Source organism: Falco cherrug, chromosome 2, assembly GCF_023634085.1.
Source record: "Falco cherrug isolate bFalChe1 chromosome 2, bFalChe1.pri, whole genome shotgun sequence".
Lineage (NCBI taxonomy): Eukaryota > Metazoa > Chordata > Aves > Falconiformes > Falconidae > Falco > Falco cherrug.
Window position 1 is genome coordinate 44,166,831 of NC_073698.1, and position 288,358 is coordinate 44,455,188.

Below are 288,358 nucleotides of genomic sequence, written 5' to 3' on the forward strand. Positions count from 1 at the left end.
GTCCCACAAAAGGGTAAAAACCCTGCTAAACCATTTCTTTTTATTGTCATATTAAATAAATGAATGATAATTGTGTCATTTAGAGGACCTAAGAGTGGATAATTGATATTTAGATCTCTCCATTTGTATCTCAGACTGAACACATAAATGTGTGCACATGTGTGCACATGTACACATGTTTATTCACTTTGTGAATAAACATGTATAAAGTTGAATCTATATTTATTATTTCAATGAGAATAACCCCCATGGTGCACAATTGCTATTCTACTGAAATGCAACTGTTCTGTACTAGTTTATCTGAGACATTTCAGTGGCCATATTTATGAAGGCAGTGCAGAAAAAAATAAACATTTCAAGGGAAAAGTTGAAAAAAGATTGGATAATGGTGCATCAGATTTAACAGGGTTTGTACCAGTGTGCTTCCACTGGCTTTTCAGGCCAGTCCCAGGTTGCCAGAAGATGCCACATTCTCGTCCATGTCAGAGTTTCGAGCTAGTTAACCTTTAGATGTTACCTGGCATATACACATACACATTTTTGCACCAATGTCATTCCTGTGTTTCACTTTGCCAAAATATTCTACGGCTATTGGAATAATGTCCACCACACAAGCAAAATTTCCCCCAGATCCCACCTCCCCAAAGAAAAAAATCATTAGTCATCATTTTAGTAAATGGATAGAAAAAGAAGAGACATATTTGATAGTGGGCTTCAGATGCTTTGGATGGCTGGTATTTTAAGCCAGTCATAAACTCAGCCTCACTGGCCTGTTAAAGAGGGATATGGCTGCTTTGCAACACCAAAGCAGTGCAAAATGGATAGAGCACATCAGTGAAAATGGTCCCAGATGTCTTAAATAATAAAATAATATACTAAATGCTTTGCAGTGCTAATGTGCCTTGTGCACACAGTTCTCAAGGCACCTTACAGACATTAATGAATTAAGCCCTGTAAAGTGGGTAAGTATTATCCATATTATGCCCAAGGGGAAACTGAGAAACAAAGATGTAAGATGATGGTCCAGGAAGTCTGTGACAGACGTGGGAATAGAACCCAGGTCTCTTGGTCCCCACTCCAGGGCTGGAGCAACAAACCACTCTCTAAATTCATCTGTCAGATATTTTTTAAAGTAAATTTAGTCCTTATGAAATTGACAGCCCCAAAGGCTGAAGTGCTCTATTAAACCACAGTACAGGTACATGACCAGCACTGGTTAAGCACGTTTTTCCCACTTTGTCTCAGTAATAATAATCAACTGCACTTGTTTGGAAACTGTGGGCTGCTCTTTTTGCATCCCACCCACACAGCTTTCAAATTTCTCAGTAGGATAATTGAGCTACATGCCACGTGGAGTTTAAGTGTGAGCAGGAAATACTAACTGGTGACAAAAAATATTTGTTATTTAAGGACCGAGAGTGATCCGTTGCCACATTTACCATGCCCATCCCACATTTACCAGGGTAGACTGTTGTTCAGAACTACAAAAATCATGTCAAATGCCTCAAAACTCACTAATACTCTTAAGAAACTGGACTGGGATTTACTTCTACCTTCAAAGCTTTGAACTCTATCACAACTGAACACCTAAATTAATGCCAGCTTTGCTGGCACTATCACAGAATCATTCAGGCATGAAGGGACCTCAGGATGTCTCTGGTCCAAGCTCCTGCTGAGAGCAGAGCCAGTTCTGAGGTCAGACTAGGTTTCTCAGGGTTTTACCCAGTCAAGTCTCAAAAAGCTCCAAGGGAGGAGACCACTCGGTGCTTCTCAGGACAGCGTGCTCAAATGCTTGGCTCTCCTCAGACTGTAATTTCTTTCCTCACACCTAGTTGGAACTTCCTCTGGCTTCAGTTTATGACCTTTTCCCACCATACCCCTCTGTGAAGGGACTGACTCCATCCCCTCCAAAACCACTCTATAGGCACTGGTGTGCTGTTAGGAGCCCCTGCATCTGCCTCCTACCCAGGCTGAACAAGCCCTGGTCCATCAGGTTCTCCTTCACAAGGCCAAACAATCTTGGTGGCCCCCACTGAACTCGCTTCAGCTTATCATTCTCTTTCCTGTACGGGGCGGGGGTGTGTGTGGGGGGGGTGGGGGGGTGGGGGGGTGGGGGTGCGCGTGTGTGTGTGTGTGTGTGTGTGTGTGTGTGTGCACGAGCAAACCTGGCTGGAGCATTCCAGATGCAGGTTAATGATTGCTGAAAAATCAGAGAATAATCATTTCCCTTGATCAGCTGTCTACACTCCTGCTGCTACAGCCCAGGATGCTGTTAGCTTCTATCACTGCCAGGGCACAACCTTGACTCAAGTCTAGCCTCCTTGCTTAGCAGGAACCCCAGCAGTGGGGTAGGTGATGGTAGAAGCTCTGCTTGTTGCTGTTGATGCCCTTTGCCAGTTTCAAATCCATAATGTTTCTGAGCAATCTTTCTATGTTCTTATTTGCACCTTGTCCTCACTAACACATTGCCTGTTAAACGGCCCTTTGCACTGGAATTCAGTCATGAGTTCCAAGTTCAGCCAAGCCAGTCTCCTGATACATCCACCATCTTATCTGAGCACCAGAGTGGACCATTCTTGAGCTTGAAGGTGGTTGCCCTTAAAGACCTGCCAGCTTTCCTCAGCTCCTTTTTCCTTTATACTGCTTTCTGCAAGATCTCACCTATCACTTCCTTGAGTAAGCTGAAGTCTGGTCACCTTAAGCCCATGGTCTGTATTCTGCTACTTGTCTTACTCCCTTTAGGATGCTGAGATGCACTGCTTAATGGTAGCTACACCCAAGACTACCACTGATTGTCACATCCCCAACCACTTCTTCCAGCAGGGCATCACCTTACCCAGCACCTGTGTTGTCTCCCACACTCTCCAGAAACGTCCTCGTTTGCTTCTTTCCTACTTGAAAGTTTCTACAGGTTAGAGTGATTAGAATTCCTGACAGAGTTTTCCACTAGGCATTTTATAGACACATTGGAGATGAGGCAGCTAGTGTCCCAACCCAACAGCGTAGAACAAGGACAGGAATTGAGTTTGTGGTCTGGGACTTGAACTTCTAAACCTCCTTCTCACAACCAATTCTAATTAGAAATACAGTATTTTTAAAAATGAGATTAATTAACTAATGGCACCGTTTCTTCAGAGATGTTGCTGACACACTGCCACTTGAAAGCTTTACATTTAAATTAGATACTTTCTGAAAAAATCATTAGCTATCCAAAAGTTACCAGTTTGACATAGAAGCCACTTGGAAAAATTTTAAAGCATCTATTATGCAAGACAAGCATGCTTCAGATTAGAAATTTGTATTTATCAGTATGTCTCGCTATCTGGAAAACCCACTCAACTTACACAAGGCATTTGTAAGAAAAATTAGTCTTTGCTGAGCTGGGTTGGATTAAAATCAGTGACCTATAGGTAGAAAGCTTTGTACATCATTAGTGATTCCCTAGGGCAGCCCGGTAAGCACTAATGTTATGCCTTCTAGAATGAAGCTTGTTTTCTGGAAAGATAAGCTTATTAATTCAATTTTTGACCTTTATTGAGCACTCAGGCAAGGTTGTCCACCCCCTGGACACAAAGGTATATCTCCTGCATACATTGCTATCAATCCCAGGCACGTTCTACAATTAAGTATTTCAACCTCTTCCTAAAGGATCTGCTCCCATTAAGTGGTAAACAAATGTTGCAAAAAATATTAGCCGAGATTGCTTGCTAAGTGTATCACAAAACTTCAGCCAATTTTGCAAGGACTTTGTATTAATTTCTGTAATTTTTTTGTACACAGGCACACCAACATCTTTTTGCAGTCGTAGAAGATCTAATGTTTTCAGCTTTGAGAGGCACTTTAACTGCATGGATAACTAGGAAGGAGAGCAACAGTCTTCTCTGCTTTCTCAGGAACCATTGCTGCCTAGAAATAATCCCAGGCTCTGGATCTTGGTTCTTCACATTGCTGAACCATCAGAACTGATTTTGCTGTGGTTTTGGCCCAGGTCAAACAACTTTCTCCTATGTTATAGGAGAATAAATTATTCCCAGGCATAATTTAGGAGCTAGCAAGTGCCAAGGACCATGATTAAGTGATAGCAATTTACCTGTGGCTACCCTGTTTTGAAAGGTAAGGATTTTAATAGCATAGATGCCAGCTGTTCTATGTCAATTAGCATTGGTGTCAGAGCACAGTCCTAAAAACATTTAAAATATACCATTTTAGATCTGGCCTTGCAAAGACACAACACAGATTCCTCTTTTAAGGTTGTAAGAGTATTTAAAAAGCAGCAGACAGGATAAGTGGTATTTTTGTTTTCTTCTGGAAGCAAATTGAGGACGAAGGATTGCAGACATCATGGGCAAGCTTGACCTTCTGTAAGGACAAAACCTGTACTTTTGGATTTAAAAACGTAAGTGCTCATGGTGCTTTTTTCCTAGGCACCATGATCCACTCTTAATAGAAAATTACGTAAACAGTGTTTGCTACATAAGCACATGATTTGGTTTCTTCCTTTCAATATTAATTGCAGTACAGTAAATGGTGTTTGGATCTGCTACACTACAGGACAAATTCTGTTTATAGATTTAATTCAGTGACATTGTCAAGCTCTTGTTTTTCTTATTTGGCAAATGGATGAGCAATAGTTACCTAGAGAGATATTTAATAATAAGGATTATGGAGGACATAGAATTTAGTAAAAAAATCTCTTGGCTTGGAGCTCAGTGCAAGTCTTAACCTTGGGTGCAAGTTAAGGGATGAGAAAGAGGCATTTTCATCCAGAATCAATTATCACAAATGATCTCACAGTCATGGCCAAAATCACATTACTCGCAATAAATTAACAATACCTGGCAATACTTTTTAAGTGCCTATAGTTTTAGATTTAGAAAAAAAAAGGAAGAGTTCAAGTTCGATACAAGGAAGGAAGAGCCCATCTTAGTACATCCTCTGCCATACCCTACTCTCCTTTGGTCACAGCCTCAGTCTCCTGTGTCTATGCTCCATGTCCCATAGCACCTTTCGTGCCCTTTCTGGTGCTTCTGCTGCTTCCACATTTCTTGCCTTCACTCCAGAACTCTTGTGTTCCCTTGCCATTTCTCTACATGTTATGTTTTCCATTATCCCTCCTTATACATAAGTGCAAGATTCAATAACAGATCTTCATCCTCTTCCTTCTTTTACCTTGAAACAACATATGTTGATTTATACAAGAAACTAGCCTCAGAACTTTAAAATTGTTCCTGTAAGTTTTTTTCTCTGAAATTATGTATTACACACTGCATGTGAAATTCCAGGGAGACTGGTCAAGATGAGGTGTAAGCTGTGAAACTGGTCTTGGACAGGAGGATAATTTCTGATGCATACTGAGTGCAGTTTCATAATACATACCTGCCTCTAGAAGCAAATGTCAGAAAAATAATTCTGTGACTATTTGCAAAATTATATATAGCATGAATTTACTTTATATAGACACATACTTCTTATATGTTCATGGAAAGTAAACACGAGTTAACAAGACTAATGCAGGTTTGCCTGTGTTAATGCTTGAGGAAGAAGAGGTCTAAGCTAATATTAAGGATGCAAACATCTAAAGCACACAGATTATTCTCTAAAGTTATTATGTGTCAGGAACCATAGACTAGTAAATGCAGAATTAGCAAACTGGTGCATGGAATACATTGACTGCTTTTACATAACATAATACAACTTAAAGCAAATGATCAGTGTCCACATAAATCTTTACTAGTGCTTTTCCACAGTGACAATTAAATAATACAACAGCACCCTTCACTGCTACGAGCATGCATTCACGAGCAACGGCTTTGTGATGAAAGAACATCACATTTTAATTCTTCAGACAGACACTAATTTTTAGTGGTCTACTTTCTTGTAAGAATGACACTTTGAGCAAGATAGTAGCAAGACCAAAAATGGAAAGTTTTCTGAAGTTTTTAATCTTGCATACTTGATGACAGATTCAAAATACTAGCATTTTTTTCAAGCCATCCTTTTGTTTCTAGGACACAGCAGCCAACAGAGAGAAAGAATGCCATATGAACTACTTGGCCAGTTTGTGCCATAAAACATAATCTGTTTTTTAGGTATAAACTCACCAAAAACCCCTCCTAACTGATTCACTAAGACCTTTCAAATCACCAAGAATATTAAGCAGGTTGAAAAAAGCATCTTTGAAGAAACTGTAATGTAAATATTCCACAAGAAGAAAATGAGACAATGTCCACAAACAAAATGAGTTACTGAAAATAATTTGCTTAATTCTAATTAAGACTATTTCTGTTAGTTCATGTACAGCTGGGTAGATAAAGAATAATATTGATTCAGACAGGATTCTTGCTTTCAGCAAGAAAGTATTCCTGTACTATCTTGCTTAGCTAAAAATAAAAAAGACCTTTTTTTATACAGATCTTGTTATTTCTCTATCACAAGTACACTGGAACAAGGAAAGTTGCTTTTACCATAGCACTGAGGCAGAAAGAATGGGAAAATGTAAGGCAACTGTTCTCCGATCTTCATGTACATCAATTACATGCAATAAATTCCCTGCTGTTTGAGCACAGACAGAATCTCAAATGCACATATACTTTAGCTATTAGAAAGTATAAACCAAATAGTGATAAACAGTGACTATTTGTTGTTTAGATTTATTTTCTGAGTAATATAACTGTGTAAAAAAACCACCAACCTAGTACTGAAGGATGTATCATTTTTAATCTCAGTGCTTTGGCTACTGCCAACATCAGATAGAGTGTCATATTGCAATAATTCAAAGATCTCTCTATTAGTTTCTCTAAGCCTTTAAAGTAAATGAAGCTGTTACAACAGGAAATGTTAGGCACATTCTCTAATTCTCCTCAGGTCTGGGACCTACATTTATTTTAAGGAGAAATTCAAGGTAAACTGTATTTTACTCAAATGCATTAAACTTTTAAACCATTATTTTTTGATACACTATCCAGTTGTGTATTTTTTTTCTTTTCAATGCCTGCAATAAAAATTGCTGTTGCTCCCTTTGGCAGTTTAGATGTATTAGCAGCAGCATATTAAGGCTGCGACCTACTGCCTACCATTAGCAACTTTGGGAAGTGATATCGTCTAATAGCTCACATCCAGCACTTAAATATACACTGTAGTCAGAAAGGGTTAACCTTCTGAATCTGCTGGAACAGTGTTTCCTAAAGAACAATAGAAAAATCATTAGTGTGTTAACTGAAACAATACCATACTTTTCTCTCTATTGTTTAACCTTTTATCCACATTACAAATATCTCAGTGTAGTTCTTATCTTTGACCTTGAGGGACTGTAGCTTTATCAGTGCTTCCGTTTAGATCACAGATGACCTTCAGCTGATATCATTGAGCCCTGACCTGCCTCAGTGATCTGCTCGCACAGAATACATACGCTGAACAGTGCTGGTGTATGCAGTAGGGGTAAGTGAATTATTTACAAAAATTTGAGTTGACACCTTTTATCAAATGTGGAAAGATGAAGACAAAACAGCTGCTATTGCTGTCGTAAGCAATCTGCTGGTGATTGAGTAAAAGTGTCAAGAAAATGGCTGCTTGATGGCCTTTTGTTCTCTCTCATCCAGCTTGATGTTAGTTTGAGCTGTCAGTTAGGAATCACGGCACAGTGATTTATCAATAGGCTGAGTGACCTTCCCGTTCAGCCGGCGCTAGCATGAGAAGACAGCACCCTCTGCTGAGGGCGGCCGGCCCGCTGCACTTTCCCGCAGGAGCAGCAACCTAAAATAATACTTGCCTTTTTTTTTTTCTTCCCTTTTTTTTTTTTCCCCCAGTCTTTTTTTATTTTTATCAAATCTCGAACACTTAGCTGGGAAAGCTCAAGTTAAAAAAAAAAAACAAACAAACTACAAAGTGCAATACAGATTCACAGGCTTTCTAACAAAAGGGAGAGTAATAAGTGAATCCATCACTGGTACTCAGTCAAAACAAACTTTATGTAATTAGACAATGGGACACGGAAACACAGCGGCTGTGAGACAAGGCCAGTTTGTGACGCAGGTTTGAGACGCAGTGGTTATCTCACACCAGATAACTCCTGCATTATTCACATTTATTCTATAGCTCCCAGTCCTACAGCTGTATTTTCTCTCAGATATTCTCACGCAACAAAGTACTGACTCCCACGAAGTCATACTGCATCATTGAACTTCTGAGACTCAGCAAGCTCTCTGAGAATTTCACACGATGCACTCATCCTGTGCAAGAACCTGGTCCTCTTTCTACCCAGTGCACCAGCTAGGAACATCACTCTCCACGCTCACCCACTTCCCAGTGGCATCTGAGCCCAGCAGAGGTTTTGAACTTTCAGCACATCAGCCTGTGCCGAGTCTTCCCCCGCATGTGATCTTTCCGTCCCACCCTCCACACAGCCGTCCCGCACCCAGCAAAGCAGAGGGCAGCCCTGTCGGTGGTGCAGATCCAGGTAAGGGCAGCCTGCGAGCAGCCAGACCCAATTCCGTCTTCCCTGTCGCTTCTACAGTGTGCTCTGCTTCTGCTAACAGATCCCAAGACACCTACAGCCTGAGTATGCTTTACACCTCATTATTAGCAGCTTTCAAAGACATTCTCATAAAAATATTGCTTTCTGGACCAATTCTCTCTCCTCCAGCTTCTGTTCACAGCTTTCTGTTAAATTGAAATTTTACTGTTTTCTTTTCTTCTCTAATAGTCTTATTTTCTCACAGTTTGTGGGACCAATATTTCTGTACTGTGTAGGGCAGTGCAAGACCCTTCTTTCATTTCCAGAGATCTTTACTGCCTTTATCAGCAATTAGGAACAGTGATTGTTGCTACTTTTAAACCTTTGGATTTTTACTAAGGCTAAAGTAATGAGTGATTTTTCTTTTCTTGAGGACTCCAGTTTTCACATGTGCATGCACATACACACAACACAGAAATTGCCTTTGCTTTTTTCTTATTAGTGGAGAAAAAAAAAAGAACCAGTGACTCAGACGGACTAGTATTATTTTGTCTGTACGGAATTTAAAGGTAATTCTGTGAAAGAAGTTTTCCTTAATAACTGCTATGATAGAAACAATGATTAAAAATCCCAGCAGCTGCCACTGTTAAGAAATAACTTTTTAATTTTTCTCTTTTTTGCTAATTTTGCACAGCAGGGCCTTTTTTGTGTATTTATTAACCATTTCCATTTAGGACCCACAAGTTAAACCTGCTCATAGCCAAGGAGTCTGGTTCAGCACTAAGCTGAAGTTTAGTGAAGTTTTGTGCGTTTTGTGCATATTCATCCAGGCCACATCCTGTGATTAGATCATGCAACAAGAGGCCTTCACTGACACAAAGACCCAGATTCCAGGGCCAACATCAAAAAAATGTCATTTGGTCAAGGAGACGGATCCTCTTGGTGTCATGCAGGTGAGCAGCTGGTTGATGAGGAGAATCCAGATCAAAGGATATCCTTGGAAATCCATGTAGTAGCCCAGGCTGATGGGGTACTAGAATGACAAGAAATATTTTACTTACAAAAGGACAGGAATTTCTAGGTCTCTGTCCTAGGCAAGTGTAGTCAGCAGCTGAATAAGGGGTTCACATTCATGTCATTTCATCCGTCCTTTTCTCAAAAAATAAATTTTTTTTCATTTATTTTTCATAGCGGTTTCCTTCATTTTCCCTGCCTTGGTTTCACAAGCATGGTTCTCCTTTACGTTTCTATCCAGTCAGAGCCAATGCTCTGAAATAGTATAGTTATGCTGTTGCTAATCTGACAGAAGTGAAATCAGAATAATGGCCAACAGTTTCTAGGAACACAACACATCTTGGCTGAAGCAATATTTGTGCTCACAACATGGCTACCAGCTCCATGCTGAGAAACACCTTCCTGGCTCAGATGAAGGTTACAGAATTGCAAGCTGTGCATAGGTCTTAAAAGCAAAGTTCTTTAGATCATGAGAGTCTGTAATAGGACATAAATGGACATTTCATCTATAAAATGCCGGCTCATACAGTGTCCTTACACCACAGCTAATGCATCAAACCCTGAAATGGGTTCTGTGTGACAATTTATTCCCTTGGTTACAGAAAATAATCTCTTGTATTATCAGTAGATTTTCTATAATACTTACATGTTCTACTAAGATGTCTTGCCAACTTGTACTGTGAGCTTTATTATCAGTTTACATTATTTCAATAAGACCTGTTATATTTTGTATTTTCTTGTGTTCAAATGGTCATTAATTTAATTTCCTTGTTGTTTCGGTGTTCACTTTATTTCTACCAAACTTTAAAAAAACCCTATAATAGCTGGGGAAAAAAGGTGTGTTGAATGTTCTGGTTGCAAAGATCAGCAAAACCATAGAGGCCACATGTCTTTGTTGTTTGGGATCATTTTCATAGTGTTAGTGTTCTTATTTTTAAACAAAGATATTATTTGCACAAAACGTACTTAGCATCTTTCATTGAAGGATCTGGAATAATTTTAGAAGTACTGAAAGAGCACAACTCCCTGAGAAGATGAGGACTTTTTAGGTGGCATGGTGGTACACTATCTCTTAAGAAGGCTACCCAGAACTTCTCCATTCAAGACACTGTTTTGCTTGTAAGAACAAAATTACTTTTCTTAGGGTGAAAATTTTGGTGCCAAGCATCTTCTTGCCCTTGCTACACTTTATCCCTCTCCTTTCAGCTCACATCCTCCACATGCAGAAGCACAACTCTGGGGGGCTGTGAGGAAACTCTCCCATTGTCTTTGGCATATGATAAAGATGTTCTTAAAGAGCATCAGAAACTGATTTTTGCACTGGACAGTGCAAAATCGTTCTTAATTTTGGAATTGTCTATTGCAGACTGAGGCTGTTGGCTGGGACTGTAAGGCACAGACTGCAGAGATGTGGTACAGCAGTTTTGTGGCAGGGTGGAAACAGGACTGTTTCAAGCACAATCCCAAGCAGACATTTCGAGGGGCATTTACAGGGCAATTAAAATCTAACTTACCATTGGAGCAGGGACTTTCACCCCCACTAAGCCTGCCTCAAATTTGAGCGGATGGCAACTCTCTGAAACTGCCAAAAATACTTGTAAGAGACTAAGATTTGACAGATAAATTCCTGAGAGAGTCTATCCACGCTAGACATGCTCCATCACAACTGAAAAAGGCTTTCCTTCCTTTCAACCTCGAATTGGAATTCAGGTTATCTAAACATAGGTGTCTACACTGCAGCTGTACCTGTGTAAGTAAGTCTGTTGGAAGGAACAAGGAGACAAAAGGGATAAAGACTATGTGAAAAGATATTGCGAGGGGACTGAGTGGAGCTGGACATAGAGATGCTGAGCAGGCAGTTTGGGAGAAGAGTTTGGACAAGAAGCTGGACGGTGGCAAAATGGGATTCATTCAATTTGTTGTTGAAATGCCTGAGGCAAAAAGACTGAGCAAGATTTGTTGAGAAAATGGGGAGCTGAATGAGGAGTAGGTGTTAAAATTATGTAGAAAAGTGAAGCTTGGAGGAAGAGGGTAATGTAAGTCCAGACTAAGAGTGAAGACATGCACAGTTTGTGCCCAGAAGTACACTTCTCCTAGAGAGTGGAAGGACACCCAGCACTCCTAGGTCAGCTGAGAGTCAATATCTATGAAATCCACCACACTGGACATTGCCCCCACAAGACATTTGCATAGTGAAACTCTCTTTATTTGTATACCCCACATAACTCTTGATGTATTCAGTGAAGAGGATGAACCTGCTGAGCTAACAGGTCAAACACACAATCAGGTATTCCTGTCCATTAACTCAAGTGGCTAATGTTTTTGTGATTGATGTCCACCATCCAGAAAGCACTACCAATGGCTGTTCATATGACATAAAACAGAATTTCTGGCTGGGTTTTTTTTTTCCTCAGTTTATTGTCTTAGAAATAAATCACAATGCGGTAAAAGAACTACAAAATTCTGCCACTCAAAGACTGTGAAACATTAAAATTAAGATTACCTTCAAGAACTCTAATTTGCCCCTGTGCCAGTATTTCAAGAAGTCTTTAAATTGGCATCATCACGTTCTATTTTTTCCCTTGCTTCATTCAATTCCTATTAACACTAATGCTCAGTTAACAAACAGGTATTCAATATTGTTGCCTCCTCACTGTTCAGTGTATGGCCCAAGGTCTTGCTGCATGCCATTCAAATCCTGCTCTGAATAAAGAATTATTAATTTCCCAAGGGTCTTCTTTGTGAAACTTTCCTAAATATTTTCTACACAGTAGTGAGTTCACTTTCCTAACACCTCTGGGAGATGAGTGTCGTTTTATTGCCATTTTAAAGTTGGGAATAGTGGCACAAAGAATGCTGGGCCCAACCAGTATTCACTAGTTTGAGATGTTCAGTTTAAGAACAATGGGACCAAGTATTTATGAGCATGTAGCATTCTACAATAAAATTACAATTTACTTCAATTTCAGTTGTGAGTGCTTATTGCTTCTGTAAATCAGACTCCAGACACCCATAACACAAGAAACACACAATTATTGACCACCTGTTCACTGACTTGCCAAGCATCCCACAGGAATTCTCTGACAGATGCACAGATAGAGTAAAATTCCCTATGGTTGCATTCAGCTCCCTTAACCATGACACCTTCTTTTCTTTTTTTGCAGTCTCTTATCCTGGCCACTATGCATGGGATTATTTCATCAAACTTGAACCACCTACAAGTTAGCCCTGAGGTGCTCATCATGCCTCTCCGTTGACAACAGGGAGACTGGCTGAATCACTTAGACTCTGTAAGCATAAATGGGATGGGAGAGTAGGTGTCTGTCTTTTCCCACTGACTACAGAGGGATCCCAGACCAGCTTAGAGCAAACACCCAGCATTTAGAAGGCTAATTTACAGCAAAATAAAACTTTCCCAGTATAACTTTCTTTTCTGTAAGAACATAAATAGATAGCAACATCCTTCACAAAAATCTGATAAGCACACAGCGCCCAGGTTCACTTTCTTAACTAAATACAGTAAAAGTTACATATGTGGAGCATACAAATAAAAAATAGTCTTATAATGCATATGTCCAGCAGGCGTAAATTAAGCCATAACACCCGCTTTATATCAGTCTGTATCGCTTCTGAAAGTAGTTTAGTCACATTCTTTTAACATTGGTTTTGCAAGTGAAACTCGCAAACCTGCTTAACTCACTCAGGGCATGTCCTTGTCTCAGTCCTCCTTGTCATCTCTTATGCACATTACTGCCTGTATTGTCACATTTTGTGATAACAATAAAGGAACCCATGTTCCGTGTCATAACAGAAGGTGGAATTTTCAATCCACAGAGAATCAGTTCAGATTCAAAGACCACATTCAAAGCCCAGGTCCAGCTCTTTGCTAAAGGCTGTATGATCAGTAACTCTTAGATAAGGTAGTCCACATGGCCGGATCACCATGCTTAAATCCAAATTTTGGGGGATCTGGTAAATCAGTTCTATCATAAGTGCCTATGTTCTCTGTCTAACTGAGAAAAATAGATGATTTTAAAGAGCTCCAGAAGGCAAGTCTGCCTACATAAATCTAGGCATCTGGATCTTACTTCACACCTGAAGTCTGACCCTTAGAATAACAGAAAGCAAAGTGCAGTGCTTGACCCAGACTTCTGCAAGTGAAAATCATGTTGAGCGCATGATCTTGACACAACACTGAAATCTGTCAATGAATTCTGGTGCTTTGGAAAAGGCTGTCTGAAGATGCCATAAATGCCAACAAAGTCCCAAAAATCAGTAGAGAAGCCAGCACAGCCTTCAGAAGAGATTACACCTGAATGTTTGGAATGAAAGAGCTATCCAACTTCAAACAAAAGTAAACATGTACTGCTTATTTGTCATGACCACTCCTCTACATGGATTTTGCAGCTTGGACGATTATAGTTGCTGTATCAAGTGTCTTAGCCAAGTACATACGTTGCTTTTGTACTTTTACTGGTAGAAAATGATAGGATGCTCCCCAACACCAGTATCTTAGAGCACTGGCACAGATGTAGCATAAAAGTAAGCTCAGTTACGCTGGTCTGAACACCTGGTGCATCTCCAGATATTCACAACGGATGGCACAACAACCAGGTGTACAATATCAGCTGCACCCCTGAGGTGTATCAGCTATAGAAATGGTGGACTGCAGCTGCTGCTATCTCCTGTGGCAAAGAATGCATGCTCATATCACTGAAATAAGAATAATAGAGCAGAGTACAAAAGGTAGGAATGCTGGTATAGTGTTCAGAGTGGGTTCCAGCTGAGTATGTGCAAACACAATGCACAGAAAGAGTCAGCAATTTCTCACTGATGAAATCCCCCAAGCTGACTCTCCATATATCAGATCAGTGGAAAAGTTCATCGAACGCAGGAACAGAGACAGGTAGGTCTTGTCAGGATTTACAAAAGACACAGGAATACAGCTCATATCCAATACAACATTGCCTCTGTGTGCCCCATTTACTTTTCCTAAGACTTTGTACAAAAAGGTGTAGCCAGAGTCATCCATTTCATGGGTTAAAAAAGTGAATCTTTTGCACCCTACAATAATTTTTATTTCACATTGTCTTCAATCTCTATGTCTTCAGTGTGCAGGGATGGTTGTCTGCTTTAAATCTCATGTACGTATGCATCATGACTTCTTCATAAAAGGACTGTAGAATGTTGAATAATATGTAAATTTTATGTTGTAATGAATTGGGTCCTAAGATCTTTAAAGGTCAGCCACCTCATGTAATACATCATGTTCTTTAATATCAACTACAAAATAACCATAATAAATTTTGCCACTACCATATCCTCACACACTGTTACCCACAAAGAAGCACCAAAGAAAATCTGTCATTTGTCAAAACATGTAGGGAAGCTGACGTGTGTACAAGTAATTTGGAAAGTACTGCTGAGGTTAGGTGTAGTTAAACAAGTTACAAGGTTGACTTTTGAGGGAAGTAACACATTGCCAATGAGTCTGTTGCTTAAATTCCCTAGAAGATTCATAAAGCCACAAGGCTATAACTTTTAAAGCCAACTCACATCTAATGAAATTCCTGTGAGTTAAAACTAGCTAGCAGAAGCTAGACACATGGCAAATTGAAATTATTGCTATTCATGTGGAGTAAACAAAACAAAACAAGAAGCTGTAACTAGCAAAACAGTTCATTTATGCACAAATTTGGTAAAGTCTTTAGACCCAAAAGTTAAACACGTTTAAATACCTCGCTGAACAGGGAAGTCATAGACATATGTTTCAATTTAAGCACAAGCTTAAATGTTCAATAGGTATTTCTTTAGCAGAAATAACTTTGCAATATTAATGCAAATGGGGGGAGAGGTGGACAAAAATGTGAAATATACACCAGAATTCTCATGCTGTGATGATGGGACCCGAGACACCCTGGGCACACTGCAGCATCAAAAAGGATAGGACAAGCACAAAAAAGTATGTGGCTCCCTAGCAAAGTCTGACAAATACATGAGCTAATTTACTGCTTCTTCACAGTCTGCACAGGTAGACAGCAAAGCCAAGGACAAGCAGTACATATACTCACTGCTTTCTTCTTTCGACCAATTTGTGCCTACCATTCCTGTCTTTGAAATGTGAAGGCAGTGAACCAGTTACAAGCTATGTGAGTGGCAAAATCACCAAACTGTACTTTATAGAAATAATAAAAAATACAAAGTGTCCCTGACCTTCTCAAAGGTAGCAAAAGGAAACTCAGGAATGGGGCAGATCTTTTCAGCACAAGAAAAGATGTGTCCAGCCATAGGTGACACAACTGATAAGGTTGTGACACTTAACTAAAGGGAACTTATTAACTTAGCAAATGGTTTGTTGTACTATGATCCCCATCATGCAATGCTAACATGGCACATATTCCTGGTCTTCTGGTATGCTCTTCCTTGTATAGCCGATCTTCCACTGACACAGGGTAGGATTGAGTAGCATTTTGTTTCAGATTCATTCATTTAAATTTAGCCACATCTAATGTAGGTACCTACTTGAGAGCTAGGTGTTCAAGTTCCAGTTACAGCCAACAGAAAGATCTGGGGCTCAATTCAATTGCATATGTGGCAGCTTCTAGTGCCACCTGAGTCACTCTGGAGCATCCCAGTGAACCTCACACGCAATGCTTCAGAAGGTCGCACCTGAAACAGAACTTGGCATGTACGCATGGGGCATGAATGGGGCAACTGACTATACTGTGAGCTTAAACACGTAGCTCATGTATAGATATCTGCAATGTAGGAGCATACATATAGATAACAGTCTCATGGTGTCCCCCACCCTTCCTATTTATTTGGTAAAACGTAGTTAGCCAAGACCAAACTGTTCATCACTTATAAATAATGGCTTCCAAATACTGTCTGCTGCTGGGAACGTCCAGGACTCCATGCCCCAGGAAGGGATGGTGAATGAACAGGCTCAATTTCAGCCCTAATGAACAACTGCTTCCTCATTAAGCACAAACAAAGCCCCAATGACTCTTGAACAGCTAAAGCTAGAAGGAATGAATGTGATACTTAATTTTATGCACTTCTTTGTTGTCACTAAGAAAAACAATCCTAGAAAAGAAAACCCCTCTGAACAGAAAGCATAGAAGAGAGGTCCTCTTTGGCCCTCTTGCAGTAGGAACAGATAGGCCTGAACAGAAACAGTATGAGAAACAGGAAAATCAATGAGATTTCACAGTCTGTGTATGGGGCAGATTATACTTACTTACCTTGTCTGTGCAGTACTTTACAGTGGATTAAATGTGCAAATTGTTACTTTTATGTATATTCCCTATGATACTTTCTTCCTTTGATACCAGCATATAACAATCACGTATTGAAGAAAGAAGAGATTCCCCATTAGTGTAAAACAGATGTATAATATAGGGTTAGCACCTGAAGAATATAATTTTAATTTTGCCATTTCATAAAGAAGCCTTAATTCATAAATGTTAATGACAAGGTGGAGTAACAGTCTTTTCCCTGGAGAAAGATTAGATCTTATATCATACTGTATATTCTTGGACACAATTTCAAGCTGGTTTTTATTGTCATGTACATTTGATGATTTTTTTAGAGTTGGTTCCATTCCACTTGTGGAAAACATTTTCATTTACTTGAAAATCTGTTATTTTAATATACATGACATAAACATAATTTTTAACCACTAACATATCTGTTATTTGAAGTTATTGCAATTCACTGTCAAAGAGTGTGTTTAACCAACAATTTTTTTTTAACTCGCTAGTGTTGTTTACAACAATGCATGATGCACAATCTTCTAAAACAATTTCCAACATTTTAAATTAATTCTAATATAGGTTTATCAGTTCCTTGTTATGGTGCAGAACTTATATTAAATTCTGTGATCCATAAAACCTTTTTTTGAATGACACATAGTTTAGTTTTTCATTTAGAGGCTATAAAAGTGTTCACAAAAGTTATGTTGGAAAAAAAATGATTGAAAGTGCTAAAACACTGTACAGAATATAAAATCCTTTCATAGACTTTTTATGACACATGAAACATGAGTCTTAAAGGTTTAATGTTACTGACTTTTATACAAGGCTTTTTAATTCTTGATTCCAGTTATGGTTCTGCAAATGAACTGTGACATTAAAAAGAATCAGGCTGGAACTGCCTTAGCTCTCTCTCTAGATGAGTTTCTCCTGGCCATGAAGGGTTCACATAATCTGCCCCACCCTGCCCACGTCTGGTTAGCACTAACTTGCTTTAGCAGCAGCCAAGTGTAAATCTTGCACTGCATTAAATCTGCCTAACACATCGCATCCTACTCAAATTCGTCATTAAGGTTAGGTGGGCTTATAAATTATTAAGAAGGGTGAAGTGTTACTTAATTTCCCTTTCTCTTAATATTTAATAGTGTGCTACAACAATTGGGCATGTGATTTAATTGACTGAATACAGAACCAGCACTGATACATACTCCAAATAAAGAGAGACAAAACCAGTTATTCCATTATTTACATAAGGGCCAAGAAGCTCGTGCTGTTGGGACCAGTGGAGGAACAGCTTATAACAGTTAAAGGAAGCCAAGTGTTCACACATGGACCGTTCTCCCAGCTCAGCAGATTTATCAGACCCTCCAAAGGAGTAATGTCACACATTTTCTGGGCCCTTCTGCGGGTGGATCTGTGACAATTGTATGTGATATGCTCCCAGCCAAATGCAGACATGACCAGGTTGGAGGGGGTTCCCCAGCACACCAAGTGACCTACAGGACATACACCATATTAGGGACTGCTAACCAGGGAAGGAACCACAGTCTTAACCTCCTTGAATCTATCTCTTTGGGTGTGGATAACCACACTTTGTCTGAATTCAGATCCATTGGCCCACAAATGTAGGAAGTCATGAGAGTGACGGAACCTAGATTCCATTTGACCTGAACATTTGCAGCTGCCTGTTTCAACAGCTGTATCTGAGCAATCTGTCTATGGAATCAACAGAAAGAAAAAGGGTGTGACTACTCCCATCCTGAAATTAGTATCTTATACCATTAGAAACACCTATTTCTCTCCACTGAGTACAGAAGCAGCTAGGATGACTACATCAGATGTAGATGTATATATCAGTACACAAGAGGGAACTTGGCCTTTGAGTCCCTTCAGCCTGACAGTTGCCAGTTGAGACATCAGTGCAACAGCAGGCTGTGCCCATGCAAGAGCTATCTGTATTTTGCCAATTAGTCCCCTTCTGCTATCAATAATCAAGAAAAACACCTGTGACCGCATCCATAAAAGTAAACAACATAGGACAGGACCAATGATTTGGCCCCGTAGGCAAGAGGCATGCTGCTGTTTGCATCTATAGAGCTAAAATCCCTTTGCCTCCAAACAAATTAGCCTTTTCTCTACTTCTTACTGAGAAGAGCCCTTGGCTCACACAGAACTCTGCCCAGCTATCATTAGAGATAGAGAGCTAGTTGGTATGGTTCCCTGTTTGCACAAGTGGACAAGATGGGTGATTCTGAACTATGCTTAAACTCAGGCCCCAAACCTGTTTAGGTTACTTGTGCAGATACAGTCAAATGTTGCAGATGAAGAGAGGTAAGAATATTCTAGGTTGTACTTTCATTAATGTATATTTAATTCTCAATACAACTCCACACAACACAGAAGACTAATTAAGCTTAACTTTTTAAGGGCAGAGACACCTTTTCTTTGGTCTGCTTTATTAAGTAATGCTGCATACCTGAAAAACAGGCCATCACTAAATTGTTATGGTTTCTGTTACTACACCGAAATTCTGTTCATAGCCCAGGTTCATATAGGCTATGTACTAGGCTATTTACAAAAAAGAATAAAAAAGAGAGACACTGATTCAGAAAAAGCACTGTTACACAGTACCTTTTACAAGATTACATTCAAAATCCTGTTGTTTGTTTGCTAAGACTTAGAAAACACAAAAATAATACCAAAGTTTTTGTCTTTTTCATCTATTTGTCAGAGAAGTAAGCCTTGACTGCTGTTACTCAGTAGGCAATCTGGATTAAAATTCAGGTATTTCTGGCATTTTAGCATAATACTGCAGCCATTACTCTGTGTTGCCTTTCCCAAATTTTACAAACCTAGTCAAAAAGCAAGAGTTGGAAAATGTCACCAAAATTGTACTGAAATGTGGGGTTTTTTTAATCTAAGATGGCTTTTTGTGTGCATGTCTATTTCTGCTATCCATGATTCAGTAAAATTCTCTTTCAATGTCTTCTGGAAAAATCAATTGGCAAACAGATTTTTGCAATAGCATTATTGGTTTCTATTAAAAATATATATGTATGATGCTAACTTTCTCACAATAAAACAAAATGTATACACATCCAAGTGCAGAAATTACCAACAAGTTGCTGGTCCTTTGCCATGTAGTGTGCTTTTAGCCTACTAGTCAGTACAATTGTAATATTATCAGTAGATGGCATGATTGGCTGGGACTCAGCACTTACTTACTTTGGGGTGTGATGGAATCAAAATATCTGTTGCAGATTTCCATGCTTGCTTTATACCTCATTACAAAATTATTACAGCTATAGCTATGCACACTTAACCAATTTCAGTTTATACAATACTATAACTTAGTGGAAGCAAATCTCACTATTCTGTACAGGGTTCAAAAACCTCAGTAAAGGTTTGCTGGCTTCTTTTTTTAATCCAATTACCAAGTGGCAAAAACACATTTACAGCAAAAGTTAATAGTGCATGATTGTGAAGCAGCAATCTAGTTCATAAGCACTGTGTCCAGTAAATGCTATGGGCAATGTGATTCAACTGCTGATGAAGAAAAATCCACTGCTGTTACCACAGTACATTGATCTATTCTGAACTAATTTCATAATTCCAAGGTTTGTATTGGTTGGTTTTGAAGATTTGGCAAGCCCGTGAAGGGCAGATAGAAACAATTTGTACATTGTATATCAACATTAGCAATGAAAATTTATTTTCATTTTGCTTTTTAAGGTTTTTAATTTAGCTTTTGTCTAGAGAATGTGCTTCAGTTGTGTTTGTAGGAAGAAATATTATTTTTACAGGGTGAAGGAGAAGAAAAGAAAAATAAAGCTGTAAAGTGCCATGAAAAGCTGTCTGCTACAAGGGCAATATTTCTCTCCTGACAGAAAAGCTCCATGTTCCTTTTCCAAAACCCCTCACTAAACTCAGAAACATTGATCCAGACATTTCTATTGCTTCCTTGCTCCACAGGTTGATTACATACTTCATGAAAACTCGGAGCTGTTGTAAATTTTCAAACAAGAGAAAGCACACTGCTTATCCACACTGCATCAGAATGGTATCTGAACTTGCCTTATAGCTTTCCCACCCACCATTTCCACTCACAATATCATGACAGATTAAAATATTAAGTAATGTCAAGCTGTAATGTAATGTAAACACAAATTAAAAGTAATGCCTTGCTCTCAAATGTCTGTAAAAATAACTTACTATTTTAGTAATTAGAAGAGTCCTCTTTTACTTTGTGAAAAAAGTGCCACAAAAAGTGACAAAAATGTGCTGAAAGAACCAATGTCAAAATCTGGATTTTTTGTTGTCATTGCCTGAATATCAGTTTCCTTTAAAAAGCAATAGACTAGGTATAGTCGTGTTGTAACTCTTGCACCTCATCACTTTCAGCTACTCAGCCTGTGCCCAGTTTCAAGTGACGTATACTAGGAAGGGAGCAGGTCATCTCACTGTCTCAGGCCTCCCCTTTCTCCTTGCTTTTTCGCTAGGACTTCCCCATTTCGACACAGCCTTTTGCAGCTTCTTTCTATAAACTGTTCAATTAGCCAGAATGAACCCCAACGGAAAGTTGCCTTTTTCTTTTTTTTTTTTTTTTTTTAATGCGGTTTTAAGGGATGACTGCTCAGGTGAGAAAATTGTGTTTTCTCAAGTATTTTGAGGAAGGGAAGGTTAGAAATGAAAGTAGCATTTAGAGAGCATAATCTTCTGGGCAAATGTGTTTTACAAAAGAGGCAAGGGATTTTTGATCCAAAATTCCAAAGTGCCAGAACCAAAAATATTTGTTAACTACAGTAATGATGTAGAAAGCAAATGTAATCAACGGCACTACAAGAGAGAGACTGAAGTGGGACAAAAGAGAACATTTTCTTAAGCTATTGAATTAAGGTAGTGACAAAGGATAGAAGGAAGAATGAAAAGAGGTAAAACTACAAGACAGCAAGGAAATTATATTGGATTGAAAGAAGAAAGGTAACCCCTTGCCAAAATTCGGTAGAGGTGCCTAACCTTGATGAGTAGTGACAATAAACAACACAGAAAGAGCGCCACAGAAATGTAAAGCAGTACAGGAGAGAAGCAGCATTAGAAAGAAGTAAGAATAACAGCGCTAGTGAGGAAAACAGAACTAGAAGAAACAACATGAGTTGTCAAGTCCAGCTTCCTGCTATACCAGGTGTAGGTACTTGCTACCAGGAATATGGCTCCTATGCTTTCAGAATTCACTTCATTCTGTGCTTCTTTCTTTGATTTATTTTTTTTTTTTTACCTCTCACTTATATTTTCTGCTTGTCCTTAAAATTCTTTTCAAGATATCTCATCTTTTGTGTCAGATTGAGATACTACGTGTATCCCCATGTTCTTTCTGTACAAACTCCAGTTTCTGTATTTTTAACTAAAGGAAATTATAAATCTCCTGTAGATTTGACTGCCTGAACCCACATGTAGCTGACTTAATTATCTTAACTGAAATTATGCAACACCATCTTTGTTTTTAAATTAAGATACCCAGCTATGGATATACTTCAGTTTGAACCAAATTGTGTTTGCTTGATCTTGTGATTGCTTGACCAACTCTTCTATGACGTTTTCATTTTTCACTGATAGAAAGTCTAAACTAGCACTATCTCTTATTTCAGAAACAGTTGGTGAAAAAGATCTATTAGTACAGCAGTAAGTATCTAAATCCAACATCACAGACATGAAAACATCATCCAATGCTCAGATACATATATATTAGATGTTACTAATATCACTGCTGTGGTCATGATCTGGTTCTGTACACAGAGGTAATAAAATGATTAGTCTAACTAGTAGAGCTGGAAAAAATGGGTGTTTGGACTCATGACTTGTAGAATGGAAAGAACAAAACGGAAACATTGCTAAGACACTGATGGATACATATCCCGAATGGTGCATGTAGTTCTAGAACCCAATGTCAAAAAAGATACAATAGCACTAAAAAACAGAGAAGAATGACAAAGAGAAGGAGGTACAGAATGGTTCCTACGCGAAGAACAGCTATATAAACCAGGATACTTCAGCACTGAAAAGACAGGTGACAGGGTCTATAAATCCTGAGCGGCATGGAGAAATAAAGCAGTCCCACATTGTTCTTCTTAATAAAAGACAGAAAGAGCCTTACATGAAATTAGCATATCACACTGTCAAACAAAGGACATTTTTTTTTTCTTATAACTCATAGTTAAACTTCAGAATACTTAGCTACAAGAATTTTGCAGATGCTTAATAGTTACACAGGTTCGAAAAGCAAACTAATGGACAAACTAATGAAGAAAAAAATCAAATTCTAGCAAGTACAAAATTATGAACATTACGTCCAAAAGTCCCTCAGCTGCACATCACTGAAAGATGTGCTGAGCATGTATCACTGCATGTACTTCTCTAGGCTCTTGCTGTTGTCTGTGTTGGAACTGGGCTAATGGGATTTCTGCTTCAGCGCGATACAACCATTCTTATATTGCTATTAGCACCACTCAGTTTTAGTACAACTTGGCTTTGGTGTATATCGGGAAACAAAAGTAACTCATAATGACTGAGTTCCCTTCTCTTTTACTGCAATAGAGGGTTGTACACAACTCAGAATGGAAAAAACGTGTTTGTAGCCAACTCCTAGCCCTATACCAGAACCTCACGTATTTTTTTTATGATTCTGGATCAGATTCTCTCTTTTCCCTGGAAGCCCTCTCTCCAGGGATCTGTGAAGACACAAGCTTCATGTGGGAGGCTGAACCAGAAGGGTCACAGCTGTAGAAGCCAGCTAACAGAGGCAAAGAATTTCCTTCCCTTGACTCTGCACTGATTACTATGCCTCCTCAATAGTAATCTTTTTATAGATGGCATTTTAACCCACATGTATCATTTTAAATGCTGAACATCCCCCCCCTCCCAAAGTATTATTAAATACAGGGCCTGTGAAAAGCTGCTATTGACTAGTAGGATTTGAACCTTGTCCATGGTGTTGATCTATTCTGCCTGCAAAGGGAATTAAAATGTTGAAGTCTCCTGGCCAATATATATCTACATCCACAAAATGGAAAGCATCTTGATTCTTGCAATAGTGGCACTGAGCTGACTAAAATAATATCCTTTTCACTGCCATTATACTAACACAATATAATTGGGGAATTGCTAGAGTCCCTATATTTAATTTTAGTGCCTCGGCAAATGATCCTAATAGCCTAATGGCTAGATGCTGCTGTTGCTAATGCTGTTCAATTGACTAGGTTTCAAAGTGTATCAATGAGTCTTTTAAGTATCCACTAGAGCTGTAAGGTTTCAGATTACAGCTCTTAAACTATATGTGATCTCTAATGAAAAAAGGGGAAAAAAAGGAATTGACAAAGCAAGCTAAGGCAGCCAAGTCAGCAAAAATTGTGCAGCCGATCTAACTTCACTCTATAACCATGTGAGCACATAAATTACATTTGGTCAGTAAATAATACACCTGGGATAGTAAGCAGCAATGCAAATAATAATCCATTTTTTAATAATTAAATCTTAGCTAGGTCACCATTTGGTCACAATGATAATTTTTTTATAGAACTATAAGTATAATCATGGGATTTGTAAAAAAAAAATTGCCTTGTAGCTTTTTCTAAAAATTAACGCATATCCAGTATTGATCCTGATTTGTGCATGTTAAAACAAGTCTCCTTGGGTAAAATATTCTTAAAGTCAATAATATGCTATAATCCCGTGTGACACTAATAAAATAACACAAATGACAATTCATTTTTGTTTACTTGTCTCCTCTTTAATGGATTGATAAATTTTGTTAAAAAAAAATAAAACTAGATCTTGGTGCATAGTAGGCATATTTTTAAAACAGTTCTGATTGATTTTTGGAGTAATTTTTGAAGAAACAATCAATCTCTGGAATTCTTTCCTGAAACATATTTTAATGGCTGTTGAGGTATGTTGTGCATATCACGAACACTCAAAACACAGTGCTGAAGGTCTTAATCTTTGCACTTCCTTCCCCCAAGCAGTTAATTCCTCCAAACATATAAGTAGCTGCCATGAGGCACAGCTGATTTCACAGATTTTAAGTTAAGCATATGTGTTTGCAGATTCTAGCCTAAAAGAAGCTGAGATATTACAGAAAACAATTCTGTCATAAGCAGAGTTTATCTGTGTGCAATGCCAGCTGTATTTATTTCAAATTGCTCTAAATTAAGATAGCAGCTATTACCCTTCCTCATGTAGCTGTATTTTGCAACCTCTTGCGAACAGAATAGGAAATGCTAAAAGTGCTGTCACGATAGTGCTAAGAACTACATGTATTTACTGAGACAAACAGAACAACCTTGAAACTATTCTTCTGCCAAAGACAATATTGCATGTCCTCAGTTATGGGAGAGGGAGAGAGAAAAACAAATTAATTTACTCCACCTGTACAAACCGCTAAGAGGAAGTAGGGTTTCAAGGTGCTGAGATGCTTTTGAATTTTGTTGCTTAGGTCAAGTATTTTCACAAAAGCAGTCTCAGCAGTTTCAGCTGATGTTTTGGTGTTCATGTAACAGAGCTAAGAGCTCAGTAAATGGCAGAAAAAATAAAGTCTGGATGGGGAAATCATACCAACCTATCTTGTCAGAGTGGAGGTGGATTTGGAACAGCATTCATGAGCTGTGAGAGAGTTCTGCTTGCAACAGAACCAAAATTCTGTATTTGGGCTAAAAGGTAAAGCTCCTGTGGCAGCAGTCTGGTTTCTAATTGGGAAAAGTCCACACTGAAACTGGAAAGTTCAGCTTCCTGCAGTGGGAGCACACACTTCCTCATCTGGATTTAAATGTTTCTTGAACAGGGGACAGTGTCCATACATAAGCATGATTCATAGTTCCAACTTTTTTAGAGAAAAAGGACTAAAAAAGCATTTACTGGACCAGACTATAAAGTGGCATCGAGTTCAACAGAAATTTTCACAGATCCATGTTATGGACAAACATGCTACCCTTTTGCACTGACTTCTGTCCATACACTGGATTTCCTAGGGCCTTGTATTTGGGCTGTCCTTATCCACAATTCCTGAGATTTAGACGTGACCAAGCAGTACTAAACAGAAAACAAGCAAAACGAAGCAAATCTATTTCCTCTTCTAAATGGAGTGTCTTTTCTTTTTTTTTTTTTTTTCTTTATTTAATTACTAAGAAAAATTCCTTCCTTCATAGGTATTCTGCAGCAGGAAGAATATTGCCAATGCCTGGCAAAAAGTACTAATTGCTGCAAATAAACAAATTCATAACAAATTCATAGCGCTGCCATTTTTTTTTGTTTGCTGCTTCTGAAATAATCTATGAAATTCTTTTCAGTTAACAAAATCAGAGAAAAATGTTTTATATTTAAACCATATCAATTTAATAAACTACACACCCTCAAAATTCCAGTTTAAACCAGTTAAATTCTCTGGCTAAAAAAGTTTTCAGTGTTACTGTTCCAGTTTTCAGTGCTACTCTTCCATTGTGAAAAGATCTATTCCAGAGACCAATTAACCTATATGCTTTCTGTTATCTGCAAGTATGCATTGGCTGAAATGCCTTCCTATCTCTTCCTGATTCAATTTAAGGAAACAGATTACTTGAATTAACATTACATATTAAGTCCTTCACTTTGTTTTTTCCTTAAACAGCCCCACGTCTATTCTTAAGCTCCTAGAAATTCCATCCGGCCCCCCATCGTTCATTAAAGCAAACACTGCCTATTTTATTACTTGCAGTCCTGCCATCTCTTCACTGAAACAAAAGGGTAGATTGTCTGCTGCAGGAGACACCTGGAAGGTGCACGAAGTACAAAGGACAGAATTCAAAGGAGTTCCCAGTGTATTCAACAAGCAATTACTTCTGCTTGTGATGGGAGACTGTCAGCTTCAAACACGAGGCATTATTTGGAAAGATTAGTCCAAATTACATTTTATTACATTGGCCTGTTTGGACGGCCTAAACTTCATCTCGTTCTTATTCTAATGGAATTCAATCAAGGGTATTAATATATTGTTTATGACATGTTTGGAGTTCTTGTGTTATCAGCATACATTCATGAGAGGAGCTTCAAACAGTATCAGATAACAGTGAGCTGGATGTTGGATGTTGTACAGCACAGGGGATTTTATCATCTTGTTGAACCAGTGGCAGTGATTAAATTAAACTGTCTGAACAAAGCTTTTGCATGTCAGGCTGTTGAATGGCAAAATGAAAGAGTGACACACTTCAAAGATCAAGGGGAGAGAGAGAGCTGGAAAACCATACTTACGTAACTTATTTAATATATTGAATAACTGAACCATTGGCTGCCTGGGCTTCTACTAGCAAATAAACAGAACAAAACATTTTATGCATTCTAGCAGTAATTCACTAAACATGAATGCCAAGGTGCATACGAAATTCTCATATCATTGTTACTACCCTCATCTCAGCGAGCACCACACTGAATCTTACTAGTTTTCCCTGCCATACTTTTGAAAAACTTCCATAAAAACTGATTTATACCAACCTCCCTTACAGTTTAGTCTTCGTATTTGCAAGGTCCAAAGGCACAATTCTTACATCTTTTCTAAAATGAGCAATACCAACATGCATAATTTCATAGACACCAGTAGACCTGATTGTGGGAATAGAAAGTGTTCATAAAAGTATGGGCTAAAATATCCAGCCCCCAAGCTCTTGAAATGCAAGGTGGTTAATAACTTAGAAAATTTTAAAAAAGGAAAAAGTGCTAATATGGAAAGACTGGTGAAAGAAAAGTAAAAAACAAATTAATGACCTACATGCTGTCCTCCCAGAGTGTCTGGTTTCTGAAAATAACTACTTTAGGGAAATTTTATTTGTATACATGAGAGTTTTTAATGTGTACAGCATGATTTACAGTATAGCATCCAACTTGCAGATACTTTTGGTATGAACTCAGATAACTTCCTTCTACCAAATCTTATGTAAACAAATACTGTTACCATTTCATCTGTTACACTGCAATATCCATAAAAAATGTGTCTTCTAAAATCCCAAATTAGACAGTCTTCGATTTAAAATAAATGAGCTAAACCAAAAAGCAATTTCTTTTACAAGGTTTAGCTGAATCTTCACTGAGGATGGTTATTGGGTAGGTATTCATTTTTTAATATACATTACTAGCATTAGTCAAATTTTAAGAAACACCAGAATGATTTTCTTTCTTTCTATGCGCAACCCAGAATAGGGCTTGACCTTGTTCAGGGTGTTAGCATAATATGAATTATCATTTCTTATCAATAATAATTTCATCCGATTGCTTTACTTCTCACAAGCTTTAGTATGTCTTTAGACAAGCTTTAGTATGTTTACTGCATAAATAAATACCCCTTAATTACACAGCAAGATTAATTTGTTTTCATGTGCAAAAATAAAAGCATCCTTATTTTTATCAGACCCACAACTTAAAAATCATCTTCTTCAAAACTTTTAGTGTTTTTATTATTCTTCCTTCTTGTAGAGTCATAGTGCAATGACATCCATTAACATTCAAAACTAGAGAATGCTTTCAAATTCAAATCCACTTGAAATAGTACAGTAGCAGAAATGGAGCCTGAGGGAAAGAATTTTGAGAATAAACAGAGGACCATCCCATTAGAATGTTTCACTGTGTATATCGGTTTTTATAATTGGTGGTATATGTGTGTACATACATGTTTGTATTTCATTGCAGTTCTATAAATAAATCAAGATTTAATATTTATGGCAAACAAGTTAAATATTAGATGTTTCAGTGCACTACAATCTTTATGCAAAAGTAAGAAGACATCCAATTATCTGGAGTATATTTAAGCATACATATGTGTGTGTGCTTATTTAAGAAAAAAAATACACAGTAACTTTCCAGAGATACTTATGTTAGACATTTCAAGAATTTCAGTCTATGATTTGCTATATGTGTAATTCTTACTTTTTTGATTGTCTGCTGTTTTCATCACTAAATAGCACTGTACATGAGAAAACTTAACATGAAATGTATTTGCTTAGAAAATGTGATTGCTGTTTTCTTTGCAAAAAGTAAATATTACATATTCATTACTTATGAGGCATGGGAAATCTAACTAAAATAATGTAACCATTTTACTAAGTAACAAGTCTACTTAACTGTTTTTCCAAGCTGTATTTCAATTTAATTTTTCAAATAATTTTACCTAAAATAAGTACAAAAATGCTGGCTTTAGTATCATGCAAGTTTCTAAAGTTTGCTGAGATGAACAGCATTATAGTGGAAGGAATTCAAGAAGCTCTTCTCTAATTTTAGTTCTGCTACTAGAGAACACCAAAAAGTGGATCTCATTATTCATGCGCATATTCATGTAAGACAAGAAGAATGTGACCCAGGTTGTATACCAAGTTACTACACCCCTCTGTGTTGTGTTTTTTTTTCAATCTATAGACTAGAATGAAAAATGCAGAGTACTATGTATACAGGTAACATGTATTTTTTATTGTGCATGAGCATATGTATATATGCACTGTGCTTTCAGGCTTTGCTCTTTTGCTTGCCTAATATAGGTGTAATTCACTAGTATGTAGGGTGAAAACATTGAATAGCCATCATATTATAGTAATAGTTGAGAACTTCCTCTGGTGTCTTTTAGTTACTATGTGATTTACTGACAGTTTCCAAATCAAATAACTTTCAGATATTTGTAGTAAGGTCCTAAGCCTGTGAACATTTATACATATGACCAGTTTCCATTGCACTCAGCAGAAATGCTACATGAATAATGGTAGTTGTATCTCTGAAAATGGAATTCATCTGATCAATAATAAAAGGCTGTGTCTAATTTAATCTAGATAATTAGCAGATGAATAAAATTTGATTTATCCACACCAGTAGTCTAAAACAAGTCAGACTGCGCCCCAAAATTGCATCTCTCCACCAACAAACAAACATGCCTAAGGCACCTAGCTCAGTAGTAGACCTTATTATGGCAAAAGTGAAGTTAGACAAGATTAATCTCCAAGCGAAGTATCTGCAAAGTCAGGTCCTGCTATGAGGGAGACAGGTCTCTGTTCTGAACTATTCAAGTGCATGGGAATTCTTCTGCAACTCACAAGGGAAAAATAACTATATTCAAGGCAGTATTGTAATCTAAACCAGGAAGAAGATGAAAGTTTTCATGGCCCATGTAGATATGAAAGAATCCACTAACACTCTTGGAGCCATCCATTCCTTATCATCAACCTTTCTTAAATTGTTTCACTTCAAATAATAGTAGGTTATTAATTAAATTCTCTTCAGAAAAATAATATTGTTTTAAAATATAAAGTTTTAAAAAAAAAAGAAAGTGTTGTGCTTCGGTGGTATTATTCACTGTGGAAATGTTTCGATTTCAGGGAAAATGACATTTAGACTTCATTCCCTATATTGCTAAGGACTTCCAGACCCTGGATAGTCTGGGGAAAGCTGCTTGTGAATTCCTTTCCCAACCATGCTATTCCATACAAAGTCATGCAGACACAGGCTTAAAAGTTCCATATTCCATAGAAAGTGTTAACCACAAACAGCAGGGTCCTGTTCATCTCGTCACAGACTCATTTATAAGAGCACTTTACAACATGGCTGTCTGCATCTAGAGGACACATTACTTCAGCTAGAATGCCTGAGGAGTCTGTTCCCATTCCTAATATTCCTAGTATTAATTATTCTTAAACATGGCTATTAGAAGTTTTAGCACATCAATATAAAGCAAAGAAAAGTCAATTTAAAGTGTGCAAAAGGAGCAAGGCAATATTTTACCGTCTAAACTATATGCTTGTGTTAATACTTGTGGTCGGAATCCATCATCATGCATCAATGCATGCCAGGTCGTATAGGAAGGAAGCACTACTCTCACTGGCAGCCACAGCATGGATCAAAAGACCAGAGTGATATGCTAATTTGGTTTAAGATTAATAAGCATGTCAGCTGCAGCATTTTATGTAAAACAGAACTTGTGAAGTTTTACAATCAGGTAGACACCAGAAAGGAATTACAATAATCCACCTTGGAGGTGACAGAAGTACTATATGGATTAGCATTTCAGCTGTGGCCTGAGAAAATATTATCCTCAACCCAGCAACAGCAAGCACATAAATGAGTAAAAAGCGTAGTGAGGATGGCATGTAAACGACCACTAAGGAACACAAAGAGTAAGATGACTGTGATTATCTCTGGCAAGGGATACAGGGAAAAATGCAACTACAGACAACACAAGGAATCCATTGAAGTACTTCTATGTGGCTTTTATCTCCATAGTATCTGAAACACCTTTGTACCTTTATCTGAAGGCCCTTATTCATTAATGCATTTAAACTGGCAATTTGAAATACATCCAGGAGAGCTAGAAAACTCTAGCCAGTGCCCAGTAAGAGAGAAAGTGACTCCTACTACACACAGCACAGGGCTGCAAGAGATGTTAGCTCCTGAAATGCTCCTGAATGCCTAGGTTAGTTGCTGTGGCCCCAGAAGGAGTTATTCTCCCCTACCTTTGCTCCTGACATGGATAATGAGGGATTTTTCTTTTTCATGTATAGCTTGACACCATGTTCTAGTAACAGTTCTTCTTTGTATAAAGATTACCACCTACAACAGGAGATGTAGCAAAATCACTGGTGTATAACATGGCCACCTACTTAGAAATGGAAAGTCACACTGACAGCATAGTAAGCCAGTGAACCTGGATTTGAAGTGGCTATGAATAAGCTTACAGAAGCAATTAAAATATTTGTTTGACATTCCATCTTAAACATTTGCACTCTAGAAAACACTTGTACAAGACTGGCAGCATTGCTTAGGCCTCCACCTTCTAGTAAGAGAAATAGTGTCCTGTGCTGCTTACAGAGCAATTATTCTGGATGTGAATTTAAAAGCTTATATTAAATGTATATACTATGTTCCTGTATTTTTTTTTTTGTATGGAAAAGGTTTTGTTGAGTGCCTATATACCAAATAATATTTCCTCATGGAATTATCCTGGACATGGTATGAGCCCAAGTTAAGCCATTACAGGAATGTAATATTTAAAATACAAACATTATGCATTTTGATAAATATGGATATAACGTCTTTTTGCTTCAATGGGATAGGTTACACCTGGACGGGTGTTTTATGGTGACATTCCCCCTGAAACTGATTATTCTTATTCTATTGAATGCCAACAGGCATTCTAATTGAGAAAATATTATCACACATTCAGTGTCAAGTAGTTTAATGGTGTTTAACCAGGTGCTAAAGAAGTGTCAAATACTAGGCTCCACAGTTCTAATATGTATGTTGCAAAAAAAAGATTAAGCAGGCATATTTCCCATGTACATAAGCAGGCATCATTCTAGTACCGAGTAGCAAACAGATAAATAAATAAGGCCTAAGTGTAGAGGATCTAAAGAAGTGGAGCTAGATTCACAGCTTTACTAACACATGAAAATAATTTTATAGGAAATATGCAATACAGACCCCACTAAAGTAGCATGTATAGTTGCAATGGTATTCCATATATTCTTGCAAATTTTATGCTTTTCATTAATTTACAAGAATGAGCAGTTTGATAAGTAAATAGTGTAAGAGCTGTACAAGCTTCATTACACAGCTATGCTTTTACTGTCGCTGTCTTTGTCAGTCCTCTATCTTGCCATTTTCATCTGTGTCAGATTTGAAATTGGCTTTTCAACTTTCTCAGAACTTCATCAGAAGGTGCATTACATTAAAATAACTTCATCACTCCCACTTTTTTTTCTCAATTAAGATAACAAAACATTCTAAATGTCCCTACCTTTCTGCCTGACTCAGAGCAACAAATAACAGAATGTTTTCCCTCATATTTTTACAGTTCAGGATGCTTTACATGTTGCTAGGCTGTGTAGGAGCTGCTTTAACTTCTCATCCTCTGAAGAATGACCCTTATTTTCCAAAAACATTTTTGACAATTGAAGAATGTCATAGTCTTGGCCATCACTTAGGCTGCCTGGTTCTTGTGAGGTTTGTATTCTAAACATATGCTTAACTTGTTCATAAGCAAAACCTTTGGACTTCTACAATGCCTTTGAGAAAATATTTAGCTTGCGATAGATTTGGGCCATACTACCATAAGGGAAAAATAAACAAATAACAACTAACTATATCATTCAAGGCTTATTTTTATATAGTGTCCTCTAGACAAAAGGATCGATAAGACGCTTGCAATAGCGCCATCTGGCGACTCCCATACAGTCAGCCCTAATCACAGGATTCGTTTTCGACTGTTACAAGTTTGTAGCACAAAAGTTACCCACAATAATCAGGAATGTCTCAATTCTCATTTTAGCAGGTAAAAAACAAATGAATTTCCATACTTGAATACTGTCCGGTGTCAGGGAAGTGCTCTGATTACTTTCTATATTTATAAACAGTAATCAAAAGAGTAAGACATACAAAATTGTAGAAAATAAAAACATTTAAATATTACTTCATATGTTAACATTCTTGCATAACTACAAAGGAGTTAGTTATATACAGTTAAGGAAAATAGTGGGATGAAGGAAAACTTAAACAAAAGATCTTTAGTGCTATATATTTAAAAATCTGGAGAATTAAGGTAAATCTTGAATTAGCACTAATATTGTACTATTCTTTTGAAAGGGCAACTGTGATGACCCAGGTAACTTAAGTAAGCTTCACAAAAACCGCAGGGAAAATCAATGGAAAAGCTAATAAGCTGATGTGGAATTCAATACAAAATTAAAGGAATGAATGTAATTAAAAATGGTCAACATGGTTTTGTAGAAAATATGTCTTCTTAAATGGAGTTTACATCAATCTTTGATGGGATTATTAATTCAGTTTATAGAAAAGCCACGACTCTATCTGTAACAGCATACTTTTGGACCTTTGTGGGGTGTTCTGACTTTGGAAAGCCTAGCAGCCTTTTGGTTTTGGGGTTTTGGGGGTATTTTTTTTTGGTTTTGTGGTGGGGTTTTTTGTTGGGTTTTTTTTTGTGTGTGGCCTAAACAACCTCAGTAGAAACTCCTGTCACAGGATTCAGAAAAGGCTAAATCTTCCAAACTTTAGTTTCCAAAAGCACAGACATCGTTGAGACTTAATTTAAATAAGGACAGGACATATACATAAGCACATGCTATGGCCATATTATATAACGCAAAAGCACACATAAGCAGGAGCACACAACCTGCTTTTAGCAGGGTGCTGCAAGGTTCAGCGCTTGAACTCTTTGTCATTGATAACCTGCAACTAAATGAAAATCTTGCTGTTGATAGGGTTTGTAGATTATACAAAAGCTGGCAGAGTTGTAAATGTAAAGACAAGACAGAGAGAAAAGAGGGATTTTGAGCTGTTCAGTAAGGCGCACAAATTCAAATGAAATCCATTTTAATACAGGCACGTGAAATGCTAAACAATTGGGAAGAAGGTGGGCCATACTGGAAAAGCGGAGGACCATGTTCTGCCAAACAGTAACTCCAGAAAGGACTTAAGGGATTGCTGAGAAAGCATAATTCAAAGGGAACCATGACTGTGATACTGGAGCAAAACAGTTAGTAGGGTAGACAGATCTTATCTCCACACATGGAGAGAGCACAGGTGAGATTGCTATCAGACAGAAGGGAAGGCAAAAACCCCACAGGCTGCAGAGAAGACCAGAAAGAGGACTGGAAAGAAGAAAAATACTTTACATAAAGGAAAATCCTTTCAGCTTATCAAAAAGAAGATAGAGTGGTGACTTGCTTATAATAGCTCCCTCAGGAGAAAATCCTACAGACTAAAGGGTTCTTAAGTTAAGAAGGAAAAAGCATAACAAGCAGCTGTGTACTGAGCTCAAGCCAGATAAATTAAAACAAGTAATAAGGCAGACAAAGTTTAATAGTGGAGATGATTAACTATGGAACAAACCAACAAAGGAAACAGTGGATACACTATCTCTATTAATGTCTTCAACTCAAGAATAAATGTCTTTTTGGATATGCTTTATCTAAACACAAGTTATTGAATTCAATAGAGAGGCTGTTGGGTGAAATTCAAAGGCTTGTGAAATACAGGAAGTCAGAGTAGATGATCTAATGGGAATATTTGCAAAGACTAATCTTAGCCTCAGGATACTAGTCTCCTTGGGTTACCTCTTCAGTCAATAGAGAGTTTCCTTTACAGAGCAATTCAGAGATGAAGAACAAGTTTAGTGCTCCAATTTGTCCCTCTCCACTGAGAGCTTGCCTCTCCTGACTGATTGCAGAGAAAAAAGAGGTTTAAGAATAGTTGAAATACTCTAGTTTTTTTCAATAAGAAACACCACCCTAAAGTATAAAATTACAATTTTATTAAATATTTGGGGAATGGCTTAGTGGGTGAACTGAGGGGATGATGGAGACAGGGATAGGGACAACTTTCTTTTCACTGATTAACCCTTGATAACCTAATCTGATTATGCTGGGAGATATCACTTGTCCCTGAGAGATCATTATCTATAGCAAAGAGGCTGAAGATTCATCACAATTCCTTCCCGCTCCCTTAAATGCTCGACCGTAGGAAATTTCCATCCTTCTTCCAATCCCCTCTAATTTTGGAGACCACAGACAAGAACCATATTTGGTGGGCAGAAATGGGCTCCTGGACAGAGGGCAGGGGGCAGAATTCATCCTGCCTCTACTTTCTCTTTTCACTACTGGAAATGGTAGGAGTTGTCTTAATTCCTACCTAAGCTACCATATCTAATAAATGTGTCTATTTATTTGGAATTTATTGTAAACTGCAATGCTACTATGGTATTGGTACATTCATAGGTATATCCTCACCAGGGAGGCCTATCTTCCTCCATTACAGTAAGTCTATGTGACACCCAGATCTCAACTGTGCCTGATTGTCTTAAACACTGTATATTGCTGACTAACTGCCAGAAAGTACATAAACACCAAACGGGAAAAGCTAAAGTGTCTATGAAGTATAGAGGGTTGTAGGATGTCCTTCAGTGCAGTTTCTAAGACAGTTTTTGTCCATTTTATTACTCTGAATGCAAGGAAAAATTTGCCACTGCAGATGGGCTACGCTGAAAACTCTGTTGTGGCTGTTTTACTACTGGTATATCCCACTTGAGTAAAAAATGCATAAAATACAAAATGTTTAGTGCTTAAATCTCAGTTCTCTCTTTTGTGAGCCAAAGTCATGCCATCAATAGCACACTTTTTTATTCTTCCTTGTAGTTTCAAATTGTTTTTAAAAAATTGTTAGTTTCCATGCAAAACAAAGGGGTATTTTACAAAGCTGCAGCAGTGGTTGCAAATGTTTGTCTGCCACCTAGTGGAATATGCAATAGTTTTCAGTAATCTTTATCCTCCCGCTTTGTTTTAACAAGCATTGGAAGTTCTTAAAAAAAAAAATAATTACAGAAGCAAACATGAAAAGCATGAAGGATAAAACTACCCTTCTCATAAAATTCTTAAACAACAAACTTTAATTGCCTTACAGACAAAACCGTTGCCATTGTGGATACAAAGGTCTGTAATACAAATCGGCTTGGGTCAGCTGATTATCACAGAAGCTAGGGTAGAAAAAGACAAATATGTTGAAAACGGGCTAAAGCTCTGGGTTTAATTCTGTCTGAGATTTTTTCCTAGAAATTCTTTTGGCAAACCTAAACCTGTAAACAGATGCCAAATGGGACTTGGATACCTATTATTTGACACAGCACAGGACAGCATTAATAAAAAGGAAATAGAAATTGTATTTTAGAAGAATGAAGGATATCCCTGATATTGATGTAATATCTCTACACACAATACTGGCATACATAAGCTAATGCACTGGATACCTCCACTGCATATTATAACATTCTAAATGTATTTTAGGGATACATAAATATACAAGTTGTGCACCAGGACTTGGAGCCAATTTGGGTATGCAGAATATCGCGTGATTCCAGTCTCTCTGATAGTTGTGCACACATTAGGACCAATCAAAGTATTTCCATCAAAACTGTTTCCAGGAGAAAAACAAGTTGCCAAGAAAATTCTTTATTGAATAGTGCCTTATTATCTTGGGGAAATATTGTAGAAATGAGTGCTGAAAAATTAGAAAACATCGAAGCCTGACCCCCCCTAATGACAGAATTAAAATTGAGGGGAGTGGAGAGAGGAAAACAGTGAATTGTGGCATAAAACCCAGCTCACAGAAGAGAAATGGGAGCACAAGATGCAGAATGGCAAATTATGATAACACTATACTGAATAAAAATATTTGGAGCTTTAGTAAAGTTATTTTCATTTTTTTAATTATTGTTATTTTTTAATATTTTGATGAAGAAAAATAACCTGTTTTAACTAGAGTGCCCTCCCATGGGAAAGTGAAAGGATCTGCCCAGCCAAAATCATGTCTTTATATCCTCCGTTTGGTCACAGTTAAGACAAACAATGCCCATATCCACTGTTGGTTCATGTCCTGTATTGCTATTTCACTAACTTCAATAAAACTTCACAGTGTGCAAGTCAATGCTGAATTTGACCCAACATGTCTAAAAATGGAACAGTTACTGCAAAGTCATCTCACCAGAGCAGACAGACAGCCATTGATTGACAAAGACTGGCAGATTTATTACTGAAGCCGTTCTTAACAGTGAAATGCATAGTCTGAGATACCATGCTAAAAATACAAGCCAGATTATCAGCTAGATATTTTTCTGCCTTCAGTGTGAGTGCAATTTTCACAGCACATAGGAATACATAGCTGTGCATGTACCTTACCTTGCTGAGTTGTTCCTATACCTGCAATTGGTTTCACCAGAACAGTCAAGCTAAACAAAACATTCAGTTTTGAATTAGAGAAGTGCTTGATCTGAAGAGTCTGAATTTTACTTCAGCCTGCATCCCTGTATACACAATAACCTACCGAATTCAAGCTGTATCTTGAATTCTCCCTAAGAGAATAGCAAGGTTTCTTTTTATATGTCCTAGGCAATGTTTGTCCAGGTATTTTTGTATCTTCAAAGTGTGTAAGACCAGTGTATGATTCTCCTTTAAATCCCTCATTAAATATATGGATTCCAGAGTGCTATATTTGCAAGTGATTAATATTCTTCCTTAACATTGTTCTCGCAGCGTTTGTATCACATAAGGTCTTGACCTTTATGTGAAAGGTGCGTATTATTGCAACAACCTGGGTTTTCCACAGCTGTAAATCACAGATAGTAAATAACCACCTGCTGCTCACCTTACACTTTGAGTTCAACACAAGTTTGCTGGTCACAGGAATGGAACTATTTGTCTGTCCCTGGTTAGCTGTCCCCTCCTAAAGTTATAATTCATCTTGCTCACAACCATCTGCCCTTATAAACTGGCTTGAGAACAAAACCAGAGGGTGTACCAAGCAGCTTTGCAAGAAGGCAAGAAGAAATGTCACAAGGAGCGTTCCTGTGGGCCCAGGGAAGTGGGATGGAGAGGTAGCTGATGGGATGGAGCAACAGTGACAACTTAACTCCTTTGAGCAGCATCTTCACAAGCTGCACCAATGAGCAGTGATGGCAGGGGGGGTCAGAGGCTTCGTTGCCTTACCGCTACCAGCTTCAAGGCCAAAAAAAACAACAGTCCGAAATGTTTTAACATTGCCACCTCAGGCTTACATCTGACCCCAGTTCCCCTTACTGGGCCTGGCTGGGGCAGTGGCACAGGCCCGGGCTGCCAGGCCTTGCCCTGATGGACCTCGGGGGGCCCCCCACATACCCTGGCCTGTGCAGTACCCTGGCACAGCTGCAGCGCTGTTCAGGGTGTTTAATAAACGATCCCACCTAACTGAAAAAGTCTGTTGTTAAGGGACTGAACCTGTGGGTGGGGAGTAGGGCAATATGGCCACCTGTTAGCCCTAGTCTCTCTTTTTCCTGTATCTCTTGTCCATTAAATAGGAAGATGATCTTACCTGTTGGTATATTCAAGCATCAATTTTGGATCTGGCATGCAAACAAAATGATTTCATAAAATCAAGCTGGCTGTCCCTCAGCCTCTTCACAACCCTGTGTCCCCCCTCCCTGCCTGGGAGTCCTGCCAGCGGCTCCCTGGGGAAGCCATGAGCCACCCCCCACTCCTGCATCTCCCGTCTCCTTCACTGAAAGTTAAATTCCAGGCGCTCCGCTCCCACCTGCCCGTGTAATGACACCGCTGAGCTCCTTCAGAGATCTGTTTTCATGAGGTGGTCTCTGCTTACATGTAAGAATCAGAGGTCAGAAAATAGGAATATTTGTAAAGTAATAATAAAAAGTGCATACACCGAATATATTCCAGATTGCCAGCTCAGATAATCAGTAATTGTGGTGTTTGGGATTTTTTTATCAGGTAACGTTTAAATGTCTTGGAAACCAGGCTTCCGTTTGTCTTGCTGACAGAAACCTCACTGATATCCATCCTAAATATCGCTAATTTTCTTCACGCTACTTTTACTTAGAGCAGTTTTACACTGCCCTTCAGGGACTCTGCAGTCAGAAGGAACTGCTACAGCCAGTGTGCCCAATGCCCCGCAGAGAGACACTGTCGGCTCTTCCCCAGGCACTGAATTAAACAATGTCTTTTAGAAGTATTCTTAATTTAATTTTAACAACATTAATCAGTAGCTAGTTTGCCATTTCCCTAGTATGCCACGTCAAAGTTTACTTACCTTCATTCCTGGGAAGTTGCACCTTATTTTTAAGGTATGATTTGTCTAATATCAGGTACTGGATCTGGTATGTTTTCTCTGTCAAGTTAAAAAGATGTAGCCACAAGACCTCCTTCCATGTTCAAGGGCATGCCCACAGTCATTGTCTCTTCTTAACTTCTCTCTGAGAACCTTCACATTCCTGACATCTTTCAGATCTCATCAGGCTTGTTCTCTGGACCCAAAACAGTTTCATGGTTTTCATTTAAATTATCCTTGTGTCTCTACAGCTTTCTCAAAGTATAAACACTGGGACTGGAAGCAGTAATCAGACAGCACTGTGGTTTTACTTCACTATTTCTACTTGATAAACCTATTTTCTGTATCTAACAGGGACTTCCTACAGCTTCATGAAATCCTCACAGTAAAGTAGATGCTTATGATGCTTCAAAAATCCTCAATTTACCATTTTTCAAGAACTGAGACTTTGGTTTTTACATTTTTAAAGGTTGAATTTTTATTTTTTTTCAGATCTCACTCCCAATATAACAAGACAGAAAAACAGGTAAAGCCAGTAAAAAACATTTGTGTTTTTACTGAATGATGCCAATGATGTGTTTTAAAAGAAAATTGTCCTGCATAAATAGGATACTACATCAACATCTTATTTGTAAACCCATAAATAATAAAAAAAAATAGCCCAGTGACATTTCCACCAAACAATGTTCAAATGGAACTCAGTTTCGGTTTTTTGTTTTGTTTTGTTTTTCATTCTTTGCTGATAAAACCCCAAGTTCACCGGTTCACTGTTTGCTAGTGCTGATGCTAGGTGATCGGTCTTCAATTCTGTTATCCACTTGCTCCTTTAAAGGTTGAAATTACTCTGGCATACCTTTCATTCTTTGGAATTCTGTCTTCAAAACTAATTAAAAGTAATACTTGTGGTTCAAAGAGCAAATCTCCACTACTAAAGGCATGCCTAAGTTCCTAGCTCAGATCATGCATAGTTAATGTAAAGCCCCACTGTTCAGTTAGCTCTCTAAAGCAGGTCATCTACAGCCATGCTACATAGTGGTTTGTCATAGGTCACTGCTGATTCTTAGGCTATAGTCTTTTTTTTTGGGTGTGTGTGTGTGCTTTATCTTTTAATTTAAAGTATATTCAAATAATGAGGGCTACAGGGTTTCTATAGCATGAAATGATAAACATGCACAAGTAGATGGGAGTGTCTGAAGGTGAAACAGTGTTGGGGAAGAATGGAAGGACCCAGCTTGCTGCAGCCTGCTGGGAGCAGTCCCTGGAGTAAAGTGTGCCCGCAACAGCTTTCAAGTTCATCTCAGATGGAACTAGTTGATTGAATCAAAAAGTGAGTCTAGTACTGAACCAGTATTTGCTCAGCTGGTGACCCCCAAGTGGGAAAGAACATTAGCTGGCAAATATACATGCACTTTTCATGGATACAGATCTATTAGGTCAAGTGTCTTGGCCTGATCATTATCCAGCTTTCTTTTGTTGCTGTTAACAGATTTTTTGGTTAACATAATTGCCTAAGAAACAAAACCTGCTTAATGTTAAGATGGAGTCTTCAGGACATGTGTTTGTCTTCTTTGCTAATACTCTACAATCTCCTGTAAAGTTATTTTCTTGATTCGGTTTATACTTCTAAAATGTAATTACACAATTACAAATGTCAGGGATCCTGAGAGTTACCTAGAATGCCATGCTCTCTGCAGGACTGGATTTACAGCCCTCACAGCTGTGCTACATGTGCCACTAAAGATACTTAGTCTAAGAATGAGAAACTGTAATGGTAGGCAGGACTGCATTTTGTTCCCAATCACTGAAAAGAAATGGAAATAAACAGTCAGTTCCTGCCATAGGTCACCAGTGGCACTCTGCAGAGCCTTTGCTAGGTCACGTGCTGCTTGACCTATTCATAATTAACCTCAAAAAAGGGACAAAGTGACAAAATTTGCCAATTATAAAGTTAGTGAGGGTAGTAAGACTACGGGCAAACTGTGGAAAACTGCAGAATGACATGTAAGACTGATTAGGATGGCAATTCAGCGCAGATAAATAAAAAGATTATACATATGGAGATAAACAGACGTAGTTTCACATATGAAACAATAGCCTCTGAGTTTGCATTACCACTCAAGAGTGAGATCCTGCAGTTACAATAAATAATGCCATGAAAACAGCTCAGTGCTGAGTTCAAATTAAAAAAGCAAGTCAACTATTAGGAATTACTAGGACATGGATAAAGAACAATAAACAAACAGGACAGTACTTAACTACATGGCTAATGTTGCATGCAGTTTTGGTTCCCTTCTCAGAAAATAACGATACCCAGAAAAGTTTCAAAGGACCATAAATACAGAAGCTATTCCATGCCTTTGATCAGTCAAGAAATATTTTAACTAATGCATTTCAGTACCGAGGAAGAAATTTAAAAGGTGAATGCTATGTATCTTCAGAACCATGACCGGCACAAGCATGGTAGGTAAAAGTTTACTATGCAGAGAATATTAAATTAAGCTAGTAAAAATCAGGTTCAAAATGAACAAACAAGTGGCAATTCAGGAAGCGCATATAGTCCAAGGGAAACTGGACAAGGACTGTAAAAAGAAACATTAGGGATTACTAAATAGACAAACCATATGATGTTCAGGAAAGCCTGGAATAGAAGACACTGGGAAGCTCGGAGAAAACAGAAGGAAAAGAACCAAATGTGCTTGCATTGTTCTTATCCTTCCTCAGACAGCTGCTTTTGACTACAAGAGTCTATTGTGTTAGAAAAAACTTTAGTCAGGACCTGTACAGCTATTCCTGTGTTTACCTTTTCAAGAGTTCCAAGAGGTGTAAGTAAGGAGCCCAGAGGTAAAGCACGTGCTGTTTGCTTGGCTTCCTTGTTAAATGCGTAACAAATGCAGCCAAGGCTTCTCAGCCATCAGTGCCAAGTCTGAGCACTCATGTTCACATAGCGGGGGTGCTAATAAAGTGATATACTTATTTCTCAACACAGAAACTTTTCCAGTGTGAAATTTCCTACTAACAGGATTTTCTTCTTTTTTTTCTAACCAGGAGGAAGAAAAAAATATTTCTTGTATTTGTTCTGGATAGTACCCCAAATAAAAAGTGATCAGGAGTTTGCTACATCAATTCCTGAGCAAATTTGTTCCACGTGGTATTTGAAAGAAACTTTGCAAAGTACACTGAGGAAAAGTATATAGAGTTTCTAGGTAATCACAGATATGCCCATTTAAAGAAAAATGTCTTCCCTGTTTTCAGCCCAAATATGTTAAATATTCAACCTTAGGGTTTGCATTTCATTTTGTAAATATGAACTATCAAGTATAACCAATGCTATCATTTAGTAACATATAGTAATGAAAATGATGCATTTTTCTATATCTTAAATGGGGGTTTTGAAGGTCAAAAACATGCCCTGCTTCTGTAATTCTACACAATAAATGGCCTAACAGCAAGTGTCTAGATGCATAAAACCAGCAAGCTTATTGATAAACGTAGGTAAAATGGTAGGTGCAACTTACTGGAGGAAGAATTTATGCATAAATTGTTCTCATATTGCATTTCCAAACCAGTTTTAAGCATTTCAGGGACATAGAACCAAAACTGAAATCAAGCTAAGCCAGAAGAGACCCTGGAAGTACATAAATGAAAATTAATCAATAGAGTAACATTCAAGGAAAGTTATCAGAATTCCTGTATTGCCCAAAGACCTGGCAATAGAGAAAAAGGAAAAGCGTGAGCAGAAACATGTACTGTAATGATTTCATAATTATTCTGGGCACATTTGCTATAGTTTAAAGAAATGCTTGAGTTTCAAGTTTCACAAGTGAGAGTGCTGAAAACAGGAAGAATGCTCTCCAGTCTTCTCATTTTTGACAGTTAGCACTGAGCCTAGTAGAATTAAATAAAAGAGCTAATAGCTAATTTGTCTTGATGTGACTTAGTGTTTCCATGTTTTACTGACTGTTCAGATTTCCTAGGATAATTTTAATTATTGGTATCTTCATGCTAAGGATACCTTAATGTTTTTAAAACATTACAGCCAGTATTCAGAAGTGATATCTGAAATTACAATACTAGTTTACAAAGCATTTAAGCATTAATGAGTGAGCAAAATAATACCAATTAACAATCCCCCAGCTTGGTTATCTAGAAGTTTTCACTGCATCCTTCTGGAATAATTTTTTGGCCGGGCTAACTGGAAATAATGGCAAGTAGTTTAGCATAGTATTTATATTTTTCTGTTTTCTTTGCCAGCAGTATGAAGTATTCAGCTTCCTTGACTGCTTTTTGTAGAGCTACGACCTAGAGCACACACAACGCAAATTCTTAAAGTAGAACTTTTTTCCTCTGAACGAAGTTAAGTTTGGCTTAACTAAGATCTGAAGTTCATTTGCAAATGTGCTCTACCCTGTTAACCTTGGAGGTTTCTTTAGGTCCCATTAACACCACACTTTGAAACCATGGGTCCTGACTTCAGTTGGGATAGAGTTAATTTTCTTAGCTGGTACAGTGCTGTGTTTTGACAACACACTGATGTTTTTTAGTTGTAGCTAGCTAATGTTTATACCAAATCAAGGACTTTTTAGTTTCTTAGGCTTTGCCAGCAAGAAGGCTAGAGGGGCACAAGAAATTGGTAAGGGACACAACCAGGACAGCTGACCTGAACTAGCCAAAGAGGTATGCCATACCATGGCACATAACGCTCAGTATATAAACTGGGGGGGTTGGCCAGGGCCTGCCAATAGCTGCTCAGGGGCTGGCTGGGTATTGGTCAGCAGATGGTGAGCAATGGTATTGTGCATCATTTGTTTTCTTTTCTCCCTTACCTTTGGATTTCATTCCTCTCCTCCTGTCCCCCCTTTTCATTATATCTTATTGTTCTTGCATTTTTATTTCAATTACGAAATTGTTCTAATCTCAACCCTTGAGTTTTACATTCCTTTCTGATTCTCCTCCCCATCCCTCTGGGGGAGGGGGGAGTGAGCCAGTAGCTGTATGGTACTTAACTACTGGCTGGGGTTAAACCACACCACCATGCTAACAAAAAAAAAAAACCACCCAAAAAAGCTTAAAGAGCAGACAAAGAATACAAAAGAAACCATTTTCAAATGAAGTAGAATTCCTGGATGCAAGGACATTTACTGGAAAGTAACATGATAAACAGTTTACTGTATATACTATAAATACTTGTTTTGGCATCAGTGAAGATTCCTAGTGCTGAACAAGAAGGCATTCCTATACCAAATCACTGTTTAAGACTCATTGATTCCTATAAACCAAAACTGATGCTTCTCATATATGCTTTGACTAGGTAGTAACAATATAGCCTTAGTATTTTTAGGTCTAGTAGTCAGAACAAATGTAGCATCTGAACTCCACAAAATATTCCATATAATCCATAATTTAAATTCACATACATTTCTGCATGGATAAGTGAGATTCCTTTGTTATCCAAGTTAAAGAAACACTTTTTTCCAGCAATTGCAATCAAAAGGGCAATTCACTACCCACATTATCAAAAGTGCTTTATTTCTTACTTTTAGAGTGAGACTTAAGTCAGTACCCTTACTCTAAAAGAAAGTTCAAATAGCCTTCATTCCTATCTGGTCCATAAAGCAAAACTAAAATTGTACATTTAGTTTTCGAAGAGATAAAAACAAGGATATATTAACACTTCTAAAGGATGCAATAACAAGCTATACTATTATAACAATATTAATTGCTGCAAACTAGTAAGTTCAGCAAGTGTACAGTAGCTGACAGTTTAAAAAATACTGGATACCAAAGATGAGCAATTGCACTATATTCACAAATAGTTCACAAAAATACCATGTAATGAAGTTCACCAATAATTTTATAGAAACTAGTCTATACATCCTTTCCAAGAAGATTACATAGATATTCTTACATCGTTGCACGCACACTTATTTAACTTTTTTCTGAGTAGTAGCAATCTTCAAGGCTTGTTAAAATTAACTTGGCATTTTCTCACACAGAAATCTTCTCCCATGTCAGCCTGTCATATTTTCAGCAGCCTTGAAACAGAAAAAAACATTTACTGCAAGTCACCAAAAGTAGACACCATGTAGATTAAATTTAATCTTTTCTTGCAACTATTTTAATTTACCTGAAGTCTAAATAAACTACTTCAATAAAAACAATACAAAAAATGTGTAAGATGTGCAGCATTGTTTTTTAATGAATACTTCTGGGTTGTGGTTTTTTTAAAAAATAATACTGTCAACTGCCATTAGCCTTTATTAACACAGCCATTACTGTTTGCTTGTGTTAAATTGTGTATCCTGCGTCTAAGCAGCTTGTAACCTGTACATTTTACCCTAATGCTTTCAAGAAGTGCTCAAGTGAGTATATTTTTTTTCCTTTGGAGTTTACTTTATACCATTTATAGTAATTATTACTCCCACTGATACAGATAAATTAGACATAAAACTTAGAATGACACTGATCATAACTGTATAACTCACTGCCAATTATTTGGCTAAGGTCATGAGTAAGTATTTTATTATTGAGTAACTCAACCCAGCAAACAAGGTATAGTTGTTAGACTGACATTGGTAGATTGGCTTAAAAGGCAGTTATGGGACAAACGGGCACAAAGGATAGCAACAGGAATGATAAACCAGTAAAAGCAAAAGTAGTAGTAAAACAGCCCTCAATTACTTATCTACACAGTTAAACATGTATGTATGCATACATTTAAGCATGTACACAAATACAAAATATGCATGAGTATAGAAAAATGTTAAAAATGAAGTAAAAAATTTGAAGACTGGTGAAAAATAGCTCTGGCTAGCATCCATTTAGTCAAAAATCTGTAAACTGAATTTTCTAAGAATCAGAACGCAGTCTTCCAGACCAGAGATAGGCAGGCTAGATATGGGTTCCCCCCCCACCTCGCCTCCCAAGAAAGAAATGTAAGAAACAGGGGGAAAAAAGTCATGATGTTTAGATAGACAGTAAAGAACTAAAATCCTTTACGAGCCAAGTGAGGATGTATTTTTTTTAAAGCAGTTACCCTCTCTACTAGCCAAAAAGGTAAATGTTAAATTATGAAAAGCTCTATATGTATACATAACATGAAATCTGCTCTTGTTTGTCTTTCAAGAGATTCAAAGCACAGGTTAATGTGGTAAAAGCAATATGCGAAGACCACATCAGCAAGCCGCATGCACTTTTTTACAAGTGCTGCTGCATACTATTAGGCGTGAGGTTGTGGAAATGAGGCGATACAGATTAAAGGAGAAAGTAGCAGCCTATTTGTGATATGATGTGGATAAGGGGGCAAATGGTGGCTATAAACATCCAGAATAAAAATCTGGGGGGGTTTGTTGGGTTGTTTTGGTTTTTTTTTTCCTTCAAAAGAGTTAATCTAATTATTTCTTAAAAGATTTTCTTCATACGATTTCTTGCTTCATGCTCCATTCATAGAATCATTTACGTTGGAAAAGACCTTTGAGATCATCAAGTCCAATTGTTAGCTGAGGACTACAAAGTCCACCACTAAACTATGCCATTAAACACTACATCTATGCATTTTAAAAATAGCTCCAGGAATGGATGAATCTCACGCAACAGTTGATCTCCTTGATTTAATAGTAAGTCGTATCTTAAAATACAGTTTACAAACTGAAGTATAGCAAGTTGAACACACATCTCAAACTTACACGCTTTTTAAGCAAAAGCATTACCTTCAAAGCTTCTGTAGCCTTACGCAGTTCTTTAATAACAGATGATAATGCTTCTGGATTTATTCCCTGCTCACAAAGCCGCACACAAATAGACAAGGTCTCCATATCCAAGCCAGTGTTTAATATTCTTGAAATCTCAAACAGAACTGCAACAGAAAAAAATAAGCACTTTAGTCCCTATGGACTATGGAATTTCAATGATTGAAAATATTATTCATCAACATTTAATTTGTACTGTAGAGTCTGTGAACATGACAGTTATCAAAAGCTCTTGCAGTTTGAACCTCAACAACAGCATTCATATTCAGCCTTCCAGCTAAGCTAGAAGCCACAGCTTCTAATACTATGCTTTTCTGGTTCAGAAAACTTAGTACTGGATAATGGGTCTTGAAAATTAGTAAGTGAAGAATTCAATAATTCACATGCTTGCCAATTATGTGAAATATACACTATAAGAATAATCCAAGCTTTTGAATTCCAGATACTGATGAAGTCCTAATAAAATGGACCGAGAGCACATTCTTTAAAGGTTTTACAGAGAATGTCAGGAGTTTTCTAGCCACTTCCTTCCATAACTAAACCTGGGTTTAGGTCTAACATTAAAGTGGTTTAAGGATAAGCAATACTTTCAATTTTTCTGTAACCTGAATCAAGAGCAACACTGCTTTTCAGTGTGAGATGAGGAGAGTACAGTCAGTTTTGTGTGGGAACAAAGACAGCTTGTTCTCCCCTTCCAAACTTTCCCTGGAAGGCCCCTTTTCTTCCATTCTCATAAGCAGTTTGTTATATATGTAACAGAACAACTCAACTCATTGAGGTTTTATTCTGGTTGCTACAGTAACCTCTATCCTCAGCCCAAGTCACTAGCAATACAGGTTGATTTTGTACAGATGCTATTCACACAGTTTCTGTAATCAAACCTTCCCCAAATCTTTCTCACCAGGTTAAAGCAGCCTGGCAAGTGATTACTGTCCAATTGACAGCTATGAAAATATTCTGCTTTGGTATACCAGAGACATACTGCAGCACACCTTCAGAGTCACATTTACCCAAACCAAGACATTAAAGGCCTAATATATCCAGTCAATTCCACTGAAGCCACAGGGAAATGTCAGATGCTATGAAAAAACCTCTAGGTGCAATAATACTCTTGAAGCCCACACAAGTAGACTGGATTAAAGACACACACAAGTTTAAGACACGAAACTTTTTTTGTCAGACCCAAGCCCTAACTACAAGCCACAAGGAGAGCTTTCTTCTCCACAATGAGGCTTTCTGTCCTCACTGGTCTGAAAGCAAACCATTCCAAACATATCACACATGCAGCCCCTGTCTCCACAAAATCTTCTTCAGTGGCCAGATAAAACAGTAAGAAACAGACGTGTTTGCAATAAAATGCCATTGAACATTAAGAGCTACTGAACTACAAATGACTGACAGCTTCCCAGAAATAAACAATTCTTACTTTCTCCAACCATTTAAAGTTCATCATAAAATTTACTAAGCATGTGACATATTTAGAGGCAGAGCAGTAAATCTAACTAAAGATAAGTTTCAAATTTCTATGTCGGTATGAGTTGTGGTCATTAGTTTCTAATAGAAAATAACTTTAGGTACATCTTTGGCAGAGATGTAGCAGTTTCTCCACAAAAAAAACAACTGAGCTCTTAACAATCCTGCAGAGAACTGCTGTTAAATATTTATATCTGACATTCTAGATTAAGCATTTTACTTTTCTAAACTGCTAATGACATAAATGAATACTTTTTTTTCAATAGCAACCCATTTACTTCCATTAGGTGCCTATTATTTAGGCAGTAAGTTAAGATGCAACACAATTTTCATGTTCTATTTAAAAAAGTCTAAAAACCTTATCCTACAAATATTTTTTCTACTCATGACGGGCCCTCATCAAGAAAAATCTAATACATGGACACAGTTACCAGTGCTTCACATTTTCAGTTACTTCAAAGCACTTTATATAAATAATCTTATAATGGAAATGTAAAGAGATTAATGTTATTTTGAGCAGTAAAAACACCAAAACAATTTACTGAGTGCAGTAAAAGTTCAAACATGGGGGTATTTTGAAGAGTGTTTAAGTAAATCTTTAACAATCAAGTGCATGTTTAAGTTATTGGAAATTTGTTTTCTTCTAAAAATGTCTGACTGCAGGAAGAGATTAAATTGTTAATGTCTACCCTAAATAAAATACACATATTGTTACACAGGGAGCCTGGGCTCCTCAATTTGAAGGCTAGTACACTTTCCATCGCTGTTTTCAAGCCTTACTTTGTCTTTAAATCTGCATTATTATGCATTCCATCTAAAACATTCCTTCAGAAGTGGAGAGAGGGTAGGTGTCAACTACAGTCAGGATAACTTAGAATCACTGTCCTTCCCAAACAAGTCTCTCCCCACCTGCACAGAATGGTCTTACCGTCTTCAAGCATCAGAGCAACCACAATACCCCACGTCGTCCTGCCTTGCTTGCCTCCAGCAGCAGGTCAGAGTGAGTAGATCAGTGGCTGAAACACTAATCTTTACATCAGTTCAACTCATGAAGTCTTTGCTAAGGAACCCTTATGTAACAGTAGCCATAACTATAATACAAAGGAAGATCATGCAAAAATAACAAACACAGAGCAATACCCTCCCAAATACTCTCACTGGGCTATAGTCCCTCATTAGGGCATTTCCAGAGAAAATCTTCATAGTTAACAACCTCAAGGGACTTCCTGGCAGCTTTCCACTCTGCCTGAAATCCATATAAGCTTTTGGCATAGCCATTCAATGGAATACTGGAGTTCCACACCACATATTGCTAAGAAACACCTCCTGAACCTGCCAGCTTTGATTCCTCATAGACTGGAAGAGGAAGTGAATACTTGATCTCTGCTCATACTGCTCACGTTTCTCACGGCTTATAAATCTGAAATGTTTCCTACTACTGACAGTACTGCTTCTCTCACATCCACATCCCACAACAGCACCAGGAGCCCGGCTGCTGCCCTCGGCCACCTACCGTCCATCGTTTCCCGCACAGCGTTGAGGCTAGCGGCATTACTCGCCATGGTGACCCTGCACCCCTCACCTCCCACCCGGAAGCGGAAGCCCCCCGCTCCCGTCCATCACCACCGTTCAAACGCTCCCGCTCCGCTGCCCCCAAATGACGCCCAAAACGGAACGCCCCCACCTAACAGCAGGAAAACAAAGGGCGGGTTTTCTTTCGAATTCGTGTAGCGACTCGCCTGGCGATTGGTCCGTTCGAGCGAGAGTGGAGCCCTGCCATTGGCTTGGCAGCGAAGACTGCCTGTTGTGATTGGTCAGAGCTCGGGAGGGGGCGGGGCTAGTTAAAGATCCGCGGCGGAGGCGGGAGTTGTGATTTGAGGCGAGCATGAGCAGGCCTGGTAACGGTGGCAGGTAGCGCCTGCGCGGGCCTGGGCCAGCCGCGTGGGGGCTCCTGAGGGTGGCTCGGGGCGCCGTGGTATTGTCTGGGGTGCAGGGGGAGAAGGGGCAGCTCTGCGGGGCTCTTGTCCCCTTTGCTGCCTCCGGTAAGGGCGCCGCCGGGGCGCGGTCTGACGCGGGGGTTGCAGACCCGCTGCTCCGTTCTCGCTCCCGTTGCGGGAGGAGGCGTTGGTGCTTTGTGCAGCCTCTCGGGGGCTGGCGCCGGCCTCGGTCCGTTCGCGGGCTGGGACCGCTCTGCGGACGTAACTGCCTCCGTGGGGCTCCCGGCCGTACGGGCGGCGCCGCGCGTCTCTTCAGGTTCCGGCGCCAACACTTCCCGCCGCCCGGCGTTAGCTGCCCGCAGCCAGAGGCTTGTGGGGCCCGCCGGTGTGGGCCACGGCAGCCCCGCCGCCAGCCCCCGCTCGCCCTGGTGGCTCTGCGTGCCCTTCTGTGCCCGCCTCAGCCCGCGCTGGCACGGGGGCCCGGTGGGGACCGTCCTTGTGCTACCCGCGTCCCGGTGGTGCCTCGTTATTTCTGAAGCCCTCTTGAGTGCCGGAGGCTGGTATGTGAGCTGTCCTTCAGGAATACGTGTGGCTTCCTCGCTGTTTTGTTTATTTTGATGGGTTTTTTGTTATTGCTGGCTTGCTTTTCTTGAATCGCCATTTCAGGGATGTTTCTTGTTTCGTTGTAACAAGTTCTGTTTATTTTCAGTTGTTCTTTCTGTCTGTCTTATCAGCTTCACGTGTCGGTAGGTCCAAGCCAGAGCTAACTTCGTTTTTTGTCAGTCTTTTAAACGTTTCTGGCTCCTTAAAAATAATTGATCCTCTCTTCCTGAAACTTTCAGGGTAACCCTGTAAAGTCAAAATCGTAATTTCCTTCCCCCCCACCCCCTCCATTTTTCCTTTCCCTCTCTCTTTTCCAGGTATACCTTAGCGTTATGTGTGATACAAAAGAAGCTAAAATGCAGATAACACCAGAAACTCCAGCACGATTCACAGTCCTGAATCCTTTTGAAAGTCCCAGTGATTATTATACTCTTCAAGAGCAGATTGTCTCCAGTCCTTCAGTCTTTAAATCCACAAAATCCTCATCTGTAAGATCTATTCTTTAGTTGTGTAACTATACAGATGTAGTGCTAATATTTTGAAATGCAGTAAAAAGTGTATTTAATTTAGCACATTTTAATGTATATACAAAACCAAAGAATTTTAGTGGTGTTTGGAGTCTCTTGTGATTATAGGAGTACGCTGCTTTCAATACTAACATTGCCACTTACTCTTCCAACTTTCCTGATTTTTTTTTTTCTTTAGGTAATAGGTGTGTAGATCAGCATATACTCCCGTACACAGTTGAAAGTAGATAAAGGGCAGTTGGATGTGGTGCTCTTGTCCCACTTAAAGTGGAAAAAACCCAGTTCCTACTTAGATGCAAAGCAGACTGGATGCAAGTAAAAGAATTGCATTTCTGTTAATGACCTGTTTACATATTCACAGAATCAAGTTAATTTTTTAGTTGTAAATTATATTTTGGTTTGCAGTGGGAATTATTTTCTGATAAGCATTAGAGATTATACTGTGCTAATGAAGCTAAAAAGACTCGCTTAGTAGATCATTTTTAAGTATTAAATAAGTAGAAGCAGCTTTATTTCTGAATTGGGTTTTGTTGCACGCTGTGTGGCTTTATGAGGGAGACTTTACAGAATGCATAAGGGGTTACAACTTCTAAGTCTTGGAAATACTCGGTGAAAGGAAGGCTGCTTTGTTATTTGCATAACTTGGGTTGGGTATGGACACTGGGTTTTTATGGAACCACAATTTCGATTGTGGCAATCTAGAAGCAACTAAATTTTATGCTAAATTCTGTGTCTTTAGTGGATCTATCCTCAGGAATCAAGAAGAAATTGACACCTCAGTTTGTAAATATTAGCTATGACCTTCCACTTTATATTATTTTGTAAATCATTGTAATACCACTACCAGGATAAAGAAGCCTGATTGACTTACTATTTTTTTTAAAGGTAGATAATTTAAATAGAAACTCTTTTGGTTGTCTTTGACAGAGGCACTATATGGAAGCTATGATTGTGTTGTTCCATTGAGATTTGTCCTGCGATTTTATTTTTATCTTTTTAGACTAGCAAGCTTTAAGATGTCCGTTTCTTTTTTTAGTCACCAGGAAAATTTAGATGGTCTATTGATCAGCTTGCTCTCATAGATCCTGTGGAAATTGACTCGGAAGATGTTCGGCGTCAAGCAATGTATTTGAGTCATGCTAGGTAACTTACAATCTGTTTTTCTGCAGTGAACTTAGCTTGAATACTAGAACATTGTTCTTTTGCTTTATTGACATTTCAACACAGCACTAAAGACTTTTTTAAATCTTTTAATAGAGCTTTTTTGTGTCCCTGATGTGGATATCACTTAAATGAGGCTGCCTGCATGTCACTTTTTTTTTTAAATGTTAAGAACCACTGATCCACTCTGATTGCAGTTTGGAAGACAGCCAGATGAAAGCAGTCAATGGAAGCAAGAAAGTGTCTTGCCATTGATTGTTTCCAAGCTACCTCTTCTGCTCCTTGTCACAACGCAATTTATCTTCTCAGAGTGTTCCATACTAAGACCTATGAAGTGTAGGCTTCTTTGGTCTTTGGGAGTCCTGCAGAAGTATAGAGCTGGGAAAGCTAGCTTGGTACGGCTTTTCAAAAGGTATAGATTGGACTTAATGTGAAGGAGGGAAGGCCAGTAAGTTTGCCATCTTTGAGAATGATTGCTAGTTACTTGAAATAATTTGGGGATCTTGATCTCAACTTTTTCTTTCTCTGAAAATAACTTCCATGGGGAAAACAAGTAAGTAAAACAGGCTTGGTATTCACAGCTAATTTTGAAGGATAGTCGTACATGCTAATAGGGAAGAACAACATGCCAAGTGAAGGTGGTCAAGGGAAGGCCACAATGGTGAGTTCTGTAGAGGCTCCCATGCATTCCTTGGATACAAACTTGCACAAAGAATGCACCTCGCAGCATGAAGCAGCACAGTAATAGAATAATAAAACAGTTTTCCATCCTTTTTTTGCCTATATGACTTCCAAGTCCTGTTAGTGAAACGAAACACAGATAGAGGGCTTCTAGGGCAAGAGTCCTCTCAGTATTCATAGCATGGTTTGGGTTGGAAGAAACCTTTAAAGGTCATCCAGTCCACCCCCCTACAATGAGCAGGGACATCACCAACTAGATCAAAGTGCTCAGAGCCCCGTCCAACCTAACCTTGAATGTTTCCAGGGGTGGGGCATCTACCACCTCTGGGCAACCTGTTCCAGTTTTTCACAGCTGTCATTGTAAAAATATATTGTGAATCAGACATACTGTTCTTAGTGTCTGACTGAACCTACATCTCTCTTTGTGAACAGGAAGAGGTATAAGAAGGAATATGAATTTCTTGCTACAGTAGAGATGTAGAAAGAAGATAAGTGTCCTCAGCTGTATCTGTGAATCACCATGTCTCAATGTCAGTATTTTTCTTAACATTGTTTGTTTCCTGGCCTTTCTCTCGCAGCCAGGAGGTTTCAGAATCTAATGCTTCTTGTATATTATAAAGCCTTAAGTTTTTAGGGAATTTATTATATTGTTTCTGGAAGCCTATTAGAATGCATAAACTAGCTTTAATTTAGACAGCTTGGGTGACAATTCCAATTATGATTAGTGGCATGGCCTGTAGGTATAAGCAAGTTGTCTTAGTGTGTCCTTTCAGTCTGTCCCACTGTTTCATCCCACTGTGACTTTTTTTTTTTTTTTTAAATCATCTTGTATAACTAGAAAGGGGCTGTGTCCATGCTTTCATGTTTCAGTGTAGTACAGACTGAGATGGCTATTTCTGGTGGCTGCAAACTGTACATGGTTAAATGCATATATATATATGTGTGTGTGTGTGTAAGTTCTTGTACGGCAGCTGATTTTAACTTGCATCTTATAAATACTGATTTATGGAAACTAAAGTGTTGTAAATGCAGCTCTTGTCATTAAAAATGCCTGATAAAAAATTGAGGTTTTGAAGCCCATGTATAATGTTACGCAGACTATATAATCGAGCTTGTGAACAGGTCATTTTCTTGATTAGTTGCAAAGAACCACAAGCATAAGAAATTACGTGTGTAAGTATTTCCAACTGTTATTTGTCTGTTTTGTAGTGAAAATAGTTTAGGTAGCAGCATGGGGTAAAAGCTCATGAGCACTTTGCAAAGTCTGTGTGTGTATCACATGTAGACTTGGTTTTGTGCAATATTATTGTTTCCATAAAATGGGCATCATGTATGTGCTGTGTGTTTATTGCAGTGTTTATAAATGGCTAGGAGAATTTTCTCCTGGCAGACTGTTAGATACAGTGACACAGACTTGTCCACAAACTTTCCTGTTCCTTTTTATTTCTACTGGTAGAAATTGAATGTTTCTAAATTAGATGCTATGCTATTATATGTTAAGTATTAAAAAAATCTGTACTGCATCTTGCATACTGTGTGTCGCAGTTGCAACTGTTACGTTGCTTGAAATTGCACACAAGACTGGCTTGTTTTTATTCTTGTTAATACGATGTTTTCACTTTGCCATTTTCCTGGAATTAACGCACTAAAAAAACCCCATCCTCTCCTGCACTAACCAGCACTTTTAGTGGGAGCTGTTTTTCCCAGTTCCTCTGATTCTCCTTTGGAATCTGGCATGTAAAGATGCTTATTACTTATAATCCACCATGTATAAGTATCAATGATGGTATGCTTATTTTTTTGGTACAATAAGAGAATTTTGTGCAGGTGTCTTCACAGAACTGTCACTTTAGCATCATCTAGGCAGACATAGTTGAAGATGGTATGTCCAAGTATTGCAGATCTATTCAGTCTGATTAGCATCAAAAAGAGGGCTGTGAGGGAAGGTTTATGCATGTATTAGGTAAGTTTACGTGTGTTTGTATACTAATAAAGTCTGTTGTTGGACTGATACCTAAAATTATTCAAGGGTAATTCAGGTATTCTGACTGTGTAACAAAGTTACGTAATTTAGCTATGATGAATACTTGTAAAATTTTTTGAAGGTTATAAATTACATAGTAGTAACTGAAAGTGAGACTTGAAGGTGACAGTTAAATTAAGTATAAATGTAGAATCTCACATACCATTTAAAGATGCCTGAAGTAACTACAATATTTTTTTAAAAAAAATAGCTAAAAAGCTGCATAAAGGAATATGTTAATTGGTCCAAAGTGAAATACAGTATTGTGTCCTGAACTGTAAAAAATATGGCGGACTAGCTATTTGAAAGGGAGAGCTCTGTGCTGGGAAAGTGGGCTGTGTCAGGAATTTGAGTATAAAAACATTCCACAATTATCTTCTGTTGCCCTTTTGTTTCTTACAGCTCAGTTATCTATGATGCATGATTTTGTAGTGAGATTCTTTATAAGATTAATCTCATGGCAACTTTACCAGTAAAATCTATTCATATGACAAGTTCAAGATAACTAAATTACTTATTTTTGAAGATCAGTTGTAATTGAGTTTTTGTCCAGCTAAAAATACTTGCTGATAGGAGTAAATGGAAGATATGCAAATATGTACCTATAAATGGTACATCTCTTCAAATGAACTGAGGTAACTGAGAAGTGTGTTTATATTTCTAAATTTATACTATAAGATTATTGCACATTACAGTGAAAACATCATAAGATTTAAAGTTTAGTGCAATTTCATTCATAATGTTTCTCTTAAGCATCTGTAAAAGATTACATGGTTGGACTTTACTTTTTTTCCCAAATATGTGATGGTTTTGATAATTGAGGGTTTTTTTTTTTTCACTTATTAGAATTGATAAGGAGACAGAAGACAGAAGACAAAAAGCCATTGAGGAGGTAATAAAACTTTCTGTGTTATCAAGTATTGATTTTTTTCTTTGTAGCTACATACCTGCAAATGAAACCTGCATCTATTTAGGATTTCAAAACCTTAGGATTAATTTCCGGCCTCCTTTCCGGCCTCCTGTTATGGTTTAAAAATATTGTTTTTGGTTGTACAGTAACTTTCAGGTAACTTTAGTTTCTTTTATTGCATTTTTAAAAATGTAGCAGAACCTTGCTGATATTTTGTTTCTTCCAAAGTCTGCTTAGTTGGAGGCAAGACTCTCCTGGTAGGTTGTCATTCTTTTCCATTTTGAATTTTAATTTTTTACTATCCATTTGTGTGTTGGAGAAGGAAAAGTAAAGAGTTTCAAATCTTTGCTATAGCAAACTTTGGTTGTTGTTTCAATTTCAATTTAAAAGTAAAAAAAATAAGGCTGTGATAGGTAAGACTTTCTTACTGTTGTTGACCTTTTTATATTGTATTGGTTTCTGTCTCTAAAAACAGAAATGTTTCATGATTCCTTAAAGGTGTTACGTAGTTGACCTGCAGCTAAGATGCCGTGTTGTTATAACTGCATTAAGAAAAGATATTTCTTTGCGAGGTATGAGCTAGTGGATTATGCAGCTGAACAGCTTGAAACCATGTCTCTGATAAAAATTGCACCTTTAATAGTTTGGTGTTTCAAGCTGAGGTTTTTTTCATTTTATTGGGAGTAAAGGATTTGCCATGTATTTCTTGGAAGCTATGTTGTAGTGTTCATCTGTTCAGCATCAAGGTGTTCCTGAGTGCAGCTGTGACAGTAGATACAGTTTCTGGTTCAAAGAAAAATCCTGAAGTGCCAGTACTCATAAATGTTTCATTGCTAACCAGTTTTGCCAAATACACCGATACTATTGCCGAAAAGCCTTGGGTGTCCACTTCTTTTGACTGTTACTGCAGTGTCTCTTCAGCACTTCTCTGAAATAACTCTTGTCAAAATACAACAATTTACCAAACTGAAAATTTTAAAAGGATTACATTAAACTGCTGTGCAATAAGTATGGTAGAGACAGTTCACATTTTTAAATAAGCAGTTAGTCTTAAATGAAACTTTTGTACCGTTTTCATTCTGGAGACTTTGAAAGATCTTCTGAGTCAGTCTGTGTCATAAAGAACATGGGGGTCATCTTCAAATCAAGTTGCATTTTCTTTAACCACTCTAGGCCTGAAATAATGAAATATATTTTGGGTGTAAGGGATAACTTTTTATAGGTTTTGGGGAAGGAAGAGTTAGAGTTAAAATTCTTAAAACATAGATCTGTGAGTAGCAAAAGGTATGACAATTTTTTCTTGTTCAGGATGCTGATCTAAATCTAAGTTGAGAGTCTCCAAATTTTAAAAGCATTAAGATAGTTTGTTTCTGTTCTACTCTAGTTTTTCACAAAAAGACTCATAGTTCCTTCTCCTTGGACTGAACATGAAGGCAAGCAAGTTTCTCAGTTTAATTCTACTAAATGTAAGTTGCTTTAGTGTGTCCATGGAAAATTACCTAGCTTTTGGAGAAATTGTCAAGCACAATTTTTTGAAGCCTCAACTTAAATTTTAAGAAAGACTGCTAAAAGATGGCACAACTGATTTTTAGCTGTTCTCTCCTAAGTGCTTTCTTCTTAAACAAATAGTTTATTAATCCAGAATCGTAGATAATTTTTCCTTTTTGTTATTTTTGGCTCCTATTCTTAATTAAATCTTTTTTCCTTTTGTAAGCTGTGTTCAATCAACTTAATTTACACATACAGCTTTGCTGTGTTAATACTGGTAATAGCAAAGTCTTCTACTTCGCTCCTTTATCCTGGTATCTGTGCATCTGACTGACTTTGACTGTCATTCCTGCCAATATGGGAAATTGAGTTCCGTAGTTTTCCTCTCTTAACTTCTATGTAAATTCCTGTTGGCCTGTTAGTGTCCTGCTAGCTCAGTGTCAATGTGCATGGAGTTGTGGGTTTTCTAAGTTTATTTACACCATTATTAGATTTCATTAATGCTGCTGTTATTAAAGTTTATATATAACCAACAGAATACATAGTAAATGGATTACAAGCTGGACAGAAGTCAGCTAGAGTATTGTTTGGTAGGAAATTCTTAAATAAGTGTGTGAGGATTTTTGTAAGATTTGGAAGAGGCTAAACTATTAAAATTTTTTTGTTGAGAAGATGCACCTTGTGAATACTGTATTTTTTAATTGTCAATTGCAAGATCTCCACTGCTTGCAGATAACATAAGCCACAATCTTAGACCTGGGAAAAGGGAGTGTTGAAAGCAAAGGGTCTAATGTGTTCCTTAGTTGCATAAAAAAGGCAGCATGGTAGATCTTTGTCTTCAAGTTCAGACTACATGATTTCCTGGAAATGTGTTTTACTTGAACACAGCCTGTTTGGCTAAGCATAAACTGAGTTTGGTTTAAATCTTTTTCGTGTAGAGGAGGCTGCAGGAAACAAAGATTTGGGCTAAGCATTTTTTTAATAGACAGGTGCTAAAATTCTCTTAATCAGCTACAATGGTAACTTTTTTCAGTACTCCTTTTTAATCTCTTCCAAACTTCAATGCAAAAATTCTTAGTTGTATTAAATATTCTAACTTACTGCTATCAGTTCTCAAAACTATATGGAATGCATGCTTATATTTACATTCTGATCTGTTTTACAGCCATAGGTCTAAATAACATTTCTCCAATTGGAAGACAGCTAATGTTGCAGCCTGGGAAAAGCAATGGTGGGTAAAAGGCAATGTCTGAAATCACAGGCTTTTTCTGAAGCAAAATAACCCATTTTCAATGGCTATTCAATTTAAAAAGAGAATGTTTTTTGTTAATGTTCCTGTAGCAATGATTTTTGTTTTACTGTATGGTACTATTAATTTTAATGTCCATTTCTCATAGTAATTTAATTCTATTGTGATAGAATTCTATTTCATATTTTTTTCTGAAGTAAAAACTGAAGTCTTCTGTACCTGTAGAGTGCATTTTTTCCAACTCAATGAGTGCACCTTTTCTGAATTAAAAAGTGAATATAAGTCTCAAGTTTATGGGTAAATTACAGTTTCAAGAAACCTTTAGTGTGTTGGATCGGTTTGGGTTAGAGAATCTTGGCTGTTTTCTCTTCCAAAGAAATAGCAGGAATCTTAAGACCTCTTTTAAACTATTTCATTTTAGTTAAATAGGTAGTGTTCTTCCCAGGGTATTTTGGTGATCTTTCTCCCATTTTCTTCTGAATCCAGAGACCTCTCTCCTCTGTTAAGAATGCCTCTTTAGAGGCTTTAATGTTACAATCATTGTTTTGGTTTTTTAAAATCCAGGCCTGAGTGTGCTGCATATGGTGTTGACAAATCAGAATCCTAGCTTTAATTAACAGTTTTCCTTATTAAAACTCTAACTTAAATAGCTCAATTGCAATGTAATTTGAAATTGAGTTTTTGTTTTTACAGTCTTACTAAAAGGTCACTGGAAGCTAATTTTGTTGGTTTTATTCATTGCAGCTTCTTGTCAGACAGTACTGTCTTTGCCAGTGGACTTTAATTTAGAGAAAATACTAGGTATGTTGTGTAATATCTAAATTTAATTATGAATGTCTGAATAGAAAACTAGTTTTTTTATTGTTTGCTGGGGTTTTGTCATGAAATATTGAAAAGCAAATGTATGCATGGAAATGTTTTCCAAATAGTTACTGCATGTAGCATGGGACATCAGACTTAAATGATTATTATTTGAGCGAAGACATGGAGAACAATTGGAAATAGGTTAGCAATTCTGAATCCATAAAAGATAGTAAGCAGAAGTCACACCCTAGATCCCCCAAATAGAGCAAGCAGTTGCTTCGCAGACCTGTTTGACTTAGATTGCTGGCCATGAAGCTCATAGCCCAACCTTGCCTTGAGCAAAGCTATGCTGTAATTCTGTGCCTTTAATTTAACTGAACCCATGGTGGTGACTAGGTGTTGTGTGGTGGCAAAAAAGCCGTGCCCGTGGAGTGGGGATACAAGTTCAAATTAACTGTCTGATTATAACTGCTATATCAAGCAATTGCTGCCAGCTTCTCAGGCAAGGGGGCTGGAAAGGCCTGTTCTTAGAGGTCCAGTGTGGTAATAGTGCGTATAGCCAGCTCGGGTGTTTTGCTGCATGCTTCTATCCCAGTATTGAAGTTCACAACCCTGACTGTGGACCATCAAAATTAAAACAGAAAAAAAAGCAGAACCATATCTATTGCCTTGGTGTTTTGCCTTCACAAATGCTTCCTTCAATGCATAGCATGTGAATTCATGAAAAATTTCTTCTATAAGGAGTATCCAATTAGAATAGACCAAAAGCAAAAATAAAATGATCTGCTAAGTCTCAGGATATTTTAAGGGGTCGTTGTTAACATCTGTATGCTTTTCTACTGTAAATTGCTAACTGCTTTAACTTTCTTCAAGTTGAATGTGATTTGCCTTTGGAATGTATCACAATGACCTTCAGAGCATATGGGAGGCCTGAAAAAGGGTCTAGTTTTGTTTGGTTAGTATAGTAACCCCTTTGTCACAACTCAGATGGTATAATAACCCATTTGTCACAATTCAGATGTGAAGAATAATGATATGATTTTGGTTGAAGGCCACTACGCAGACACTAGCCAATATTTATATTTTTTTAAATGCATATTTTAGTTCTGAGAGATGATAAAGTGGAACCTTAGTAGACAGGATGGACATTTTGTAATGATAACAAGTGATCCTTTGGGATAGGTGCCTAAATTAGATTAATTACGTGCTGTATTGGTAAATCAGATTAAATGGTTTAAGCTATATATGTCTCTAGTGGAAGATTATTTTTTTTCTTGCATTCTTATTGAAAATTACTTCACATTTCTAGGTGAATATTTTAGGACGGATGAATTTGCAGATCAGTCTCAGGAAAATCTGAGTTCTTCATCACTTAGAAGAAAGCTGTTTTTAGAGGGAAACGGAAATGTATCTGAGTGTTTGTCCCCTTCTCTGCATAGTTCATGTAGTAGTCAGCCACTTGGAGTGCTTTGTTCAATAGACATATCTCCAGTCCGGTGCAGAAGCCCTCTGGAAACATCTAGTTCAGTAAGTAGCCTGTTTTGGGGGCTGGATGGGATGTGTCTTACCTGGCACAGGAGTAGTTCTTAGAGCAGGCTGTATGGATTCTGTGTTCTAACAGACTTCACAAGATGGACAGCCATGTTTTTAATAAGCTGCAACTGCTTTATGAGAGAGTAGGTGTTAGACCAAAAGGTGATATATTCTTGAAAGAATATATTACTGAGTTTTTATTACATCAGTTATTATGTTGTGCTGCTGCTATTTTGTATAGAAGGAGTTATGCTTTAATTTTACATTGTGGAAAGGAAGTAGGAATTGATACATATTCAAGACTTGCTGGAAGCATGTGAAAATTTTTTTTTCATAAAATGTGTATACAAAAAAGGCCTGTTTTAAATCCATGGGCTGCTGTGTAAAATACTTGTTGATATGAACAGGTGATATAATTATTTCCCTTATAGCTCATAAACTCATTTGTGGTGGAAGAAATGACTTGTGGATCTTTGAATGCAGTGCTAAATATGCTTTTTTCCTTTCCGTTGACCAGAGATTTCAGATGAATGGATGTTTATTAGAACACAGAACATAATGTCTGTGTTTTGAATTAAGCGAGATGCACCTTATTCCCAGATGGACATAGCACAGTTAAACTGGTTAGGTGGTATGCTTCCCTCCGGCAGCTGAAATGCATGGAAAAAACCTACCCTGGCAATAGATTACTATGGTAAACTAGTAAAGAATTTCTACAATGTAGTTGTACTGCTGGAAGTGACTTTTCTTTTTGCACCATACTCTTAAGCAAGATCACAACCACTGTTCTGTTTTCGTAAGGAAAAGTATTTTGTCTGCTGCTGCGTTAAGTAATTCAGATAATATGGATTTTATTAAAATACAAATAGTGGCAGGCTTTCATCTGCATTGGTATAAGAAACTGAGATTAAATGCTTGACTATATAGATAGCATTAATTCTCTGTCTAGGCTTCTCATAGTTCTTAAATATAATGAATAATACAGTCTTACTTGATATTATGTGAAATTTGAGTCCATTGCTCTTTTCCGATGTGGAGGGATAAAGTCCAAGTAAAGAGCTGCAACTGGAATATTTAAGCTAAGCTAATGATAGACATTGTCATTATACAGGATTAGTTTTCCTCATGCTGCCATATTAGGCTTTCCAGTTAGAATACTTTCTATGTACATATTAGTCAAAGTTAACATTATGAAAATATACTTCTTTTTGTTTGTTTGTTTGGTTTTTTGTTTGTTTGTTTGTCTTTTAACTGAAGGGTCAATTTTCATCAAGTCCTATTCAGGGAGGAACAAGGGCTTATAGTCTGGGAAGTATAACCAGTCCCACATTTCCAGAGGGGTCTCCTGCACATAATGGTTCTCCTACTTTTTCACCAATTGCTTTTCACATAAGAAAGACACCGCTGTCAGGTATGGTTTAATTGTACATGTGTTATTCTCTCTTGATTCATATATTTTTATTATAATAATGGCTGCATTCTTCCTGGAACTTTTTTCTGTTTGGAGACAAGTTACTGTGCTTGGCAGACCAGCAGTCTCCTATAGGACACATTTACTGTTCAGCAGTGCAATATCTTAATGATGTGAAACAGTGAAATGCATCTGCTTGCAAAAAATGAACTAAGAAAAATATTTTTGAAAAAGGAACTGAGACTTAATGGGGATGAAAAAAAAAATTAAAGGATTAATCTAGTGTGAGGAGGGGGTTTAAAGCTATATGCCTGAACTAAGTCAGGTCACAATTCTGGTTTGGCCCAGCCTGAAGCATTTTAATTGGACAATGTTTTGTTTGAGTGGTGAAGATTATTTGAAATGAAACTGACTAGTAAATAAATCGTGAACACTTTGTGTCCTCATTGCTCTAGCAAATACCAATATTTCATGTTCTATCTATTACACTGCGAGACTTTATGTTTATACATGATTTTGCTCTGATGAGCCTGGTGGTATTTCAATACCGTCAAATGTGGAGATTGCATAAATGTTTTCTCACTTGTCTGATTTTCTTGAAAACTTTATTGCTGCCCCGAATTTTCTAAGTGCCTGTAGAATGTGTATTGATACCTGTCCAGAAAAAAGCAACAGAACCAGCCTTCACACGTTTTTCTTTGAACACTGTGTAGTATTGACATTTGAAAATGGAAAGGCTCCAATACAGCAAACAACATCATAGGAAGCAAAGTTAGTCATAAAAATGGGACAAAAACTTGCCTTTACAATGGTAGTTTAAATGTGCTGTGGTTTGTCTTTTTGTTTTTGTGGTAGGGTTTTTTTTTTTTTGATTGGCTGGGATTTTGTTTTGTTAAGGCCTTGGAGCCAGGAGACAGTGGTCAGTGAAATATTATGTAATTGGCTGTAATTATTCAAAGGACTGTAGGGCTTTGAGGATGAGGACTTTAATTCCACCTGATATCTGATGGAATACCTTTGTTGTTTTTTAGACCAAAGAAAATTTACATTTTGTTCTCCAGATATTCCTTCTTCCTCAAATAGAATGACACCCCCAAGCACAAGAAGTCCTTATATAGATGGTTGTTCTCCAATTAAAAATTGTTCTCCTATGAGGCTTGGAGCATGTAGAGGAACTGCCCAGTATCAGACTTCTGTCATTAGAATACCGATTGCAGTTGAGAGTCACGGTGAGGATGAGGAAGACAAGGAGAATGCTTCTGCAGCAGAAGCTCGTTTCCCAGAAATGGATAATGAAATAAACTTAAGTCAGCAGGACGGCGATACTTTTGCACGTGGTACACGTCTTGTGGTAGCAACTGTGTCTATTGCACCAGATCACTCAGAAGCTTGTCATCAAAGGTTGTCATCACTTCAGGATATAGAAGGCTCAAAGGAAAATAATACCGTAGATATGGCTGATGCAGCTGAAGTGTTAGGAGAAAACACTTGGATAAAAGAAACAATTGGTAATAGCAATGCACCAATGGCCAGCTTTATGACCGGGATTACTTTCAGTATTGAAAACTCTCGCATGTGTGTGTCACCTCTTGCAGAAAGCAGTGCAATTCCTTGTGACAACAGTAGTATTCAGGTAAAAATAAAAATTACTTCTTTTTTGCTTTTCTATAAAACTAAGCTTGATGTAAAAACTTTTAATATGTATACCATTCTGGAAGTCATTGTCTATTTTCTCTTACTGGATGTGTCATGTGGGTGGTATTGTGACTTTTATTCCTTCTTCCTCATGCCCTTTTTCCTCTCTCAGTGGAGTTAGCATAACAACTGTAAGTTATCTTTACATTAGTATGTACAGCAATACCTTTAACTTAATCCAAACTAATTTTGACAGACCTTTTTACAATTTGTTTTTGTTATTAACTGATGGTGGTTGTTTTGTTGCATTGGTTAATCAAATGCAAGTCATATCAGGTATGACAATCTGAGGGGTTTATTGGTGTTAAATTGTGGTACATTCCTAAAGCCCTGCTTCTTGATTTCAGGTTGACAGTGGTTATAATACACAGACTTGTGGAAGCTCCATTATGGATACTGCAGGGGCTGAAAACAGTTGCAGAGAAAATGATGTGAATACTAATGTGTTCCAGAATAAATCTCAGCTGCTTAGAACAAAGGTAGGAGTTAAATTGTGGTACAAAAGCAAAAGGCTTCCCATCTAAAGCAGCTGTTCTTTTATTTCACTCAGTTTCAGGGAGCCTGAAGGGAGAGACTTTCAGGTGATAATAAAGAGCATGTTAATGTAGCATCATTTTAAGTAGTATGTTGAAAACAAGGAAGAAATAGAGGACAAATATTATAAGCTGGCAATAAAGTTAATGTGTTCTGTGACAAAGGCACAGGTAGTTTTGGAGGAAACAGGTATATGCATGAAGGGTAGTTGTGAGGCTCCTCATGACTTCTGGTGTATTGTAGCCTGTCTTTTGTTTTTGTTTCTGCCGTTGCTGCTCTTTTTGTTGCGAAGTGTTTAAATGTGAGACTGTGGAGAAGCACATTTTTGGGGAAATATAGTCTCCTACTTCTATTCATAAACTACCCGCAAGTTTTCTAGACCATATGTCGCACGCTGACTTGGTGGGGAACTTTCTGCTTTGCGTACAGTGTTTTGATTACAAGCCCTCCAATGACCCATCTTAAAAACAATACATAGCTAGCAAGACTCCCAAGCTCTTAAGCTTGTGACTGATTGGAAGGAGTTCTGCTTCTTCCAGAGAATGGGATGTAAGCCAAGTTTCTTTGGAGGAGAGAGCAAAGGTCACTCCCTCTCACTTAGTAATTATGCTCTTACAAACTTAGTAGCTGATGATCTACTAGTTAGCATCATTTCCAGTCCTTGAAAGGGAGACATTACTGGCTAGTAGTGCAAAATTACATTAAAAAACCTTCAAGTAAGCCCATTCAGCCCTGACTTTCCTGTGTCTGACATGCCAATAGCCACTTCTCTGACAAGGTAAAGAGCAGATTGATGGTGTCATATAGACCACTGACATCAAAATTAGAACTATCTTCTCCCAGTGCTAGTCTTTCAGTTGCTAGATCCTGACTAAGCCCAACTTGCATTTGGGATTAGGATTTAGGTTGGAGGTATATTAAGTACTTCATTCAACTCTCAGAACAGAGGGCCCAGGCAGAACGAAATAAAAAGCATGGATGTTGCTGGCTGAAAGAATCCAGTCTGGTTCAGAGCATGTGTGCTCTGAAAGGAGGTGTTTTTTGCTGACAGCATGTTCCAATGATTTGTGCAGAGAGAACACTTTCTATTCACTTCTTTCTGATTTCAGAAGGGGACAGATGGGAGGCTAATGTACTAATTGTAACTTGAAATTTTCAGATAGTAAGTTTGAATCTTGTTTCTTCTGGGGAATTTTTATGAAAATGGTTTTACAATTAACTTTTCCTTATTAACCTAGGAGTGTTCCATTTTAAACCAGAAGGACAATCAGTTGCCGAGAGCAACGTCTCCAGAGAAGCAATCCTGTTTCCAGAAAGCAAAACCACATAGTACAGTACTTGGTCAAAATGCAACTTGTAACATTTCTGTCTGGAAACATAAAAATGAAAATCAAGTTCAGGGATTTCACAAAAATGGTATGTAGTTTTCTGATGGAGAATATAAATTGTATTATCCAATAAATGCTCCTGTACATGTGACCTCAGTTACCTGGATTATATGTACTTTTTTGCTTTATTAATGCCAATGTAATAAATTGTCAGGTATATATTAAGGGTTTTTTTTTTAAATAATACGGGTTTTTTTCAGGTCTTATTAACAAACGTATTGGTGTCATTAAGCAATCCTTTTGAAAACTATGGTGGCTACGCTTGGTTCAAAGAAACCATAGTGTTTTTTCAGAATTGTGTTTCTTCTGTGATTACGGTCGATTCCATGAAGAGCCTTGTTTTTAGAGTTTGGAAATAACCTCAGCTTCAAGAGGAATATTTAAGATAGACTGAGCAAAAGACTAGGGCAACTTGCGTAGGAGCCAATGTAACTGCAAAATCACCTACATTTTAAGATGCAACTCCTAAAGAAAAATTTCCCACGTGACTTTGGGGGAGAGAATAAGGAAAGGAGTATTAGTTTTGATTCTGATTGCATTTCCCATAATCAGATTTATTGTGTGGCAGTACAAGCACTGGTACTAAGAAAGAGCCACTGGATAGAAATTAACTGCCTGGGGGGATTAAGGAGAGCAGGGCCCTGGTAAAGGGAGAGGGTTGAGTGTCTGCTGGTATCAGTCTAAATAGTGATGAAACTCAGCTGTGATTTTCATGATCAACAAATAAAACTAGTGTTCCAGAACATGTGTGTGTTTCATAGTAGACTTCAGACTGTTGAGAATGGGTGCTTTGATTTTAATACCAGGCTAGTCCTTTTAATTAAGGTTTCCTTGTGAACAGTGGCATAAAAACTCCAGTCTAGTTACAGAAGTTATGTACCTTTCCACAATTAAAAAAAAAAGTTTCATTCTCTTAGTAATAAAATAAGCTTTATGTTGAAAGAAACCTTTTAGCAATTCTTTTTACAGTTTTTTTTCCTTGGTTTGACAGAAAACTGCATATGTCAGCTTTACCATGTACTTAAGTAAAATGTACTATTGGTTACTTTTAAATGATAGTATTGTTAGTTTAGTCACTGTATTAGTACTAATCTTGATCACCTGACTGCAGCAGTGTCTCCTAAGAACACTTGTGTCCAAATTGATGCTCTGGTACCCTTTTGAAGGAACATAAGAGGTGCAATAAGGTTACTTGGTCTCAGAACATAATTAAGAAAACGAGGCAGTTTTCCTTCTATTACAGTAAACCATTACATTTTTACTTCCCTTTTATGCTTAATTCCTAATAGTGTTACGTTGCTTACAGAAATTACCAAAATATTTAGATAAACATTAAGAAATATAATTACCTTTTGCATGCCACTTACTGCAAAAGTATTAGTATCAACAAACTCTTGATACGTTCAAGAAAACCATCGATGAACTGGAGTAATGGAATGAGGAGGGTGTGGAAGCCCAGAACGCCCTTTGCTTAATCAAACCAGATTTGGTTAAATTTTATATGATCTGTTTATAAGAACCTTCTGGGAAAAAAAATCCATATGGTAATCTTCTGCCCTGAGTGACTAAGAGGGGAAGAAGAGGTAAGGGAAATACTGAGATTCAGGCTCTGTTTGTGGAGCTCTGAAGTAAATTTTGTTAAGATTAATCAAAAAAAGTCCATTCCAGTATGTGCTCCAGGTGAATTATCTTTCTGTCTTTTCACAGTAAGGATGGCCAGTCCCAGGATACTGGATGGAAGTTCTGCTTCCTGTTCTATTCCACAACCCACTGAAAAGCTTGTACCAAAGTGATAGACTGTGGCTGATGAGTAGCTGTTGGCAGACTAAGCCTGAAACATGAAACAATTGGTCAGACCTAAATTTGAAGGCAACTGACATTTTTTAGGAATCTCAAAAGAGGGGAGTTATGAACAGAATTGCATAGCCTTAAAAAGAACCTGAAACTTCTAAGCAAGCGCTCTTATGAATAGAACAGTTCTTGGAAGTTTTTCATTAATAATTCACCAGTGAAAGCTTTCTGAAAAAATATACTTAAAAAATACCATCAATAAAGCATCATTTGGTTTTAGTTGTCACTTTGCAAAAATAGTAATAATAAAGAAAACTACTTTAGATTTCTAACCAGCAAACATGGCATGCATTATTTTTACTTCCATAGCAATTAAATATTTTTGTAACACATATCAGATTGACAGTAACTGAACCAAACATCCAGAATTATTTATTTCACAGTCTTGAAACAGTGCCCTACTAAAAGCTGGAAATATACTGAATTGGTAACTTTTAAGGAATGAATTTTTTTACAGTAGAGAATGAACTCGGTCTTCTGGAAAATGGATTTATTTAATAGGTCCTTCAAAATATTTTTAGCTTTAGGTTGTAAGGTTTGTAGCTCAAAAGCAAGACAAAACTTGTCTTATATTTAAAAGTTATTTATGACTGCATCTCTTCTGTTTCTCGTGATAAATCTAACAGTAATCAAACTGAAAGGGTAAGTTTCAGATTTCTGGACTGTACAAAGGATTTATTTTTGCAAGTGTGATTATTAAGCGAAGCAGGGTTGTCCAAATTATGATGTGTTTCTGAACTGTTTGGCATGTATAATTAAGATTTAATTTTTTTAATTTTTCATTCTTTTTAATGATCAATGATCAGAAAAGCAATGGCTTAAATATTTGTGCCTTTTTAAAGTATTTTCTTAAAGGCAAGGGAAAAGTAACAGCAGAAATGGGTGAATGTGAGAATTAAGGATCCTCCCAAATTGCCTGTATTTTCTGTCCTGTTTTAGTCTTCAGTTAGATGGGAACTATTTCTTTTATGGAAGGATGCATATTTTTTTATTATGTTTGTGTAATTGTATTGAAGAAACCTACTGTGCAAATTATTACTGTGCAAAATCATTTGACTGTTGTTTCTCCAGTTGTACTTAATGCATTGGTTGGAACACATTGCACAAAATGGTCAATGTTTACATTAAATTAATTACAGTAGTTTTAATGAGAGTCCCTTTTAACATGTAGAGGTGTAAACTGAGTAGTGAAACAGAATAAAGGAGTTTCTTTCGTACCTAGATTGTTGGGGTTTTTGCTACAATTTGCAGCATGTTTCACTGGGGTGCTGCCTGTAACACAGGTGGATGTATGGTTTGGGTGTCGGAACAGGGGACAGAGATGACACAAGGAGCCCGGCAAGCTTTTGCTCTCATACTTAATTAAAAAATGCTCTCGGTTACCACAATATATAGTGCTGAATTAAAAGTGCAGTACCAGTTAAGAGATCCAGTGCCTCGCACATCTTTCTTGAAACTAAATTTTAAAGTTTCCAAAGCCTTTTAGACCAGTGCGACAGGATTCAAACATCTCATTTGGGGTGTGTGGGTTCAGTCTACTGCAATCAGTTAAACATGTTAATTGTCTCCTTTTGATGCCTTTTATAAACAATGCACTATCTAAATCTGCTCCAATCCTTTACAATGACAGCATACAGGCAGCTGAGTAAACATGGCCAAGTGACACCCATATACTGATCAACTGTAACCCACTGATTACCCAAGGAAACCACTGAGGAGTAAGTGACGAGGTTTGTGAGCTGTAGCTCTAAAGATCTCTAAGGAACATCTACAGTGTGTGGAATTGCAGTTTCTTGGCTTTGAGAACTAGGAATTGGCATCAGCAGAACTCATCTACAGAAACTACTATAATCCCAGGCACTCTGTGTAATAGTTTACTGAAATGAACCAGCAGACCTTGATAGCCACCACCCTGATGAAGTCCCTGGGGTGGGAGTTCAGCAGCGCATCTAGAAGCATACTTAACACTGCTTCAGTCCTCACAGTACATAAATGATGTTTTATGACTACATAGGTGATGTAGCTTGACCATAGGAATGCAGTTCAAGCATAAAATATTGGGGATTTTTTTGAGAATTTAACTCGCCAGCATCTTGGCAATACAACCCAGAGCGATCACTGTAAAACTCATTGTTACTTGTGGATTTTTATGAAACAAATCTAAATGATGATTTCCATCTTTAAGGCGCTTCATCAGATGCTAAGCAACAATGTTAAATTGCTTAAAGGTCTAGAACAAAGACTCATGCACTTCATGGTATGTTTTTTCTCTTCATCTGCATATTGTGTGCATATATACACACAGCTAATCCAGCATGAGAGAGAACTTTTCCAGAAGGAAGTGCGAGTCTGCAATTTAGCTTTCAACAGTAAATTCTGTTAGCGCTTAAGGCCATTAACTAGCACAACTGCTGCCTTCAGCACTGAGGTGCTAAAGAGAATGCACTGGAGACTGGAGAGAGAGTCTTTGTCGAGTTCCTGAATGGGCTTAAGGCTGTTTTTTGTTTTTGTGTTGTTTTTTTTTTTAAGAGAAAAAATAAAGCACAACTATTCCTTCATTTTGCAGAAGTATTTATTTTAACCTACAAGACAAAACTGTAGACAGATGTGGTTTTAAAAGTCTTGTTCTTCTGCATACATAGTCATACAAAGTTTTTTTAAAAATGCCAGTTTTACAAATTATTAAAATTGTGTATTTAAAAAAACCAAAATCCAGTTCTAACATTTTGCCCATAGGGAAAAAATATTAACTTTTATATCCAGCTATTTTTGTAGCTTCTTTTTCTTTTTTTCTGGTTCACTCTTGCTGCTTATCTCTGTAGATAGATCTGCGGGCACATCGTTTCCTAGTATCTATAGTAAAAGAATTAGAAGTCAGAACATTTTAAACTCAGTTTTAGCTTATACTGTCCTGATAAAACTTGAGTTTACTTGTACAGACCTTTTACAAACACTGGATCAACATCAGCAAATTGTTACCATCTAAAAGATAACTCTCTACCACCCTGTAACAGCTGCAACTGAAACACTCAACTGACATAAAAGCTGGAAATTTCTTGGGGAGGTACCAGCAGCAGCACCCTGCTGCTGACTAAGTTGCCAGTAGTTTTCTTGCACCAGATTATACGTGCTGCCTTCTCAGCTGTTTGCCATCCCTCAGCAAATGCTTGTAAGGCAAGGGGTGTGAACAAGAGAGGTGAAAAAACTTCATTTTGCTTTTAAAGCAATCACCCTGCAGTGTTTTTTGCAGTGCTGTTCCCATCAAGCAGAGGCCCTGTCAGGCTCAGGACATAGCAAAAAGGCATTAGCTTTGGTAGAAACTGGGAAAGCTTTTGAGATAAGTTGAAAATAAAGCAGCCTGTATGCTTACAGAGTATGACCTGTCCTCAAGGAGAGAGGTTGTCGAAAAGCATGCTGTGGTGTCTTTCAGACTATGAAAATAAGTGACATGCAAGCAGAGAGGAGTGAAGCCAGCTATGATGAAATACAGTTCATTTAAGCAGGGTTCACAGAACAATTAGACCAAGACCAGACACGTATACTCCTCTACACTTGAGTCTATGGGCAAACTGTAATCTCTGATTAGAGAGGGTAACAGGCATGTCAGAAGCTCAATGCAAGGAAGCTGATCACTAAAACGTTAATCTGAGGTTATAAATTATGTGAAAGAGACAACAGCACATACCAGTAGAAGAGCAATTTAATCGTAACACAGGCACTGACGCTGGAATTAAACCCACTGCTATAAGCCAGAGGCTGTGTTTTTGCTCAGCTAGTTAGGATGGCAATGATTATGAAATGCGAAGGATTATCAGAGAGGCTGGGAGAACAGATAGATGTTGCATCTATAAATTACGTTCAATGAGTAAAGGCACAAGAAGGCTCCAGACAAAGAGTCTAGGTTTCTAGGTGCCCTGAAAGCCTGTTTCTTGGAGCAACTAGGCAGAGAACCCATAAAACGGGAGAAACAATTCTTGTCTCAGGACATGGTGAAGAGGTTACCCATAGAGCTACCCCTGTAATACTAATGTAAGTGCTAATGTTAAGATGTAATGCATCACCATGGTAGAAGGAAAAAAATTCTACACCTTAAAATGCATTATAAAAGCAACAATAAAAAAATGTAATGAAAATTGTACTAAACGGGGTTGCAAAAAAGTAAAATGCTTTCAGGGGCGAGATGGAATTTAAGAAGGAACCTGGAGTAAGAATATGCCATTTATCAACAAAATTTCAACAGTTGTAATACTGATCACTACTGATCATGGGGTTTTCTAAGTCAACAGACATCCTTTACGAAGTGAAAATCTTGTCCAAAACAAAGAAGTAAGTACAAAATTAAGTTAAAATAAACAGGCAAGCCCAAAAGACTGAGAAACAGTCATAAAAATTCTCTAAGTTAAGGAATTGAGAGGCAGAAAATTCTTCCTCGCTCCTCCATCAATGGATAGATTGATAATAGCCTAAAAGTAGGCATGAACAACATGTAATCAAAGTGTATTTAAAGCACTCAAGAAAATTAAGACCAACATCAAGAAAACTGTTACAACCAACCATCATTAAAAAAAAAGGAAAAAAAGGTTTAGAACCAACTGAGTAAGAGGAATACTAACAGTGCCAGGACTAGACACTGTCCATCGAAGAGTTCTAAAAGAAGTGTAAGACTTGTCAGCTAGCAACTGTTGGTGCGTATAAGCTCATTGTTTAAAACTGGTCTTGGTACTAGAAGGAATGTAAGATGACGTAAAGTGTTCCCACATAACACCATACAACACAGAAAATCCTGTAAGTATCCTTGTATGGATCTATCGTGTGCTCACATTCAGACTCATGTATGTGCTTCTGCTCCTCCCAGCTCAAAAAAATCATAACACGAACTACAAAAACATAAAGGTGATGAGGAAGATCAAAGATACAAATTAGTTTCCAGAAAAGGAGGAGCTAACATAGTTGGTAACAGAAGTATACAGAATTAAGTGGCACGGGAATGGTAAATAAGAAGACTTTCATAGCGTAGAAAATACAGCGTGTCATCAAGTACCAGTATTAGGCATCCTGCTTGAAACAAATGGCGGTTAAGTGCTTTTTCACAATGGTGAGCTGTGGAACTCACTGCTATGAGATACTGTGCAAGTCCAAAGTGTAAGCTGGGAAAAGAAGCGATTAACCATTCACAGAACGAGGCTCTTACCCAGTGAACACCAAGATGTGCATCTATGGCTGAGACAGTATTTAAAGTCGTGAATAGCTGGAAGCTTTCGATGGAAACAAAGGGAACGATCACTGCATGTGCATCTCATTCCTGTACTCCCTCCTGACCGGGAACAGCACAAGTAACTGATGTTTAAGGTCACACAGTATTTTGTACTAACCAGTACAGCTACTCCTGTACCAAGGGTATTGGCTTCACTGTAGAACAAGAACCTTCACAGAAATTAGCACAAGAAGTAGGAGGTGGGGGGCAGAAATCAGCTTGCATTAGCCTTACTTTGTGTCTGTTTTCAAGGAACAGAGTGTCCCTTGGGGACCGGAGTCATTGCAACAGGAATGTTCCTGAGTTAGGCGCACAACAGCAGCTCTGACAAACACTTTGGTGAGCATCAGAAGTGGGCCGCTCATCATGGGAAGGCGCAGCAGGATGCAAAGTTTCTTTCTACTACAAACTGAATTATCTACTCACAGTTTTTGCAATCATGAGGATTGCCTTCAACTCAAGCTAATACAACAGCTCAAAGATCAGAATATTTACGTGTGTTTGAAAACACATGATTTCTCAGAAAAAAAGAATGTTTGATTGTATAAACAACAACGACCTCAGGCTTATTTTAGGTTTTAATTTTTCCTCCACGATTACAGATACTCAAGTTACTGCAACCATCTGTTTACCAAAAAAAGTCCCATGTAAGTTAATGAAAGTACACAATCTCGTAATGGCACACAAAATACTCAGCAGGCCCGAGGTGTGAGACCAGGTGAAAATCCCAGTGTCCCAGATGCACTAAGAAGCTAGAACTGAGAAGTCTTAAGGCCACAGCACGGTTATAAGACATTACGGTTATTACTACATTATCAAGAGAGAATTTTTATATTGTGGAAGTTGTAAGAAAAGACTGCCACTTACAGCCAGCAATTACACAGTTTTCCTCTGAGCCACCCATCATAGTTACGCCATAATTTACTGGAGCAAAAAGAAGATCCTACTGAGTTCTGGCAGACTTTCAAGAGGAAGATTTGATTACAGAACCATGAAATTCAAGAGATACTACTTGAGCAAATCATCATCTTTCCCATCAGTGGAAATATCCCTGATGGGCCCAGAAGGGAAATTTAATTTAGAACCCTTTACTCTTTTCAACAGCTAGTGAAAGCAGACTTAAATGTTTTATTGAGAGGAGATATGAAGCAATTGCTACAATCTGCTGCTAAATGATTTTTTTCTCTCCTAGGCTAAATTTCAATTTTCCAGTATGCTGATTTTTTAGGATTATTAAAGGGTAATATGATTCTATGAATCACAAATCTTGTGCCTTACCTTTGGTTCTACCAACACCATCCGAATTTTCTGATGCTGGATGTTGGAAGCATCTAAAATTATGTTCACCTTAACTTTATCAAATACACATAATGTTGTGTCTTCCACAGTAATTGACGGCACCTGAAAGTTCAATTTTTTAATAAATACTCATTGCTTACAATCTCTTTATGTTTTTATACAAATAAGTATTTTTGTAGGAAATCTTTAGTGTTAAGTGCCAATAAAAATGAACACAAATTACTGTCCTGAATGTTCAGAGTGTCATAATATGTGGTATATACATTTCTGCAATATTTACTCAGGTAATTAAGTATTAGTAGCATCTATTACAGAAACCGATTCCTGTCAGAGCCTGTTTATTTAGACTTATAAAGACCATACTGGCACTACTACTACTACAGATTAATGAACTTGCATTTAGAAAAGCCTCTTACCTTCCTAAATCCAACTAGAACAGATTTTAGTCATTCTGCTCACTTACTTAGTAAGTATTTAAGAACAAACCTTATAAAGCATACCTCACTGTTGTAATTCAGTCTTGGTGTTGGTTTATCTTTTTCTTCAAAGAAGACTGTTCCTTCTAACCCATACCTGGGAATCAGAACAACAACTGCATTTTTTCTTACAAATAATATATATGCATCTTCATTCACTACTCCTTTGTTTTTGAAGAACAGCTGTAACAGAAGTAAAATACATGAATAAGAAAAAAAAAGCACTAGAACATTCTCTTTCAAATTACAAATATACTGGCTTAAAAAAATAAAAGCATTCAAATACAAATCTATACTTCGTGATAATTACACACGATATATTGAAAGCAGATTAAACAAAAAAACCCACAGTAACTGTTTACAACATTACTGTACTATTAAAGTGTTCATCATGTTGAAAAGAACAGAAAGTAAAAACAATCCTCAAGATGCTATTATTTTAAATTTTTCAGAAACAGCAATGCAATCCTGAAGATTTTGCTCAAAGAAGCAGCCCTCATTCTTCATCACCCCTGCAGACTTGCTCGGTTTTGCTCTACAAAGCACAATTCAATGTTCCCTCCCTTCTTCAAAGTCAACATGAATTGTCCCTAGTTAATGCTCCTGTTTAAGAACTACCTACCTGTGTGTGGAATGCAACAGACGCTCTTTGTGCATATTGAGCCATTTTGTGTCGGTAATTAAGATTTTTACACATATCTGCTAGTTTATGTTTATCTGTAAGTTCTGGGTAAGTACTGTCTGCTCCTATGGCCACCGCCAAAAGTCGATGTACTATGATGTCAGCGTATCTGCAGATGAGATTAAATGATCAATGACATATCCAAACATAGTTTAAAAAAAAAACAAAACCAAAACCCAAACACTTAAGTTTCTGAATATAGTTTTGTTTCTGTGAATCCTGCAGCTGATAACTCCCTGTATTAATTCAAGATCACTCCCTTTGCTGACCAGTGATACACTGCAGAGCCAGAATGAACTATACCGTTTTTCCAAGATAAATTCTTTACTCTATTCTACCAATAGAGCCTGGATTGTATGTATGTTTACAAAAGAGAAAAAAAGTTTTACTTTTGAAGAGTGATGTTTCACCATGACAATTTAAGCCAACCCCTCTTCCCTTTCCCATGTACTAGGCAAATTTAGTGTAGAATGGCATTTCAATGCCACTAATCTGCAAAGCATAATCATACTTGAACATAGTAGTCACAATTCTTGGTATACAACTATTAAAACTTCAGCTGGGAACTTTCAAACACATCTGTCAGCAACTAAAATGTACTATTAGGCCTCCTAAAGTTCCACAAATTATCCATCTGTAAGAAATTTTACTTGAAATGTTTCTAAGGAGCAAAATATGGCAATAACTATTTTCCTCAAAACTTAAGATACTTCTTGGTTAAACTAAGAAAACCCAAACCCTCATTTTCCAAGATGTACGATTTCATTACTGTGCAACAGTTACAGTAGCAAGTTTCAAATTAGCAATGTTTTTATATGTACATTATAGTCTCCTCAGAATTTAAACAGAGCTTCTACCTGAAAAATGACTGGACGAACTCTGCCTCAGTCTCTGGTTGACTTACACAACGCTAACTGATCCCGAAGCACATTTCTATGTGAGAGATAAACATTAAGGATGTATTTCTCTTATTTTTATGAGTTTAAAAGATTTTATTAAACCTTAGGATCCTGTCACAGACAGCGAACCTAGGAGCTTACGTGAAGACAGATCACCATGTAAAACTACTGCTGTTTCAATTGAAATCTAAAGCTGAACAGAAACTGTTTTAAATGGACAACACAATTTAAAATACAATTTCTTCACTAATATATCACTTTTGTTTTCTGAAACTTTTTTAGAATAAAAGTACCTTCTAATAGGTGAAGTAAAGTGGGTATAAATAGGTGAGGCTAAACCGTAGTGATGAAAATCATTATCCATTCCAGAGCAGAAATAAACTGCTTGCATCATGCAGCGAGTGGTCAAAATTCGCAACAGTGTATTTAGATATGGGAATGTAGGAGATTCAGCCTTGTCTAATGATTCAGCTAAAGCCTTTGCTGAATCAGTCTTAATTTCCAAATTCTGGAAGGAGAGAAGAAAAAAATAAAAGCGCTCAGGTATTACTAGCAAATATTAACAGATTATATAAGTAGAAAATAACAGCTACATCCATGCCGATCTTAGCAACTGGCACAGTATCACATCTAATAACCTAGTGGAATGCCACTACTAAAAAAAAATAAATCTTGAAGGGAAAAGAATTATGAATACACATCACAATGTCTAGAAAGTTAAAAGTTTAGTTCAAATTAAAGATGCTGAAACTGGAAAAGTCATTTTTCAGTTCACACTTGTTAAGTAAGACTTGTTTCGGGCTAAATTAACCTCTATCTGACCTAAGGATAACAAGGAAACTTTGAACACATATGCACATTTTCTTACTTCTTGACTTTAAGAGAGACATGTTATTTGATGTGATTGACCAATTTTTAAGCCTATCAGTGATGTATGTGATCCAAAGCCAAAAACTGGCTCAAAAATCACATGTGGCTTGAAGGGGAAGAACATTCACAGCAAACAAGAGTTAAAATACAAAAGACTTAAAGAGTGATTTGCTTTCTTTACCTAAGGAATGGTTAGAAGAAAGGAAGAATCTTGTACTTTTTAAGAGGTACAGTTACCTTGCTACAAGTACCAGCAATTTCAAAGTGCAGCTATACACTTTCAAAATACTGCTTTCCAACCGTTATTTTGGGTAAGTGTCCAACCAGAGAGAAAAGACAGTTTTTAATAATGAGTTCACTTAATTAGCATGGTAAAAACTTGCCTTGGACTTTGCAGCTTTCACAAGGATATCATAATTGGATGGGGGAGGAGCAGGATGTTTGCGGAGCAAAGCAAACTCTGGGAACTCATCATAAATTTTTTGTGCTACAGAGATATTGGCAAGCAACATGAACTCTTCAACCATGGAATTTGTTTCTCTGTCAACATAAAACATTTTATACTGTTAGAAAAGCATTAAATTACACATTTACTTTGAGTGCCTAATGAAGAAACATTCCACCATCCTAACAAAGATATATTAACTAGTGGTTTTGAACATTTATACAATTAGGCAAACATTTTTGAGACTAAAACCACAGCATTAATTTTCAAATACTGACTCAGAAGAAAAACCTCTAAAATATTCTAAAAAAACAAATTAAAGAAAAGCACTCTTTAAAATGCCCAAACCACCCAGGTAAGCCTCTTGATTTCTTCCGAAGAGTACTGTTCAAATATAGTGCATATGAAGTTTGAAAGCACCATGTTGCACACCATAAAGCTGCGACAGCACACATAACTAAATGTAGATTTTAGCACAAGAAACTTAGTAGTATGAAAGAAGGTATCTTTAGAAACTGAATCAGTAGTTCCATTTCTAGAACTCCTCAGTAAGATTGTCTGCATGACTCTGCACATGTGCAATAACTGTTCTGTTTTTCTTAAGGTTTCAGTAATCCGTAACTCCCAAGTTCTACTTTCTCCCCTATGTTAACAGCAGTAGAAAAGCATCACAGAAAAGCCCGGGTGACGTGGAGAGTTTGAACTTTAGTGCTCTGTTAAATCAGTAGAAAAGAGTTAAGTCCATGTAGAAAGCACTAATTCAAAACTTGCTTCATAAATAGTGCAGTAAAACACAGAGGAATTCTCTTTTTGAGGATCAGCTTGCCCAGAGAAGCTCTGGGTGCCCCCCGTCATTGAAGTGTTCGAGGTCAGGCTGGACAGGGCTTTGAACAATTGGATCTAGTGGAAAATGTTCCTGCCCATGGCAGGAGGCTTTGGACTAGCACATCTTCAAACATCCCTTCCAACTGAAATAATATTGTAATTCTATGATTGTCCTATGCCATTATAGGAGCTTTGTACACAATGATAATACTACCTAAATGCTGCTACTTAAACATGGCCTTAATTCCATCCCTGCCCCAAATTAACTGAGGAAAATAAACCACATACTTGAGCTCCTTAGTCTGCAGATCAATAGGATCATGAGTTTCACTGTCTATATGGAAACGAACTTCTGGTGAGGAAAGTGTCAAGGCTCTGGAAGACAGTAAGTGGTATTAATGAATTACAGTAAAGCAGACACAGCAGCTGAGTTGCAAACCTGTACACAACATCTACGTTTATCATGAAATTTTCATTTATAATTAGCAGAAACTGAAAATAAAATTGTGACAATGTTTAAATTATGATGCTGACACACACCAATAGTAGCTTCTAAAATTTCAAATGCTACTCCTCCGGCTGTGTTTTTATAATGACTAAGAGATCTATATTGACTGATCTTGTGAAGGAAAAAGTAACATACCAAGTTTGTATTTTTGGGGAAATGAAGACAGGGATTTTTATGCAAAATAGAAAGGCAAAATTCTTCTCTATCAGAAGATTTTCACTGGAACAATGGACAGAGAGGACCATTAAACAGCTTGAGAGCAAAAAATAGCCAGAAAAAAACTGGGAGGGGGGGAGAGTTAACAGGGACACAGCATGGTTTACCCTTTATCAGTTCTTTTCTTCTTCAGAATTTTTGCTAATTTGTTTAGTCCGCGTAGGCTGGTAGTAATGTGATCATTCATAGTAGCTGAATCAATTCTCATCTGTGCTTCAGCGTATGTAAGAGAAGCCTTGAAGAGGTTGGGGGGGGGGGGGGGGAGCGGAATAAAAAGACATCATGATACATAATTAAGTACTGGAACGAAAAAAAGTTCTGTCTTTCAAAACTAGTTTGCTGTCAAAGTTGGTTCACAATAATACAAAGCTTTACCTTCAACACCTAAACGCACGTCATTCTCAGAGAATAATGGACAAAACAGGACAGATCCATGCAAGATATTAGAAAACACCAGGCATTTACAGTGGGGTTTTTTTATGCTCATCACAGATGTATTTTATACATTAGAGGTCTAATCTTCAAAAATATATTAAACACCTACGGAGTCCACTGAATTTAACTGACAATTACGACTAGCTAGTATACACCAACCATGTCCAATATATGTATCCCAACACATTTATACTTTTTAATTGAAATATCATACAAAGTAACTGCAAAAAAATACTACAGCCTTACAGGTTTAAAAGAACAGGGCAGAATCAAACTTTTATTTTTAGGATTTAAGCATGATTTTCTAATTCTAAGAAAATTAAATCAATAAACAGGAAGAAAAAATTTATAATCAAGTCTGTTGATCATTGTGTTTATAAAAAAAGTCTCCAGCTTTTCTTTTTATAAGTATAATATATATGTGACTAACCTTGGAATTAATAATACTCTTTGTAAATCTTGTTTTTAGAATTTCAGCCTTAGGGTTCATCTCCCATATACATGAAAATGCAAGTCTATGAGAGGGAAAAGAAGGGAAAATCTGTTAAATTCCACATATAAAGATCCAGACTTTCTAGTCAGGATCAAAGTATGGATCACACACACACCCACCTGTCTACATTAGATCTCAGGGAGCATAAATTGGAACTGAGTAGCTCTGGAACCATATCAATTCTCTGCAAAGAATAAAAATAATGACAAGTTATAAGTATGTATTTCAATTTCCTGATTTTTAATATAGTAAAAACTTGGAAATAGTAACTATATTTTTGCGATGAAAGCTCAGATTTCTGAAAGAAAAGCAAGCTACTACCAAAAAAAAATTACCTTTTTTTAGTAACATTTTTAAAAATTGTGGTCTATAAGAAATAAGTTAAAATACACAGGACTAAGAGTACAGTCTAATGAATACAAATCATAGGAAACAATAGATATTTACCTACCATAGGACAAAAACAATGGAAAAGGCAAAACCAGGCCACTTCTGCAATTTCAGATCAATATTAAAATAGTACTCCAGTTTCAGAACTGCATGTTATTAATGCTTCAAACAGGAGTTGAAAGGTATATCGTCCAGATAATGGATTTTAAAAGAAGAAAAAAAAAATTCTCCCTCTTTCCATAAAGGCCGAATGACAGAAAACACCTTCAATTTGACAGTCTTGAGTAAATTAAGTGCAGCCCAAAGAGTCTACTTTTTTTTATTTTTCCCTGTTTAGAGATAACATCTCTACTCCCTAGAATTAAGAGAGGAAAGCTATGAAAATCCAGCTGCTTATTTGTACAGAAAGCCATAGAAAATAATTACTTTTTCACAAAGATATACTGTTGTTCCTCTTTTTACTGATTCCTCATCCAAAGCATTTCCTGGGCGAATAAAATGACTGACGTCTGCAATATGTACACCAACCTAAAAAAAACAAGCATTACGTTATACGTTTTACAAACACAAATAATTCTCAACATGAAAGAAACTTTCTCAAGTTTTTATTTACAACCCAACTTACCCATTCCCAGTTCCCTTTAGCAGCTCCTAAATGTAGTACTAAGAATAGCTGAAACCTATCATGCTGCTACTAAAAAACTGAATAGTTGCAGCAATTATGCAAAATAAGGGCATGCATACATTTAGTGGAAAGTTATATTCATTACCAATGCAACTCTTCTTGCCTGCGGGTTCAAATAACCTTCATTTTCTTCAAGATGTGCTGCAAATTTGGTTTTACTTTTCTGTTTGCTAGACTTTCCAATCTGGCACATCCTGCTATTACAATTACAAATTAATTTATAAAGAAGAAAACCTGACTAAATCAGATATAAGTAGGTAGAGAGCTGGTGTTAAGCCTGTAGCTTTTTAGGGGTTTGGTTTTGTTGTTGAGGTGTTTTTTTAAATAAAATGATCATTCCTTAGGCATTACAGCAGTAGCTTCACTTTTTTTACTTATAGCTCCTTATCATAGCTGTAGATGCCCATGTTTATACTTAGCTAATGCAGTAAATAAATTCCATGTTAATTTCCTACACCAAATGAGCATAAAGCAGCATGAATTTAGAAGATATTAAATTCCCACTTCTGACACCGATGTAATGCAAATCAACTCCCTTTCTTCATTACCGTATCGCAGTTGTGAGAACATCATTAACTTCTTTTACAACAGACCTGGAGCTCTGTTTGTGTAACTTACTATTACCACTACTGCACTATTTACAAAATAAAGGAAGAAGTAAATAAATAAATGACTGTCTTGATTAAAATCAAACAAACAATACCTCTATATTTCCGTTTTCTAGTTCTCTACAATGTAATGCATCATCAATATCCGTACAGCCTGGAGGATCAACACTACAAACATACAGATGCCTCAAGTCCTCCCTGTATTTCATATCCTGAAATTTAAAAAGTAAAAAAAAATTAAAAAAAGAAATTTCCAAGAACACCTTCCATATCAACATAAAAATGACCATTTGAGAAAGACATTTTGCATAAGATTTTCCAAAACTAAGTATTTTCAGAGTGCTTTTAGGAAAAGATCTGCAGTAATACCTCTAAGATCAAAACAGATATGCAGGAACTACAGTGCTAGAAAAAAAAATAATACTATCAAGTACTAATAATTTTTTTTCTTTTACAGGAAACAGGAAGAGAAACAGAAAACAACCACAATATTTTCATGATCTTAGAATTAGCAGGACCAGGAATCAAGATGTAAGTGAAATTCTGACTGATGTCCAGCTGGACAATTTGATTGGGATGCAACTGCTCTCAACTCTTAGCTTTCTAAAGCTTAGATACCTAAATAGTCGAAAGGAATTGCCATTTTAGAAATATCGACTTCTGTATGATGGCTACAAAAAGATCCGATAGGTACCTTAGAGTAGACAACTGACTTTTAGAGACCTAATTTACACAAAGATCCCTCCTGCAGTTTACACACTCAAAAGAAACTGGAGTAGATAATAAATTATAACAGAAGTAGCCCACCCCAAAGAAATTAAATTACAAAAACCCACACAAAACCACTCAGCCTAGTCCAAAACCATCATGCTAAAATTGTTCCATGATGACATCTTTTCCATACATACTAAAGCAACTATTTCCCATATTTAAGGTAATGGGGAGAACCTGAAATTTACTAACAGCATTTAAAACAAGCAATTCGGCAAACACCAATTTCTCTTTCTCCAATTACTGTACTGGATTATAGCAGGAATATATTAAAATCTCCACTCTTCAGATTATTTTATCTATGACACAGGCTGCCACAGTTGGTTACAAAAATATTTAGCCAGATGAAAAACTCTTAGCAATGATCTTACAATTATCTGAATTACAGTCTCTCTCCTTTGCAAAAAAACTTCTTTTATATTTTCATTTTTTAATGAAACCTATGGTTTTTTAATCTTAAAAGGTCTGTCTGTAACAAACACTGTTTTAGCCAAAAACCTGCAGAGGTGTATTTCTAGAGGAAATCCAATTGAAAGTTCACCCTAAGACAAAATAGTTCTGAACAACATTTCTCCTCTTTTTGGTACACTGGGATATCCAAGAACCTCACAATTTGATTTGAGGGAGAAGGCACAATAACTATTACAGTAATTTAAAAATTATTACCTGTTCTGTAATGCTCCACGGCATTTTTGGTAGGAAACTAAGGACAGCCTGGGAAAAAGGCTGATGAGGGACATCATGTTCAAGCAGAAGAACTTCTGTCTCAGTCTCTTTGTCTCCAGCACTTCCCAAGTTCTTCACAAAATGGCCCTAAGAAACAACAGACATACATATATATACATACCCGCACATCAAGCAATATTGTTTGCTCAAAAGTAAGTATTTGAGACCATTATCCCATAGATTATTAGTGTACTAAACTACACAGTATGAGTAATCTTTCTTCAGTTAACTTCCCCATCTTTAAGAAATTTAATTTCAAACATTTAATTGACTCAGGAAATCTGAATTGCATACATCCCCCTCTTGTCCTACGCACTAAATTCTCCACATTTAAGACTGCAAAAATTGTAAACATGTCAATTCAGTTTTTCAGGAAAGAAAAAACATTGCTGCACAAGCAGCAAAACTAGTAAGGTCTAATTTCTCTACAGGCTCGTGTTGTGCCACACATCCCATTCCCTAACACCACATCAACTTCCTTCCTTCCTAACATCTCTCATCCTCTGCAGTAATGCTGTCTTTGCCTTAACGCTCCTTCCATATATTCAAATTTTCCCCCATTTTTCTAAACTTGCAGGAGACACATGTGCTCTCGTTCATTAAAACCTATGCATTCCTTCACAAGCCAATGGAAGCCTCTTCAAAACCTAGTTACTGTTCAACACAAACTGAAGTTGTGTCCTCAATTTCTCTTATGTATATTTACAAAGAACTTTTCAGAACTTAATTACCTGTAACTCAGCCCCATCACAAATTTGACTGAATTGGGCTAATGTGTTTTAAAACTACTTGCCAGGACAGAGATCAGTGTGTGGATAAGCAAAGTAACAGCAAAAGGTACACATTCGTAGGAACACAGACTAAAATATGGTGGTCCTTTGTTAATCTAAATAAAGCACCTGAGTTTGCATATATATATTCACTGTAGAAACTGAAAAGCTTTTTAAGCATGATAACCCATACCTGGTTTTGGGGGTGTAAGAGTAAACTACATCATCTAGGGACTTCCTTAATTTGCACCATCGAACGGCACTCTAAAGAACTTAAAATTCACATCAGCACTTCCTGAAGTTACTCATAACTTACCTAATAAACACCAAAAAAATGGATAGGTAAAAGTTCAGAAGAAAACACTTGAACTTACATTAGGGTACCTGGAATTCCTCGGCCACCCGTCAATAGCAACAATTATTCTTTGTCCTTCCAATGTATCTGCTTGTCTTGTTTCTATTCGAATGCGAGGAATTCTGCGATCAGCTGGTGTAAACAAATGGCGCCTTGCCTATTAACAGCCAGAAAAAGGAACAAATAATTTCTGAATAAAGAAAAAAAAACCCTGCACTTACAATAACTGGACTAATAAATATCCTTACCTCTTTGATCTGTGATTTGGAAAGCATGCCACAAAACGGTCGCCAGTTTCGTTTTATAATGCCCACTACTTTTCCTGTAGGTCTCAGCATGTCCTTGTTAACAGAAGTCTTCAGCTGGTAGAACACACAGGGGTTAAAAATAAAAAGCTGTTTTAACTCATGTTAACATCTTTGACTACAGCATGTATCTCAAACCTTGATGGTAACATCTTATGTGTTGCTATAATGCTGTAATTTCTGTTATGACTTCATAAATAGAACTATGCCTCCCTCTGCTTTGCATTACTCAGTATTTTCAATATGTGAAATAATTACTTTATTGTGATGTCTCTTTTTTTTTTTTAATGGGAACAACAAAGAACAGTAGAAAAAGATAGAAGAAATGCTGTCTTGTTCCACTATCTCTGCTTACTCCACAACGATCTCCATTTTCTCTTGCAACCTATTATTTTAATTTTTAGGACCCCTTTTACATTGCTTGAGAATGCTCCAGTAATTCCAAGCACAGTAATTAAAAACCACCCCCACAGAATTCAGTGGGAATTTCACTTTTTTAAAGAAATGCAAGTATTTGTTAGGGTATACATGTGTGTGCACTGCATGCACATTAAGCTGAATTACTGCAAGAAGCTAAAGAATATTTTACGATTGGTTCCAAACATATGCAGCACCTATAAAAGCTGACTGTCATTGTCATACAACACCTGCTGCTATTCTAGCAAATCCTAATCCGCAGATCAGTACATAGCTTTATTACCCGACTGCCACTCAAGTTACTTTCGGATTTCTTAAGTTTAACAAAGTAACGTGGGAATTTCTGAGTGCGATTAATTAAGAAGTACCCATTTTATACATAGTCATGTAATTAAAGCGACTGTATGACTACAATTAGGTTTTATAATTTCCGTATTCACAGTAGTACAAAAAGGATATACAAGTCTAAAGCCTAACACTGTCAGGGTACTGCAGATTTCATCTCTCTGTCAATGTAAAAGTTAAGTAAAAAAAAACATTTATTTCATACAATGTTCTCTTTCTCCTCTTCATTTTCAATGTCATCTTCATTCTGGCCTTCATCTTGCAAGACTATTGAGGATGGTGCCACCCATTCATCTTTTGCTAACAGCTCCACAGCTACAATATCTTCATGAACCGCTCGGTTTAAGTGTTTCAGTCCCTGTATAATTATCTGGATTTTTAAGAAAACAAAACGAAAATGCTAGTATTTATGATGATAGCAACCGAAGACGCAAGTCAAAGCAGTACAACAGAAGAGTATACATGTGTAACAGGCTCTGCACTCTTAAATAACATTTTAAAGCATGTTTGTGATGCATTTTTTTTCCTCTACTGAAGTTACTTTCAGTACTGATTATATAATTTCAGGATTCCAACTGCCTCTATAAAAATAATTTGGTTTCCCTACACTTTTTTTTTTTTTTAAATCAGACAATCCTTTTATTTTTGCAGGCTAGGAGACTCCACATACTACTAAGAAATAGGAATAACAGGAATGGAGAGCCACAGAAGTACCTCCGGCTGTCATCACAAATAAGGAGGGAGGAGGCAACTGCTGCTGCTTAGAAATAGTGTCTGTACAACTGTACCAACAGAGAATCCAGTAGGCAGATGGATGGGTTAGCTGCCTGGAGGGAAATAGTCCATCTACTTGTCACCAGGCATGAAAATAGGAGAGGAAATAAAGCAAAAGAGCCCCACAAGGACTGACCACAGTTTTTCTGAAAAAATCATCCTACAAACTTGTTTCTCCATCTTTCACCATGTATTTCACCACACAGTGTCCAGCTCTGAAGCCCATAATATAAAAAGGACACGGACCTGTTGGAACAAGTCCAGAGCAGGGCCACAAAGATGATCAGAGGGCTGGAGCACCTCTCCTATGAAGACAGTCTGGGAGAGTTAGGATTGTTCAGTCTGGAGAAGAGAAGGCTCCAGGGATACCTTATTGTGGCCTTCCAGTACCTAAAAGGGGGCCTACAAGAAAGCTGGAGAGGGACTTTTTACAAGGGCATGTAGTCACAGGACAAGGGGAAATGGTTTTAAAATAAAAGAGGGTAGACTTAGATTAGATATTAGGAAGAAATTATTTATTGTATAGGTAGTGTGGCACTGGAACAGGTAGCCCAGAGAATGTGTGGATGCCCCATCCCTGGAATTGTTCAAGGCCAGGTTGGATGAGGCTTTGAGCAACCTGGTCTAGTGGAAGGTGTACCTGCCCAAGGGAGGGGGGCTGAAACTAGGTGATCTTTAAGGTCCCTTCCAACCCCAGCCATTCTATGATGATTTCAAACTAATAAAAAAAAAAAGGTGTTATATTAGTGTCAGTTAAAAAACTATCAACAACTAAGGTTTGACTTTATTTTACCAAATACTTTATCAAAGCACAAAGTATAATATTAAACACATTACTCTCTTTTCAAGAAGAGCACAGTCAGCATTTCAGTAGTCTATATCCATTGAAATAAACAAACAAAAAAGAACACAGAACAGGAAAAATTACTATAATGCTCCATTTTAGCATACATCACCATGAAATAATTACTTTTAAAGTGATTACTGAGGCTAGTTAAAAGTTTACAGCATGAAGGCAAAATGAAAAATCTCACCTCTTTGTTTTCTTCAGCATCTCCATGAACCCAAACAGTAGCTTCAAGATAATTATCTCTGCTTGCCCTGTAAGTTCCTTGGAGGTAAATGCCAGATTTTATTCCTTGCTGCAATTTGCTAAGAGGAATATGTTCTGGGAAAATTATTTTTCCACTTTCTATTTCTTTCTTAAAATAAAAAAAAAAAAAGGACATTTTCAGTCTTTTGTATTCATGATTATTCCGAAACCGATCTCAGGAACATGAACACTCAAAATACTCCAAAATTGTAACTATGTATAGGCATGAATATGCACAGTAATGAAAAACTACTAATATGTAGCAGTTTTTCTAATGAAGCATAAAACCCACAAAGAATATAGAAACACAGCAATTCTAGGAATGCCTGCCTTTCTTTTCCAGCTTGCCTACAGTTACTTAAAAAGATACTGCACAAGTGACATACACTTTTCTCTTAATTTGGATATACTGACTAAACATATTCTTCACAAAGAAAATATTAGCATAGTACTACATAGTAAAGAGAATGGCATGCAGTGTTAAGCATATACTGTAAGCGATATAAAACATTATGAAAATACGTTACTGTGACTAAAGTTTGGACCAGTCAATTACTTAAAGTTGAATGAACTATAGCTAACCACTAAGAAGATGAGCCGAGCCCTCCACTTTCTTCCCACTCTGGCATGTCCCACTCCATTCTGTTCGAACTAACTCTGATGAAATCAACCTTTCCATTTTTTGGTGGTATTAGTTTTCACCTGTATCAGTCATATATAGGTCTTGATTCTGATAAACACAAAGCATGATGAAATAGAAGAAGATGTAGCTCATTTAGCTGCAGCCTGCACTTATGTCAACTTAACTGACCACAAAAATCAGAGCTTCTGATGGAAAATGCTTTTGATCAGTAAGGAAACATAAGCTTTCAAATAAGACACAAACCAAAGATCTAAATGGTTTGCAATACACACTTTTGCAGTCTTAATTGTTTCCATTATTTCTAATACTTACACACTTTCTTTAACTAACTGTTACTATTCTCATCTTCATTTATCTAAAGCAAGTGGCTTTTTACAAATGACTGGACACCTACTAATAGGCATATAAGCAGGACTGAAAACAGCTGCAATATTTCCTTTTTTCTTTCCAGCTGCCAAAATAGTAATAAAGTCCAGTCCTCGTATTCCAAACTGATGCTAGTAGCTAGTGTCCAATAATATACTTCAAACCATTTGTGACTAATTTATTTTATAAAAAGAAAATAAAAACATACCCCTTCATCAGATACACAAGCAAGACGATCTACAAGTTCAGGGTTAGCTATCAAGCTTTTTATATACTCCTCACCTACAAAAGCACAAACAAATATTTATGCAAGAGATGCACAGGATCAGGTACAAAGAGACTGCTGAGATTCTTTACCTGAGCAATAAATTAAACATACTTGTCTTTTTACTTACATGTATAAGCAGTTATCCCTTCCTCTAGAGCTTTCTCTTTATTTGTTCTGTCATTTGTTAAAAAGATAACTTGAATCTTCTCCTCATCCTCTATTTTCTTCAAGTGTTCATTGTACCATTTCACTGCTACCCGAATGGCTCTATCATTGCGGTCATTAGAAGTTTCTCCTTGTGCTTGCTCTATGTATGTTTCTCTAAAAAAAATAAATAAATAAAAAGGGAGGTGGGGAAACAAAACAGAACAAACCCCATCCATACACACTACCAAAACTTTTCAGACAAACAAGATCAAGATTGTGAGGCCAAAAGAATCACTGCTGTACCAATTTCTGTGATATGTGTAACACTCTACAGGCCACAGAGAGAAGGAAGGAATGAGGAGAAGAGTAAAGGAGTAAAGAGAAGGAGACAGAAGGGTAAAGAAAAATAGGAAGCAAATGTTAATTTCTAATACAACCTTCTCAGTGACAGCTGAAGAGGACCACATTCAGGATGCTAGAAATATGGATTCAAGATTCCTAGAACTATGATACTGCAGTATTGGAAATTACTTATGAGCACAACTAAAGGCACATTAATTGTATCCTCTTTTCTTAGAGCTTTCTATCACTCACTGACAGATTTTTGAATTCTGCTACAGATTGAGCTGGCAATGTTAATAAAGTATTGGAGTATGTTTAAAAGGGACATTAAAATGGAAAATCAGTATTCCATTGCTCAAGTTAACAGTCTTGTCTGCAAACCTTACTCAATATTCAAATCAACTTCTCATAATATACATATGCTTATATTAATCATAAACCAGAAAAGCTTCTGGAACATGGAACTGTTTCCCAACAGGATTCCTTAGAAGTATACAGTTCTATGTACCCCAGCCTAATTTTTTTACCTAGTTCACATGTTCCAGTTCTGTTTCCCAGATGCTTTTACTGGACATCAGTACAACTGTGTTATACTCTTTTCCACACCTTACCTATGATGTTCATTGGTGAAAGAATAGAAATGTTTTTCAGGGTTTTGAATCACATCCCTAATTCGCTTGTATACTGGTGCACTCCGATTCCTGACTTCTTGTAAGACTGTCTGTAGCACAATGACATTCTTAATAACAGGATCTTCAAGTATATCAATCTGAGGAACAAAATGGAAATGAATCATTGTTGTTTAATTAAATTAAATAATTGTTGTTTAATTCTATCCAATAACAGGACTTTAAAAATTTGTTTGGCAACATGTAAAAAGCTAACTTGAGTAATGAGTTACACTACTACTGCGTTTTTCTCTCACCAATGTGAAACTGAGCTCTATATTAAGGTGCTTCCTCCTGCTTGTGGGCAAAAAGTTCAAATAGGATTTTCCAGCCTCTTTGTGACCTGAATTTTGCTGGAGTGAAGATAAGGACTTATTCTGACTTCCACTAAATTCAGCTGCAATGTATGCAGGACTCAAAATTTAAGGCCAAGTGCATACTAGAAAGTTTGCTTACATCAAATGGGTTCTTGTAAATTATAATCTGTGTAAACAAAATACCTCTATGCGTAATCTGACAGTAATCCAACATAATTTAAAGGCTGTCTGGCATATGTCTTTGTGCGCAATGCAAACCATAAAATAGCACCTGACCACAGTTACACAGCCAACATGGACATGCCTGTACACATGTAGGTTTAAGTTCTCCAAAACTAAACTCACTGTTGTACTGCAACTTTAATTTCTGCAGATTCAAATCAACTGGAATTGTTAGCTGCTTTTCACCTTTTCAAAGACTGAATCTTTTGAGCAAATGTGTTAAAAAGTTTGCTGCACACTTCTTTGCCAACTCCTGACAGCCCTGGTGTGCAAGAGCAAGAAACGTACAGCAAAAATCCACACACCCTGTCAAGAGAAAAAGATGTGAGCCTCATTTCCTAGGCTTGTGGCAAGGAACTGTGCAAATGCATCTCCAAAATGAGACAGCAATAAGGCTCTAGAGGGCATGGCTAAAGGAACTAAAAGCAACAACAGGCCAAGCTTCTCTGCATCTGATGTTCAGATGACCTAAAAGATTTACCACCATGCTCACAGGGCAAGAAATACAGTATTATTCTATGTATAAGCTAAATTATCAGGCCAAGTCTTACTGTTGCAATTGTGTTCCTGTTGCTAGTAAAACCTTTTCCTACTGTTACCAAGACTCCCTAATCCCTGCTGCTCCAGTTCACAGCAGCACATCCTGGCACATTCTCAGAGTGCTCTACAGTATACATATACAAACCTTGCCAACACACGCCAAGTCCAGGGGTAACAGGCTGAAGACATCCCCTGACTTGCTGTTTTGAGAAGAAAATCCTTACAACTTTTGGGGTGGGTAAGTGCCAAAACACGTCAGTGTTGTGCCCCTCTCCAGAGTAATCCCTGTTAGGATCTTCATTAATTACTTCCACTCTCCAATGTCTGCGTGGGGCTATTCTACTTTCTAGAGAGGTATTCAAAAGCAATCAAAAAATCCCCTCACACATCGAGCTTGGGAATTCACTGCCTCCCAGCCCGGAATTCTACTGTCTGCACTGCCAGACTCAAGCCTTTGCACAATTAGCAATGAGCTGTAGAGTATAGCTCATGTTTCCAGAGCTGCACATGGGATGATTCTGCAGCCTCTATTCATTCCCCGAAATCAAAATCACAGAATAAAGAACCTAAGCCTACAAAGTCTCTGAAAAACAGAACAGGGGTTTAGGAAAATTCAGGCCGACCGGAAAATTCAGTGACCACCTGAAAATCCCGATCGCTGCTTCAGTCTATTCGCTCTCCTCGCCTGCCTTTCCATACCCCTAAGAGACCGCAACAAACGCCACGATAATGCTGTTCTTTACTCCTACCGTACAGGCAGCAAAACATAAACCCGAAATACAGTCTAAACCCAGACTACGCTCGGCGGCGCTGAAGGCCTCCTCTGCAGCCGGCAGGGAACGAAAATACCCACTCAGGGGCCAAGCGGATCCCAGTAACGGGAAGACCCAACCGCGAAACGCGCCCCTCTAGGCACGGCGCCCGGACCCCACTCCGAAGGGTGGCGGGGAACTCCCACCCACGCCGGCTGCCACCGGGGCCGGAGCGGAGCGTAAGGGCCCCACAGGGCGGGCGGCGGGGGCCCAGCCCGCGGCTCCACTGAGATGGCAGCGGCCGCCGCCCGCCCGCCCCGAGGCGCTCACCTGGTGCAGGAGGAGGTTGGTGTCGGGCAGGAGGTAGTGCGGCCCAGGGCAGAGGCTGCTGGCGGCGCCGCGGGGCTGCGCCTCGAGGCCGAGGCCGCGGCCGGGCCCGGCGGGACAGGGGGTGCAGCGGCGGCAGGCGGCGGCGCCGCAGGAGATGTCCTCGCGCAGGTAGTGTTCGCGCACCACCTTCACCACCGCGCCCGCCCGCGTGCGCTTCAGGAAGGTCCGGGAGGTCTGCATGGCGCACCTCCCGGCACGCACCGCGCGGGGCCGAGGCTCCGTCTCCCGTCGTGCCGTGCGGCAGAGGGCGGGAAGCGGCGCGCGGCGGCGCTCCGGTCGCCGTGGTGATGGCGCCGCGCGGCCCCGCCCTGAGGGAAGGCGGAAGGGTGCGCGTGCAGCCGGGCCCGCGGCTGCCGGCTGAGGTAAGCGCTTGGCGGGGCGCGGGGGCCGCGGTCGCGCTGCTGGGCGCTCCGATTGCGGCGTGCGCGGGGATCGGTGGGCTAGGGCCGGCTCCCCCTCGCTGCCCCGCACCCCGCCGCTGGCCGTGGCTGCTGCCGGTGTGGCGGTTGCCTGCTGCCTTCCGCAGAACTGGGCGTCCGGCGGGCAGCACTCCTCCTCCAAGGGCCCTCTGTCCTGGGAAGCGGGTGGTGGCGCTGCCCTGTGGAGGTGACAGCGGCCCGGGAGAGCTAGACCTCGGCAGGCTCCGCGCCTTTTGTGGCCGGGCAGCCCGGCTGATGCTGGCCTGGACTCCTAGCGCGGCTTCTCCTTTCCCTGTACGGCTTGGAGCAGCGTGCGTTAGTCCGTGTATTTCTTGAGTAAAAGTTGTATCTATACCTAAGCGGTTGTAAAAGTATGTGTGACTGTCAAGTAAGTTAGCATTTTAAGAACAATGGAGCTACTTCAGAGATGGTGAAGGCGGCCATTGAAGTATTCCTTTACCGTTTTCTCCAGCCTGTCTTACTATGTCCTTTATTGGATGTTCTGTGACACTGTGTACCTCATGAGTCTGGGAAGTCTTCTCTGTGTGTTCTTCTGACAGTGTGAATGGCAGGTGTATGTCTTGATTTAGCTATGACATCTTACTAGTAAGCTTGATTCACACCGGTATTTAGCTTATTGCAGTCAAAAACCTTGTTAATAATTATTTAGGAAGAGAGTCTTCAGGCAGCTCTCTTCTTTGGTGCTTCTCAAAATGTTTTTCTCAGGTGAACAAAAAATGTTCATGTGATGCTGAGAAGTGTTGCTCAGTGGTCTTGTTTAACTGATCAATTTTTCATAATGGCATAATGCCTTTCACTTAGTTGTTTTGATTCTTGCAGCTGATACTTCAGGAGACTCATCTCAAAGTATAACTTTAAGAAGTTTTTCAAATGATAGAAGAAAATGTCACGTAAAAGCTCTAAGGAAATCAGGAAAGTAAACATTTCTAGCTCTTTGGAGTCTGAAGATATTAGCTTAGAAACCACAATACCAACCGATGATGTTTCTTCCTCTGAGGAGAGAGAAGGTACTGTTAAAATCACTAAGCAGCTGATTGAACGGAAAGAGTTGCTCCATAATCTTCAGCTGCTTAAAATAGAATTATCTCAAAAAAACTTGATGATTGACAACTTGAAAGTAGAATATTTGACCAAGGTAAGAAGTGTTGTTCCTTTTGTTGTATGATCTTTTCTTGTTTCTGATGGTTTTGGTTTATGGCAAAAAGATCTGTGAAAAGAATTTCTGTGAATTACATGCTGGACGCCTACTTAATTTCGGGATTGTTTTGAGGAGGCTTTGTTTTGTTGGGTTTTGTTTGGGTGGTTATCTTTAATGAGAAGAGGAAGTAACAAAGAAATGGAAAACTTGGCTGACTTGTCCAATTCATTATACTTAGAAATGAATGAGGTGGGATTGAATTAGTTTTTCTGTTTCTTAAAAAAAAAAAAGGAAAAAGACCTGGTTTCTTACAGAAATGAAGAATAATTGTGTCACTGATGTAAGCAGCCTAGCAGGGCTTCTAACCTTTAACTTGCGCAACACTAGGAAAAGTAATCTGAATACTATTCAATGCTCTGTTAATGAAGATGTGGCTAGAATATACCAACATGCTAATAGAGGATTTTGTTGTGTACTGTTTCCACTAAGATGCATGAAGCTAAGAAAGGTTTAAAAACTTTGCCGTGTGTGTGCAGCCCACTTTTACAGCTTACAGTATGCTAACTGTGACTTTCACTGGCTTGCTGCTCTGAGTTAAGCCTAGTTTGAAATTAACTGAACAAGTAGCTATTTGGCTGAGAAAGAAAGATCGGTTTTAGAATAAGTGGGTTTTGGTTTTAGTTCATTAGGCCAAAATCAGTATCATATTTTTACAAAGCCTTAGTGTGTTTAGGTCTTGTTAGGCAATCATTGCACTTCCCAGGGCATTGGGTTCTCTACTTTTTTCTTTTAAGTTGCTCTTTTTGTAAAATATCTTTTTAAAATTACCAGGATGACTTCGTTTCCTAATTTTATACTTAAACTTTTTATATTTAGATTGAAGAGCTAGAAGAGAAGCTTAATGATGCAATCCATCAAAAGCAGCTGTTGTCTTTACGACTGGATAGTCAGCTGGCATTACAGCAAGAAGATGCTAGGTATGATGGAAGTAAAACTAAGAACTTCGTCTTTAATAACTTAGTTAATATGAGTTCAAATTAATTTATGGACAATTAATGGGAACTGATCATTATGAATTGCAAGAATAGGATTTCTTTTGCAGATTATATTAGTATTTCCATTCTGAAAATTGGATTTACGTATTTGATTTATAGATAAGTAAATCTCACTGGCTGATATTTGTGGTTTTGGTTTCATTGTTACCTTTATTCAGAATTTAATAGGAACTGGGAGGAAGAATGTACTTAAAACCATAAACAGCAAAAGGCAGAGAGGGCAAACTTTCCTTCAATTTAAATTGAATTTTTGATAAGTCTGCAGCCTGGATGACAGGGGAAGGGTAAAGGGATAATGTTTAGCACTTCCATTTAGAATTGCTGATTGGTCAGAAATGCTTTCAGTTGATGATGTAGAAACTTACTTTTCATCTTGCTTTTCTGAAGTGTTTTGAGTTAACCTACAGCTGAAAATAGACTTGCTAGCAGGTTTCTCAGAATTACTTTGTCAATTAAATGTTTTAACACCTGTGAAGGAAGAGCATTACTAAATAGTCTCATGTTACAATAGAGGATGCACCAGCTTTCAGGATGTGACTAATTCGAAGTCAAATTCTGTAGTAAGCCTAGAACAGATTCAGGGATGTGAAGCCACACCTGAGATTAGTTGCAGAAAATCTTTCAACTAAGAGCAGTTGACTGATAGAAAAATGTCTGTCATTCTGTATGATTATTTGCACCAGACCAGAATATTTTTAAGTTGGCCGTACTTGAGTTATCTGAGAAGTGCTCACTAAAAAAGTAGCGATGTGCAAATGTTATTAATAGGCATTAAAAAGTTGAACTACTTTTCTTTCCCCAGTCTTTTCTTTAGTTTTCTTGTCTGTCTTTTACCTCACTTTTCGTCCCAGTTTAACAGAATCTTACACTGTGTGCAGAGTATGTCCTTGCACGACTGCTTTGCTGACCTGGGACTTTCTTTTGTCTTTTTTAACAGTGAGGCAGACATCACCTTGTAGTACTAGCTGGTATTTTAATATTACTTTTTAAATAGTGTAGGGATTAACATGTTTTGAAGAATCATTTAATTTGAATATGTTTTCAAGAGTTACAGCTAAAACCTCCAAAAAAGTAGGTCAGTCACCTTTGATTTAAATAAAGAAAACACTTTGCACATCACTTAAAGATGTTTCAGTTTCTCTTGGTGTATAAATACTTTATCACTCATGATAATAGTAATGATAGTGTTTTAAGGTTGCTTGTTTAAGTCTAGTGGTGTTTGTGGGCCCAAACTTTGTATGTTGCTCTGGGTAGAAAATGAAGAGTTGTGTGTGGAATAAGCTGTAAGCGTGTGCTGAAACTTGGTAGTACACAAATTATGAAGATACTATTCCTTTATTTGGTGATTTACTAGTTCGTTGGGTTTTGTGTGGAAATATATGCTGTTTTTTCATGTTTTTAACCTTTTAGTTGGTAAATTAAGACTAATTTATAAATTCAAGTCAGCATATGTGGAGACTAATTGTCACTTCTTAGATTCAATTCTGTATTGTTGATGACTGAAGTTTCAGGCTTTTTATATATACTGTGTCTGATACAATTGTGTAACCATGGTGGTATACGCTTCTGTGTTAAATACCTAATCTCTGTAAATTTTCTTTACAAAATGAGCTTAACTCACTCCCTTGCCAGGGTATTGTGAAGGTTTGTGACTTGCGTTACCTGCTACTTAATGTCTTCTGTTTTCAAATTTTTCTTGAAGAAAACATCAGGCTCTAATGAAACAAGAAATGGAAACTATTTTATTGAGACAGAAGCAACTGGAGGAAACAAATCATCAGTTACGGGAGAGAGCTGGAGATATCCGTCGTAGTTTGAGAGACTTGGAATTAACAGATGATTGCTATGAGAAGCTGAAGTCTCTTCCTGAAGATCAGCTCTCTATCCCTGAATATGTTTCTGTGAGTATTGTGGGTTTTGTTGGCTTAAAATACAGCTGTATCCTGGGTCTGGCTGGGATGAGTTATCTTTCTTCATAGCAGCCTGAATCTTGCTGTGCTTTGGATTTGTGTCTAAAACAGTGTTGGTAACACACCAGTGTTTTGGATATTGCTGGACAGTGCTTGCACAGCATCAGGGCTTACTCTTTCCCCCATTCTGCCTCTGCTGTCCTCCAGCGAGCTAGAGGTGGTGAAGAGACTGAGAGGGGACAGAGCTGGACAGCTGACCTGAGTTGGCGCAAGGAATATGCTGTACCATTGAGTATCATGCTCAGCAACATAAACTGGAGGTACAGTGAAAATGAAGAGGTATTACGGTGGCTTCCAAGGTGGTTATTGCTCAGAGGCTGGCTGTGGCTGGGCATCAGTCAGCTTCTGAGGGGTGGTGAGAGATTGTCTTTGTGTGGCTTGCTTTTTTATTTTTTTTTTTAAAGTTCAACTCTCACTTTCCTTCACTAGTTAAACTGTTGAGAAAACTTGACATCTGAATTTTCTTGCTTTGATTCTTCCTACTGTCCTCTGTCCTGCTCCCACTGGAGGCAGGAGTGAGTCAGCAGCCATATGAGTGCTTGGCTGCTGGCCAGGTTCAACCCACCACAAGCTGTAAATGGCTTTTGTTTAGAATTAAAGGGATATGCATATAGTAAAGCCAGTCAATACTCCTAGAATTCTTATTCTTCCCCAACTAGAAACAAAGGACCTTCAGAGGCAGATATGCTTCTGGATCAGTCTGTTGTGACTGGATCCCAGTAAAGACGGGAACATTTTGATCCCAGGCTCTGATGTCTTAAGGAGAGTAGAACTGATGATGTATTTTCAGAAGGTTAGACAGATAAAGTGTTACAATTAAATGGTGGGCACATGTTGATGATATGAAATACAGCAGGCTGAAAACAGGAATTTGAAAATCTGCTTGCCAGAACTAGAAGTTGAGATGGCTCTAGCAAACATCTCTTACCTTTCCCTCATGCTTTCCATTTGGCCCTTTCCTATCTGACTGAATGCAGGGGATACACTGCATCTTATAACTTAAGACTAATTTTCTTGATTTCAGAGCTTTGTTATTTATGGCTTATGGGTGGATGGAGGGGCAGGGGTGTACTCTGTTTGCAATAAAGACAGTGCCTTCACAGGCTGTGGGACATGGCCAGAGCATTCTGGCTCACTTCTGAGAATGAAGAGGATTTAGACATGTAAAGCTTAATTCACTAAAGTAGTAGTATTGTACTTATCTATAGAGGTAGTTTGTGAATAATGTAATGTTAAAAAGCCTAGTGCATTTGTTGAGGTATAAATGCTGCATGAGTGAGTTCTCTTGCTGGATGAAAGTCATGGTATGCTGTGCTCTAGATATGTACAGAGAAGTAAAACTTGTCATTCTTATCTAAAGGATGTTCTTGGGGAACATATTTTTAAAAGTTCCAAAACCTGGACATTTGAAAGTACTAGGAAGATCTTAAGGCTGTGAGTGATAAACAAGAACACCTAGCTTGGGGCCTATTAGGTTATTACCCCCTAGCTGTCTACTGTACCCACTGCCCTCTGCAGAAGTATTTGAGAGGGATTTGTTGATTCTTTCACCACCGTGGTCCAAAAATCAGATTTTTAACACAATCTGCAATCCACATCGGCTTGCTTGAAATTGTTTTGAAAGAAGCTCCAGAACTTCAGGAGCTGATTGACAGTCAGTACAAAGAAGACTCTGTAGCTGGGCAGGACAGATACCTGGGGTTAGTAACCTTGCCAGCTGCTTTAAGTGAAGCTGTCACAGCACAATTAGAGTGTATAGATTGTATCTGTGGGTAGAGAGAGGGGCTCTAAAAAAAGTTGTGAAGTGGGAGATATGAGTAACAAACACCTTCTACCCCTAATCTTCCTTTCTTTCCCTCTTGAGTTTAACCAGTAAATGCTGCTTTTGTCTATTAACTCTTAACTCTACTACTTGTGTGGTTAATGATGCCCCTTTGCTCTTTACACGTCACTTTTTTCTTTTTAAGTCCTTTTTTAGCCAAATTATTTTTTTTTTTTTCCTGGAGAAGACATTCTAAAGGTAAACTGCAGTAAGATGCTGTTTTCTGCTTCTCTCAACTTCTTTTGGCAACAGGATCAGTGTGAACCTGAGAGTGTCAGTTAAGCTTAGTGATCATTTATTATTACTTTGAGTTATGCAGCTGATACAGATACTGGGAGGCTACCTAACTGTTTTGCATAACTTGTCTATGCATCCAAATGGTTTCTGAAGGCTAGGAAAAGGATGCTGAAGAGAAAAAAACTATTTTTCTGATGCTGTTTTCTGCTTTGCTTACCTAAGGAGGAATTGTGCATTTCTCAGGCAGATAAAATCTCTGGCTCCAGATCTTTGTGCAGACTAATAGTATAGTCTACTGATAGTAGGATAAAATTTTCCTTGGTGAGAAAGAGTTCTGCTTAGAGGACTTGAGCAAGAAATTTCCACTTTTTTTTTTTTCCTCTATTTATCAATTATAAAATACTGCCTTACAGTTCTTCAGGATAGAAATAAATGTATATGTAATACTTACACTGTATTTGAAACTTGTTATACTGGACAAACAGCCGGAAGTGCCTAATGCAGATTTTGTATATAGAGATATTGCAAGTTTAAAGTACTAGAATTAAAACAAATGAGATGTTTTTCACTGTGCTTCCACAAAGGGGTGCAATAGTGATATGTTACAGCAAAGACTAGGTGGTGTTTAATGTTAGTGATGATGACAAATTAAAAAATATGTTTTAAGCATCTTTCTCATAAAATCAGACTTTTTTGTTTTGAACTTATGTGTAAAAATTTAGATTTTTTTAATGTTTATAAGAAAGATTTTTTTAGAAACAGTATATGCAACATTTTAAAGCACTTCAGGTTGCTGAACTGATGCTTGGCAGCTGGGTCACTTCATGTGTTCGCTAGAGTGAGCTGCTTCTGTAGTCCTTTGTAAAATGTTGTTTAAAAATGTTACCTGCAAATTCTGTTTGATCTGGTTTTAATAGCAATATCTTTTAGTTGCATCATTTTGCTAACAACAGCATAGGGTTTTTTTGTTTAAGAAGGTAGTTAACTGATGCAACTAGTTTCACATAACTTCATTTAACAGAAGCCAACTTTCTCATCCTCTGCACCCACACATTTTTAGCTTAACTCTAGTTTTCCATTAAAAGTGGCAAACACATGCTAGGAGTTTGGGGTTTTTTAATTGTCTAAAAGTGGTAACTTTTTCCTTTACAGCACATCTGTATAAATTCGTAGTTCTTAAGATATACAGTTGTTTCTGAAATCCTGGTACAGTAATTTTTGTTTCTGCTCTATTGACTTGTCAAGAGGCAATGTGTGCTTTGACTGCTGAGTTACATGAATGTTTATTGACCATCAAGCAAGCTAAATAACAGTAACAGTTGAACTGCTGCTACAACCTTCCTCTCATCTGCTGCATTCACTTGCACTTTATTACTATGGATTGATCTTTTCTTGGGAAGGCTGTGCAGATACACTTATCCTTGATACCTGTATCCCATGTCATCTTTGTTTGATACTGGGTAATCTGTTTTGAGGTCGTTGTGGTTTGGGAAGTAAATGTGGCATAATGACATGTTAGGTCTCCAAGGGAAATCATGGTAAAAATACAATAACTTAAGTGAAAAGCTAGGTTTGGTTTAAAAAAAAAAAACACAACAAACCACAGTGCTTTAAATGTTTGCCAATTAGTGACAATCAAGGAAAAAAAAATTAAAATTTTGTAAGCACTTTTTTGGGGAAAAAAGAGGATTTGATTGAAGTACAGATGTAATCAGACAAGTTCTTAAAGATTCTTAAAGATAGATGAAAACTGTAGTCAGCAAAAGCTGTAGTTAAGAAAATAAAATTGTACTTATTCACTGCTATACATGCACATTTCTAATTCTTTTTTCCGAAGGAAGTAGTTGAAGCCTGTTGTAGTTCAGAAGTTAGAAAGAAACCACAAAGCTAACCTTCACTGCTTGATTTCATGCAAACCCATTAGAAGCAATATGATTTCACAGGTAGATGTGAAAAAAATACTTAAATGTTAAAGGAATAGAATACTGCAAGAAAAAAATAGTAATGAAGCAGTAAAATAAGGCAATAATATGCAGTTAGTTCACTTCCCAAATAGAAAGACAATTTATAGTTTTAGTTATAGCATCTGATGGTTCAATTTGTCATTTGGAATTTTCAGAACATGAACAAAAAATTATACCTTGTTTTGGGTTTAATTGAATTGTAGTTTTAAAAACCATCCTTAATCTTATTCATTTTCTCTGTAAACTTAGACATAGCAAATTGAGAATCCCTTGTTACCATTAAAAACAAATAAAATAGCAACTATATTTTGTGAAAGTTTGCATTTTCTTTCAATAAAAAATAACTTTAAATTTATAGCATGTCTTATTTTAGCTTATGTTTGGTTTGGATCTAAAGGTAAGGGTGAAGAGTCGAGCTCTCTTGCTGAGTACAACAAATTCAAACAACTGTAACTTTCAACAAGCACAGTATTTGGAAAAACTTGAAAACAAAAACAAAAAAAACGCCATCACTTTAGAAAATTTCACTTCTCTGTCTTACTACTTATCTTCCAGTCATGTTGCACACTTGCTTTATTGCATAAAGCAAATTACACCTATGTTTACATCACAAATTTCCATGGTTTCTGTGTTTTTTAGAATTGTATACTGTCAATTACATGAACTATATGTGGAACTTTTCTTTTGTCTTCTGCTATTTACAGCTACCAAAAGAGACCTGTCTTCCTTCTGCATGGAAGTGTAGCACAGCTTGCTCTTGGATGCTTACTTCACCTGTGCTTTCTTGCTTGTATTTCTTCTTTAATCGTGTATCAAAGCATTAGTGATAGGGGGTGTGGAGTAGCTTTTGCATGAAAATAACACTTAATTATCTATTCTTTTATTTTCATCCCCCAAAACAAACATTTGAAGGTATCAAGTTAATCTGGGAGCAACAGCCTCTGTGTACGTGTGTGTGGGTGTATATCAAAAACGTTCTTTCTTCTTTGTCTCCCCTTGGTTTTTTTACTACTGACTTTGTGGTTTTATTGCTGTGTTTTCTAGTATTTTTTTCTGTTTCAGTAGAAATGTTCTGGAAGAGTTTTATGCACCTGAGACTTACTTGTCTGAGACTATGCTTATGACTGGAGTAGGGGAAAAGGGAGGAGTATTTGTTATAGAATGTTTTTTAAAAGACTTTTACAAGGCTTTCTTCTCCTCCCCCCCCCCCCCCCCCCCCCCCGCCCCCAGTTTTAATGTAGTGGTGTAGAGTCCTTCAGAGGCTTAATTGCATGATGCAGCCAAATCCTTATTACAAAATGTTACTTCCGAAAGCAGGGGCCGGGGGAGGCAGTTTCATGGGTCTTCCTGGTCATGGGCTGTTCCCACTTCCTGTGCTTGCTCTTGCATTTTTCTTGGTGCAGATTCAGCACACTGAACTGGCAGAAAACAAAACTAATCTCTTTCCATTTCTACAGAATCCATAAAAACGTGTATCAGCTTGGGGAAAGTTAGCAGGTTAAGCTGGTTTATTGCTAAATACACCTTTTTTTCCCTTTTTTACACTGTTAATCAAATAGGTTCTAGAGTTAGCACAAGTAACAGGGTGGAACCATGTGGTCCATTAGCAGCTGTATTTTTTCAGTGGGGCAGCTGACTGGGAGCTGCTTTAGCTGAACAGAAATGTGTATCTTGACCTTTATTCATCTTTTGTAATTCAGTGCCAAATGTAAATTGGTGATTTCTTTGCTGCTGCTGTCAAAGGCTGAAGAAATACACTGTCTTTGCTACAACATTTCTCCAACCCCAGCCAGATTACTGGTATGCACTAGAAATCATTTGGTGAATTAATACCATAAAATATTGAATTGATTTGGTTTGGGGATTGTAGTTTTGTGGTTGCAATTTTGCTGGTCTCAAATTTGAAATCTTGTTCTTCTAGATCCGATTCTATGAAGTAGTCCATGCCTTAAGAAAGGAGCTAAGTGATCTACAGATGAAAAAGAAGAGCCTAACAGAAGAACTAAGTGGGTACAAATCCCAGCTGAAGTGTCTGACAGAGGTCTGTGCACCTTAATTATCTTGATTAAGAGACTGTGTAAAAATATATGATGCAAAAAGCTCATTGTCCACATATTTAAGATATGAAAGGTTTTTTGCTGTAAAAAAAGTTAGTGGGGGAGGAAGGGAGGAAGAGAAAGGGGAAACATGCTACGTATGTCCTTTGTCCTTGCATAACGTCTAATTCTACGTTACAGCTACCCTGCAAGATGTTCAGTCATGAGACTGTTCAGGATACACTCTTACCAGCTATGTTGTGCTTTCTGAGAGCAAGGTTCAAGGCAGGGAAGCTGAGACAGGACATCAGTCCACCAGTAGTTGAAGACGCTATGACAGTTCAGTGTATAGTGTTTGAGATGCTGATGTCTTTGTAGTAATTTGCCTCACCTTTTGTTTGAATGATATAAAAATGCATTTAAAAATTCCTTGGAGTTGCATCATCTTTGTTATGCTTATCAGCTTTTATATTTGAATTTCCCTGTTTATTTCTATACTAAAGGAAAAGATAATTTGATTTCAGGTAAGGTATAAATGCCAGAAGTAAGAGAAACAAATTATCCAAATACATTTAATTTTTATTTTCAAAGAGTAAAACAGATGAAACAGTATAAGGAGTGTTGTTTTTAAGGTATTTACAAATATTTATAGTATCCTCAGTATGTATACAGCTGGGAAGATAGATATTTTAGCTTAATTCCACATAAATCTGGAGTTGTGATAAGACTGTTTCAGGTATCCATAGTATATTTATCTAAATCATGGGTAGCGGGGCTTAAATGCCACTGTCATTTTACTGCTACTGAAATTATTCTTCAGTTACTACCTTTTTTTCCTTGAAATTTACTTACAGAGTAGTCGGGTGTAAAGAGATACTCATTATACGGGATTATCTTGTGAAATTCATATTAGTTACATTTCTCTTTTTGATTGAATTAGAAAAATTAGTCAATAAAATCTGTGCATTTATGTGCTTCAGCATCATTTTGTGTCAGCATCTTTGGTCATAATTGAAATTAAATCAATCCTGTTAACTCTGATTTACATGAGCATTTTTCTTCATTGTACTTTTAATGTGCTCTGATTTAATAAAATTCTATAGGAGGATTTCAGCCTTCTAAGATTTGACTGACATCTGTGTTAATTTTTGCTGAAGCAATTTCATGGGATAGTAGATGATAATTAAAGTTGTGCGAGAAAGATTTCTTGGTATGTTGACCTTTCCTCAATATAGAAACTTCTACTTTTGCCCTTTATGTACCGCATGGTGGCAGTATCCACCTATCCCACTCATTTATTTTTTCAAAGTTTGACGTTTACTGTGCTTTTTCTCTTGATGCTGACGGGAAACCACTAGAATGTTGCTTGTGCTGAACTGAGGTGGTTCTTTGAATGCTGATACTCTGTGTAATCATGCTTAAAGTGAGAGACAACTAGTGAGAATTAATACCTTGTTTTAAAAAAAAATACAGGAAAGAGATCTAGATGTTGAAATATACAAGAAGAAAGGTTTAATAAAAGTTATTCCTTAGGATTCTCAGGTTTCAGATAAGATCACTTACTACAGTTCTTCCATATGTAAAAATAAACCCCAAACCTGAGTCTTCATTCTATGTGTTATGCACAGTGATGACGTGTTTTGGGTATTTAATGAAATGTGACCTGGTATGAGGTATTTTATGTATGGAGAGACTTAAAAGTGTCTGTATTCTGCTTCTGGCAAGTTCAGATTTGACCTAGTGACTTGAGTGTCACTGTAACAAGGTACCTCAGGTTGGTTCAGATAGTAAGAGGAGCATCATCAATACATGAGGGTACTTGAGAATCTCTAATGTACTTTGTAGACCAAAGCTAACAACAATTCACATCTCTTGCAGTTTACAAAGAAGTGGTTTCAAGGTTTACTGTTGGCGTAACTTACTTGTTTGCGCTCCTTCAATAAGGTCAAGCCTTATTGCAAGTAAATTTATCAGTAGGAAATAAAGCATTTTCATTCAGAGTCTTTACTTATTATACTCTTCTTTTACTGTTTTTGTGGTATTCCAATATTTCTTTATTTCCAGCTACATGAAACATAGTTGCTGAAGTTTCTTGCCTGTTATTAAATGACTTACATTCTTAAAATCCTTCTTCTGGTTTCCCATCCAGTATTCCTTAAATGTCAAGTTTTCTCCCAACAGTTGCAGTATTTCTGTTTTCTGCATAGTTTATCAACAAAGTATCTGTTCTGGGTTTGAAACTTATTTAGGAAACTACTAATACAAACATTTGAAATACAGTCATCACTGAAGTTAAGACTTGGGTTTTTTTCCCCTCTCCTTCCCTCCGTAAAGAGCAAACCACTTCCTAAATAAGCATTCCTTTTTTCTAGTATTGCAGATAATTAAAGCCCTTCCTAATGAGTTTCAACATGGTTTTTTTTCTCCTCTTTGTAGAACATGGAAAGGAGCTAAAATATATGCTTAGCCAAAATCTTTCTATTAACTACTGATGGCTTGGGGAAGGAGGATTTTGTTGGCTTTTCTGGCTGTTCATGGCCGACAGAAAAGGTTTGAGTAAGTTTTATATGTGCAGATATTCACCAAGAAATAAAGTCATGAGAAATATGAGAGAATTGAGTATAGACTCATAGGAAAGTCTGTCTAGCCAACAAAGAATTTTAAAATTTTAAAGGAATATCCAAACTTGTCTAATATGTTAAGCCAACTCTGGGAAAATTTAAATGTGAAATTAATTCATCAGATAAAGACAACCATTGCCTAACATCAGCTATGTTATTTTGTGTCCAGATGGCTGTAGTCCTTAATTTGGTCAAAGGAAATGATCTCTGATTTTACTGTTCTTGTTTTGGAGTGTGAATGTGAGACACTTAGATTATTTGGTTTTCTCTGCTCTTGTGCCTTTATGTACTGTTTTGTGAGAAAGCAAAGCAGCAGAGTTTTATTCTCTGAATGCTATTATGATGAGCCCCCAAACCTGCTAAATCTTTTTCTAGCTACATGCTGCCATATTTTACTTTTTTGTTTGTTTGGGGTTTTTGGGTTGTTTTTTGAGTGTTGGGTTTGGGTTTTTTGCGGGGTGGGTGGGTGGGAATACAGGAGACACAAAACAGAAGACAAACAAAACTCATTTTTGACACAACAGCTCAAGCCTGGCACAAAAGTGAGTGCAGTGGCCTGGTACTGTGGTCTGTCAGACATCTGAGTTTATAAGCATCCAGCTGTACCAACTAGGAAGCTTGATTTTGTAAAAATTGAATTGTCAGTGTAGCCTTGTAGAAACTAATTTTCTAAGATTTGACAAATCTACATGTTCTTTAGGAAATTCGTTAATTTGTATTAGGAAAACTTATTTCTGACTTCAGGGAATAAAAGACATGTTTAAAATGTTTGTCATCTGTATTTGTACTTTAGGTATATGAAAATATATTTTGTTAGGTCAGAAGGGGCAGAAGGTCCAAAGTATCTTATTAGCCTCTGTTAGCACTCATGTAATTCTTAGTAAGCTGAGGAGTAAGATCACTAAAACTACAACTTTCTAACAGAGTTGTCTTCTTGATGGTCTGTTGCTGCTCTGAGTTAGCACTTAATCAGTCTGCTGAATCTGTAACACAGACCCAGTAAGAGTGGGGAGCTGCTTCTGACTACTGGTAGCAGAGAACAGTGTGTGAGGACTGATTTCTAGCACTGGAATATCATCTGATAAACACAGCTACTGTCAAAAGATCTTTGTCACCGCTTTCTGTTTTTAAAGTAGTCAGTAAAGTGGTTCTGCAGTACTACCGCTAAGTTAAAGGCTCTCTGCACACAATTGTTGCATCTGTGATTTAGACCAGCATGGTTCCTCTGATTCTAGGTGCAGCAGCAACCCTGGGGGTGGTGGTGGAGGGGGTGGGGTGCAGGCAGTGGAACTCTTAAAAGGAATATTCTTGTACTGCACTGCTGGCACATCTGCTACCAAATGCACAGTACACCTCCTTTTACAGTGCTCAGTAACAAAGTACAAATAATGTTGGCACCATCACCTTTGGAGGTAGAGATACAGAAAAAAGTCCAGCTATAGTGTTGTATTACCAGGAGCTTCCCAGAAACAAACCCACCTTCTGATGTGTGTGTTCCCATGCTGAACATCAGTATACTATTTTCAGAGTTGCTTGCTTCCAAAGTGGTTAGAATCTTCCCTCAAACGGATGTAATATACTACTCGTGTGTTTCTCTCAAGGCCGGGAGAGAGTCAGAAGAAAAATCTGCCCCTCTTTGTAGCTCTAGACGATTAAATATTGCTTTCTTCTTCTGGCTGTGAGTTTCATGGCAATGTTTTTCTGGCATTTGGTCTTGATACAGTTTTATCAGGGCTTCCTTTATTTTTTATTTTTTTTTCTGTGAGGTAGCCTTCAGGACTTGCAATCAAATTTATAGTATGACAGTTATCTAAAAGTTATGGTTAGCCTAAAGACAAAGCTGGATCTATGTAGGACAAAGATCTCTTCTAATACCTCATCTCCGAATTGGGATTAGTAGCTGTCAGGCTTTGCTAGACATACCTAACAATTTTCTCTATGATAATATTTCCCAGCTGGAGGAAAAACATTTCTATAGTCTTCAAAGAATGAACTAAGCTATTGCACTGAAAGGATCACTTGGCATTAGATGTATCTGAATGTTGTAAAATTGAGGCTACTGTTGCTACTCCAGAAGGACTGTGTTCCTTAAGATTTCTTTTGAAGTTTGCACATCTGTAATTAAAGACTGCACTCTGGAACCCTTCCCCTGCCCCCTGCCCCCAGTTCTTTCAAGAAGTGCTTTGATTACTTGGACTTCATGTCTCTAGAAAGGACAGATAAGGCCTCAGTCTTAGATGCCTTCTTTCCTTCCTTATTATTAATATTTATCTTGTTCATGAAAAAAAGCTGCAAAGAAAACTGTTCTACCAATAGCTGTTAGCTTGGGGCAGCAGTTTAACATTTGCCAGACTCAAGAAAACATGTATCTATGAGAGTTCCCTTTTCCATCCAGTGTCTCTCTACCTCTTTTGATATATAGCTATGGTTTGTATAGACTGCTAGTTGTTGTTCAGAAGTACCAAATGGCTAGTCTCTAATGCAATGATCTCAAGTATCCTTTTCATCTGAGAACATTTCACTGTGAAGGATCTAGTCAGCTCAGATCCAGAGAGAAAGAGCTTTTTATTCACTCTACTTTCTTTTGCAATAGAGGCACTTATGCCAAAGCTTTTCTTTCTTACCTTACTTGCAGAGCTTTCCTATTTTGGAAGTAGCTCAACATTTTTGTTTGTAATTTTTAGTGGCAGATAATGTCCGTGAGAGATTACCAATTTCATATAAAAATATTAGAAGAGATGTCTTGCTCATCCAGTTATGCATAACTTCTTCCTAATATTTGGGCAGTTGTATTCAAATAATGTATTGACTAATAATTTTTGAATGCATACCATGTAAACAGATTAAGAAAAATGTCACTTTACTAAGTAGCAGCACTTCATCCAAATAACTTGGGGGAATTGGTTTTCACATCACAAAAGTATGGTAGCTTTACATTTGCTCAGGGGCTTTAGATACCTTAGGATATGAAAAGAAAGTGCTGGCTTGTGTAAATGACGTTTCACAGATGAAGTTCTTTTTAAATAAGTTTTTTAAAAGCAGGATCACTATCTTCCACAGGCTTGTCTGTATACAGTGTGAAGAAGTCATGCTACTTCTGGCGATTGACTGATTAATCTTTTCCCTGCATTTCTGTTGTTTATCTTCTTATCCCCAAAGGCTTTTTGAAAGATCATCTAATCCCTACCATGTATTATATGTCACTAACTTCATTCAAAAAGTATGTCACCCAATTTTTGTACTTGAAATTTAGATAGCAGTCACTGAAATGAACACGTATAAGCTGCTATTAATTCCAGATGGAGGATGACAGTGAAGCTTAATATCATAAAACTGAGGTCTGTCATTAGATTTTTAGTTTCTCTACCAGTTTGGGTTTTAAGTGGTGCAGATCAGGCAAGTTCAGAATCTTCTTGCTTGAAACATCTGTTGACAGTGTTTGTAAAACCAAATGGAAGCACTTCTTGTAAGGACTGGTTTACATCTCTGTAGAAACCACCTGTGCAGGTTAATACTGGGTCTCTTGGACAGCTCTGTTAACAATTTCTTTAGGCAATGTTTACCTACCCATCTTGCACAGGACAGGTTTGTTTAACCACCTCATCTGTCTGAGTTGCTACTCTGCAGTAGCAAAAATTAGTAAGAAGCTGAAGAAAAGCCCTGCAGTGTTGGCAAGATCATTGCAATCACATTCCGTGTGAGGATGCACTGTTTGTCCTGTAATTTTTTTAAGGTCTCTGGGCTTACTTAAGTTATTTTTATTTATTGGTGTTATTTCCAGGACCTCATTCACATCCTTGAAGGTGCTCTGAATCTTGATCCTTTTAAAGACACCCTTTTTGCTTCAGCAGGACAAAGCTGTTTATCAGGACTTCCAAGATATCTCTTGGAAATAAATTGAAAGATAAAGTTGTTCTATTATAGAGATCTTAAAATCAATTCAGGCTATATGGACATTGTTACAAACTAAATTAACTTCATCCCATGTAAAGCATGGCTTATTCTTCCTGAGCACAGGCAGCTTGATTGTATGTCTTTAAGATGTATTGCTTATATAAGTCTAGAAGCTTGTGTATCTGCTAACTGGAGATAGGTGTACCATATAGGGCTTTTTGCATGTTAGCCTATAGATTGTTTATTAGCTTGCCTTGTCACATTTCTTCCCGTGATTAAAATACGACTTTGGCACCTAAAAGATTAGGTAGTTGGAAAACAGTGACCTATGCGGTAGAATTAGTATTCTTCAAGAATTATAGTAAATCTTTAAAAACCAAACCAAATAAAATAAACCTCATTTCTTTAACTATCTGTTTAACAGTTTGATGCTTTAGGTATGTGTTAGTATCACTTTTCAAAAGTAGAATTTATCTTCCCTCCCCTTTCCTGGAGTTTTCATATTGTTGCATGCCATTAATGTGACATTAACAGCTGATCTGTTAAATGAAATTCAATACCTGGTTTAGGTATCAGGGATCAGAAAGAACTGATTTTGTAGATATTTTAACTGTTCTGTTAATTGGTGCTTTAGAGCTCTTTATGACAATTTTGTCCAGAGGTTAACCAATTTAATTTTATAGTTTTGGTAGTTGCCTTCTAGCTGCTAAATGTGTAATACTGTAGGAGCTCAATAGCCCACTTTGTGAAGAGCGTATGAATTCCAGTGTGGTGTTAGCAGCAGAATGGCACAGGATATCCAACAGAGGAGTTGTACCCAAACTCCATCTTTCAATTTGCACTTAAAATTTAAGTGCCCTTACCACCATTTCCTATTGCAACATAAGTCATGTTTGCACTGTATAACAGGCTATCTGCACCTGTATATTACATATTTGAAACTCTAGCTAACTTGTAGATAACACCTTTTAAAAACACCTGACAGAGGCTTTACCATTATGGTAATGCCATCTTTATAAATGATGGCATGATAATTAAAGAAGAAAGTGTTCTATAGTGTTAATTTGCCTAATGTATATCAATTAATCAGGGTAAGCATAAAAATAACCCATGCATACCAGTATGTTAGGATGAATAACAATCATGTCTTTAGAAGATGTGCTCTTAATTATATACCATCCAAAATCCTCATGAAAACTTTGTCAGTGTTGATTTTGTGATTGTGATCTAATGTGATTTTAGTGGAAGAAAAAATTACTAAATGTGTGAAATAGAAACCAAAAATTTCTTATTTATCAACAGAATAGTTGCAGTGTGTTTAGGAGCTTGGGGAGCTTTTCTGTGGTGTGTTACAAGAATTTAGGTGTGTTTTTTCAAGACTGTTTCTGTCAGTCTTTCAGTTTATGGTGCCTATGAGTTTGATCAGTGTTCTTTGTGTCTTTCTGTCTCTGTCCTAGATTGTTATCCTTGTGTTCATTCCTTCTAGGAAGCTGTATTTAGACGTCATCCACTCCATATATGCTGTTGTCCTAAACTTTTCTTGTCTATTAAAAACAAGCTAGACACAGTTATTATCCTCTCTTAAACGGTATAAAGCATGGATTTCAGTTATTTTGAAAAATTATGCACTCACACGATGTCCCTCACTGCAAAATAAATTTAATTTGCAGTGGCTAAATGGTTAGTTGAGTAGTCACATCTTAAGGCAGTGTTCACCTTCAATGAATAATACTGTAATGTCCATTCAGTATAACCAGATGGAATTACTGTTTTTCAAGCATCTATTATTGAACTTGCCATGTATCAGCCATAGCAGAAAAAAACCCAGAACTCTGCAGTATTCTGAGAACCAGAATACAGAAAAAATTTAGATGTCTAGGAGGTATTCTCAAATTTTTAACAAGCAACTGTTTTTGCTCTCCATCATTTTTCCGTAGTATAGGTGGGTGAGGCATTATTTTTAGGGAGTTTTTTTGGAAGGAAATTACTTAGTAGTACTTAGTAGCATTTAGGACAAGCAAGTAAGGTAGGTTTGTAAAAATAAATACCTACTTTGTAGAAAAATCTGAGAAATGGTTTCTAGATTGGGGATTAAGGTACAAAAGTCTGCTGTTTTCTTAGGAATCTCTCAAAGTATATGAGGAGGGAAAATGAAAATTAATGCTGCTAGACCATTAAATAAGCACCTTTTTTTTTTCTTTCCTTTTTTTTTTTTTTTTTTTTTTTTTTTTTTTAAACTTACTCCACCAAAGCTTTGGATGATATGCTTCAGCAAACGTAAGTTACTAGATATGATTTGAGAGTAACTGGCTGCAATTTTTCATATAATGACAGAAGTTGCCACACTCTCTGAACAACCAATACTATTTCTTCATTTCAAATGGACCAGCAAATATCTTCATAAAGAATCTTGTTAGAAAATGTTGTAAAGGTGGTGTTGACTTTTGTGCTCCTACTATAGGATTGTAGACCACTGGCTATCTATATGAGGGTCTTGGAAGTTGTGCTAATGGGCAAATGTGTTATAAAAAAATAGCTACATTAATCAACTATTTAGAATAAGATAAAAATAAGTTGAGTATCAGTATAGCTGGTTATTTGGTGATGTGTGCTAGATTTCCAAATACTGAGACAAATGAAAATACTACCACTTCAATATTCATAAGAGGTCTTCACAAAACTTAGTTGGTGATTGCTTTAAGTAAATATCACTATAGATGTGATCATGTGAAAATGTCTTGCCTTCTAGAGCTATGAAGATGAGAGGAGGAATCGGTCAGAGCTTGAAGTTAGATGCCAGCGTTTAACACTGGAGCTGGCTGATACCAAGCAGATGATTCAACGAGGTGATTACAGACAAGAGAACTATGATAAAGTAAAATGGTATGTATCTCTGTAATTCAAGTGTTCTACCAACATACAAATGTTAATAGATAAACTTCAACCTTGATTGACTTCTTAATTTGATTTTTAGCTTCTGCGCACCACAGATATTTTTCCTTACCTTAATCCACTAATGGCTCAATTATCTCCTGTAGTATATTGCAGTCATAAGATGAAGAACATTTTGAAATGCGATGCATCAAGTTATTTTCCTAGAAGTTTATAGATTTACTGTGTTTTCAGAAGAGCCTACCAGTCTCATTGCAACTAAAGAAGTAGGAGCTGTTGATGCCAAGCACCTTAGAACAAGTACTCTTCCCCCCTCCACCAGTTTAAAAGCACCCCCTAGTTTAAAAGCAATGACTTAACAAAAGGTCCTGTGCTCTATTGTGTGGTGCCTACACAGTGAATTAAGAAGGTAGGACCTTAAGAATTATATATACAATTTAAGATAATCCTTGTAACCATAAATTTGAAAGGGCTGTTATGAGAACTCTTTGTCAGAGAATCTTAAGATTACTTTAGGAATTGGTTTAACTTCAGGAAGATCCAGTATCTCTTCATTTTTAAAATACAGCTTTTTCAGTTTTAGTCTATGCTTCGAATGCCCATCTTGTAAACAATTGTGAAACAATGTAAATGGACTTCTTATAAATAAACTCAAAGACATATACTTCACAGTCCAGCTCCCAAATGGCTTTTTCAGTGTGCTTGCAAGTTTAAGAAACCTGGCCTTCAGCATATTTTATGGGGAATAGACTAAAAAATGGGGATTATGAATAGAAAACACCCTGTCAGCTCCTTAGTTGTTCATACTGAATGAACTCGGGCACAGTTACTGACACAAATGATTTTGCCACCAAGTCATTTGAAAGAGAGTCTGTCTTTTGGATAACTGTTCACAGCTATAAAACCTTGGAATCTACCTGGAAGCTTGCTGCAAATAGGATGGATTGATGCTATGGTTTGCTTCCCATGTGCAACTGCATCTTAATAAATGGATTGTAATAATGTTCATGTGAATGGCCCCAGTGTTTAACAGTGTACATTAAAAATAGTCTTCAGTTGAAAAAGACATGAATGAACGTGCCAAAACTATGAGTGAGTAGGTTGTATTCATCTGGGTAGGCACAGGCAAAGGGGAGGGGAGAGCACTGTGGGCTTGACCACATGAAGGTATTTGGGAGCATTGCAGAAGTTAATGACTTCCAGGCTCATTTCTGCCTTTAAAAATGACAGATCTTCTAGTTCTGGTGTACTAAGAGTTATCTCAGTGTAAAAGCTATGCTATACTTAATATAAAACTGTTTAGCTTTTTTTTCCAAACTGCAAGCCTATACTGTCTCATTCATTTTACTATTCTGACACATAAAGACATAGAGCTACTTTTTTGTGCATATGGAAAGCACTCTTATTCAGAACACCAATGTAATTTTTGCAGCTGTGTCATGTATATTTTAAACGTGAGAAGAGTAGTACAACCCTCTCTGGTATCAAGGGACTGTATACAAGGGAGAGTAGCAACTAAGAACAAGTATGAGTTGCTTTCTGTTTGATTAGGAAGATGGGAATGAAGTTGCTTTACTTTTTCATCAGACTTTAATATCTGCAAGTCTCAAGAGACTGTCATGGGAAATAGCATTAAAAGCTTGATAAAGATAAAGGGATGGACAAGGTACTTATGACTCATTGCGAAGAGGAGACATTTATAGCCCAAAGTTATACCAAAGAACAATCAGAGGAGTATAAAATAATCTAGGATGGGAATTCAGGTTTATTGTATTATAATTTAGGATTATTTTTTTAAATACTTAGAAATTAAGAACATTCTTTCATGTAATAAGATACTGTTGCAGGTGTTAATAACTAAAAAAGGTAAGATTGTCACTAATTGCCCTGTAAGTGACTGGTTGGAAGAAATCAAGAAATTTTCATGAACTGAAAAAAGGCTGAGAAATTACAAATGCACAGGAATCTTGTTCATTACACTTTATGCAACTAATAGTTTCACTTTATTTTAACAGTGAACGTGATCTATTTGAGCATGAATTGTCAGAACTCAGAAGAAAATATGAAATATTAGAGGTGTCACACAAAGCACAAGCTAAAGAAAGAAATGACTTATCCAAAGAGGTAAATGTGAAGTTCTTATTTCAGTAATTGTCTATTTCTTCACCTCAGGAATTTGATTCTTTGTCTAATCAAGTCTGTCAGGATCACCTGTAGGATCATGGGATAATAAGGTTAGAATGGTCCTCAGGAGACTAGCTGGTCCAACCATCCTATGCAGTGCAAAACCAGCTTATGTTGGGTTGCTTAGGGCTTTGTCAATTTTTTGACTATTTCCAAGGGTGGAGATTCCACAACCTTTCTGGACAATCTGTTGTAGTGTTTGTCTACTGTCTTTGTGAAAGTTTTTATAAAATCTAATCAGAGTTGTTGCACCTGCTTTTCTGTTGCCTCTTGTCCTGTCACTGTGCACTTTCAAGGGTCTGGTTCTTTCTGTGCGTTCCAGTTTGATAGGTGAAGATGATGAGATTTTCCCCACCCAGCTTTCTCTTCCAAAGGACGAAAAAAACCTGTTTCTCTCAACCTCTTGTACATTATGTCCTGCAGTCCATGACCATCTTGGTAGAGCTCTTCTGGTCTTGCTCCAGTATGTTAATGTACATCTGTATGAGGAATGCAGAACTGGACATAGCATACCAAATACAGTCTCACAAGTACTGAACATAGGGTAATAATAATTTTCTTCAACCTATTGTCTGCATTCTTGCCAATACAGCCTAGTAGGCACTTGACCTGCTTTGCTGCACACTTCTGGCTCATGTTCAGTTCAACTGATACTTGCCTGTCCAATCCATATTTTGCAAATTTTCCTGTAAAGATGTTATGGGAGATGGCTGAAAGCCATGCAAAAGTCCATGTAAATTACGTGGACAGCCATCCCCACAATCCCTAGAGCCAAATTTCTTGTGAGACTGTTAGGCACAGTTTGGCCTTGATAAATCCATGCTGGTTGTTTCCAGTCACCTTTTCCTCATATGCATGGATATGTTTTTCAGAGGATTTGCTTCATAATCTTTGCAGGAACCGAGATTAGATTTACCAGTCCATGGTTCCCTGAGTCCTACTTCTTGGAGGTGGATTCTGGTCATCAGAAACCTTGCTCAGTTGCTGTGATCCTTCAGACAGCTGGCCAAATTCACAACAGTGTTGGCTATCTCCCTCAACATTCGTCAAATGCTTTCAGTTTTTCCCTAGGCACATTATGTACATGCCATTTTCTTAGCTTATTCTTCCTTTGGCTTCAGCCTTCCAAACTCTGCCAATAAGCTCAGGAAACTGGGAGGCCCAAGGGCAAAATTTACCAGTGAAGGCTGAATGCTGTGAGTATGCTCTATCCCTCAAAAACTGCAAAACTAGTTATAACTTGCTTTAGCTCTTTCTGACCAACAGTGACAGCAGGGAAGAGCTGCTGTATGGCTTATGTTTTGTTGTATATGTTTTTTCTTGACATCAGTAGAATACATAGTTTTTCTTCTTTGTGACGCTCTAGTAAAATAATTGTTCAGTTGCTCAAAGTTTCCTTCACTTCATCTTTATAGAAGTTAGTTCCATGTCAGGAAGAAACTGCTGTTCCAGACCTCTTATTTCTGTGATACTGCATATTGACAAGAGGAACTCCAGTGCTGCTTCCCTTTTGGGCAGGACTATATACTAGATAGATAGATTGTTTTTTCTTTAATGTGTCTCCATTAGTCTTTGAAACACCTCTTCAGGCACAGAGGGGTTCTCATCTTTGTTAGGTTTCTGACAAGCTCTGATGCAGTTAGGTCAGTCACTTCAGTCAGATCTCAGTCATTGCCATTCTGGTAGCCCTGGTATTGCACAGGGGAATGTTTTTCTGCTGCTCCGAAGACATTCCAAGAGCCAGAGGCCTGTCAGGTCCAGAGAAACATTCCTTGCTGCTTCTCTGTTCAGTAATTCATTCATCCAAGAGTCACAAATTGTGTTCAGTGGTGGCTCCTCTACTGGGCATGTATGATAACTTTTTGGGTCAAGGGACTCAAAGAGAAACATATGTAGAGAATGTTTCCAGGTCCACTGCCTTGATCTGTAGGACTTTTGATGGTTTATAGCAGTACAGGCTACCATAACTCAATGTCCGTTTTCATTATTTCTGCATCTAAACTTTTTAAAGGGAGGATTGCTTCAGTGGTCCTCCAGGATTAATTATTCACCTTAAGTAATCTAGTTAGGATAGAATCATCCAAAACTATTGGAATCATTAAGGGATTTTTCCCTTCATCTGATGTAGTTGTAACTTTGCAACAGCTTTTTGGGAGGGAGAAGAAGCTTTTACTGAATCTCAAGAATTTTTATCAGTTTAGATCATTCTTGACTGATTATGAAATGGTTTGTAGCTTAGTGCAACTTTGATGCTAAAATAAGACTCTTTTTTTTAAGCAGTATTTCTGTATGGAAATCTTTCCAGGAAACATCAAAAGGAATAGAGTAATAATCGATTGGCTGTTTTGAATTAATTTTTGCATTTATTTTCTTAGTGTGATATGAAAGGGGTGCTGCCTGGGAAGGTTGCTCTTGACTTCTGCACTAATCCAGGCGAGAATCAAATGGAGGATCTTTGTGTGTTACCATTTCGACAGCTAAGTAAATGAGACTATGTCTGAGAGAATTCAGGGGAGATTGTCTCTCTGTATAACAACATTACTGATAAAATAGTGGCTATAACTACCACTTTAAGACAGCATTCACCTGTCTAATTTCACAGTTATCCATATTGATTCTCAGAAACACTAGGGAAGAAACTGAGTTTCTGTTAGAAAATATCTTTTATATTCTTCTCTTTTAGGTAAGTCTGAAGGCTTCGTTAGGTTATTCATTAATCAATGTTCTAGCATTGTAAGAGGACATGAAAATGCAGGTTTGTTCTCAGCATGTAACAATGGCCAAAAAAAGTATTGTCGTGTACATCAAGTTTGTATGTACACAGCAAGTACTATGGTGTACTAGCAGCAATGGCTTTTTTCATTAGCTTTATACTAAATTAATCTAAGAGGGAATAAAAGTAGCACTACTTCAAACTAAAATGCCAACTTCAACTGTATGATTGCTCAGACGTCCTTAGACCTTCCAGGAGATCTTTGTGTTATGTTGATACAGTATCACCAGATCTGTATTGGAAGAGCACAAGTCTTTACATAGTATTTATTCTGGGGGAGGAAGAGTTGGAGGGGTAGTAACTCCTAGTTCTCTTCATGTAGTAAACCATGTCTGTGTTCACTGTAGATATACATATAACCTGTTAAGAGAGAGAGAGGGAGGACAGATATGGTTTTTTCTTAAATAAAACAAAGTATAGGACAGGCAGTTATACCTCACCCTCTGTGGTGCTCAGCAAGCGGGCAGATGGAGAGAAGCACACCTCTAAGAGCTTTTATTTATGTATTTATTTATTTATTTATTTATTTTATGAATTCTCAGCTATTTAACTTGTTGCTCTGTGTCTTTGACTTTCATATCTCCTTTAAGTAATCTTTAGTCCTTTTATGACTCAGGAGGGCTGAATGTATACGATGTCTTTATAGCTTTGGGGGACATATTATTGATAAGTTATTGATTTATCATTCTTTGAACTTGGCACGTGATGGCCTCAGGAGCTCAAAAATGCAAAATTATTTAAGCTGATAAAGCTGTGTTTTGCTGTCATAGGTAAGGGGTTGGGCCACTGCACCCGTGCCATTATGCTCTGCGGCTGTTGTGTGACAGTGTTCACCTCGAATAGATGGAAACTACTCTCTTCCACATCGTGATGTTCTTGGAGTAGTAGAATTGACTGCTCTGGTAATTGGGAAGGCTGTTACAGAGACTCACAAGATACTCATGTCTCTAATTTGGCATCAGTTCAGCCTTCTGTATAGCAATGGAAGTTAAAATAAGAACCCTTGATGCTGGTCTGGAACATTACCTTGTCCACAGCAGTCGTGGTATACTTCAGTCCCAGAACTAGCAGTTTTACCATTTCTTTTCAGAGCAATAATCTCTGGTGCCCTTAAACTTTTCATTTCTGTTTCTCAGAGTGTTGTAGCCAGTAACACTCTGAGAAATGATGAGAGATTGGCACCAAGACTTGACATTGGTATTTCTGATGTAGTAGTATTCAGTACTATCACTATTCAATATTTCATTTGGATATTGGCTATTTGAATACTGCGGAAGATTAAAGGACACTTTATCTCTTTTTTCAGGTTCCAGCTACCAGAAATAAATAATGAAAATGCTTAAAATTATAATCTTCTTAATCTTTTTCAGCATAAAGCTTCACCAACTTACTCGTATTAAACATGTTACATAGGGGTTTTTGGTTCAGGTGATTTCACAGAAGAGATAAAATGAAAACACTTATATGTGTACATAGGTTAAATATTTATCTTGAAGTTCATGTTGAAGTGTTCTTTTTAATGCCTTTTATAGCTGGCAACCACACAACAATCCCTCAGCTTATTGCAAAAGGATAAAGATTATCTTAATCACCAGAACATGGAGCTCAGTGTTCGCCGTGCTCATGAAGAAGATCGTCTTGAAAGACTTCAGATTCAGCTAGAGGATACTAAAAGAGCTAGGGAGGAAATGTATGAAAAATATGTTGCATCTAGGTAAGTTATTGTGTGTTCTCTTCTATCAGTAGACAAGTTATTTAACTGTTTTGCCTTGTTTCTTGCACAAATCCTGTTTAATTAGAAATAATATTGACTTTCAGGAAGCTAGACCATATTTCCGTAACTAGCAACAGAACATTTTTTTGAGGTCTTAGTGTGTATCAGGAAATATTTTTTTAAACTTGTGATGTAAGACCATAGTAGTGAAGAGTCAGCATTGAAAGTTTAAAGCAAGTATTCTCTTAGGTGTATATAGAAGGTTATGGATGTAACTAGTAAATTACAAGAGACAAAAACTCTTTAAAGTGCGTACGTTACATATCTTCCTTCCCTGCTGGCCCCCCCTTCCTGTCCCCTGCCCCCCAAACGACCTTTATTGAAAACAGGGGTATTTGAAAAACAATCTGCAGGATTACTGCAAAATAAAATATATTTAATTTTTACAAATCTTTAAAATGGGACATAGTATGTTTCGTATCAGGTATTAGAGCTATCAGTCTTTCATACCTCAGGTTTGAATACAGATTATTTAAATGTAGCCTTGAGAAATAGGTTGATCATTGTGTGCTTGACACAGTGGTAAATAGTTTCAAATTCTTATGCCATTTGAATTGGTATAGATACACATATGGGGTGTGGCACAGGAAACACTATGCTATTCAGCTACATATCTTGCTACGTATGTAATACTATGTTAGAAAATTTCATAGAATCATAGAGTATCTCAATTTGGAAGTGACCAATAAGGAGCATTGAGTCCAACTCCCTGTTCCTCATAGGACTACCTAAAACTAAATTATATGACTAAAAGCATCATTCAATTTCAAACCACATTTAACTTGAATTCTGAATAAGAAAAATTTATCTAGTTCATGTTACTTTCCTACATCTAGATTCCAACAAATATAATTTCAATATATATCCCAAAATTACATCAAATATTTGCATGTGTATACTTCAGTAATGAACACAAAAACATTTTTTGGTTATTAGTGTCCTTTACAAAAACAGCTTTGGATTGAATGAATAAACTTAGAGTATGAAGTAGGTTCAGCTTCTCTTCAGCTGCCTCCCGTTTGAATCAAGAAGATGGAACTGCAAACAGCATCTATAAATCTTGTGTCCTTGTACAACTAAGATAGTGTGCTAATATGACTCCCCTGTAATACAACTAAAAGACAAATTGTTATATAAATGGAAATAGAAGAGCACTTTACTGAAATTATCAGCTATGGAGTTCCATCCCATATCAGAAGGGGTTTTAATACTATTTTTCCTTTCAAAACTTAAACTTTTTAAAATTTGTTTTCATATATATCTCGGAACTATGCTTACATGGAACTTCTGCATTTTAAATACATGTTTAGGACTTGCCATTAAATGGGGTTTTAAAAAATCACATAGGTCTAGACAGTCTTCCTCTAGAAATGTGCTTGTAAGCAGTCACTCTTGTAGCTAGATTTCTATTTCTAGAAAACCACTGTGAGTCCTTATCCTGTAATAATGACGCAGAGGTGCTTTTACAGAGGTGTCTTTATTTGAGGAACCTAGAAAGAGACATATGTAGCTTGCCTCTACCACAGCTTGGGATACTGTGCAAGCCTGCTTCACTGTCCTCTGGAATATGAGAGGTCTCTGTCTCTTGCATTTTGATACCAACAAAAGAGAAATTCTGTGACTCTTACTTTGCCTTTAGAGATCTTGATATTGTCACTGGGATTCTGTACTGTTAACAAATCTCTCTCTTGACATCATTGGTATTGGAGAACCCCTTCATGATGCTAATTTTCATAGGACAGATATTAACTGCAATGAATAGTGCAGGTATGTCTTCTCTCCTCTAGTGACCATTATTGTCTTATGCACAGACAATGCATCATAGCAGAGAAGACAGTGTAGTGTACGGAGCAGCATGTGTAGCACTGCACTGCACCTTGGGCAGCCTAGGTTTTATTCAAGGTTTCACTGCTGACCTGCTGATGAACTTTGAATATGTCACTTCATAATGTAAAATGTAAAAATGTTAATATAAGATTTCTCTTGTAAAATGGGGGTAGTAGAATACTTTTGTGAAGTGATTTAAAATGTCATCTGCAATATTGCAGAAGCTGTCCCTTCTTTATATTTTCCCACACATGTGTACACACTTTGTGTGCATCTTCCAAGACTGCATCCCAATTTAAACTGTTCATCATATCTGTGTTAGGTTTCTTATAGAGAGCTCTACAGAATCCTATTTATTTGTTAGATAAATTAGAGAGGTACAAAAATAAAGCAGGAGGAAACTGTACCTACTAAGACACACTTCAAAATAGGTTGAGATTGTGCCAAGATGAATGGCAGAAGCTCATAGCTACAGTTCTTTGGAATCTATGTGTAAGCACGGACCAACAAAAATTATTTCCCTTTATATGTTCAATCTTAAAACACAGTCCCTCATTGCATTGAGATGCTCAGATCGTGTTTAGTTTATTCACAATATAAAGCCTTACTAATAGTAGGCCTGGAAAGAAGCTCATTAAATCCTGCAGCCTGAAGAAGACAAAACAACTTGGTAAGGCAAACACATTTTTAATTGCTGCTTAAGCAGAAGACCATAACAGCAAGTCAGGAATAAAAATCACAAAGGATCGTCCTTTGCTTCAGCAGCAACTCAGTTGGTGTTTATTAAAAGGCATTGGAAGAGCAGTCAACATATACTGGGAATATGCCCTTTACTCCACAATTTATTTATTTTAGTCATCGTAATAAAGATAAGGTGTCACTTCAAACTGTCTTCTGGTGACATCACTGTGGGTGTTCAAAACTTTTCCACATTCTTCTACGTTTTTCAGTGAACCTTCCTGACTTTCAGCAGTCTTGCTATGGGAGGGAAGGTGTAATTTCTGCTATGACAGAATATTTTAGCAAATTGTCTAAGTACCAAGAAAATGGTATTGCTCATTGATTCTGCACATAAGAGTTGTATCCAGAGGTCCTGATCATTAGCATTCCTTTTTTTCTTTTTTTGCCTACATATTGTGCCCTATAACACATAAAGAATATTAGATGTTTCTAATGTTTGGGGGGGGGGGGGGAGGTTTATAATAAACTTTTCATTGTATCAAAGATCTTCATAAAGTATTTCGCTGTAGTGTGGTGTGATCGAGGAAGGAGAGGGGATAAATTTACTTTTGCCTTGAAAGGTCAGCTGAAATTCAGTGTCTCAATAAAAAGAAAACAGGGAAACTTGTATAGCAAGCATTCTGACATTTAAATATTTTGGAGCTTTTACTTAACGTGGAGGAGTGTTTAACCAGCTCAAGTAGCGATTTCTAAAAATTATGGGCTATCACAGTTTGAAATCAGAAGAAATCTAAAGCTTAAAAGGCTTGTAAATGCATATTTCTTCATAAACGTGGTTTTATTTCCAAACATGTAATTTCTATCAGTTGCTTCATTGCTGATTGATTATTCTTGAACATTAACTAGATGCTATAAAATTTTAACATTCCTTAGCTGTTAAGTACTTACAAGATAAACCTTTTTTTATGGTTTTGTAGGAGAAATTCTTCATGGGTTTCCCTGCGATCTGTCACGGGCTTCAAAGTTGTAAAAACATGTCAATATTACTCTAAAATTAAATTATTTTATCCTGGAATATTCTGATATCTGCTGCTTAAAAGCTTACATGTGTATTTTAATTAATTAATTTGTATGTCACATTGACAGGATAAATTCCCAAATCTTAGAAATTTTTTTTGACTTCACAAATCTCCACAGCATGTAATCTTCAGTGTTGCTTGTGATGTTTTTTGCTCGTTTGAGGTGCAAATAGTATACAACAAAGTCTTGTAGTAGCATAGCAGTATTGTAAGTTAGCAAGTTAACCAACCCTTATCCAGTGATGAAGAAGCTATAAAAGTTTGGAAAGTGAGGAAACTAATTATTATTTTTTTCTTTTTAAGCAGTTAATGAATATAAACACTCATGTAGAGACTGACAAAGAATTTTTGGAAGAATGTTAAGCATAATGTTGCATCATTAATCAATGTCAAATTACTTTCTTAAAAAATAAACAGGATGCAGAAAGCTTTTATTTATTCCCAATTAAATATTATTTATTCCTATTGTTTTTTACTCAGTTTGTATGACAAATAAGCTAATATGTATTTCAAGCAATTTGGGAGGAAAATGAATAAGTATTAAAACAGAATGTAAAATCAGGAAGCTCTCTGCTCTACTTGTACAGCTGTACCTGAAGTTTTGATATTTTGGCCAGTGTAATTAATTTTAAGTTCCCATGTTGTGTATTTGTTTGTTCCAGAGATCACTATAAAACAGAATACGAAAAGAGACTGCAGGAAGAGTTGGAAAAAATAAGATTGAAAACAAATCAAGAAATGGAGCAACTAAGAAGCACTTCAAAAGAGATGTATGAACGTGAAAACAGGTAGATAAGATACAGGCAGTAACCTAATTAGGGCAAAAATGGCTTGTACTTGTACTGTTTTGTGCTTAGTTATAATCCTAGTTGACTTCTAGATAAACATTAGTGGTTCAAAGTTTGTTTAGATGTATAGCGTTAGTTAGTTAATACAAAATGTGTTGGTTTACTTGTCGTGGAATAGAGGTAATCTTGAAACTGCCAGGAAACCAGAAGAGGTGGTGTTGATGCAGAAAGTAAAGCAGAAAAAAATGAAGGGAAACCAATAAAACTTATGCCTATCTAAAATAAATCTATTTGAGATTGTTTACAGTATTGATTAAAAAAATACTCTTTTCGTGTGAATTATTATAAAATTGCCATTTGAAGAAGATCCTAGTCCTGCAAAGACGTGCATATTGATTTTGTATGTGTGTCATCTTGTTGAATTCCATGGAGTTACATGCAGTGTTAGGTACATACATAAGCCTTTTGGGATATAAGGGTTTGGACTTTTGGTGCTGGATTTTTTTTTGAGCTTGTTTTTTGCCCCTTTTATTTCTTTAAAATGGGACCAGTGCTTATTAATTCATTATAATTTCATTGTAAATGTCCTGAAAGTGTCTTGTGTAGAGCAGGAAATGACTGTAGTAAAAAGACATTTGTGGCATCAGCATCTGTTCCTCTGACAGGTAGTTTTGTTACCACTCAGAAGAGTGAAAAAAGAACATGACTCCTTCTGTCTGTCTTCCAGTCAGCTGAAAGGTTCTGATTTTAAAAAAATTACATCATTGTGTAGTTTTGTAAGTGTGAGTAAAATATATACACACACATGCATATACACCACTTCCTGTATACACATTTATTTTGAATTACAAGGTAAACCTCCACTCTTCTGGAGATTTTACAAGGATCTGTGTATCATTGAGAAAGCTAGTGAAATATATTTAATTTGTATCTGGAACCAATTTACGGAAGTTTGGTTCCTCACTGAAATAAGGATTTACATTTCAGAAGCAATTTAGATTTGATTTCTTATTTTGCATAAAAAGGATTTTTAACATATGCTCTTTTTATGAAATGCTAAATAATTCCACCGTGAGACAGTACTTCCCAGACTGAGGTGCCTCTCAACAGGAAAACAAATGAAACTCTAAATAGTGGGCAAAGCAGTTTGCAGTAAATTTGTGTGATGTGATGAGATGCTGATTGTGACTGAAAATAAAGCTAAGATCCTGTTTTCATCTTCAGGCTCAAGGCATGGAATGGTATTACAGCTAAACTAATGTAATACTCAGTTGCTCTTACTCCCTAGCATTTTGCCAAGCCTGATGGGCTTGATGTTTCCTTTGAATTTAATGGCTCTTATTTTACACTTGGATGAGTCAGTTCAAGAAGCTAAAATGTGGAGGTGGGAACACACACCAATAAAAAGGTGATGCTTTCATTCTTAAATTTATTTGGGATCAGTTTCACTTGTTTGGTTGTAGTAAGCATTGGCTGTGTTTGCATTAGCAAGCATGAATGAATTCACAGAGCATGTGAATATCTGCATGAGGTTGGACTTTGAGTTAGCTGTAGTCTGTTCCCATAGATCAAACACAATTTAGTAGCTTTGAGCACGTTAGATGCTCTCCCTGGGCACATCTTCTGACTTGGTTCAATCTGGCTGGAATCCAATTTGTGCACTCTAGAATAGTTTTGAGGTGTAAACTGAAGTGCAATAAATGGCAGTTATTAAGTGGTTTATTTCAAAAGCTAATATAGATATCCTTGTGCTTCTGCTTCTCCTCTGCTCATCCCACCTTTTTTTTTTTCCCCATACGTGTTCATGAATCTGTAGGTAGTATTTCTGTCCCATTTTAGAAGGGTACTTTCATTTGTATGTTAGACTTGCTAGATACCTGATGGTCCATATGGCCTGTATGTGAAGCCATCATATAGGTGGTTTACCTTTTTTAAAATTGCAGTCACACAATCTGAAAACTGGCCGTGTTGCTAATATGGTTCCTAGCTCTGTTAAAATGCTTGTTAAATCACATCTGTGATTATTATCTGGTTGGTTAAGTAGCACCTCATGTATCTTTTTTCCTTCTATTGCATTTTCACTTGATTAGTTGTTCAGTTAAGCAAAGTAGTTTATTCTCTAAACGAGTATATCTCCTACCATTTTATTTTTATCCCACTTCTATTACTCTAGTCTTAAGGATACAACATTGCACTCCTATTCTGAGACATAATACGTTTGATCTTAATGCGGTTAACAACACTAATTGCCATGTTCTTATAGTTTGGTATGAGTTAGTTTTAAAGAATCTACTCTCAAGATAAGTCCCTGAATTTCATTGGTAAATTCTGTAGCCCAGTAACTCAGTTTTTAGAGAAAATTTTGTTATCTTTCTCTCATAGCCAGTTAACTGTTGCATAATTCTGATGTTGATTCTTTGTAAGTAACTATTTCCTATTCATATGAATTACTTTGAGTTCAGAAAAGTACCATTTCCTTGGTCCAGAAAAATCTTTCATCCAAAAATTATATACCTTTAGTGTGGCTAAAATGACCTAGGATAACATTACGTGGGCTTAATAATTTTCCATTTGCTGCTATTATCTTGACTTTTCTCTTTTCCTCAAAATTTGCCTGGAACTGTAATTTCACTTTGCTTAAGGTAGAAAAACTCCTAGGGGGGAGCAGGGGAGAAACAACTTCAGAGGGAAGAGCTTGGTTGCATTTACATTAATAGGTTAGTTCAGATGAAGAATGTGACTTTGAAGTGAAATCCCCTAGTCATTGCTGCTTGCCCTGGTTTCGCTTGCCTAACAGTTTGTGCTTGGATTTGTGGTATTGTGCCCACATTTGTAGGGCATGAACAGGATCCCCTTCAGATGAAACAGAATTGAAAGGAGTCTTTAAGATCATCTAATATATTCCAAATGCTAGTGAGTGTTCAAGTCAAAGAAACAAACCAGGAGTAAAGTAAAATCCTCAAGAACAGTCAGAACATAGGTGTCTGGTGCTCAACAACCAGTGTTCACTCTGCAAATTGGTGGTTACTGTGTTGCACTAAATAACGGAGATACAGTTTATAAGCACTCCTTGAGCAGTACTTCCATTTAGTTTATTGCTGTGTTATGCTACAGGCAGACTACAGATTAACAGACTGTTAATACCTATGTAATTTTTTAACACAAATTATGTAGCATTCTTCATATCATAGTATTCTCGTTTGTGTCAGTGAAATAATAATCAGGTAGTTTACAAGTCTTGACTGATGCATGGTTAAAAATTTGAAAAAGTATAGATTAATTGCAATAAAATTTTTGTGTTTGTTTTATGGTTCTATGCAGATCAAAAATGATGCCAGCAACAGAACCCAGAATGAGACAGCAATGATATGCAATAACCTATGTTCAGGCTAATTAGCCAGTTAGTTTGTATGTGGAAGTAGGATTTCTATCCCTAGCTAATCTTTTCCTGCTCTATCATAAAAGTTGTGAATCATATCAGCTAGGAGGACAGCATTCTCCTAGCTATTAGTGAAGTACCAAGCAAAATTATTGGAATTTATTTAATTCATACAAAAAATAAGCAATTTATTGTTCTACTATTCTAGAATTATTCATATGTTTCTACATATAAATAGGTGGCTTGGTCATTGTTTTTAAAATTTCAGAACTGGAAACTGCTGGTATATATGAAAGTAATCTGAAGTAAAGTCTCTGTGATGAATAGGAATACAGATAGACGAACCCCTTTATCATTCTATGAGAACTGAAGAAGGTGGTATTGAAGTTAAGATCAGTCTGTAGTAAGTCATGAACTAAAGCAGTCTTTCCTAACAGATGCTTGACAGAATAACTTTTGTTTCCTTCAGAAATCTGAGAGAAGCAAGAGATAATGCTGTTGCTGAAAAAGAAAGAGCAGTTATTGCTGAAAAGGATGCTTTAAGGAAATATGATCAACTATTAGAACAGTAAGTATCTTTCAAACTGCATATAGAAAAATCTAAAGGTATAACTATATATTTCAGGAGTTTTAGGTAGGAGGAATGACTACTTTGGCTTTCTGCTTATAAATTGAATTACAAACATTTTGTTTAAATGAAGTTACAGATTTACTTCTAGTAGTAATTTTTGCTGTTACCAGTGCAGTAACAATATGTAAGTTTGATTTTTCTTTGATCCTGCAAAGACAAGCAAATATAATTATGCATCTCATAACAAGAATGTGGATTTCATACTGTACAGTAGTAATGGTCAAACTCCAAACCTGTTCTGTTGGGTTTTTTCTTTAGTTGAAAGTAGAAAATTCTTGTATGATGACTTCAATTAATAGTTTTTGTAAACTGTGTATAGAGAGCAGTAGTCATGAACAGTTACACATGCTACGTTTCATTTCTTACTGCTGTCTCTTCTCAGTCTTTCATGCCATGTTTAAAATATAGCGTCTATACAAATGTACTATTCTATATGTACTATTCATACGCAGAAGGAAACTGACTGATTTTCTACCTGTTTACAAGCAGTCTTATTATCCTGTTTCTAATTATAAGTAGTAATCTGTTAAAAAGTTGTTAACTTAAGCATAGCCACAAATTAATTAAAGCTTTTGATTTTTATGTATAACTCCTAAATTGCAGTGGTGGTGTTACTGAAGGAGTAGCATTGCCTAAGGACTGAAAGAACGTCATTGCTAACTAGTGGTGTGAAACAATACAGGTAGTTCTAGAGCAGAAGAGGTGAGTCAGAGGACTTGATATGCGTGCTGAGTTTCAGGGGTTTGACTTCAGATTACTTCTGGTTCAGGCTGAATGGGCCCAAGGGTGCTGAATGCCTTTCAGTGGTTAGAATGCATTGTAGGTGTTCTTGGATTCTCAGAAAGGAATTCAGTTAGCAAACTGAGATGATGGCTTCACAATGCAAACCAAAATGTGGTAATCAAAGGTGGTTAAGTGGGGACAACCAGGAAATTTTGTTCAAAACTGATCTAAGTCAAAATGAAATGCTAATAATGTGACTCAACCTTGGGTTTGTTGCTGATGAGACTCCTACCTTTCACTGTGATAAGGCTTACTATGGCATGTGGATAGTTAATTTCTAACTGGAAGCTCTTCTAGAAAATCGGTTTGGCATATGACAATTTGAGTATGCGCTTTCTCGTTTTTAGTGAAAGTATCAAGTTTATAATTCTTACTATATTTATTTTTAAACTTAAAAAATGGAGAAAATACTTTTCTGCTGTATTCCTACTCATATAATTTGTCATTTTTTTCATATTGTGGCTTTTTTTGAGGAGGGAATTTCCCCTGCGATCAGAAACGTAAGAAGAAGATTTTAATATACAAGCTTTAGAGGGGGGGAAAAAAAGGAAAGTTACTAATATGTCATTTGTTGTCATCTTATTTAATACATTTATGCGTCTGCCCTCCTGGTAGATGGTAGCTTTTTCTGGTGATAAGCTTTCCAATTAAGTAGAACTCTGCTTTCCTCATTGATTAATACTGTTTTTTGGAGTTCAAAGAAGCAGATTATTCCTCAGAAGATTATGCTTTTCAGTGAAAAAAAATTCTGTTTGGGAAAATGGAAAACCCGTGCTTCCGTTCTTTAACATGTAAGTGTGTCTCTTGAAAACTACCTCACTTCTAACCACAGTACAGTTGACTTTTTATGCATTCCAAATTATCTATGTAATTGAACTGCAAGGCAACAGACTGGCATGATAAGATGGAATAAACACCTGAAGTTAAAAGACCCCAAATTCTGAATTTACTGTGGACTGACATGTGGCAGTTCTTTGGAACAAAGAGATTTTCTAATGTCACCGGAAACCCCTAAGATAAAAAGGAATACCTGTGGTGTTAGATTCTATATTTAAGTGTTTATAACAGCTAGTTCTACTTAATGAAAACAAGGTGACTCATCGTAGTTACCACTGGTATCATAATCTATATAAACAAACATGTTTGAAAGCTTCAGAAGCATGTGGAATGCTGACTGGCCTGAATGGTAGTTAAATAAAGCCCCTGGCAAGTCTTGTGATCAGCAGTGTAACTAATACCCAATTTTCTAGTCAAGTGCAGTTATTATCATTTTTCTTACTGATGTTTGTGATAGCTTTTTTTAAACAGCTGTTTACAAATGCCAAGAAAATATGAAAATGATAATATTAATGAAAGGGTTATATTGAGAAAATCTACACTTTCAACCTCTGAGTAGATCACTATGACATTTGGTATAAATTTTGTTTGTTTCTTTGCTATTATATAGCTCTAAATTCTGTGTGAGAATCTATGTTTCATTTTCTCGTGACAATGAAAAAAACTTAACTGATTTGATGTTTTGGATTAAGCTGTGGTCAATGTCACACATATTCTAAAAAAAATTATGACCAAATGGAAACATTTTCACTTTGTTTTAAACTGCTGGTAATTTGACTAAGACTTATTTTTCTAATTTCAAAAGTCTATTACCTCAGTTGGAAGTGTCTAGGGGTTGAATGATGAGAACAATTCCATAACATCTCCATCATTTATTACATAGTAAAGCATACATACTAAATATGTTCCAACTTTTCTTTCTCTTGAATATTCCTGAAGTGTTATTTTTAGAGTATTGACTGTTAATCTGTTACTCCCTTATCCTTGAAAACAAAAATCCAACCCAACAAAACAACAACAAAAGAACAGCACCAAAAAGTAGAACAAATACATGCTGGTTTTCTATCATTTTTTTCCTGCTGCTTAAATTTTCTTGTTCATGTAAGGTGCAACATAAAACTGAAGTGATTCCTTTGTTCAAAGTGGACTCTAAGGTCTAATTTGGGATGAACTCCTAAAAGAGCACTTCACCTTAGGGGGTGCCTACAATAGCCATCTCTTGGCTTTGATTGTTCACTTCATTTAGAACTTAAGGAGTTTAATGTCTTTTTTCAGGAATCTACAGCTTAGTCTATTAGTGGAAGCTGGGTTTAAAATTCCAGAATTACCAGGAACACAAGGGAAATCCATAGATAGTGTGAACTTACAAAATTTTACTTTCCTTAGTGACAAAAAAAATAATTGTACTCTGTTGCAGTTGATTGCCATTCACAATGTACTCAAGGTGATTTTTCTTTTCCTATTTTTGTAATGAGAAAATGAGAGGTGTAGAAAAATTAGAAGAAACAAAATAGGTATGTGCTAAACAGAAAAAGAGTATTCAAGAAGATTGTGTTATGGCAATACTAATCCTTCAACTTTGCAGTGGGTGCTATTTATAAAAAAAAAAACCTTGGTAAAGCTTTGTAAAAGCTAATGGGAGGTTCAAATTCCTGCATTTGTCTAAGAGGTTACAGGATATTTTTAAATATGTACTCTTTTTATCCTATTTGAATATGCACAGATGATGAAAGGGCATTTTTAAACAATGTTTTTATAGTTGGGTTGAGTAAAGTCAGGATGATGGCAACGAAAAAATATTTAAGAGCCTTAGGTTTGTTCTGTGAAGATTTCAAAGTATTTTTGGTTATTATTCAAACATTTGTAGATTGATGTATATAACTCAGGTATTTAAAACTATTAGGTTTTTAATTGATAGTCTGCTACAGGTAAAAATATCTTTAGGAGTATTTTTAGTGTTTCTATTTAGAAATGCCCTTCTAAAATAAAAAGCAAAATAGAATAAAAGTCACTGACATTTCTTATTAGCAATTGTTTGTGCTTCATAGGTTAAAAAAAGTATGCAAAAACTTCTGTGTATGTTCGTCTTTACCTATTTCATTTCTTTCCAGTCAGCTGCAAGCTGTGTATATATTTTGGAGACTTCTTTTAGTCTATCCGTTAATCTTTATAATTTTAGTCTGTCTTTTTACCCCTGTTTTCTTTGTTCTTTGTAATTGTGGTGCTTTTTATAATTAAATCTAGAGGTGAGACTAATGCTATTTGATTTTTAGTCATTTGTCTTAAACTTTGTAGGTGACAGAGAAGTGATCAATCCTGTTCATAAAATGAGTGTTTAAATTAGATGAAATTAAGATCCCTATATATTACTAATTGCAGACAAACCTAAAGGACTGTCTTAGATGAGAAGATAGTTGGATAAATTTACTGAATAAATAAATGTTCCACTTCACATTTAGAATCTCTGCTGATTATGCAGGAATCTCATTATTCAATTAGAATTTATTACATTATATGTTAATTGTTAATAGAAACATTAAAATTAATTATTTGCCCCTTCTAATAACATGTTTTTATAATACAGATGTTGCTGACTGCAGTGCCAGGATTCTAAAGTAAAAATTAAGTCAATGTATTTGTGTGCTGGACTTACTGCTAATATTTGAATAATAGCCTATTCTCTCTTCAAGAATATTTGTATAAAGCGAGGATTTAAATAATCGATAAAAAGAAGATCCATACTGAATATTTCTTTGCCATAACCCTATATTAAAAATTACTGTCATAGCCTTTTACTCCCTAGACGTGGCTGCTACTTTTGTATATTAGGTGCTTTGTCCCTTGAGCTATATAGGTCTCAAAAATTACCACTTTAAATCTTCAATTTCAATTAACTTCATTAGTTTTTTCTAAAATACTTTTTAAATAATAATAATTTGCTGCTTCTGTATTCATTTATGACTTCTATAGTATGATACATATGTGTAATTTTGATAATGCTTAGGATTTCTATCAGAATAAAGCTGAGCCCTTTACTGTCAGTGTTAGACCTTGTCTAGATTTCAGCCGTTGCCAAAGTAACTACTACACATTTCCCATAAAAACTACCTTCATCTTGTTCTCCTGATGAAGAACTTAAGTACAAAGTATAGCTAAAAGGGTAAAATTCCATGAGCGTCATGGAAATTGCTGAAAGACACGCTCTTGGAAGTTCACAATCGATGCAGGGAAGGCAGGAAAGGGACCAGGAGTGATAGAATGATGGAGAAGCAGGGAAAAAAGTCTATTTCCTAGGTGACTGGTCTAGTTTGTTTCCAAGCTGTAGAAGCATCACTGAAATCCATAACAAAACAATTCTATGCATCCTATATTTCCACTGAAATGACTAGGGAGGCTCCTACTCTTGGTTTTTTTCCCTGTTCTCCTGAGGTTATGTTTATTTGGAGTTTACATCTTAATGGATGATTCTAAACTGCATTTTAATAAACAGAAGGAGAATACCTAATTAACTGATTTGATCAAATAGACAAGTAGTAGTGTTAGGAAGACTGCACATTTGCTAGGGTATGCCTCGTTGTCTTTGGTTGTTCCCTCATAAAGATCTCAAAATTTTACATTCTTAGCCAAGATAGTTTTCTTCTAGAATGAGTGCTTTAAGCTGTAACCAGTCACCTCATAACTGTAACTGTCTTGGTGTTGTAGAATTATCAATGTCAAGGCTTATAGAAATGATATTAGTCTGATGACTGACCTTTGTGAGCTTCATTACATCTGGAGCAAACTTTGAAGTTTGCTCTCTTACTGTGCAATGAATGTTCAATAATTATATTTATAGCTCTAGAAATTTCTTTATTTCAGTTCCTCCCCAGCTCTGAAGAAATAATTCTCACAAAATATTATTAGCCTCTGAAGGATGCTTTGGGAAAGTTTTAATGTGAACATATCCTCATGTCATAAAGATTTTCCTTAAGCCTTGAAATTCCCTTTTTACCTGTTCCTTTCCTGCTAGCCAAAATGCCTTAATCTTAAAACATTAAGATTAGTAAAGGCAAAATGTTAAAATTAAGTGATGGCTATTACACTAAGTACCTAAAAGTAAATATTTTCTTTAAGTCCTTAGGTTTTTTGTTAGACTGGAAAGATTGAAAATGCATCATGTCCTTTGAGAACAAATTTGAAAGCAGTTATAAATTCCTCCAAAGAGGCATTCTGTGACACAAGGATGATGATTTGTGTGTGAAGCCCCTAACAGCATTAGGTGACCCAAGACATTAACACTGCAATGGCAGATGAGAAAAGAACCGGTTTATAGGAAACTCCAAGTACGTGATTCTTAGAATACAGAAGAACACAGAAATCACAACATAGCTGTAAATACATGCAGAGATTGTGAGCTGCATATGTCTACCAAAACTGTGTATTGTAATGCCTATTCAAAAGCTAAATTTTTCAGAACAGGCATATTGTATTTTCTGTATGGCTGTACAAAAATTCTAATATTCAAATGATGGCTATTTATGTAATACTATATTTCAGCCTAATAAAACCAAAACATTTTTCTTTTTATAGTAATTGTTTTCTGCAATTACATTCAGAGTCTGTGGTTACATTCTGCTTAGCCTCTGGAAAGGGATGTGATGCTACTCATATCTGGAAAACAAACTGTTGGAGAACACTCTGTCCAAATAGGTGTTTAAGTGATTTGAGAAGGAAGTTACAGCTTTGTAATCTTACAGACCTCATGGTAAACTCATGGGAAACTCTGAAATGTTAGTCATGAAGACTAATATTTATGAGAGTGTGCTTTGGGCTGAGTTTTGCCCAGAGCTTGTCACATTCAAAATGTTGAGAAAATGTTAGGTATAACTGTAAGCCTAGCTCTGCTGTTCTCAGACTGGTCCTCACTTGCACGGTGGTGATACCTGTTTCATGTAACTCACTCTCCTGATTAAGGAAAATGGTAACATATTGCTCTGGAATTGAGGGTAGTAGCTAGTCCATTTGTAAATGAATAAATGAAGGACTGTCATACTGTGTTCATGAACATGCTACCAAAACAATGTACATCAGTGAGCCAAGGTACTTTTAGGCCATAAGCCACAAGCTGTTTGCCTTAGTCTAATGCCTAATTAATCTTCATCATACTGAGGACTTCCCAAAAGAGAGCGACATATGATACTTATATGTAGTGCTCACAACTGATGAAACCACCGTTCATAACTGATGGAACAATCATGCAAGTCCTTGGCAGCCTGTTTGCTGTTTTCTGCCATCATGAGATTGCCTTGTCTGGTGACCAGTGCCTTGATGAGAAGAGAATGGGAAGACCAGAGTTGTAGTGCTGACTTCCCTTGTGTATGGTCTTGTTTCTAGGCAAGCTTTCCTCAAGAATGTATCCCAGACTTTGTCAAGGTTGGCTTAGAGAGTTGTTTACATTCAGGGAGACCAGTAAATTTTCTTTGAAACTACGTGCCTTCAGCACTGAACTGTTCCATCACATATTGGGTAGTGGGAAGGACGTGTCCTTTAGTTTACTCATTGCAAAGCTATTTAGATAATTTTTACAGCTGTTTGTGTTCCTAGCTAAATGATCTAAAGGCATAATTCTGTCTACTTATATGACTGTCTGGGTAATTCGTAAGAATATTCTGTGAAACCAGCAAATGAACATGCAATTAATGTTCAATGCGTAGTTAACCAGAGTTCAGAGCTTGCTAAGGAATACCTTGATCCTTGAATAGCTGTAGGGTAGTAATGTGACGATAGCAGCATTTTTACCAAACATCATATAGGCATAGGGGCTCTTAGATGCGGTATGACATTTGAAGCATGGGGACACCAAAAGGGTAGTACTACTTTGAGTTATTTATATCAGTGAGCCTATAGGTGTGAGCTGGGTTTATATTTAAAGTTACTTACAAACAGAACTTTAGCAAGGCCGAAGTGAGATGGGAATGTTTGTTCTGGATGGGCCTCTGAGGGAAGCGTTGCATGGAAGTGGATATGCTGGGCTGCTGCTGATGGTAGCTGGTGATTAGTGAGAGGATTTGTGGTAGGAGTGTGATGAGAGGCAGTAGGGACAGAGAACCTAGGAAATGAAGAAACCCAACAGAGATGGAATGGAAGGGTGCATATGAAAGGGTGAATCAAGCGACTTTACTACAAGCAATAAAGATCTTCTATATGTCTTGCCACTAGACAGAATACATAAATACATGTTGCTCACGTGAACATGCACTGCCCGACCTTTTCTTGTAAGCCCTGTTTAACAGCAGATTTTTGTACTTGAAAAGGAAACTAATGTTGACAACTGAAAACGAAGTTGTGCAGGCCACCTGCAGACTGCCTTCATGAAGTATGGAGAGGGTAAGGATTGTGTGTGTATGCCCCTTCTAGGTACTCCAGAAGCAAAAAAATTGCCATAGCTTATGCCAGCTTCTCACCCACAGAATAAATAATCGTATAGGCAGCATAACTTAAACTTTCTCTTAAAGGGAAGTAAACTTTTTCTATCAAATGGCAGAGCACTTGTAGAAGTAAGTGTATTAGAAACATCATTTAGGTTCCTTTGAGATGAAGCCTGGGCATTATGTAAAATGCTTATACCTATCAGTCATTTAGTCTTTTCCTAAAATATTAGATTTCATAATATATACATAAAATGTAAATGTACACACTTGCACTTATAAGCCTATCTGTGTATATCTTCTAAAATTTAAATACTGGCTGTATTGTCAAAATGCTGCAGCTCTTGGCTGGTATTTTAACATAAATACTACGGAATGCATATGTATGTAATCTAGATTAATCTTTGATGTGGAACTTGCCATCTGGAATTGTTTATATGGATATGCTAATTGTTTCATGGAAAGTGTTCATTGCCATGGGTAAACAGATATATAAGTGCATTGATTCATCCCTTCTGAAATTTTGCTTAATGTTTGCTCTGATTTCTCTGAGATCTTAACCTTTTCTTTTCCAGAAATATAAAGTGGATCATAAGTTTCCAGATGCTTCAGAAAGCTACATTTTCCCATTTTACCTTGGATACATTGCTGGCGTCACTAGAATTGATTGTGGGCTGTAGAGAGGAGAAGTATTTGTCCCATTGAAAACCCTATGGGAAGGGGATAAAGTTTTGTTGGTGCAAAATGGTACTATAAGTAGGTGAAAGTAATTAGAAACCCTAGTGCTTCTCTTGTCTTCATATGCCCCTCACTTCAGGCAATTAACTGACTCTTGAATCTGAGTATACTCAATATAGACTGTTTCTTTAAACAGTAGAGGATGACCACAGTGTGACTGATGTAATCCTGTGCCCCTGTGAAATGCCCAGAATTAAATGGAGAGAAGCCTCAATTGATACCTTAATTCTAAGATTTTTAGACCTAAAACCAGGTGAGAAAATACTGTGTCTTTTTCGTCTGTTGCATGTTCATCTAGGCTGTTTTTGTTTTTACAGGCGGTGTGCCTTTTAGAAGCTAGTGAGGCTGGTTTTTTGGTTTTAGATTTGTCCCTTATGACACACTGTTCCCAGTCACAGGTTATGAAATCTGGGTCCAATTTCTGTGTTACGTCAAAGTTCTGGGCTTTTTTCAAAGTATTCTATACACATAGATACATGGGGTAAATCTCAGGTTTATTTTCTTGGTGCCAGATGAATGCCTCTTTTCAAAGAAAGAAAAATTCTTGAAGTAGTGCATTTGCTGCAAGGTACTTGCATTATTGAAATGTACAGATGAAGAGAAAGTAATTGACATGGTGCATGTTGGAAAAGAGCTACCTTATGGTTATTTGTTTGCCTGCCAGGGCTCTCCCTCGGCTACGTTCTCTTACTTCGTAAAATAATCAAATTATCCTTTTGTCCTTTGTCTTAAACGGTTATCTGTTTATACAGAGCAACTGTATTAAACAGTTTTAGTTTTACCATTACAGTAAGCAAAAATAATTGCAACCTTTTTTATTGCTAAATTGATATCTTTTGGCAGAATTATTTATGAATTATTTTTTAAGAGAGTTTTTACATTTATCTTTGTAAGTCTCTTTTGTTATGCCAGCTGTCTAAATCTTTTCATAAACTTCAGTTAAAAGAAACATATTTTCCATGATTATTTTAAAATATAATGTTTACTGGAAGGGAAGTCTAGTGAATTCCCACAGATGAAGTGTGAGTGTATTTCTCCCACTTGTAAATGAGTTCTTATTTCCTACAGTACATATTCTGGTACCACAATGAGTCATTTTGAACATGTTTTAGTTTAGCTTCTAAAACATTTAAAAACTTGGCAGATACATGTAAATGAATGTTACATCCAGTTTTAGAAACAGTTTCCAAAGAATATTTTACTAACATGATTACTGTGAATAGACCTTTCAGAATGCAGAAGTGTCCTTTGTGATAAGCTGAAAAGCATTTACAGAGATCTTATTTGTATTTTGTGTGGTGTTTTTACCTTTAGTATGTTTTAGTTTAACCATCTTGTAAAATAGGGAGAATACTTCTGCGAAAAAGCCTTAAGGTTTACAGGCAAAGTGTGGTAAATTTGAGTATTTTAGCCATGCAAGTGATTGTCTTCTTCAGGTATAGGATCTAAATATTGCAAAATGTCATTATATTTTATTTTATATTTTTTCAATTTTACAACTCCTTCAAAATAAATATAGCGCCATCTCCGTTTTAATATGATATTGTTTATGGTTATATATGCCATTCCACACTTTAATCTGTTTCCTAGTACGTTACCTTGACAGTTAAAGTATTAGTAAAGAACTAAAGACTAAACTGCATGATTAAAAGGGACTTAGGAGTAATGGGGGTGGAGTGGGAGGAAAATGAGGGAGGCAGACCAGGCATACTTACATTTTTTTAACAAATAACAACCAACAAAACCAAAAAAAACCAACACATAATCACCAGTGTTCAATTTGTGAGACAGTTTATCTCTTACTTAAAGAATATTTCTTACTTTAACTTCCTTGTCGTGGCTTCCTGGCATCTGGGACATTTATTATAATGGAACCTTAGATACTTTGCTTACATGTTGATACCTACGCTTAGACATACTCACATTTCTACAGTCCAGATTTGAATACCACCTTGATTTTTTTTCCGATTGTTGGCAGCATTTGTCTGGTAAGTTTAAGATGCATGGTAGGGATAACTTTGCAAGTCCATGATTATTCTCTGTTCCAATTTTACCCATCTGTATGTTGTCCACAATGTAACACCATGCTATCAGAAAGTTCTTACTGTAATTACAACCCTGAAAAAATTCTTTAGCTTTTTATTAGACTCAGAAGGTGATGGGGAAAACATTCAAAACCTGGATAACTAAGTCTTTAAATTAAAGATTTCCTGGAATCTCTTTTCCATTAGTTGTGTATTATAACATATGAAGGAAGCCTATTTAAAACTCCTTCTGCTCCCCCTCCCCCCAGTTGGTCTTAAATATGTTAACTTTTCATCAAGGAAAAATGGAAAAAAGGAGGGGTAGAAGTTAGTTTAGGGATTGAGAGTCTTAATTATTTTATTTTTCAGACAAATACAAATAAATTGTTCTCCTATTATGTCTTAAGTTGTTGTGAAACTTGCAGAAGATTGATCATAGGCAAAAGAGGAAAGGTAATAAAGATGAGGAGTGGGGAATAAAGATGAGGAGTGGGGAAAGGCATAATGTGAATAAAGAAAGAGACAGCAGTCATGAAAACTTTGGTGAGAGGGATTCATCTGAGAGTAGAATATATAGTGCAGTTTGCCTGCCTTTGTCTCTGGAAGAGTGGTCTAAGCCAGGCAAAGGCAAAACAGTTGCACGAAGGGATGGGGTGAGTGGAAGGCAATGTGTTGGGAATGGTGACAGAGTCCGTTTCTTCCATTCTGCCCATCCAGTTACTTCTGTATAACTATTGGCAGAGGTGGAAACTGTAAATCTTGTTGATGGTAACAACTTATTTGGCATGCATTTTGTTCATGTATGCCATATGTGAGGTGAACATACTGTGATTGAACATACTATAGTTCTAACTGTAATATTGAACGTTACAGTTCAATAGGTGAACATACTACAGTTCTAACACTGAGACCCCTTGAACATCCATTTTCAGAGATCTGTTTCATTCATACCATTGTTTCAGAAATTTTTGTTCTTTTTGAAGCATTTTTTTAATGTAATGTACTGTTAGATTTTAGATGAGTTCAAACATTAGTTTCTGAGAAAAATAAGTAAATGTAAAATGGATTTCAGTATGGCTTTCACTTTGGCTGGCATCAGTTTTGTCTAACTTTAAATGCCTGTGTTGGGATTAAATCATATCTGTAAGGTATTTGTTTCTTTCTATTGACTTATAAAGGGAGGCTACATGACAAGCTTAGATGTAGATATCCATGTTGTAAACATCTGAAACTAAGTAAGATGAGTCCCATCTGTCTTTTCTGAGTTAAATGAGTTCAACATATACTCTTCACAGTTTCATGGATTTTTCAGCTTTTATGCTTTACCATCATTTTTAACAAGTCCTCTTCCAATTGCAGAATCTTTAAGCATTTGTCAAATACTGGTCATAAAATTGAATGTTTTCATTGTGGAGTATATACTTTATATGCTGTCTTCCCCCCGCCCCGCTTTTCTGTTTTTAAAATGGACTCTGCTGTCTTTCATGATTGGAAATATTTTGATTGACAGAAGTTCATTGAGATTATGTAGGTCTACAGCTGCGATTATACAAAGGATTAGATCTAGTTAATGAAACTATAGAAGGGTAGGAAGATACAACGCTCCTTCAAATTTTGCTATCTTGGCTATCTTACAGTAACTCTCCTAAGAGTTACCACACCCAGATGATGAGGAAGCTTGTATTTGCCTTTTTAAAGAAAAAGGCAGAAAGGACAGACAAAAATTGGATAATATACCATACTGTTTCCGTAACATAAAATGTATGTAAGTCTCCTGGGCTCTAAATGTGACATCACTGTTAAACAAAATATGCAGTGACTCTATGTATTGGGTTGGCATGGTGAGGTTTTCGTAGCAGGGGGCCTACAGGGGTGGCTTCTGGGAGAAGCTGCTAGAAGCTTCCCCTTTGTCTAATAGAACCAATGCCAGCCGGCTTCAGGACAGACCCAGAGCTGGCAAAGGCTGAGCTCATCAGCAGCAGTGGTAGTGCCTCTGTGATAGCATATGTAAGGAGGGGGGAAAACCTGCTGCAGAAACAGCAGTATAGAGAGGAGTGAGATGCGAGAGCAACAACTCTGCAGACACCCAGGTCAGTGCAGAAGGAGAGGCAGGAGATGCTCCAGGCACCACAGCAGATTCCCCCGCAGCCCGTGGTGAAGCCCACAGTGAGCCAGGCTGTGCCCTGCAGCCCATGGAGGTCAGTGGTGGAGCAGATCCCCACCTGCAGCCCATGGAGGTCAGTGGTGGAGCAGATCCCCACCTGCAGCCCATGGAGGTCAGTGGTGGAGCAGATCCCCACCTGCAGCCCATGGAGGTCAGTGGTGGAGCAGATCCCCACCTGCAGCCCATGGAGGTCAGTGGTGGAGCAGATCCCCACCTGCAGCCCATGGAGGTCAGTGGTGGAGCAGATCCCCACCTGCAGCCCATGGAGGTCAGTGGTGGAGCAGATCCCCACCTGCAGCCCATGGAGGTCAGTGGTGGAGCAGATCCCCACCTGCAGCCCATGGAGGTCAGTGGTGGAGCAGACCCCCACCTGCAGCCCATGGAGGACCCCACACCGCAGCAGGTGGATGCGCCCAAAGGGGGCTGTGACCAGTGGGCAGCCCGCGCTGGAGCAGGCTCCTGGCAGGACCCGTGGCTCCCTGGAGAGAGGAGCCCAGGCTGGAGCAGGTTTGCTGGCCGGGCTTGTGACCCCGCGGGGGACCCACGCTGGAGCAGCCTGTGCCTGAAGGGCTGCACCCCGGGGAAGGGACCCACGCTGGGGCAGGGTGGGAAGGACTGCAGCCCGTGGGAAGGGCTCGTGTGGGAGAAGTTCATGGAGGGCTGTCTGCCGGGGGGGGACCCCAGGCTGGAGAAGGGGAAAAGTATGAGGAGTCCTTCCCATGAGGAGGAAGGAGTGGCAGAAACAATATGTGATGAACTGTCCATAACCTCTATTCCCCTTCCCCCTCGGCTGCTGGCAGGGAGGAGGTGGAGAAAATTGGGAATGAAGTTAAGCCTGGGAAAAAGGGAGAGGTGGGGAAAAGATGTTTGGTGTTGGGTTTTTTTTTTAAGATTTGGGTTTATGTCTCATTATCCTACTCTAATTTGATTGGTAATAAACTAAACTAATTTCCTCAAGTTGAGTCTGTTTGGCCTGTGATGGGAATTGGTGAGTGATCTCTCCCTGTCCTTACGTCCACCCACGAGCCTTTCATTATATTTCTCTCTTCTGCCCAGTTGAGGAGGAGAGTGATAGAGTGGCTTTGGGCATCTGTCATGCAGCCAGGGTCAACCCACCACACTGTACTTAAAATGTGATATATAGTTGATAAGTATAGGTTTTGCACATGCTAATGGCTTTCCAACAGGTTGTCATAGTGATAACTGTTGGCAGATTTTCCTTGACTAGATTCCACTGAAGTCTTACCAATGCTTCCTGTTCTAAAGCACCACCTAACCTCTGAGGCACTTCAAATCAATCTGCATTCCAAGTTGGAGCACATCTAGGTAGAAGTCCATGTGCATGCTCGGAAGTCTCCTGGTTTGGAAAACTAAGTACTTATTTTGATATGAGTAGGGAGGTGCTTGAACTCTGTTCAAGTCCCTGAAGGGCCTATTTTTATTAGATCATGGCTAACATTCAAAAGCATTGAGTTCCGTCCAGAGCACTGTTAGAAGAGGAGGTAATGGCTAAACTTGCTTCTTCTGCAGTGTGCTTTGAGCACTCACCCAGGAAGTTCAAGACCTTGGTCCTTTCCCTCTCAGTCTCCCTAATTATTTAAACAGGTTTTGGTGTTACCTAGAAGTTATGTCAATTTGCCCAGAATAATTTGCAACAAGTGTTGATATACATAATGCATGAGTTAAGCAAAATGTCACAAAAGAGGCAAAATGAACAGATTTGGGGGATTTTTTGTTCTGAAAGCAAATCATTCAAGTCCTAAAAAAACCTATAAAAATGCAATTAAAATATCACTTTTAGATTTTTTTATCTGTTAATTGCATTTTTGCATTTCTTTTTCTGTTATTAAAAATAAAACCAAAAAGCCTAGAAATGTGGATATTGGCAATAAAGTAGTTACCTATAAACTTTATAAATATAATTTTGAAAGTAGTGAGCCTTTTGGATCATTCATTCTTTCATTATTGCATGTAACCATCTTTTCATAAATTAAACTCTGATTTCTACTATTCCTAGTGGAAACTGTTCTAGTTGTCATGTTCAAATGGAGTTGTAATTTCTGTTCTAAGATTATTTTCCCCTTGTTTATCACAAGGAGCTCTGATGCTAGCATTAGTCTTTAAATATGTTTTTGCGCTCTTAAAATCTTAGTCAGACTTTATTTTCTTAGATTGTAGCTTATTTAACTTCTCATGGGACAGATTCCTTGTTCTTTTGAACATCTGAGTGCCATTTCTTTTAATCCTGACCTTCCTTCAATGCAGATAACGGGAATTCTGAATGTTTCAGATAATTTCCTGCTCTATCTTGTATGACACCATAATTTCCATTAGATGGGATTCCTGGAACTGTGCGTCTTTTGCATAGCTGGATCATGTTAGCAGTTCAGTTATCCTGACATCATAATGCATCTAGATTCTTTTCCTTAGTCTGTTCTGTCTTCTAAGTGTCTGGATGAAAAGAGCCACCACCTTTTTTCTAGCCCTGCTTTAAGTGCTGGGTTTGTATATGCATTCTTACTTGGTTTTTTGCTTATGCTACTAATGTAAGAGTCGCACTCTCCAGCATACCTGAGAGGCACATCACTCTGGAAGATGTGCAATCTTTTTGCTCGAAGTACTCAACATAAGGTACAACTCACCTAAATGTAAGTATACTCAGCAGGGGTACTACCTAGGAGTTGTAAACATCTAGGATATCATTATAGTTAGTGGAAACTTAGTAAGCACAGTCAGTGAGGTTTGGAGAGCTGTTCAGCTGACCAAATAAAGGTTGCTGCTTCAGGGCTGCAAAGGGTTCTCTTTATAACCCTTTGACTGCAGTGACTATGTTTCTAGCATTCTTACTGGGGACCTAACTTACAGGTAGATGCCTAAGCCTTTCTAAACTTCGGTTTAAAAAGTCACAGAGTGGTTGAGATTGAAAGAGACATCCAAAAGTCATCTGGTCCAACCACCCCACTCGAACAGGGCCACCTAGAGCCAGTTGCCCAGAATGATGTCCAGACAGCTTCTGAATATCTCCAACTATGAAGACTCCACAGCCTCTTTGGGCAACCTGTTCAGTGCTCAGTTAACCTCACAGTAAAAAACAAAGTGTTTCTTGATGTTCAGATGCAACCTGCTGTGTTTCAGTTTGCATCTCTTGCCTCTGGTCCTGTCACTGGGCACCACTGAAAAAAAGCCTGGCTCTGCCCTTCTTGCACCTTAGTGGTCTTAAATGTACATGGTCATGAACTATATAATCTAAGCAAACAATGGAGTCTTTAACGTAGAAGCTGTAAGTAGTATGACTTCTAAGTATGACGATACCGTAAAAGGTATGTCAAAAGGTATGGATGTGAAGGAATCTCTACAAATTTAAACCCTACAGCACTTTCATAAAAGAAGCATTTGAAGCATTGTAGAACTGAATTTAGCAAAATTCAGTTGATGTGAAATACAAAACATTTTTATATTACTGAGATAAGAATAGATTGGCTGTGAATAGGTTTTATTCCTGTTTTCCTGTCCCATCTTCTTTTTCTACAGCGTTCTCTAGACTGAGATGTGATATGATTGCCTAAGCAGCAATTCCTGAAACATGTTTTTAATCCATATTTTTTAATATTTTTTTCAAATCTTCAGCCATTCAATTATGTGTCAATAGCATACAAAATTTGGATTGCTAAAAAAAGAAATAAAGTAGGTTTCAAAAATTATAATTTTGGCTCTGATGTGTGATACTAATCAATATGAACTTGCATTACTGGATTGTGGGGGAAAGTAACATTTGTGAAAAGTGCAAATACTTTTAAGTTCTTTCCTTGTTTTTGTCATTTAACAGTTCATACAAACCTGTCAAGGCATTTTTTTCCTGTATTGGCTACTTATCAAATATCATAAAAACAAATTACACCATTTTCTCTAATCTTTTAACTTGCATAAGTTTTAACTTCTGTACGTTTTATCTAGCAGCTTGCCAGATTTAATTGTTATGAAAACATTGACTAATATTACTTTTTTGTCTTTCAGAAATACGTAGATTTTAATCACGTTTGTTTTGCTAATTGCTAGTCATATGGACTATCCCGTGTCCTAATACACAGAAAATGTTTGGTCTGTAAGAATGTCTTTTTAATACACTCTGGGTTTTAGGAAGAGGGTAGTATAAATTATGTTACAGTTCAAACAATAGGCTCACCTTTCACTTGCCTGCCACCCTTTAATATTTTGCCTATGTATTATAGCTCGTCTGTGAAATGAGTAGGCATGCTTAAATTCTCTCTTACAATATTAGTACTTATTGTTTTTCCATCATGTTTGCAGTTCTAGGAGTGTTTGTACTTACTTGCCTTGGCCTTCCTACTCCACTTACCACCCTACAAAATAAATCTTCGTATATTCAAATTGATGCCAAGATGCCAGCAGTATAAATTGTAATGTATGATTCATGTTACAAACTCTCAGAGCATTTATTAGTGTGCTGGTACATTCCTATGAAATGTCAGTCAGATAAATTTATATATGTAAATGTATGATCACTTTTAAAGGTTGTTGATCTTGCATGTGTGCAAATTTCATATCAATTCAATTATCTTTAAATATGGTTAGAAAGTAGTAATTTTCTGTTACTGCCACATTAATGTTAAAATAGTAAATGAACGATTTAAAAACAATCTTCTGAAATACTAACCTAAATTTCTTTGAAAATTAGAACCATGATATCTCTTCCAAAATAAAAATAAATAAAAATATAAAAGTTTATGTGTCTGTGGAGGGACTATGAAGGAGACTCTCCTAAAATAAGAAAAAAAACAAATTAAAAGGTAACTGAAATGTGATTGTGCCAAATGAAGGAAGAATAGTTTTGCCAATACAACACTGATGCATATAAATGGTTTTCTAGATCTTTATGAAAAAAATCTGAGTTCTAGCCCTACCAACTGCATTGTGTTAAAGATCTCTTCCTTTTGCTATTTTTGTCATTTTTTTCACATTACAATTTCAGAAAATTCATCTTTATTGCATGCTAATAATGGTAGTACTTTGAGAACTAATAATACTTTATAGAAGCAATAATACTTTGAGAAGGCGTTAGAAAACATTTATATTTTTATACAATCCAACAAACACACAAAGTTTTACTATTGAAACACAGGGGCAATAAATGGCAGCATGGTTTCTCAATCACAGGGTGTGAAATGTATTCTAGATAGTACTGTGGAAAGTTTTATTTTCTCTTCCTGAGTAATTTCAATGTGAAATGGTCTTTTTTTTTTTTACTTTATTGGGGTTTTTTTTAGGTTTATTTTGCTCTTTGGTATTCTTTTGAACAGTCTCAACCTCTACATTTCTTTTTTTTGAAGCCTCATAAACTAATTTGAAGTCCATAAGAAATATGGAATGGGAACCGTACATGCCATTAGCTGTGAAAACTGGAGTTCATAGGAGACTACCAAACACTAAGTGTTGTTACTTTTGTTGTTGTAATTTGAAGTATAGAATCTGACAAAAATATTTGCAATAGCAATAGACTTTTCTTTATTAAATAAAAGAAAAATGATTATGCAGTTATAATTCTCCCTTTAATATATGGTTTAATTACTTTTCTCTCTGCAAAATTTGTGCTTTTATTTTCCATCTTAGTAAGAGTACCAAATACTGCAGTATGCTGTTTATTTTATTAATCCTATTGCATGCCATATTTGATCATGATCTGAGAGATGCATTGAATTACTTCAAACACATGCTTTAGATTCCTATAGATCCATAGTACAGTTGTTGAACATACTCTGCATTTCTAAAGAAGCAAAAAAAGATTGCTCACATTCATACAAGAGCTTGCTTCCAAGCCAAGAATGACAGATGCTGTTACAGCTGAGAAATGTAGTGTTTTAGGAAAACACTTGAACAGTAGTTAACTTAGGTCAAAGTAGAAAAAATGAATTTAAGATGCCTTAATGTGGTCTAGAGTTAAAACTAATTGAGGTGTAGATGTTGGTTGCACAAACTGTCAAACATTTTGTTCCAATTCAGTAAGTCTGCAATATCTACATGAAAGAAAGAGTTCTGGTCTCTGCTTTTATTAATTTCAAATGTGCCTAATTTCCTGTATTCCTCATTTTAAGTAAATACATTCATAAGAAACTTTTTTTGTTTGTATTTTCATCTTGTAGAGTATGTGTAAATGGTAGCATACCAAGGAATGGTGAAAAGGGGAGTTGTCTGTACATAATCCGATCTTTTGTGGTCTGGATGTGACTTTACTGTGCCAAAGCAACATATTTGTCCTATTTTAATATTGACATGATCAGCTAGAGTCTTTATATTCTTACCACGTGCTATAGAGGGTGATTGACATGAGTGATTGTCATTTTTAGCAAGAATATAAGATAATAGAGTAAATGGAAATTTGAAAAATAACGGAAAAGTATTAATAAGACAGAAGTATTGAGCTACAAGCATTGTGTATAATGTGTAATGCTATGTCTAACATTAATACACACTGTTGAAGAAACATAAGAAAGGTAATGGTACAGACTCGGCGGTGCAGCACTTAAGGTACCAAAAATCCCAGTATACACTATTGCACTTACATGATGACAATTTTGGTTCCTACAACACTAAAAATGTGTATAGCTTTACCTAAATAAGAAAAATAGTGGTTCTGATTATTATTATTCTTAAAGCCCCTAAAGATGGCATAGAAGTAATAACTTCAGATCTGTCAAAGTCATAAACTTTACAAACCTACAAGTAATTCTTTACAGTCCAGCAAGGAAATTTGGGAAAGGTATTTCTTGTCACTGACAAAAAAAAATCAAAACATTTATAATGGGTGAAAAAGGTATGATTCTGCAATTGTAGCAAGTTTTATTCTTTGACTAATTTAAAATATTGTGTGTTGTGGTAGGTGGGAAATAACCAGTAATTCATTTGGCTTTAAAAAATGATTATTTTTTATATAAACAAGCAAGTTATGTTGAATTGTGTTACATTCTGTGGCTAGGGAACAGAGATTCGTAAAGGAAAATTTCTTCTGTTTTAAGGAAGCAATTTTAGATGGGATAAAATGCTAAATATTCTCTCTCTTCCCAGAGTTGGTGTTACAGGCAGAGTTGAATTAGCTTGGTATTTTTTTGTTACTCTGAAGGGGAGAATTTCCCTTGGAAGTTCAAAGAACATTGTTCAAATAGCTTAAGTGACAGGCCACTTAAATAATCTCTCTTTAGAATTTGACATGTGTCTAAAATACTGTTTCTCTCAAAGTGGATCTTTACTCTTACCAACATATGTTAATCGAAACAAGAATTAATTCAGGAAAGTCCTGTGTTTTATGTGGGTCAAACAAGCTGAGGCCTGTGGTTACTTTTGGCTGTATCTAAGAGCATGTATACACATTTCGTTGTGGTTTTGAACATATCTTGTTTAGCTTTATGCTAATCTGCTTATATATGTTACTTGTCTCAGCACAAAGCTAAGTGAAGACTAATCTACTGTTCTGCTTAGCTTATGTATTGACTGGAGTCTTGGAAAATGCTCTTAATTATTGAAAGCCCAGACTTTCTTTTTGAAAACCTGCTGTGACCAAATGAATTGCAAATCTTAGCAGCATTCATCCAGAAGTAACAACTTTTTAAAGAATTACTGATTGCTGTAGGTGTTTGTCTCCACATGTTTCCATTCACACACTAAAGTCTAAGAACAATTTTCTTTATCAGTATGCCTGCATGTCACCTATAATCAACAGTCATGTGTTCTCACACTTAGTCCCTTGCAACATGAAGCTGAGGATACAGAGCATGAGGACCAGAACTATACTGTTATTTCTGGGTTTAGTTCATTTTTCCAGGGGCGTCATCTCACTGGTAGCTTTCTCATTGAAGTTAACTTTCTCAAGTTTCACACTCATGTTTTTTGCTTACTCTGCTTTAAAGAGGGAAAACGGACATTTCGAGCAAGGCCCAAAGCACTGACCAAAAACAGCTGTTACTGAAAATTCTAGGAGTCTCCTCTGAAAGAGTCTGTGAGCTCCTTGACAAAAACAGGATACTTGGATGGAGGTCCTGTTTTGAGTAAAAGTGGTTTAGATCTTCATTTCCTAACATCTTCACTCCCATGACAGACCTTTTACCTTATCTAAGAACTTCATTCCAGTGATCTGTTGATGCAAAGGCTTAAGCTCCACTCTGGAGGACAGTTTACACTTCCCTATCCCTGGAACTTAAGAATAGGGAAAAAAAATTCACAAAGTCCTCTGTCTGTAAATTCAGTATCATTATATGAATAATGATGGAGTGGCACTATTTTCATATCATTTACTAACAAAAGTCAAAATGAGATCTCCTCATTTAGGAGTAGCTGATCAAATGGAATTAGTTCATCAGCTGACAGGAGGGCTGAATGCATCAAGTAAATAGGATTGCTTGTTCCCAGTGAAAAGATAATTAAAGTGACAAGTGATGATTTAAGAGCTGTTTTCAAAGAACTTGGGGATAACACAAGATCGGTCATCTTGCCTTAGCCACCAACAGGAAATAAGTGTAAATCTTTGTCTTCATATTTGAATGAATCAGGAATGAATTTGAGAAGTTTTTTTTATTTCGTAGCTTGGAAAGCTGCCGAGTGTTTTTTCCTGTGTTGCTTTTGCTGACCAGAATGACCTGTATAGTAAATCCCCAACACCATGTACCAGTGGGGGTTCTTCTAATGGAAATATAATTAATAAAGTTCTTAGAATAAGACTTTCTACCTAGAACCTGAGGAGACTGCTTGTATTTTTGAAAATTTTGCCTTGAAATTGTGTCATACTTGTTATGTAAATCTCAGATCCCTCCCCTATCAGGAGTACTGCTACACTGTCAGAACTGGAGTTTTCCTACTCGCCACAGGCATTGAGTAGCCTGGTATGAGGAGTATTTGTTAACGTGTGTGTCTGAGTCAGTCAGAATTTTTGACTTATTTTATGGCTAGGTCGCTGACCGTTTTTGAGGTAATGTTACTAGTGCTTCGTTACATACTGTAGTTTGAAATGTTTGGCCCTTTAACTCTGTCAGGCAAGAAGAAGAATTTCTTTCCCTCTTCTGCTGTGAAGTTCTACTCTGCTTGTATAGCTGACATGCTTTCATTTGATGTTAATAGACTCTAAACTTTTAAATACTTCGTGGTGTGTGGCAGAGTGATCCTAAGGAATCTTGATGTCTCAGGGTTTTCTTACAGGATGAAAAGGTTCTAATGTTTGTAATCCTAACCTAGTAGAGGTTGTGTCACAGTGATGGTTCCCAGCACGTTTACCCCTGAGATTTGCACTGCTGTGCTTTAACTCCTGAAACACTTAGGCTTTATGTTGATTTCAGATTGGTAATCCTGCAGTTCTTATTGAACATCCCTTTCCCATACTTAAGGTGTTTTTATGGTAAATACAACTTGGAATCACTAACATTATGGATGTCCTGAAGCAGAAATCAAATTTACCTATAACTGTTCTTTACAGTGCATTTTCTGTATGTACATTTGCAACACCCCCTCTTTATTGCTTGCCTTTGAGTGTCCATTAGTGTTACCAGGAATTCTGAGATCAGGAAGAAGTGAAAATATGGGTCAAACTCCACCCCATTTATATAACAGCAAAGTGTTAGACTGTGTGCCCTATTAGTATTGCCAAGACAAGCATGCTTCAGTGTCCTGCACCTATAAACATTGCGTCTTCAAGAACAGCTGACAGTAAGCAGATTTTCTTGTTTTCTGAAATACTGACTCAATTTTGCAATAAGGCAAGTTGAACTATTAGCCTATTAAGTGGTTTTAGATTAAGCTTAGAGTCTGGTTTCAACCTGGTTCAGACTTTTAACAGTGGAAGAATGGAATGCTGAGAATGGAGCTCAGAGTGGAATAGCGTTTACAATACTGTGGAAAAATATTAAACACCTCCATCTACTTAAAACTCCTTGTAATAAAGAAGGCAAAAGAATTGCTCATCACACAAAATAAGGTTAACTGAAATACAGTGGTAACTAGACTGTTTTTCAGCCATAACCTATGTATTCACACAAAACTGGTAACTAGCATGGTCAGACTGAAATGCAACAGTTCATTCTTCCAATTTTAAAGGGAAATTAACTATTCCTATCTATATCTAAGTCCCCATTCAATGGAAGTCTTTCCCGTAAACCATAGGAATACAAAGGCTTAAAGCTATGTTTTAACATGGTGTTCAGTGAATGGGTCCCTTTACTTTTACCAAAGAAGTTAATGTTAACAATATGGCTGTTTTAGAAGGAGCTTTCCAGCTGCTTGTTCAAGTGAGCGCAAGAACTGCGTTTTAAGTTGATTTGCTAGTTGCATGTAGCCATATTCTAGGGCTCCTAGCAGAAAGAACGGATGATTACAGGGATGAAATGATACAAGCACTGAACACAGAGTAGTAGGAGCTTTCTCTTTCTATTCCAAAATAAATAATAAAAGAAAAGATTTACTTTGAGATGCCTCCAGGTGCTCAGTTGGGACAGGGAATATTTGGAGATAGGAGTGTCTTGTCTACAAGTCCCATTAGGGGAAAAGGCCCAAAAGAACAAACATTTGTTTTCAAGTCCACTACAAGAAGAAAAAGGGAAATTATGTTTCTCAGATGTTGTTACTGCAGGGATGGTGATAGTTCAACTGAAGAAAGAATTGTTTAAATGCTGAGAGAGAATGGAGAAAATGGGAGGAAAATACAAAAATTAAGACAAAAATATGTAGAAAGGGAGAAGAGAGCTGGAAATAACTGGAGGATGAAGAGAAACAGAAAACTTGGTTAGTCTATTTATTTTAGTGCATATAATTCTTAAACTTCTGTGGTTTTTGCTGTGGTCTCTCAGGAGCCAAGTGATGTTTATATCACATCTAAGACTCTCAAAAGTTTCAAGCATACCTTCTATCACAAAGCCTGCTAGTATCCCCATAATTCTTGAATTCCAACTACTTTTTATTATTTTCAAACCTGGATTTTGTTTTCTCTTTTTTAACTGCTTCCCACAATACTACTTTTCTCAAATTAATAACTTTAGTAGTAGAAAAAGTAGAAGAGCTTTATAAAGGCAAAGTTTGTCTGTCTATAAAAATTGTTAAACTTGTCAGATGACTGATAAAATATAGAACAATATGTTGTGAAAGCAATATGCTCAAAAGTGGAGACAGCTTGGAGTTAACTATTTTTCAAAATAGTTACTGCATTTTTGAAGTATTTTCATTTTTCCCATGCCTCAGCAGGTAATATAGGATAATTTGATAACTGAAGAATTTAATGGGATAGGCTGCTCTGTAGAAAACTTTGATTCATCAGGCTTTTTCTGGCTTGGAAATGAAGAGAAATGAAATTGTGTCATTAGTGTCATAAACAGCTTGGTGACATATATGTTCAGGATTCATTTATTACCCTGCTTGAAGCTTTTAAGACCATACAGAATGTGACTATAGCTCCTTCCTTTTGTTTTGGGCTGTAAGAGTATCTTCCATATTTTCTTACGCTTTTGATGCTGTTGTGCAAGTGTCTTTATTGTTCTTACAGTATCTTCAAAAGTTTCTCTGATTGATTTGAAGGTCTTGTACCGTTCAGGAAAATAATTTTTAGAAGCAAGACGTGTTTCATTTCTTGGTAATGAAATGCAAAGCTATATCAAGACTTGGAACAAACAAGCTAGCATACAGCATTTTCATACTTGTTAGTTGTCTCTAAAGCTGAAATGCAGTTGATGAGCATGTTTTTTAAGTCATGTGAATCAAGAGGAGTCTTCACAAGGTGTCCTTTGTTTTCCCATTAACGGTAATGTTAATGTGGTTCCAGTTACTATCACTGCATAGTGAAGGGTATTTCACGTATCTTACACTTGAAAGAAGACAGGTCCAGCAATGCTGCCCTGCCCATTGCTTGTCTTTCAGTCATTTTAGTATCCTTTGCTTATGTGAGACCCATCTCTACTAGCTGTCCCTGTTAGCATGTTTCTCCATCTGTTGGTCTTCTAACAAAAAACTTCCCTGAGCTGCCCCGTTGCACTGAAGCATGCCTTATGGCCTGCACACAGCTTAATGGAAGCTCCTTTAAGTTCTGAAAGACAGATGGAAATCGATGTATTTTTCCAGTATCATACTTAATTTAAAACTGTTGAAGTACAGTTATAGTAGTCTTTGGTACATGGGTTTTAATATTGTAATAGCTTTTATGTAGCATTTGAATGATAATAAGGAAATGCAAATTATCACATGTGTGATTACACACCATCCTCCTTGTCTTTAACGGGAACAAATCTTTTTTTGTAAACAGCAAGCTCAGTATTAGCCTGCAGTGTACCCTGACAGCATCCTGGGGTGTATTAGTGGAAGAATAGGCAACACATCAAGGGATCCAGTACAAATAACATAATGATGAAATGGACTGAATCTTGTGGAGAGCCACCAGAATGGTCAGGGCTGGAGCACTTGGCCTGTGAGGAGAGTCTGAGGAGGGGATTGCTCAGCCTGGCCTCTGGGGCATCTGACACCAGTGCCCCCAGTGCCTACAAGGAGATCACCAGGAAGATGGAGCCAGCCCCTCCACAACAGGGCATGGTAGGAGGATGAGAGAACACCAGTTGAAACAGGACATTCCAACTTGGTATAAGGAAAAACTTTTTCACTACAGCAAGGGATTACTGTGGGCAAGTCTCTGTCCTTGGAAGTTTTCAAGACCCAAGTGGCTAAAGCTTTGAGTAACCTGGTGTGCTTTCGTAGATGACCTTGCTCTGAGCAGTATGTTGGACAAGATACCCCCTAAATTCCCTTCTGAACTGAATTACACACCAATTCTGTTTTGCTGTTGTATTGTTGAGCTCTTATTTTTAGGGGGTAATTTTACTGGGGAATAAATGGAAAATTATGCACCAACATACTGTGCTCGTGTTTAGATTTTGTCTATTTGTTTAAGTCATTGCAAGCACCAAGACCTTCCATTACATTGATTCTTAGGGGAAAAGTTGCTTTGCTGTCCATCATGCTAACTGTAGCACTTTTAGGAGCACATCCTTGACAGATAACAAGGTATGCCTGTACTTTGAACTCTGCTTATCAGGGAATCAAACCTGTTATGTGTCATATAAAGGACATACCGATCATTTACTAAATTATGGTAGTTTGAACCCTAACCTTCTGACCTACTCTGCCAGACTTTTGACTGGGAAAATGGAGCGGGAGAGCAGTCTCTCTGCTTGTACAGTAGTTAGATATGTCTCTTCTTTTTCTTGTCAGTGGAGCTTTGTCTGATGGTCATCCTGGTTAGACTTACCTGAAAAGCTTTCTCCCTACTTTCTCATTTCTCTTCCTGTCCTTTTCTGGGAAGCTTCAGTGATGACATTTCCTTTTCTTTTCTTTTTTCTTTTTTTTTTTTTTTTTTAATCACTGTATAGAACAGAATTTTCAGTTTTATATTTTTTTTTTAACTTTGATATTATTTGATAAAAGTTACTTTTGTATCTTAAGAATTTAAATATTTGTATGTTTATTTCTGACTTTTAAGGAGGCATATAGCATTCCAAACATATTTTCTTCTGGTTTTAGTAGCTGTGTTTTTAGTGTTTTTTAGTTTTTATTTGTTAAAAGGAGAAACATATTTCAGTATTGCTGTTGTCACTTATATAACTGCTGTTCTGTCAATCATTTCACAGTGACTTTTTCCCTTTCTGCATGAATGGAATTAAAAATCATACAGTAGTTGCCTTTTAAGTATATATTTACATCTAAAAGTATCTTAATGAATTTTCTATTAAATCAGAGGAGCAGCAGCATATACAACAACAGCCAATAAATGCTCTTGCGGAAGGTAGAGGGTAAGATTGCTGATACATCTCTAAGTTTCCTCTTTAAAGAGTGTGGAAATTTTATGTTTCTCATGTGTAAAATGTGACTTGAATTTCATGATTCAGACTGTTATCTTTGTTACTTTTGCAGTCTCTAAGTCTACTGCAAAAGTTTTATCAAAGTTGTATGAGACAGTTAATTGCTTCTTGCTTACTAGTAGTTTGTGCATAGGACCACAAAATATCTGTACCCATTGCATGACCCATAATAGTCTTTCAGTATGTCTTTGCAATCCAATTTCAATTTTCTGGGTTTTAATTTTAATAAGCTGCTTATGCAACTGAGTTTATAGAAAGAGTAGCAAAGGGAAGTAATTGGAGAGAAAAGTATATGCAATTTACAGATTGATGTGTTCCCAATGTAAATCATGTAAATGAATACAAAAAGGTAACAAAATTTGTCAGCATGAAGCGGAGAGGTTTTTTCCTTTAATCACCTTCCCCTTGTTCATTTATGGTTTAGGTTTGACCAATATGTGTATATCAGAAGTTTTCAGTAGCCTCTGTTTGGTATCTGCAGAGGTTTAAAGTTTGAGACTTAAAATATTAAAAAAAAAAAAATTAGTCAACATCTACTAGCTTTAGCAAGTAGACACTTATGATTTCCTTCAGATTTTGGGGTTTGTGTATATGTGTGTATACATATGCATGCACAAGCATATTTGGATGCAGTATTCTTTTTTCATGGTGACATCACTAGTGTTGATTGATTAAAGAAAAAGAAAATAGTCTATTCTATGGAGAGGATCTACAGCATATTGGGAATACTGACTGTTTACCTCAAAAACTTCATGTAAATTTGGTAGTTTAGATACAGTTATGTAAAGTTTCTTACATTTGTTTCAGCTACTATCTTGAAAAACTGCTCTAGAACATTCAGTGAGGGGAATGTATGCAAATATGCTAAGGGTCAGTAATGCTATATCAAAATGGATTTGAGCTATGTAAAGTAAAACTGCATGCACATATTGGCACTCTGAAAACTCCCTGAATACTGAATTAGCCTAGCAAGTAATAATCACACTATCCAGCATAACAAGAAAGACCTGGAAGTATTTATATTGATTTAGCTGAATATCTGATGAAAAATAATCTCTCTGACTAGTTGGGGTGGAGAGTTTTAATGATACATTTTTGTATGTTTTATCTAAGAGGAAAAAACAATTCAATCTGCAGTTCCAGAGTCCAGTAACTGTTGACTCAGATTTTTTAGTTTGCTTGACAATGAAGAACAATGTTTACAGTGCAATAATAAATATGTAATGAACAATTTCTGTAACTTCTGATATTCCCCAAATCTATTCAGGCATGTTTCATCTGCTACAACTGCAATTTATTTCAATTATATTCCAGAAACACAAATACTACTACTATTAAAGAATATTTTCATGAAGTAGTAATATTTCTGGAAAAGCTAATACTTGGTTTAAGGAGATAAGTTGTTGAATCATTATTGAAATTGGATGGTAGCTTAAACAATAATTATAAACAGCAGGAAAAGTTGATCAAGCCTGACCATTCTAAGTGTATGTTACAAACTTGAAACTTTGTATAAAGTAATATTAAAATTTGATGCTTTTCTTTTTTTAGTGTATTACAGCAAAGAAGTTGCTGGCATTTTCTTCATTTGGGTCTGCTATATATATATTTCTCATATCAAAACCTCTTACAGTTACAATTCAAATAATTATTTTCTATACCAATCAATGTACGTTATTAGGGGATAATACACTCTACTATTCCTTGTCTTTTGTTGATTTAGTACAAAATTCAGCTTTGTTGCCATGGAAATTTTTGCCAGGACTGAAGTAAACCATGAAATAAAAATACTGGTTTAATAAAGTTAATGGTTTGGGATACCATGGGAAATCAAATAGGGAATAGTGTGTACAGAAAATGTGACTCAACATAATGAGGTTTTGATAAATACACTGCATTTTTTTTTGCTCTTGGATTAAAATACATACAATAGAGAAAACCATATTGCAGAGCAAGGATTCTTTTCAATCTGTCATTTCAAAGTGAATTAAAAAAAAAAGAAAAAGTCTTATCTGTTTGAGCAAAGATGTTTAGGCAATGAGAAATCTAATCATGGTTATTCTGCTTCTTGTCCAGATGTGTGTTCCACCTCAGTTCAGCATGTTTCTCATAATTTCAAGATTGGAAAATTTTGCCGTTTTATGTGCGAGGGCACACAGATGCAAAAGATAGCTTTTTGCAGTGTGTCAAGGCTGTGCCAAAAACAATAGAACTGTTCAGCTTCTACTGACTGTGTTTGGCTTGAGGTAGAGCTGCTGGTCTCTGTGTCCTTTAGCTTGGCTGCATTTCCCTTTTAGATTGTTGTCCTGTACTTAGGAGAATTCTGTGAAGCTATTTCCTTTGGTATCTCTTCACTAGGCTTCAGAGAACTCATTTAATAGCCTTCCTGTTTGAAAAAGAAGAATCTTTTATCTATCTTTGGGGTTATTTTGAAGTTTTATTCAAGGGATCTTGTAGGGTGACGATTTCCATTTTTGGGTTTACAAGCTAGTTATCTTTGTGCCTGCATCTCCTGAAATATCTGATCTGGTAGGTATTCTCTGACCAACCATGTATATCAATGATTTGTTTCATGTTTGTACAGTTTTTCTTAGACTTAGAATTCATCATCCCCAGAAACATAAATGGGAACATAAAGATATACATCTTGACTAAAATGTATAGGCAAAAAGAAAAGCAACTACAGTTAGACTCATAAAAATTACCAGGTGATTCTCTTATCTATGTATCTAAAGTACAGGTTTTGAGAAGGAAATGATGAAATTATATCCCATTCCTTATTATATGCTTATTGGTTTCTTCAGATCCTTTCTTTTTGGCAAGGATGCTATTATTAATACCTCTGTATTGTTAAAGTTCAGTTAGGTTATTTTAATAGATTTTGTCTTTATTTCGTTGAGTCAAATAATGAAAGAGTTAATCAAGATGCTGATTACTTAAACCAAGTAATAACAGTTTAGGCAAGTGACTGAGCAAACTAAGCATTCAGCAGCAGAGCAACCACATCCTGTTTCATTTTTAAAAAAAAGCATGGCAGGAGTTGCTCATCTTTTTTACAGTAGCCCAAAAGTAAGCATGCACAGAATATGGGATTCAGTGTCCATCAGAGCTCCAGGATTGAGAATAAACTTCCTAGTGAAGGTTTATTATGAAATTCTCATGACTGACATATAACTCCCAAGTACAGGCTAGGCTGGCTGGGATGAAGCAGTCTCTACCATTACTGTTGAAGCTGTGTCAGTGCAGGAGCTAATCTTAAGTTTCACAGAGTCAGAGTCAAATAAAAGGAAGCGAAGAGACAAGGAAATGAAGATGGATTTCAGTCCCTACCAGTCAGCATGATTTAGCAGATATATCTAAAGCAGACTCATTTTTTGTGATGTTCACTCTTCTGATTCATAAAAGAGATGGAACACTCATCATGGTAATTAGGTCACTGTAGCTGTCCTAATGGTATAAACGCAAAGATAAGCAGCTACCTTTACAGTAATTCAGCAAGATGTGTCTTTTATATGTATATTCTACAACCCCACCTTTACCTTTGCTCTTTACCAGTTGTGTTACAGGTTAGTAAGAAGATCTGTCAGCAGCTAACCTGTTTCTTTCTCTGGTGTAAGGCACAAGAATACATGGAAAGTATGCATGTTCTCATCAGACACTGGAGGGAAAGGAGTCCACTCTAGCGTGCAGTGGGCATTACTCTAGTTAGGGTAGAAAGAATACATGGGTTCTACCTACTGGAGCACTCCACTTACGGCATAAATAATTTTGGGTTTAGGTGTCTTGAAACTACAGGTAATATAAAACACCTGTTTATCTTGCTGAATCTGGATCTTTGGAACTAGCACTTTCTACAAACTGCAAAGCAGTATCTGGAAGTGTTGCCTCCAAGGAAGCTGTTTTGACAGAATGAGGATCAGAGGCCAAATAATGCTTAGAATGCTGCAAAACACAAAAATCTTCTTTGAAGCAAGCATCTTTAAACAAAGCTTCTAAGCTTTCTCTCAAACAGATTTTACTAAACCACATGCAAAAGTACTGTATGTTTAATTACTTGATATGAAGCAAATGTAACATCTGGCAAGAACTTGCATGTTAAGTCACGTTTACCCTTTAGCATTTAAGCTATACATTTCTTGATTGGTTTTAGTAACGATCTAAAACAGGTATATGTTTCTGGATTTTTTTTAAATAACAGCCGAAAACAGGAATACTGTGCCGAAAATATTCTCAGCATGTTATTTGGGGGAAAAAAAAATTAAGTGAAAACAATTTCAGCAAGCAATTTTTTCATTGTTTAAACAATTTGTAGATGGCATGCTTCATCTTCTGTTTAATAATTATACCCAGAGCTTTTTTTTTTTCTTGTTGGAGATATTTAAATTCGTTGTTACTAAGTGCATTGTTATCTTAGTCCAGATTAGAAATAATTGAACATATTTGACAGACATTAATGAAGCAATAACTGGTACAAAAGACTGAAAATGCCTATAAAGTTACTGTAACAATATCCATAAAATATGTGTATTTAAATGAAGAATGACAGTTTTCTTACCCATTTTGTAGTAAATATTAAAACAGACATTCAGTTTATTAAATGAGCCAGATACATGACGCATCAGACTTACTCTCAGTGCTTCAGAAGCTGAGCGATGAAAGCATTTGAAATGTAAGGATTAGAGTTCCTGCATTTTCAATTACTTAGTGGGTAGCGTGCGAACTCAATTCATGGGAAATTTTTGATTATTCAGAAACAAGCCAACCAGTTTTCAGTACCAAGGATCAAAAAGAGAACCAGCAAAAACAAGATCCTTTGAGTGCCCATGTTTGAACTGGAGTCTCACAGTTTGCTACATGTATGGACAGCGTATGTGCAGTCTATAACATGACTGAATTTAATTTAGGCCTGTCTAGAATGCTGTTACTCCTTCTGTGGCTCCAAGTGGCACAACAAAAAGTAAGGAAAACTCTGTTCTGTACTTTGGGCTCTTTGGAAGTAAGGAAGCCTTAACAGCCAGACTCAGTTGCAAAAGGGGAGGAAATTAAACTGGGATTTGAAACATACTGAAAGAAGTATGGGTAGGATTTGATGAAGGATGCTGAACTATGAGGGTGATACAGGAATAGAAAGCAAGCAAGCCAGAAGATGGAGAGTAGGTCTCAAAGATAGAAATGGAAGCTGAATAGACTGGGAACACAGGTGAGAAGAAAAACAGATACCCCGAGCAGAAAGAAAGAAAACAGAACTGGAAATCAGGAGAAATCTGGGCTGGCACTAGGACAGAGAGGGAGGAGGGCAGGAACATTAGAGGACATGCTGGGACTGGAAGCGAGAGGTTTGCAATAGGACAGGTTAAGAAGAAAATGTCTGTAGCATTTAGGTTTCTCTGCAAATTTGGCACTGAACCAAAGCACAGATGTTTGTACATACAGAAGAGTACATTGTAATTACTCTGAGTATCTTAGTTCTGAAATTGACCCATCTGTGGAGTCAGGATGATTTCACAACTTCCAGGATTTTTTCCATTTCTAAACTTGAAAATAATGTCTACAAATTAATAATAAAGCTCCTAAAGAGCTTTAGGCTTTAGGTTGGTATAATCAAGTTAGCAACATTAGAAAGGTTTGGTGTTTTGTATAATTTTGATAGGGCTTCTTTTGGAAGGTGTATTATTTGTATTTACTTACGTGGCATTCTTTCCTATTTACAAACTTAATACTAGGATTTGCTGTTTCTTGAATGGTTAATTATACAAATTTATTGTCTTCTAATGTACTTAATTGTTCAATTACAATTTTGAGGAGTGCTGCTGTACTTCTCTGTTTTTGTCAATGGGCTAGATGATGGTAAAAAGGTGAGTATTCCTGTTAGGTAACAACAGGTTAGAGTTGCTATCTCAGTACTTATGGGATGCCTATAAGAAGTTAGAAACGTTAAGTGAATCTACCACATGTATATGATAGAAATCTTTGAATATTAATATTAAATTAGGCTGTGCTGGATGTGTTTGTAGTTCCTCCATTCTGTGTTCTTCAGTATACAGACTAAATGATTTTACCATGAAATATTTCAGTTTACTCTCATTGTATGCAGATTTTGAAAAGTTGTTATATCATTATCCACCATTTGCAAAGACAGACTCTGACTGAAAAATCTTAAAATCATCCTTGCAAACCAGAGTTTAAGTCCCTCTCTGAATATTTTTCTTCTACTTTACTCTAGAAACAGTATTTTTGGTAACCACTGTGTCACTCTGCTTTAGCGAATTTCAGGCATTATTGACTGGTCATCCAAATGACACAGACATGTAACGTAGGTGAGACCTCATTCCAGATGATTCTTACATGTGGGTTTATTTTCCATTTTCTTCATTACCTCAATCTGTAATTTCCCGTTCCCAACCCTCATCTTCTGTGAGACAAACCCCTCTTCTCTTTCACTACATCATTTTCTAACATTTCTTGATGGAGAAAAATCCTGCATACCCGCATTCCACGATTTTTTTCCATAATAATAGTATTAAAGCATAGGGTGGTTTTAGTTTCTTTTGTTTTTCCTTAGAGACCATCTAGGCAGATTAAGGAATGTATTTTGACATTGTGTTACATGACTGTGTGCACACATTCACACATACTTATGCTGAAATAGTAGCCAAGAAACCGGAGATACTATCTAGCCAAGTAAAAGCAAGTGTATGACAAAGAAATTCTGAATGGTGCTACAGTGAAGGGAGTTACTAGTGAGCTCAACGGTGTAGTAAGAAAACTGACCCTTCATAACCTTCTCAGTAGAAAACAGATCATGCATATGTAAGGTACTTAAATTTGCAAAACAAAGTACAATTTTTTTTCCCTGAAGTTAATGTTCATGATTGGGTTGATAAGCATGCTCTGGAAGCACCCAGCTGATTGAGTAGACTTGGAAAATAATCAAAGAGCTATGACTTTTCTGGAAAGTATAGAAAGTAGGTACAGACAAGTATGTGTAAACTATGTTGTATGCATGTATGCATGTTTCCAGTGTGTAAGCTCTGTACAGAAACTCAGACTAGTTTAAGGTCTGAAGCTGTGTGCAGGCAGGCATTGCCATTTATTTTGTGTAAAAGCAGAAGATACAAATTTGTTATTAAAAGTCAATAAATATTACTGGTAGATAAATTTCATTTTTATGTTGCACTGCAAGATCAGTTGGCTGGATGACATGTATCTTTGTGAAGACTTACTCATTTTGGAACCAGCCTTCCCAGGATTGTAAACAATGTATATAGCAGAACAGATTTAGTGTCATGTCTGCAGCCAATCATTTACAGTGTGGAGAAGTAAGAGTGCTGAAGCTATTTTTGTGTGGTAAAATGAAAACAGGAACACACAGTCAGGGAGCATTGATGAAATACTTGAAGTATCAGCATTTGAAAAGCATCCCCAAGCAAAATTGACAGCAGTAGCCCATAACCAGATAGATAATTGGCATTTAGCTGTTTGAGTGCAGTAACTCTGAGAACAAATGTCACGCTATTGAAAAAGAGAACTGTTTTAAGAGTGACCTTTTCATGAGCTCAGCAGGCAGAGCTTCCAGCCTCTGTCCACGCAGCCTGTGTGGGAACATTCATGCATTGGACTGTTTACTCATACACAGATGTCTACAAAGTGATTATAAAGGGCATGATAATAACACCTTTTTGTTCTGCTCAAGTTAATTCCAGTGAAAATTGCTTCCTCTTTGTGCCTTAGAAACATTCCTACATCTGAAAACTTCAGGGAAAATATCTGAAGTAATCCCCTTGTTTTTTTAAACATTCTCAATCCCATATGAAGATCAGGTGCTAAATAGGATGGAATTGTGTTGCAACTGCTATTTGACAGAACAGTCATGCTGGGTTAGAGTAAAGGTTTATCTGGCATTCTAACAATTTGTTGTTAAGCGACTTCTGTGTGAGAAGTACCATCTTGCATTTGATAGTGGTCAACAGATTTCTCTGCTGTGAGTTTGTTTAGTATCCTCTTGAGCAAGTGTTAACTTTTAGCATCCACAGCGTCTTATGGTAAGGAATTTCATGGCTTTCACGTGTGATGAATTACTTATATTTATTTTCATTCTGTGTCTGCTAGCCTTATTAGTTGCCTTGTCATTCATCTATTGGAAAATACAGATGATTCCTGTTCTCATTCTCCATGCCACTCATAATGTTACAGGCCTCTCTTTTTCCTCATACCATCTCTTTTCCAAGCTGTAGAGTCCTAGCTTCCGGAAGTAATTTCTTCAACACAGTGCAACTGTATAAGTGCATGATGTTGCTGGTTGTCAAAGGTAATCCTTGTTACCCTTTTCTGATGCTTTATCAGTTCTGTTATGTTCCTTGTGAGGTGAGGTACTAGAACAGTAGTCAGCATTCATTGTGCAGGCAACAGCATGGAATTGTAACATGAAATGGTGATTTCTGTATTTTCTCTATTGCTTTCACAGTAATTCCCAAAATGTTGGCTTTGACCATTATGTAAAACTGAACCAAAATTTTCATGGATTTATCTAGTATAACCCCGAAATCTCACTCATGAATGAAAATAGTCAACTAGGAGTTCATCATTTTACGTCTATGGTTCAGATAATTCTTACAACTTACGATTTATCTTGCATGTATCTCCTTTGAATTTCATATCAGTTTTTAATGCTAAGATTCATAAGGGTTTCTTCTGTTCTTCATGTCACCCTCTTTTTCTATGGCCCAATAATTTAGTATTCTATCAGCAAACTTTTTTTACCCCCATATTTTGAGATTGCCTGTTAAACGTAATGAGTAGAATTAATGAAAACCACTTCTAAATGGAATATTATTTGTCACCTAAAATTACCTTATAGTGATGTTTTCAAACATATACTTAATTTCTGCTTTTTGAGAAGGACCTGTGGTTCTGAATGACTGGAAATTAATACAAGATTAATTCTTTTCATATGTTTGGGTATGGGAAAAAGCAGTATAGCTGATATCCATGATATCCCAAAGGGATGCACCATCGATACCACTGATGTGTATTACCACTTCTCCCTATCACAGGTAATGTGGTGAAGACAGGAGACAACATCTCGTTAGTATCTCTCCCATGAAAAGGCTTCAGTGCATACATTTGTGTACAGAGAAAGAGATTCACACCGAGCTAACATTTTTTTAAAAACAAGGTGTACTGTAAGGTCATTGTTATTTGACTGTGCATTAACCACATATTCAGAAAAGCCATGGACTGAGTTTTCCATGTACTGTATTTCGTTGTTATTATATATTGAATTTTTCCTAATAATGTTTCAAATACAGGTTACAATAGTTACATAGGTAACCGTACTAATACTTATTAAACTCTTAGAAATTTCTGAAATTTATACCTGTAACTAACAGAACTAGCATGTATTCTAAGTTTATTTTTGAGTCATCAAAACTTTTTTTTGCTTTTTTACTTTTTTTTTTTTTTTTTAGGTATAGACAAATGCAGCTTGGCACAGAAAGCAAAGTAGCTGAACTTCTTCACCAAATTAAGTTAAAGTCCTTTGAAAGTGAACATGTTCAACTCGTGCAGCAAGGAACAGCTAAGAATCTTTCACAGTGCCAAATGGAATGTGAGAAATATCAGAGAAAGCTGGAGGTATGTTATATTATATAAAGAGACACTTTGCAGGGCATTACATGGTCGTTTTCAATTAGAATGTCAAATGGAAAAGCTTAGGGGAAAAGTAGCAAAGAACATACATGGCTGAATTAGTATCTCCACCAAATTCTGCTGAAGCAGAATCTAGTGATGATTAAGTTTGACCAGTTCAGTGGAAAACAAGACTTATGGGAGACGAAGAAGGCAAAACAATCTTTCATGGAGAGATGCTGAAGACAGTACCTCATTCATTTGAGGTATATATATGCTTGTACCACAAAGCTGCTTATGTCAGTCGATGTGATTATTGTAGGGAAAGAAGGCAGTTATACCAGAACAGTTATGGTGAATTCAGTGTCATTAAGAACTAGGATTTGTAACAACATTGTTACATAATAAAAATATTTTTTGTTGATACTCAATTCTGGAACAAATTTTTACAGTTAAAGTAGTCAAGGGGAGCACGGTGTATACAGCATTGAAAAGACCTAACATTGCTAGTCCTAGCATGGTGGGTTGATGTTGGCCAGCTGCCAGACACTCACCTAGCCACTTTCTCATTCTCCCTCCTCAAGAGGACGGGCAGGGGTAAATAAGCTGAAAAAAACTCATGGGTTGATATAAAGGTTCGGAGATCACTTACCAAGTGCCATCATGGGCAAAACAGACTTGACCAGGGGAAAATTAATTTCACGTGTTACCATTTCCAATGCCATTTTTACTTATTCCAAATGGATTTGGATGGTGAGAAACAAAGGCAAAGCATCTTTTACTACTCGTTTCTTTTTTGGGTTTAATTTCTGTCCTTCATTTCTGACTCTTCTACCTCCCCCTTCCCAAACAGTATGGGAAGGGATGGGGAATGGGGGTTGGCATCAGTCCATTACAGCTCGTCTCTGCTGCTCCTTCCTCCTCATGCTTTTATCCTGCTCCAGGATGGATCTTTCATGGGCTGCAGCTTCCTTCAGGAGAAAATCCGCTCCTGCTTGGGCTCTCCACATGTTGCAGTACTTTCAGAGCATGTCCACCTGCTTCAGCAGGGTGTCCTCTACAGGCTGCAGTGGGATATCTGTTCTGCTGTGGTCTTTCATAGTCTGCAGGAGGACAACCTCCCTCACCATGGTCTTATCCCTCGGCTGCAAGAGAACCTGGGGCACCTCCTGCCCTCCTTCCCTCACCAAGGCTGTTTCTCACACTTTTTTTCCCCTCACGTCTCACTGCTGTGCAGCATTTTTGTCCTTGCTTAAATACATTTTCCTTGAGGTACCACCACCTTGGCCATGGGGACTGGCCGTGCCCTGCAGTGGGTGGGCTGGAGCCGGCTGGAACTGGCTGTGCCCGGCCCGGGGCAGCCCCGGCCGCCTCACAGAGGCCCCGCAGCCCCCGCTGCCAGCCCCCGGGCACCTCAGCGGAGCTGAATGACTTGGGCTCGTTTATAAGCTCAGAATATATTATCTTTCAAACATGTACTTTCAAAAATTGATCATATCCTGTTCACCTGTTTTGGTATTGGAATGGTGTCCAGTATTCAGCAGAGCAAACTTACTTTAAAACAATATTTCTTCACCTTGCAAAGTTAGTCCCAAAATTAAATCTCTGAGTCCAGTCTATGAGATTTAAATGAGATTGGTAGTGTATGTCTCAAAGAAATGTCAGGCAGCCTTCCTTTCTTGGAGAAGGATGCTGTTCTTAAAGTCTCAGCGTTTCTAGTGCTGAACCGGCCTAGGGAATTTATTAAAAGGAACTATAGAGTGGAAATAGAATTAGAGATTTTTTAGGTATAATTTCTTGGTTTTTCTGTGTTGGGACATTCAGATCCTGGCTGACGAGGTTAGTTGTGGTCACAAGCGCTGGGAATGCAAGTTTTGCTAGAGTTTGAAGTTGCTAATCAGATTTTTAATTGCACAGATGTGTCTAAAAAGATAGTTAAATTTGAGTTATTTTCTTTGTGGATATTTATTTGATCTGATAACATCTTCAATATTTGGCATTCAATTCTACTAACACTTTTGGCACTTCCTTTTCTCTTTATAATGAGATGCTTTGAAACCAGTGCTCTTTCATTAATAAATGTTCTTGCAGAATTAAAATATTTGATGTCTGGAGCTTTTACTTTTGTTCCTTTTGATTGAATTCTTAATTTTTTAATTTCCTTTATTATATATAGTATCAGTGTACTAAGGGGTTTTTCCTACCCTTCTTATAGGATGTTGATCTTAATAGCACAGTCAATAGTATTTGTGACTCTGCTACAGCTGCTTTGTGAAACAATTCTTGTTTTTATTTGGATTTCAGCACAGAGTGGTTTCTCATCTTATGCATGCTAAAAGTAGGAAACAGATGGTTCATATGTTGCCAAATTTTAGCATACACATTTATTCTTTTGTGACATTGGACCAATCTTTCTGTGTTCGAGTGGCTTGTTTGTCTAAGTATTGTGCGTTCTTTAGTGGCTTTGACAGTGAATCTGGTATTACTGCTCTATACATTATGCACATATTTCTGTATCTCAAGATCTGCATTCAGTTGTCATCTTGAATGTTTTGGATTTTTATCTGGGTAGTTAGCATTAAACTTAGCTGCAGTACATCTTGGTTATTACTTTACCTGTTTTGGTGGGATTTATTTCTGTGAAGCATGTAGATTACTACTTTACCAAGGATTTTCTTATTCCAGTTGTTTTTGTAATACTTGTTTTGTCAATGTTGTTTTTTATTTTCAAACACTACATCAGACCTTAGTTATTATATGAACCTTCGTGACTTTTACTTTTGAATATATGCTTTTTTGTTTAAGCTTCATGGATTAAGTATTTACATTAGTCCTGAATGGTAATGGCATGTTAACTTTCAGTAATAAGTAACTGATAAGAATCTGGTATATCTTAAGTACCAAATTTTAACATTCGTGCATTTACCATTCTGTAAAGGAACTCTCTCTTTTTAAATTGGTAACTGAAATCTGAATCCAGTTAAAGCAACAAAACTAAATGCATTTACACTGTTCTGAATGCCATGTATGATTATTTTTTTTTTGCTCTTACCTTGCTTTTCCTAACTTTTCTTTAAATTTCTTGTAGCTTTTTCAAAGCTTAAAATTGCTAAGGCCTTAGGAGATAGGGATACGTGATATGACTTAAGAGTGTAATATGTGCAAGATAATGTAGTTGAAAAAAATAACTGCTTTTTAAAGTATCTTAATCTTTCCTGTTTCCTGTGCAAAAGTGATATGAAATATTTAGTATCATACTGCTAAGCATTTTACATGTATTGTATTTTGCCTCTCTCGTAAATAGCTGTAATGCTGAATTCCTGATCTTTCCATTATTCATTCTCACAGGTGCTTACTAAGGAATTTTATAGTCTTCAGTCTTCTAGTGAAGCACGCGTTATTGAACTTCAAACACAGAATTCTGAGTATCAGGCAAGGCTAGACACTTATGAAAAACTTGAAAAAGAGCTTGATGAGATAATATTGCAGACAGCAGAAAGTAAGTTCTGTCACAAATTTTACTGTATCTGTAGGTGTTTCTGGCATTATAACAAGATGTCTTGTTTCTTGGGGCACTTGGAAAGTATTACAGTGCCTGTCATTCTCCCTCTTTATGTCTGACAATTAACATGCAGTAATTATATTGATAGAAAATATTAATTACAGATTTCTAAATGTATTTATAAATATGTATGAAATAAACATGAACTTAGACATATGGATATTAAAAATAATCTCTGTTTCTTTTTCCCAAGTTTCTCTTTTTCTTATTCTAATAATCCATTATAATTAGATATGGGGGTTTTTAGGATTTCTGATATTATTTTGGTATTTTGAATACCAAGAAACCCTTTTTGTTTACAGACAAGTATAGGTTTCATAATACATTACAATGATTAATGTGAATTTTTGAACAAAGGGGGGGGGTGGCAGGGTGTGTGGAGCTCTTTCTTCTGTTGAATTAGTAATAATTAGACATTAAGTAGCTGCCTGTGGCACATCAGTCTGTTCCAAGTACTGAACCCTGGATTAAATTCAGACCCGATTACTCTTGAAAATTCTTGTCTGGTTGGCAAAAATAACAGTATTTGGTTTCAAACACAGCAAAATTTCTGTGAAATCTCTTTTTATTTGATTCTCAGCCCAAATCAATCCACAAATCAAGTAATTTCTAATTTGAAACCAAGACTAATGTTTAAGTCTTTTATCCTGTGTGTAAACAGAGTAGGACATTTTAAGATTTCAAACTAATTCATATATCATCTTGTCCTCTTCTCTTTCTTTGCTGCTCCAAAAAATAACTAAAATTCATAAAAAATGCTTTCCAGGTAGAAGATCATTGCATAAACTTTATATATAAACAATAGTATAGAGCAAAGAATGTATTATGGGGATGCAGTGTTGTCTGGTTGTCCATAGTAATTAGACAGTACCTATTTCATTGCACTGCAGCTTTTACTATTTAAACTGGAATGGCATGAGTACCCAAAAGTTCCAGTCTGACCATAAGCATTGTTTCCTATATACATGCTTATGTTTTAGTTGGTAACATGTTTTTTGAAGTGTATATATGTAAACTTGCCTAAGGAGTATTTAGGTATTAATACAGAACTTTTGGATCTTACTTTCATTTTTTCCAAGGAGAAGATAGAGTTCAGAATGCTGCTTTTTGTTTACAATTATTTACATTTTCTTATGCATCTTGGGATGGCAATAAATGTTTTTACAGGAGTAAATCATTCTGAATACCTTCTTAAGGATGTATTTTAATTACAAATTGTTTTCTATGCTACAGAATGTGACTTACAGAAATTAAAGTTTCCAAATGGACTGTTCTGTTAAAATATAATTATTATATTTTCTGATTTTGTTGGAGGAAAAAAGGAGTTATAGTTCAGTATTATTTCAATATACTTTATTTAATAACTAACATTGCTTTTTCTTACTATTATTATACTGTATTTGATATTGAAAGTAAGAATTAATACTAATTAAGACTGAGTTCCAGCACCAAGGTGAACTTCTGAGGAAAATCAGAAGAAATAAAAGTATTTCTTTTTTAAAAATACTTTGAAAGGGAACTTAGACATACTTCCTCCTGTGTCTCAAATTATGTCCTGGTATTTACATGTAATATATAGCTAAAGGTAGAAAAACAGATGAAAGAAATGAAATATAAGTATTTTTCAAATTTAATGTGTTCTGGAAATACTCTGTCTTTCAGAGAATATAATTTCAGCTAAAGCATTGTGCAGAAGACAATTAGAATTTTCTTTGGACTTTAGCAAGAATAAGAATTTATTTTTCAGTCCTGTGGTCACTTCTTTATATTTCAATACCATGTAATATTTTTCTTCTCCTTGAGTTATAAAGCCAATACTGTTTTACAGTATTTGGGGGTGCTGGTGGGTTGGGTTCTCTGGAGTTTTAATAAACTGTATTTGCACATGTGAGGTAGCTTTTGTCATATAATCATTTAAGCTTTTTTTTTTTTTTTCCTTTGGAGAGTGTGCATGTGGAAGAGATCACTGAATTGTGACCGTTATTCCCTCATCATTGTGCCTCACTTTATTAATACTGAAATAATGTGAAACAGCCTGTTCAGGAAACTATCAAGAATTTACGTAGCCACTCCTTACAGCATGCGAGTGGTTTCCACGTGAATAACAATAGCAAACTTTCTTGGCATTTGTCTTTTATTCCTTTTCAGAGTAAAACCTTCTTTTTGGGGTATTTTTGTTGTAGACTGGTAGTTTGTTTTTTTCTTGCTTCCATTGGTTAGTATCTTTTTAAGAAAAAGGTTGAACCTATCAGTATCCTCACAATGGCATTTTTTTGCTAAGTGGTGTAAAAAGCTGTCGTTAACAAGTGTCCCCTCACTTGTAAAATGTGTATTTTACACCATGAAGTCAGGTAAAGAGCCTGGAAGTACATGAAAGAAGGTAAGAGAACACCACAGTCATACAGAACATTACTTTGGCTTGATATCTACAGCATTTCCAATTTTTCCATATGTTTGTCTTCATGATCTGACATTTACATGGACACTACTGACTGATTTGAATTTATAGGGCAAGATCTTACTGACATTTTTCTGAGACATGCAACACTGAATTTGTATCCAAAAAGAAGGATTATGACAAAGGCAGGTTAAATTCTTTTTTATGTTTTTTCTGAACCAGAAGTATTTTAAGGCACCGGAGAATTCCTCACCACAACTAAGACAGCCTTGAAAGTCTGAAGTTCTGGTGCCTTTGCACTGCCACATCAGTAAAGTTTTTTTGTTGTGCTTACTGCAATTTCTGTATTGTTTTTTGTGTAACTAGATATATGACTCATCACAAGTGCTTTAATAGAGACTTTAATCATTCTAAATATGTTTTAAGAATCCATGTTTAAAATAGCATTAAAAGGGTGTTAGGCAAGTGAGGCAACAGCCTATAGTGTTTTGCAAGTTGTTAAGAGGAGAAGGTATTTCTCATTTTGAGGCACTTGAGCATTAGGAAAAATGAGTCAGATAGGGCTGTCACATCATTTCCTAAATTTGTTTCTCCTGTTCCCAACTACTTGATTCATCAGAACTCTTGTGTGGTGCCTGGGCTGGTGTTCACTTGTGCTCCCTTCCTCTCCCACATCCCTGCCGCACCGCCTTTCACTTTGTCCCCCTTTACCTCTGCTCTCTGTCTCACTCTCTCTGCCCCTTCCCACACGCACGCTTCTCTTTTTCTTTTTTCTTTTTTCTTTCGTTTCCGCTCTGCCCACCCCCCACCCCACCCCCGGCTCAATTTATCTTACAGGATAGAGGAAACCTGAATTACATGAGCTGAAATATTAAAATCTGTACATGTTTTTAATCTTGCTGCTATTGGGATTTCTTTTCAAAATAATTCCGATGTGTTTTAAATCCTTAGAAATACATTTTCAGAAATCAGTCATCTATGGAAGCAGAGATTATTTTGAATATTTTTACTTTGCATAAGTATAAGTATCTCCTCCTTGCCCTTCATTGAAGATGAGTGTGGCATTTGTTTTCCTCAGGTTGTCACAAATTTCTGATCACCACAGTCTCTCAAAAATGATAGTGAGCAGCCTCGCAGTGACATCAGCTGCTTTAGCAACTTCGGATATGTTTCTTCCGGTCCCATGGACTTGTTTATATCCAGTCAGCTTGAGCACTTCCTAATTTTATCTTCCTCTACTTCCTCATGTATACACAGAAAATGAATTCTTTAGAAAAAAACCCTAAGCAACCTAAACCTGTATTGCTGAATTAAACTTACACTATTAGTGTGTATTTTGTGACTATACCAATAATATGAATGTTCAAGGGCACTGAACTCTTTTCCTTTGTTTTCATATTGTATAAGTCTTAGGTTAATCAGAAAATAAAAAGTGAAAAGCCTTCCAGTGTTGTAAGGCATTAATGTATGGCACTGTATTAATGCTAATCGTGTACAAAGCAGTTCCACTCAAATCCAGGTTACACCAACTGAAAATCTAGCTTCTAGAAACACGTTTGTGTGTATGTATAATTACAAATAGAATTGCCTAGAAGTTTTTAAGTTCTTGCACTGTGATGGTGTTCTTCAACAGTATCTTTCTGCAATTTTTGCAGTGGAAGATGAAGTTGAAGCTGAAAGGGTTCTCTTCTCATATGGGTATGGTGCTAATGTTCCCACAACAGCCAAAAGACGATTAAAGCAAAGGTAAAAAAAATGCCCTCTGGATTTACTGGTTCAAGATAAAGTAAATAAAGATCTGTGCATTATGTTTTGTCTTAGAATCCACCCAGTTTGATTAACATGAAGAGGTTTTTTAACAACTTAACTATATAGAAATAGAATGAAGTCTAGGAGCTATTAATGTGGTCGTTGCATATGAATGAGCATATACATATTTTTCTATGTCATTTTAAGATCTTTTTTCATTGTCTTTAAGAAAGATGAATTTTAATTGTATAAAACTAACCAGCTGTAAAACCAGACTAGTTACATTGCTTACATTTATATAATAGGAAGTAAGTTTTTTAATTCCCTAAAAAGGATTGTATGTAGTTGTAACTAAAACATCTGTCAGGAAATGAAGAAGGACAAGATTTCAGAGCATCGTTATTTCATCTTTACAAATACAGGATCTAATTCCAGTTAGATGTCTTCACTTTACTCTGATACCATTTGATCAATAGATAAAAATGATGTGTAGGCTGAATAACATACCTCTTGATTGTAGTAATTTTTAAATAATAGCTGTATATTATGCATTGTCTTTAACAAATAATAGTGACGTTTGAATGGCTCATTGTGAGCATAAAGGCTACAACTCACTATGAAGTACAGGGAATGAGGATTTATTCATAATATTTTTAAACTGTGACCACAGCGAAACTTCTGCTGTTGTTCAAAATATGTATAGATAGTATAAAAAGAAAACATAACCTAAGATTAGAATAATGGAACGGTGGAATGATTTAGGTTGGAAGGAACATCTGGAAGTCAGCAGGGTCTATCATCATGCTTGGAGAAAATCCAATTGTTCAAGATCTTGTTCAGCTAAGTTTTGCATTTTTTTTTAATAATTTTTTCCTATGAATAGAGATTCCACATCCTTTACAATATCAGGTCAGAGTAATGTGATTTTATATATTATTTTTTTTGTCTAGAATCTGTCTCCAGCCTGACAGGGGAGACACCGCAATTAAGGTGAACTCATGCCTTGCACTTTGAAAGTGCCTGCAATTTGCTCAAATGCAGGAAAGTCAACTGCATATTTTGTGTTAGCAGTGAGCTTTGACCATGCTGTCTTCTGCAAAAACTGAGAAACTCCACCATCATTGGTAGACACATAAAAGAAGAGTATAAAGACAAGGCAAACGTACCATAGCTTCACAGTGTACATTTCTAGCATTTAGGAGCTGGAAGTGCAGTTTTTGTCATGTATAGCTGTTTTTTACTACAAGTATTAGTTGGTTTAGTTGGTTTTGGCCTTGTAACCCCCACCTTCTCCATGACAAAGAACATTTAACATCAAAAGTTACTGATGAGAATTGAGGGCAAATGATCTGTTCGTGCTTGCAATACAGATTTATGGGCCATGTACTATTTCTTCTGTCCTTTATATTTGTTTTTCAAGTAAGTTGTCAATATGGTTATCAGTCAGATTAGACCTGTTATGCACTGAATTACATATTGCTGACAAAAATCATAAAGATTTTATGTAGTACTTAACTTTGGCATGGCTTAATTTGCTCTTTCAAGTTTTTAAACCTCTTCAGATTGTTTCCTTGTGAGATTTCTTTTTATATTTCATTAAATATAAATGAAAATAAAAATAAAAGGGGAAATAAAAATAAAAAGGGAAAAAAATGAAAAAAGAGGGGGTCATGGGCAAACTCCATAACCCTGTTGTATGCCTGTTTTAGCAGACTGTTGAGAGTTCTATAATATCATTTGCTAAAACTTCAGTTCCTTCCTCCTCTGTCAATAGTTTAAGAACTTTCCTGAGTTTCAGCTTGGCTCCTTCTTTTTCCCCACCTTATTAGATTATTTACATGTAAAATAATTCTACTAAATCACTTCTGATTTAGTGAATCTGATTGACAATCAGTAAGCCAGAATTTCAGATGTGCTTGGAAGACACTTGCTGAGCTTAGAAGTGGCTGTATCAGAATGCCTCATGTGCTCCTCCTCTGTTCCAAAAGGCATTGGCAGATGAAGCTGATATAATCCTTTATAAAGGTGTTGGAGACTTAATAGATTTTCTTTATCTTTTAAAATTAGAGAAGATTAAAAAAGCCATAAAAGTCTGTGTATCGTTTACCTGCTGCTGCTCAAGGAAAACTGCCATGTAGAAAATGTGTGTGATGCCTTTAGTTCCCCAAGCTTTAAAGCGAAGTCTCTGTGACACCAACTTCTATGTTTAGAGCCATTAAAGAAACACAGATAAGTTTTCTCTCTGGGAGTGCTTAAGGAAAGAGAATCTATTACAAATGTGAATAATTTTCTTTTTGGAGTCCGCTACCTGCTTTTTAATTCCAGACGTATGGGGTCCTAAAAGGAGAGCTCTGGTAAGTTCACAGCATGCATTTCAGTCTCAGAAACTTCGTTTCCTATTCAAGCATAGTGCTTTGTGGGGTCTATACCTCTTTGCCTACTTGACAGAAACAACTATTTCATTGCTTCAGATGTAGGCACCATACACCCATAGTAGTAAATTAAATATGCCTGGGAACATTCTGAAGCATTGAGACCAAATGGCACGTAGTAGCCCACTTCCACAAAACTAAACGCTCACTGCAGGTTAGCTGCAATGTGAACTACATGTTGGCAATGATTTGCTTGCCCACACTAGGTCTTCAGCTGGGCCTAGGAACTGTTTGGGAGAGTGTTAAGGAGTAAATGCCAGAATACTATCAAGAACACTAGTGGTTTGTTAACAATAAATTATCACATTCTTAGGCACTGCATAATTTCCTAGTATAGTTGGAATTGAAGTTCCAGAATAAGGTGTCTTTGCAGATCAGTCTTTGTCCCTTTGCTTTAAATTTAAACTAGTCAGAAAACATACTGACAAGCATTCTTGAAAGATGTACTTTTGTTTATCTTTAAATACTTGCAAATTCAGGTCAAGTTCATTTTTTAAATTTAAAAATGACCTGGGAAAATTATGATGGGCTACATTCCCAAAGTTGCCATGGGAAGGTGACCAGGTTTCCTCTTGCATTCTTAAGAGCTAATGCATAAGATCACTAACTGGTCAAAAAAAGTGGTGGTTCATGTCTCTTTTATACTAGATGTGCTTTTAACACACATCTCATATCTCCTAAATAAAAATCCAAATAACTAGTCTGGAGAATTAATTTCTCTTTTTCTCAGTTATTGTTTACACAGTCTAATGCTCTTTGTAGAAGGAACTGAGAGAACCAGCCTCCTAGTGAATGCTATTGAGAATGTCGGGTAATTCCTTTCATAAAAGGTGAAAGTAAAACATTGACTGTATGAAATGATAGATTTATAATGCAGGTGAAGAATATTAAGACTTCTGCCAAACGTGAAAGTGTATTCCCTTTTACTGAGGAGAAAGTGGAGGTTTAGGCTGGTCAAATTTCAGAGAAAGTTTATATACTCATCTATCTTTACACACTCTTAGCCTCAGCTTAAGGGTAAATATAATCCCCCTGTCAGTCTGCTTTAGACCACTTACACTCTTATAGATTCATTGTTATGGTCAGGAACTGGATAACACTTTGCTATCCGTTATTTGGACACCAACAGTCTTACATCTTCAGTTTATGGACAGTATACATTAGGAGTCTAAAGATTTGAAGTGAGTTCTCCCTTCAATATACAAATTTCTGAAAAATGTTACACATTTGACTTGAAGGACAGATTGTTGTGGAGAGCCGTTAGTCCAGTGATTAAGGCACACTAAAAAGTGGTATTAACCCTGTCTATCTCTCATTTTTAAAGCTCTGAATTTCTCATGTCACATTGTGAAAGATTGGTGACTAGAGGACCTAAACACGGAGGGGTACAGTGATAAAATTCTCTAGATACAGTTTCGATAATAAGCCACCAAGCCACTGAGTCCTATAAAGATGGCAGGATTTATTACAGGATACATAAATTTAGACATCTAATCGTAGGTTTAACATGAGGCTTGGCCCCTAACCTTCCATTATAACCAATTTAATTTAATCAATACAGTCAATGGAGTTTGGAATACATCTCAGTTCACCATCCAGGAGTCCATTTTAGTGGAATATAGTCATGCTGTTCAGACTGTTGAATAGGACTGAGTGATTAATAGCAGCTTGAAGACTAGGTTAGATGTCGGGAAGTAGTCTCTGCACTTGCATACTGAATCTTCCCATTGCTGCCTATGGAACTGTGCTGTTGAATTGTTTGTTGATAACAAAGCCTTTTGACTTTGGGCATGAAACATGCAAGAGGTTGAGGATCCCATTTTTTAACTAGGGTGTTTAAGTAATTCAAGAATTCATTTAACTTCCAAATTAAGTTACACATCTGTATAACAGTTTATTTTTTTTAAAAAGTGACAATAACATTTAGTTACTTAGCATATTAAACATCAGACAAAACAATTTTGCCTCTGTTTTGGAAATGATAAAATACAAGTTTTCAGTGTTCCATTATAAAATGTATATTTAATGTGCTTTTAAAAAAAAATTATTTAAGGAGAAGCCAATTACAGTGACTCCCTAAAGTTACTAAAAAGTAAATACTCATAATTAGTTGAAACATTTTGACATGATTACTACAATTGTGTAGTACTGTACAAATTATGTAGGTAATTATTTTGTAAAAAATATTACAATGGTATAACTGTGGGAATGCTATTTCAGTGCTGTTAAATTTAATAATGTTTTCATTGTTTTTCTAACTTCGAACATTCTGGATGTTTCACTATGTAGTTTATATATATTAGTATCTAAGCATTGGTGAAAAATTAAGGCAATCAAGTTCCAAAGTATAAATGTGAGAATTTGTTTTGTATTTTTTGGAAAAAAATCAACTTGAGCTTGCTTTTTATTGGCACAGTGTTCACTTGGCAAGGAGGTTACTGCAGCTAGAAAAGCAAAACTCGTTGCTTGTAAAAGATCTGGAACATCAGAAGGAACAAGTAACACAGATTTCACAAGAGGTAAATTACTGCTACAAAACAATGAAATCTGTAGAGACTATAAACATTGCAGAACAGCTGTTTGTAAAATGAAATGTTTTCTATACAGCATTTATTATCTATTTGATGTCAAAAACGGCCTCATAATTAATGAAAACTCAATGTTAAACGTTTTCAAAGAAATTTATATTCTGTTTTGAAACAAAGATTGAAAGAGGGATTACTTTACAGGCTAAATAATAATGTAAGCCAGACAGACAATGCTCAGACTTCTGAACAGAAGACCAGCTAGCCAAACTAGTTTATGTTTGATAGTTAATTGTTCAATGAACACCACTTTTAAAGCAATTCTGAAGATATTTCTGTAAATCTTTTTCTACATTGTTCAGTTTTTAAGTCTTTTGAATATACAGATCTAAGGAATGTTTAACATAAGCTGCTTTTTTGAAAAGCTAAAATTGATTTTTTTGCTTTGTTATCATATGACTTTAATTTCATGTTCATTTACAATTCTGTATATAATACCTGAAATCACATATTACAGTGACATGGAGAATGAATACTAAACAAAACTCAGTTTGAAATCTCCCAGAACTAGGGCAAACTAATTTTTTGAAATATTTTTAAGATTGTTTCCTAAGTTTCTCTTAGGAACCAATGAACTAGATTTGCTATTAGATATTGCCACTATATGGAATTTCTAGGCTGACTATTTCAGGAATGTGGTTAAGAGTTTGATTTTTAAAGCCATGGTAGTTATAAATTAGGATAACTACACCCAAGTACTTCACAGTGCAAATATTTGCATTTTCTACATATTTTGAAATTACATTATTTTTATGTGGGTTATATGTGTGTATATATATATATATGATTGTATATATTATTTCAATGAAAGATACATGAACAATGGAGTTTTTGTACAGTTTTGGGGTTTTTTTTAACCAATACTACAATTTATTATGGATTCTTAGCCATATCCTAGTAATTTGTATTTGACTAATACATAACTTCAATATATCAAGAGATTTGTGATCCCAGTGTTATCCATGGTATTATTCTCTATCACTATTCTTTCACTATTGTTAATAAAATCTATGCTTTATTTCCCACTTAAATCCGTCTGGTTTCCACTTCAATACATTTCTTCTTACCTACAGGCGTTTTATATTTGCTTCTAAATCACTGATGAAAGATTCAGTACCAGTGACCTTAGTTCAAATTCCTGCAAAATTCCACTAGAACATCTTCACCTTGTTTTTATTCTCCCATGAGATATCATGTAGCCCTTTCTTGATCTTGTATCATATAATTGCATAGTTTAAATCAGAACATCATCCAGTACAAAGTTCAATGTCTCGCAGCTAGCTAACACACAGCTACTAAGCCTATTAATATCAAACTCATAAGGTTAAATAAAATCTTTTTGAGACCTTCTTTCTGTTAAACATATGTCTGGCATGCAGATCTGAATGCTTCATCAGATTTCCTTCTTTCCCCCTTTTTTTTTAATTTTGCGTATGATTATAGGCCATTTTGTTTGATAACTTTAAGCCATTCTGCTTGCCATCCCTCAATATGTGCACAAACAGTTTATACTTGTTATTAATGGACTGGAAAATAGTTCATCATTTTCATGTTATATAAGCTGATCATCTATCTGAATTTTCAAACAGAGTGCAAAAAGTTTTATTGAAAATTTCTGTGTTTTCTTCAACATTATATACAGTTTTTCCATCTCTCTGCCATAATGGGTTTTACTGCTTCTAGGATTTATTTGCTACCTTTTTTTTTTTCCTAGGAGTTCTGTGTCTGCTAGTATCAACATTCCCCTTGAAGTTGTAGCTCCTCTTGTAAATTTTCTGTATTTCATATTTTATACTAATTGTTATTTATCATCTTTCTTTATATAGTTAAGGTTCTTAAACTTCTGTTGGCTGTCTTTACTGCATCCCCTGAGCTAAGGTAGATTTTTTACTCCAAGCTATCATCTTTCTTGATTTTATTTTATTTTATTTTTTAAAATAAAATTGCAAAACACATGTCTGGTAGACTACAGCATGCTCAAGTAGCCCATTATGATTTTTTTAATTGACATTTTGTTCAGTTATCTAGATGAAATCTAGAACATGGAACGAAAGTTGATACCAAAGTGATTAGACCAACTTTTCTTTTGAACTTGGATTAAATACTGGCATTTCACTGTAGTATTTTTGATACAACTTTTGTTAAGCTCTTTAAAGGGGAGAGGGGAAAAAAAAAAGATTGCTATAACTGCAATGAATGCTCTTTCTAGAGGTTCTCCTTTTGGACTGTCCTCAACAAATTGCTGTTGAACTTTATAGAAAGGAATCATATTGATTTCTGAGAAAGTCCAGAATTACCAAGAAGAAATTATTGACTTCTCCATAATTTCATTCATTTGATGGAAGTCTGAAATAACGTGCCTGATTGAAAATTGGAACCCTGTTGAAAAGGTCAGCCACTGAAAAAAGCTTGGCACTCTTCAGTTAGTCCCGTTATACTTTGTCAGGCTTTATTTAACTTCAGGTTCCTATCTATTTTCAGGTCATGATACAGCATTAGAAAATAATTTTACCTTAAAGTCTTTGTTCTGTTGCTTTGTGTAGCAGTGACTTGCAATGTTAAAATTGGTATTGAGACTTCATACTAAAGGTTTGTTGACCATGTCTACGATAAACAGAATAAAGGAATTCTTAATGACATGATCCAAGAAAGGTCCTCACCTAGTGATAATCAGTTTATTGCCTCTGCAGCTCACTTGATGTTACTCTAGGTCTAAGTAACTGGAAAGCTGTATATCAGCTTCTGCAAAGTAGTGATCTGCAATTACTACATTTACTGTCCAATCTAAATTTTGGAATTAATTCACTTTGCAGAGATCTTGAACAGTGCCAGAACTGGTGGATAGATAGTCTGTTGCATCTAGGAGGCTATTATGGTCTTTGGGTGACTTAAAAAGCAAATACTGAGTCAGTACACAGTAAAAGTGATATACTAAATAAAGACGTTTACTAAGCTAATAAATTTGGCTTGCTGCTGAATGATGAGCCTTCATCATGACGTTGTATTTGTGCTTTTTGTATGCCTCAATTGAAACATTTTTACCAAAAGCAAGTTTACATCTCACTCTGTATAGATCAAACGGAACAATGAGGAAATCCTTCAGCTTGATAGAGGTTTCCATTCAGGGATAAATAATAAATGTCCAACTGCAATGTGTCAGATTTATCACTTAAAAGAATGACACAGAAATACTTAAGTAAATCTTGTACATTAAGGCAGAAAGAAATCAAAGATGCTTACAAAAATTAATGTTTTTGCTCATGGACAATGCTTATTCTATATACATGTCTGTGTATTAGTAAAGCAGATCCATTAAATGTGTTCAGTGCTTGATTGACTACAGTTTAATGACAACCTCTTTTAAATTTATAGAATCAAACAGGCAGCAAAACACCAACATGGAGAGGGAAGGGATAGCCTTTTTTTCATAACAGCAGCATGTTTTTAGCTGGTAAAGTTAGCAAGTTAACAGATGAATTAACTGTAGTCAATTAAGCTTAAATAAATAAATAAAGCTTACAACACCTCACTTGTCCTTTCCCGCTGAAGTACTTTAATTCTTATCAGTAAGAACAATGAGGAACTTCACAATGTGATGACAGCATCCTTTGAAAGTTCTTAGGGTATCAAAACCAGGATTCCAAACAAGATCAGTTGCATTAATTTTCTTCTGTAATGGCAGCCTCAAGGTTTTATACTGCAAGGTTTTTAAACCATCCTAGACATTAGAACTCCATGTTTTGGTATTACCTGTTGGTCATGTAAAGACTCTATTGTCTTCCTGAAAGACATCTTTTTTTAATAGCTTGTACTTTTAGGAAAATAATGTCTTTTTTAATTGCTTATCAATTTATTGAAGATATTTTTTTCAAGAAGATGATTGCCTTTTTTTTTTTTTTTTTTCCTTCTCTAAAATAAACTTGGGATTTCACTGTGGACTAGAATAGGTATTTCATGAAGGAACTAGTATATTTAAACAATATTTAAGGATATGCATTAATTTTAAGAAGTGCAGTGTTATTGTCCCTCATTTCACTTTTAAAACCATGGTCAGTAAGGTAAGCAAGATTCAATTTACAAGCTGAAAATTCCATTGGAACAGTATGCTGTTTTAAAAAAGTAATTTTGGTTAATAAGATGAACAAACAGATGTTTTTTTCTACACTCATTTTTTTCATCAGTGGAAGCTGTTACATTAAAACTCTTGAAAATGGAGATTAGAGAAGTGTAGAGAGCAAAGTTTTGTCTGTATTCTGTATTTTAATAAATTTGAACCACTACATTATAAGTTCTTTGCATATTTCACAGAGTGTAAAAGGCTGAAGTAAAACTGCAATAAAAATGTAATGGAATTATATGGGATATAATATAAAAATAAATAAACATGATAAAAAATAAAAATATAATGGAAAGAAAGAAGGAAAAACAGTCTCATGTTTTGAAAATCGTGAATAGGAGAAAAATCTGGTTTTAGGGAAGTCTGGAAATGTTATTTAAATAAGCTAATTCTATAGGAAGCGGTGGTGTCTTTTCCCCTGCTTGTTTGGAACAACACAAAATAGGACAATTGGCTCCTGAGTCTGATTTTGCAAATACAGATTGTTTATCGAGAAATTGTATAAACTAATCAGCTTAATCATTTTCCATTGAATTCTTTCCATTAGATCTGTTTGTATCTAAACTTTAAACAATTCTTTATTTTGTAAAGAATCTAGTTGGTATTCTTGACTTATATGTACTCCAGCTGCTGAAACTGCTAAATCTTGATGTGTGATCTTAATTCTGTACATATTTTGGTGAATGATCTTGTTATATTGCTCAAGGTGCAAGACATATCATGCAGGCTTTTTAAATCTAATGGTGCTCATTTGTTCAGGGAGTATGGCTAGCAAAGTTTATTTTCTACTCATGGGTATGACATTTTATACTACTCTTGTAAACATTCTGTGTATTTCATTGTTCATAATTGATGATAATTGATCAGAGGAAAGGGAACTTTTCTTCCATTATTACTGTGGTTTTATTTAGATTCAATTTACAAGCTGAAAATTCCATTGTAACAGTATGCTGTTTTAAAAAAGTAATTTTGGTTAATAAGATGAACAAACAGATGTTTTTTCTACACTCATTTTTTTCATCAGTGGAAGCTGTTACATTAAAACTCTTGAAAATGGAGATTAGAGAAGTGTAGAGAGCAGTAGCATGATATAAATAATTAGAACGGAAAAGTGAGAAGATGATGTACTAGATCGTGATTTGAGGGTGTTTTCGGTTTTTTGTGAAATAACAGGTTTGGGGCTTATATTATGCAATTGTTAATGATAGATAATATCCAATAATCAATATTAATTAAGTAATCATTCTTTATAAATTATAAAATGTGTAATAGTAATACTTCTTTTTTTGGCAGCTTGACAGAGCAAATTCTTTGTTGGGTCAAGTACAACAACCATACAAATACCTGATTGAAACTGTGCAACAGAGAGATTCTCAAATAAGTCTACAGAAAGAACGTATTATGCAACTTGAAAAAGATGTCAGGTAATTAAAATCACTGTTTCTTTATTTTAAATAGAAAATAAAATCACCTATGTGTTTATCATTGGAAAACAATTATGTTGTTGGCCATGAAGTAGGACATGTTGACACTCTATCATTGACTAGGTCCAGTCTTTACGGTGAAACTATAGCATGTGTGATTTCTCTCATACTGTCAGAAAAAGAGCTTTAGGTTTGGAAAAGCAGCAATGACAGTCAGGTTTAAAGTGAATTTGGAGCTGAGCTCTCATGAAGTAGAGGAATGACCCACCAAATGTACAAAAGTAAAACTAAAGAAATAAAGTCAGAGAAAAATAATAGACTAGTCCACCAGCAAAGGGTATTTCAGGCATAACTCAAGCATACTTCCTCTAGTGGGGAGACTGATTTGGTGTTACATCCAGCTGTCAGAACTCTTTGACCACTGAGCAACTTCCCACCATCATATAGCTTTATGAATTATGTTCAACATCTGGTTCCCAAGTAAGCTGTTATAAAATCATCTGCCTCTTGATTTTTCAAGGAAGTCAATACCTGTGTCCCACTGCACTACAGAAGAGTTAGCATTTTAGCTATTAGATATTTATGTGGTATCTCTGTTTAGGAAATGCATATGGTAACAATTATGAAGCATTGATGTGATTGATTGTATTATGAAGCAATTACATGAAAAATACAGGTTTTTTTCCCCCAACAAATCTGCTGAAGCAATGAAAATAGAAAAGGTAGGACTCACCATAGCTAAACACTTTATCCTACATACTGTCTTACATATGTATCTATTCAGAGTGTTTTGATGGTTTGGGATAGTATTTGTTATGCCTTGAGGAACACCTAAAAATCTTTGTTATCCAAGTAAGTGTATACATAAGTCAATAAATTTATAAATAAACTGAAATATTTATTAATACTTCCAGACAAGACTAGACTTAACTTTGATTTGGTAAGAATAGATCTTTTTTTATTCCTGAATCAAGTGTTTTTACTGTTTTTCTAGACTTTATTTAATAGAAGAAAAACTTCAAAGGTAAATTATATTTTTCCAGGAGATGAAAAATCAGTGTTCTCTATATATAGGATCTTACTTTCCAATTGTGAAAAAAATCATGAAAGAATTGGAACTAGCAAATCAAATTCTTGAATTATAGTAACATGAAAATGTCTGTCATTGTTCACATAGTAGTCCAAATGTCTCTCAAAATCTAGGAAATAAAGGGGTTGAATAGGTGAGGTCATTTCTGAAAGTGTATGTTTTATGCTTTTAAAATATATAAGAAATTAAATGCATAATTAGCATTGGTTCTCATGGGGTTTTATGGTTCATTACAAATAATCTGTATGCACAGATGTTCTTTCTAAATTTAGCCTACAAATTCAGGCACCTAAATAAGGAACTTAAGTCAGGTTTCCTTAGTAGTTCATGGAGGAAGTAGCATCTCCGAAAAGCAATTCAGATTTTGGATGGAGTGAGTCATTTGCTAGAGATGCCTGTTACTTTCAATTAACTATAAAGGGAATTTTTGGCATTTTAAAGTGCCTGAGGTTAAGGAAGAATATGCTTCTGCACCACAGTGCAAGCATTCATGGTAAACATACCAGCAGTACTCTGCTGCCATGAGCTGGGTTGTGCTCACCACTAGGCTGTTTCTGTAAATGAAAGTGTGGTCTGACAAAGAAATATTTTTATCCTTAATGGTTTTGTAGCAAAAAAGTTACACTTACTTTGCACATCAGGTATTTTGGTAAGTGTTTTCCTGTAGCTTCAAATATTCCTTGTAAACTAAAAATAAGTATTATTCCCTTATCACAAGTTTGTCTCAACTTTGCCATAGTTTCTTAGGCCAGAGAAATTCTTGGAAACAGCCCAGTGTCTTAGGTCTTTTGGTACATATCAGTAGTCCCTAATTTTGCTATTCATAACTCCACATTTAAAACAAATGTCCTAAATTGTTAGCTGATATTCCCTGGAGCACAGGAGAAATTATAATCTGGTATAAAATTTATAATGTTGATCCTTTGCTTCCCTGTAAATGTAAAGAAGGTTAGAGGAAGGGATTTCTAACCACTCCAGTCATCTTTTGACATTAGGATAACCTTTTGGAATTTCCTGATGACACTTTTTAATTAAAGTTTCCTTTAGGTGATTTCAGATTACTTTGCAGACCAGTCTAGCTCCCAACTATTCCAGAACTGAATAGAATGAGATTTAAGAAAATCAATGATCATTCCTACCAAATATATGCCAAGTGAAGCTCTGCTGGATCAAAAGATTTACACTGCTATTAAACAGCATTTTGCTGGTTTGTGTGTGGAATATTTTTGAGAGGATGAGTTCAGAGAATTAATGCTCCTCAAGGAGGGCTGTAAATTGTGCAAATAATGTTAGTGCTATTAGAAAAGTAATAGTGAAAACATTAACATGGTTTATGAAGCCTAGTTTCTCTGTATCTTAGAGCTAAGGGGAAAAAAAAGTATTTTTAAAGCCTTTTCAAAAGTAAATGGTTGTTTCAACCATTACTTATAATTAATAAATATTGCAGTTCTGCAGCAGCTTCTTTAAGTTAAGGTTTAATTTATGCTATAGTTACACAAAGCAGATTATTATTATTATTTTTTAAAATTACATACAATATGTGCATTAGTTTTATTTCTAAAAAGCAATTTCACAAGTACCAGCTAACAAAAATAATGTTCAAATCATTGTTTTCAAACAGACTCTTAAAAATACAATCATTTTTGCAATTTTTCTAAAGTCTTGTATTTGAGTACCGTATTGTAGGCAAATTAACATAACTTTGATATGCTTACACCCTGACAATCAAGACTGAATACTTGTTTTAACCTCAGAGCTGCCCTATGCTTGATCATGGTTTTCATTCCTTCCTGGAGGAGTGTTCTTTTGGTGTTGTGTTTTTATCTCACCTGCTCATCAAGAGAGATGGTTCTGCATTATGTAAATTGTAGATTCCTTAAGTAGAGCAGTCACATCTGTGTTATCAGTGCCAGCGTTCTCTTATCAAGTCTTATGTAACTTGAGTGTGGAGGGATCAGCAAGGACTAATTTGCAAGTGAATTTTTTTTTAGACTCAATCCACAATTTGCTTCTGTGCACAGTGATGATGGCCAATAATCTTTTTAGAACATATTCCTTAGGCTGGGTAGGTTCCAGCAGGTTTCCCAGGATGATGAGTCAGTACTTTCTTGCAACTTCATAAATGTTTTGCAGCAACCTGCAGGGCTTTGTATTCCTTGTCTGTTGAGAAGGCTGTTGGTTGCTACTGGATGTGGTTTTGATTCTGTGATGAAACAGACAGTCTTGATTGAAATCAGCACAAGGCAACTATAAGGAAGGCTATCTATGACAGCAATCTCCTTGTGAATGTTCTTGTGCCAGATTTGTACTGATTTTTCACAGAATGGCCTAAAGTGACTTAAAATGTGGTCCCTTGACAGGCAGTAGATCTGTTCAGGTTTCTGCAGACTGCATCATGCTGTGAAAGCATCATTTCTGACAGCAGTTGTTTCCACAAGAGGAGTGGGACAGATTCAGGCAGATCATTTTGATATGAGAAATCCTGCAGATCCATCTACGTTTCCTTTCAATGTGGTCTTCAGAGTTCCCTTTAACCAGAGCATCTTACATGCCTTTATCCTTAAGTGTCATACCTCTAGAGCTAAGGCTGACTTTCAGACCCTCGATATCAAAATGTCCTCCTCACTTGGAAAGACTATTCAAAGAGTGCTCAAGGTTGCTTGTGTCAATAGCTGTCAAACCGAAACACAGAATCACAGAATGGTTTGGTTTGGAAGGGAATTTTAAAGATCATGTAGTTCCAACCACCCTGCCATGAGTAAGGACATCTTCCACTAGATTAGGTTGCTCAAAGCCTTGTTCAGCCTCTCCTTTAAAGGAGAGCAATAGTCAAATAGGTACCAGACTGAATCAAGGCCTTAAAGTAGTATATTCTACCAGAGCTGGAGGTACTTTGTTGGGTTGCTCAGAAGTGTGTCCGTTGTGGACATCTTTCAGACAGCTGTATGGATCTTTAGCTGTATCTTCACTAAAAACTGCAAGAGCTATTGTGGCTAAGGTAAATGCTTAGCTGAGCAGCTGTCATTGCTGTTAACTATTTGCATGAGCAATCTGGAGACCCATCTCCAGGTTATTACAGTGTGTGACGTTACTGCTTAGATTCAAGTGTGAAGGCACAAATGTATTACCACGTGAAGATAAAAGGAGAGGTTGTTTAGGAATAAGAGAAACTGTCAGATGCTGCCCACACATATATTCACTACCACTCTCCTTCTCATCCCCTTAGAATTCTCCCAGGCAGGCCATGGGCTGTGCTGGCACTTGGCCATGGAGAGAACCAAGATGGCCCTGGGAGCAGAGCACTTCATGTGCTTGCGCACTGAGCCATGCACCTGCAGATACACTTCAGATATAAAACCTCTGGTCTTGAGTGACAGAATCATCTGCAGGGTGAATTTATAGGTCTTCCACATATCTCAAAATACTCTGTTAAGTAACCTCTCATTTGTGTTAGTCCACATAGACTCTTGTTAATAAAAGTAAATAGCAACGATTAATAAAAGCAGTGGTATGCATGAAGATAACTCCTTCCTACTATAAAGAAATCTCTCTAGCATACAGCTCTTAACCAGAAATGAAAACATCACATTTAGCACCCCTTGTGAAAAGAAATAAATGCCTTGTAACTATGTCATGCTGTAGGAAAACAAACCTCTGAATTTCATTCTTATGTGTGTAGTGAAGTAATTGTAGTTTTAGTACATAATTTTCTGCTAAAAACATCTAGGTTTATAAATAACTGGAGACATTAAACAGGACTTTATTCATTAAAAGAGGGTGTTTATTTTGAATGCGGTTACTCAAATTTGTCAGTACCAATGGCTGGTTTTAAAAATGGTTCACTTACCCAAAAACACTCCTCAAAAGCCTGACTGTATGGCAAATCTAGAAGCAATACAAGGATTTTGCTCACTAAGAAGCTATGTACTGAGATGTTTCTTACCTAAACTTTTTGGGTTCTCTAATGCCATCCAAACATTATAAAGCTCAACATACAGTGTTAGATGAGTTTTTCCCACCACAGAATGGTCAATGAGCTTTTTATGAGAACATTACCGTTATGTGAGATTTGCATCATCTAGTCTGACACTACTGCAGTTTACCTGGGAAATGCTCCAAACAAAATTCATAGAAAAATATTTCTTTTTTTCTAAAAATGAACATTTTCTGACCTGTATTAGAACCATTTAAAAGTTGTTTGGGTTTTTTTTCAATTTGAAAAAGTAATTTTTTTCAGTTGGGACACTACACAGATGAGGTTTTAAGCCATCTGAAGCACTCCAATTAAAATCATTAAGCAATACTCTCCTAAATGTCTTTAAAAACCTGATCTGTGGTTGTTTAGCCTCACAGTGAGAGATCACAAATTTTTCATGTATTGTCTCTCCTAAAGAACATTTATTTGCAGAAGTTTTTATAACTCCCTCTCTTAACTATATGACTAAAAAAGAAAGTTTGACTTAAGCTTTAAAAATTAACTGTCTGCTTGAGGTTTTCATCTGTAATTTGCAGAGAAGGGATAGCTGCACTATACGCCTATATTATGCATTCAGTTTTATGTAAAAAACTTTCACATGTACTATTTCCATTTTTTTACGGTAATATATGCATGTGAATATAAAATGCAAAAAAATAACTCAAGATTTTACTTCAGTTTTCAACTTAATCGCACAAATAAGAAATTAACAGAAAGGCACAATCCTTATTTCTTACAGCATTTGGGGTACACAGTTCACTGAAGAAGAAACTTACTTTTTTTCAAATGGAATAGAAGTAGTAATAAAAACCAGTAATATATGAAACCATGTTTATCTAGTGTGTTGAGCGTAAGCATATTATGCAGACCATCTAATAACAGAAGCTTCTCAACAGGCTAGTAGGTAGTATATTTAGACCAGAGATTTAAAAGGTGGCTTAATTGCCCAGATTCAAAAGGCTTTAAAAGTCAGACTGTGAAATGTTAATCTCCATTCTGCAGAACAATCAAGTCACCTAAAAATGTCTTGCTTACAATATCCAAACTACCTTGGCTTTAGATCCTGAGTAAAGTGAAATGAAACAAGCCAGTGGTTGCTATGAGCAATGTGTATGTATATGACAAACATATTCCATGGTACGTCCTGGATTCATACCTGGTTAGGTTTTGAAAGCATGATGGAATGAAGCAGAATCTCCTCTCAGACATTTGGGTTTCTTCTGGAAACCCAGGCACACAGAAAAAGCAGGAGCTGCATTGCTTTTCAGTGAATTCTCCAACCCAGACTTCTGGGGCTATGAATACATGATGTATCTCAAAGGCGACCTTCTCCTCGCTCAAGATGGAGCAGTCAGTGACCAGGAGTATGGAGCACAGCATGGTCTACACTTTTGTTTACACGACAGTGAAAACAGTCATTTATGCAGTTAAATAACTCCAGGGATATTAGATCATTTTGACGCAATCCATTTCTCTCAAGTGTTCACATGTTTTCACCCCAGAGCAAGTCACTGGAAGATTTCTTTTCATGTTTAGTGCTCTAGTACTTTAATACCTATCTGTATCATGAAAACTTAGAAGTATGGTTAGTTAGAGATGGTCAAGAAGATCCTGTCTCTTCAGAGGAAAGTTACAACCCTTGAGCTCAGGTATGAGAAGCTGGTTTGTCTAGACTCATAGATTGTGGTTTCAGAACCATAGTAAGACAGTTAAATCACTCTGTCACCAAATGGAGCAGTCTCATCCTTACTTCAGCTGTGGGTTTCCACTGTACATGGTAAATCAAGTTGCTTTGGTGATCCACGTGAAAAATAACCTTTAAAAAGACTCTATAGCTTCTATACAGATCAATGAAGTGTCCTATTTCTGTGGTCACAAATTTTCGAGTACCAACATAAATAGCAGGTTACCCATATGTGGTTAGGGAAGGATGATCTTTCAGCAACAGTTTTCACTTAGGTCAGCTGAAACAAAGTGTAAAGCTACACTGCCAGTTAAAACTGGATTAGGTTAAACTACTGTTTGATGGAAGTGTAGGGTAGTTTAAAGCTAGAACCTCCTGACTGTTGTATCCAAGGTGCTTGTTCAGAACATTTTCATAACAGGAACTGAAATGGTCAGTCTTCTTCCCAAAATTGAACTTTTGAAGGTATTTCTGCTTTACTTGGTCATTAGGTATGAGTTTATTATTGTTGTGCCTGGTAACTGTGTTCTTGCTCTGTTAAATGTATATATGCCTCTTCTGCAGTATTCTTTCAGAAGTATATGAATTATTTCCTTCTATCTGCAATGGTGAAAAAGCATAGTTATTGCAAATCTAATAAATCTGAAGTCTGCACATGCTTTGATAGTTCTATAGTCATATGTATGACAGAAAACACATCAAGTTCTACTGAATGACGTAGCAATCTAATTCCTGTATTTGACCATAAACAAAGAAAATTTCAACTGCTCCACATAGATCAGTCGTGTCACATTGTTTCAGAAGGTATACCTAGAATAGGTTCTGTTCTGTAGATGAAATTGAACCTTGAGCATGAATTTCTGGTTTAGTCATGAACACTGATGTTTATGCTTATCCATCACACTCTTTAAGGCATAAAGGAACTTTTATTATTGCTTCTCTAATAAGTTTGTGAGTCATTCTCTAAAACGATTGGTTTATGCTGTTAGGAAGTCCAGTAATCCAAGAAAAACTGACATATCAGTAAGTTGCAACACAGGAACCCAGGAAAAAAATAGTACAGCAATTGCATCATGAATAAAAATGTCACAGAAAATAAAACTCTTGAAAATTTTAAAATATCCTTGTAGTTTTTCATAAATGTTACTACTTTCCTTTTAAATAACTCTGACAACTAAGCAATTTGGCCAAAGCGTACATTTTTTTTCTTAGAATTAATGAATGCCTAGAAGGAACTGACAGTCATAATTTACAGTACAGAGCTTGCAAGGAACTTCCAGAAAATCTCTGGGGCAAAGGATGATGTTGCTTATTTGAAACAAGCGGATGATATGCAGCCAATTAAAGAAAAGGTTGATTTATTTTGTTGATCATTTCTGGATTAAATACTAGGAATGTTAAATAATTTGTGTTTGTGACACATGTAATTGCTCCATTCCATTTATAAAATTTTAATACATTTGCTTTTGAACTCCTGACCTGTATTCAGTATTACATTTTTGCAGTCCATATGCAGAATTGCATTTTTCATAGTTGTTGATTTATGTGATAGTTTATATTGTACAAACTATTTAGTTAAGTCATGGTAATGGCTTGTATAACATTGGTCTTCCAAGAAAATCTCTGTGGCTGTTTTAACAGACTAGATTATATACTGGTATTATATATGCATTAGTCTGAAATTTATTGTTGGAAACTGATGTTGGGGCTAAATATGAAAATACATTTAATTATATTAGAATTGCTGCTTGGAATCAGAATGTGTATGCTAAACATTTCAAATGCTCATATTCTGTAACTAAGAAAACAAAGAACAATTCAATGATATTGTGCTAGAAAAGCATGTCTTCATGATAAAACAATTTTCATACCTGGTTCACAAAATAAACTTGATCCCATGCGTTATCCTGGAATATAAAATAAAAAATGGCAAAAACACATTTACAATTTCTTCAGAAATTACACAGCTAAAAGGGAGAGGTGGTTCTTCCTTGTATTTGTTATTTTCAGAATTCTAAGTACAGTAGTATAAGAAGAGGTCATACGGAGTGAAGAGCATGTGCTGCTACTAGTGATGCGTACAACAAAGAAAGCCATGTTTTGATATACTAGGAGATATAAGGAACCGTACTTTGCTTATGAAATGAGCTCATTTTGCCTAGAAGAAACTGAGAGATAATAGTTAGAGGATTCTGATAACTTAAATTGTCCTTCAGAATAAAAAAAACCCCAACATATTTTATGAAGATTTTGAGTAGTACTTCTGTTTGTCTAAAATAAGATTTTGCATGCATCAGTTCATTCAGGCCCATTTATAAAAACCCCAATTCTTGAACATAATGAGTGATCATTTGATACAATTACTCAAGCAGATTTTCATTGCCAGTATTTAGCTTTAGAAAATGCATGTTTTGGCCAACATACAAGATTAAAAGAGATTATCTGTTGCTATTACTGCATTTCCTATCCTTTTTCTACCAGTCTTTTAAATAAAGAAAAGACAACTTTGCTGCGTGTCAAGAATCAAATGGCAGTGGATTTGGAGAGACTTCTAAATCACCGTGAGGTAATCTTCCCATTTTAGCATTACTGCCATAAGTGTGTTTTTTCTCTCCTCAGCCTTAAACCATGGGGGGAAAAAAATGGTTTACTTTGGTTTGATTTGTTGGGGTGGTTTTTTTTTGGTCTGTGTCATTTTCAGAAGCACAGGTGATCATATCAGGCACTGGGGAGGCTCTCAGTTGTACTTTCAGTTGCTAAATTCTCTCAGATGACTTGGTCTCACTGTTCTTTCTTTTCTTATGCATACAACAGACATGCCTTGCAAGTGTTTAGTCTTTGTCAGGCATTTAGCAAGTATTTAGATAAATGTGATCAGATTGATACATGCATAATCTGAAAGGCCTGCATGTGCCACAGTATGCCCCGGTATCTCTCCCTGCTTTTCCCAGTCATTGAGACCAAAAGCCTGAACAAAGCATTGCACAATTCATTTCCTGTACACACATCTGAGTTTCTTTTCAACTCCAAAACAGGATTTGGGGAGAGGAAACGAGGTAGTCACACAGGTTTCATCCAGACAAGAGTCAGGGTACTTCTTTATCTACTTATCTGGGTTTCATTCAAGCAAGGAGTTACAGTGTTACTGAAATACACTCTCAGATCTAAAAGTATGCAAAATCTTGCCATTTAGACATAAATGCTTTATATAAGGATTCCTAAAAGGCTTTTGTCAAGATTTCTCTAAACAATTTTAAGAGATTAACAAGTCAAGGAGTATGAGAGAAAAATCTTTCTGCAGATTAGATGTCTGAAACAAAAGATAGGAATAAACACAGTTTACTGAAGGAGTCCCATACACAAATGATCTGAAAAAGAGTGAATAGTAATATGGGAAGTTTTCTGAGGCTACAGAATACTGAAGATATAAAACCAAAAGCTAACCATGAGCAGCTGTTTAAATGATCTCCCAGAGCTGCTAAATGATTTTCAAGGATTTGCAGAGAAAATACATTAGTGAACAAAAATTATGCATATGAGGAAAAACAGCACAAGTTATATATATGCAGTAATGGGACCTAAATTCCCAGTTACCTGTGAAGAAAGATCATCACAGAGTCATTATATCAATAGTTCTCTGAAAAATTCCTTTCAATTCTCCAGCTGGAAAGAGAGAAGATGGGGAGATTACTTTCAAGGAATCTACCACTGTCCTAAATTATCTTGTCTGAGATTGCATTATCACTCATTCTGATACCATTATTTCCATAGAAAACTGACTCTCCATGCACTTCTTGAAGTCCTCTCACTCCACCTCCAAAATTCTTCCCTTCCATCTCCTTTCCTTGCTGTTCTCCCAGATTCCCTTCTTAGATCAGTAAACCAAAATCCGTGTCATGAATTTGTCCAAACCAGTTTCTCTCTGCTGACCAGTTACAAAACCGTTTTTTGTTGAATGAAACCAAAACAATTTCACTGACAGCTTAGTCTACGTGAGTGTCAACTTCAGTGAAAACTTACTAATTCTGTTCCCTGAGTGCAGATCTCAAATGTGAAATTATCACCTTAAAAGTAAAAAGAAAACAAGTGTTTAACTTGTTTAGTTTCTGCGCTGAATCACACTGCGTATTTGTCTGATGCAGTTTCCTCCTAGAATAGTTTTTGCATTTAGCTCTCTGAGTTGATTGTAGTGGTTATGAAGTTCCCTGCATAGAGATTAAAATAATCTAATTACAGAACAGAGTAATTGAACATACTTCCCAAAACTGCAGGTGTCATTGACCCGGCAGGAGCATCTGTAGGTACATCAGAAGTAATCATTTGATAGCTCTTATTTCTGATGTCTGTATCCACATCATATATTTAAATTTCAAATTCAAGGCTGAGACAAAGACGTATGTTCTGTTTGGATTATATTTGGGTTTGCTTTTTTCTTTTGTTTTTTGGTCATTTTTTTTGTTCATATGAAACCCACTGGTCTTCTATTAATTTAACATAAAATATTTAAAGTATTTCTAGATAATTTATAAGCCTTATCATTATATTAATGCATTATCATATCATTATATTAATGATATGAAAAATACTCTGAGGAAACATGACTTAATTGTATAAGTATATAGTGAATGTTCTGAATTTCCAATATGATAGGCCCTTGGCAGGCTAATTTCAAATTAATTTCTTTCAAAATTTCCTGTTCCTATTTCTTCTCTCCCAAGTAGCGCTGCTGCCAAATAGTTCTGCTCTCAAAGTAGTTACGCTTTGGGTGCCTAGTTTTAGTAGTGTCATATCAACCAGCATGCATTGCAGCTGATTAAAACCAGTAGAAAGTGATAAAGGTAAAATTTAACAATGTTTTATGAGAAAACTGTAAAATTTTCTGCTTCGAAGCAATGCGACGTTGTTTACATCCAAACAACGTTGGCCCCTATGAGTACCCTCACGAACTCTTCCTGATATGCAGCAGTTTGCTTCTTTGTGTCATTTCACCACTTAACATTTTCAAACTGTGGCAAAGGGTGCAAGCAAGGCTGAGTGAGGCAGGCTTTGTAAAAAAGAAAGCAAATACTTGAGTCTAAAAGAGACTTCATCTTGAATGTTCCTTTGGATGTTAAAAAATTGATCAAAAATTTCCAAAATTATTACCGTTTTGTCAAATTTCTTATTATATGTTAAAACTAGGCCATATTAGTCACATTGTTTTACTTAACAGTGGTAACATTTTTTCAAGTCACCTATGCAGAAAAGGCTATAAATACTGAACACCCCCCCCCCCCCCCCCCAAAAAAAAAAAACCCAACATTAGAAGTGGCATGTTTAGGGCAAGAAAATTACAAAATGCCAGTACAATGCACAAAAAACCCCTAAGAAACACAAAAATAAGCTGAAGTTGTTTTAGAAAATGTGTGAAAATAACAAGAAGCGTTTGGGGGGGGGGCTATGTATGTATATGTTAAATTTCTGTCATTTCTGTTTATTCTTAATGTAGCCTTTTATTTTTTACTTTTAATGCAGTCTTCTTTCAATAGTTTTACAGTTTATGAATTTCTCTAAAAGGCAATTATCTCTTGTATTGAAGTCTTTGTATAGGATAGGACAATTTAGTTTGAGTTAGTCTTCAGTTAAATTTTTTTGCTGTCTTAATAAAAAAGGGAAATATGCAGTAACATCACCGTTTCACAGTAACTATCCCTGCTAATAGAAAAAAAACAATCCAAATTTTCTAATCTTGGGTTAATAAAGACTTAACTTCATTTAGACAAAGTATGTATTTTTAAATAAAGGTAACATGCTATCTGTAAACATAGATCTATGCAATTTGAAAAAATATGAATTATGGGATTATGTGTTCTGTACGTGCTATCCTGTAATATGATTACTATCAGTCTTGATTAGTCATTGCACATACTAAACTGTCATGTCTTGTTAGGAATTACTTTGTTGCGCTCATGTTTGCAAGTAAAAACATTAGAATTCTGGAATAGATAAACCCAAGATATTCATAGTTCACATAAAATGAAGTTGAGGTATGTTCAAAATACAAGCAAAATGCCAAAACATTGTTAAGGCTGTCTTACAGTGACATGTTTCAATAAGTATAAAGTTTTGACTTAAGGTATTCCAGCCTGTGTGGTCTCAGACTGTATTAAATCTTTTTAATGAAATGTTAGAGATTGAGGGGCTGGGGGTTTTTTTGTTTTTATCACCTTGTAATATCAGATGGATTCATAATGCTTGCTTTGGAGGTAATTATGGCATTTTATACACTTTTTAAATAAAGAACTTATGCTCAAGCTTAATCTTATGTCCTTTTCACATATCTTAATTTTGGAAGAAAAAAACAATCTTGGAAGAATTTATATAGGGCTCTTATGTGAGTTCTTTTATTACAGGAAAAAAATGACACTGGATATTCATGTAATAAAATAGTTCATTATTTCAAATTATGTAGACAGCTAATTTGATGATGATTATTTTATTTTGCTGTGGGAAATTAAAGTTAAAATTGGTCGTTTGACTATGCACATTCTTTAAAAGTTAGGTCCACCCATGAAAGAAAAATTGACGCTTTTTTTCCTAGGCTATATTCTTGGCCTAAATTCTTAATTGTTTCTTGGCCTGCTATTTCCTGGGTTTTTTTCTGAATTAATTAGTAAATGAATATAGGAAACTTTTTAATCTAGCTTCTCATTTAGATCATTGAGAAACAGCTGATGCAATAATATTTCTTATCATCTTCATATGGATAAATTCAATGGCAAGGGAATTCAATGGCATTATCGTGAATGATTCATACCCAGGATCATGCTAAGATTATATTCTTAGAGGTTCGTAATAAAGCTTTCACAGTGCTGCTGCCCACTTTGGTGTGTCAGAAGGAACTGGGGTACGCAATACTGTGATGCCGTTTGTAAACCCCTCAATGCACGATAGCAAGTACAGTTAGTACAGCCAAATTTTTGAGCTAATTTCAGACTGAGAAATTTTATATGTTTTGTCAAGATAAGCAATGGGATTTTTGATTGTTTTCCCAGATCCATCAGAAGAGTCATAAAACATTGTTTGGAGGAACAATGGAGTCTCCCATTAATAACTTTCTAGTAAACAGTGTTTGGTTTTTTTTAAAAAAAGGGTATTTCAAATCCAGATTTTTTTTGCATTATTATTTGTAGTCTATGTTCTCTTTTTAATCTGAACTTTACACTTTTGACCCTCTGTCTTTTACTGTGGATAACTGAACCACACACAAAAAAAGATGACTTGTGATCTTGATTCTTCCCACTCTTAACTTCAGCACTTACCCCCAGATTTGGACCCTTGTTGCCCTAATGTCTTGGTATAGTCAGGGGCGCATGTTAGAAGGATGTTTCTTCAAAGCAAAAATCAAGATGAAATTACCCATTATGCCCAAGTTGAGGCAGTAGCTATAACCTCTTTGCTTCTGATTCTTCTCTCTCCTCTTGCACCAGCTCTGGCACATTTCTAATACTGCACAGGGACCATACAGATCACTAAACAGAAACATAACCTGACCAAAAAAAGAATACCACAAAAGTGAATTGCTCTCTGTTAGGTTAGCAATTTGAATTGCTTTTGGAAAGGGTCCAGCAAGGAAAAGAGCAAGTAAAAATATTTATATGTCAGTATTACTTACCTGTGAAAAAGAGGGCATTTTGTGTCCAAAACTGTGGAGTAGAGCACACCGAGCTTCTGTGGCATCCTTTATCTGCATCCAAACTTTATCCTTTCGTGCATGTAATGGGCATCTATAACTTAAAGGCACCAAAGTGCAATTTGCTGTTAAGTGCTAAAGTTAAGTGGGATGAATCCACTAAATCTTTTTAGCTGAAGGTCTTGAACCATGATTCCTTTTATCTGGGATTTTTTTTTTCCCTTCTCTTCCTACAGTCAGCCTTTGACTAAAAGAAATATTTACCGTGAGCTCTGTGATCTTGGCACTTCCATTGCCTTTCATGCTTGATGCAGTTGTTAGTATTTTGGAACGTCAGAAGTGCAGTTTTAGACTTTATCCATTGGCTTGCAAGCTTCAGATGAAAACTTGGAAGGGCAGTCTGTCAGCACTCAGATGTTTGGCAAGAAGTTTTAGTAATCATTTTCTGAGGTTACATTTAAGAGGTTATAAATTTGCTGTGCTTTGATGTATGACATTGTACTATCTCTTCAGATATTTAAGATGCAGACATATTATAGTAAAGAAACCAAATAATGCACACAAATAAATCAATTTATTTTAGTTTTTCCAATTCAAAGTACAGAATGTAGAAACAGAATTCTGAAATCTTGAATATTAACAACCTGCTGTTTAGATTTTTGATGTGGAGTTCATAAGTCGTTACGGGGTGGGGGCGGGGAGCAGAACAGAGCCAGTATAACAAATGGAGGCATTCTTTTCATGTTTTAAGTAGAAATATTCTAGGAGACGTGAGAAGAAACAGAAATGAGACAGTGGTGTAAGAAACACCAATAGAAGGCTTTAAATGGTATTCCTTTAAGTGCTAAGACCAGTTTCAGTTTATATGAACATAAGGGAGTCAATTTGCACTACTGTTTTTTAAAAAACTGCTTGTAATCACCTGTGTGCAGTGTAGTCTGGCAATACAGTAATTTTTAATCTATAAAAGTACAACAAATATTGTGAAACTATTTTAGTGAGAAATAAAAGGGTAAAATTTATGGCATAAACACTGCAAATGAAGGCTGTTTATAATACTCATTATTTTCTTATAATGCAATTGTTTATGCAGACATGATCACTTATCAGCACATAAATATTGTATACTGGTTAAAATTATATGAAAACCTGCTGATATTTTACCTCCTTCATACATCTGTGCACTTGTGGTACATTAGCAGCTGTGCATACAAGTGATAGAATGTAAACTTGCTGAACTAGTCACCTGCCTTATCGGCACATTCATGTGTTACTGTGCCAAAGCTCTTCATGTGAAGTTAGTAACCAGAAACCAGGCTCTGGCTATCTGCTATGGGACAAAGTAGAAAACGTGTAGTAGTAGTTTAAATAAACCTATTTTATATCAATTAGTTAAATGGATGTAGACACATGGGATTTAATTGCTATTTGGTTACTTAAATCTGGTTATCTTATGTCAGTAAATTGTTGTGTCGCTTGAATTGAGTGGTAAATCTTTCTAAATATGTGTACCTGAGTTGGTATTAATCTTCAACTAGAGCAGATTAAAATTTATTTCTGTTATCCATTGCAAGCTCCTATTATTTTAAAAACATACTAAAGTTTAAAAAACTCTTATTGAGTGATTCTTGCTGAGAATAGTCTACCAGGTTAATATTAAAATGCTAATTGCCTAAGTGACTGTTATGTTGAATTTATTTTCCAATTGGCAGGTCAGAAGCTTTCCAAATCCTATGTGTAACTCCCCATTTATGAGTAAACCTGATGTTTATCTTTTCCCCCTTTCCAGGTTTTCGCAGTTTCTTAACAATATGTCAAAATAATCCCGTTTAATAATTAAGTATTTCTCTGCCTTTCACCACATTTGTGAACACCTCACAAATATTATTCTCAGAATTTAAAGCAGCAAAGTATCACTACCCATTTTGCAGAAGCAACAACCACAATGAAAGAAATGGTGTTTTATCCAAAACTCCCCAGAGTTTGTGGTAGAGGTTAAGAGTTCACGTGTCCTAATGCAATACCTTAATCACAACCATTCTTTCCTTATGTGTTTCAGTTCAAAAACCTGAAAAGAAAATCTCCTTAGTGTTTTTCCTAACTAGACAAAAATTCTTTTCTCCAAGTCATCTTCTTATATATAAACTGATTTTAATTTGAAAGTAGTATCAGAAGCAAATCATGTTTTCACTTTTTATTGTTCTGAGAATTTAAATTTACATTCATTTTTTTTAATCCACATCTCCTGAAAAAAGGTCACTTTTCAAAGTCCTGTGAGTCTCTTAAAAATGAAATCTAATGTGTTTTTTTTAATTTGAACTGTAGAATGGATATTATTTATATTTTATATTAAGTTTTCTGGAAAAAAAAAGAGGGAAAAAAATCACAGCAGGCTGGAGCGCTTATGTGAATGAGATTAAAAATGTAGCTTATTTTGTCCAAGCAAACAGAGGATCTGATGGGGTGCAAGAAAAGGAGAGAAACATAAGGCAGCATTGTGAAGGTAGTAAGTAAGGACACAGAAAAAGAGAACAAGTGAGAGAGAGAAAGGTGAAGTTAAGAACAGAAAATAGTTACTTCATTATCTTTAAAATGTAGAAAACCTGACTTCTTTTGTTTTTTAATAAGTGGTTGCCAAATGCATTTTCCACGTGTGTGTAAGACTGGAGAGAGCCCACGTGATCAAGCAGGTAGAACAGTTACTAATTAGTCCTATTAGGATATGCATAGTTTGTTAATTGCTCTAAGAGTTTTCCAAGAGCTTCTACAATCAGGCTAAGGTTCCTGAGGATTTATATAAATCTTGATGAATGTTAGACTTTAAACATGGCCACATGAATTATCAGAAGCATTTGCAATTCCATGACATTGTTCCAAAATTTTGTTTCCAGTGTTTGAGAATCTAGTCGTGTCTGTGCTTGCACATACTCATCTAATGTCATGTCCTGCACAAAACCTTATTAATTCTCAATAATTATCCTATTACCTGGCCCACAAAAATGAAAGAAAAGACAGGTGTTTTTATTCTTCTTTTCCTCTGTTGAGGCCAAGCAAGGTCTCCCGAAGTATCTGTGCTTTACCTTACTTTGACCGGTTACTCCTATATTCTCATGTTTATCTTTCTTCCTTTTGTATTACCCTTGGGGAATGCCCCTCACTGCTAAATTCTCTACACCCACAGTTTCATTCTCTCTCAGCCATGACCTTGAGGTTTCCAGATGAGTCTTCAGCATGTCATTATTAGTCATAGTTTAAGTATGGCTAATAGTATCCTTAACTGTAATTAAGTCATGCTGAAGATTGACTAGAAGCAACCTAGGAATGAAAGCCAATGTGTTGGATATAGGAACCTGGAGAGCAGCAACAGCTGCCATCTGCAAAAAACAGAGGTAGAGAGAAGTTCAGAGGCTCATAAAAAGCTTTGGAGTCATCAGAGGGAGGGCAGTACGTGTTTAATCAGGGGTGGAAGCTTAGTGGATAAAAGAATAAAACTGCTTTGTTGGGGGAGAGGGGAAGGAAGGGGTATCTGCAGGGGTTGGGAAGACATGACTGAGAAGAAGTGATTGGTAACAGGTGCCTTCAAACAGTCTCTAGCTCTGCCTCTTTCCCCTCTTTTCTGTGTAAAAGATTGTACATGATAACGCCAAAATTATTTGTGTTTCTAAAGTGAATGACTTCCTGCTCATCTATGTGCTGCAACTTGTTTTATATAAAAAAAATGCTGATGTACAATGCTTAGCTCTCTTTTTAAATGTTAAGCCACAGAGTAATTATCATTTTTCTTATGCTACGTTTATGTTCCAAGATTCTAGTTTCTATTAATGTTCTGCATGTTTTCTAAGTAGATTACAGGGACATTTCTGCATCACAAGTAAGCCCTGGAGCTATTCTCAGCTTAAAGCTTGGAGAAACAAAGTGACATTTACATTGCTAAATGAGTGTTGAGAAGTTTCTGGCTCTTTTTTTACAAGGAAAAATGTGCTTCTAAGCAGTATTTCTCATTTTTGTTACTTGTTTTGTTGCTGTCAAGCTTTAATAAAACTTGAATTCCAAATAGTACTGAATGTAGGAAGAGGAGGGACTTTACAGCTGAGTGCGTTCATTCTTTTCTTGGAGCTGTATTATTCAGAATGTCTTACTAGTTTTCACATATATTCTTTAAAGAATTATCCTTCTATTCACAGTGGTATAACTAAACAATTGCATATGAAATGGTGATTTCTACTGAGCAATTTACTAAACCCTGTTAGTATAAGATTTCTAAGATTCTACAAAAAAATAATGTCAGTTAATATAAGTCAAATCTAAATACACTTTTTGCTCTTAAGAAATAGGAAGTTTCAAAGAAGTTTCATAGGCAAAATGCAACTTACTTATGGATTATGGGATGAAATTGGCATGTGTATTTTAAATTACACGGTTTTTAGAGAGCCAGAATCAGTTAAAGTGATAATCACTTAAACAAGAAATTGTTGGCTGTTGAGCAATCTGAAATTGTTCAGATTTTCTGAATATTTAGCCAATGCTCTGTTGTGTTCATTTTTCCTGTATTGGCTATGAATATTTCCATCACATTCTGCTGCTTATCTAGCAGTGTAAAAATTTTAATTCTGTTCAGTTTATGGTAACATTTGAATATTATCAAGTGGAAATTGAATTTAAATACTCTGTAAGAAAAAACAGGGAGAATCAAACTAAAATGTTACCCTCTCAGAAAACATAGGAACTTCTACATAATAATTTATGGGAATAAGGCTGGTTTGACATTTTAGTATTTTTAGCATCTGTCTCCTGTAAGTAGGACTTACTCAAGAAAGCATACTTTTTATTAAACTTGAATTTGAGTAAATTAATGTCACAATGGATCAGATTAAAAAAAATATTTGGGGATATAGTCCTAGTTATAATTGCAAATCATTTCTGATCTTCAATACAAAATGCAAAAAAACTTTCAGAATTTCACATGCAAGTTCAACTCCTAAGAATTACAACTGAAATAGGCAGAGATTCTTATGTATATAAAAAGACAGTAGCTGTTAATTGCAATGACTGGGCCATTTGATTGTTGCCATAGTTCTAATGAATTCACTTTATAAAACTGGAATTAGTTTGTAGACCGTACAGTCACAGATCTGTCAGCTTATTTTATGGTTTTATGTGCACTGGGATACAGAGAACTCCTGAATTAAGTGTAGTGCAGAGAAGCTATCAACATATTCTGCATATGGTCTGGCATCTTTCCACCACCCAGTTATCAGGTTCATTTGTTTGATCAGTACATTTCATACTGTCTTCCAGTTTCCAGCTTTACAGTGTGTATCCGTGTGCCTAAGATGGCCATATGTGCAAAGCTCACACCAGAATTCTTGCTGACTTTTCATATTTCCACTACAGCTGCAATTGAGGATGCAACTCTCTCAAGTACACTCTGTCTTACATGAGGGATTAAACCATGACTTGTGATGTTTTCTCAATTGCATAGGTGGTTGTTAAAGTCTTTGAGCTCTGTTATGCCTGTAGGTTCTACTCCTGATAGGCACAAGTCGAGAGCTTTCTACTATTGAAGCTGAACTTGCACCATTCGTGCCACTGCATCCTGTCCATCTGCAGGCATTATTAGTGGAATGGACTGACTTACCGTTTGCTTCATTTTGCTGTCTCATCAAAATGGAGTTTCTGTAGTGTCTTTATACTATTTCACACTTTGTCATCATTAATATTAATGTCCAGTATTGTTAATTCTATGCTAAAAGTGTTGGCCTTTTTTCCACTTTCAGCCAACAAAGGGAGACAAGTAATTCATTCCGGGTTATAGGCTATAGCCCTTCTGCTGTGTGTCTCTAGCTGTTTGGCAGAAATAAATCCCATGAAGAACAGTTCTAAAGTAATTCTTTGTGTGAACAGCCAGTACTTCTAAAGAGCGTTCTAGATACTACTTTTGCTCAAGAGTCTCATTCCTTGGTAATGACACATATATGTCTCCTTTCTCTTAAGTGCACTTCAAAGTTAGAGTACCATACTCACACTTTTTTTCTTCAAAGTGCTGTATGCAAGTCATTGCATATATTGAAAGGTGGACCTAGGTTCGATTTCAGTCCTCTGCCCTGTTGTTTTCCAGAAATATGGCAGAGGCTTGGTGTTCTATGCCAACAATCTGTACAGAAGACTCTGTTTGTTTGCCTCCATTTTAACTGGAGCACTCCAATGATATAAAAGAGTACTGCCAGTGTAAAGATGATCTGAGAAGTCGTTTATTAAGTCAAGTGACAAAGTAGCAGAGATAGATCTTGCCTAATTTTAAAAATCTGTAGTAGAGATGACTACATCTGAAAATTTTCTAGGGATTTGTAGTCAGAAAAGAAAAAAAGGCACTATTGTGGTATTTTTTGCCATATCCTCATGTAAAATCAGCAAAATCAATTGTAACCTATGAATTTCTCAACAACAGCTATATAGAGGAATCAGACAAGCTAGTTTGCCTGGGTTTAAACATTATTACTGAAGATATCTAAAGGTCAACATGAGGAAATCCAAACAAGTATCTGATCACATGTTCTTGTTCCAAAGCTGAGCTGCAACCAGTTCTCACAGAGATCCCTCTCCATCTTAGTATCAGCTGTTAATGACACAGCTTTAATTTTTTAACACACCTTTACTTTCACAGGAAATCACAGTAGGAATCTAAGAGGAATGCAAATAAGAAAATGCACAGACTTCATAGAAGACATTATCCTTAGTATTTTCTCTGCCATCACTTTATATGCCCATCAAGCTTGACCCTACTGAACACCCTGAGACAGACAACTGTGAAAACGGTTCCTCCTAAACCACCCTGCCCTACCGTTTTCCAGATTGAGATCACTTTCTTTCAAGAAGGAGTTACAGCAAGTATAAAATTACTTTTTTTTTTTCCTCAGAATCCTCCACGAACATTTTTGTATTGAACATGAACTTTTAATTCTTGAGAGACTTGAGAAATCATTTCTGAAATATGTTCTTTACAAAACACTACCAAATGGATATAGCATTCTTAAATGCTACTTTAGGTTTCTCAAATCAGTATTCTTTAACATACCCATAACCTCACTTTCTGAACTCTGCTTTTCCCTGTACTGACTTGTTGTTTGAAGACAATAGCTGTCTAAATGGGAGGATACGTGCATGTGAAGACAGATTACATTGACTTAGCACGAACATGTTTTTCATCCCAGTATGGCTATCTTCCCTCACTTGCATGTTCTATTCTAGCTATTGTTTTTGTTGTTTTAGAAGTTATTAGAAGTTATTTTAGAAGTTAATATAGCCAGAACAGTCACCAGATTGCTAAACTCAAACCTACTATTTGGCTCCCACATTGAGAAGAGTCCAGTCTCCGGACTCAAGGGGTAATGCACTAAGGCTCTCATGAAGCGTTTTTTTTTCCAGTCCCCTCTGTGCAAGGGGGGCTGAACAGTCAACTGTTCTTGGACATAAAGACAGTAATCTCTCAAGTTTCTCCAGACTGGATACGTATTTTTATTTTGAGTTATAATTTAACCACATGGGGACCATATGGCAGTTAAAGTGAGGAGTACAAGCCTTCCAAAGGAGATCCTGAATATGCATGCTTTACTTTAACAGTACAGAAGATTTACAGATCGGGGGTGGGGACACACATCTAAAATAATTAACTTAGTGCTTGACTCACAAATTCTGACAGACCTTAAATTTTGATCAGCACCTTTGAGGGAGACAGACCTCTGTTTTTATCCCTCCTTCAGCTGATTTTTCTGGGTTTGTCAGTGAGATTGGTTTTCTTGATTAAAAATCATAGTATTTAGTGCCTTTTCTGTGTTTCCATTCTTTTACTGTGAATTTATGCTGTTTTCTTCTCTGGGAATGCTTGTCAGTCATCAGAATTCACTGGTGCTGCCAGAACCTGATATATTTTCTAGGACAGCAATTTCTTGTTTAGTTTCCACGGTACAAGTTCTCTGCTTCAAAATGGAGTTCTAATACAAGGTGAAGATTGCAATAATAAATTCTGTATGTAAAGCTAGAAGTAGAATACTATTTATCACGGTAAAGGCACAGTTAACTGTATGTGCTATTGTTAGGGTCACTTTTGCTTTAGAGGGTATTTATCTGAGTGCATTAGCCATGGGCTTTACTGCATGAGGAAGGAGCCAAATGGATCTGACATCCGTTGGCTGCTTCTGTGATGATTTTAGTGATATCAAAAAACATTAAATTTACCACCAGAATGACTTATCTTAAGGCCAGAAAGGTAAATGTCTCTTCCTACTGAGTATTTCCAACTGTTCAGTTAGATCTATGTAAAGTTTCTTTTCAAGATCACTGTATGGAGATTATTTGAAGGTACAAGACATCCCTGCCATAAGAACATAAGAATTGACATTGATGTAATTGATTCCTGTAAGCCAGTTGCTTTTTCTTGAGACTGTTATTTTGCATCTCCTTCCAGAGCATGATATATAAATATACATATCATTTTAACTGCTTATAAAAATTTACATATTTATTATAATTGTAGACATATATAACGTTAAGTGCCTTTGCAAGCTTTCAAGCGCACAGACATGATTCTTTCTTGCTTTGATTATAGTTAGATGACCGAGACAGTAAGAAGAAAAATCTTTATACTTCTTGACAATCCACTGAAAAGAAATGGAATTACTATCTTGATAAATATCTGTTCTGCGTAATGTGGGAATTTTTTTTATATACTTCAGTTATTTACTTGATAAAACAGCATTCCTTTTTATGCCTCAATCCTTTTCCGTATCAGGCAAATATTTTTCATTTTGTTTTGATTATGTAAGTTACGATTTTGTTATAATATTTATTATTATACTGATTTTCAATTTTTTTAGTACTGAATTAGGAAAATATGATGCTTTTCTGGTGCATGTATGTTGAACATGTATCAAGGACAACAAAACCAATGTTAACAGAGATCCTTTTATAGTATCTCTAACTCAAAATACATTTATATTTTATATCAGGCATGCTTTATTTTTGCATTTGCTCATCTCTATCTTCTAGTTGCATTGCTAGTTGAAGGAATCAAATTTTACCCTTCATATTCCCAAACTGATCGTCAGTCTCCATTTTTCTAGATACTATTTCAGTTATCCATAATAAACAGTTTAAAACAATTTTAAATAAAACCGAACTTATTTTTACTTGCTTCAAGATCAAACATTGTCATAAGAATCTCAGATTCTTCTGAAATATGAGTAATATGAGCAGATAGCATCCAACTATTTTGCCTTTTTTACTTTACCTTTTAAAAATGGTTGACACTTCTTTGATTTGGTTCTTTTAACACTGCTTCAAAGCCTGACGATTTTAATATGATACACAGTTTTTGTAGACTGTAGGAGTTCCACAACAGCAGCATTGATAGCATTCAGCCTAATAAATTAACAAGGTAGAATTAGGGAAAAATCCCCAAACATAAAACATTTTAATTAATGAACATATAGCAGCCTTTCAGTACTTGAAGGGGGCTGATAAGAAAGATGGGGACGGACTTTTTAGTAGGGCCTGTAGCGATAGGATAAGGGGTAATGGTTTTAAACTGAAAGAGAGCAGATTTACATTAGATGTTAGGAAGAAATTCTTCACTGTGAGGGTGGTGAAGCGCTGGCAAAGGTTGCCCAGAGAAGCTGTGGATGCCCCATCCCTGGCAGTGCTCAAGGCCAGGCTGGATGGGGCTCTGAGCAACCTGGTCTGGTGGAAGGTGTCCTGTCCATGGCAGGGGGGCTGAAACTAGATGATCTTTAAGGTCCCTTCCAACCCCAACCATTCTATGATCTATCAAAAAGATTGGTGCCTATCCTTTGTACCTAAGCACAAAATTGCTTTTGTTATTGTTATCTAAGGTTGTTGGACACCGCAGTACCAAAAATAAATGGAAATGATCAAGTAAGTTTTTCTGATGCTATTTGGAATGCAGTACGTTTTACCTTACCTCACCTCCTGCTGCATTGCTCCCATTGTTCCCCATCAAATACTGTGTAAGCAGGGCATGGGTGCTTGTGTTGTCAAAGTTTGGGACAGTGATGAGACCAAAGCTGTAAAAGCAAGCACAGAGAGGAGCTGGGTGAATCCACTCAGGGGTGTTAGTACTCATAGTCATCCCAAGAAGGATTGCTGTCTGGCTTTCCAAAGCCAAAGCCCTCAGACCTGGAAGCCTCAACAATGACACAGCTTGCATAGCATGGCTGCTTGTACATCCAGGAGCGAATGTGACAAGGACCAAATAATTCCACAGATAAACTGGGAAATACAGAGCTTTAGCAATGCTGCTTCTACAGTACACTGAGTAACTGAAGTGAATACTATAAATAAACAATTTGCACATCTCTGCTGGACAAAGGACTTATGGACTTGACACAGTAGAAACATATAAAAATTTTAACCACCCACTTCTCTTCACATCTTCCTTTACTTAGCTTGTCCTGAAACTAATACGTGTACTTCTACACAAAAGATTCTTCCCGTCTGTTTTGAACCATATACCTATTTTCCCCTTTTTTCTCAAGGTCCTTTTTACACTGGGAAAAGTTCACATTTCTGCAAAGCACGATGTCCAGAGCTGCTTTTTCCTTGCTACTTTCTGGACCAGCTGGGCTGAATCATGGTAGTATGCTAACAGTAGCAGATAGTACTAATGATTCTATATTTAGAACTTAAAAGTGAAGCTGAGAATTAAGATTGTGTTCAGGAGCAGGGAAGTCTAAAGAGATGGGTAAAATATTGCTGCTCAAGACAGAACTTTATTTCAAGTACTTCCTTTTCTGAAAACAGCAAATCTCTTGCAAATGTTTTTGTTTTGGGCCAGTTTTTGTTTCTTGTTTAGCAGTAAACATACCAATGATGCTATTGGATTCAGTGTTTTCTGTGCTATTTTGCCAAGTTTGTTACGGCCTTTCTCACTAAATGTGGAAACATTTTAGAACAAATATTAAGGCAACTTTAGCTAAATTTTCATTATAAACTTGGCTGTGATGCCAAATAACTTATTCATTGTGGGCTAATTTGTCATCCCCACTCCCTGTCATTCCTTTCCATAGCTTCACATCAGAGAATTCTCCTGTCACAGGGGAAGCTCGTGTGAGAGCTGACTCTGCAGCCTTTTAGCCTTTTCCAAGTCTGAAAACAGACAAGGCTGTCAAGTACAGGACAGATTCTGTGACGTAGAGAAGACTTTAGACTGCCAGGTAGATCTCGAGACAAGAGAATATGACCCTAAGCATACAGGTTTCAAGTCTTGTTTCTGAAATAAATCTGTGTGACATTTTTGGGTTCTGCCTTGTTCAAATGTGCAACTATTTGGTCCACAGAATAAAGCAGTTTGAGTATAGGAACAGCACTTGCTAATGTCAAAACATTGTTTATGTACAATTTAATCTCCTGTGATGGTGTATTTATTTGCTGTATACTTGGTTGAGTTATTTTCATCAAGAAATTCTGTGTATGTGTTGCTTTGGCAACATCTTTGCAGAGTTTACAACTTTGAAATACATGTTGGCATCAACTGTGCAGTCCTTTTAAACAGCTGCTCTGCAGTCATGCTGTTTCAACATGCCACCACACATGGCTGAATTATGCAAATAGTTAATATTAAATGACTGAGATACAAGAACAGTTTGTGCACTCAATAAGCTGGTCTGTGGAGTGTAACATCCATTCATATAACTGAGTTAGTGTGGGACAATTTAAAGGCAACAATACAATTCTTTTGACTTTATCTTGTATTAAAGGCAGCAGGGGACAGAGAAGGTATATGGCAGGAGTGTTTGAAAAGTCTGAGGGGTTTTTTTAACCCGTTACTAATAGTGCAATGAAAATGGCATGTGCATCAATGTAATTTTCTGGCAAGTATTAAGAAATAGGTAAGATATAACAAATGTTTGTCATTCAGCTATAAATATGACTTACCCTGTTCTGGTTGAGAGATAAGAGAGAATGTTAAGTATATAGAATGTTAATATGTTAACAGTATTGCTTATTGAAGACAACAGCTTTTATAAAGAGCAAGCAAACAAAACCATTAGTAGTTTAAAAAATGTAAAAGTGTCTTACAATTTACTTTGAAAGGCTTTGCTACTAACCTTGCTGTTCTAGTTCTGCAATAATGAAAGCTCTACATAATAACAGTACAATAAATAATAAAACAAATAATGCTTTAAATTCTGTAACTTATTTTATAGTAATTACACCTATTAGATGTGGAAGGGGGAGAACATTAGGCTGTGGGTGATGCAAGATGACAAAAGATGTCCATCTAAAGTCACAAAATACTGTGTTTTTTCCTTTCCACTCTACCATACATTTTGAGTAATCTGTTGTGTTGTGAAGTGGCAAGAAAAGGTTACTTTTTAAATTAATCCAAACTGTTACCAAAGCAAATTATTAGAACATCCAAAAAGAGTCTGTATTTCTATATGCTTTTGTATTTTTTTTTCCTATGTTGGAACTTTAATTTTTCACGTTTCTTTCCCACACTGATCTCATTTTTGTTGTGTGTCCTCTTAAGGTTTGTCGTGGTTTAACCCCAGCCAGCAGCTAAATACCATGCAGCCATTCAGTCGCTTACTCCCCCCTACCTGCCCCCCCAAACCAGGACAAGGTTTTTCATTGATTTTTCTTTTCTGATCTGGATATAAAGACACAGATATGTATCTCTAGTAATGTATTTATAAGACATCTGTGCAAGACCTAGCACTTGAAAGTACAGTTTGTCACAGTCGTTCAAATTAGATTTGTAAACTGCCTTGGCCTGGCAAAACAAATTCAAAAGAATTCTTTTACATTAAATTGAAGCTTAAGTTAAAAGAGATAGTGGGTTCCTTAATACACAGTAAATGTTCTGTTATACAGCCTTTAAGCAACACACAATTTGAGTTTAATAAATCCTATCTGCCTTTTTTATTTTCTTACTTTTACTAGTGTCCAATTAATAATTGTATTAATTATGACAAGTATATGTTCATGCTTATTAGATTTACTGATCCATTTACACATTTAGTTTGCTGAATATAAATATATTATTAACAAATAAATATTTAATAGGTTCAAATGTAATTTTACTGAATAACTTAGCACTGACTGGTTTTTTTTGTGGGTTTATAGGAACTAGCCACAATGAAACAGATTCTAATTAATCTACATGGTAAACGCTATGAACAAAATTTACCTCAGTCTCCTATTGATGTAAAAAGTGTGACTGCAAAAAGCAAATCAAATCCTTCAGTAAAAGTGCTGCCAGAGCATGAAGAAGAAAATATATTTACACCTAAGCCAACGTTATTTGTAAGTACTATGATAAGAGTAAGTGCCATACACTTTTTTGATAATTCTCACTTTTTAAAAAGAAAAATGTGGGTTAATACTTCAAGGAGATGTATAACTAATTCAGCTGAATACTTGCAGCTCTTTATGGGAATGGTCAATGTTGAGGAGATGAATTACAGTTTATGATGTTATTTATCTATTTGGTAGTTTCTGCATCTTAAGTTCACAGCAAACTGTATCTTTTTAAAAATCCCATTATAATATTGCAACATTGAGTAGTTAGCAAAATTTTAATAACCAAAGGGATCCACAGACTACATATACAATTTTAAATCTACCCAGATCATGTATGAATTGAATATGTGCATATATTTATTGAGGAGCAGAAGTGAGGAAATAGGTGTATTTATGTATACTTATGTTCACTTATATATGTATTAATGTGTGTGTGTGCATATATATATCAAAAAATATATTAAAAAAAACATGCCCAGTATTGATATCACTTCTGTTACTAAGGGTACTTGATATTGTAAAATCTGGTTTATTCCTTTAGAAACTAGATGTTCGGACTTAAATATTTCAAGTGGCCTGCTTCAAATTTAGTGCCTCTAGTATTCATGAAAACGGTGACTGTGTCTGACCTGATACATTTAAGAAAGCCAAGTTGCAATGCTGAATCATAAAACAAATCATTACTCTTATTTATACTTCTTGAAGCTGCCTTTCTCTAGGCTGGACTGGTTGTATCCACAGTGCATAGCCTGTGTGCTATTTTGGTCCAAATATACATCTATAATTTTTTTTTTCTTTTCTGTTGTTTGTTGGTTGGGTTTTTTTTGCCTGGTGGGTACTTTTAAAATTCAGTGTTTTAAACAATATGAGGTTTGTATTGCAGCACATCAGATACCGTTTTTATAATACAAAATGTAGGAAATGGTTGCATCTCTTGGACATGATATGAGGGCATAGGAGGATTTTAGGGGTTCAAAATTTGCTTGGGTAGTGTTACGAGACTAAACACAGGCATACCCAGCGTAGTCTCATCCACAATCCTTTCAGTAGTGCTAAATCATACTGCTCAAACTTTTCCTGACAGAGCTATTCAGTGATCCAAAACAGCCAAAATGTGAGCTAACTATTAGGTTGTGTAGATGATCCACAGTTTTGGTGTTTAATCTGTCCTGTTGTACTTAGGGGTATGGGAATGGCGTAGGAATCTAGAAAAAATTCTTTTACATTTAGAAATTGTGAGCAACTTCTCTTTGAAAAATTCTAGTCTTTTCAGACTTTGGAGTAGGGATCCAAAATGGGCAGATGGCAGAGCTTTTTAGACAGGGAAAGAAGTTAGTAGCCCTGTGAAAATCCTCCCAATTTAGGTCAATTTCTAGAATTTTAAAAGCTTGCACAAATAAAACAGATTTATTTTTGTAACTGAAATCTTCAAAATGAAAGAAAGATGGAGATTAAAATGTGATGAGAACTCCCACCACAAGGCCAGCTGAATAAAGTAGGTTTTTAAATTGAACAGTTACTAAGTGTCAGAGGAAAGAACTAATATAGAACAGACAAAAAAAAGAACTAGAAAGGGACAGGTTTAGAGACAACAGACAAAAGAGAAAGTACTCTCTAATGCAAAAGATTATACCCAACCCTGAAAGCAGAATAGTCCTTACATTGTTCTACCTCCATTTTTTTAGTTTTAGTTCCGTATACAACCAACCACTGAATGTTAAGCAAAGCCAAAAAAATGTTAAGCAATCCTAACTGTGTAGCAGTAGCCCATAGGATTGTGAAGGCAAGGAAAAGTTGCTCACAGATAAATCTCTGCAATTAATATACTTTCTACACTGTCATAAAACTGCTGATTTTTTTCAGTTTTAATAATAGTTTTTTAAGAACTATATTTTCTTTTCTAAGTTTTCCCCTTTTCAACCGGGAAAGTCAGACAGTGCTATTTCAAATGAAGCCTATTTATGGCACAGTTGATTCATGTCTTAATTGTGATAGGTATTTTACAAAAAATCTTTTACTTCTTACTGTATAATCTGCTTTTTGTAACCTAGAAATAAGGAGGTTTTAATACAGCTGTGTAGTAATAATAACTTATTATCAGCATATACTGATAACACAGAATGCTGTTGGTAAGTCTTGGTTTTAATTTATCTGCATTTAAACAAAGAACTCAATTATCACTATGAACTACATAGTGATATTTATCCTATGTATCACAAAGGAAAGAGACTTTAGATTACATGTTTTTCTTCTGACTTTCACCGTCTCACAATTAAAACGTTCTTTGTTTTACAGACAAATAAAGAGGCACCTGTATGGTACAAGAAACTGCAGAAGAAAACTTCATCATAACATTTTTCTAAAATTATTTAAAATAATCCTTTGAGGAGCCTTCCTTTGTAGAAAGTTATTTTCATCATATGATGCCCTTTTTACCATAAAAGTAAACAACTGTTCTGGTTTTAACAGTTCTTTTATATCTGTCAAACGATCTTACACACCATAAAATAATTTGTAGATCTGTCATGTGAATAAAATGTGTGGAAATAATGCATGCAATGATTTTACTAACATATTTGAATTTTAAAAGATAAATAAACCCCAGCTATTGTACATATTTATTATCTGGGCAGTTAAAGGACGCATGTTCAGAGTGTCAAATTAATGCATGTTTCAGCTTTTTTATATTGTTTTTCTTGGACCCTGTGTCTTATGCCACATTCCTTTCAACTATTCTGGCTCATAGAAGTTTTAAAAATATACATGAGGTAGCATCAGACTATATCCTACTTTCTATGAAGGAAATTCATGTCAGGTGGAAAAAAAACTAATTTCTTACCGGCCTTGATTTGTATAGTTTGTCATGTGATGTCATTTGTTCTACCAAACAGGCATTAAAAATACTCTAAAGAAGCAATAAAATACATCTTAATTGTTAGCACTGATACTTAATGGGCTAGATACACTTGCTGTAGTGTAGTTACATCAGTGAATAATAAAAATCAAACCACAGTGTGTGAGTACTGTAGCATGTAATGGTGAAATGGTTAACTTGCCATATTTAAGTATATGAAAATAAGCCCCATCTTCCAACAACACCGTCTACTCATTTATTCCACTCCACCATCTATTTACACAATAGAAAAAGTCTCTGATATTTTTAATCACTTTTCACTGCATATAGTATATTTCTATATATAACATAAATACAGGTGATATTGTTTAAGTGACTGTATAATGAAAATATTGCTCAGATTTCATTTAAGAGGAAGCTCCTTTTTCTTACCTCCTTTCTCCTTGATAATATCTCTTCAACTGTTTCATTGTTCCTACCTGGACATGAACAATAATTATTTATTTAATACTATTTAATACTGAGCTATGTCAAGCTTGTGATTCCTAGATACACTTTTCTTCATTTTCCAAACAGCAGTTTGAAGCACAGCAATACTTCCTCTGCTCCAGTTAAGTTTCTGTATTATTTTTTTCCTAATTCCGAGAGAGTGATGTAAAACTGCTAGCAATTGGACATCACAAGTTTAAAATTATCATTCTGTGAGCAAGGGAGGCCAAATGTGTAGACAGAGGTAACATCTTATATTAGACTAACTGGTATTCACCAGGGGAAAAAATAAACAAACGTTTGGGCTCATATACCTATCTGTACAGACATTCCTGAATAAACTTTGGTTTCCTGAACTCTAGGGTTTTATCTAACTTGTATTTTTATGTGAATAGAATCAAAAAGTTCTCTTTCATGTGAATCCGCTCCCATATGCAGATACTAATTTTGTAGTTTGTAATAGATATGTGATTCATAGCCCGTAGTTTAATTTCCCAGACTGTCCCGTTTGTCTGTTATCACCCAATAATTAATAAATTGTAGTATCTAGAAGGACTGTGAGCTTTTGGGCAAGGTAGTAGTTGGAATCTTAAGTGTTCACATTTTGTTCTCCTATAGTATCCTTTTAGACAAATTGGTGAAATAGGGACTGTAAGGTGGGTGGAAAATTGGCTGGCACACCAAACTCAAGGAAATGCGACCAGCAATGCAAGACCCAGCTGGCAACTGGCAGATAGTAGCATCCCTCAGCAAGTTCATAGGCGATACCAAGTTTGGGAGGGTGGTCCATATACTGGCTGGCAGGGGCTCAGAGGGACCTCAACAGACTGGAAATTGGGTCAGCAAGAACCTTATGAAGTTCAACAAAAGCAACTGCAGTCCCACATCTACAACGGAATAACCCCATATGCCAGTACTGGCTGGAAAGCAGCTTGGCAAAAACAGACCTCGGAGTCCTAGTGGACAACAAATTGAACATGGGTCAGCAATGTGCCAACCAGCCGCATCCTGGGTGGTATTACCAACAGGATAGCCAGCAGATGGAGGGAAGTGATGCTTCCCTTCTGTTTGGCACATGGGAGACCACATCTGGAGTGTTGCATCCAGTCTGGGGCTTGTTCAAGAAAGACATTGACATCTTGAAGTGAGTCCAGCAGTTTCACCAAGATGATCAGGGGCTGGAGCACCTGATGTAGAAGGGGAGGCCAAAAGAACTGGACTTAATTCAGCCATACAAGGCTTGGTGGGGGAACTTGTTGCCATCTCCAATTACCTAATGGAATGGTACAGAGACAACAGAGCCAGACTTCTCTCAGAGGTGCACAGTGATGGAGTAAAAGGCAACAGACACAATATGGAGCACTAGAAAACTCAAATAGCTATTATGAAAAATGTTTTTACTGCAAGGGTGGTCAAATACTGGAACAGGTTGCCTGGAGAAGTGGTAGAATCATCATCCTTGGAGATACTCAAAATTCAACGGGACAAAGTCCTGAGCAACCTGGTATAACTGGACCTGACTTAGAGATGGACTAGATGACTGATTTTCAGAATTCCTGTCCAACTTAAATTACTCTATGGTGGTATTTCTAAATATACTAATGTGAGATAGTGACCTTAATTTACTTCTTACCATCCAAAAGACACAAAGTGTTTAATTCTTCCATGGAAATATAATACACAATAACATTTTGATGCTTCCAGAATTAATTGTGCATTGTACATTTCTATGTCCTCCAGGCAGCCTGATTTTCTAGGAAGGCTGACAGAAAATTAGGCTGATTTTTGGTGAAATTTTATTGACATTTAAACAGTTTTTCAGATGACAAAGTGACATATCCTGGCAAAGTTGGGTTTTGGTTTTGCTTTTGTTTTTTTCTAATTACTAACAAGGTCCATCTTTAAATTTGCAAAAATAAAAGTAATTTGTTAGCATATACTGATAACACAGATTCCTGTTGGTAAGTTTTTGTAATCCATGTAGTCTCTGTGTAAATCTCCTCAGTATGTAAATTTTTTCCCCGTTGAAGACACTGTATTCTTCCTGTGTCTCCTCCCTAGACTCCAAGGCTATAATTAATTATCTAGGAGGAGACCTTCTAAGCTTTTCATGTGAAAGCTAGAATGTCACTTAAATATCACTATTCAAATGTGAAATGCCCTACAGCAAAAATTAATGAACCTTTTTGCTCTTTAAGTAATGAAAAGGTTCAGTTGCATTACCTGTACAGCATTTTTACTGATGTTCTTTCCCACAAATATAGTTGTCAAATGAATTATTCCAAAATTCTTCTTCATGGTCTTTGCAGTTTCCCATTGTAGTAGGCCTCGTGTTAATGATGCGTAAGTCAAAAATAATGAAGTAAAGAGAAATTTCTAAGGGTAGTCATGCATGTAAGCAACTTGTGACTGAAGTGCCCAACCCACATAATCATATTCAGTTCCTCTTTTTCAAACCAAAGGGAGCAAAAAGAGAAAAATCTCTATCCGCTATTACATTTCTTGGTCCATTAAGTTGGTGTTACTTAAGTGTTAAGTTTCGTAAGTGTGTGGGCTGAACAGGAAAGAAGGAAGGACAGTTGGTTTAGAGCAGGTTAGGATGGGTTTTTTAACAGCTTTCTCACCTTTCCATCCCTTGCTAGAAGCAAAGCATCAAGGAAATCTCTTGTTTGAGGAAAAAAGTGAAAAGATGAAATTGCCTTCTTTTTTGATATGGACCTTAACTTTTAATGCTTATTGCTGCATCCTGTGGTCATACGTAACTGGCATTGTAGTTTCTAAATATTTTTTGTACAAAAAAACGATACGCCATTGGGATTTGTAGTCTTCCTCCCCTTCGAGACTTTCTGTACAAAACGGTGATGAAACCTTAAAGAGGAACAACTGTAAATTCAAATATTAGTTGTCTGAGTATTTGTCAGTGTCTCTGGGATACAATTTGCTGCCTCTTACAACTGTTATTTTCTGTTTCAGGGTTTTTTTCAGTTATCATTTTGTATGATATCTAGTTCCAGCAAAAAAGGAACACGTACTCTACTAAACCTCTGACTTCTGCAAGATGGTCAAATAGAATTCTTTTGCTCCTGGTAAGCATTCAACAACTTCCATGTCTTTAGAAGACACGGCTTAAAAAGCATGACTTTCTAGAGGCAAATTATTACCTTTTGAAGAAGTATGTATGTTATTATGTATATGTCTCTCAATCAGTTGTCAGTGTGTTGCACATTTACATGAAAACAGATTTGTACACAACAGTTTGAGTCTGTAACAGCCTGTCATCTTTCAGGGTTGTGCTCGTTAGGGAGGTTACTGAGGAAAGAATTTATCTCCCTGTTAACATTACATTTAATAGAACACATGCCAGACTTTTTACTGAGTCAAAGAAATGTATCCCTGGTATTTTATTATACCAAAGAATATCAAGAATCTGTATTGATCCTCGACCTTTGAAAATGAAACAAGTATCTCCAGAAGATCAACTTTTCCTTAGTGTCTCTGGGCAATATTATCCCCTTCTTAAATTCCTAGGATTGATCGGGAACTCTTGACCTTTAAAATGCATACTGCGGTAGCTTAATTAAGGCAGTTACACTTTGGGTATTTCAGACTGAAGCTGGGCAGCAATCAGCAGCATACAAGGTGCTGACTCTTGGGGGACGGCAGCGCTAGCAGAAACGGACAGTAGTTGGGAATTACAGACGAGTGAATGGTGGGTGTTGCAAAAGCTTTTAGCAGCAGTAGGTACAGCTCTTCGCAGATAGACCCTCTGCAGCTCTTTAAGCCCTCTGCTGACAGCACAAGAACCACTAACTTCATTCCAGAGTTCATTTTGCAGAGTTCCCTGGGTTTCTTTCCTCATTGATAAGTTTTCCGTAACAGTAAATACCCATATTTTTATTCCCCACCCCATTTTTTTTGAGAAAGTGAGTCCTGTTTCCTCAGGACATTAGAACTGGATTTAAAACATAGTGAATTTTAATCAGCTTACCCTTTAAAGGATGAAGGGTTCAAAAACACCCAGCAAATTTCATCCCCATGAAAGCAGGAAATGGCAGAAATATTAAATGCAAAAAGTTAGGATTGATCATGGAAATAGCTTTTATTCAGAAACTTACATGTTTTCATAGACTGTGTGCCCTTTTTGAAGATATTACAGAAATAACCACTGTAAAGAGAATGCCGCTTTGATTGAAGTAATAGAATCAACTTTGTTTGACCATGAATAATTGAAGTCTTTGTGTTAATGCTTCTTTTAAGGAGTAGTGGATCAGTAAATGTAACTTAATTGCAGGAAAAGTCTTATGGATGGAATTTATTACTGTATTTCAATGAAAGTCTTTTCATTTTTTTCCCTTTCGTTCAACAGAAGGATTACTTAGATTATTCAGTGTTGCAGCTGAAATTGGTAGCAATTCCCAGTGCTCCTTTTTATCATGATTTTAGAGATACATATTGCAGCATGCAAGACTTTCTCTTTTGCCTTGTTATTCAGTTCTTTAGAAGAATTTTTTCTTTGTGCGTTATTATTAGGTAAAGCCTGGCAACGCAATGCTTGACTTCTACAAGGGAGTTGTCATCTAGAATGTATATGTGGATTTTAAGCAGAATTGTTACCGAAGTGCAGTGGTCCTTTCTAAAAGAAAGAGCTGGAAATATTCCCACTGAGCTCTCTCTGAGACCTTGAGAGAGGGTAATTTCCGTGCCCAAGCTTCCTTGTGCTCCCCATCGCTGGTGTAGTGCCACACATAGAGGAGACTTGTCACTCTACATTTCACAGGCCTGTGGTTTCCAAGTACACAGCTCCGAGTGCCAGTGCCGCCGTGTAAACAGAGATTCACAAGTTGTCATCCAGAGCTATATGTAAGATGTTCACACAAAAATTAATATCACTCATCCCCTCTGTGATACTGTCTGAAGTGTAAGCAAGGAAGAAATGCAATATATTTTGGTGCAATCTATTCACTTGTCACCTTTCCCTTCTTGGGAGTTATGTTATTTTGGCATATAAATAAACTTCTAGTGAGTCTTTGTTCTTGGACACTGAAAAGGAAACATGCTGCAAGTCCTGCAAGGATGGCCAAGTCCTTTTTTCCAGATACTTCATCAGAGATCTGTGTTCAGGTCTCAAGTACTGCCTAGACAACTCCTAGGAGATCATTAGGCACCACTTCTTACACATTAATCTCTATTTGGCTAACTTATTACTTAAATACTAAGTCCCCAAAATCCACTCAGTATTTATGAGTAAAGGAGTACGTGCCTGAAAGTAACAACAAGCAGTAAAGGGACTTATATGTCAATGACTCGAGTCTTACTGAATTAGCACATTCCTTGTCATTTTATGTCATTTCTTTCATTATTGCAGTAATTAACTTTACAGAATTGCTTTTGTTCCATTCAGCAAGGAATGGAGAACAATAACAGTGTTTACCAACAGTAGGAGGGAGCTTACCTTTCTTTCTCAACCCCGTCAAATCTCTGCAGGCTAATCTGCACAGCCAGGGTGCTTCTACACAAAGGAGACTGTCCGAAACCTCCCTTGGGGAAACCTCAGCCAGCTGATTAGATCTGTTGTCAATGAAAACCGAATACCCAATCCTATCAAATATAGCGGGTTTTTCATTCTGACATGCCATTTCAAATTTGTACAGGCTGAAACTTTTGTCAAGTAGTTTTACACTGTGATAGTAATCCTGAGACCGCTGAATGACTTAAAAACAAGTACAGAGTATTTTCAATCCATTAAATTCTGTGAAATTGCAAAGAAACAAACTCTGAAGTTCTTGAGTTTCCAGCTGCAGTAACATCAGGAATCTTTGATAATTCACTACTATTTTTTTGTAGTTGTAAACTGAGATATTATATATATGTAAATATACACTTTTAACATAAACTTAAGTTACATTTTTTTGGTTTAGTTATATCTATTTTTGATACAAAGCAAAATATTTTTCTGTGAACATCCATGTTTTGGTTGTGAATGAAATGCCAATAAAGTGTCTTGAAATTAATTTTATTAAAAATATTAAGGTTATTGTACTGCATCATCTTCATGGACTTGTCTGATCTACTGCCTGTCTCCCAACAACTGTCAGGTTCCTGACAGAAATGTGCAAACTCCCCATGGGCCAACACAGCGGACAACACCACGTTTACTGATTTGAGTGACAGCCCTAGTTTTCATTAAAAAATACAGTATCTTTAATATGCAAGATTTCAGATTCACTAGATGTTTCTGGAAACAGGAATGCCTGATCCACTTTCTCAGCTATGTTTTTTATTATTCTTTTATGTAAGAGATTTTCTGTGTTCTTACCACTTATATCAAATTTCTGAAAACATAAAGATGTAACTGTGAGGTTCTTAAAACTCTGCTTTGGTGCCACTCAGCCACGGAGGTACCAAAAGTACAGACACGCCAGCATTCTCGGTGACCACCTAGATTTGTCCTAGTCGTGGCAGTGTCAAGTACTACTTCTACATAGAGAGATGACAGTACTAACGGTGCTTCAGTTGGTATGAAATACCAATAGTTGGGTTTGGTGATAAGAACAGCTGTGATCCTGAACATGTATTTACTGGAAACTGAAACCCAGCCTGAACAGAACCGGCAAGGCTATTGCTTTCACAGTGCCCTGTACTTGTTATACTGCTTCCACAGGAAACTGAGTACGTTACCGTTTTCCTCAGGTGGTGGATAGGATTGAATCTGATCATCCCCGCTGAGTGTTCACAGAAGTTAACTTTGGGCAAGATAATGATGGGAGCATTTCTGAGGAAAGGGAGTGCCCTTCAGCCCTTCTTCAGCTTTGGAAAGAAATGGACAAGACAAAATTCAGACCTTCTAGTCTGTTAGCTTGAAGCACCTTCTACAGACTATGTAATGCTCCCAAGTACTGACAGAGTACTGAATTTAATATATGCTGCTTCCTTCTTCATTTTCTGATGTCTACTTTAAAAATACCAGTTTTCTAGTTTTTATTTATCCCATTCATAAGCACCTAACTTCAGGAAATAATAAGGAAACTTGGACAGATCTTCGAGAGTATAGATACCGTAACTACTTCAACATTCAACTTTGCAAAGGTTAGTGCTTACTTTTCAGTTGTACGTTGCCAGTAAGAGTAGATTTAATCCAATAAAGCAAATTATGGGGCCATAGCATCTGATGGAGGGTGGATATTTTAAAATGTAATGCATTAATGTTTAACAAAGTATTTTTGTGTAATTAATGTAAATAATTTGTGTAATTCAGTGTGAACAGGCAACTTCTTTGGCTATTTGGCTATTACTTAGCTTTCCATGAGCACTGTTTTCACTCCTGCGTTCAGAATAGAGGGAAGCAGGCAAGGCATTACACTGTCTGTCTGTGTGATATTTTTGAAAGAAACACTTGACATAAGACTAATTTAATGGTGCCTTAATTAAAGAACTTAGAGCTTTCTTTGCTTTTCTTAAATTATGAGGAAAGCTTATTGCCACTGCTTTGTGCTATAAGTAACGTCACCTGGACTGGAAGTGCTGCAATGGATCATTGCAAAATGTTTCCGCTGATAGAACACAGTGGACCAAGCTGGTCTAACCTACTACGATTAATAATTATCTCATAGGTGAATTTCACTATGTCCAAATAATTGTTTTAGTGTAAGGTTTAAAATAACAGGAGGGATGGATGTAAATGTGGTAGTGATGGGACAGTTTGTGCAATTGCAACCTGTTCTGTTCACATGATCTGGCCATGCTAACATGAACCAAAAGGAAAATACTTAACATCCTCTTTGTCCCTTCCACTTCTACTTCTTTTCCTTTTTGGTGAATACATATCTAAATACAAAACTTAAAAATTGAAAAACTGAAGTGCTGCATGGTAAAATACTTTAAAACATGTAGAACATGATGTGATTTTTATCCTGGTCCTGCCAAATCTTTTTTAATTTTAATATTTGTTTGTTTCTCTGGTGCAATAAAATACAGATTCATTTTTTTTCCCACAAGTTACATGCATTTATATAGGATATCATGGCAATTTGTACCCAATACTTTGTGCCAGATTTATGAATTGTTAGGTCTTAGTCTTGAATTGCACAGAAGCAAGATTTTCTAATCACTGAAAAAGCTTTGTATTTTGTTGCTCTACAAAGTAATCAATACGCAATCTAGAGAGAAAGAAGCCTTGTATTGTTAAAAGATTGAATCAACTTTTCCTCTCCTTTATCTTACTTAAATCTTTCAAGCAGCACAGGGATTAAGACATGTTGTTAAAGTCTTGCCTCATCCAACTTGCCACATTAGTTACTAGCTCACACATAAGCGGGCTCCATAGGTTAACTAAGCATGTTTTGAACTGGTCAGGTAAATGCATTTGAAATAGGCTATATGTTGGTGAACTGCAGTTTTCCATATTGTAACACAATAGACATAGACCAAACTTTCATTAAGTCACCCAGCATTAAGAATACTTATAGGTCAAATGTGAGCATTCTAATACATAAATATTTTATCTAGACCTGGTGTAGTAAAAAAACCCCAAACAACCCAACCCAAAATATCATTCACGTGGAGAAAGGTTTTTTTTATTGATCTCTTGTTCTGGAAGTAAACTTTTTTACTTATTTTCTTTTTTAATATTTCAAAAAGCATTTTCAAAAAGAAATTATAAGAGGAACTTTAAAAAAATTATTAGTATATTACAAGTGGAAAGTAGCTAAGCTTTGTTGTCTGATTGTAACTTGTAAATTGTAACTAAGGTTGTAACTGATGATTGCAATTTAAATCTCTCTTTTTGCAAAACGGTATCCATAATCACCTGAATAAATGAATATCCTTAAAGTAAGTGTAGAATAAAGCTGGATTGAATATATGACTGAATATTTTGTGGCATGTTTTTCCAGCATGTTTTGTAGAAAGTAATGGGAGTAACACTTGAAGCTGCAAGTGCCAGTATGTTAACAAAGTCTTTTGGGGGTTTTCTCAGTGAAAAGTTCCTTCTGTTGCTCAGGCTCTTAATATTTTCAGAAAGGCAGAAAATAATGAGGGAAAAAAAGCAAAATTGTGTTAATTAACTGTTTAACTGTGTTGTATATTATTTAACATAACCTACTACTTAATTTAGGTCTGAGAACTGAAATTAAAATCATTCTAAAGGACTGAAATTGAATGCATCTGTAGCTCAAAGGAGTAACAGTTAACTAAACTAAGGTGAGATCTGTAATACTGTCATATGTCATTAGACATTTCACCTTCTATAACATTTAATTTGACTTTTTTTTTTAATGGACATTTTTCTTATGTCACTTATTTGAGAAGAGGGACATTTCTGTGTTCATGCATTTTGATAGATTTATGTCAGTTCTAAAGCCCTATTGCGAATAAACGTTTGAGTCATCACTGGTAACCACTGTCATTTTCCCCTGTATTGTTTTGATGTTGGCAAACCGGTAATTTTCTGACTATGCCTAACCTAAGTAAATGAAACTGGACAAACCATGTGGAGGCCTGTTGCTTCCTTGGTGGGAGTTCTTCATCCTGAGACAAATAGAAATTGTGAGGGGGGAATGCAGCTGTGCCTTTTCATTACAGGACACCATTAGAAATTTCCCCATCCAGCAAGATTAACATTGTTACAAACTCTGTAACCCCCCCAAGTCAACAGGAGATAGGACTCAGGCGCAGCCACATTTTATCAAGGCTGATCAGCTTTCTCGTAGTGGAGTCTCTGAGTTTGGTAACGTCTGGTTCATTCACTTTTCTTACCAGTCAGCTTGTGATGGCTACTAAATGCTGCAGATACTCTTGATGAGTTTTTAGCTTCACTGCTGAGTCCAAATACATCCTCTGACTTCTGGAGTTTTGACTAAGATCGGGTTTTTAAACATTCTCATCACAAAATGACATTCTTTTTCTATGGTGTGACTGGGGTGAAAAACCAAGTACACCTTCAGAAGCTTTCATGGGAAGCACCTTTCAAACTCCTGACCTGTCCTTCTACTGCAGCCTGAGGTAGGTTTTTGTAATCTCTACTTTGCTATTATCCCTCCTGACAAGTGGCAGCCAGTTACTCAGCTCACTTATTGAAAGGTATTTAATGTGTCTTAAGTGGAGGTCAAACCTCACTTTGTCTTAAGGCAGAGGCACGGAAAATCAGTATTTGCTATTGACATTTTTTCAAATTACTTGCTCATTCCTAAACTTCCTCTTTTTTTTCAAAAAATGCCAATCAAGCTACCAGGATATGTTGAAAAATGTAATGGTCATCTCAGTTACTACCCTTATCATTAAGCAAGAGAAAACTCTGTCATAATTTTAATATCCTCTGACTGACTGAAGATTCCCCTTTTACTGCTGCTGCAGCTGTTTCTGCTAGCAGAAGGGCTGGTTCCTTCCTATTGGTTTTATTTTTTTTTCTCCCCAGCAGCATACTGTTTAGACAGACAGGAGATTCTTTGTGCTCCTTTTGAGTTGGGATGGCTCTTCTGAAGAGATCATAGAATTGGGATGCACAACAGCAAAAATGAAGCAATAAAACCACATTACCAGTTTACTTAAATCGGGAATTCCTAAGCTATGATGCACATGCCTTAGCGCTCTATACGCTTCTTCAGAGTGATTCTGAAATACTAATAAAAAAGATCCATCGGAACATCAACAGTGATACTGAAGGAACCTCAATCAAGATTGAAATTGTCTAGATTTAACTCCAGCCATTCAACCTCCCACCTTAGTAGATCTTTATCTGATAGCTCAAAGAATCCATTCTCACAGGTTTTGCTCTATTTAGGCATCTATATTGCATTTAAGTTCTACATGTGTACTGAAAAGGTCCTTCCAAACAGCTGTTGGTCTGTGAGCTTGTGCTCATGAACTACTGACTCCTTGAGAGGAAACTGAGCAAAGCAAGCCTGTTGATAGTAAGTTTAAATTAATTACACAAGATTTTTTTATTTTTAATTTTAAAAAAGGGGGAGGGGCATAAATAAGGAAGACTGAAAACTGCATTCTTAAAATAAGCACCTCAGTTTACTGCGCAGTCAATGCAATATTAAGGTCTTCAGAGGAAAGCAATGTCTGCCTTCTTGTGGAGGCCAAGCCCTCTCCACTGGCTATATGACTATTTTAGTAAGACACTACAAGTTGGTGCAGGCTCAACAGCCAAGAGTGAGAGTGGATTTCACCCTGTATTGAACTGTGGATGCTCAAAAAGATTGAGCATTTCAGTAAAACACCCTCACCAGTGCCAGTTACAGGATAACGGCTCTACATGAGGTTCACTGGTTTGGGCATCTAAGATTTACATCCTTATTGGCCACCTGAGGAATCATCTTGAGCTAACTAGCCATGATTAAGCCAAGAACTTTCTCATGTCTTCATATACATCTATACTGGAAGATCTGTAGTTTAGCCGTATCTAACCTGCCGAGGGGTTTGTCGTTTCAGTAGACAGATTTCCCACCTTCATTTTTTATTTCTCCCCCATGCTTAACCTCCTCAATAAAATTGATCAATTATTGTGTTTTCTTTAAAAAAGCTAAATAGCTTGTTGTTAAAAACCAATCCCCATGGGACTGTATACATCAACCTGGCAATACTCCATCTGAAAAAAACTGAGACTTGTCCATCAGGAATTACAGTCAAAATGTTGAGCTGAATCAAGTGATATACTTTACAAAAATGTGTTTTGCATAAACTCTGCTATCTTTCGCGACCAACTTTATTCAAAGGTAGTTCATCAAGGTCTTGTTTTTCATAAGCATATACTGAGTGAAATAAATTATATTTTCTTTTTATTTTAATAAATCTGCACATTGATTATTCACATTAAGCTGCTCAATGTCACAATGCAAATTTACAATTACATGCATCATTTCACTGACATTTTCTTTTAAGTATTGGTTCTAACTCTAGCGTTCTTCACAGTCTTCCGGAACATATCTAATATTATAACAATTACTGAACATCAATCCTGAAAGCTCACTGACCAGCTCTTTTAAAATTCTTGGTGTGAAGTTATTCAGACATACTTATCTAAGACCATTAATAGTAGCTGTTTTAATATGCTCTTGAATTACTGTTGAAATGGAAAGTATTTTGTCATTATATGATACAAATACATTTCCTACTCTTTTCCAAAATACAGCACAGGAATATTTAGCATGTTTTTCCTCCTTGCTTATCAACAGTCCTACATCTTTTTTCTAAAAATAGACAATTGTTGGAGTTCTTAATACATTTTATGAACTTATTTTAGATGTTCTTTTCAATGCGGGTCATTGACTTCTTAGGCATCTTTCTTCCTCCATATTATTTTTCCATAATCACTGCCATCAGAGTTATATTTGCTGTTACTAGTTCTTTTCTCAGCTGTTGAGTATCTATAATTACAACTGCTTTACAAAATGCCCTCCAAAGAGGCAGAAGGAAAGAGGTCATTCTTTTGAGGAAGGGGCGTTTTGTTTTGACTAGCTTCTGTGGGATTGTAGACTTTGAGGACTGTACTCACCTCTATTCACTGGTCACTACTTAAGCCTACTATTTATTTCAGCTTAGTCAAATTAGCCCTTTTGAAACACCAAGTTGATATATTTTTGTTTCAGTCTTTTCTGCTGATTACAGACAGTATGATTAAATAATCATTTTGGGGTGCCCACCAAAAGTTCCCCTTTTTTTGACCAGTTATCAGATCCGATGATTATAAACTTGTCTAGCGCAGAATTGTCCTATGCCAGAAGCAAGATTGTCTCAGTAGAGAAACCACCACTTAATTTTAGAAATTGTGAAAGCATTGACACCAATAGCATGAGCTCTCCTGCTTCATTGCTATGGGTATTGCTATGTGACATGCTGAAATTTGGGTTCCTACCCTTGCTCTGAATAAGGCAGTTCAGGTACAACAGGGAACACAGCCACACAAGGGTTATTAGCTTCTCTGGATAGCCAAAGTGGTCTGTCAGGGTCTCTCCAGTGCTCCTGTATCACAGTAAGCAGCACACTGTACCCTGCAGATGTTAAGTCCCCAGGATCTTCTTCGTACACACTGTAGGCAGTTGATGAAGCAGCTTATCCTTTCTTCCCCAGCTTGAAAGAATGCAGCATAAGAGGTGAAGGAATTTTTTCTGACCACATCCCTTAATTATTTTTGCTCTCAACATCAGGATTTAGCTCCAAATGAGTAACCACTGGCCTACCTAATTATGCTCCTAAGGACTGTTAAACAAGAAGCATGTCATTGCTTTAATGCCCTCCTAGCCTGTCCAGCCAGACCATCCCCTCTGCCATCTCTGAGCCTGTAGAGGCTCCATCTCCCAGCTGGCAGACCAGTATTTCACAGAACCCAAACCACTCTACATTATTTCTCTAATCAGGAGATTTCAGCCAAAACATGCAAATATGGCAGTTTTGCAGTTAGTGTTTGTTAACAAATTTTCAGCATAAACACTCTGGAGCCAAAAACACTTTCTTTAGTAGTAAAGAATGTATGTTTGTCTCATATATTCAAGCAGTTAAACATCGGCATAGGACCACCCATTGCTAACAAATGTTGCCAACAGCATTTGCTTTTGTAAAGCGGGCAGCCTCCACATGGCATGGGGGAGGCAGAAGAAAGGAGTGGTGGTGGCTCCCACCAAACCTCCAAGTGACAGGCAAACCACCTTTCCAAAAATCGTGAGTGTTATTTCCTAAGTGCGCATTTTAATTAATCTTGTGTAATTACCCTTGTGTACAGATTTCCATCTGTGCTAATAGTAGAGACGTAATTAAATGAGATGTTTAAGGAGCACGCTGTTGTAGTTTCTGGCCCTACTGTGCAACAAGCCTGAGCTGAGCAGCTGTATGACAACAGGTGAAAATACAGGAAACACACATCTCCTAAAGCTGAGTCAGTGACCTGCTCTCAGAAAGGCCTGTTGTAATACACAGCCTCCAGTTCAGACATACACAAAACCTATAGAGGTCAAAAAATGGGACTGGAAACAATAAAAGACTTCTCTGTACTTCCTTTTCTTAGACGGGCTGAAAATATTTGAAATGTACCTGAAAACGAGAAATACCAGGCTGTTACCTGAAGTTACTAAGACTCCCTAATATCTGAGTAAAGATTGGGTTCAGCTACTGAGTAAGATGTCTTGTTTCCTCTAGACAGGTTAATGATTCTTAATCCAAGAATTCAAGTAATGAGCAGTTGAAGTTTCCATCTTGAAGCATCTGTTCCGCCAAGTCAGCACTGGCCTTGATAAATAGCAAATCAGACTGATGCATGCAAGTGTATACACACATGCTCAAGTTAAACTTGAGGGAAAATACTTGAACAGATCTCTGCATAGACAGATTTATATAATTAATCTGTAATTAGGCTTTATACAGTTCAGACGGACTGAGTCAGGTCAAAACACAGAAAATGCAGACATGGTAGGATCTTTACCTGTTGCTGCAAAAAAGATTTTCAAAGGTTATTTGTGGGTAAGTTCACATAGCTTCATTTAGTTGTGACAAACCTTCACTGCTGTTCTAACTTACTCATCTCACAGCGAAAGAAAAATATGTTTAGCTAAAGGATAAAAACAAACCACAAGTACAACTGCATCAGGGTGCTTTTAGTAATCTTAGCAAACTCCAAACAGAACTTTAAAAAAGTTTTGCCTCATTTTTAACTGTGCGGAAGAGAAGATCGCATACACCACACACTGTATAAAGTCTGTACCGATCTTTGCAATGGTGACTCCCCCTTTGCCTGTAGAAGAGAAGAATCAATCGTTTTGCAGGTTTTATATCTTTATATTCTAAAAACCTGTCAAATCCACTTCTCTGTTGCTGGAGTCACTCTACTGAGGAGTTTTTTACCTGACATGGTATGCCAATTCAACTCCAGTAACAAGAAAAGCCAAGCTGGTTCAGGAAGGTATACTCTTCACTCCCAGCGGTGCGGCAGAGAAATCCTGAGGGACTCCACTGGGCATGGGAAGATTTTTCACTACTGTTCTAGGGTATACAGGGAGGGTGGCAAAATGAAAACTTACTTTCTGTACATGCTTCACAACAAAGCCTTGTCTGAGGGGAACTAGAGTTATTTTCCTGATTGTATGACTTTGCACACCAGAGCAGAAAGGTGGAACTGGATGATACTGAAATGTTAAAGAGGGGAAAGAAGTCAAGATTATGCAAAATGCCAGGCTGAACTAATCAGGGAGTGCCGTTTGTTATTTCAGGAACAACATCCTTTTCTCCCGAGGGTCTATCACAGGATTTTTGGTAAAGTGAAATGAAAAATGGGAATCGGACTTGCCTTTGCATAAGCAAAGGGAACACCTCCGTAAGCTTATCCTGAAATGGCAACAGATACAGGTACACAGCAGTAGACTACCGTTTCATGATTTCCCACATTCACTTCAACAGAAAGTCACCCTGCTACATTCCTCGTTGTGGTGGTGCTGTATTATATAGCGCGAGTGGCATTTGCAAAGCCTGTCACGAGTTAAGATGGTACCTCACGGCTAGAGCAATCCTGTTTTCAGTGGAAAGTTAGAATGAGAAAAATAATGGCTTTCTTGCGGTAAAAGGATCATACTGGCTTTCTTTGGATAGTCAAAATTATGAAGAGAAATCATTTCTTCCCTCAGGGAGATAGAGTCTAATGGGTGGCCAAAAGTACAGACGCCTACCGATTTTTCAAGAAGAAAGATTATTTCCCCTTCTCCAGCAAGTTTGCATGAAAAAAATGAGGTGGGTATTTGCTGACTCAGAACAGGCTAAAAGCTCCTGGAATTCTTATCAGGCATCTTCCTATGGCTTCAAGTCTGGCTCAGTTCAGCTGAAGTCCTCAGGTTTCCCCAACCTCATCATTACGAAACAACTTGTCCACGTCTTTCCACTCCTTCGCTACCCTCCAAACAACACACATGCAGATCCCCATCAGCTCTGGCCCTCCTCCTCGCCACCAGGACAGTGGAACACAAGTACCTTCACTAAGAGGTATGTCTGGCGGAGCCGATGAGTTAGGAAACCAAGGAGCCTGGCTCCATCCCATCCCCCCCTCCCACCCACCCTGAACTCCTTTGCTCTCGAACCCTCTCCCACAAGGCAGTGCTGTGCTCCACCACTGCCAAGTCCCGACCGCCTGGGACTTGACATTTGTTCTTGTTTTCTCCTGTCTCCCCTAATGGGTATAGCACTACTAAGCGAAGAGGAATGCACAGAACAAGAGAGTTCAAAGTAATTGAGTCTACATTCATCCAGAAAGCCTGGATCCTTGCCCGCTCAGAACCTGCAGCATTTACATAGTTTCAGAAAGTTTAACCCTTTTTCACTGAACCTGGTAACGTTCTTTCGAGCACAGAGTGTTGTGCTGTTCTTATCAGTGACCAAAGACACTGAAGGGTGTCTTTCACATATCCAGCTCTAGGTGCTTACCACTCAGCCTGTTATTTCTCCTTTTTTTTTTTGCTCTGCAAGACAGTAACTAAAGACCTTGAGCTGTCATTTCTATAAGATGCTCAGGGAACCGTGTTGTAGAGGAATGGTTACTTACCATAACTCCTGAACGCGTCTGCCGAAAGTCTGTCTTACTTGCACAAAGAGAACTGTACTGGGTTTAAAAGAGCTTACTTGGTTTTCTGCTGCAAATTTGTCTGTTATGGTGTAAACTCACTTCTAACTGCGTCTGCAAAATCAGCGAAGAAACAGAAATGTTCTAAAATAATTATAACTGTAAACTCTTTTTTCCCCCGATTATTAATTCTGAACAAACTTGTTTCAATTTAATTTAGGAGATAATGCTAGTTGGCAGCTTATTACTGACTTTAAATTTATAAATAAAAATTATTTGTTCACAGAAGTATAAAATCTAATAGGAATGGAACTCCTTCAAATGGGCTGTCAAATAATTTTTCTGTCTGGATCTAAATATGCATTTAGATTATCTGTAAGCTAAACAGTGCAGCACTGTGCAGGTCAGATAAGCAGCAAACCTAAGCAGAAACAAAAGTCAATCTGACTTGACTGTTTAATTGTTAGTGACCGTAAAAATGCCAAAATTAAAAACCACCCTTTAAAAATTACAGTCTTTAGTGATCTTCCACTGACTGTTTCTTGACAAAAGACCTGGCCCAGCATTAGCACAAAAACATCATGATGGGATTGAATTTATTTACCTGCAGTTCAGACCTAATTACACCCTTTTCCAAAAATAAAAAACACATTCAGAGCTGCTTCTGAAAATGTTTAAGTATACATAGCGATACTGTTCTAATTAACCTGCCAAAGTGTTTGCCAGAGCAGGCCCTTTATAAATGTACATATATAAAACAATGCAAAACAAAAAAACAATTTTGAAATGATCTGTTTATCGTTCATTTAATCAGATGGAGGTAAAACATATAATTAAAGTGTGCAAGTCTCAGAAACATTTCAGTTACTATAGCCATACAATTTACATAAATGTCTGAAAGTTACTAGTATATGCGCTACATCAGATGCTACCTAGCCCTATGTTGTTTCTGATACAGATGAATTACAGCCAAATTAATTTCCAGACAGCATAATGCAGTATCACTAGCTTTCCATTTTTAAAGCTGTTACAGAGCAGCTTATACTAAACTTGTAATTTCAGAGGGTAAAAACTAGTTCAAAGCTTAACTGGGTTGAAATAGGGTACACAAAGGGCACCCAAAAAACATAGTTTGAAGCATAACACTAAACTAGTGTTACGTGAAGGGCATTCACACAAACCCAAAACATTATTTTAACATCTGTAGGTTAAACCACCTGTTTCTGGGCTAGAATGGAGAAAGAAATGCCAGCGATGAGTCTTCAGAAAAGGACACTGAAGTTGCATATTGTCTAAATGTGAATACATGTTAGTGTTGGATGGAAATTAGCCTGCATGGCTTTAAATGCTACACTGACGGGAGTAGCCGGATCTACATTAGTAATAACAAGCATCAAGCGGCTACGTATTGCTAAACAGAAGGTTTGTGTAAAGAAATGTTAGGCTGAACTCTTTCCTGGTTCTGTAATTAGCTCTCTACATGCAGGCTCTGAGACATCCTACTCTCTGTGGACTGGAAGGCAAAGGGGAGGAGTGCCAGGCTGACCAGAAAAAAACGCTTTTTTATGTTTAAAAACCAGAGCCTTGTCTGCAAATGATAGGGGATAAACGCGGGGAGCGAGAGTTTGCCAACATTTCGGTGGATTCATAGGCTCCCTGCCCACACACCGGGAGCATAGGGCTGGCAGGGCCAGCAGAAAGGTGGAAAGTTTGGTTTTTTTCCCGAGGCTCCACTATGTGCTGTACTTTTCCCATACGTGAGCCCTTTGGTGTTGCACAAAAGGACGGCGTCCCTCCTTTTTCCCCTCCTTCGGTGAAACATGCGGGAGCTTAGCTCACTGTCCTGTGTCTACAGGGAAATACGCTTTGCATCGAAACCACACCTCAAAACAAGTAAATAGAAACTTGCCTCACCCCGGGGGGGGGGGGGGGGAAGAGGAGACAATTGTCGCCATCTCTTTTCCTCTCCCTTTCTTCCTTCTTTTCTGAGCTATTTCTATAAGCGCATTTTCACAGGGTACGGTGGAGATGTATACTGCAGCACTAAAATTTATTAGCAGAAGGTTTCGAGTATGAGTTGCCTTCGGGACAAAAAAATATAAATTTGAATGACGGCCTTTAAAATCCTTTTGAAGATGAAAGGTAAGAGAGACGGGTATTTTAAAATGCCTACATTAGCAGCGCTTCTTTAAAAGACTATAAATAATACTGAAGGACGAGAGGGTCCTCGGCAAAGCGCCGAACTTGTTGAAAACCCTCTTCCACTCTGCTGCGAGCACCGCGCCGGCCGCCCCTGCCCGCACAGCCCTGCCCGCACAGCCCTGCCCGCACAGAGCCCTGCCCGCACAGAGCCCTGCCCGCACAGAGCCCTGCCCGCACAGAGCCCTGCCACCACACAACCCTGCCACCACACAGCCCTGCCACCACACAGCCCTGCCACCACACAGCCCTGCCACCACACAGCCCTGCCACCACACAGCCCTGCCACCACACAGCCCTGCCACCACAGCCGCTGCCCGCACAGCTCCTTCTCGCACAGCCCTGCCCGCACAGCGCTCCTGCCCGCACACCGCAGCCCCGCCGCACACCGCAGCCCTGCCCGCACACAGCCCCCTCCGCACACGGCGGCGCGCCGGCAGCGACCGGACCTTGCGCCGGGCACCCCGCGCCGGGCCGCTGGACCGGCAGCGCAAGGCCGGCGGCAGCCCAGCTGCTGGCCCCGCGTTACCGCCCCGCCGGGCCGGGGCCGAGGCCGGGGCCGTGGCTGGGGCCCGGCCACCCCGCCACCCCTTGCCGCCGCCGCGCTCCCCGGGGCACGCCGCAGCGGAGCGGAGCGGGGCAGGGCAGGGCAGGCGCGCCGCGGGGAGGAGCCGTCCGCGCTCCCCGTAGGCAGGGCAGCCCGCAGGGCCGGCCCACTTCTCCGGGCTGGGTGGGGTGTAGGGGGGGCCGGGGGTGGAGTAGGGTGAAATAGAGGCGGGCGTGTGTCACCGGGTAGATACCCGCGGCCAGGTACAGGCGGAGGCACTGACGACACGGGAGTGGATGCGCGCTCGGGCCGGGGCTCCTGGGGAGTGAGCGCACGAGTAGCCACCGCCCGCCCGGAGCCGCCCGCGGGCCAGTCCCCCTGCGCCGGGGCGGGCAGCCCGTCCGCGCCGCACCCGCCGCAGCCGCCAGCCCGCCTCATGGCCACCAGGGTGCTGACCATGAGCGCCCGCCTGGGTCCTGTGCAGCAGCCCGAGGAGCCGGTGTTCGCGCAGCTCAAGCCCGTGCTGGGGGCCAGGGAGGCAGCGATCTTCCCCGGGGAGGACCTGAAGCAGCAGCCGCCGCCGCCTCAGCAGCAGCAGCAGCAGCACCCGGGGGGCGGCGGCGGGGGCGGCGGCGCGACCCTGCCGGCGGAGGAGATGGTACAGGTAGGCGGCGACCAGCCCTCTCGCAGCCCGCCGGCCATCGCCCCTCTCCCGCGGCGGGCCGCCCGGGCGGGGAGCGGCCGCTGAGGAGCGGGCGGGCGGGACTGGGTGGGGCCGGCTGGCGGGGCCGGGGCAGCGGACCCCGAGGTGCCGGGCTGAGGCGGCGGCGAGGTGGGGGCGGGGGCCGGCCGGCCCGCCCGTGCGGAGGGGCGCGGGGCAGGGAGGGCTCGCGCCTTCCCGCCGGCGGCGCGCGGCGAGGCGGCCCGGGGCGCGGCTGAGGCGGCCGGGGCTGAGGCGGGGCGCGGGCTCCGGCGGCGGCCGGCGGGCCGGCCCGGGGCGGGGGAGCGGGGCTGCCCCCGCGGGTGTGTTGAAAACTACAGCTGCTGCCTTTGCACTTGCCCGGCGGCAGAATTAGAGCGGCCGCCTGTCCGCCTCGCCCACGCAGGGAGTCATGTTCGGGGGCGGGGGTGGGGGAACGGGGGACACGGCGCACCGGGCGAGGGGGGACTTCCCGGGACTTTCTGCCGGCCCCAGGAGGCTGCCTGGGAGCGGACCCGCAGGCAAACAGCTGGAGGAGCTAAAAGCGGGAAGGCTGCGGCCGCGGACGGTGCCCGCTGAGGGGCGGCTCCCGGCGGGCGCCCCGGTGAGGCACCGGCCTCCGCCTGCGCGGGGGTGCCCGCGGCCCCAGCCCCCGGCGCTGGTGGGACGGGGGTCCCGGGAGCCCCTGGCGCTGGGCAGCGGTCTGTCGGGCGCTGCCTTTCGGTGGCGTCTTCCACAACGAATAAATAACTCCAGCCTTCAAAGCGAGCTGCCCTCGGCTCGTAAACAAGAGCTGGAAAAAGTAGCCTGGCATGTCGGGGCAGATCCAGATCAAAGGGACGGGAAGGCGGCTCTGTTTGTTTGTGGTGTTTACCGGGGGTCTTTGAAGAAAGGTTCTAAAATCCACTTTAGGGCAGAGTTGCTGTCTGTCAGCTGCTTTCTCTTGCGGGGTGCTAAACGGGTCTGGTATGAGCACTGTCTTGACGGGACAGGGGGGAATGTAGCATTTGCCCACTGGAGAGTGCGTGATAAATGCTTTGCCGATGACTGTACCAGTAATGTATCGGGCTCCAGCCACCCACGGATTCCCTCGCACCACTACGCTAAGAGAATGATTTCCCAGTAATTAAAGAGCTCTCCTAGGACCGAGGCACGGACAGGGATGTGTTTATCACGCTATTAGCCAATTATACGCTGCACAGATTATTATTTTTTTTTAAAGCGTAGTCCTGGAGACACTTTACACAAAGGGTACTCTGATACAGTCAGCCCATCTTCTTTTTATTGCATATTATTCATAACTTTACACTTTGGTGTCATATTTCTAATCAAATACCTTTCTTTTAAGGATGAAGAATTATGGAAGTACAGAAAAAAAATATATTAACATTATTTGCAGTATTAGTATTCAAAAAGCCAGCAGAGGATGTGGCTTTTAGAGTTAGCATTTCAAAGAGAAGCGAGTGAAACAGATAGGCAGTCACCCTGCTCCCGCAGTGAATTCCAGAGCAGGAGATCTTCAGATTAGGCACAGCGCCTGTCATTTCTGCACCTTGCACTGTCTTGTAGGCATCAAAGATGAAAGTTTGTTGTAAGCTGAAACATCAGATCGATCTTGCTCTGTGTGAACGACTTGTGCCATGACTTTATCTCCTTGTCCTTGATAATGTTGATTAGCGCGCCGATTATAAAATACAGGTTTTCATTAGGGTGGAGGTTTATAACTTCCTCCGTAGGTAGCTTGTGGCTGGCTGAACAGTATTGCCTTCTATTTGCAAAGCCTGACACGACCTGCATGCCACCGTCTTTCTCAGGTGGTAACAAATCCCATGGATTATGGTCTGTTTTGTTTTTATAGACAAGATGTGAGATGGAGAAATACCTGGCACCTCAGCTCCCGCCCGTTCCTGTCATCCCCGAACATAAGAAATACAGAAGAGACAGTGCCTCGGTTGTAGACCAGTTTTTCACTGACAGTGAAGGGTTGCCTTACAGCATCAACATGAACGTCTTCCTACCTGACATTAGCCACCTGAGAACTGGCCTGTACAAATCTCAGCGACCCTGTGTCACCCACATCAAGACAGAGCCAGTCACCATCTTCAGTCACCAGAGCGAAACTGCTGCCCCTGCCCCTGCCCCAACTCAGGCCCTCCCCGAATTTACCAGCATCTTCAGCTCCCACCAAACTCCCGACGTGAACAACATTTTCATCAAGCAGGAGCTTCCTACTCCAGATGTTCATCTTTCCGTCACACCCCAGCAAGGCCAGTTATATCAGCTCTTGAGCTCGCCGGATTTAGATATGCCCAACACTACTACTCAGGCAGCCGTGATGGACTCCCTTAACAATGTCTCCATGCCGTCAGCCATGGCGGGCCTTAACACTCTCTCCTCGGCTGTTCCACAGACTGCAATGAAACAGTTCCAGGGCATCCCCCCTTGCACCTACAGCATGCCAAACCAGTTTCTGCAGCAGCAGGCCACTTACTTCCCTCCTTCACCCCCAAGCTCAGAGCCTGGAAGTCCAGACAGACAAGCAGAGATGCTACAGAATTTAACCCCTCCTCCATCATACGCTGCAACTATAGCTTCCAAGCTGGCCATTCACAATCCAAATTTACCAGCAACTCTGCCCATAACCTCCCAGAACATCCAACCAGTCAGGTACAACAGGAGAAGTAACCCAGATCTGGAGAAAAGACGTATCCACTACTGTGACTATCCTGGTAAGCGATCTGTGCCAGAAAATCCCAGTTCTCGCAATAAAAAAAAAAAGTGTGAATAATCATGGATGAGGTATAAGTGGTTTTCTTTAGCTGTAGTCTACACCTAGGGAGAACCGAACAATTCTTGTCAAAGTAGAATTTCTCTTCTTTATTGTTTTGTGTGGCACACTTTCACATTCTTTAAATAATATGTACCCTTTTCTTCAAATCACTTGTAATTCTCTTAAACACCTGAGCTCATTTTACCATGCTGTAAAACTTGATGTAAGTCGGGGAGCTCCTGCTCTCACTTTTCCAGTACCTGTGATGGAGCACAGGCTTAGTTTGTCTAGCACAGTACAGCTCAGTTTGAATCAGGTGGCGCTGAAAGAATTGTTTCAGCTTCTGGTAGCCGAGGCCACAGCCTTGTTAGGGGATTCAGCTGCCTGCATAAACCCATTAAAAGCTATCTCTGAAAATTGTCCACAGATGGATTCCCTTCCAGCCTCTACTTCTCCTATGCTGAAGGGGAAGAGGGACCTGACTATAAACTCTGCCTCCGTGTAGTACGTGATCCCAGATACAAGGCACTCACGCCCATGTGAGCATAGAGAGAAATGTCTGCCTGTGGTTGATCTCCCTCTTTGCCATCGTAATTCTCAGCGGTGTATCACCCATTTGGTGTGCTGTATGATAAATGCTTCATGGAAGAGTTATGGTGAGCCCTGGGTGACAGTGACAGCCAAGTCTGGCTTGATCACATTCTCTAGGAAATCTTAAAAAAAAAAATAAAGTCCCCTTCTGAGTTGTCAACTTAGGTAGCAGGTGTTACTGTACATATATTGTAGTAGGTATTGGTCTATACTACGTTAAAAGGTAGTAAGTCAGAAACATAAGCATTTTTCTCTTTTCTGTGTAAAGCAGCATACGTCTGGGAGCTTTCTAGATCAGATTTTACTTCTAAATGGTGCTGGGTGAAGCGTTTCCAGATATTATGCCAGCACTGAGTGAGGAAGTTTAAACATAACGTGGAGCATTCCTGTTCTCCCTACTGAAATGCCTCTCTGCTTTTTTGTTTTGTTTTGTTTTAGGCTGCACGAAAGTTTATACAAAGTCTTCTCACTTAAAAGCACACCTGAGAACTCACACGGGTATGTACTCACTCTCTTACTGCCTGTTCATTCATGGTTTACGTATTTTCTGAGAAAGCAAGTGTGTTTGATCTCCTGTCTTCTCTCTTTTCCGTAGAGTGGTGTGGGCTCAGGCTGGCAGTTCAGTTAAGAAAAATTTAAGGTTTGGTCAATGAGAAGAATAGTTGCTTTTATTCTTAATGCAGTTTTGTTAAACCTTTTATAATACAGAACTCAAAATAGCTAAGAATAGAACAGACGGAAACTTCCCTTTTCAATCTAAAATGCCATGAAGTGTTTAAAAAAAAACACAAACCAACGCTTTTTCCTTGGGCAATGAATTAAGCGTAGTAATCATGTTATAGTTTTCAAGATTTATCTAAATAGATATAATTTTCTGGTTTGGACTTTCTCTTTGACTTGTTAGAACTATTTAATCCTAGAATTTTTGAGAAATATCGCAAAGACTCCCAAGGTAACTCCATTTGCTTCATTCTTAGCATTAAGTGTACTTTCTTTTAAAGACAAGTGGTTCTGCATATTTACTTTTTTAAAAAAGGCATAATTTCACAGTTTTGTCAGTGAAAGACATTAAAATGGAGGAAATGAAAAGTGTCAGTGTATCACGCTTGTTTTTCATATCTTGATCAATTTCTGCCTGCAGCTACGGAGGCAGTCCCCACTCATGGGCCCACATGGAGTGGAGCTGGGGACAGTGTTTCTTGTGCGCGGGCGCAGGAGCCATGTGTGCAGAGCGCAGCAGTTGGGAGGTGGAACTACCCTAGATGCGTCTTCCTAAGGGTTCACCTGCTGAGGCAGGGGGAAGGAGGAGAGAGGGAGACAGAAAAATGTAGCTCACCAACAGCATGCCTGAAACTATTTAGGACAGTTCTTTGCTGGGATCTTAGTACTGCTCGTTCTAAATCAGTGAAAAGCACATGACTGATTTTGTAAAGAAATCAAATGCGAGGGCTATGACTCCTGTTTTTAAAACTGAGTATGAACCCCAGCTCTTTTACACGTGGACCTCAGTTCAGACCAAAACACTAGTCACAATTCAAGTAACTTGCTTATTGAAGCAGGCTGTCAGCTCTGCGGCTGTGCCGTTCAAGTAACAGGGTTTCACCTGAGTTTAAACCAAACGTCAAAACAGAACAGCATGAGCTATGATCTAACAAAATGTTTCACTGTCTCTATGGAAACAAGGCTGTCTATTCAGCAGCTATTTTGAATGGATCGTTGGATTATCGTAAAAAATTTATTATCTCCAGGCTAAATGTTACTCTGGAAATTTTGTTTTGATAGATGAGTTACTTGTGTTGCAGTTGCAGTAAAAAATTAAAAGCACCTGTACAAAGGTTATTGCTTTGCATTAGTAATAGACTAAACAAGAACACTGTTAGATTTTGATTTATATAATCACTCATTAGCAGTAAGCTTAGTAAGAAAGGAGTATTTTCATGAGGCTATAAACCTGAATAGTGTCAGAGAGTATAATCTCATTGCTGTTTAATAAATAATCTGTAAATTTGTGTGCGATTTCCACTTACGCACTTGAGCCAGCAGCTAAATACCAGTTTTAAATATCTCACTTGCTATTATACAATAACTAGGAACAGAGATAAAAGCAAAGTTTTAGTCTAAAAATGAAAATTATACAGTAAACATTTGAAATGTACACTTTTACTTTTTTAAATCAATTTATATCTTTTTTTGAACCTTAAGTAATAATGACTTCAGGGTTTATAAGGTTAATACTTGTGTGCATAGAAATACCACATCACTAACATATTGCTTAGGGTCACTAACGTTTATTGTTGCCTTCACTTTATAGATATTTGACCTTAGAAATGTGGATAAATGTGCAAAGGTCAGAGGAGCTGATGTATTCATGGAAACAAGAATGTTGTTTTAGATAAAAATCTAGTGAACTTAAGCAAGTCTGTAACACAAAGGGTCTTCGGGGGAGGTGAATGAAGGGATAAACTGTCTAAATCGTGCAGTACATGCAAGAATGTGAGTCTGTATCCTGTTACCTGCATTATTTCAGAGTTTGCTTAGTTTAACTCTTGAACATTCACTTAATACTTGAAGATTTCAAGCACCAGTTGTGATCTCTGCCTTAACATATGGTTGAAATGTGTATTATGAGCAAGATCTATGACTTACCAAGTACGGTAAATTTGATTAGATGAATATTAAAGTAAATGGGCACAAACTCGGGGAAGCCTGTGAAGTTGCACAGCTTCCCCAGAAGCGCAAGGGAATCTCGCTATTGATCTCCAAAGAGAAGAGCTTGATGCCGAGGGCTAAAATTGGGTGTGTGCCTCTCCGCGTCCCATCCCCCAGAACTATGAAGTCATACAGCACTATTAAGCTTTGATTTTCTGGTTTTTAATTTTTTTTTTTTAAATACTTTTGTGAAACCTTTACCTTCAAAGTCTAAAAGCAAGTGTCACGTAATCCATTTCAATAAAGTTGTGTGTGATATTCTTTCAAATCCCTTCAGGGATAGCAGACCTGTTTATCTGGCTAAACCCGTTCTTTAGTAATCATGGACCACTGAAGTTGTTTTCTCCTTATTCTTAGTTTCTTAACAATACCTTTTAAAATGGGCTACAGTCTCTCTCTCATCCCAACCAGTCCCCGCCCTTCTCAGCAATCTGTCATCTTAAAATAAAAGAGCCTGCAGCAAAGTTTGTCTGCCATTAAAAGTCAAGACAGACCTTATAGTTTTCCTTTTGTATTGGAAAATCTCAGCCTTTTCACAGTATTTATTTAGCAGCTTTTCTCTTCTGAAAGGCTTTCACTGGGTTTAGTAGACGTTCTTTGAGAACAAACCTCTTTGAGAGCAAACCTAAGAGAAATGTTATATTTGATAGGTGGAATGTAGGCTGTAGTCTTTTCCAGTTCAGATGTGAATACACTGTCAGACTTTAAAAATTACATTTAAATACAACTATAAGAAATGGGCAAGAGGAAAGCCCCTTATATTTTTCTTCCTAGGTGTTCCCAAGCTTACCTTATACAAAGTCAGGTAGTATAAGCTGGTATAGTTATTCTGATTTAATGTAATTACACTGGACTTTTGCTGTTGGTTAGGAGTTCATTATTCACGTAAGAGCTAAGCAAGGTTAATGTATTTGTACCAGTCACTGAAGCAGGCACACGTTTTTCTTTCTCTAGTTAATGCTGTAGTGTTTGTAAATTATGAAGTAAATTTTAGTTGCTGATAAACTTGTAACCCCAAAATTGAACATGAACAAAGATTCGAATTCTGGAAAGATACAGGGCATTTTGTATCATCTCCATGCAGTTCTGTAAGAGATGTTGGTAAATTTTAGTACCTTAAAACACTTAATATTAGCTGTTTTTGAAACAGGTGAAATGGTATTCAGTGTGCTAAAGTACCCTTTGGAACATCTCTCAAAACAGACTGAATTTTTTGACCACTTGAAGGAGGGATTTTCTTTTAAAATAATTTTACCTGTTAGTCATGGAACAAGTTGTGTTTCATAACCGGCATGGTGCAACTACAGTATATAATGAGGGAGGGGGTTATGCATTTATTGCAGGCTGCCAGCAGTAAAACCACCTTAAGGCTCTGTGTCCAACTTGAAAAACATGCCAGGTATCAGTGAAAAGCAGTTACATGCGTGTTGTAGATGAACCTCATTTCGGTTCCTTTTCTGACGTCCGAGCGAATACATATATATTAAGTAATCCTTTAGAAACAGCAGTCCTATAACTTACCCTGTTAGATTTCTTTATATATATTAAAGATTTGGCCTGTGGAAGTTGAACCTTTGATACGCAGGGCCCTGGAATACCCTACCTGCACCCTACCTGTAACTGCAGAATTGCTACTGGCTCCAGCGTGGTGGGTTTTTTTAATATTTCTGTGAACAGCTGCATGCTTCAGAATTGTGTATGTTTTTAAGAGGAAAATCTGTCATTGTTTTGAACACATCAAGGCACGCACATTGAGGACGTTTTCCAGCTGCATGTTGGTTTTCCCTATACAGAGCCTTTGTACAGGCATGTTCTCTGGTCACATGGTGGGCTTGCCATTAATAGTTTCTAGCATTAACTGCAGTACTATTTCATCTCTATCTATAGATCTAGTTTGTATTTCGTGATGGGAAGTGGCGGCCGAGATAACTCAAGAGAAATGGCATTTCTCTAAATGAGATGCACTCAAAATACTTCCACTGTCCCTAGTTATTTCAAATGTTTATGTAGGCATGGGACAGCTGCCGACTTGTGCGGCTGCTCAAGGTGTTAAACATTTTATTTTAGATCTCTGCCTCAATAGATCCAGAATTAGGCTCTGATGGTACATCAGAATTAGAACCAGTTGTGTGCAATAGATTTCAGCAGTCCATAGGACTCGGCGCTCCAAGTTTACCATAGCTGTATATAGATGCTTGTTAAAGGTGGTACAATACAGAATTGCCTGGGAATTCAGGATGCCCATTGTTCAGAAGGGAAGATAAGTGGTAGTTGGACTTCTGCTGGAAAAAAAGCATCTTGTATTGACTCAAATCATCCTGAGACTTAGGTGAGGGATTTCACTCATAGTACACAAATGGGAAATGGAGGCATCAAAAGCCTGCTTTGTTTGTGGTTGCAGTTTTCTGTGTGTGTCGCAAACCTCATCCTGGAAAAATATTTGCGTCATGAAAACAGCTATTAAGTAATATTTCTGTGTCGATTCTGCTGCTTTAACCTGTTAGATGAGTCAGTTGCACAGATTATACTTTAAGGAGGTGTCGGTAAATGCCATCATTGATAGAGACAATAAGGAAAAAATGCAGGAGAGTTAAATAAAACTGTTGACAAAGCGCATTAAAGTGTGGTGTCGCTAGGCACTGCTGGAGAATATGTTGGTATCTTTTATTTATGAATTCTGCTAAATCCATTAGTTGCCTGTGTCAGAAATGGAAGTACATTATTTTCCTGTGCAAACCACAGTTTAAGGGAAAATAATGTAATTTTTTTCAAACACTTTGTGAATAATGGCAGATCTTGTGATTAATTGATCCAGTTCTTTATCTGTAGTTGTAAGTAAGTATGCATGTTTGAGTGTGTGCTCAAAAGGGGGTGAAATCTTACAACGTAAACATACATTTTACGTAAATATTACTGGTCATTCACATCAGTGTCCAGCATGCAGTTTTTATGAAGCAGGAATTAAATTCCAAGGTGTCAGGTGAGAGGTAGTCCTGTTAGATTTTAGATATTGAAAAGAAAAGCCTAATATTTTCTTTTTGATTAAAAGCCTAGAAAGTCCCTCTAAGCATGAAAAAGCTTAAAAAAACTGTTGTTTCTGTCAATTGCTGCCTGAGAGGATTAAACTTCAGTTCCAGGATATTTGATTCCTGATAAGGAAACTGTTGACCTAAGAGACTGGCTTTAAATATAGTTCATTTTGAGACCGCCCTACATAGGCTAATATAGTACCAAGAATCACAGCAATTGCCAGTGATTAAAACTTTCCATTATTTGATTAGACATTCCTTATTGTAATTAATTTCAGGGCTTGACTGGGACGATTGACTCCTGGTTCCAGGGTAGTGTGTTGTTTGTTGTTTGTTAGATGACCTGCACCTCCCATTGGTGAAAGATTAGAAACATTTAAGTAATGTCCTAGTTTAGTCTGAGTATCTTGGTAGCAGCATTCCTGTCCTGTCAGGCTGCATTATTTATATTCAGTGATCTGCAACAACTCTGATTAAGGACATATTAAAACCTTTGATTTTGGCAAGTGTACAGTGCTTTGCCTTAAGTTAAAACAGCTTTAATGTATTGCTTCCAATTAAATTTTTTTGTGTGTGTGTGTGCATACAGTAGGTGGAAATCTGGAAGTCTACAGTACATGTTTAATAAATTCCATTTTAAGAGCGCCTCTTATCTGACTGTAGAAGAGCCAGTGTTATTGGTGTGAGAGCTAAAGAACTGCTCTTGCACCACAGGCATAGATGAGGAAATGCGTTCTCCAGCACAGAATGTGTAGACACAGCCATGCACCCCAGATGGATGGATTTCTTATAAACCTAGTTAAAAAACAAAAAATTCCTTTCCTCTTTGTTTGCATATCTCCTTGAAGAGAGACCACCTCTGTTAAGACAGAATGTTATACCAGAAAGAAAATAAACCATCGCACAGGACAGTCAAGATTCCCTAGTAATCCGTGAGCTGCGTAAGACAACACTTAGCAAAATAAGAGTGCTTCAAGCATTGGTGGGAGCTCTGAGAAGATAATGCCTTCTGCACCTCACTAGTCAGAAAGTAAATGATGTACTAATCTCTTGACCATCCTTTTTGCTTACCGGTCCGTCATCTCTTTTCCTGTTCGTGCTTTTATTAGAGAGATCAAATATTACTTGATTTATCAGTGATTGGACTTAACGAGGCCTAACAGCTCTCTGTTACAGGATTCCTTAAAATGCTTTTCTGTTGTGAAGCATTACTTAATGGTCACCCTCTAGCCATTACTATACTAGGCAGAGGCTTTATCACATTTGAAAATGTGCAGCATATGTTATGCATTCATATCTGTGGTGGGCTGGATATTTCAAGGACTAAATTCATTTTGTCACTCACAAAATAAGCTGGATGTACGTTGCATACTGTCAGCCCTCTGATCCATCTCCATCTTGCACAAGCTAGAATTTCAGTGCACTAAAGAACTTTTAAACACCTGAGGGATTATTTTTTTTTTTTACGTTTCAGCTTTCTGCTCTTTCTCAAAAAAATCCCCCTGTATTAGAAAAGGGTAAATCCCCAACCAACAAGCTGCTTTTAATGTTCACTATAGCTTTAGTCGATGTCAGAGGAAGGTCTAATTTTAGGTAAGTGTCGGGAGCTACAAACTTCTTTTGAATGAGTGCAGACATACACCCGAGCAACTACTTTCAGTTCCAGTCAGCCTGGAAGAGACTAGGGTTTAAAACCCTGATGCTATGAACTGGAAGAGAGCTATTTCAGGCAAACTAAGAGGAAAAACATTTCATTTGTTCTTATTTTTTCTAAAAATTTGAGGCTATAACATGTCAAGAAACTAAGACAAATAATGTTAAGCTGTGAAAATTTTGAAAAGAAATACACCAGAAAATTCTGAGACCACATAAATCTTTATAATAATTTGTTTTGAAACTGGGCGTAATATAGGTTACGTAGGTAACTGGTGCAATTATGATGCAGAAACCTCTTTGCCTACCACTTTTTTATCACACCTAGTTGAATATTTTTAAGGCCAAACACTTGCAACCAGAAATAATTTCATAATAAACACAAGTAATAGTAAAAAGATGGAAAGAATGGGGGGGGGGGGGATGTCTTCATACTTTTATACCCTTAGGAGCTGTAATCAGGTGTTGTCTTTTTGGAGCCTTTGAAAAGGCTGCTGCTTTTTCTTCTTCAAGGAAGCTCCAAACTCATTACTCTGACAGAAATTTCTGATAGGAAATAAGAGAAGTTGTAGGCGTTGGCTGGTGTAATACCTGTATTTGGATTTCTGCATACCAGTAGAGTTACCTAACTTTAGGTTTGAAAATCTGACCCTTGCTGTTTGCAGCTTTATATTTAGAGAAAGCCATCCTAACAGTGAATTGCAGAAATAAAGTCACAGAACTCTTTGGTGAAATAAGGAAGCTTATTTTCTTGTTAACGGGGAAATTAGTCACTAATGGAGGTTTTCAGTGACTCGTTTTTTTATGAACAGAATTTTAAACAGAAACATTTTCTGGAACAGAGGCTGTATGTTGAAGAGAGAGTGTCATCAAAATGACCACCCCCCCACTGGTGACCCTGTACCTCACCCAAGTGAGCATGGCCATGATGGTTGCTGCCAGTGGCTAGAATTCATGTTAGGAAAGCAATTGCTGCATTTTGGCATGACTAATCCCAAGATGATGAATTGAAGAGAGAAGAGCCCACGGTGTGCCTCAGTGGTCCAGATCATTCTCTTGTGGTATCGACAAGGATGCCAAACCTTGGGATCTACCTTGGCATAGTTTATCTGTTGAAGTGGCTGGTTTTGTTAGCATGGTATATGTGGATATCCAGACACCTTTTTGACATCCTTGCAATCTCAGAGCATTATATTTACTTTTTTTTTAATAGACATGTTGCAAGCAAAATAGTCTCCTTTCAGGTTAAACTCCCTTATCTCTTGACTAGGTAAAGCTCTTTCTGTAAAAGAGCTTCCAAGCTAAACATTGGGGCTTAAAATTTCTGTGCTCAAGCACAAGTCTGTTTCTCATGCTCCACAAATGTATTTTTTTTTTTTAACTGGAGAATGGATACATATTAACAGCTCAAGAACTTAAAGATATATTTTGTGATGTATAAGCCTAGCAAAATATTTTAATTCGGTGATACTGGAAGGAGGTTATGCAGAAATCCAATTAAACTTATGAAGTCCCTATCCTGTTGAAGTATAATTTAAAGGAAAGCAGTTCTGTTTCCCAGAAGTGCTGTGTATAATATTTCTGGCTTGGGAAGAAAGGGTTGGAGTGTGCTATTTGGCTGGAAATCGGTACCAGCTTCCTCCATGGTGTTTTAGTTGAACAGTGTTGACATTCTAACAAATCCCATGGAAGCTCCCCTGAAGTGGAGGAGTTAGCTGTTTTCTTGCTTTTACAGTGAAATATCTGTTTGATACCACGATCGTGTTCCAGTAACCGAGCTGTACTGCCTTCATATTTGATGACCAGTGGCATTCTTGGTTTAACACTCTATAGAAGCCCTAAATTGCTGGAGGAAAACCAAATATTTCTGAAACTTTACAGCTACTGTATTTCGCACAATCATTAAAGTAAACAAATCTTACATTACTATATAGCCAATGAAAACAGTGGATAAAGGGTTCAGTGTCCTTTGTTGTGTATACCTGCTTTTTGAAAAAATAAATCTTCAACCCCAAATTTGTCAGTGCTTTAAAGTCAACATAGCAAAGAAGTAGGATCACTTCAGAAAATTGTAACATGAGGCTCTTTTTCCCTTGCTGTGGGAACTTAAACTAAAATCTTACTTCTGCTAAATGACAAAAAGCATGTGTATAGGTTGAGAGAGAGAAAACACTACCAGCTAGTTGTTCTGCTTGCTTTAAAAGAGTGAAAATAATCTCCACCTTCTTTTTCATGCCCCCCTTCCTCCTTGCCCAAAAGGAAAACATTTGAAATTGATTCAGTTCTTAAATAGAACTTTCCAACGGAAACTAGCATTACAAACATAGATATTCAGTATTTTACCCCTAGGATTTATTCAAAATAATCCAGGCCTCTACGCTGGTGCTAAAAATACATTTTCCAGTTCTCACCGTTGGCCAAAGCAGGGGTTAAAAGCAGCATTCTGATTTTAATTTCCAGTACATAGAAGTAATACTGTTAAAACAATCTGTGTAAAGCACCAGCTTGTTCCCCTCCACGCATCCCCTGAGCGCTACTTGGTTTAGCTCAGGTCTGCAGAAGTCAGCCGGCAAGGAGGAGCAGTGCTGTTCCGCTTGGCCCTGCCTAGCTCTTCCCCTGAGCAGTGCTCTTGCCCAGGGGGATTCATGGCTGTGGCAGGTGGTGAAGTGACCAGGACAGTGGGGTAAGGTTTGGATAGTGTTTCTGGGAAGTTGGGTCCCCTGGAGTTTGATGGGCATCTGGCCATTTGATTCGGTGTTGAATTGGAAGCTGTGGCACCCAGCAAGGCACAGGGTTCACCGCTTCCCCAACAGCTGGCAGTTCATATGCCAGGAGCCTTTGTATCACCTGCTGATGCTGCTCACAGGTTAAAAGAAGTTTTAATGGGGACAGCAGTTTCATTTGGACTCAGACACGGTCACGTACCACCTACACGGCATAACTTTGCGACTGCTTTGTCAGTACAGCGTAGTCCGATACTCAGTGAAGTTGCACATACTACATACCTCCTTGATGCCAGGCTTGGAAACTGATTTTAATCTCCTGGTCCCCATTCCAGTCTGGTCTGGATATTCCTGGGCTTTTGTTCGACTAGTGGTATTTTCCTGCCCTCTTTACCATTTCTTTCATTCCTTGTATAATTCTGCATGAGCAGATTGAGTGGATGAGCAAGCATTTTGAGTGTATAAAGGCCTGACTATGTATATGGTCTGTCTGAGCAGCTAGGATAGCAGGATCGCAAGTCTGGGGATTCAGCATCAAGTATAATATGGCAGTTTTAAGTGAAGGCTTTTAAAGAAGATTTTGAAGCCAATGTGGGAGAAAAGGAGAAAGAAAGGAGAAAAAGAAAGAAATACACTGGCTTTAAGTTAAGGTGTAGTTTAGTTTTTTAAGTTTAGTTGAATGCAGGAGTAATGCTTTTGTGCAACTTCTGTATGTGCACATTTAACACCAAGTATTCACGGATGATCTCCCTGGTGCTATCCCTACGGATCAGCAACACAGTCTTTTGCAGACTGCATTAATAACCCAGTTTAAATACATTATGATGTATATAGTTTAAAAGATCCCTTCCTGTATAGATACCTTTCCTGTCATTCTGCCATGAAGACCAAATGTGTTACCTCAGATGGCTTCTCTGACTTTAGAAAAGCATTATACATCGAGTTTGAAGTAAATCTGTATTTTAACCTACAGTATATGATGCATGGAGCAAAAAAGAGTCCTATGTGATGGATCATTCTGATCTTCAGTCAGCATCAGACAGACTAAATTCAACTATGACAGAAATGTAAAGTTATTTGTGTTCTAATTTGCCATCCACCAAATAATTTTGAACTCTGAGAGGCGATGCCAGGCTCTAAGTTTGTTTTTCTTAAGGAATGATACATTTCCACTGTGATTTCAATAAATCCCGATCAAGATTTATGCAAAAAGGAGGCTGAGGGGTTAGTTTTTCTTGTTGAGTTCTGGTTCTGGTTGTTTCCGTGCTGCCAACTTGAAGCCACATTCCCTTTGTGAGCAAAGGGCTGGTTCTGCTCTTAGTAGTAGACACAAAGTTACTAGTTAGTTGATCACAAGAAGCAGTAGAAACTCCCGGGCAAAACCAGTTTCATAATTCCATCTGAATAATGAATTAGTGTCTGTGAAGTAATGTTTTGGAGTTTCTCAGATGGTGTTCTCTGCATGACTGGTGCAGAACAAACAGTCTGATTGCAGGATATTGGCTTCTGTCTTTCTTCTGCGTGCTCATATGATGGTAAAATAGAGATTGAGACCGTGAGGGTAAAGATCTGAGACCGACAGAGAGGGAGAGGATCTGTAAGGTGTGTTGGAAAGGACTTTTGGAAAGCTCAGCCTTGGTCTGATTCTGCTCCAGATGAAGCTGTTGCAGAGTTTAGTAAAAAAGGATATAGATAACAATCCACTCTTCCAACTGAAGAGTGTTTTTGTCAACCAGCATCAAGCAATAGCCTATAAATAGGTAATCTTAGCCTCTTTCTGTGAAGCTTGCTTGTATGGTGACATCATGTCCATATCAGCTCCAGAGCAGGTGCATGTACACTCATAAAGTTCTGGTTTCACATGGAAGTCATCTTGGCTTTGTGGCTTCATATTTCTCCCATTTCAACAAACACCTATAAATTATAGGCATGCTTAAAAGACTCTGTTTGTACTTTTAAAATGGATGAATGCAAATATTTTAGGTGCTTGGGCCAGTATATTCAAGACTAGCTGGACACAAAATTGTGTTCAGAGCTGCTGTAGTACAGCAAGTTTTCAGAGATGCCGTGCTGCTTTGTCAGTATAGACTGATGGAAGCAGCAAGCACTTGCCACCTCTAAAATATGGCTATTTAAACACCTGATTGTAGACACTTAATTCTGAAAACGGGTGCTTTGATCCTTTAGGTGCTTTCCCCTATCTATAGCTAGCCCAAGCCAGGATGCTGCAAGTTTTTATTGCCTCTGACATTTAGAAAATACTGTCCCCGTTGTGTTTGTAACACACAGTGCCCCTTTCTTCACACATCAGAAGCTCTTGAAAATATCTGCACACCACAAAGAATCTTTATAGAAATCTTCCTTCCTATTTCAGACCTCTTAAAAAAACTTCTGTATAACTTAATTCACCCATTTTTAAAAGGTACAAGTGTAAGTTACAAACTAGGCCAGACAGTCACATGAGACTACATGGGTTTTTTCCTACTCCCTGTCATACTGAGATGAGTGTAAGTGAGCATATTTCAGTCTCATGCAGTTTTTTTACTTCTGTGCATTTCTTCTGTACTGTAGCCGTCTCCAATTTGTATGTTTGAGGTATTTTACTGAGGTATTAAATCACAGATTCAAGAGTAAAATTCACTGAAAAAACAAAGGGGCTGTTTGGGCCCTATTGAATAGAGCTGTGAATAATTAGGAAACGTCAGGTCCTGTTTTGTCATAGTTCTGTAAGTTCAAGAGCAACGCTATTCAATGTGATCTCACATCAATTTCCTCCTGAAGAGTGACAGCAGTCTCATTTCTACGTGCTCTCTTTCAGGTGAGAAACCATACAAGTGCACGTGGGAAGGCTGTGACTGGAGATTCGCTCGCTCGGATGAATTAACGCGCCACTACAGGAAGCACACGGGGGCAAAGCCCTTCCAGTGCGCTGTCTGCAATCGCAGCTTCTCCCGCTCTGATCACCTGGCTCTCCACATGAAGAGGCATCAGAACTAGAAGCTGGACTTGTCGTTGAGGCTGTTTTGTATCTATGCAATTTCCTATTGACTCTCGACATACAACTAAAATTAGTTTAATTTTTGTGTATGAGTTATCCGTTTAAAAGAAATCTCAAAAGAAACTGGAAATGTATATTTTGTATATTTATGCAGAAAAAGGGAAGACACTGTATCACAATACCAGAGTGTTCGGTCATTTGTTTGCTGTCATGATGTATATGGCTTTAGTCAGCAGGTTTCATCTCTTTACAAGTATTATGGCTTGACACATTGCAGCTTTGTACATTTTTCTTTTTCTCTTGCAGTGTTTTGACCAAAGCACTGTCACTATTGTGGCAATGTTTAGTAAATGAGTTAATGAGAGGCTGCAGATGAATGAACGCAGTGGAAAAGCCATTAATTGTAATCTGTCAGGTTTTTACTGGACATATTTAGTACTTGTGGGGGTTTTTTTAAATGTTAAGTCATTCTGTGGAAGTAAAATATGTAGAAAAATTCATAAACGGCCATAGAACAAAACATTTTGTTCTGTACGTTGCATGTTTGCAAAGACAAAGATTTTGTAAATTTGCAGATCAGCTTTTTAGGTTTAATACAAAAGTTTTTTAAGAATCGTCTGAAAAAAGTAGTTATTTTACATTTGATAACATGGCACATTTACAAAAAAAAAGTTATTCAAATACCTCTCAAAACAGTACCAACTTAGCTTCATTTTTCTTAAAAGAAATGAGCTAAGTATTCAGATGTTTTATACCTGTTAATTCAAATGGTGTGCACTGAATATTCAAAGCAGGATTTTGTTTTCAAATTGCTTAAAAGGGCAAAACATGTAGAATGAACTGTAAGTCAATGTGGGAAGCTTAAATAACGGGGATAGTTACAATGAACACAGAATGTTAAACCTCTTACTATAAGCTAAACTTAGTATTACTTTAAAAAGAAGGATTTAGGATGCAATTTTCATACATCGACATGTTAAGCTGGTTCAGCACCAGTATGATCTAGTTTCGTGTGGACATTGCATGTAATTTACTAGAAGGTAAAGGATACAGTAATTTTGTTTAAAATTACAGAGCAGTTTAGTTAAGCCACTGTTCAGATTGACACACGCAGGGGAAAATTTACTGCTGACAAAAGTAGCTGAAACGCCACTGAAGTCAATGAAGTGGTGCCCTTTTATGCTAACAATGACTTTGATCCACCGTGTTCAGCCTTGAAATAGTAGATGAAGGGCCAAAGATGAGGTTAGACCATGTAGGATTTGGCCAGACAACAGGAGAAAACCAAACAAACCTATTAAATTTCTGGACTTCACAAGCCGTAATATTAAGCTGTCAACCAAAGGCTAGAGTAGACAATCAAAATACCAAAAAAAGGGTCTTGCAGGAAAACCTAGCTTTGTTAAAACTGTTGTTTGTCTTTATTTATTTGTGGTATATGATAGACTCTTTTTTTTTTTTTTTAAGACAATTTTACATATACTTGATAAATTATAGTTTTGTTTGTTATAGTTAGAAATGTTGCTCTTAATGTAAATATTTGACAAACGATGTAAATAATTTTGTAAGGCTTCAAATGTTTATATGTGGAAACACATGCATAAATTGGTTGCTGTTTTGCTTCTTTTGCCTCTCCCCTACCTTATTTTTGTATTGTGGTATTTCCTATGCAAATGATGGAGCAAACAGCTGTATAGTTGTAGAATGTTTTGAGAGAGAATGAAATGGTTTATATATAAAGACTTTTTTTTTTTTCTTTTTGCAAAATAAAACAAAGTGCCTGATGTGTGTGTGTGCATGTGCATGTGCTCTCTGCAGCTTCTGACAATGAAAGTTCTGTGGTTTTGCACTGGGAGCTGGAAAGCGTAGCAATATTAAGCTAAGAATGTCTTCTTCATAGCAGGGTTTGTCTGTTTGGAAAGTACCTGGCACTTCTGCATTTGGCCCTCATGAATATAATAAACGTGAAGGGATAAAGAATAGTGCCTCTCTGCCATCAGAACTTTACAGGGAGTGTACAGTAGCCTGAAACTGGTTGTGATTGTCCATCCACAATAGTGTGATTGTAAATTAAAGGTACAGTCTGGTGCGTACAAATTCTCTCCCACTTCCAAAATGGGTAAAACCTGTTCACACTTTATCTACAGCATTGCCCAAAAGAAGTTCCTCCCCCAAAAGCTCTTTTCATGCCATGGAAAGACAGGAAGGTCCCATAGAAACCCTGCAGTGCCCCCACGGCAGTGTCTCCTTTTCAGTATATTTCCCCTGGGAGATGGAGGTATGGTTCCGTTGAAAAATTGGAGTGGATGTGTGTTCAGATCTGGGGGTTACATCTGTCTTCTTTCCTCTGAGCTTAAAAACAGGCATGCTGAGCTTTTTAAAAGGAAGTCACCTTAAAACTTAATAAAAGTTTAAATATAATTTACTATCAAATTATAATCATCCAATTAAATCAGCTATCAATTCAGTTTTGTGAACTGGCTGCTTAATTCTTTCTTGAATTTCTCTTCTTTCCTTACAACCTTTGATTTTTGTGTAATTGGTTTTTCTCTCTTAATTAGCCTCTTCTACATGTCAGCTAATCCCTCTTTCTAAAAAATACCTAGGATAGCTCTAAAAAAGTCAAAGAAGACCTCGTTAATTACCAAGAAAATCTGCCTGTGTCTGACCTAACTGCAACTGCAAGCGTAAGAGCGCTGTTTTGGAGAACAGGGAGAGAGAACTCCCACAAGCGTTGCTGTGGCATTCCCCTTTTCTGATGCAGCCATTAGAACACCTGAGTTTCTTTGGAACATTTTGGCTTGGAGGGGAAGCTGGCAATGAGTTGGGCAATCATTTGCGTGCTGTCACTGCAAAAGAGAGCTACCAGAGCTTACTTTGTTGGGTGCAGGATGAAGTGAGTAACGGCAGTGTCACAGGACGCTCAGAGACACAAGCCTCCCTGTTTAGCTCAGCCCACCAATTTGGGGCTGGACCAGTGGTGGGGTTGGTAGCCTGCTCTAGCCTTTTGCAGTGAATCTTTTCACATTCTGCGCTTTGTCCCAAGTCCATAGATGAAGGCAGCGCTGGCTTCTGAGCTTCCCATGCCTTTTCACAACGAAAGCCCGCTGATTGCATGGTTTCAGCCTCCAACATTGCCTCATACTTGTTTTAATGTTTCTATTGCTCAGCTACCTGGTTGCATAAACCAGCTTCATGGCTTCATATTAATCTTGAATGAAAGGCCATAATTAGTCCCATCTGCTTCAGCAGCATTTAACCTGATGGAGACAGAGACAAGCACAGCAGACCCGTGCACCGGAATCCATTACAAAACCAAAGGTAGAGGAGCTTGCTCCACCGTCCAGTGCTATGCTGGGAACACACAGTATTAACAGCAGTTCAACAGGGTGGCTGATCTCAAAACCTGCAAGAAAAAGTAGTGTCACCGTAGCCCCCGCTCAGTTCTTGTAAAGCATTTGGCATGGAGTCTGCCAGGGTTCTGAGGCCACCCTCAAATTCAACTCTCTAATTATCCTTCAGCACCCAAATTATCATTCCACACAGAGGGAAACTCCGCTTGACCAACTGGCTTTTCTGGTGGCCACGTGAACACTTAGTCCTCCTCTTTGACTGTGTGCCAAGTTCCTTCCTCTGGTTTTCAGTGTGAGCTTAGGGCCCGATCCTCCACGGAAGTGCCTCTGTGCCCACACGGGATCCTTGCACGGATCCTTGTTTTAATCTGGTTGGTACAGTGCCACGAGGCTCTGCCGTGCTCTACAAGTACAATAGTGGTGTTGCTGTTGACTTTCATGAAAGAGAGCCCGGCTCAACAACTGACTATTAGCCGAAGGAATGTGGTGAATTACTCATGTGCTGAATAATGCATCCTGGCACTTTGAGTGTTTCAGGACAGAGGGAATTTATTGGCCACTGTAAGTAGCAGAAGCAGCCTGATGGGTATGCTTTTAATAAAGCAACTTGCATACTTTGCTTGTGTTTACTTCTTCCTCTTCTCCTCCACTACTAACCATTAGGCTGATGTTGTCATCTACTGTGCTCCTAGCACCCTCACCAGTGCTGCTTGTTTGGGATTGGGGATCTGAGCTGACACAGGCCACTGGAGAAGCCCATGGCGGACCTAGCAGAGTCCAGCCTGTCAACAGCAAACAAAGGCCTGCCTACAGCAAAGGAAGAGTGCAATGGTTCCTGAGATTTCTTTGATGCTGTTATTGTGCTTCTTAAAAATAGTTGCTATTTATATATAAACCTGTATGCAAATATAAGATGCTGCGTGTGCGTGTGTGTTCATTTGCGTATTCAGTTCAGTTCTCAATCCTGGCAAATCCTTGCCTGTGATGACACGCCACAGCTGTGAGCTCTGCGGGCTAGCTGGAGAGCGGACAGGGGAGGAGAAAATGGGTACTCCTGTGTTTCCACACCAAATTTCCAAATAACTGGGGAAATTTAAAGGTCTGATTTCCCTGCTACGTGTGCTGTACTGAGGAAGAAATGCAACAATGAATTTCTGTTTCCAAGGAGTGGGTTCTTTGTTTTAAAGTCTATATTTAAGAGAGAAAGAGAGGGAGAGCTGTGGGGAGAGGGAAGGGCAGTTGTACTGCAGAAACAAAGCAAATTTACACTGAAAAAGAGAGTAACTCTTCAGCTAGGCAAGTTAAAAACATGAGTTATTTCTGCAGGAGAACCTGTGCCGGTGGCAGCACACAGCATCGTGAAATGAGGTCTCAGGTGTTTGTCAACATGGATTTCCTCCTCCTTTAGCTCCGCTTTTCCTTCCCGGTCTCTGCCTGGCCCAGTTTCTGCTGCTCATCAGTCTCAGGCTTATTTTGTATTTCCCATTGCTCCCACAGCTCCAGCTACTGCTGTTGCTCCTTCCTCCCCCCCCAGCCAGCTGCAGGTGATGGGCTTGGGCTAGCGCTGCCCCTGCCCCTGCAGGCTGCACGTGCCCTGCTGCTGCTGCACTGCTCCTGCTGGGGCACACACCTCACCTAACTCGGGTTTTAATTCATGGCATAAAGCATAACAGTGTGGCTTGTTTACTTTCTGCCAGTCTCCCTGTGTTGTATAACCAGGACAAACTTTCTTTTTTTTTCTTTATGTACAGCGCTTGTGTCAATATATAGGACATGCTATTGCTACGTGCATAACGACTTTTGCACCCAGCGTGATCTTCTTTCTGCACGGGGCTCGGGAAGCTGCTTAGAGTCTTCTCCTTCCCATGGGACTGAGCAAACACATGTGATGCCAAGGGGGATTCTCACACTTCTGAGGCAGCATCTCAGAAACGTTTAGTTGTTCAGCATGGAATTGAGGGGTTTCCAGCCTTGCTTTTTGTGCTGACCTCCCTGTTTTCCTGCCTGACTCTTTTTTACTGTAGTAGAGTCAGTTCAGTAGCTTAGGCTACAGGAAGCTTTAGGAAAATGTGGTTTGCCTCTTTCTCAAGAACTGAGGAGTCACATTGCTTGATTTGCCATCTCCTCTGCCTGGGAAATCAAAGTCTGAAGTCTCTTCTAAATAATATCCCCAAAGGCCATTTCTCTTCCCAGCCTCAGTTGTTGTTTCTGTTTATACTTGTTTTGTTTAGCTGGCTATTGTTATTGTGGTTTGTCATTATTTCCAGCCCATTGGGGTGGATCACTAGACCAAAAAAAGGACATAGGCACCCTCAGAGGGACCAGAGCTTCAGTCTCCCAGGTCAGTAGCCGCGCTGTGAGGCTGCGGACTCATGGCTCTCTTTTCCCAGTCACACGAATTCGACGCTCTCAGCTGCTCCCTATGCTAGGCCTTGAGGAGGACGAAAGCAGAGTGAGCCCTCTCTGGGCCTCTGAATAGCTCATGGCCTCTGGTGGGTCTCCTGGGAAGTCAAAATGTCAGCTTTCAGCTTTTTCAGGGCTAGGACAAGTGGGTACCGCATCTCCCAGCCACCCAATGTTTGTCCTGCTTCGTATCAGAGGGGCACCATTACCAAAGTCCTTCAAACCGGTGGCTTTGCAAAGAAAAGCAGCAGCAGCTTGTGAGAAGCTTCGTCCTGTACACATGCAGAAAGCAAGCCAGAAGAGTGCCTTTGACATTAAGACCCTCAGAGGATTTAGGCAGAGTAATACCTTGTTTCTGGATCCTGACCAGGGTTGAGCGCAACCCGAGTTTCTAACAGCATGAAGCCTAAGGCTCTGCTGCGTATCTGCACAAGCACAGCTCTAGGACCATGAGGAATTTTAAACTCATAAATTTACTGGCATAGAGTTTAACCTGTAGGGTTAAACATTAGCAGTATGAAGGTTTTCTGGATTATGTGCTTACGTTACACCCCACCTTAGGTGCTAAATCCCTTTTAGGTGGATCAGACCTGATGTTTTGCTTCAGCGAGAAGAAACAATGTGCAGCTTCAATAACTCACATGACTGGAGAAGGCTTAAGAAATCTGTTTCTGCGGGCTGCATTGGCACCAGAGCAGTCCTGGAGGTCTGGGTCTGCAGGAGCAGCCTTCTCCCTTGGTAGTGACGGTGCGCACTGCCACCACCTTACAAGTGACTCTGGGCACCTTGTACACTTCAGGCTGCTCCAGGAACCTCCATCACTGATTGAAATGGTATAATGAAGTAGGACTTAATTCTAAAACCTGCTGCATTTAAGTATGACACGAAAGAAGATCTAAGGTGTGAGAGTATTTCTGTCGGGGAGTTTTCACAACAAATTTCTGGATTCCAGTCTTTTAATCTGCAGTCTCTCCTGGGGCCAGGTCCAGATTTGATCCTTAAGAAGACGTTTATTTTCCAGTTTTGTTTGAATACAGTGGTCTCCCAAGAGCAAAACTGGTAAGATTTCTGCTGTGGAAGATGGCAGAATTCTTGCCAGAATAACATCATTTCCTCTGTTGTCTATTACCAGTAAAGAACCTTACATGGTTCAGACCTTTCCCCTCAGCCCATCTCTGATGAGTCCCTTAAATGAACATTCAGATTTGCAAAGTGTTGGTAAGAAAAGGCAATAGTCATGTGTTCAGATACTTTTGAAGTTAACATTGCTTTGGCTTGGTTTTTTGTTCTCAGTGTTCTCAGGTAAATAATGAAATAGCAGAAGTTTTCTTATACAAATATTTGTGTGCTATTACTAAATTTACCTGTGGCTTCCCCTCCACCCCAAAAATTAATAAATCTCTGTTTTCCTAACACTGCATTTGGTTTTTCTCCTGTGCTGTTATCGGGCTAGAACGAAGAATCATTTCTCCTTTGAAGAAGCTCAGACAAATGGGTAAGCCAGGCTAAATGTCCCCAGGGGAAAACTTACTTCATTTCTGAAACATTAACAACAGCAATCAAATGAAATGTGAGTATTTTCAGAGTACATACTGTGCCTTAGGACATTTAAGCTAATTTCTTGAATAAAGGAACTTTTCAGTAACCTTAAAGAAGCATGCCCTGAAAAGACAGTTCTGAATACCAGCTATTTCTGACATGTACTATCTGCAGAAAAATTAGGCTCAGGGGACCCGCACGTTCCTCTTTTATCATCTTTGTGAGATTATTTTGTGTATTTATGTTATTTAGCTTGCATATAGTGGCTGGTAGATGTTTCTTCATTTGCTTGTGGCTGGCATTGCTGTTTTGTCACATTCCCTTAGAGGCATGTCCTGCTGTTTCTTCTCAGCGTTACTCACTTTGTCCCTGCAGTGGGGAATAGGGTGTCAACTGAAGTCTGGTGGATGAAAGGAGGATGACCATCTAACCAGTCTTCAACTTGTTTCCAAGCAAGTATCCTTTTCTTGCAAATACTGCCAGCCACCACTGCCCTAAGTGTGTGGGTTGGCGCACCTGGAGAAACATCGGGGGCTGGCACATTTGCTGATAAAACTGAATGAGCTTGAACTGTGTGCTATTTGCACAATTCTGGTCCAGGGTGCTTGGCCCGTGCCTGGACAGACACCTGATCTGAATCTTTTTCTAGTGCTCAGTTTAAGCACAGAAAGTTCCCATCTGCTCCCTCTGAGACTTTTACTTCTTAATGCCACTGGGGAATTAGCAAAATGGACAAACAAAGTGTTTCCAACCCCCCGCACCCCCGCACCCCCCCACCCCCCCCAAGAGTGTCATCCTTGGCATTTAAGCATAAACATCTGAAAAAACCCCTACCCTTAGCAATTAAGGAAAACAAATCAATCTTACAGCCAAGGCAATGCATAAAATCGGTCTACAAGCAAACATATATGTTTATGCTGGGAAGCTGGATAAGCAGCTTTCTCCTTGCGATGGCTAGTTATGCAGGCACGAAGTTCCAGCAGCCACGGCTGTGCCTGTACTAGCAAATGAAGCGTGGTCAGGACCATTCCCTGGTGCTGAGGCTGATGGAGATAGAAATGGCTGCATCCACACTGCTGGCCTACCCTTCCCTCCGTGCTCTGCACACAAACCGCCTGTCTAGCACGGCCCCGGCCCACGCCAGCTGTTGGCCTGTGCTTGGGAATTGTTCGGGAAAGTTGGCCCCGGCTCTGCTGTGCCAGGCGCTGTATTAACAATTAAACAGCACAGACAATGGCCTTCCAGTGCCTGGGAACGTTCCCCAGTGCTGTTTCATTTACCAAGATGGACGTTAGCTTTAGAGTTCAAGCTTTGGCAGATTCAGCTGGGCTTCCCCCTGACTTTAAAAGGAGGGAAGCAAACAAACAAACAAACAAAATGGCATTCAGGGGAGCAGTTCTGCTGCATGTGGTCCTTCTTAGACCCTGAGAAATATGCAAATACACAGGCTCTATTGATTTCCTTCAAATTACTCCGCATGGACAATAGAATAAAGACAAAAAGCAGAAATGACCCAGAAAATTGCCTTACTATTAAGAAAAGGGAAAAGGCATTTTATTTTATTTTATTTCATTTAATTTCATTTTATTTTAGTGAGTGACAGAGCTTGAGGAAGAAGTCTGGTTAGGGGGCTCAGCTGGGAGGCTCCTCAGGGAGCTATGTAGAAAATAGGGGAGGAAATGTTTGGAAATGATCCTTTTTATAAAAAAAAAAGGGGGGGGGGGGGGAGAGAGAGAGAGAAGGAGGGAAAGGAGAGGTCTAATCCCTTTGAAGCTTGCAGTTTTATGAGAGCTTTGTCCTTGGGAACTGCGCACCAAAGATGACTAGAGCCGCTTCGGGCTTTGCAAAATTACTACAAACATAGGGTGAGTGGCTTTATCATAAAATTGGAGTGGCTATTAAAACTTCAAAGGAGACGTATGACCTGAATTTTACCTGTCACAGTCTGGAGTATTTATTAGAAGAAGATTTGATTCCTTTCTTTAGTTAACAACCTGGTACTCACGTGAGGTCATTGGCTAGATTATGGTTTTCATTGGTGGTATGACAGATTAGATGTTACTATTTTATTGCTTCTGACCTTGGGAATCCGTAAACCATTGGACGGGTGAATGCTGATAAAAAAACAACCGGGCTCCTTTAGGAACAAGAGCATATTTCTAATGCTTTTCCATCGACTACCACCCAACCAGGCTGACTTTGACAGCACACATCCCTCAGAGGATGCTGGGGATTGTAGTCCTTTAGGAGCTCCGTCAAGTAGTGCTACTGTCCATTTACTGGCAAACCTTGAAATAAGAATACCCCAGAGGAGGGGCAGACTCAGTAGTCAAAGTGGTAGAGAAAGACACTGTAATAAAGCCATCTTTTCCCAGCAATATCCATGTGTTTTCCCAACCTTTGTCCTTCCTCCTAAATCTGCTGGTTGGCTCTGCTTGAGCCAGAGTGGTTCAACACCTCGTTGTCCCATGGGCACAGGCAGCCCCTTCCCTTTGTTCTTGATGGGGCTGTGAAATTGGTCACCCCTTCTACTGCCTTGTTTCCTTCTTATTTTCAACCTTTTCCTTTCCCTCCTTTGAAACTCTTCCCCCAAAGACAGGTCTGCCTATCGCTTCCTGAGCTCCCTTCCAGTTCATTCTGCTGTTCCTCTGCCCATCTGCCTGCCCCCAAGAAGTGCTTTTAATGGCCCTTTTAAATGAGCAACTGCCACACAGACCTTTGGCATCCCAGACTGCTTGCATTGCATCTTAGCAGGCATCTGCGTGAATATGCTTGCCTGCAGCTGTACTAGTAAATGTTCAGAATAATTTTACTAATATTTGCATTAGACTGAGATGCCTATTGTTTTAAGAGAACATAGCAACAGCATTTTGACAGTGCTCAAGTAGGATCCTCAGTAAAACTGTTAATCTGCACATTCCAAATTTAGTGAAGTAACTTCTGCAATAACCTAGCTAAGGAAATAAAAGCATTAAGAGCTACCTTGATTGAAAGGTATGGTGCAGCTGTGGCCCAGTTGAGAGCAGAACCTGCAACTCTGGATTCTGAGGCAAATACTAAACCTTGTAATTATCTGTAAATAATTTCTTAGATCTAGATTAAGATTTAAAATTGAGTTTTAAATGTGCTTCAGGTGCCTAATTCTGGACACTGGTGAAGATGGCCAGCTTGCTAGTACTGTCCTACTCCTAAACGTACCTCTGTGATCAACCTAAAACCAGTGGTCCTTTTGCTTATTAGGAATAACGGTGGTGGTAGCGAGCTTTCGCATAAAAGTCTTGTGGGAAGACTACTTCCCTGAGGACTCAGAGGACCACAAGACATTTTACAGGCCACCAGCACAGCATCCCTAGTAGCCTTGCCCAGGTGGACTGGGAAGGGTACAAGGACTCCTTGGAGAGGAAGAACTATATGAAGCGAAAACTGGATTGTGTCAGCTAACTAATTCAGAAACCAATGACTCGTATGGTGCATAGAAGTAAAGTAGACATCCAAAATATAGCTGTTATTGTTTTAAATGCAAAATCAAGTTGTCTACAGTCATCTCTGTGACAGGACTGGCTCAGATCTCATCTAACAGCACGATTAAACTTGCAGATAAGGTTGCAATCTTTGAAATTAAAACAAACAAACAAACAAACAACACAAACCCAACCCAAACCAGAAAAACAAATAGCAACCTAGAGGTGCAAGCCTGTTCCCCTAGTTGAAAGCTAAGCTCTCTCTGAGCCATCCACTTCAGGGCTGAAGTGGCTGAGAACTGCAGGTCTCCTGGGCCTTCACCAAGATGTCTTTAGCTAGCCCTGATGAATCTCTCTTCACCTTCATGGCAACGTAAAAACCCATCACCTCATCTCCCTTGCTGTGAATCACCCTCTTTCCCTCATCCTCCCCCATTATCTCCAGTCCTAGCACCAGATTATCCTGATCATTTGTGGCCTGACTTTTCTTCCTTCCCTTCTCCTCCCAGCTGGAGCTGTGGTCACAGCAGCCCTAGGCACAGCCTAGCTGGTAGTATGGTGGGATGTCCACCCTAACTGAGGTCATCCCACCATCCTGCTACCAGGAAGGTCATTTCCTCTTCCAAGACAGCAAGAGAGACTCAACCTTTTCCTCCTTGCTGCATCAGGCCCATTGCATTCCCTCTGTTCTCCCCTACCACACCAGTACCTCAATCCCCTCACATAAGGAAACCCCAGGATTAAATTGTTCTACCAGCAGCTAACAAGACACAGCAAAACTGGCCTGGCTGGTTGGAGACCAGCCAAACAGCAATACAGTGGATCATGTGTCATGGGTACTTATAGAAATGAAATGTGACAGCACTCAAACAGAGAAGGAAGACTTGGTCTCAGGCCATGAGGTGTAAAAAAGCTTTATTGGAACCTTTGATAGTTGAAACTGATCATAAACTACTTATTGCCACTGCTAAAAGGGGCCTGGGAAACATCTTGCTGGGAAACAATATTATTTTTTTTCAGTTACAAACATAGCAATTGCAAACCGGATGCTAGTCTGAGTGACACTTGTGAATCACATCGACTCTCTAGAGCACCTGGGAAAAAGTGCAGTGGAATGAAGTCCAGAGGTAGGTTATTTACATTGCAATTTTATTGAATAGCCTGTCAGAGGCAAACTATGCGGTGTGACTGCCATATATGATGATGTGATCACACAAAGAGGAGCAGAGGCTTTCAGCATAATGTTTCTGGGAAAGTCTATTTCCAGTTTCTATTATCAATGTTAAAAGAAGCTCTTAGAACGAGTAGGATTTTGGTTTAAGTGGTCAGGAGAATGAGCCTTAAAGTGTTATAATAATGATGAGTGCTTTAAAGAATACTGTGAGCAGCAGGAAAGCGTCTAAGAAAGGTGCAGGAGACTGGCTTTAGATGACCAGAAAAATCCGTAAAGGCTTGACCTTTGTTTTTGATATGTAATAAAAAAGTAAGAGAATCTGTATTCAGTATTCCAGGTTAGGACTAGAAATAAAACAGGCCCCCTTGACCTAAATAATCATAACTGAGATGGATGCAAAAGAATACATTAATTTAGCAAGAAAGTTCTACTTGCAAGTACCACAACCAGGCAAATCATCATGCATGCCAAGTATCTTTTTACTGGACAGGGTGCATTGCAATGTCCGATTTTGTGTCGCAAGTTAGGCAAGAATTAAATAATAGGATTAAATGGGCAGTGGATAATGTCAGAAGTAGGCATCAGTTGCATCCAGCCTCTCACCTGATGTCCAAATCCTTGCAGAGCTGGTATCAGCCCGTTGCCAGGACTTGCTACAACCCAGCCTGGTCACACTTGCTCCAGCCTTGACCCTGTCAGGTGGTCTGCCCTGATGTCCAGCCCACGGTCTTTCCATGCAGTTACACCATGTCCACTCTACCCTCATGGTCCCCCCAGGCCATCTACCCATTCCCAAGGTTTTGCTTCAAAAGTCATCCAGCTCCAACACTCCATCTTGTTGTCTTTTTGTATCTTGCCCAGTCTTCCCTCGTGCCGAAACTGCTCATATCGATTAGCAAGCCATGGCCATGTAGTCATTGCCTTCTACTTTCTCAGGCTACTTATCTGGACTTGCTGTCTGTATTTACACCATTGGACTCAAGAGTGCTTCCTAGTTCCCATGTCTGGATATGTACTTAGTCATGTCCCAGCTCTATGCTGGGATGGAAACCTGGATATGTGTGCTGGATAGGAGCTGCAGCATGTCCTGACAGGCCCAACGATTCAGATGACCAGGAAATGAAGGCCCTAAGACATGCTGCAGAACAAGTAAGTACAGTTGCAGCTGCTGTTTCTCAGCTAGCCGACTCTCTAGTCCCGAGTCCCAGTCCAATTTTCCGTACTCAGTCATCGCTCCCCACCTCCACACCCAGCCAGCCTAAGTTTCTGTTCCCTGCTTTGGGACCATCTCACAAAACTGCTCCTCCCATTGGGCCCCATTCTGACATTCTGATCTGACTTTTACCGTCTCACCCTTCAAACCACATCTCTGTTTTCTCTTACCACTGCCTTGGTTCCAGCAGCCATCTCCCAGAGGGTGCTCTTGCTTCTTGTACATGACCCCTTTCCACTCCTAACCATTGCTACCAGCCACTAAGTCACAAATTGTGCTTTCCTTTAGCTCAGTTGTTTTGTGGGGACACCCAGCACTTGGGTCTACTGGGGCTGTGCTTCCACCTTTGGTCTGAAAAATAGCCTGGTCATTAATGGTCTGATGCCAAATGCCTTGGACATAGCGTTGACCAGAGTGTGAGCAAAGAACTTGGTTTTACATACACTGTGAGGCCAGAGTCCTGCACAGGTGATCCGGAAGCAGATACCTGCTCTGATGTGCATGCTGTGCCTGGGACCATGTTTGTGCAGCACAGTCACATGTAGGAACTTGTGAGAAACTCAGGCACGTTTGGTGACACTGCCGGATTTTAGCCTGAGCAGGCTAAAAGACCTGCTCAGACAAAACTCCGAATAGGTGCAGACCTCAAATCTTGAAATTTTTCAATTTCCTGAATTTGGGTAGATTTTCATAGGGGCAGGGAAAGGCACAGAACTAAGTTTGCCATCATTGCTGGACTTCTGAGGACTGGCTAGAAAACATGGGAACCCAGGGCTATGTAATAGAAAAGCTCAAGAATTGCTTTACATGCCAAAATACCCCAAACTGATTTCAGAAATAGCAGGGGAATAAAAAGAAAACCCTGCAGGAGATAGACACCTGTAAAATTTCAGACCATATTGTCACACTTTTTTGGATTATGAGCAATCCTACCTCAGCTGGGAAATGCTTGCATTTGTGCTCTCAAGGGCTTTAAAGGGTGGGAGAAGAAGACAGAAGGCAAAGAACAGGGTGCATAAATATCATGGTTTAAACTGAAGCCAGCAACTAAGAACCACACAACTGCTTGCTCACTTCTCCGCTCCCCCCTCCCAGTGGGATGGGGAGGAGAATCAGGAGAAAGGTAAAACTCAAGTGTTGAGATAAGAAAAATATAATAATTGAAATAAAATATAACAACAACAATTGTAATGAAAAGGGGAGAGAGAGAGCAAGAGGAATAAAAATCCAAAAGGAAAAACAAGCAAGCAATGCACAACGATTGCTCACCACCTGCTGACTGATGCTCAGCCAGTCTTGGAGCAGCAATCTCCAGACCCTGGCCAGCACCCCCTGGTTGTATATACTCAGCATGATGTTCTATGGTATGGAAAATCCCTGTGGCTAGCCCAGGTCAGCTGTCTTGGCTGTGTCCCCTTCCAATTTATTGTGCCCTGGCAGGGCCAAAGGAACTGAAAAGTCCTTGACTTAGTATAATCATTAATTAGCAACAACTAAAACCATCAGTGTGTTATCAACATTAGGGCAACAAAAGGCAATGAAGCTGGTGAAGGGTCTTGGTGAAGCTTGGTGGAGCACAAGTCTTATGAGGAGCAGCTGAAGGACCTGAGGTCTTTTAGCCTGGAGGAGACTCAGGGGGGATCTCATCGCCCTCTACAATTCCCTGAAAGGAGGCTGTAGGCAGGTGGGGGTCTGTCTCTTCTCCCAGATAACTAACAACAAAACAAGAGGAAATGGCCTCAAATTGTGCCAGGGAAGGTTTAGGTTGGATATTAGGAAAAATTTCTTCACTGAAAGGGTGGTCAAGCATTGGAGCAGGCTACCCAAGAGACGGAGGAATCGCCATCCCTTGAGGTATTTAAAAAATGCATAGATGCGGTGCTTAGGAACATGGTTCAGTGGTGGGCTTGGTAGTCCTGGGTTAACGGTTGGACTTAATTGTCTTAAAGTTCTTTTTCCAACCTAAAGGATTCTATGATTCTGTGATTATTCTCATACTAAATCTAAAACACATCATTGTATCAGTTACTGAAAAGTAAATGAACTCTCTCCCAGCTGAAACCAGGACAATAAAGCAACACCCAGAGATTTCAAAAGGGCAGCACTTTGTGGGAATTGTACCATTCTGCATTGGGATCTTTTGCTGTTGCATGGACAGACCCAAGCACCAGATGTCTTCAGTCACCAGCCTTGCACTGTGTGCACCTGGAAGAAGCTGGAGAAGGCAGCCCATGTGCCCTTACAACCAGCCTTATTTCTGAGCTGCCCACTGGATCTGTGGCTGCACCACGGCTGCTATTAAGCCAAATACCACTGCTGCCAATACTGTTAGCAGCCAGGTTCAGGCTGTGCTCAAAGACGTGACTGTCTGTTGCTCTGTATTGTTGTGAACCTAGGACACAAAGGCTTTATCTGTCAGCATAGGATCACTCTGTGAGACAGGGTGCTCATGAGAAGCTTCCCGTATCTCTAGGATATATTTAAGAGTCCTTTAATCATTGATCTCACCTGGTCATTGCCTTTAGAGGACATCCAAGGGCAGAGCCCTCAGGATCACTAGGTGTGCATCCAGTAATGTGGCTGGGGTCTGATCCTCAGCACTTAACTCTGCCTGCTGGGGGGAAGTTACTGTTCTGGTCTGTTGTCTCTCACACCGAGCTCTGCTGGGGTGCCACGGGCGCTGGCTGAGCAGCTGGGAGCCAGCATGCACCCATGTCAGGATGTGGCCAGAGCGTGTGCCCAGACCCAGGACCTCAGAGGGGCTCCGTACTTACACCCCTCTTGGAGACCTGCTAAACAGCTCATGTTTGCTGAGGCTCAACCGCTGTCTCATTCCCTTTGTGTAATGTTCTCATTCCCAGTTTTGTATTTCCCTTCCCGCAGTGCACCTCTCCCCTAGCTCCTTGCATTCAGTCTTCTTACACTTTGTATTCTCTTGGTGGTTCTTTGGCTCCTTTGACATGTGTATGAAAGTTGATGGAGCTATTGAAGTCTACCGCTGACCAGCACAAACCACCATGGAACAGCCCAGGACACATACCACCTCCAAGTCAGCCTAAACCTAACAACCCCCAATCTTTCATACTCCTTTGGCTAGTAAAGCCAAGAAGAGCTGGGACTTTCAGCTAGATCTGTCATACTAAACCCAAGCAATTCACAGCCTCTTTGTTCCATGGCTGTATCAGGTTCTAGTCTGACTTGAATGGGAGAGTACTCCTAAGACTGCTTTTGTTTATTTATTTTCAGATGTGCATACCACAAAAATTAGATTACGGTTGGATTTTGTCATGGCTGTCTCCTGCAAAGACTGATTCTGTCTGTAGAAAATATTTTCTGGAGGGTTTCTTCTATTAATTACATGCTGCCACCCACTTATTTCCTTAAGGCAGATTTGCATCTGTGATTTCCCTATGAAGCTTCCTTCCTTTAAGGTAGTATGTCTCTAAGGTGGGCAGACTGACAGCACAGAAAAGGCTTTTACAATCCAGGCGTCAAATATTTTTCTTCTGCTGCATTGAGGGCTGAAAAGTGTACAGACCGTGTGATAGAGAGCATTACTTCACCCTGTGCTAACAGTGGAAGCAATTGCAAAGTGAGGACACAGTGGGAGAATCCAGCATTGCCTCGATCCTGCAATGCCACATATGCTTGACTCAACACTTGTAAACAAGGAGAAGCAGAAGATAAACTCACAACACTAAGGACGTGATAATTTGGAAGTTTGTTAGCATAATTTGGTTTTTACTAGTTAAATAGCAGAATGGTTGAGGGGGAGTTTGTTAACATAATTTGTTTTTTAATAGTTAAATGGTTGAGGCATCTTGCTGAGGGGCCAGAGATGTGAGTGCAAGCCTGGGTGCAGGCTGCAGTTAGGATCCACTTCCAGTTGCCTACTTGTGTATGGACACCCAGCCATTTAGGCTGGAAAGCCAAAGATGGGGGGTTGCCTACCAAAATACCAGCATCACATGAGCCTCACAGACACATCTCTAACTGCAGCGTAAATACAAGTTTTGTGGTGCAGCATCTCTCTGGTGATTTAGTGAACAGTGCTTGACTCACAGCAAGGGTTCCTACATACAGTTGCTGTATGTCTCCATGGGGAAACCTGGGAACCCTGGAAACTGTGGTTCTGTGATAACTGGAGATGATCACAATCTCTAATGAGTTTGCCACTGCTTTTGTATAACAGATTTGCTGATTTAATACTTTTTTGGGCTTTCAGCTCAGTCTCTCCTGCCTAGCAGCCCTTGCTTGCAGTAGCACCGTGTTTTCTTTTGTTTCTGTTTATCTTTCTCTGCCTGGCTTAATGAATATTTATTTATTCTGTTCAACATGGGGCTGTTTCTGAGGGAAGGTTCAGACAGCCCATCCGCATAACCCAGGTATTCCCAGCTGACGGCAGGGATGTCTGGGAGGTGTGAAATGTGTGTCTTCCCTCCACATCCTCGGGCACACAAAGGGATGGAAGCAGTCTTTCAAATCTTGAGCAAGTGCTTTAACTGTGAGGTACTGAGTACGGAAGAATTTGCTACCATGTCCTTTCCCAGCCAGGCTTGGTGTTCGTTGTCTTACCTGCTCTGTGTGCCCTCAGTCCTGCAGATAAAGCTGAGAGGCATAGCTGGTGTGTGCATCCTGTGAAGGCTTTGCTGCTGAGCTGCTTCACACAGTCCTACCTAAGGCCCTCATCACCTTGGATGCAAACACATTGCATTCAGGTTTTGTCTGTCTTGCTTATTGATTTATTTATTTATTTAAAAATGGAAGGCATTGGAGGGCTTGATGGAGCTTCAGAGCCACCTGGAAGCCGTCTTTCCCTTCCCCCTTTCATCTGCTCTGAGTGTACACTGGAGCGAAAGCTCAGCCTTTTCACTGTTTGTAGGATGTTGATAGAAAAAACAGAAACCTTTTTAGCTTTAAGATTGAAATCTTCACTTTAGTTCTCTGTCCCTGCTCTCATCTGCCCTTTAACTGTGTCAAAGGCTTGTTTGGAGTAGTTGTGGTTTAAAACTGGAGAAGGAAATATTCTGCTTTGGCAAATCTTGCTTGCAGAAAATCTCCTTCAACACAGTTGTCAGTTCATGCTTTGTGACTTTATTTACAAATACAGTTCAAGGAATCGAAACTGAATAGAGCGCGTTTTGACATATGTGTTAAAACAGCCCTCCTTTGAGACAGCTTTTTGAGACAGCTGACTTTGAATTTTCGAGCTCCCTTTTCTGAAAACAAGAACTTATGAGCCGAGTTCTTTTTTTTATTATTTTCTGATTCCTTAAGTTATGCTTCTTCCCACAAACTGACTTCACAAATTGTATCAAATCCCATTGTATGCTACCTGGAGTAACCACAGTTGGAGAATAAAGGTAGAAATGCACGAGTTATCTGCCGACTATTAATACAGGAGACTTCACTATATTGGTAGAACCACAAGGAGCTATACCTCCTATAGCTGCCCTTCTCTTTTGTCCTCAGGTTGCACAGCTGGCGTGAGCTAATAGAAATGTTATTCTAAATAGCACAAATAAAGCTATAAATCTCCATGAGAATTCTAATGAGTCTAACATCTCCATACCTAAAAATGTTTACCGACAAAAGTTATTTGTTTCAAATTTTTAACGGGAAGTATGAGTATGTATTTGTATAACTCAGTAATGCCACATGGAGGCCCTGATGCAAGTTATCACTGAACAAGATTTTTAGCTCTCCTAAGCACACTAACATGACAACTGAGTTTGCTAAGAAAATCCAAATGCTCCTTAAATAAAACTGAAAGGAAGCTGTAGCACCTCTGCTTAACGATAGCAAACAGAAAACAGTGAGAGAGCACTTGATGATGAAAATTTAATTTTCGTCACCATGTATTTATCTGAGTTTAGCTCCCACTCTTGGCTGATAAGGAATAACTAATCATGATTTAAGCATTTCTTCAAACCTAGCAACCTGTTGAACAGCTTCTTAATGTGCCTATCAATCACTTGGAGATAAGGATAGTTTGCACTCATAATAGCTAGTTGTTAAAATAAACAGAAGTTACTATAACTAGTTCAATCAACAAGGGGATCTTTGAGGTCAAAGTGGAAATAATCAAACAATAAGTATGAATAGGCTGTAATTTTTCTGATTAACAAATGTTTTGCTTGTCATGTGATCTTAAGAGCTGCTCTTAGCTTCTTAGAGGACTAAAATACATTTCAGAATGTATGTATTTACATTAGGAGGTTAAACAAAGGTATGCGCATACCAGTTACTTTCTAAAGCTATCTGTGCATGTAAAGCTTTCTTCTTATTTTAAAAAGTTTCTTAGTCCTGAAGTTAAATTCTCAACAGGCCACTCTACAAAACATCCAGGACAAAAAAGGGAAATCTAATAGCATGCAGAAAGTACCGTGGAATGCAAACTACAAATTACTGACGTACAAAATAAACATATTACTTGCATCTCTCTGATACAGCTGAAAACACAACAGCCGACAGGAACATTAAATCCCAGCACCAGTTGCTGATCAAAATAACAGTGTCCATATATAGCTACTAGTTTTGCGAAAGGAATAAGAGAACTGTATCTATATCTGTATATACATCCAAATCAATGACATCCACAACATGAAGGCTGAGGAGACATTGACTGTAGCTTCATGAATCCAAAATAGATGCTCTGATCACCATCTGGAGGCACCCATCTTTGTCAAGATTATATAAAGACCACAAGCTCCTCACTTTAGGTATTTTAAACTGCACCTGTGCAACACAACTAAAATAGTAAACATAGATGGTATGAATATAGCTTTCTTCTGTCCTCATGTTGCCTGGACAAAAATACAAGGTCTTCCTCTCTGCCCTGTGATAATCAGTGCAGTGCTTTCAGCAAAAGGTAAATATGTCTGTAGCTCATATACATGTACAACATGTGCTCTTAAAACGTACAGAATAACCGAATCAGTCAGGTGGCAGGAGCCCTCGGGAATTCTCTCACCCTGTCTCCTGTCCAAGGCAGGGTTAGCCACAAATTCAGACCAGGATATTAGGGATTTACCTGGTGGGGTCTTGAAAACTTCCGAGGGGTGGTTGTCGTCACAGTGATATTTCCACACACACACACACACCCCCCACCACCCTCACAGCCACCGTGAACCTCCTCTTGTTTCAACTTAAGGCCACCAACTCTTGTTTTCCTGCCATGCACCACCCTGAAGGAGCTGGCCCAATCTCCCTGCTGGCCTCCCTGTAGGTACTGGGGGCTGCTCTTGGGTGCCTCAGCAGCCGTCTCTTCTCCAGGCTGAACAAAGCCCACTCCCTCACCATCTCCTCGCAGTACCAGTGCTCCAAGTGGAATTAAATTGCTGATGGAAATCCCTGTGTTAGCATGAAACCACAGCGTGTTTTTTTCTATCAGTTGGTTACTTCTAACATTGTTCGTTCAATGATGAAAGCAGTGACAGCACCTGACAGCTCTTTGGGATCTTACATAGTTAATTCATGCCAGACTTTTCTCCCTGACGAGGGGAGTGCCTAGTTCATCACAAACTAGCATAAAAGTTTGGCCTGATTCTGCAAAGCAATGAGCACTCACAACTTCTCTATATCTAACATGTCCCAGCAGCCAGCCCTCTGTTAAATACAGCGAGGGGGTTGGCTACTTGGTGTATTTTGGTGTCCAAAATGAAAAACAAGTCAGGAGAGTAGAAACTACAAAGGAGCATTCTAGAGGAAAATTTGCTTAAATACCACGGAAAGGATGAGATTCATTGATGTCTATGAGGAGGAGGCAGGACTTCAAATACCATGGAGTCATCCTGAAAAGAGCACTCTTTCCCGAATGGCAGATTGTGAGGAACTCACTTTATTTACCACACAAGTTCTGAATCCATTTTGTTTAAGGAAAAGAGATGTTCTAAATGAGATGCTATGACTACTTACCCATCAGTCACATTGACCTATTTTGACTCATCTCTTTTAATTTGAACACAACATGGGAATACAGCCATAGTAGCTTCCTCAGGAGGTGATTGAAGAAAACAGAATATAACAGGGATGTGCAAATCTCCAGCACTGCAGGCAGTTTAGTTGGGACGTGCCTTTTCAAAGAGCCATCCAGTTTTTATTTAGGTTGTCTCAGGTGGAGATTTCTCTTGATCCCTTAGTAGATTGTTCAACTCATTCATTACCCTGATAACTGGGAAAAAAAAAGAAAAAAAAAGGTGTGTCTATTCTCTGAACACAGTGGTTAGTGCAAATGTGTGCATTCAAAGGGATCAAAACACATCTTCAGATGAATTTTCCAAGTTCCAAGTTATTGCTTAGATCTCATTTGTGGGTGTGTGTGTGTAAGTGTGTTCAATTTAAACCCAATTCTATCACTGTACAATTGGGTTCTGTTTCATAAACTTAGACCTGTAAGAAAATTATATAGAAGATTATGAATATGCCACTGATGATATAATGATGATATAATAAAATATAAACCATTGGCTTTAAATGAGACCTCTGGAAATTAGGCTAAGTAAACTTAGCAGTATCCATATAAAGCTACTCAGGTCCCCAGCAACAGAATTCTAAAAAATGTCTTCCCCTCAGGTAAATATACTTCAAGTCCTTGACTACTTGTAAGATTGTGAATGGCATATTGTGAAATATTGAATTATTCTGACTTAATAAAAATGTGGTTTTTTTGTTTTTGAGACTGCTGTTTGCAGTGCCAGCAACGGCTGCAGAGTAACAGTTCTTATTTCAGTGTACCAGCCAAGCATCCGTGATATTTGAAATTGTATGAATTACAAGTTTAAAGCTTTTCCATAAATGCTAGTCATAAGGAAATGGAACCAAAGAAGCAAAATATAGAACTCGTTGAACTTGTCTCTATTTTAAACGGAAGAATTACATCTGACAAAGCCTTTTGTTTTAAAGTAGCCATCCTAACAGCAGCGAGAACAGATTGGGTTACTTAAAGGGCCACTGACAACTCAGGGGAAACAAAACCCTGCATCTTAAGACAGGATGCTTCAGTGTCTGAACCATGTGTTGGATATCATCTGCTGCTTTTGTTCATTCCCCCCTCTCATCCCATTGCCTTTGCCAGGTTGCTATTCGATCTAAGAAGGCATAGGGTAAGAAGAAGAGAGAAATCCTCTTCCTACCATTTCCACTCAGGTTGGTGAGTTCCCCATTGGAATGTGGGAACCTCGAGATGGATGCTGTGTAGCATCCTCTGAGCCCAGACCTGTGCTGCTGGGGAGGCATATGGCTGGTGCATGGAGACCTTCTGCACCACTGGTTGAAAAAGCAGAGTGATCCCCCTTAGATAATTGAAGAAATCAATCTATAGTTTAACATTTTTTGAAGGATATTGATGGGAAAAAATGGGTGGTCTTGAAATCATTGTCTGAGCAAGGGTCACAAAGCTGAGAGGATATCAGTTAACAAATGAAACTAAGCAATCTGGCAGGATATTTCACCTTCAAACATGTCCTCCAGTTAAGGACGAGAACATCATTTATGTAGGCTGTGTCTATGCAAACAAGAAGCTCAAGTCAGGTGCCTGAACTTAGGTGTCTAGTGCTGTTTGATGAGCATTACATGTGTGGTGCCATTGGACTCCTTGGGGCAGCCAGGGCAATTGCATGGGGCTGGCCAATAGGGACAAGGGCGCTGGGATGCTTTGGAGGCCACATGAGATACCTCACAGCGTTTTGGAAATCCCTGAAGACCAGAGTCCAGGCAACTGAAAAGAGCCCTAAATGACAGTTTGAAGAGGTGGGATTCTGCTCCAGGTTGTAGAAATCTTAATTTGGGTGTCACTGCAGGCACAACATGGGAGCCAAGCATCTGAGAAACCAGCATGATCAGTGGAGTTTTAGCCCACACAGTTAGTAGGGTCCAGAGAACTATGTGTTAGATCTTCCTACATGGTAGATAGGTTGTTCCTGCTATGAGCTGAACAGCTTTCTGGGCTCCACTGAACTGACTGTATATTCCAGTTTTTATAGATGAGTGGTTATACAGAGTGTTGAATAAACTGCCTGACATTACACTGAAAATTGCAAAAAAAAAAAAAAAAAAAAGCCAGGATATGCAGGAAACTGAGCTAACTCCAAGGCAATTTTTGTTTTGTTTTGGGTTTTTTTGTTGTTTGGGTTTTTTTGTTTGGTTGTTTTTTTTTTTTTTTTTAATGAGCTGAGACTGAACCATTAATTTAATGTTTTTGTGGAATGTGGACAGCACCTGAAGAAAGTCCTTCCATTTATTAGTTTCACTAAAAACTAATTACTCATAGTAGGGACCCATTCATCTTGCAGTGGTGTGCCCTGCCCAAAGGCCTGCACTGCAGATTGAGTCTCATCCACTTGTTCCCTCCATCTAACTCGCCCGTGCACACAGCTCAAGTGCTCACTCCTGAACGGTAGCACTGATCTACTGGAGAAGGAAAGAGAATGTCAAAGTCCTCGTCTTCTGCTTCCCTGCTACTTGTCCAAGTTCTCTGTGGGACACAAAGCTGCATCTTCTTACAGCTCCCTTACCTCTCATGAAAGGAAATAGCTGGGGTTACCAGGTAATGAATTGGTCTGATGGCTGGAATTAAAAGAAAAAAAGATTAATGCCTTTAACTTTTGGCTGCATAATGCTGGGCCTTACTCATTGATGCTTTTCCACTCACCAAAAGTCAGCCCTCCTGTGGTGGAGGCAATGTAGCTAACATAATTTTTATTTCGTTAACAAAAATTATAAATGTTGTCCTTGGCATGGGGAGAGGAAGGAAAGATTCAAAACCATATTATTACTTTATTTAGATCTCTTGGTTTTCTTCTTGCTTTGCCAACTCAGTCATGACAAAAAGGAACCAAATGCAGCCTTTCAGCTCATTCGTTTCTTGTGGGTTTAGCCATGAATGCTTGGGTTGTGTCTCTGCCATCTGGATTTCCAAATTGCTTGCTGTTCAGGCTTTGCGTAGAGGCAGGTTTGCTTGGATCCTTCTATCAGATGCCTTTAGGCAGAGGTGTCAAGGTTAGCCATCAGACTATGATTCCCAGTCAAAACGGAAAGAAAAAGTTGATCAGTGATTTCTCAAAAGATAAAATGCAGTTTATCTAAATGATTCTGCTAAACAGTACATCCACAAGGCACAAATTTTGGGGGGCTGTTGAACGCCAAGTTTTCCTATGACTTCAAATGCTGGAAAACTGACACGTGTAGTCTTTTATAACTGTGTGCTTGATGCAGATGTGTCTGAACCTTTTTCAGAAATACATACGTGAAATGTGGCACCTTGACCAATTCCATGTTTTAATTTCACTTTTAAGCACTAGGAGTGCTTATGCAGCAATGTGGCACTTGTACTGCAATGTGTTACTATAGTGATGGGCTCCTGAAAATAACTACCAAATATAAATTTGCTTGTCCTGTTACAATAATAAGACATGTCAGTTTGTCTTTTGCAAACTATGAAACAAAATCCAATATTTTCCTACTATCTCATTATTTGTTTTAGGTTTTGTGGATGCACACAGTGGTAGGAAAAGGGCTTCTGTAGTTATCTAGGTACTAAACAAATTAAATGTAAAAAAGATAGGGCTTATATGCAGATTTGACAAGAGTAACAGCACATTTTAGAAAAGCTCAGGCATTCAGTGTTGTTGGGAGAGCTACTGACACTTCTGAAAGTTTTAGCCCACATGAGGAATACAAGAGATGGTCAAGGAGTGCCCAAGAATTTCTTGAATTTTTTAAAGACATGCTAACATCCTCTCATTGAAGAGTAAAGTGTGCCGGTGTGTATACCTGCACAGACACAAAGTTCTCCTACTAACATATGTTTCCATACTGCCTGGTCATATTGTTCCTGAAGGACAGAGACAGCCAGTCTCCCACATCTGCGTGGCCTGGGAAAGACCATGTCTAGGCAGCTGGTTGCTCAGGAGGCTGTGGCATGGACATATCCACAGCTGGGACCAGCAACTACTCAGCTCTAGGAGACTGATGGGAGTGCAGGAAGCATATCAGCAACTGAATCTAATAACAGATCGGCCTTTTTTAGTTTAATGGTTTGGGCCATGTTGTGGCTGCTCTTTTCTACAGATTTTCTGATGGCCTAAGAATAACAAAGATGGTTGCTTCATTGTATACAGCTGCAGGTACACTATTAATAAACACTGTGTTTTGACAATATGTCTCAGCAGAAATCAATGACTTGTGACCTGTGTATACATCCATGTGTTTTCATTTAATAAATTCAATTTTGGACACAATTTGCAATTGCTGGTTCACTGAAGAGCTCTCAAACTGTAACTCCAGACATACCAAAAGTCTTAATGCAACCTGCACAGTTCAGTGAAAACAATGTTCTCACGATGTCTTCTGTCTTCTGTGAATCAGGATGAACTTTTGGGGCAGGAAGAAAGGATTTGAAAAGCATAACTAAAGTATACTTTTATGTGAGATGCCATGCCTGAATAACAAAACATCACATTAGTTCCAACCTGACTGTCATCCTGGCTTTCCCTAGTCTTGTTTAGATAAGAAGTGATGTCAAAAATGTGCAAAATACATAAACCAACCAAAACCTTGAGTCCAACATCTGCCTTAATGCTAAATCTTCCCACTTCTAAATTTAAACTAATATTTCCAAAATACATTTTTGAACACATTTCTTGTTTAAAAACAAAGAAAAATCCCCTATATGGATAGGCTTAAAAACTCCCTAATTATTTCTGAGTCTTGTTACAATCTGTCAGATAATTGTTTGATCTTTCACTTTTAAGTCAATGTCAAAACTCTTACTGAGTTTAATGGGTTCAGAACTCAGACTGAAGTAGGGAATTTTAAAAATACAGACTCTTGGCACCAGGTACCATAACAATTCTGAAGGTGTATAATGTTAAAAAGACTTTTTAGCAAAGAAGCAGAATAAATTTCTTTGAAGTTATTCAGCCTATTGGGCATATGAATGTACAACAAGCACAGAGTATGTTCACCCATTGAGGACTCTTGTAAAGTTTTAAATGCTAAAAATTCCACGCGCTGTAAATGCTGGTTGAAACACTTATTTGCTTGAACATTTTTAAATATCCATATTTTTCACAAAAACTAACACACAGTTCCCTCCTGAGTACAGAGCTACATCTACATTATGCAGACAGATCTATTCTTTACCCCCTCTCTAAGTTTGAACATCATTTCATTGTTTTGAGAAGTTATTTTTCTAAGTGCAGCTGGCTTAGTGGATTTTGAAACCTAATTTTCAGCAGCAGTAGTCAAGAACTGACTTCACATGGGGATCTCACCATAGCACTGGATGACTCTCATGGTTGCCCAGCCAGCAACTAAGTACCATGCAGCCCCTCCAAGACAATGACTCTTCCATTACCATGATATGAATTTAAATTTGCAGCCAGAACCTGCAATGGACTTAGTGCCTCCTTGCAGCTGCTCCCTGGCAGCTTCTGGTGATCTACATAAGGAGGTGCTTGCTGCACTCTGTGGGTCTGTCCACTTTAGCTACTTAGTGCTCTGGAGAAATTATTGTTGAGGTACGAATTTGCACTGTGTCTATAACTGAAGTCACATAGTGCACATGTGAGAACACCCCACTGACAGTGTGGGTGAAAGGTACGTGTAAAAGGGGGAAAGCACATCTTCCCTATGTTCTCCAGCAGTTTGCACTCTGCACAAGTACAAGATTCTGCCAGCAACCTCAAAACAGTCTGAGGCAGCTGTATAGAAATACGCTTTGCATTGCCTGCTGAGTACAGATGTGTGGTGCCACATGCCTGTGACAGGCAATTAGTATGAAATTGTTTGCTGTAGAGATGAACCAAGAACCTCCTAGAACCTAGGTGGATGACACCAAATCAGATGCTGCTCCTCCCTTTTCTTGCGCCTTACTTGCTGGTAATATGAATGCCCACAATGTCACAACTCACTTGGGAAACAGGGCAGGTATCTGGTCTGTCCGCTTGTGTTTAATTTATCTCTTTAGCTCTATGGTGCAAAAATCTTATCTCCATTTATGGGTAAAATCCTGTGGGGTTCTCAGTTGAGCAACTTCAGTTCTTATTTAGGTCTTTCAAAGATTTCAAATCTTCTGGGACTGAGACCACACTTGCCAGGAAGAGATCCTAAGTGAAAGACATGGACAGATCCTCATCAAGACACCAAAGTATAAATAGTGCATAAAGTGGATTGCAGAATCATGTACTGTATCTGACTTTATTCCTGGAGTAAAGTTTTACTTGCTATTATAGTCAGGATACTGAAGTGGCTTGTATGTTAACTGGAACTCTGTGCAAATTAATAAACAAAGCTTAAAATTGCATTGGGCAAATTAGACTTGCAGAATTTGCCAGGAAAACAGTTCTAATTTAACATGTGCCTTTAGGAAAAAGAATCTGAACTGGAATTGTGGGTCTTAAAAGGTTATCCATTGAGACTTAGAGGAATGGTCACTGAAAGCAGGAATGAGGGACATGGTCAAGACTTGGTGATGAGACTATGCTGGTTTGTGCTGGAAATTGTCTCCAGGAATGTAAGCCTTGCACTGCTGAAAGCATTAAGAGACCCGATTATGGGGTTTTTTTTATGGAAAAAGAAAGGAATTAAAATCTCCTTGCTAAAATTTTGCATACCAAACTTTAACCGGGGACTGATTTGCCTGGTCAGAGGGAAGCCTCAGTGTGTGCACTCTGGTAACTGAAATGCCAAACTGCACAACAGAGCCTTTCATGGAGATGGCACAGTAACTGCACAATTACCATAGCTGCCACAGAACCAAAAGTGGTGTAATGTTTGGAACAGGAGCATAGTTAGCATGTCTACATGGCACAAAGCATTGCTTTGCAAAGCTACCTCTAAACGAATCGGAAATAGTCTATCTTCGTGCAGCTTTCTCCTCAGGCTAATGAACTCTGCCTCTTGGCAAGGCTAATTAACCCATATGAAATGCTATGCTAATATGGCTAAATTGTGTTCACTACCCGCATCATATAGTCTCAAGTCAGGTTGTCTATCTCTGCATTAAAATGCAGTCGTGGCTGTGCCAAGCGCATAAAAATACCCTGCAAATGTGGATCTCAGAGCCTGACTTTGCCCGTCCTCCTCAGAGAGTTCTCATTGCAGGCAGTGGGAACATAGCCTAAGGAGCCCATGACTGGGCCTTTAAACATTCAAAACCAACATTTTGAATAATTGACTCTCTAGTTTGCCTCAGGATATTATGATAGTTTTCAAAGGCTGGTTCCAATATAGCAATAAGCCACAACAACGTGTGTGTTAGTATGCAATCGGTGCATGCCTTCAGTGCATTGGCATGGAGCCTTTACCACCCAAGAAGTATTCCCAAAGTGATCCAAAACCTACTGAAATCTGTGGAAAACTTTCTATTGACTTCAGTTGGCTTTGATTTTCATTGACTTCAATGGGCTTTGGACTGGCCCCAGAGAGTCCCATCCCTCATATGAGGACTGTTTACATGAAGTAATCATTAGATAAAACATAGAAACAAACCGGCTAGGTGTTGGAACAAGGACCAACACCTAGGACTCTTTTCCTTGGTGATGGTTGCAGTCATACCCTTTCTTGCTTTCCCTCTTTCTAGGTCCCTGTGTTTATTTTTCATACGGTCTGGCAGCTTCAACATGGCAGTGGCTGGAGCGCTCCCTGGGGACTTGGAAGACAGGCAACTGAATCTCTCCAGATGGGAAACTACCGTAGGCTCCATATCATCCACCTTTCACAAACACCCTAGCTGCTAAATTATTGTATACAAAGCGGTTGTCGGCAGGTCTTCCTTTGGCTATGTTTTACAAAAAGTGGTGTGAGCCACTCTGTTGTATGGAGGCAGGTGGATCCAGACAGTGTGTAGGATGCCTTAGGAAAGACCAGCTGACCAAAGTTCCTTAGGCTGTGCATCCCACTGAGGCTGGGGACTGAGCAGAGGACAAGCTTCTCAGCATTGTCACGAGGGAGATATGTCTGGGGCACAATTCTAGGTGTGTGTGTAACTTCCCGAGTCACAAAGGCAAGAATCTGTGAAAGTGAGGTGCCTTGGTGGTACTGGGAAGTTGCAGGAAAGCAGGCTTGGACTCACACGCTGCTTAAGCCACACCTTGCAGGTTTCTCCCAGTCCTGACCCAAGTTACCCAGCATCGCAGAGTTCAGCACGTTCAGCCCTGTACCAGCAAACACAAGGCCTTCTCCATCCCTGGTCTAACTTGATCTTTCAAGTTAGTGCCTATGGCAGTAGCATCCAGGTACACACTCAATTATGCTTAACTTTCAGCTGAAGAAAAATAGAGATGGAAACCTAAGAGTCCAATTCCACATAAAAACTCCCAGATTCAGGGTTATCGGGAAGCCTTATTCACGTATTACTCTGGCACCGAAATGAATTTTTATTGTGGAATGAGAGTTTCTTGATGAGTAAACATTGATAACTGGTGCTGCAGAGGTTGTAGACAAGATGATAAGATCTGAGGTTGCAGGAATGTGGTAGCTATTTGGTGATCATACAAGTAGAGTGGTGTTACCACAGCCAGATTAGTGAAAATATCTCAGTAAGAAAGGAATTACAATTCTCAGAATTATTTAATCAGTGTCCTCGCAGAGTAATAATTTAAAAAATGTATTTCTGATATACAGATGAGTTTTTTCAAATAATTTGATTTATAATCATATTGATTAATGTATTAATGGAGAGGCAAGTATCTAATAAAGTGTCTAGGTAATAGGTAGTTAACAAGTCATGTGCTGTTAATAATAGTTAATGTATATTGTTTAGTTAAATGCACACTCATTAATCAAAACAGAGCAAGCTACAACAACGCTCAGTATTACTGTATCAGTGTATTGCCAGCTTGGACAGTGGTGTTAATTATAGGCCAGATGTTGATAATCTTGCTCAGATCAAGGAGTTACTTGTCCCATCAACAGCCTCAGGGCATATTTCTACATTCACTCCGAGATACTCCCTGAGGCTGCTCCCTAGACCACATGCACCGAGTTTCCTCTCCACTAGTAAATCAAACCGTGCCAGGGCACTGGAACTGAAGCCATCGGAGCGGCCGCTGACATGCTTTTGGCTAGGGCCATAAAGCACTCCCCGAAACAATTCCCTGGCACAACTGGGGACTCAGCAGAGACCAGAGACTGTTCCCAGGTGGCCATATGAGTGTGGCCACCCTGTTTCAGTGAAAGAGCGAGTTAATACCAATGGCATGGTACACTGTGAGTTGGCTAGTTTTGATGCGGGAGTATGGTCCCATGCAAGTGTCATTCATTAGTGTAAGTGAAGCTGGGCTGCACAAACAGTAAAATCTGCAAGCACAGCCCCAGCTGTGGCTGGAATCCACTTCACAGAGTCCAAGAGACTGCCTCTCAGTTCACAATCCTGCTATGTACCCCACGGCCCACCAGGCAGCTTTGCCAGTTACACCGTGGCAAGCAGGAATGGGGGGGGTGGGGGGCAACCCTCCTTCTCATCTGCATGGCCAACCCCGTGGGTGCTACTAAGATGCCTCTGGAGTGCTACAGGCACTGTCAGAAGTATGCAAGTGCTTTTCCCTTTCGTTTGTTGCAAACAATGTGTTGTAGTGGTTCAAGCACTTGAAACGAAGCCCATGGAAGCCCTTAAAAATAGGGTGCAGGTGCATCTGTTGCACCTTCTTGTAGCATAGATGGATATTGATTGCTAGTCAAGTTTGGTGTGTTCGCCCACCTGTGAAAAGTCAGTTGTGACTGTAGTGCTCAGCAGAACTGAGCCTGAGATAACCAAACTGAATACTGTCTCTTACTTCAAGCAGTACATAAATATGTATGTATACATATATGCACGTATATATTGCTGACACGTAGCAGCTGTTGATGGAGCAAGTTCTGATGCTGCTGTTAAATTGCACCAAGTAGTTAATCAGTGGCCCTATTTTATTGTTTTGACATCGCTTTCTACAGGTTGAAGACATTTACCTTTATAAGAAGCAGAAAGTTGACAGATATAGTAGATAATTCTGTTCTGCCTGCTTGCAAATGATTAATGCTAAACTTTTGAACAGGTCTGCCTTGAAAAGGAAATGTCACCTGTTCAAATGCAGCTTTGTATGTTCTTCTGCGGTAATGTATTCAGTGCTTATCAATGTGCTGATCTGCTGGTAGTTTCAGGGAGTAAATGTGAGTTTCAGCAATCGAAGCCCGATCCTGCAGGTGCATGTTTAGGCAAAACTGCCATTAGTTTTAATGAGAGTTTGTCTTATTCAAAAGTGCAGGATGAAGCCAGCAAGTGGTAAATGAAGTATGTGAGTGCAAGGGTGGGTTTTTATTACTCAGAATACATTGATGTGCCTTTGAGACTTCTGTGTAAAAATGTTTGGAGTTTGCTTGAATTTTTCATGCAAAACCAGTCATCAGAACATGTTTATGATTTGTTAAATTCTCATTCTATTTCCCTCCCTTCCGGCTGATTAATAAAGAGTTTCCAGCTGTTTGTACTGCCATTTGACAGATAAAGCAGACCCTTATTTTGCAAAGCACTCAGGAACATACGTAACTTCAAGTGTGTGAATGGTATCCTCTGACTACGATGAGCTATCAGTAGGCTTGAAATTATGCATCTGCAAAGAGCTAGCTGTTCATAAGCACTTAGGTGTCTAAAAATATAGATGCCATGCAACGGGATTTTTAAAGACACTTAAACGAGTTCCTCAGTCTCTCTGTAATGATTTCTTTAGTACCCCACGTAGTAATTAAATAATAGCAATTGCAGAACCCACTTGTACAGTAATGTATTTTTAAAAACTGCAGTTTCTGTAGTAGGGGAATTAGGAAAAAACAGTTTAAATTTAACAGGAATAGAGAGCAACTAAATGATTTCAGTACATCACTGTCATTTCCTCTCTAGAATTACATTAACCATCTACAGGTTTATTACCACACTGCCTTTCAGATGTACTAGGACCCCACTCTTTCTGGTACTAAGCAAAATAAGAGGTCTTATGATCTGTGAAGTTGTTTGAAGAATTCCAACTGTTTCTTCTGTTCATGATTCACCTATGAGCTGTTCACGTTTTCCATGAATTTGTCCATTGTTCAGATTTGTATGAAATTTATTTTCTGGGAAAAGCCTATTAATTAGCTAACCAAAGAACCAAAGATTGGGGCCAAAGGGCCAGATTTTCAAGCACTCGCTAGGGAGAGTTCTGTTTATACATATTTCATGGGAGGGGTTATAATTTCAAAAATAATTGTGGTGGTTTGGAATTTGTAAATGCTTTGGGGTGGATATTGTTACATACTAAGTTTTTGAAGTAACTAACATTCAAATGACATTCTTAGTCATTTAACTATTCAGTATTTGAACTTCTCCTTAGAAAGTAGTTTGACAAATACCAACACCATGGAAACTGTAATATTTATGTACTAATCGAATACAAATAGAACACTTCCCCTACCACTTATTTTTGTACAGTTCCTCATTCCAGATCTGTCCTTCTATCTCTTTCTATCTTAACCTTCCCATACTCAATTCTTAATGCGTATTACTGGCATTGCCTGAATAAATTTTTTGTTCTGCACACTTCTCTCATTGATCAGTTTGCATATCAATAATATGCTGATCATCAGTTTGGTGCTTCGAGTTTGACACAACTGAAACTGTAATTTAGGATGACTCTTTTTCCTTGCAGATAGGTATGTTTTCCAGTTTTCTAAATTCCTGTGGATTTTTACTGTATCCACTTTTTAGCTGGATTCACACATGTTGAATAAGACCAATTCAAATTCAGGCATTTAGGTTTTGCTACTGGGGTGTTTGATTTTTTTACCGAACATTAAAAAATGTACTGAGTTAGAAGAACAAATAAGGATCAACAGTCTTTGTTGGCTGTTATTGAAAATTGTTAGAACACAAGCCCAGTAAATCTCTTCCTTTTTAGGGTGTCAATCAAGGGTATCACAGTAGCCAGTGTTAATATCATCAAATTAGCTGTAAATTAGATAATAGTGTAACTGCAGCAGCATAGGGGTCTGCCTGGGCTGACCACACAAATACTCACACAGCTGAGATAGACGTACAGCTTGTACTAAACCATACTGATGTTGGTCTCGCTCAGTTTGGGTGGTTTGCAGTTAGCTCTGTCCTGCCTGCAAAAGCTGCTGTCGTATCGTCGACTGTCCCTAAGAAAGAGCTGTTGGTAAGCTGGAGGTTAATCGATGAGCAAGGAGAGAGCTAGTTTAGTAAGCAACTGCTAGCCCAGAACTGAGGGGCTGGCTCTGACTAGCTTGGATGATTAAACCACTATTTTTAGAATTCGGAATACTCTCTTCTAGAAATGTTGATATTAATAGTGTTGATTGCAATAAATATACCGAAAGATGATCATATTTCTGCTGCAAATACACTGGTTCAAAGGATCAGTGACACAAAATGACTTAGTTGTTTTCAAATGAGCCTGTCTGTAGTGTAATTAGAAGAATAACAAAACCAGAGAAAATACATTTTAGGCCTGAACCTCAGAGATTCCATATATTTCCTAGACCAGCTCCTGGACAGGAAAACAGGAATTGGTTCGATGGATCAGACGAAGTGAAGGAGAAGATAAATCCTTCTTCTGTAGTGCACAGAGTGACAGTAAAGCTGCCTGCAGACCTTACAGGGCCAGTGGGTGAAACAGCCACTGCACTTTAGTACCCCCTGTGTCCCTGTGCAGAGGGAATTGAGCAGGGAATGGAGGGCTTATAGGATAGCTGTTGTCGGGCTGGTTTCTTCTCTTGCTGTGTGCCCTAGTACAGTAATGTAGAAAGATGCAGCTCCTCGTGACCACAAAAAGGATGCACTCCCCACCCGGCGTTTCTTATTGTCCTTGTCCCTCCTGATATAACAGCATTATTCCCACTGCTGGAGACTTTCCACTGCTCTCCTGGAAAAGTCCAAAGAAATCCTCGGGTATGCAAGCGACAGTCTGATTCTCCTCCCATGCCCTTGTAACACTGAGCGGAGCCACATACCCTGTCTGAAGAATAGAAATCATGATGCAATCACAAATCACTCATTGATCATGCATCACATGCAAGCATAAGTTATTAACTATCTAATTTAAATTATTTACCAGTTTAAAATATGCTGTCTTTCACTGCGCACAGAAATAAAGTAGTATTTTGCAAAAATCTCTGAGAAAGTCCCTTTAATGTGTTAACTGCAGGGTCTTGAAGTGTCATTCCAGACACTAATTAAAGTACAAACTAGAAAATAGTGGTGGTTTGATGACAATCTCTATAATGATGCCCAAACTTTGTTTCCTCCCTTGTTCTGTGTACCAATATGGACCTAGTGCAAACAGAAACATGAGCTTTCATTACCTTGTGTCCAAGCAGCTGCAATAAAAACTGCTAATGGAAAAGGAGGAAAGAAGAGGGAAAAGATCAAATGCCCTAAAAGATATTTACACAACATAAGAGTTCTGTGACCATGAGACACTATTTTGAGGTTATGTACAGGGAGTGAAGAAAGAGACTGCACTTACGGGAAACACTGTGACAAGAATACATGGGAAAATAATTACGTTGCATGCAGAAACTCCTCTTTGTACAGACACATTATATGGCAAATGCCAAAGCAAACAGTTTATAAGTGAAGCGTAATTTTTATTCATTTGCTGTCTGATCAGAAGTATTTATACATACCTGTAGTATGAGTGTCTCTATTTTTCTTTTTTCTTTTCTAAATGTGGGAGGCTTATTAAATCACTGGTAGGATAGTTCAGGCATTTCTTTTAGAAATTGCTTTTCTTTAGAATTTTGTTTAGAACGTAAGGATTGTTGCATGATTCAATGTGAAAGTATTTCTTTAATGTGCCCTTTTCCGTCTTTGAGTGGATAACTAACCTGCTGAAGGGTGTGGGAACAGGAGATAAATATTTTAGCAAGGCACTTCTGACACCACCTCTCATGATATCATGAGCGAAGTAGAGAGTCTGTAGGAACTAATTGAGAAGTAGGACAGCTTGAAACATCTTTCTGAAAGAATAAGCATGAGATTCACTGCAAAATTGTGAAGTCCTTCCAAGTGGGGTCCCTGTAGGCTTTCGCCCTGGTCCCAGACCTAATCTGGGTTTTCATTAAGGATCTAGACAACAGGCTAGAGAGCATATGCACACAGTTAATTTGCTCCAGGCTCTCTGGAGGAGAGCTTCAGAAATCAAATAGGCGAAGCGGAAGGATGGCCTGAAATCCACAGAATGAAACTAAGCAGGGGGAAGTGCAGAGAACTGCTGTTCAGAGGGAAAAATCAAACACACAAATGAGATGGAGAATAATGAGAGAGAGAGAGCAGCATAACAGGAAAGGATTTGGAGAATATTGTAAAGCACAAACCAAGTCAGCAATCTGAGGCTGTTGTGGAGAAGACAAATTCAGCATGATGTGATCAAGAATGTCATCTGTAAGAGATAGGAGGTGACTGCTGTTCTGTTTGGCATTGGTGAAAGCTCAGCTGGAAGACTCTGCCCACTTCTGGCTGCTGCACTTGAATGAGAGTGTAGGCAAACTCCAGGTGAAGGTAACAAGCACGGTAAGATGTTTGGGCAACATGCCATACTAAAGAAGAACCATAGAAAGAGAATTGCTTGGTCTGAAAGAGCAAGACTAAGCAGGGAACGTGAAAGTCTACTACAGTAAGAAGATTAGCATAAAAAGCTAGATTCACTTGAGGGAATTGAAAACCTTTTCTGGGAGCTTGTAAAGATGGGCTAGAAAAACACATGTAGGCATGATCTGGGAACACAGAAACCGCTTAAGGTAATTTTCAGTCTTATAGTGCTTTGATTCGTTGACCCACCCCATAAAACTGCATCTGAAATCAAACATCTATTTTAAAATAGATTATTAGGAGAATTTTTTGAGTGGTATATTTTTAGCTTGGCACCCTGCTATTTTTTTCCACAGACAGATAATTTTGTAATTCTGATGTCAGTGTTTTCTTAGTACTCGATGATTTTAATGAACGTTCACACTGAAGCTTTAGGAGGCCTTTTCTAAATCAGAATTATGTTTAAAGGGGTTTCACTATAAAGTTATAGGTGTTTGTTAGATGGCAAATACCTCTTTAATCTGTTTTCTCACAGATAATTAATCACAGAGGGTAAAATTTTAACCTCTCTTGCAGAAAAAATGTAACATTTGTTTAATGTACCTACAGATATTGAGTTGTAAAATGCATGATTCTGAGTACTTTTTATTTATTCAGTTTCTTCAGTTTCCAAGCCATATCTCAAAGTATTTTTTTTACTGGCACTTTGGAGGTTCATCTACATCACGTTTGCTTCATTTGCATCACTTTGCAATGTGTTTTTTTCAGACCATTTCCCCTTTAAAAATATACTTACCTACAAGTAGTGATTTCTGCATGCCGCCCTCAGTAGAGTCAATAACACAAGACTGTGAGAATAATTTACTTTCTTGTTATCTTCATAACATTTTGTTTTCATTCAAGAAATCATCTTGAATTGATTGAAAAGAAAATGTGCTATGCAGATTTGAAATTGAATTTAACATTCTACTTTAAAGAAAACCAAAATGCTTCATTTAGTTTTGCGGTGGCGGAAACGGAGAGGCAGTTTTGCTTTAGAAAAAAATTGTGAATGTGACAGTAATTTTAAAAATGTTGTGACTTAAATCCACTTCTCTTTCAGCAAACGTAGTTGTGTCCTGCCATTAGTGCTCACTACAAAATCCGTTTGTTAACAGGAGACATAAATAATTGATCACTGACAGAATGCAAGGTTATGCTCATCATAATAATGATGCAGGCTCTGTCGTGTGAAGAGTTAGGTGATAAACCGCCCACTTATGGCATGTCAAGGATCAGATGTTTCTGCACCTGATGCCACTGTTGTGTCATTTGTTAGAGCTTCATGGACAGAGAAGGTTCTGCAGTCACAGGATGGGCGCTTTTTTTTTTTTTTTTAACCTAGGGCTTAGTTGGGATTTTGGTGCATTCTTTGTGGGCTGCACATTGATACACGCAATAGGCTTCTCCTATGATAATGTTCACCTTCTGTGAAGTAGCAAGACACCTGTGTCTGCCCTCCTCCTGCCAGGGTGGCTGTGGGTCCTCTGGAGCAGAGCTCCAGACCCAGCCCAGCCCACGGGCCATGGGCTTCCAGCCCAACTGAAAAGGGAAGCCTGCTCCTGGAGGGATGTGGCAGCAGACAAAATGTTGCAGCCCTGGGGGATGAGCGAGCCAGGCCATCTGGCAGTGTGGCTCAGCAGATCTCTGAGGCATGAAGTCACCTCAGTGAAGCCACCCCACACATGTCAAAGCAACTAATAGATTATGCATGTGTGCTGCCTCGCCTCTCGGCTTGATGCCACCGGCAGGCCTGCATGGGGCGCTTTCTTCGCCCAGCGAGATTTTACCAGGGATTCCACTTAAATTCCCTCTCCACCAACCTGAACTTGACTCATTCTTCTGAAGAGTTCACGCACAGTTTCACACACCTGCAGGGATCTCAGGAGAGATGCTCATTATTCCAGCCCGCTCACTGGGAAGGTGTGTGTACTCCAAGGATGCACCTCCTGTGGTTATTTTGCCTTTGAGGTGAGGGAGGTGAAATTGTTTGCCTGGTATATACCATTCATTTTCCTTGTGGTAATGGGTGAACACCTTTTTCTGGCTGTTGGCCTTCCTTCATGGAACCTGCAACGCTACACAGCTTTCCTATGTATTTACCCAGCCTGTAGGGCACTGTATTCTGGTTTCATTCTTCAGGTTTCTTTGAAGCCAATGAAGCAGGACTGGCTCTTGAAAGTGCAGAGGTTGGGATCCAGCCCATATACATACCGTGTTGTGCCTTAACTGTGCAGGCTATACCAAAGGACACATCAGGACCAAATAAGACAATAACTCACTTATTAAGCCAGCCAGAGACCTTTTTTTTATTTTTTTTTTATTGTATGGATTTTAATCCAGCTGTTCATCCCAATATTTGAGCAATAGATGTCTGCTAAAGTTTTAAAGTCAAACCTTGCTATACCACAGACTTGGGTAAAGGGAAAGGAATTATTTTTACCTTATCATTTTTGCTTGACAATTAACAGA

At 37.9% G+C, this 288,358-nt stretch overlaps 5 protein-coding genes across 18 annotated transcripts; 3 read left to right on the forward strand and 2 right to left on the reverse strand.

Moving 5' to 3' along the window:
• Positions 1-44,492: 44,492 nt before the first annotated feature.
• MZT1 (mitotic spindle organizing protein 1) lies at positions 44,493-50,254 on the reverse strand. Its single transcript, XM_005436219.4, has 3 exons — positions 50,104-50,254; positions 47,079-47,224; positions 44,493-45,404 (listed from the first exon to the last, which is right to left on the reverse strand). The coding sequence occupies exons 1-3, from the start codon at positions 50,150-50,152 to the stop codon at positions 45,381-45,383; spliced, it is 219 nt and encodes a 72-aa protein (XP_005436276.1). The 5' UTR covers positions 50,153-50,254; the 3' UTR covers positions 44,493-45,380.
• A 162-nt stretch (positions 50,255-50,416) lies between these two features.
• On the forward strand, positions 50,417-69,602 carry BORA (BORA aurora kinase A activator). 13 transcript variants are annotated; one of them, XM_005436218.3, is made up of 13 exons: positions 50,417-50,501; positions 51,448-51,618; positions 52,694-52,800; positions 56,369-56,414; positions 57,817-57,898; positions 59,086-59,151; positions 59,914-59,970; positions 61,283-61,500; positions 62,764-62,917; positions 63,949-64,550; positions 64,960-65,091; positions 66,385-66,562; positions 68,242-69,602. In XM_005436218.3, the coding sequence occupies exons 2-13, from the start codon at positions 51,463-51,465 to the stop codon at positions 68,325-68,327; spliced, it is 1,884 nt and encodes a 627-aa protein (XP_005436275.2). In that variant the 5' UTR covers positions 50,417-50,501; positions 51,448-51,462; the 3' UTR covers positions 68,328-69,602. The 13 variants fall into 13 exon arrangements, with proteins under 13 accessions (XP_005436275.2, XP_027656844.1, XP_055558734.1 ...); XM_027801043.2 differs by having other exon boundaries at positions 50,466-50,488; XM_055702759.1 differs by lacking the exon at positions 50,417-50,501 and adding an exon at positions 50,541-50,632.
• Positions 69,603-70,939: 1,337 nt separating this feature from the next.
• On the reverse strand, positions 70,940-92,902 carry DIS3 (DIS3 homolog, exosome endoribonuclease and 3'-5' exoribonuclease). 2 transcript variants are annotated; one of them, XM_055702765.1, is made up of 21 exons: positions 92,622-92,900; positions 90,404-90,561; positions 89,431-89,624; positions 89,244-89,317; positions 87,968-88,135; positions 86,365-86,529; positions 85,341-85,454; positions 85,112-85,249; positions 83,908-84,054; positions 82,566-82,682; positions 81,604-81,705; positions 80,907-80,971; positions 80,725-80,809; positions 79,967-80,094; positions 79,424-79,510; positions 78,249-78,405; positions 77,289-77,503; positions 76,037-76,205; positions 75,439-75,597; positions 74,918-75,040; positions 70,940-71,238 (listed from the first exon to the last, which is right to left on the reverse strand). In XM_055702765.1, exons 1-21 carry the CDS (start codon positions 92,859-92,861, stop codon positions 71,149-71,151), a joined length of 2,895 nt encoding a protein of 964 aa, XP_055558740.1. In that variant the 5' UTR covers positions 92,862-92,900; the 3' UTR covers positions 70,940-71,148. The 2 variants fall into 2 exon arrangements, with proteins under 2 accessions (XP_055558740.1, XP_055558741.1); XM_055702766.1 differs by lacking the exon at positions 70,940-71,238 and adding an exon at positions 71,252-73,640 and having other exon boundaries at positions 92,622-92,902.
• Positions 92,903-92,926: 24 nt separating this feature from the next.
• Positions 92,927-214,248, forward strand: PIBF1 (progesterone immunomodulatory binding factor 1). The gene is made up of 18 exons (XM_055702767.1): positions 92,927-93,043; positions 93,941-94,256; positions 95,136-95,236; positions 97,017-97,215; positions 103,229-103,348; positions 112,608-112,741; positions 114,766-114,874; positions 119,240-119,421; positions 123,731-123,856; positions 127,705-127,803; positions 164,176-164,341; positions 167,684-167,834; positions 171,951-172,041; positions 176,893-176,995; positions 182,472-182,602; positions 191,834-191,918; positions 210,168-210,347; positions 212,640-214,248. Exons 2-18 carry the CDS (start codon positions 94,005-94,007, stop codon positions 212,694-212,696), a joined length of 2,286 nt encoding a protein of 761 aa, XP_055558742.1. The 5' UTR covers positions 92,927-93,043; positions 93,941-94,004; the 3' UTR covers positions 212,697-214,248.
• An 18,965-nt stretch (positions 214,249-233,213) lies between these two features.
• KLF5 (KLF transcription factor 5) lies at positions 233,214-251,927 on the forward strand. The gene is made up of 4 exons (XM_055703208.1): positions 233,214-233,634; positions 235,529-236,399; positions 237,470-237,529; positions 249,964-251,927. The coding sequence occupies exons 1-4, from the start codon at positions 233,407-233,409 to the stop codon at positions 250,140-250,142; spliced, it is 1,338 nt and encodes a 445-aa protein (XP_055559183.1). The 5' UTR covers positions 233,214-233,406; the 3' UTR covers positions 250,143-251,927.
• Positions 251,928-288,358: the final 36,431 nt, after the last annotated feature.

Bases quoted from the DNA above. Each gene is read 5' to 3' on its own strand.
- KLF5 (XM_055703208.1), top strand. From the start codon at position 233,407: ATGGCCACCAGGGTGCTGACCATGAGCGCCCGCCTGGGTCCTGTGCAG. The intron at 233,635-235,528 runs GTAGGCGGCGAC...TTGTTTTTATAG, and splicing joins CGGCGGAGGAGATGGTACAG to ACAAGATGTGAGATGGAGAA. The intron at 237,530-249,963 runs GTATGTACTCAC...GCTCTCTTTCAG, and splicing joins ACACCTGAGAACTCACACGG to GTGAGAAACCATACAAGTGC.
- DIS3 (XM_055702765.1), bottom strand. From the start codon at position 92,861: ATGCAGACCTCCCGGACCTTCCTGAAGCGCACGCGGGCGGGCGCGGTG. The intron at 90,562-92,621 runs GTGAGCGCCTCG...TTTGTTCCTCAG, and splicing joins CCAACCTCCTCCTGCACCAG to ATTGATATACTTGAAGATCC. The intron at 89,318-89,430 runs GTAAGTAAAAAG...GTGCTTTTGTAG, and splicing joins AGGGATAACTGCTTATACAT to GTGAGGAGTATATAAAAAGC.
- BORA (XM_005436218.3), top strand. From the start codon at position 51,463: ATGTGTGATACAAAAGAAGCTAAAATGCAGATAACACCAGAAACTCCA. The intron at 59,971-61,282 runs GTATGTTGTGTA...TCACATTTCTAG, and splicing joins TAATTTAGAGAAAATACTAG to GTGAATATTTTAGGACGGAT. The intron at 64,551-64,959 runs GTAAAAATAAAA...TCTTGATTTCAG, and splicing joins GTGACAACAGTAGTATTCAG to GTTGACAGTGGTTATAATAC.
- PIBF1 (XM_055702767.1), top strand. From the start codon at position 94,005: ATGTCACGTAAAAGCTCTAAGGAAATCAGGAAAGTAAACATTTCTAGC. The intron at 164,342-167,683 runs GTATGTTATATT...TCATTCTCACAG, and splicing joins AATATCAGAGAAAGCTGGAG to GTGCTTACTAAGGAATTTTA. The intron at 182,603-191,833 runs GTAATTAAAATC...TTTTTCTACCAG, and splicing joins CAACTTGAAAAAGATGTCAG to TCTTTTAAATAAAGAAAAGA.
- MZT1 (XM_005436219.4), bottom strand. From the start codon at position 50,152: ATGGCGAGTAATGCCGCTAGCCTCAACGCTGTGCGGGAAACGATGGAC. The intron at 47,225-50,103 runs GTAGGTGGCCGA...TTTCTGTTGCAG, and splicing joins TGTGCGGGAAACGATGGACG to TTCTGTTTGAGATTTCAAGA. The intron at 45,405-47,078 runs GTAATGCTTTTG...TTCTGTTTCAAG, and splicing joins AGGCTACAGAAGCTTTGAAG to GCTGCTGAAAATATGACAGG.